At 37.3% G+C, this 288,358-nt stretch overlaps 6 protein-coding genes across 11 annotated transcripts; 2 read left to right on the top strand and 4 right to left on the bottom strand.

Annotated features, from left to right (window-relative positions):
- The first annotated feature begins 57,683 nt into the window (after positions 1 to 57,683).
- On the top strand, positions 57,684 to 61,528 carry LOC104105951 (uncharacterized). The gene is made up of 3 exons (XM_009614387.4): positions 57,684 to 57,840; positions 57,933 to 58,196; positions 61,190 to 61,528. The coding sequence occupies exons 1-3, from the start codon at positions 57,804 to 57,806 to the stop codon at positions 61,408 to 61,410; spliced, it is 522 nt and encodes a 173-aa protein (XP_009612682.1). The 5' UTR covers positions 57,684 to 57,803; the 3' UTR covers positions 61,411 to 61,528.
- A 938-nt stretch (positions 61,529 to 62,466) lies between these two features.
- On the bottom strand, positions 62,467 to 223,024 carry LOC104105952 (probable 6-phosphogluconolactonase 1). Of its 3 annotated transcripts, none has more exons than XM_070187850.1 (4): positions 223,011 to 223,024; positions 64,724 to 64,905; positions 64,492 to 64,627; positions 62,467 to 63,220 (listed from the first exon to the last, which is right to left on the bottom strand). In XM_070187850.1, exons 2-4 carry the CDS (start codon positions 64,894 to 64,896, stop codon positions 62,726 to 62,728), a joined length of 804 nt encoding a protein of 267 aa, XP_070043951.1. In that variant the 5' UTR covers positions 64,897 to 64,905; positions 223,011 to 223,024; the 3' UTR covers positions 62,467 to 62,725. The 3 variants fall into 3 exon arrangements, with proteins under 3 accessions (XP_070043951.1, XP_009612684.1, XP_009612683.1); XM_009614389.4 differs by lacking the exon at positions 223,011 to 223,024 and adding an exon at positions 66,083 to 66,168; XM_009614388.4 differs by lacking the exon at positions 223,011 to 223,024 and adding an exon at positions 65,886 to 66,037.
- LOC104105953 (protein SPIRAL1-like 1) lies at positions 74,867 to 78,547 on the bottom strand. The gene is made up of 3 exons (XM_009614390.4): positions 78,396 to 78,547; positions 75,746 to 76,019; positions 74,867 to 75,152 (listed from the first exon to the last, which is right to left on the bottom strand). The coding sequence occupies exons 2-3, from the start codon at positions 75,986 to 75,988 to the stop codon at positions 75,072 to 75,074; spliced, it is 324 nt and encodes a 107-aa protein (XP_009612685.1). The 5' UTR covers positions 75,989 to 76,019; positions 78,396 to 78,547; the 3' UTR covers positions 74,867 to 75,071.
- On the bottom strand, positions 94,379 to 96,749 carry LOC104105954 (putative methylesterase 11, chloroplastic). The gene is made up of 5 exons (XM_009614391.4): positions 96,348 to 96,749; positions 95,473 to 95,709; positions 95,227 to 95,370; positions 95,000 to 95,131; positions 94,379 to 94,923 (listed from the first exon to the last, which is right to left on the bottom strand). Exons 1-5 carry the CDS (start codon positions 96,711 to 96,713, stop codon positions 94,645 to 94,647), a joined length of 1,158 nt encoding a protein of 385 aa, XP_009612686.1. The 5' UTR covers positions 96,714 to 96,749; the 3' UTR covers positions 94,379 to 94,644.
- Positions 97,286 to 102,520, bottom strand: LOC104105955 (uncharacterized). Of its 4 annotated transcripts, none has more exons than XM_033658619.2 (5): positions 102,328 to 102,520; positions 101,994 to 102,103; positions 99,158 to 100,104; positions 98,036 to 98,337; positions 97,286 to 97,917 (listed from the first exon to the last, which is right to left on the bottom strand). In XM_033658619.2, the coding sequence occupies exons 3-4, from the start codon at positions 100,078 to 100,080 to the stop codon at positions 98,088 to 98,090; spliced, it is 1,173 nt and encodes a 390-aa protein (XP_033514510.1). In that variant the 5' UTR covers positions 100,081 to 100,104; positions 101,994 to 102,103; positions 102,328 to 102,520; the 3' UTR covers positions 97,286 to 97,917; positions 98,036 to 98,087. The 4 variants fall into 4 exon arrangements, with proteins under 4 accessions (XP_033514510.1, XP_033514511.1, XP_070044732.1 ...); XM_033658620.2 differs by having other exon boundaries at positions 97,286 to 97,889; XM_070188631.1 differs by having other exon boundaries at positions 99,180 to 100,104.
- On the top strand, positions 103,144 to 104,405 carry LOC138901808 (uncharacterized). Its single transcript, XM_070189600.1, has 2 exons — positions 103,144 to 103,375; positions 103,798 to 104,405. The coding sequence occupies exons 1-2, from the start codon at positions 103,144 to 103,146 to the stop codon at positions 104,403 to 104,405; spliced, it is 840 nt and encodes a 279-aa protein (XP_070045701.1).
- Positions 223,025 to 288,358: the final 65,334 nt, after the last annotated feature.

Below are 288,358 nucleotides of genomic sequence, written 5' to 3'. Positions count from 1 at the left end.
CCCAATATTTACTCTAAATTAGTCTAAACGGATAAATACAAGAAGACATGTTTTTCTAAGTTAAACCATGGTTAGAACTTAGAAGTGATATGTATGTATTATTATAATTATAATATATGACTCTGAAGGTTAAAGTATTGTTCAATCTAGTGTAAATATCGAGCATTATTTTTGAGTATTTTATTAATATAGGCAGAGAGTGCAAAAGACAATGTTGTTACTTGTTAATTATGCCCGTAATTTCACTACACTGATGTTACAGCTATGTTTATGAATATATATTGGTACTACTGAGTTTTACTAAAAAGCACTGTAATAGAGATTAGATAAAATTCAATTACCTTTTCCATAGAGAGAATTTTGCCAATGAGATATTGGCACAGCGTATAAGTTGGAAGTATTCGTAAGAAAAATGAATTGGAACTATAGATGTTGTGCGTCTTAATTAACGCTCCATTGAAGTTTGAACCGTTATTCAATATTATTTCATTGAAAATTATAAGATAAAAACAAGAGAAATTTTAATTTCCTTTTTTAATATCATGTGAGATAGGAAATATTTTTCATAATGGTATTTTTTTTAAGAGATTAATAATTTTATTGATGAATATTTGAGGATATAATTATGTTTATTCTCTTGAAATTTTTTTCGTGATTCGAGGGCTTAAATAGTGTATTTCTTGAACATAGAATGATGCCGACTTCCTTATGATGCATTTGATTCCCTTGCAATTTGATTCTTCATGTTTCATTGAAGTCCCTTTCAAGTTTCTGTCGACTTACAAGTTGCAAGAATCGAGAGTGAAAAAGTTGATCTAATACGGAGTCCTTTTTATTTATCTTTAGGTCCTTCAAAAATATTTTCCTTTATCATACATTTCGATATTCGCTCTGGAGCCCGATGAGCAGGATTCAAAATAACTATTTGCAACACAATTACTGTTTATTTTGGAAGAATAATACCCATATCTATTTTTAACATGACAAGGATAGGAGAAGAGCAGAATCATGAGGGAAGGAACAGAAGGGAAAGGGATAAGAAGATTCCATTGCTGTTTGAAAAGCATATCCCAGGACCTTGTTAGTACTGTCATGCATTAATTAATCCCTTCTTTAAAAATTAAGTGAGAACTATGAGATCTGAAATAAAAGTAGCACTATAGTAGTACAGGTCATTAGTCGTAAGTAAACAATAATGTCATTAGTTCATATCACTCTTCACAATCATGAGCTGTTACCTTTTTTTAACATTTTCTATACAGATTTATTTTGTATTTTGTAGCTTATAATGACCTGAACATGTTAGTTGACCTGTCTGCAAATTATTTTGGTTAGAAACTAATCGGTAAAAATCTGGAACCCGTAAGCATCTTTGCAGCATGTGCAAATGTTGCAACTGTATACGCTCGGTGCCCTATCTAACCATGCATAAGCAAAATAAAACTATAATAAGTACTTATAAAACTAGTTTCGTGATTATATGCAAATGTTGATTCGTTAATTTTGAATGTTTCTTAACTGTATTTTTTATTTTGCATCTCAAAAGTAAAATAATAAAAAAGAAAAAATGCAAAAGAGCCTAACATGTGATGTGGGGTTAGGCGTATGTCATAAGTTCGAACCCTATACGCTAAAGTCTGGTATTCAGGGGCGTATGTAATATATATACGTGCCGGGTTCAATTGAATTCATAACTTTCTATACGGAACATAAATTTATGTGCAAAATTTAAAAAAATTACAACAAATATTAGATTTGAACCCGTATAACTTCAAAAATATAATGAGTTCAATACTAAAAATCCTAAAGGTTGTACCCATATAATTTAAATCATGGATCCACCAATGCTGATAGCCTGATATTTAAATGAATAATGAAGAAAAGAATAGACTCATTATATACCGAATTTTTGGCCTTCAAATTTTATCAGTTATAAAAAAAAGTAATAAAAAACAAGAATTAAGTAAAAGGAACATGGGATATAATGTCAGTGAAGAGAAGGGGCAGGGAGGGATACTGCCATGCAAGGTAACGTGGTTTGACAGCAAAAATAGTCACTTGAAAAATAGCGTGCCTGCACGTAGATTTTCTTCAATTTCTTCACTCAACATTTGCACGTAGATTAGTTTAGCAGTAGTGTTTCCATGTTCACTGTTCCAAAGCTAATTCCACGCCTTCTACACTTACCTCACATGTCATAAAGTGTTTTGTAAGCCTTTTGGTTTCTTGGGAGAAATAGAAAATGTTCTCCTCGATCTAGAATTGTTTGTTATTGTTATATTTTTAAATTCATTTTATGGATCTAGATCACTAGGATCACTCTTGATGCGTTGGACTTATCACCATTGAACACTTTGATGAATTGTCAAGAGATAAATTTCAACCAAAATTTTATAATTAGTTTAGTTTTAATTTAGTTTTGATTGCCATTGGAAATAGTGTATGTTAAAGGGCTTGGGCATATATCACGTAAAATTGATAGTCCGAATCGAAAAAATATATATTAGGTTATCGGTATCAGAATATTGGGTCAATGATTCGATAATTATTTAGACAAGAGTGGGTTGCTCTAGTGGTAAGCACCCTCCACTTCCAACCAAGAGGTTGTGAGTTCGAGTCACCCCAAGAGCAAGATGGGGAGTTCTTGGAGGGAGGGAGCCGAGAGTCTATCGGAAACAGTCTCTCTACCCTAGGGTAGCTAGGGGTAAGGTCTGTGTACACACTACCCTCCCCAAACCCCACTAGTGGGATTATACTGAGTTGTTGTTGTTGTTTATTCGATAATTATTTAGTTATTTGATTATTGGGTTATCGATTCGGGTCTCGATTTGCCCTATTATATTAACTGTTTAACCGATAACCCAACGAACTTTATCCAAATTATAATTTTAATCTTAGGTTTATAAAGCCACCTTAGAGCTTCATTCTCTCATTCCGTCAATTCTCGCAGTAGTCACTCTTCATCTTTAGACCTTACTCCTTAGAGTAATTAGTGCTAAACTTTTTGTATTTCTCATCTTCATTCTTCAATATAGATCTTTAGTTTTAAACCTTAAGAATTAATTGTTCAATTTATGTTTTTCTATTTGTTTCTTTTGTTATGCTGATTCTTTAGCATTTACAAAATTAGAGTTTTACCTTTCTCCTAGGAATTATGTCTGTCCGCTATTAAGATAACTAGTAATTCAATATCTATATTTATTTATGCTATATTTAAAGTACGAAAATCCTTATCAAAATATAGTTCGCCTTTTTATCCTTTAAAAATATATTACGCATTAGATATATTATAATTTAATTATTTTTCTAATATTCTAGACTTAGAAAGTAACTAAAATTCTGGTCATTAATTTTTTTCTTATTTGAACTATGTAAAAACTCCTAATATTTAGGAATTAAAAATCAAATAAATTTTACATAGATTACTCCTTTACTTATTTCAACTGTGTAAAATGATTATGTAAATTATTTTCTTATTTGAACAATATATTTCTTTCTTTGTATTTTTAATTTTATTCCAACGAACAAAGTGAGACTACTTTTACTTCACAGTCAAAAAGGTTTAAAAGACAAAAATAACGCTCCATCGATATTGTAAATGCTTCAAGGTTAGAAAGACAAAAATCATACTGGGTTGTTCAAGGAAGAGCCAGGGAAAGCAAAGCAGGACAAGGAGAAACAGAAGACAATAGTGGCTCCTCCAAAAGAAGCAGAGAAACAACAAGAAAATACTGGGGTTGGGCGTGGTGTACAACAACAATATGCATAGCAACAATTCGGAGAAAAAGGAAATAGGAATGTGACTGAGCAAAGTAGTGCCATAGAGAAAGGGGGGATGGACCTCAGAACTCAAGTTATCTCAACAAGGAACACTTTTAATATTCTGAACGATCCGAAAACATAGGATCATACACAAAATAGAGATGAACAAGCCAGCACTTCTCACCTTGGGGGAGGACCGGTAGATGCTGGACCTAGACTAGGTCAGGGTGGGGGTCATCCCCCTACCAATGGATAATATAGGATTTTGGAACACCAGTGGCTTAAACAAACCAAAAAAGCATAAAGAGGTTCACTTATTTCTGCACAATGCTAAAGTTGGTTTGTTTGGCCTGCTGGAGACAAAGATTGAGAGGAACAAAGCAACTGCAACTTCTCCTAATCTTTGTGAGAATTGGTTGTTTGTTACTAACTTTTTCCATCACCCTGGAGGTAGAATTTAGGTACTTTGAAATCCAAGAATATATGATGTAAACATTGGAAGAGTCACTAGCAACTCATACATTGTGAAGTAAAGCATAGAGGGACAGGTAAAGATTTTTGTACAACTATGGTGTATGGTTTCAATGACCATGTATTTAGAAGATCATCGTAGAAGGAAATAGAAGATATACACAACCAGATACAATGAGCATGGGCAATCATGGGAGATTTTAACTGTATTCTCAATTCTAATGAGAGAATAGGAAGGGCAACCATAGTGAGAGAAATGAGGGAATTCAAACAATGTATAGACCAATGTGAATTGCAGGAACTGAAATCATCGGAAGCCTTCTATACATGGAATAACAAACAACAAGGGACTGATAGAGTGTATAGTAGGATTGACATAGTGTTGACCAATATAGACTGGCTTACTCAACTGCCGGCATCAGAGGTTCATTTTATGAATAAGGGGTTGTATGACCATTGTCCTGCAATCATAAAATAGGATAAAGGTAGTCAGAATAATACAAGATCATTCAAGTATTTTAATATGTGGAAATTTGTCCCTGAGTACAAACAGAAAGTGCAGAGCAACTGGACTACATCATTACCAGGTACAAAGATGTTTCAGTTAGTTGGCAAGTTGAATAACCTGAAAAAAGCCTTGCAAGAGTTAAATAGAACAAGATTTAGCAATGTTGAAATGAGAGCAGAAGAAGCAATGAGACATCTGATGGCACGTCAAAGCAATATACAGCAGGATCCACAGAACATGGCACTGTTAGAGGAGGAATGCAAGCTAATTCAAGAGTGCAAGAGGTGGAACAAGGCAAGGGAATTATATTTACAACAAAAAAGCAAAGCACAATGGCTTCGGGGAGGTGACCAAAATACAAAATACCTCCACAATTACATGAAGAGCAGAAGGAATGCAATAAGAGTGTTTAATATTAGAAATGACAAGGGAGAAACAAAAACAGAAATAGAAAAGATTGCAATAGCTTTTCTAAATTATTACAAAGAGTTGCTGGGAACAAAAGCTACACAAAGAGTTCATGTCAATAGCAATTTGGTCAGGAAAGGAGCAATAGTATCAGTGGCATATAGAAGCATGTTGGAGGATGAATTCGTAGAAAAAGAGGTTAAACAAGCCTTATGGGAAATACTAGGAGATAAATCCCCAGGTCCCGATGGATATGTAAGTTAATTTTTTAAAGACAACTGGGAGATAGTAGGGAAAGATATATGTGATGCAGTGCTGGAATTTTTTGACAATGGTAAATTATTGAAGATAATGAACAACACAACCATTACTCTCATACCTAAAAGCAACCATGCAGAGTCAGTAAGTGAATACAGACCAATAGCCTACTGCAACACAGTTTACAAGATAATTTCTAAGATGCTATACAACAGACTCAAGGAAGTACTTCCTACAGTCATATCACATAACCAGGGTGCATTTGTGGCAAATAGAACCATTGTGCAGAATATACTTATATGCCAAGACTTAGTGAAATTGTACAATATAAATAATTCTACAAAAAGTTGCCTCATTAAAGTAGATATCATGAAGGATTATGACACTGTCGAGTGGGAGTTTGTTCAAGAAATGCTAAATGCTCTTAATTTTCTTGAAAGATTTATAAGATGGGTAATGGTTTGCATCACTTCAACACAATATACACTGGCTCTAAATGGAGGAATGTATGGGAAAATCATAGGCAAAAGAGGATTGAGACAAGGGGATCCCATATATCCATTATTGTTTATAATATGCATGGAGTATTTTACTAGGATTATGAAGATTGTAGCTAATCAGGAAGGATTCCACTATCATATAAAAATGTAAAAGCATGTATCTCAACCACTTATGTTTTGCTGATGATGTGCTATTATTTAGCAGAGGAGACTTTCATTCAGTCTTATTGATGCTTAGGGGCCTGAAAAGTTTCTCTCACTCATCAGGGCTATACACTAATGTTGATAAGTCAAATATTTTCAATGCTAATATAGAGGAGTCATGCTTAGAGAACTTATATGAATTAACAGGATACAAGAAGGGGGCACTTCCATTCAGATACTTAGGAGTCGCAATATCAACAAGAAAGATATCAGCAACAGATTGTGATTTATTGGCACAAAACATAACTAGTAGAATTAGAGGATGGGGACAAAAAATTTGTCTTATGCAGGTAGGGTGCAACTTATTAACTCAGTGCTCATGCATGTGCACATATACTGGGCATCGATCTTCATTCTTCCAAAACTGGTGATGAAGAGAATTGCAGCAATCTGTTAGAACTTCCTTTAGGATGGTAAAGTAGAAACAAATAGAACACCTCTAGTGGCATGGGATGTGATTACTAGACATAAAAAGAAAGGAGGATTGGGGATCAGAGACTATATAAAATAGAATGAAGCTGCAATTGAAAAATATGTATGGGATATAGCAAAGAAAGAAGACAACTTATGGGTAAAATATGTTGATCATGTGTACCTGAAGGGGAGGGACTGGTGGGAATATAGACAGCCTCAGGACTTATGTTGGTACTGGAAAAAAATCTATATAATGAGAGATAAGTTGGAGACTGGGCATATCCAGAATGGATGGCTAACTTGCACTGCTAAATACACAATTGGTGGGGGATATAGCTGGCTTAAAAAGAATGCACCAAGATGGTTTGAGAGTAGATGGGTGTGGAACAATATGAATATACCCAAACATAAACTCATCCGCTGGTTGGTTGTTCACAAGAAACTACAGACAAGAGAGAGGCTGTGTAGAATGGGAATATGCCAAGATATTACATACCTTTTATGCGAGAGCTTACCTGAATCAGTAGAGCACCTAATGTTTGAGTGCCAATTCTCTAAGATATGCCTAACTGAAGTCCTCTAGTGGTTGAAAATAAGTGTGAGAAACACAGAGATGTTAGGCTTATGGAGAAGAATCACGAGAAATGTGAAGGGAAGAGTGACTAGATCCTTTATGATGGTTGTACTAGCAGCACTTGTCTATGGAATCTGAAAGGCTAGGAATGAAGCGTTATGGTAACTAAGGGTTCCTCATCCACAGGAGATGATAAAACAGTTGAAGCAAGATTATAAATATAGCACAATTGAAAGTGTAAATAGAGTACAACATAACAAGGCTAGAGAATGGATAAAAGAACTTTACATATTTCAAGAATATGCATGTAGGAGAAGCTTAGCTTTAGGGGCTAAAGCTTCTCAGTTTTGTTTTGTTTTGAAGGCACACTGTAAGTTGGGTTCGTGGTGATCAATAAAAAAAATTATTTTCACCAAAAAAAGAAGAAGACAAAAATCAAAAATTTAATTAAAGAAGAAAACAAAAGTCGAAATCGTGTGGGAAATACCTCATTTCGCATTATCTTATGGAATGTGCTTATCTTTACGTTCTACTAAATTAATTTTTTTAAAAAGAAAATCTAAGTTTAACAAAATTGTAATATTTAAACATTTAACTAATATTTAAGAATTTAAAGTCAACTAATAATATAACTTATTAAATTTGTAAGTCAATCTAAATTCATTCTCTTGAGTTTTTCGGCTGGTATGGTATTCCAATTTTCAAGTGATTGGCTCTGTACACTACATTATTAGATTGTAAATCAGAGTCTAATTAAAATAAATCTAAAAATAGAGTTCTTGATCTTTTGTTTAGGTGTTTCAACTTTTGAACATTCTTTACCCTTCTCAAAAACATCCAAAATAAATATAAGGGTGCTAGCCTCCAAACATCTTTCAGAATCTCCTTGTATTTATCCTTCAAATTTTAATAATGGGATTGCTATAGAAATATTTGTGCAGACTAAGTGGATCTAGGTGATCTATCATGTTCATGTTTAACTTTTTCTTGCATGTGCAATAATCTATATGTAACGATCTGACCAGTCATTTTGAGCATTTGCATTCTATTTGATGGTTCGAAGGCATGATTAGCTTTGTATGTTGTATTATGACTTATGTGTATTGTCGGTTTTAGTTGCCGGGTGATTCTAAATTGATTTAGAAGAATGATTCTTATTTAGAAGTTTTAAGTTGGAAGAGTTGACAAAGTTTGATTTTTGGGTATTTTATCCCAAATCGGAGTTTTGATGGTTCCATTGAGTCCGGATGGTGATTTCAGACTTGGGCATATGCACAGATTTGTATTTGGATATTTCTAGAAGGTTTTGGCGATAATTGGCAAAAGTTACCAATTTAAAAGTTTGAAAAATTCATAGGTTTGATCCGAAGTTGACTTCGGGATTATCGGGTGTGAGCACCTAGTTTTTTTACCGTGTTTGAATATTTTCCGCTCCATCTTCCCAGGCGTGTCATCACTCCACTTTCCTTTGTCCCCCATGCATGTCCCCCATACTGGTTCCCCTTGTTTTGTTCCCCCCCCCCCCCTCACATCTTCCCTATTCCCTAAATAAGAACAAGAGAGCACCCATCCCCGAAAAGGAGGAGCAACTACCTCCTCTCGGTTTTTTTTTTGAGCATCTCTGATCTCTCTCATCTCTCACCTCTCTCATCTTACACCCATTCAGACATTGATTCATCAGCAAAAAACACAATACATCAGATGCATCCCCCCAAAAAAAAAACTCCTTCTTCTTCTTCTTCTTCTTCTTCTTCAAAGTCACAAACCCACACCACAAAAAGAAAAAAAAGAAAGAAGGCACAAAACTTGAGAGAGAGAAAAAAATCAGCAATTGAACACAAAGAATTACTGGTTTTAGTGAGATATTTTTGGGCTGTTTTTAACACGGATTCACCGTGATTTAACTGTCGTTTCCGCTAGCATTTGCTGGACATTTGTTTGCTTTGGGATTTTTCCATCATTCAAATCTGAAAGGAAGTTACTACAGTGAAAGGTCCACTTTTGACTTATCTCATTTCCAATTAATGCATGACTTTGAAATTTTATGTGTTTGGATGATTTTTATTTTTTTGATTTCATGATTATCTTTTCTACTTGCTGCTTATAATGATATTTATCATGGCTTAACATGCTAGAAAATAATTTTAAAATTTGAGGCTCACAACTATTGAAAACAGTAAAGACGGACGCATGTATTTGAGCCGTATTTATATGAATTTCTTAGTTGTTATTTCCTTGTTGATTTTCAAGACTTGGAACTTTGAATTTCTTGGCCCTCTGTTTTGTTTATAGAAGGTAGTTGATATTCCAATTTCATTAGTTTAAGTTTATTCCTTGTCTAGTTGGTTTTCTTATTAGATGATAAAAGTAGATGATCATTTTAAAGTATAGCACGACAGTGAAGTGATTTAACAAGCTACTTGGATTTGGATTTAGATATTATATCATGTTAGATAATTCAATTTTACTAAATCCGTAATGATAGAATCGACTCTCTTATATCTCTACCACAGATTAATTTTTATAATTCTTGGCCTCACAATAATCTCAAATTAGTTTAGGAAAATAACTCATAAATTAAATGTCGCTAGTATGCTTTAGGCGCGCAATAATAAATCAACTATCGTAATTATGTACACATTCGCGTGACATAATTATGATTCCAAAAATAAATCAAGGTACGCACTCGCGCGACTTTGGCTAAAAATAATCTTAGTAATAATAAAGTGTGATTAATTGTGTACATGTACGCATGACATGATTTTAGCGCACTAAATAAAACGGATTTACACACATGTGATCCATTTCAAAGATAATTTTATATTTTAATAATTAGAAGCGGATAGATAAAATATAAAAATCAATAAATCACAGTATGTCTAAATTAACTCAAGCCAAGTTGTAGTCAATAAAGTGACCGTGCTAGAACCACGGGACTCGGGGAATGCCTTACACCTTCTCCTCGGTCAACAGAATTCCTTATCCGAACTTTGTTTTTGCAGACCAATAATAAAAGAGTCAAATCCTCCTTTGACTAAGGATTCTAATAAAAGGTGACTTGGAACATCCAAAAAAATTAATTTCAAGTGGCGACTCTGTAAATAAAATAATCTTTATTCAAGTTTGTCACTTTAATTGGAGAAACTCTTTAACCCACCATCAATCAACACACATTATCTTTTGGGGGGTAGAAAAAGTGGTGTGACAGCTCTAGCGACTCTGTTGGGGAAGCCCCAAGAATTCGAGCTTGTACATTGACTTTGTTTGGCTTTATTAATTTTTGTATATATTGTGATTTATTTGGGCCTAATGTGCTACTTGTCCACTTTTTACCGTTTTAATATTGTTGAACTGTACATATAAATTGTATCTTCTCTCGCATCCCTCTGAGTTTTCTGATAATTAGTTATGTTGTGTTTGCGTACCAGCATCACAAAATTTCTGTCTTGAGATAAAGCCAGTTAGCCTACCAGCTTCTGGTGAAGGATTTAGTCACACATGTTTAGGCGGGAGAGCCGTTAGCTAGCCAGCGCTGTTCTACTACTGGTAATGCTTGACTCTCCTCGGCTCGGGTTGTCCGCCCGGGTAAGCCAGGTCTAGATACCATCTCCTTTAGGATTTACAAACTTAGAAGAGCAAGCCACAAGCAATGAATATCCCTAGTAGGCTACGCTTTATTTGCATCATGTGCATTTGACTTAGCAGCAGTCGACTCATGGGTTGAGACCATTATGTCATGTTATGTGCTACTTGTCGCATTATTTGGGAGGCTTTCATGTCGACCGACTTTAGCATAAATCAGTTGGACGAACAGAGAAAAAATGATGTGGTCTAGCGCATATAGTTTTTGAAGATTAATTTTCATTAAAATAAAAAAAAAACATAGTCGATTTTAACCGAACTACGCGGGTCTGATTCTCACCGGATGTGAGATACGTAGGCAAACCTCATCAGTTCCGGCCCCAATTTTCAAAAAAAAAAAATCAAAAATCAAAAATATTTTCCTTTTCCTTAATTCCCTGTTTACAATTCTTTCCTTAGAAAATAAAAAATAAAAAAAATACTAAATCCAAAAATATTTTTATTGAGTTTTTATTTATTTATTTATTTATATTCTTTTATGGAGTCAAAACCCGAGAAATCGAAACTTTTGTGTGTCAATAATATGTTTGATCAAAGCCTAACCCCGTGTCTGGTTAGACAAGTATACCATGAGTGGGGAAAGAGGTAAGTCTGAAAAGAGGCCAAGATCAGAAGGGATACCAGATTTTCTCATTGTCGATCAGATACCACAGTTGTTGTGGGATTGGTGGAGAGAGTTTAAGGAATATGAGCGAAACCAGATAAAGAAATACTTGGGACATTTGGTTCACATGATTACGATAAAGCCCATGAGGGATGTGATTGAAACTTTGATTCTGCACTAGGATCCTGAAAATAATGTGTTCCGTTTTACCGACTGTGAAATGACTCTGACCTTGGAGGAAATCGCCCATTTCCAGGGGTGGAGCCGCAATCTTCACCGCCAAAGGCCCATAGTACCAAAAAATGTGAACGAAGGTAGGTTTCTGAAGCTTTTGAACATAAATTACGGACAATATGAAGGTCTAGGAGGCAAATGGGTTAAGTTGGGCTTTTTATTTCAGTTGTATGGCCTAGAATGCAATTTCGAAAGGAATGTGGGAAAATTGAAATCAAAGGAAGATAAGGAAACATGGAAGATACATAGAAGGTTTGCATTTATGGTCACTTTTTTGGGGCGTGTAGTTTTTCCAGAAAGAAAGGGATGCATTGACATCCGCTTGGCAGGTGTAGTTGAGGCTCTGACCTCAGAAGGGAGTAATTATACTTTGGTTCCTATGATTCTTTCTTGCATTTTTCGTGCTTTAACTAGATGTAAAATGGGCGCGCGAAACTTCGATGGTTGCAATATTTTGTTACAGATATGGTTTTTGGAGCATTTCTATCGTCATCCTACGATCACTAATTTTAGTGAGCTATGGCCCAATCATACTTATGATCACCAAAAAATAATTGATAAATGTGACTTGCCAGAGGGGATTGGCGCTTGGAAAGAACTACTTCTTACTCTGTCTGCCAAACGGATCACTTGGAACTACGATTGGTTCTCCTCCAAAGAGGTCATTTGTGAGTCTGCATACCACTCTTATTTGGTACTCATAGGATTGGATGGTGTTCAGTCTTATGCTCCACTTCGGGTAATGCGCCAATTTGCACGACTACAGGAGGTGCCACAAACACGAGATATGAGCAAGTTCTGTTATGATTTTGGTAAAGATCAACCTCATGACGAAGAAGAAATCATGAAAATTTGGTATGCAAGTAAAGTCTCAGAGTTGAATGATATGGTAGAAGACCGAGATCATGGAGAGGTGATCCCTGAATATATTACCTGGTTTCATAACCCTTCGTTTCTTAGAGATAGGCTTGAAGGATCCAACAGGAGGAGAAACTATCAAAGAGCTATAGAAAGGTTAGAAGAGGAATTGGAGCATGCCCGGATGACCATATCTAAACAACAAGCCCAACTGCAAGCCGGAATAGCTCAGATTCGTTTAAATATTGAGAAAGATTATCAATCGGCCTTACGGGGCATGGATAAAGATCTAAAGCATGTTAAAAATGAGGCGGCCCGCTTAGAAGAAGAATTGGCAAGCACTATTGGTTTAGTTAGAAGAGTTGAGGCAAATAAAAATGCTGAAATGCATAAGGTGCAAGAAGACTTGAGTATTATTGAAGAGGATGCGCACCAACAACAATTGGAGTTTGATCAACAGAGAGAGCAGTTTGCAAGAGAAAGGGCCCACTCGATACGTTCAAAGGGTCAGTTTCTTGCACAATTGGAAGAAACGAAAAGTCATCAACATTCAGATTTTGAGGTGGAGCGGCGTCAGTGGATGATTGAGAGAGTTGTGCTAAACCGCCGGATTGAAGAATATGAGGGACGCGAGAGTGAGATAGGAAATGCCCTCAACACTACCCAGATATGGTTGCAGAATTGTCACATGAATATGGGTCAAGCTAGAGAGCAAGTACTTCAATTGGCAGAGAAAGCATCATATATCCATTATGATCATCGTCATCTAAACAATGAGAAAGTTGATCAACAGGCACGCGCCCTCGTTCCACAATTGCCGGGAGTGTTTCAGAATTTGTACGAGATGTTGGGGGGAGAGTGGAGGCCAAGGGATGCAGACCATTGATGATTTCAGTTTAAGAAAGAATGCCATTGAAGATTAAAGTTTTAATGCAGTCAATTAGTTTTTAGTTTCATTTTGCATTTGTCATATTTTTAATTCTATATGTGTTGCATTTTCAGTCGTATTTATGTCTTTAGAGTCAATTTGAAAAAAAAATTGTTATTATTTCCCCCTGAACTATGTAATGATCTGATTCATGCGGTGACATGATACGTAGGCAACCCACAAAAGGTTCGATCAAAATATTTTTCAATAACTCTAAGATGAGGGATCAAAATGAGGCGTGAGTAAAAAAAAAATGAGAAGAAAATAAGAGTGTCAATAAGAAGCAACCTCATAAGCCGGAATGAAACATGAAGCCTCCAAAAGCATGTTAGAAATAGTGACAATGATAGGAGCATGGCACATTATGTGTGATTTCATATCTATAAAATACTTAACCCTAACACGTTTGTTGTCTCTTACAAGTAACAACTTAAGGTGGTTGGTTTGTGGTGAAACTGGCAACACACCATTACTTTACTAGATCTAAGGGAGCAGTAGTAATGACCAATGATGATGAGATCGAGCTGATCAGTGATGACCCCCAGGGTCAATCAGTTGAACAAGAGTCAGAGGAAATAAGAAAATTGAGACAGCAATTGTCTGATGTATATCAAGCTTGGGTGTCTGGTCAGCCTCCACCCCGTGGTCCCTCAGAGGGAACTTCCAATGTACCTCTGGCTACTCAACCACCGCTCCATGCAACGAGCGACCACATCCTACCACCAGGGTATGTGCCAAACTACAGCCTCCACGTTGCTCCTGGTACCTCTAATGTGCGATCTCCAGCCGCACCGATCAGGAACACTCCTCTAGTCGTGTCTGGCGCACCGGCATACACAATCCTGCCTCCACCTCCTGTGACGAGGCCAATCAATGAGCCACCATCGCATGCTTATGATGGCCAATACTACTCTCCAAATATGGCTTTCGGGGTCTCGGCTCCATATAATCAGACTCCTCAGTACGAGTCACGAGTGGAAAATGAAAGGCCTACCAAGACAGTTGAATCGGATGAGATGGCCAGGAAAATGAAAAGTCTTGAACAAAACATAAAGAACATACAAGGATTAGGGGTCAGAAAAGTGTTTCGTTCAGTGATTTATGCATGTTCCCTCACATCCATTTGCCACCAGGGTTCAAGACCCCAAAATTCGAGAAATATGATAGACACGATGACCCTATCGCCCATTTGAAAAGGTATTACAACCAGCTGAGGGGTGCAGGTGGAAAAGAAGAATTGCTGATGGCTTATTTTGGAGAAATTCTGGTGGGGTAGCCTCCGAATGGTTCGTTGACCAAGATATCTCTCACTGGTATGTCTGGGACGACATGGCCCAAGCCTTCGTCAAACAATTTCAATACAACATAGATATTGCGCCGGATCGCAATTCTCTGTCTAAAATGAAGAAAAAGCTGACTGAAAGCTTTAGGGAGTATGCGATCAAGTGGAGGGAGCAAGCAGCTAGATTTAAGCCACCCATGGATAACCACGAGTTAATCACTGTTTTTCTGGAGGCCCAAGAGACTGATTACTTTCAGAACATGATGTCCGCGATGAGTAGGCCTTTTGCGAAAGCAATCAAAATAGGAGAAATGGTCGAAAATGGCCTCAAGACTGGCAGAATTGTAAGTCAAGCTACTCTCAAAGCCACCACCCAGGCTATCCAAAATGGGTCGGGAAGTTTGGCAAATAGAAAGAAGAGAGATGAAGGGTCCATGATGACTTCGGGATACAGGGAAGTTCAAAGAGGGGCATCGCACCCTTATGTGCAAGCTCAGCAGGGGCAATCCAGCTACCCTCAACATTACTATCCCCCGCCAATTCCTCCGTACTCTTTGGGACCACCACAATATACAGTGTTTAATGCTCAATCATATGCTCATCCTCCCAATCAACAGGTACGGGCACCAACTCCAAGATTACCCCGACCTCAGCAGTAAAATTTTCGGGCACGCTACAACGCTCGTCCTAGGCAGGATTATTGGCGGAATCATACTCTAGTCTGTTCCAGAAGTTGAAGCAGATAGGCATGATTGGAGCCGTCGTTCCCCACCATATGCATCCCGATTCACATGGATTTCAAGCAAATGCTAGATGTGAATATCATTCAGGTGCTACGGGGCATAGCACTGATGATTGTTGGACCCTGAAAAGAGCCGTAGAAAGACTCATTGTTGAAAAATTGATTGTAGTCACGAATGGTGAGGACCCTCCTAATGTGACCAATAACCCGTTACCAGTACACAATGATGTTCATTTTGTGGGAATGATTGGCCGAGATCATGAATACAAGCCGGTTGGTCGAGCAGAAATGACAGTGGTAACGATTCAAGAGGGAACCAAACTGGAAGTAAATCCAAGCCTAGATGCACCGTTGATTGTGAAAGGTGCCCAGAGCTCAGAAGGGGCAATTTTATTTGTTCCAAAAATCTCGAGGTTGGAGGTTCGCTCCAATGCTCCAAGACCAAAGTTATACGTCCTTGGAGGTCACCCCATCACAAAGGAGAATCAGGGCGGTACGACAGGTATAATAGAGCCGATCATAATCAAGTCTGCCACACAACCCCGTATAACAAATACGAAAACCATCTCTTGGAACTACAACAAAACTGTAGTAACCTACAAAGGTAAGGAAATCATAGAAGAAGTGGGGGAAACTCGAGGTTTGACTCGATCAGGAAGGTGTTACTCTCCAGAAGAGTTGAGGAAGGCTAAGAAAATCAGAGAAGGACAAATGCCAATAAAGAAACCGGTCACTGAAGAAGAGGCGGAGGAGTTTTTGAAAACGATGAAAGTTCAGGATTACTCAATCATTGACCAGCTGAGAAAGACTCCTGCCCAAATCTCTCTGTTATCTCTGCTTATACACTCAAGAGAGCATACCCGTGTACTAATCAAAATCCTGAACGAGGCACATGTCTCAGAGAATACCACTGTGAATCAATTAGAGAAGATGGCCAATAGATTTTTTGAGGTGAACAAAATTTCCTTTACTGATGATGAACTTCCTAAGGAGGGAGCCGGTCACAATAGGGCTTTGCACTTGACTGTCAAATGCGAGGGGAATTATGTGAAGCGAGTCATGGTTGATGGAGGCTCAAGTGTAGATGTATGCCCTCTCTCTACCTTGCAAAGCATGAAGATCAATACAGACAGGATCCGACCCAGCAATGTTCTCATCCGGGCTTTTGATGGCTCAGCGAGGGATACCATTGGAGAGATCGACCTCACCATGACGATTGGGCCTGTTGATTTTGAAATTGTCTTCCAAGTATTGGACATGAAAACTTCTTATAACTTTCTTCTTGGAAGTCCATGGATCCATACGGCCCGAGTTATGCCATCCACCTTGCATCAGATGCTCAAATTTGAGCACAACAGGCAAGAAATTATTGTTCACGTAGAAGACGAGTCATCTATTTATAAAGACCCGTTAATCCCATGTATTGAGGCCAAGGAAGGATGTGAGTCCATTGTCTATCAGGCTTTCGAAGTGGTTGTTGTAGACCATTTTGAGGAAGGAAAACCCATTCTACATCCGCGTCTCTCTGCCACATCTGTAATGGTGGCTGCACTTATGATGAGACAAGGTTATGAGCCAGGAAAAGGTTTGGGGGCATCATTGCAAGGAATTTCAGAACCCATTTCTCCGTTCAGTAACAGGGGTACTTTTGGTTTAGGCTTCAGGCCAACACAAGCAGACAAAGACAAATCCAAGCACTGCAAGAAGCACGGGTGGGTCTTGCAGCAACCTATCCCTCACATTTTCTACACTTTTGTCAAGCCACGATTCAAACATGGTCAAAATTTCGCGGCGCATGCAAACATTGATGAAATTTGCCATGACCTCAAGCAGATGTTTTCTGAAGTGAACATGATCCAGGCGGGTGAAGGCACTAGTCGTGCCGATATGCAACTAATTGGCCCAGAAACCATGCTCAATAACTGGGAAGCAACTCCTCTCCCGACAAGGAAGGAGTTTTGGTAGTTGACTTTTGCAGCTTCTTTCTTTTGTACTTTGGGTTACTTTCAGGGTTGTAATCCGAATATCTTAGTATGATTGTTTATTTTGACGTTAACCCTTCTATCCTTTCAAATTCAATGAAATGCAGTTCAGTTTCGTGTTAAATTTTGTATATTTTCCTTTTCCTAATTCCTGCCATTTTATTTCCATTTCAGTTTTGTTAATGCCGGCTTTAATAACATGACATGCATGCTGAATTCACGCCCATATCTCAAAAGGCTGTCTAATTTTGAAATAATGCATCAAGAGGTCAAATATGATGAAGATAAGGTTTTTGATGAAATAAAAAGAGAGTTGGAACAATTTGAAAACAAGCCTAGGCCCAACCTCAATGAAACTGAGCCAATTAATATCGGAGGTCATGAAGAAGTCAGAGAAACAAAGATAAGCATTCACACTGAACAAAAAACCAGAGATGCCTTGATTCAACTTTTATTTGAGTATAGAGATGTGTTTGCCTGGTCTTATGATGATATGCCTGGTTTAAGCGTCGATTTAGTGGTTCATAAACTTCCCACGTATCCTGATTTTCCACCAGTCCAACAGAAGCAGCGAAAATTTAAAACGGACATGAGTGATAAAATCAAAGAGGAAATAATGAAGCAATTGAGCGCCAATGTTGTCAGAGCTGTACGATACACCACCTGGGTGGCAAATGTTGTGCCCGTGCCAAAGAAAGATGGAAAAACTAGAGTCTGTGTTGACTACAGAGACCTGAACAAAGCAAGTCCGAAGGATAATTTTCCTTTGCCGAACATCCATATTCTTGTAGATAATTGTGCAAAGCATGAGATACAGTCGTTCGTGGATTGCTATGCTGGGTACCACCAGATTCTAATGGATGAGGGTGATGCAGAAAAGACCTCTTTCACCACTCCATGGGGTACCTATTGTTACAGGGTCATGCCATTCGGTTTAAAGAATGCAGGGGCAACTTACATGATGGCCATGACCACCATTTTTCACGACATGATGCACAAAGAGATTGAAGTATATGTCGATGATGTCATCATAAAATCAAAGACACATGCTGACCACGTGAATGATTTGAAAAAGTTCTTCAAACGGCTTCGAAGGTATGACCTTAAGCTCAATCCAGCCAAATGTGCGTTTGGGGTTCCATCTGGGAAACTCCTCGGTTTTATAGTCAGTCGGAGAGGCATCGAATTGGATCCATCTAAGATAAAGTCCATTCGAGATCTGCCACCCCCGAAGAACAAAAAGGAGGTCATAAGTTTGCTCGGAAGGTTGAACTACATCAGTAGGTTCATTGCTCAGCTCATAACCACGTGCGAGCCCATCTTTAAGTTGCTGAAAAAGAATGCTGCAATCAAGTGGACAGACGATTGCCAAAATGCTTTTGATAGGATCAAATATTATCTATCAAAACCCCCTGTACTGGTCCCACTTGAACCTGGTAGGCCTTTGTTTTTATATCTATCGGTGATGGATAATTCTTTTGGATGCGTTCTGGGGTAACATGATGCGACAGGCAAAAAGGAACAAGCAATATATTATTTGAGCAAGAAGTTCACAAATTATGAGGTTAAGTACACCCTTTTAGAAAGGACATATTGTGCTTTGACTTGGGTCGCTCAGAAGTTGAGACATTATCTTTTGGCCTATACTACTTACCTCATATCCAGAATGGATCCTCTGAAGTATATTTTCCAAAAGCCAATGCTCACTGGCAGGCTCGCAAAATGGCAAATCCTGCTCACAGAGTTCGACATCGTCTATGTCACTCACACTGCGATGAAAGCACAGGCTTTGGCCGATCATTTGGAAGAGAATCCAGCTGATGATGAGTACAAGCCACTTACCACATACTTCCCAGACGAAGAGGTCAACTCAATAGAGGAAGTAGTTCCAGATGACAACCCTCTATGGAAAATGTATTTTGATGGAGCTGTCAATATCAAAGGAGTTGGGATCGGGGCAATCCTCATCTCACCTATTGGTCAGTATTACCCTGCAACAGCCCGAGTTCAGTTCTTCTGTACCAATAATACGGCAGAATACGAAGCATGTATCATGGGTTTGAAAATAGCCCTCGATCTGGATGTGCATGAACTACTGGTTATGGGAGATTCTGACTTGCTTATCCAGCAAGCCCAAGGTGAATGGGAGACTCGAGATATCAAGCTTATTCCATACAGACAATGTATACAAGATTTGAGCAAAAGATTCAAATCCATCGAGTTCAAGTACATTCCCAGGTTTCACAACGAGCTAGCCGATGCTTTGGCTACTTTAGCCTCAATGCTCCCTTATTCGGGAAACACCCATATCGATCCACTAGAAATCTAAGTTCGGAATCAACACGGTTACTGCAATACAATTGAGACAGAATGAGATAGTGAACCATGGTATCATGACATAAAACGATTCCTGAAAATGAGAGAATATCCAGAGCACGCCAAGGGAGATAAAAAAAGAACTATAAGGAGGCTCGCCAGCGGTTTCTTCCTGAGTGGGGAAATTTTGTACAAAAGGACCCTAGATTTGAACTTGTTGAGATGCGTAGATGCAACAGAAGCTGAGCGGATCATGAGTGAAGTGCATTCGGGGGTATGTGGACCTCACATGAATGGATATGTTTTGGCGAAGAAGATTCTGCGGGCAAGGTATTATTGGCTTACAATGGAGCGAGATTGCTTCAGTTTTGTTCGCAAGTGTCACCAATGCCAGATTCATGGTGACCTGATTCACTCGCCACCTTTAGAGTTGCATCCCATGTTCTCTCCTTGGCCTTTCGTTGCTTGGGGAATGGATGTTATTGGGCCAATTGAGCCAAAGGCTTCAAATGGGCATAGATTCATTTTGGTTGCAATTGATTACTTCACCAAGTGGGTGGAAGCCATCACTTTCAAAGCAGTCACCAAGAAAGCAGTGGTAGATTTCGTTCATTCCAACATCATCTACCGCTTTGTATCCCAAATACCATTATCACTGACAATGCAGCCAATCTCAATAGTCATTTGATGAAGGAGGTATGCGAGCAATTTAAAATTATGCATCGCCATTCTACCCCTTACCGGCCAAAAGCCAATGGAGCTGTTGAAGCGGTGAACAAGAACATCAAGAAGATTCTTAGGAAAATGATCCAAGGCTCGAGACAATGGCATGAAAAGTTGCCTTTTGCTCTTCTGGGATACCGCACGACTGCTCACACAATGGTTGGTGCAACTCCTTATCTGTTGGTATATGGGACAGAAGCTATAATACCGGCTGAAGTTGAAATTCCCTCTCTTCGGATCATTGTGGAGTCGGAGATTGAAGATGCAGAATGGGTAAAGACCCGATTAGAACAACTAATGTTGATTGATGAGAAACGGCTAGCAGCAGTGTGCTTTGGCCAGTTATACCAGCAAAGAATGGCACGCGCTTACAACAAGAAAGTGCGTCCAAGGTACTTCGAGGTAGGCCAACTCGTCCTGAAACACGTTCTTCCACACCAAGTAGAAGCTAAAGGAAAGTTCGCCCCAAACTGGAAAGGACCCTACATTATTAAGAAAGTGTTACCAAAAGGGGCCTTGCACTTAGTAGATGAAGAAGGATGGGTACCAGATATGACTATTAATGCAGATGCAGTCAAAAGATATTATGTCTGATATATACCCACTGTGGAACTTTCGCGCATGATTTTCTTAGATCGAGATGACGAAGGCTACCATTGCTCGCTATTCCAAGAAAGTGTCACCCTTTTGTTACCCCTTTTAAGTTGTATTTTTCTTCTTCCTTTGTTTTCCACCTTTTGGAACATGTGTACTTGCAAAAAAAAAACTATTTATTGAACTACGTTGAGTCATTGAAATTTTTTTTTGAGTTTATTGAACTACGTCCGACCTAATTCCGAAAGGATACGTAGGCAGCCTTACCCTGGGTTCGGTCCCATTGCAACAAAAATCCATATTCCCAATATTCCAAAACTGGGGCAGAAGTTTATTTTTATCTTACAGTTTTTTTTCCTGTAGAAACAGTTCCAAAGGTTGTAATTCAGTTCAAGGTTCCTTTCCCCTTTTCCTGTTAAGAACTTCTGATCGATCTTTCAGAATACTTGAAGTCCCCATGCCAGGGGCATCAGCCAACCTTCCCGCGTGTCGTATCTTAGTAAAAAAAAGAAGAAGAAGAAATGAGAGAGTCTTATCGGTGAAAACCCGTATGGGCACTGTAAGGCGCCAGAGATTAGAGAAATGAGAGAGGTCAGTTAGTGAAAACCCGCAAAGGGCGCTACTAGCCGAATGATGGTCTTCCATGCTCTGACATGAGCACAACTAAGACACTTTCAGGATGAACATTTGTGATGTATTTTGAGAATTAGACAGCTCAGACAGATCAGGCGTCCAGTCCAAAATGCATGTCATGATTCATTGAAGTCGGCACATATCTCCAGATAAGTCTCCTTATTTCTCTCCCCGAAAGGGACACCTTTTATTTAGACACAATTTCTTTTTCATTTCCAATTTCTCTTCTATTCTTTACCATAATTTTTCCTAGATTCCCTTCCAGTCTAATCTTGCATCAAAAGCAAAGCAAAACTGGCTGCAAAACTGGTTGCAGTTTCCCCGTAATACCGAGCATAATTTGGAGCATATACGGCATTGACGAAGGCAGGAATCCATATGTGATCTCTTTAGATAAGGCGGACAAAGTGTCTCAAAGAAAAAGGACGCCTAAGCAAGACTCGCTTCATGGGAAAAGTTGATAAGCACTACAGACAGAAATTGATTCTAGGTGAAAGACAACTAAGTTTGATTTTAAAGGAAAATTACCTTGCCTTAGGGACAAGGATTAGCGGTACCATGGACATTCGGGTATGAAACAGCGAGGGGAAACATCAGAAAGACAATGTCTCTAGAAAGTGATACAGAGTATTCGGGAACCTCGGTATCACACTGACAAAATCAGTTCTTCGACAGCGGAGGGGTGAATTCAAACTACTTAGGGCATCAAGGCCACAAACCGACCACCACTTTAAAAACTCACGAATCTTTCTTTCTTTGAAGTAGGATCAAAGCAATGCAGAATGGCGATTCTTAAAGGACGAATGTCACCAAAGGTAGGTTTCGTCAAAATCTCCACTTTCCTTTATTTGCAGCATGCATCACTACTGTTCATACCTCTCATTTTTGTAGCTTAACCCAGGTAGAACCTTTTCGCCTAGGGGGATCCAGTTCATAGTTCCGGGTAGAAGTACTCTTCGCTCAGGTTATTTTTCGTAGCTTAACCCAGGTAGAACCTTTTCACTTAGGGGGATCCAGTTCATAGTTCCGGGTAGAAGCACTCTTCGCTCAGGATGTTCTACGTAGTTTAACCCAGGTAGAACCTTTTTCGCCTAGGGGGATCCAGTTCATAGTTCTGGGTAGAAGTACTCTTCGCTCAGGATATTTTACGTAGCTTAACTCAGGTAGAACCATTTCGCCTAGAGGGATCCAGCTCATAGTTCCGGGTAGAAGTACTCTTCGCTCAGGTTATTTTCGCGGCTTAACCCAGGTAGAACCTTTTCGCCTAGGGGGATCCAGTTCATAGTTCCGGGTAGAAGTACTCTTCGCTCAGGATGTTTTACATAGTTTAACCCAAGTAGAACCTTTTTCGCCTAGGGGGATCCAGTTCATAGTTCCGGGTAGAAGTACTCTTCGCTCAGGATGTTTTACGTAGCTTAACTCAGGTAGAATCATTTCTCCTAGAGGGATCCAGCTCATAGTTCCGGGTAGAAGTACTCTTCGCTCAGGTTATTTTCGTAGCTTAACCCAGGTAGAACCTTTTCGCCTAGGGGGATCCAGTTCATAGTTCCGGGTAGAAGTACTCTTCGCTCAGGATGTTTTACGTAGCTTAACTCAGGTAGAACCATTTCTCCTAGAGGGATCCGGCTCATAGTTCCGGGTAGAAGTACTCTTCGCTCAGGTTATTTTCGTAGCTTAACCCAGGTAGAACATTTTCGCCTAGGGGGATCCAATTCATAGTTCCGGGTAGAAGTACTCTTTGTCCAGTCTTGTTTTTCATAGTTTAACCCAGGTAGAACTTTTTCGCCAAGGGGATTCAACATTCTTTTTCCCAGTAATACAGGGCGCTAACTTCTGGTTACATTTTTTCTTCTCAATAATATAGGGTATACCAATCCCCTGATTATATTTCCTTACCAGCATAGGGTACACCAATCCCTGATCTCCTTACCAGTATAAGGTACACCAATCCCTGATCTCCTTACCAGTATATGGTACACCAATCTCTTGTTGTGTTCTCCAACATAGGGTACACCACTCCTTAGTTGATTTGATTTTAAATGCAGGATACACCACTCCCTGGTATCATTGCCAATATAGGGCATCCCATTCCCTTGCCATATTTTCCCGACATAAGGTACACCAATACTTAGTTGAGACATTCTTTTGGGATCATGACCTTTTCAGGGTACACCATTCCTGTTCTTTTATTTTTAATAAACAAGTAGTTTAGAATTTTGTTACAATAACTCACGAAATTTTCCTAGTGAAAACTGGAGCAAAAAAATTTCGTTTGTTTGTTTGTTGTGATGTCTGAGTAGGTTTTACCTCGAGGCATAGTGTTCGAGATGAACAAAAGAAAAGTCTCAATCCAAAATAAAGAAAAGAAAAGGAAAAGAAAGTGAATCCAAATGCAGAAGCAGATGGAAAGGCTACGTACTATTCAAGACATGACTGAAGTTACGAGCTTCACATTTCCCGTTTTGCTCAGAAGAAGTCGTAGAAGAATGAACTAGCATTTACAACTAGCAAGCATCAAGGTTCAGATCAGAGTTTGCATGAACAACCAGTCAAGATTCAAGATCAAGTTTCAAAAGTCTTATAGATAGGAATCTTGTAACTCATAGTTTATAGGCTTGTTTAGTTTCTTTCAATTATGATGTAATAGCAAGACCACAGACCGGAGCCTCGACGAAACCTCACTCGACACTCCAACTCATCATTCCATCACTTTCCTTGAACTACACGCGTCCTGATTCCCTTATAACCCGGGAATATGTAGGCTGTCCGAAACCAGGACTCGGTTGTACCCTTTTCTTTTATTTTTCTTCCTCTTTTGAGTAACGATATGGTCAAAATTTAGTCACACGGCTCACTTTATCTTTGCCCGAAAACTTTTAATATTTCCAAGCAAAGAGGGGCATGCTGTGAGCACCTAATTTATTTTACTGTGTTTGAATATTTCCCGCTCCATCTTCTCAGGCGTGTCCCCACTCCACTTTCCTTTGTCCCCCATGCCTGTCCCCCATACTGGTTCCCCTTGTTTTGTCCCCCATGTTTTGTCCCCCCCACATCTTCCCTATTCCCTAAATAAGAAAAAGAGAGCACCCCTCCCCGAAAAGGAGGAGCAACTGCCTCCTCTCGGTTTTTTTTTTAGCATCTCTGATCTCTCTCATCTCTCACCTCTCTCATCTCTCACCTCTCTCATCTTACACCCATTCAGGCATTGATTCATCAGCAAAAAACACAATACATCAGCCGCATCCCCCCAAAAAAAAAACTCCTTCTTCTTCTTCTTCTTCAAAGTCACAAACCCACACCACAAAAAGAAAAAAAAAGAAAGAAGGCACAAAACTTGAGAGAGAGAAAAAATTAGCAATTGAACACAAAGAATTACTGGTTTTAGTGAGATATTTTTGGGCTGTTTTTAACACGGATTCACCGTGATTTTACTGTCGTTTCCGTTAGCATTTGCTGGACATTTGTTTACTTTGGGATTTTTCCATCATTCAAATCTGAAAGGAAGTTACTACAGTGAAAGGTCCACTTTAGACTTATCTCATTTCCAATTAATGCATGACTTTGAAATTTTATGTGTTTGGATGATTTTTATTTTTTTGATTTCATGATTATCTTTTCTACTTGCTGCTTATAATGATATTTATCATGGTTTAACATGCTAGAAAATAATTTTAAAATTTGAGGCTCACAACCATTGAAAACAGTAAAGATGGACGCATGTATTTGAGCTGTATTTATATGAATTTCTTAGTTGTTATTTCCTTGTTGATTTTCAAGACTTGGAACTTTGAATTTCTTGGCCCTCTGTTTTGTTTATAGAAGGTAGTTGATATTCCAATTTCATTAGTTTAAGTTTATTCCTTGTCTAGTTGGTTTTCTTATTAGATGATAAAAGTAGATGATTATTTTAAAGTATAGCACGACAGTGAAGTGATTTAACAAGCTACATGGATTTGGATTTAGATATTATATCATGTTAGATAATCCAATTTTACTAAATCCGTAATGATAGAATCGACTCTCTTATATCTCTACCACAGATTAATTTTCATAATTCTTGGCCTCACAATAATCTCAAATTAGTTTTGGAAAATAACTCATAAATTAAATGTCGCTAGTATGCTTTAGGCGCGCAATAATAAATCAACTATCGTAATTATGTACACATTCGCGTGACATAATTATGATTCCAAAAATAAATCAAGGTACCCACTCGCGCGACTTTGGCTAAAAATAATCTTAGTAATAATAAAGTGTGATTAATTGTGTACATGTACGCATGACATGATTTTAGCGCACTAAATAAAACGAATTTACACATATGTGATCCATTTCAAAGATAATTCCATATTTTAATAATTAGAAGCGGATAGATAAAACATGAAAATCAATAAATCACAGTATGTCTAAATTAACTCAAGCCAAGTTGTAGTCAATAAAGCGACCGTGCTAGAACCACGGGACTCGGTGAATGCCTTACACCTTCTCCTCGGTCAACAGAATTCCTTATCCGGACTTTGTTTTTGCAGACCAATAATAAAAGAGTCAAATCCTCCTTTGACTAAGGATTTTAATAAAAGGTGACTTGGAACACCCAAAAAAATCAATTCCAAGTGGCGATTCTGTAAATAAAATAATCCTTATTCATGTTTGTCACTTTAATTGGAGAAACTCTTTAACCCACCATCAATCAACACACATTATCTTTTGGGGGGTAGAAAACGTGGTGTGACATCGGGGTTGGATTGTGGTTTCAGGAATTGGAATAGGTTCTTTATGTTATTTTTAATTTGTGTGCAAAATTTGAGGTCATTCCGTGTTGATTTGATGTGGTTAGGCATGAGCTTTGAAAATTAAAAGTTCATTAAGTTTGATTTGAGATGTGATTTGTGGTTTTGATGTTGTATGTGTGAATTGAGGCTTCAAGTAGGTCCATGTTATGTTTTGGGACTTGTGAGTATGTTCGAACGGGGTCACGAGAGGCACAAGCGCGTTTCAGGGTGGTTTCAGATCTTTTCGTCTCATATTGCATTGTTGAAGAACTTTCTAGTGTTGGTGCAACCGCATATGCGGAAGTTTAGATGTAGAAGCGAGTCTGCAGGTACTAACGTTTTATCACATTAAGTGAATATGTCCTGGTGGGAGAGAAGCCACATGTGCGGGGACCTGGGTGCTTCTGCGAGTCCGCAGGTGCGGTCCCTTGAGGGCAAAAGTGCGACCGTAGAAGCGGATTTATTATCGCAAAAGCGACAAGTGCTGAGTTGAGCTGTTTTCGCAGAGCGAGATTGAGGGCTGCACGTGTGGTTCTGCAAAAGCAGGCATTTAGTTGTAGGTGCGACTTCCCTGGGAAAACTTTTATATATATCGAGGGCTTGGTTATTTCATCACATTTTGGACGATATTGGATAAGATTTTCACCACACGGAATGGGGTAAGTATTTTTTATTTTGGTTTGATTATATTCTATGATTCCATCTACGATTTTAGTATTTGATTGATGATTTTAAAAGAGAATTGGGGTTTTTTGTCTAAACCTTCCTAAAGCGAACTATTGAGTTTTGAACATCGATTCAGAGTCGAATTTGAGTAAAATTAGTATGGTTGTACTCGAATTTGAATGGGTTATCAGAATTTGTGAATTTTTTCGGGTTCTGAGATGCGATCCCAGTGTGACTTTTTTGTTGACTTTGAGTATTTGATTAAAACTTTGACCTTTATCGTTTGGGTTTATTTCTTTTAGCATTATTTGATATTTTGAGTTGCTTTTGGCTAGTTTCAGGCCGTTCGGAGGTCAGTTCACGTTGGATGGCATTTCTAGAGTATTGATTGGCTTGCTTGGTATTTGATTTGGCTTGTTCAAGGTACGTAACATATCAAAACTTGGATTTGAGGATAAATATTCTCGAGGACTATGATGTTTGAGATGGGTTCGGGGTGACGCACTTGTTAGGTGACAGGCGTGTGTGCGTGCATTGAGGTATTCATGATTCGAGTAGTTCTTAGGCTATTATGTGTCTTGTGTTGCTATCATGCTTCTTTGATATCATATTTTCTCCATTTATATGACTACGTGAGATACTATTCGTGCTAGAAATCATGCCTAGGCCACCAGTTTAATTGCTGAGACATAATAGAGCTATTTTTCCATGTTGAGCTATTTGCCTTAGCCGTAGTCATATTGTTGCAGCCATGATAGTTAAATCTACATGTTATACCTTGGCCTCTATTCATTCTTGTTATGCTATCTCACATGTTTTTGGTGTCTTTGTACGTGACACAAATTTGAGCTGTCTTTAAAGTACATTGTGGTATTCTGTGTTATATGATTGGATTATGCTTCTGTGATATGTTGACATATGAAAACTTGAGCGGATTGATGACTGATGAGGGCCGCAGAGCCATGTTGTGAGTTATGTTGGATCAGGTTGCATGCCACAACGATTATATTGATATTAAGGTGGCGCATATGCTGGGACCCATATTGGGCTAAGTGTTACCAATTTTTGAGGCTACATGTGCATCAGGCCCCACAGTTGGGCTATGTAATTATGATTAGTGCTTGGGCAGGATCCGCCCCTCCGGAGTCTGGCATGCCAGCAGTGGGCGCATGCATAGTATTTTATATACGTGCTTCTGTGATGAACATTTATGCCAGGCACCCGTACAATGTTACGTATTGATGTGTGTGATGGTTAGGGACGTGTTCTAGGTACCGTGAGCGTGCTAAGTGTGGTTATTCTTGATAGTTTCATTGTGGTGATATTGAGTTGACATGAATATTTGACAAGCATGCATAGAGATGCATTTTCCTCATGTTATACAGTAATATAACATTTGATGATTTGACATGTATATTAGACATGTAAACATAGAGATGTATATTCACCATGCTAAATGGTATATGATAATTAATGACTTGACATGTGTATTGACATGTAGGCATAGAGATATAATATTTTTGTGCTAATTGATAAACAAAAATTCTTATTTAGCATTGTGAATTGGAAAATACAGTCCTTTTGTTAAAAATATGTTTAGTTAATTTCGATGGTAAGATTTGGACTTTGACTGTCATACTTGAAAAGCATGTCTATTTTTCCGCAACTGTGATCGAGCTGAGCATAATATTTTTCTAGGTCATTTACTGTTTCCGGCATTATTATATCTCATGTTATTATCAATTATTGATGTTGGACTCCGACTATCTACGGAGCTCGTCACTACTTTCTATCTGAGATTAAGTTTGGTACTTATTGAGTACATGGAGTCGGTTGTACTCATACTACACTTCTGTACCTCGCGTGCAGATCTCAGAGCTGATGTCGTTGTGTATGACGGGAGCTAGCATTGAAGATGTACCTTCTTTCCAGATATAGTTGCCTCTTGTCTTTGGTAGCTTTAGATCTGCAAATCTATTTATGTATATATCTAATCGTTGATGTATTTTTTTCGTATCAGCTTTGTAAAATCTAAGTCTTATAAGCTCATGATTTGTACTACCAATCCATGAAATTTTGTGTGGAGGTTCAGTTATTTTACTCATTGACTCTTATCATTTTCATTTGGATTGTGTTGAATGTTATTTGGCTTACCTAGCGGGTTGAGTTAGGTGCCATCACGACTAGCTGAATTTTTAGTCGTGAAAAATTGGTATCAGAGCTCTAGGTTCATAATTTCTATGAGTCATGAGGAAGTATCTAGTAGAGTCTTGTGGATCGGTATGATGACATCCATACTTATCTTTGAGAGGATATTGATTCCCAATTTTGTCCTCATATTGTTTTTAATAGTATATATACTTTCACAATATCATTTTGTATCATTACTTAATTTACAAGAGTTATACAAGTATTTTCTATAATTTTTATAATTTTTAAAAGCTTTAAAATTGATTTTCTTGCATTATAATTACTTGAATATGCATTAATTACCCCTTAAACTATTTTGTGATGACTTAATCATCCAATTTTATCATTTACACCCACATATATGTTTTACAACATTATTACTTCATGTCATATGATTACATTTTGTATTTTTATCTATTTATTTGCAATAATAGCATACATTCTATACATAATTATATTTATTATATTATTTATGTTAGAATAACATTTTTTATATTTTTATAATATTAAGCTATTATTTTCTAGCATTTTACTGTATAAATAGTATTTTTATTTTTTATTAATCACTTTTATAAATTATTGTTTAATAAATTTCGTATATTTAAATTTTATATAGCCCAATGAAGGGCTAATTTCTGGACCAAACAAACCCAAATTTTTGGCCCAATCCCTTTAGCCCAAACCAAAAGACCCTTTAGATCCAACCCAGTTGCGACCCGTTGAATCAACCCGCCTTGCTCGAGTTTTAATCTTGGTCGTTGATCTCTCAAGATCAATGACCCACAACTACCCTACCATTTTTAATAACCCAACCCCAAACCCTAATCTCTATTCTCCTATAGACCGCGCCCCCATTTCCCTCGTCTTTCCTCCTCCTTCCTTTAGAAACCCTAGCCGCATTTATTAACCTTCTCTGAATCCGATTAATTCATGGAATTCTGCCATGAATCACTTACCTTTTATGGATTATCTCATTGTTCTTTACAAGATTATGGTATTACATAGTACTTGCCTCATTTTTGGCAAGCACCAATCTTCCGAATCAAGAGAAATCAGACTCACTCCTCAAGATTCAGACAATGTTTCGTCTATATACACTCATGGCAAGATTATATGGGTCTGATTTACCAAGAATCTTCAGCCAATCTGAGATTCTAGGCAGAACTAGGGTTTTCCAAATTTTTCTCTTAATTTGGTTCTAAATCGATTCTGCATGCTTTTCTTTCCTTATTTGTGTTTGATTGATTATATTTCCTTGTTTGTTTGTTCAATTTTCATTACTATATAAACCCATCCCCCTAACTCCCCCAAGACGGATTCTAGATTGCAAAACTACTATTGTTCTCTTATTCTTTCTTATCCTATACTATTCTGATGGTTAATCTTTTGGCCGGCTGAAAGCCAAGGCCACCAGAATTCAATTCTCGAACCTTTCTCAGTGTGAGCACTACCCGGGGTTCATTTGAAACCCTTGGGAACTCTGATGCACTGAGATTCTTGGGTTCTATTGCTCGTTTTGCTATTGAGATTGAAGTGTTGCTGAAATTACTCCCCTTGTTTACTTGTTCGTCTGTAACTGGTAATGTAGCTACGACTCTTGCAATTTCATTTTGTTTCTTCTCATTTAAAATCCTGCTCCGCATATCTATGTCTCTGAGAATTTTTATGAACCAACATGCCATTATATGCTTTGAAACTCTTCTTGAGGCTCTATACCTTCTAGTAGCCCATTTTGCATATTTATTGCTTTGATTCTGCCTTCTTAAGCCTATTTGCTAATATATGTGCTCGAATGCTCATTACTGTTGCCTATTCTGAGTTTGGTTTCTTTGCCTTGTTCTATATTCTTGTGATGAGTCGAGTCATGCCCAGAACATGTTCTAAGTCTTGAGTCATTCATGCGCAACTTGATACTATTCTAAGAATTAACTCCTGATCATGTTATTAGCCCAGGCATATTTTCCCTGATACTTGTGAACTAATGCCCGTTCTCTGCCTTGTCATGTACCTTTGTGATGAATTCATGCACGTGTTTCAGACCTTATTAAGTCATTCCTTTCCAACCTGCTAAGTTTTGATGTTGTACTGATTAGCTAGGGCCTGCTTTCATGTCATTTAAGTTCTAATGTATGCTTTGACTTATGCAATCATGTTTGAGACCTTAGGGAAAACCTCATGTCTAGCCTATTCCCACATATGCGATTAAGCCTAGTGTAGGCTAGTCCTGTTAACCTATATTTGACATATCATTGCCCATTCTGAGTCCTGGTTCTATTTAAACCTTCGTATATGATTAATAATGTTAAAGTCTTCATGCCCAGTTGATTGGATTATTACAGACTATGTTCATTAGCCTGTTATTTTTTATCATATTTGCACTAGACCCTCATGCTAGAAATCTTACTTGTTTCCGTCTGTGATTCTGCAAGATTCCTCTATCAAGATTGTGTTTAAGTTAACCTTAGATCATATTGTATCCTGAAACTTTATGTGGGGTTGTCTGTTGTTTTATGATATTCCATCTTGTCTTCTAAACTTTTAGCATCTTATGTGTATAACTCTGTGTGATCTCATCTACCTGCTATGGTTTAAACTAATGTTAGTTGCAGTCCTAAGAATTAAGTGTGTGGACTTCAAGTGGTTTGATTAATTTATGAACAACTTGTTACTCATGTGGTTAAGTCTGGCATTGCTGGGTAAGTTGATTCCTCCTTTCAGACTTGGTATGGGTTTGGGTTCGAGTCATGCAACTGATACACTCTAATGTCCTGGGGTGTACCTATACCCGGGTTTACTATTTTTTGTGTGAAGAATGAGATCACTAAAGACCTTGAAGTTGCTGGGTTATTCCTCTTTGGGCCTGCTCTGCTTATTGGGTTTGTACTCATTCAGTTTGTAATATTCGAGCATGTACTCTTCATTTTAGGCATGTAATGATTTGTAAACAAATAATTGGGGCATTAGTGGAACTGGGGAATGGGTGTGCTTTATTCTTACATAAGGGGTAGAGAACATGCCTATTGGGTCTATGTGCTTTATTTGCTACCTTGTTTAACTTGCTCTACTTCTGCACGCTAGTAGAAATCATGTCTATAAGAATCACACACACCTCGCCTAATTTGTCTAATACTCGCACATTATCTCAAACATATTAATAATTGCTATACTTGATTTCCATATTATTACTATACGTTTAGATAGCCTGCCTATAGGATGTATAACACATGTTTTGTCAACCTAGAAACCATATCTATAGGACTTCAAATGTTCAATTAGTCTATTACTTCTATTACTTTTAGGGTACTGCCCATCTAGATATCATGACTATAGGACCCTAATCTTTTAATCAACTATGTTTTCATTACACTACCTAACCTAGATGACACGCCTATAAGAGTAAATTTTTGTAAAATCAATTTCAGTTATCAACTACTAGAAATCCTGTCTATAGAATGCTGTCACCTGCCTAAGAAGTATGTCTATAAAATCAGCACTGGTAATTCAGAATTCTGAGATTGCTTTACTGTATTATTGCGCAAACAATTAGAAATCATGTCTATAGGACTTGCAACGCCTTTAATCTATAAGTTCGTTAGTTTAAAGTTGCAATGCTGCCTATACAACGTTGGAAATCAGAATCACATAGAAACTATGCCTATAGGACTTAATAGCTCTAATGCGTTTGAAATTGTCTACTACCTAATTGCCCACGGGCATTTGTTGTTTATGTGTGGAGGTTAACTTGAGCCTTTAATTGTACCAATGTGTAGTCCTACATATTTTTGAATGTGCGCTAGTTTTATCATTTTGAGTATCCTAAGTGAAGTCTAGAACCACCCAAATAGAGGTCCAAATCCTCCTAGACCATAGGTATGGGACGGGTAGTGCACGCATAGGGTACGACCAAGAATTGAATTAGACCGCATTTAGGTAAACAACTTTAACATAATAATCGGATAGCGGAGATGATAGTCCGTGCCCGCTGAATAATATGAGCAACCCCTATCTCAAAGGAGTTGTGAAGTATTATTTATGTTGCACATGGTTATCTTTTAGGCTAAAATATTTAGGACCCCCTCCCCCTTTTTTCTTTATGTATTTGTTATTTACACTTAGTCATTTAACATAGATCAATGTAGTTGATCTCTATAGTCATTAAGATTTGTGTCGATTCTCATGTGTTCTAATAAGACTCTTCGGCTTCTAAATTTTCCTTTATTTATTTGATCACCTAGCCTAAATACGTAATCCATATAATTTAAAGTTCAGCCGGGACTCACAGTTGTGGACCTCGAAGAGTGCCTAACACCTTCTCTTTGAGGTAATTTGAGCCCTTACCCGGTCTTTGGTAACACAGACCAATCAAACAGAGTTATTTGCAAATAGGTTCCCTAACACACATCAAAATCGTTAGGTGGCGACTCTTCTCTTTTAATACCCATTTAAAAGAGTTGTCACACGTTGGAACCCGCTTTCGCAAGAAAATGGGGCACGACAGAGGCTACGGGGCACCTAGGATACACTTCTCAACTTTCTTTCCTTATAGTGCGACATTGATTGAGCTTGAAGCGTATCTCTTTGAATTCCTTCCACTTATTCGTACGTGATATTGAGCATTTAGTATCAGCTATGCATCGACGGTTTGTGATTCTATGGATGAAGTGCGAGATGTGTTTTCTGTGTTTCGGTGATGGGCCAGTCTGGAGGACTTGAGGCATTTAGACCGCAACTTGGGCTCAGTAGTTTCAATTATGTCAGCATGTGATTTTGGACTTATATGTTCGGTTGTGTCCCTAGGATTGGGATTGATGGTTCAGTGAGTGGTTGGATGGCTATATGATGAGTATTATGTGACTGCGGGATGTGTTCAAATGGTTTGGATGTGACAAGAAGAGTTTGCTTGGGATGTGAAAAGGACTATTGGGTGCTTGAATTCTGTCTTGACGTGTTGTGCAGTCTCGAGTTATGAGCGTGTTGAGGGATCTTTCATGTTTTTCATTTGTGGAATAAAGTATATTTTTATGTTTTGTTGACGAGTTTAGACGCTGGAAGATTTAGTGATTGCATAGTGATTGTGGCCACGAAAGTGCATAGTAAAATGCCAGTTTGAGGCAAAGCAACTGGGTTATCTCCTACGGGATGTTCTGAGGTTGTGTGATTCTTATGATGATTATGTGGAGAGTTTCTTTCTACTGGTGAGTTACAGGTGTTGCAATTTGAGTTTGGATTGTTTGAGGAAGTCGTCTTGACTGTCACAAGGATGCATATGAGTTTAGCAAATAATTTGAGGTATTCTTTTTTATGATTAGTGCTACACGAGTTCAAGAAGGATTTGGCTGATTACAATACGGTATTATGGTAGTAATGGAGTAAGGCTATTGTGGGTTATCGGGTGTTATGTTCCATGACTTTAAGCCAAGTAGGGGAGCCTGATGATAAGCTAGAAACTCACATTTTAACTATATTTTGCACTCTAATTACTGCACTTTGATTGTATTTGAGCCAAATTATTAGTACTTCATACTTATTACCTATGTTATGTTGTGTAGGATGCGATTTCGAGTTAAGAAGAAAGTTTGGAGCTAAAATGGATAATTTGAAGCTTTGAAGTATGAGTAAAATCCCAAGAAATTATGTTGGGATCACGTTCGGGAGTCGAGGACCAAGTTTGGATGTCAAAAGGTGAGAAAAACATTTCTGTGAGAAAAATGCACTACCGCACCGCGCCATGCACCTCGGGGTGCTAGTGTAAAATTCCTACAGAGTGAAAAAATTAACTCTTTGAAGATCCTCACTAATGCGGTGCATGGCGCACTGCGCTAGTGTTTTTTCACGGTGTAGTTGTCCCACTCCGGCTTGGAAAGGGTAGTTTCATCCTGGATCATTCCTACATGGTATAAATACATCAAAAATACGATTTTTAGAGGACTTCTGACCTTGGGATATTTTGGAGAGCATTGGAGGCTTCAAGACACAAGATTTCATCATCTTTTCATCAATTCAATACGGGAGTTTGGATTGTAACGTTGGATTGATGTTTTCTTACTCTTTAACTCTATTTGTGATAATTTCCTTCATAATTATGGATTAGTTTCTATTAGGGTTTGACATGATTTTGTGACTTGATTGTTATCTATGGATTTGATTATTGTTTGATTGTACGAATTTATTGGAAGATCTTTAATTCTAGTTGTGATTATAGTCATTATTGTGTTTAATCGGAAGAGGAGTGTAATACTGAATATTATTGTAACACATGCCTTAATTCATTATGGTACTTCTTTAAAGTAATTGAAAGAGCTTTGCGATCTACCGTTTGAATTACGATTGAGAAATATTTGAGAGAAGTGTCTCTTAGACTATTATTACTAATAGATTCTTGCAAGTTTCACCGCACTTCATATTAGCTTATTTGAACGGTTTAGGTTTAATGGAGAGAGGAACATGAATCAGAATAATATGATAATAATCTCACACTTATCATGTCATGACCCTTATTTCTCACATTGATAACAACCCAATTCTGCTAGTCTCTATTTCATATGGATCAAATGTCATTTGCTTTACTTTTAATAGTTAGTTGTAGTTCATTCCAACCAAAGTTTTAATCATCCTAAATAGCATTTAAGCCAGAAATTACTTGAATATTATTTAAATTCAATCTCAGTGGAGATGATAATTAAACTATACTATCTTTGGCTAGCGAGCATCAATTTTGTGTTGTGTTTTACGCTCGTCAAATTTTGGCGTCGTTGTCGGGAATTAGCAATCGATAGTGTTCAAAATAATTTTTGGTGCTAATTCAGGAATTGATTTTATTTTATTCTTCACGATTTTTCTCTTCCGTGTTCAGGCAACAAGTTAATTTCGTTGGAGTATGACTTTATCTTCTTCAAAAGAAGTGATACCCTATAAACCGGAGTTGGAAAAACACCTGCAATAATTGAGAAAATAGAAAGAACTCAACAAAATATTCTTGGGGAAATCTTCAACCCAACAGAACATGGCTAAAAATGGTGAGGAGGTAGCTGATTTGGCTGCAAGGGGAGCAACCCAACAGAGAGAACAAGTTGCACGAGTAGTAGCTGAAGTAGCCTTTAAAGCTGTTGATGATACTGTCGAAGAGAATGGGGCTGAAGATTCAATCGAAACTGACCCCTGGTTGAGGACCCGTTCAAAAATATGGCTCCCAGGCCTGAGAGAGCATTAGGTGATTATGCCAGACCAGTCTGCAATCAGGGACTTTCAGGTGTTAGACCTCCACCCATAGCAGCAAATAATTTTGAGTTGAAGCAAGGCTTGCTTCAAACCATCTAGAACAATTATGTCTTTAGAGGGAAAGTGAATGAAGATCTGAACACTCACCTAATGGACTTTGAGGAAATCATGAATACCTTTCAGTACAATGGAGTGTCCAAAGATACAGTCTACTTATGGGCATTACCCTTTTCACTAAAGGATGACGCAAAGCACTGGCTTTGAAGCTTACCAACTTGGTCAATCAGGACATGGGAAGATATGACGAAAAAGTTTCTTGACAAGTACTTCTCATCTGCAAAAATGGTGAAATTCAGAAGGGAAATCCATAAATTCTGCTAGAAGGATACTAAAAAGGTGTTTGAAGCTTGGGAAAGATTCAAATAAATAGTGAGAAGGTGTCAACATAATGGAATCGAGTTGTGGATGCAACTCCATGACTTTTGGGATAGATTGACACCCTATTCACAATGAACTTTGAGTACTGCATTGGGCGGTCCTTTAATGAAGAAAACACCTAAGGAGATTGTTGTGATTCTTGATGAGCTCTCTGAAAATACTAACCAATGGCCTGCTGAGAGTAATGATAGAAGAAAATCAAGTGGGGTTCACCAGGTAGACTTTAATATATCAGTGTAAGCCCAGCTATACACCATGGCCAGAGAGATAAGAAAGTTAACCTTAGCCAAGGTCCATAACCAACCATCATCAGTTTGTGACTTTTGTAGAATGTGTCATCCAACACTTAAGTGTCAGGCCTCGATTACAGATGAAGTGGTAAATGTTGTGGGAAGCTTTGACAGAGGCAACTACGAGAGTAGTAATAATTTCAATTTCCTGGGCCAGAAGCACCCGGGATTTTTGTGGAGCTCACCAAATGGTAGTGCGAATGCATGGCAATAGAACAATTCCAGACCCTAGGGACAAGGAGCTCCGGGTTTTCTAAATCAGCAGAGGTAGCAGTACCAGCCTCAACAGTCCAATCAGTCTAGCATGGAAGATCTAATGACGACATTTATCATTAAGACAAATGAGAGACATTAAAGTCATGGCACAACTATTCGGAACTTAGAGAGATGAGTGGGACAACTTGCGAATCTATTGTTTGAGAGGATTTTAGGAACTCCCCCTGCTGATACTGAAAGAAATCCAAAGGAAACAATAAATGCTACGTCTTTGAGAAGTGGGCACGTATTGAAGGATCCATTGCAAAACAAAATGATGAGCTGATTGAAGGATCGACATACATTGTGGAGGAGCAAAAAATAGAAACATTCAAGAAGGTGAAGTGATGGAAGATGATGGTATGAATAAGAAGGGGAAGAATAAAGCTCAAAAGAAGAAGAAGGATGAAAAATCAATGAATGAGGAGAGCAAATACATGATTGCTCTGCCTTTCCCCTAGAAGCAAAGAAGAGAAAATATGGACAAACAACTTGGGCGCTTTCTAGAAGTGCTCAAGCAGGTGCATATGAATATACCTTTCGTAGAGATGTTTTCACAAATGCCATCATATACTAAGTTCTTGAAGGATATCTTGTCCAACAAGCCTAAAGTGGAAGGGACATCTATTTTCAAGCTCACAGAGCATTGTAGTGCCATTCTGCAAAATAAGCTCCCTCAAAACTGTGGAGATCCAGGGAGTTTTACTATACTTTGTTCTTTAGGAAGTCCTAAATTTGTAAAATCTTTGTGTGATTCTGATGCTTCTATTAATCTTATGCCATTATCTATTTTCAAGAAATTGGAGGGAGAGAATGGAGAAATCAGATCGATACATGTGTTGTTGTAGCTTGACGATCTGAACACAATCATACCTAAAGGAATAGTAAAAGATGTGCTAGTTCGGTTGGATAAATTTGTGTTCCCAGTGGACTTCATTTTGGTGAATATGGAAGAGAATATGGAGGTCCCTCTGATTTTAGGGAGACCCTTCTTGGATACTGGAAGAGCTATTCTAGACATTCAAGAAAGGTAGCTTATGCTCAGAGTGGGGGGAGAAAGGGTGGTTTTCAAGATGGAGGAAGCATTGGGAACACCTAGAGATGAGCTGACTGCACATTCTGAATACAAGGCAAGGGCACTAAAAGAGCGAGCTGGAGAGGGAAAGCATGGCAAGTATAGGGTGTACCCAAAGAATAAGAAAAAGAAACTTTTAGCATGGATGTGTGCATTGGGTCGGGCATGCAAAGTGGATCACGACTTCGATTCAGACCCAGACTAGATGATTCAAGGGGATTTCCTTTACCTATTAATTTTTATTTGTGTTTCATGGCGACATGCCACAATTTAAAGTGTGGGGTGGGGGATACAAATATGTATATGTATATCTAGTTTTGTTAGTTTTGAAGAAAAGAAAATTGATTTTTCCCCACGATGGATTTCCTCGACTGTCTTCTTGAGGGATCAAGGTCGAAGAAAAAGAAAGTTATATTTTCTTAGGTAGTGTAATAATTTCCCCTTGATTTTTCTTTGTGACGCGGTTCTTTTCCAAGGGTTTTTCTTGAATCGTGTGTAGTTAGTTTTCCTTTTGTTAGGAATAAGGAAATCTTATGCTATGGTGTTAAATGGAGATAATTGTTCTTAACTTTGTTGTGCCTTTAGAGTAGTAAGTTCTTTAGTTGTGACGCCTATGTTCAGTCCTTGACTTATGTATAAGTATCTTAATTTGTTTGATCATTAACTTTGCTTAACTTATTCGACTAGAGAGGCGGGATAGATTCGATCCTAAGTGAGTTATATGCCAATGTGTGAATGAAGTTGTTTGTTGATATTCTGTGCATGTAGTTGATGTCTAGAACTTGCCCCGTGTGTTTGCAAAGTAAAATAACAGTCTTGTTCAGTCTAGGAAGTGATATAGGCATTTCTTTGTTCAGCCAATTATATGCATGTGACCCGCCTAATTGTTGTATATCCTAATTAGCCCCTTTTGAGCCTGTAATCCTATTTTCTTTGGCAACCACACTACGAGCCTGGCCCTTTTTTATTTTAATTGACTATCTGTTTGAACTTTTTACCTCCCTTGAGCATTAAAAATTGTTATGAGCTTGTTAAAGGCTACGTGGAGGTAGGGTTGGATTTTGAGTAGAACTAGGAAAAATAGAGAAAGGTGCATTATTTGAAAATTTGTGAGAACTACTTGTAAGGAATTGAAAGGGAAAAAAAATTGAAGTTGCTTGAGGAAAATAATCTGAACGTTGAAAAAAAAGGAGAGTTTGTGTATGTATTAGAAAGAAGAAAAAATTAATTCCTTGCTAGAGGTAGTTCTCATCCAATTGTCACTTGGGGTTTGGTTTAACATAAGTGTGGGATTTAGAATTTGAATTTGTATGTATTAAAGTGCTCTGGGAGGTGTATTACTATATCCAAATATATTCTACCCGTCCCACAGCATACATTGCAACCAAATTAAGTCCTACTTGATTCTTGACTAAATGAGCTCGAATTAGTAGAGTATTATACTACGGGTAAGCCTATGGTACGTCTTTTGTGGCACATGAATTTTATTTCTGAGAGTGAGTTCATTCTTTCTATCTTGAGTTCCTAATTGTTCTTGAAATTTATTATGTGTGGACTACTCTCTGTCTTTGGTGTGGGGGCACATGACTTGTGAAGGAAAGGTAATGTCTTTGGCCTTTGTGTTAGAGTAAGTTAGCAGATTGTGGAAAATACTTGGTGCTTTTGAGTCGAGTCTTAACGCTAGGATGTTATGATATGGTACTTAATATGCTTTAAATATTTTTGGCATGATGAGTTAGAAGAGTTGCTTGAAAAGGTCATCTCTATTTGAAGTGTAGTTTGATTGCTGGGGGACGAGCAATGGTTTAAGTGTGGGGTACTGATGATAGGCTAGAAACTCACGTTTTTAATATATTTCTCACTCTAATTACTACACTTTGATTGTATTTGAGTCTAATTGTTACTACTTTGTAATTATTATGTGTGTTATGTTGTGTAGGATTTGATTTCAAGTGAAGAAGCAAGTTTGGAGCTAAAATGGATAATTTGGAGCTTTGAAGTCTGAGTAGAACCCCAAAAAATTAAATTGGGATCACGTTCGGGGGTCGAGGACCAAGCCTGGATGTCAAAAAGTGAGAAAAATGATTTCTCTTAGAAAATGTACCACCGCGTCGCGGGGTGCTAGTGCAATATTCATGCAGAGTAAAAATAATCAACTCTTTGAAGATCCTCACTAATACGGCGCATGGCTCGCCGCGCCAGTGTATTTTCGCTGTCCAGTTATCCCACTTCGGCTTGGAAATGGTAGTTTCATCGAGCATGTTCTTACATGGTATAAATACATCAAAAATACGATTTTTAGGGGACTTTTGACCTGAGAGGCATTTGGAGAGAATTGGAGGCTACAAGACACAAGATTTCATCATCTTTTCATCAATTCAATATGGGAGTTTGGATTGTAACGTTGGATGATATTTTCTTACTCTTTAACTCTACTTTTGATGATTTCCTTCATGATTATGGAGTAGTTTCTATTAGGGTTTGACATGGTTTTGTGACTTGATTGTTATCTATGGATTTGATTATTGTTTGATTGCTTGAATTTATTGGAGAGCTTTAACTCTAGTTGTGATTATAGTCATTATTATGTTTAATTGGAAGAGGAGTGTAATATTGAATATTATTGCAATGCATGCCTTAATTCATTGTGGTACTTCTTTTAAGTAATCAAAAGAGATTTGTGATCTACCTTTTGAAATAAGATTGCGAAATATTCGAGAGAAGATTCTCTTAGACCATTCTTACCAATAGATTCTTGCAAGTTGCACCGCACTTCATATTAGCTTATTTGAACGTTTTTAGGCTTAATCAAGAGAGGAATATGAATCAAAATAATATGATAATAACATGTTGAATTCGTGAGAATCAATAGAATATTAAGAGTGAAATTAAACAATGTCAATTCCAGAATAACAATCTCGCACTTACCATGTCATGACCCTTATTTCTCACATTGATAACAACCCAATTATGCTAGTCTCGTCATTTGCTTTACTTTTAATAGTTAGTCATAGTTCATAATCATTCCAACCAAAGTGTTAATCATCCTAAATAGCATTTAAGCCAGAAATTACTTGAACATTGTTTAAATCCAATTCCTGTGGAGACCATAATTAAACTATACTATCTTTGGCTAGTGAGCATCAATTTTATGTTGTATTTTGCACTCGTTAGAGCCTGCTATCGATGATATGATTGCATGTTCATGTGTTAGTCTTGGTCTGAGGTATACTAGTGCATCGATTATGACTTGAATAGGTTGGTTTTGAGGATGACTTGAGCAAGAGAATTGCTAGATACATTATGTGCTATACTTAATGGGCATATTGGAACTTGGAATGATTTGGGTTACTATTTGTGGTGGATTTAATGTTCTAAGAAAAGAGACTCGCTCAGTTTCTTAGAGATGTGAGTTACTTCTTTGGGTGTTGGTGTGCTAATGGAGCACAGGTTGTTCGGTTCGTTTGAGCAGTGCAATTGAGATTAGAGCAGAGCGGATGACTTTCATGAAAGTTATGATGGATTCAAGATTCATATGTGGCATTTGAGGAATTTCTGGATTTGTAAAAGGCTAAGATCTGAGATTTGAATTGAAAGGTGTCGAGACTTGCGGTACATCTGTATCATCAGAGGTTCTACATTTCAGTATCATCTGTATCATAATTGGAAAGCATATCTATTTTTTCGCAACTGTGATCGAGCTGAGCATAATATTTTTCTGAGTTGTTTACTGTTTCCTACATTATTATATCTAATGTTATTATCGACTATTGATGTTGGATTTCGACTATCTTCTGAGCTCGTCACTGTTTTTAACCTGAGATTAGGTTTATTACTTATTAAGTACATGAGGTCGGTTGTACTCATACTATACTTCTGCATCTTGCATGCAGATCTCGGAGTTGATGTCACCATGTATGACTGGAGCTAGTATTGAAGATATACCTGCTTTTCGGATATAGCAGTCACTTGTCCTTGGTAGCTTTAGATTTGCAAATCTGTTTATGTATATATTGAACAGATGATGTATTTATTTCGTATCAGCTTTGTAAAATCTAAGTCTTAGAAGCTCATGATTTGTACTACCAATCCTTTGGATTTTGTATAGAGGTTCAGTTCTTTTACTCATTGACTCTTATCATTTTCATTTGGGTTGTGTTGAATGTTATTTGGCTTACCTAGTGGATTGAGTTAGGTTCCATCATGACTAGGTAAATTTTGGGTCGTAACACTATATCAATTAATCTTCTTGATTAATGCGTTGTTTTAGTCAAAAGTAGCTTTATTTTGCTTATTACTATGTATAAATATTTATTAAAAATCAAACTAATGTATTTCTTTTACAATATTTTACTCATTGACACATAATACACGCGCAACACTTGTAACATGGGACTAATCATATTAATCACTTCTATTGACTTCATTTTTTATTGACTTTGAGAATTGAGATAGTTAGTTAGATTAGATGTGCATTTTTCACTAGTTGGTAATTGGTTAAGGATTACCAACTGTTCTATTTTAAATTTTCCATCTTTATACAATGTTACATATAACGCTTCTTCCTTTTAGATTGAGTTATCTTATCGTGCAAACTGATAATAATCAATAACTGATTAACTGATAACTGATAACCGATATCTTATCGCTTTGGTTATCAGTTTAGTATATTTATAAACCGATAATCGATATGTCGAACCGATAACATTTACAATTGAAGCGAATCGGCCGATACCCAACTTTAGTAAGTTATGATGGCCTCATAGGAGTTGACAAGATAGTCCTATAGTGTTAACTGGGTTTTGTATTAGGGTTTGAAAGATAACATTTGCACTCATGTTATTGATTTCCTAATCCCTGGCATTAGGGGTGTACAAATCAAACCGATAACCCGCACCAACCCGAAAATCTGAGTCAACCCGAAAAAAAACCCGACTAGTGGTTTTGTTTGATTTGGTTTGGTATTGAAAAATAAAACCCGACCATAATAGGGTTGGTTTGGTATTAACTAAAAAAAGTCAAACTGAAACCAAACCAACCCGACATTACATGTATACATATTTTATATATTAGATAGGTAAAAATATTTATTAGAATGTAAGTTATAAATATTTTTTAATATTTTTTTATAATTTCTGTATTTAGCATAATATTTTAAGTTGGTTGTATAGCCCATGTAAATATTTGTTTTTGTCTGGCCCATAAAAGAATAATTAAGCCCAAACCAAAACCTAATCCTAAAGCAGAACTAGACTAGTCTTAAAGCTGTTCTAAAATACTTAAACAATTGAAATCATTTTGCCTCTTCTCCAAAAGCAAGAAACCCTATCGTTCCATTCTAAAACCCCCCAATTAGCTCAAACATTATCAACTCTCTTTTGCTCTCATCGGTACGGCTCATCCCTTTCTCATTTTACATGTTTTCTTTTAGCTGCATACATACGCCCTGCTTTTTTCCAATTAACTAAGATTTTTCTTATTCCGATTAGCAATTTATTTGTAAATCTGTTGTATTCCTCCCTATTATTGAATTCATTTGTTTATTTTATTTCTCTTAGATGATTAACATGTGTAATTGACTGTTACTTAAAAAGATATTAAAACTTTTTTATGCATATTTTGAATCGTTTGATTAAATAATATGGACTATGTAAAATTAAGAGTGGTGTATTTCTTATATTATTTCTTACATTGATGTATTTCCAAGGAATATAAGTTTGAAGACATGTTAGAGGAAATCCAGAAAATTGAGCAAGTTGAAGAAAGTAATAATTTATATTCAATTGTTAATGAGTATAGTTATTTTTTATATTATTTAATATAAAAAATATGTTAATTGTTTCTTTTCTTTCAGAATATGGAGACTCGCCTTTGAGAATTGATTAAAGGGATAGTTAACTACAATTTGCTTCATGACTATTTTTGGAATCTTTACTACTTTAAGCTAATTAATTAAAAGAAAGTTGGTGCATGATTTTTAGTCGATTAAGAAGTTTTTGTATTACATTGTTTCTCTAAGGTTCAGTTGATTTGACAATGGAAGAAATTAGACTTTTTACAATACTCGAAAGCAATTGAATTATCCATGATACCCCAACCTGGTCTTTCCAACTATTTATCTAAGGTTCAATTAAAGTTGGACAGGTCAATTGCTTTAAGCTTTTATTAGCATTTTGGTGTAAAGTGAAAAATAATTTATAAATTAGAGACCTTTATAAAGTGGAATCATACAACCTATTGACTAGCATAGTTGAGGTCAACGCTAAAAAATAAAACATGGTTGTTATTGATAAAATTGTATTTAAGACTATATAAATATTTGGAGCACAAGTTTATCGGGAAAAAAATCCCGAAAACCCCGAGAAAATCCGATATTGAAAAACCCGACATTTGTTGGTTTGGTTTGGTCTATAGATTTAAAAACCCGATACAATTGGTTTGATTTGATAATTGCAAAATCCGAACCAACCCGACCTATGTACACCCCTACCTAGCATGAACAAAAAAAAGGTCTCGGTAAAGAATTATAGTTTGCTTACCACAAGTGTGCGTAGGATTGACCGATTGAGGGATTTTTTATTTATCACAAATTAGTATGCGTAACAAAGACCGTGAGTTTTTTCACCCATTGACAAATCAAATACATCTAGTTGCATGGTTTGTTTGTACGATAAATCTGCATAACGTGAATATAACTCTATTTCAAATTAAGGTTGAAATTAAGCCAAAATTTTATTTAAAAAGTGACAAGATTCTCCCAATCTTGGGTCCTAGAACTATTTGGATTGAGTTTTTAGTTGTCTGATTGACTGATTGACAAGATTTTCGCCAATCTTGCAATAGATCCTTTGTCTCTAAACCCCAAAGGTGGGGTAGTCCTTAATCGATCTACTGACCAATTCTTTTTAAAAAAACTTTGATGTCACTTTATTCATAAAACAAATTTATACATTTTTTTATTTATTCCGAAATAATTTTTAAATCGAAAAATAAGTTAGATAGCATAAAAATCATAAATTTAAAACAAAACATAGTCCGAAACTTGCAAAATTGAACATATTCACGTCTTTGGCCATTAGTATGTTTAAACACTATAACAACATACCCTATATTATCTCACACTGTGAGGTCTGAAAAGGGTAGTGTGTACGCAAACCTTACCACTACCTTGTGAGGATAGAGACGATGTTTCCAATAGACCCTCGGCTCAGGAAAGCATAAGCACCACACTAATGAAAATATAGACAAGAAGGGACAGTACCAATAAGTCATATGAAAGTAGAATAAAAACAACAAGAAAGTAAGGTAATCAACAATGAAAAAAATAACGATTTGTCATAAAAACCTACTATCCACAGAAAGCGAGACTGCGTACCAATACTACTGTTATGAACACTCTAGACTACCTACTCTACTACCCTAATCCTCGACCTCCATACCTTTCTATCAAGGGTCATATCCTCGGTCAGCTGAAGCTGCGACATGTCTTGCCTAATCACCTCTCCCCACCTCTTCTTTGGCCTACCTCTACCTCTCTGTAAGCTTTCTAATGTCAACCGCTCACACCTCCTCACCGGGGTGTCTGTGCTCCTCCTCCTCACATGACCAAACCACCTAAGTTGTGCTTCCCGCATCTTTTCCTCAATAGGGGCCACACCCACCTTGTCGCGAATAACCTCATTTCTGATCATATCTAATCTGGTGTGCCCACACATCTATCTCGACATTATCATATTTTCTACCTTCATCTTCTGGACATGAGCGATCTTGATTGGCCAACACTCAACCCCATACAACATCATTGGTCTGACCATCACTCTGTAGAACTTACCCTTTAGTTTCGGTATACCTTCCTGTCACACAAAACACCGGAAGCGGGTCTCCATTTCATCCATCCCACCCCAATACGATGCGTGACATCTTCATCAATCTCCCCGATCTACCTGAATAATATATCCAAGGTACTTAAAACTCCCTCTCCTAGGGATGACTTGCGAGTCTAGCCTCACCTCTCTTTCCCCCCCTTGAGTCTCGCCACTAAACTTACACTCCTAGTATTCTGTCTTGGTCCTACTCAACTTGAAACCTTTAGATTCCAGGGTATGCCTCTATACCTCTAATTGCACGTTCACACCATCTCGTGTCTCGTCAATCAATACAATATCATCTGCAAATAGCATGCACCACGTCACCTCCTCTTGGATGTGGCGCGTCAGTACGTCCATCACCAGAGCAAATAAAAAGGGGTTGAGTGCCGACCCTTGATGCAACCCCATCATAACAGGAAAATTGTTTGAGTCCCCACCCACCGTCCTCACTTGGTTCTTTACTCCATCATACATGTCCTTAATCAACCTAACGTAGGCAACATGCACACCTCTAGCCTCTAAACATCTCCACAAAACCTCCCTCGGAACTTTATCGTACGCCTTTTCTAAGTCGATGAACACCATATGCAAGTCCTTCTTTCTCTCCCTATACTGCTCCATCAATCTCCTAACAAGGTGGATGGCTTTTGTAGTCGAACGCCCCGGCATAAACCCAAACTGGTTCTCGGAAATAGACACTCTCCTCCTCACCCTTAGCTTTACCACTCTCTCCCAGACTTTCATAGTATGACTAAGCAACTTGAAACCCCGATAGTTATTGCAATTTTGGATATCACCCTTGTTCTTGTATACAGGAACCATCATGCTCCACCTCCACTCTTCGGGCATCCTCTTCATTTTAAAATGACATTAAATAACCTAGTGAGTGTCACAACCCAAAATCACGTGACCGACACCTGGCACACTACTCGACCCGAGCGAACCAAACCATGTGATGCACCCAAATCATATGCATGAAAACCAATTTAAATGTGGAAGCTCCTTGAAAATCATATGCATTTTCAAGTTAAATGATAAAATATTTTCCAATTCAAAATCACACATGACGTCTTTCATGATAATAACAATGAGACTAAGTAAAATAAATATACTTTCATGTGTGTCGTGTACAACTCCGTTACTACAACCTTTCACAACTATCTATGGAGCCTCTATACCAAATAAGAGAACTAACGGTTGGAGTAATTCCAACAAAATAAAATAAGAACATGATAGCTACCACGAAATAAAAGTAGTGCTTCATAATACCTCAGAAAGAGAGTCATCATAGCATGACCGCATGCCACGTATCATATATCATCCTGAAACATGTAAAGTAAGCAGGGCCCTAGAGGGGGGGAGCTAAGAGCTGAGCACACCATAACGGTATTCAATAAGTGTCATAGACTCTCTCTAACTTAATTTCTTGGGACAAACTTTATAAAAATAATGCACCAATATTTGATATAAAACGATAAATTTTTTTATCAATTCACTACCCTTATTATTTTAAATAACAACCAAGTAAAATATAACCCACAATATAAACTTTTAAAATATTTACATCAATCCAAGATTTTGGATAAAATCATACAAAATCATTTCCATTTGCTTTAAATCATTGAAATCACTTTCGACTCCTTAGGCCTAAACATAAGAAAATCATCCTTACCTTTCACTGGGAGTACTATATCATCACTGACATAAGAAGGTCAACTAGGTTATGTACCTAGCGGCAAGTATCATATATCCTACTTGCTCAGGCCGTCTCATCGTAGTGACGTACGAATTGAATCAACCATGCTAATAATAGCACAAAATAGTACTCTCTCGAGGGAGAGCACTCTGCCGTAGATACCACAAAGTGGTCATCTACGCCTACACTGATACGTGTAGTTTCATGACAATGAACACTATATATCCGAAGCCAATCTCGGTGAACACAAGTAACTCCAAAAAATATTTGTTACTTCAAAAATAGATTCATAGCATAGTAGCCTCAAAGGATCTATTTTTATCAAATCATAGCATTTAGAGAAAATCTAAATTGTTTGAATTTTTTTAAAATAAATAACCTTTTACATGCTAAAGCCTTTAGCAATTTAACATCCATCTTTAAAAGATACCACAAGTGCCATTTTGTTCGTCATTTTCTAAAAGAAATACTTTTCACAAAAACTTATCTTTAGCACTCAAATATGCATACTCTTGTAAATACGTAAGTTTTGATAAAAAGTTATAACATTTACCTTGAGTGTCATTTTGCCAACAAGATTTAAAATAAAATTTTATAAAACAGCATGACACTACATATGCAACATAATATTTTAATACATGGAGACATTTGTACTTGTTTGTCCCCACAAGCATGAAAGCACATTTGCAAACAGCTTAAGCATTAACTCGAAACATGCTTCTAGAGAAAGCCCCTCAAGAAAAGTAAGTTTTAATCAACTTACCTCGCTTTCGCTTTATTAATATTCATAAGCTTTCAATCCTCCTCCATCATTCTAATGTTGATTAAAATGCTCAACATCACCAATAAGTCGATATCTACAATTAGATATCTTAATTACATTAGAATATGACATAAGATATTGATAAACATCCATATATGACTCATAAGTTGTCTACAAGCCTCCAACAACTCAAATCGCTAAATAATTTTACATGCTAGACCATTCAACTTCATTCTTATGTTTTAATACTCATTCGAAGTCATTAATGATACTACATCAATTGTCCATTGCCACCTAGTTACTATTCATCATATTCCATAATCAACACTTGCAAAATATACAATTCGGGTGATTACTTAGTTGATCACTTCCATCTTTTGCTAACAAATAATTCCATAGGTTCTTTGTATTCATAAATTTCAATTCCAAAATTACCATTCATATTCTCTCTTATTTTCTCAAAAGTACTATTCCTGCCATGAACTAGAGTTTTATAATCCAATATTTCAACCATTAAAACTTGTTACAAATGCTTCAAATACTTCTAACTACTCATAATAAACGAGTTTGAAGTATTGGAACTACCTCTAGTAGATCAATCTTGAAAAACCACAACTTTGGTGATTTTTGTGTTCTTGAGGATTTGACGATGAAATCTAGTATTTGGATGTAAGAATGATGTTAGAAGTCATCTATATTGAGTAAGAATCAACCCAAAACATCATTAACAACTTACCTTAGTTGATTGGACTTGATTTGAGCTCAAAATCGTCTCTTCACCATCAAGAACCCTAACCCCCAATACACAAAATACACTCTTCCCTCGATTTTGTATTTATAAGCCTAGATATTTGGGTTTCGGATGCGGCCCTGGATGCTTCGCATACCCACTTCACTCCTCTTTGAAGCTCGGATGCAGACCTGGACGCTATGGCAGTACTTCACTGCCAGCCTTTCTTTCGGGCGCGGCCCCGAATGCTTCACATCCGCAGACTCTTCTGCCAGCCTTTGGTAATTTGGTCTTAACTTCTTGTAGGAATGTCCACATGAAAAACAGTTTGAAGCGTTAGAAACTAGACTCGAAGATCTTTCATTTTATAGGTTTCCCATAACATAAATCCTTATATAAATGTAGATATGCTCATCCAAAATTTGGTCTTGTGCATACTCATTTGGAACTTTAGTCTATCATATAATTTCCAACTTCACTTAGACTTCTCCTTAGACCCCACATCACTTATAATATGACTCGTACACTTATTATCATATCCAATTGATATCCATCATATTAATAGTCCTCGTCTGCACACAAAATAATATAATTAGCGCACATCAAATTTCTTAATAGCACTTAAGTACTTCAAAAATTTTCGGGGTGCTACAGTGAGCCACTCCAATCCTGTCTTGCCCGCACTCTTCCAAAACTCCACCGGAATTTTATTCGGTCCCGTCACTTTGCCCCTACTCATCTTACGCATAGTCCCCTCAACTTCATCAACTCTAATCTGCCTACAATACCCAAAGTCACAACGACTCTCGGAGAGTTCTAAATCACCCACTACAATGCTCATGTCCCCCTCCTCGTTCAAGAGACTATGGAAGTAGGTCTGCCATGTCCGACGGATAAGCCTCTCATCTAACAAAACTCTACCTTCTTCGTTCTTGATGCACTTCACTTGGTCCAAGCCACGCGCCTTCCTTTCTCGCTCCTTGGCTAACCTGAACAACCTCTTATCCCCATCTCGGCCCTTGAGTTCCTCATATAAATGACTAAAAGCTGCAGTCTTGGCCGCCGTAACTTCTAGCTTTGCCTCTTTCTTAGCCAACTTATAATGCTCCATATTCGCCCTCTTCTCCTCCTCGTCTACACTTTCCACTAGTTTCAGATACATTGCTTTCTTGGTTTCTATTTTTCCTTACACCTCTCCATTCCACCACGAGTCTCCCTTGTGACTATCAGAGTAACCCTTTGAGACTCCTAATGCCTCTCTGAATTTTAATATTTACAAATATTAGTTACGCTATAAGTATTTGTAAATACTGAACTCTAGTATTTTAGTTTCAAGTAAAATATTGATATCTTGATTCGAAGCGTGTGTCAAGAGAAATATTGATTTCTCCTTACAAATATTTAACTTTCACGGACTTCATTTACACAAGTTCACCTTCTTAATACTTTTAACAGATTCAATTTAAAATAATACTTGTTATGAATATATTATATTATGGATGTTCATTTAGTACTCCGTTGTAAATAAGCTTCCTGAAGAAGTTTATCCATATGAGACTCCACCATAAATATGTTTATCTATTTAGTACTCTATTGGAAATAAGCCTCCTGAAGAAGCTTATCCTTTCGGTACTCCGCTATGGATAAATATTACCCATGATAGAATATTATCTATATCTGGCACAACAGTTTAGAGCAGAAGCTTACAAGCAGCTTACACAGCAGCTTCCTTTCTTCTATAAATAGAGGAGAATTCAGTTCATTATGTACAGAAGATTGAAGTTTGAATAATATATCAGTTTCTCTCTATACTTGTCTTTACTTTACAGTCTTTATTTTATAACACGTTATCAGCACGAGACTCTGCCATCTCGAGCAAATACTTTGAAAGTATAAGAGGTACGAACTTTCTTTTTCTAAATAATGTCAAATCTTTCTAAACTTGAGTTTATAGCCCTGGATATATCGAGCAAAAGCTACATGTCTTGGGTGCTTGATGCCAAAATTCATCTTGATGCGATGGGTCTGGCAGACACCATCAAAGATAAAAATTAGGCATCAAACCAAGATCGTGCCAAAGCAATGATATTCCTACGCCATCACCTTGATGAGGGCCTAAAAATGGAATATCTTACTGTTAAAGATCCAGTCATACTGTGGAGTAATTTGAAAGATAGATATGACCACCTGAAGATGGTCGTTCTTCCACAAGCACGTTATGATTGGACTCATCTAAGGTTACAAGATTTTAAATCTATCAGTGAGTATAATTCTGCTATGTTCAGAATTATTTCACAATTGAAACTATGTGGTGATAATATTACTGATCATGATATGTTGGAGAAAACTTTCACCACTTTTCATGCCTCGAATATGCTCCTGCAGCAGCAATATCGAGAGATGAGATTTAAAAAGTATTCTGAACTTATCTCACATCTTCTTGTAGCCGAGCAACATAATGGGCTATTAATGAAAAACCATAAAAGCCGACCTACTGGTTCTTGTCCATTCCCTGAAGTGAATGAGATGAACTTTCACCAAGCTAAACGTGGAAGAGGACGTGGCCCCAGTCGTGGTCATGGCCGTGGTCGGGGAGAAAACTCTAATCATGGTAATAATAATGCACCAAAGAACCCTCCTCACCACCAGCAGTGGAAAAGGAAGGAACAAAAGCATGAAGCGGTGCAAGCAGCAAAGCCAGAAAATGCATGCTATAGATGTGGAGGAAAAGGGCACTGGTCACGTACATGTCGTACGCCAAAGCACCTGGTTGAGCTATATCAAGCTTCCCTGAAGAAGACAGAGAAAAATGCTGAAGCAAATTTTATTTCTGAAGATAATTTAGACTTCATGCATTTGGATGTAGCTGATTACTTTGCACTCCCAGAAGGAGAAACAAGTCATGTGATCGGTAGTGAATCTGTAGAGATGTAAATATTTTAATTTTTGTTATTTGTAGTAGATAGTATGGTTATGTAATTGTTGTACATAAATAAAAGTTATGCTTTGATAATAATATTTACTATCATATTTATCTTGTTTATGTCATTTTGAAGAATATGGATAATCCTCAAATTATGTTTGGATCAAAGACCAATCATGAAGATATTTGTGTAGTTGATAGTGGGACAACTCATGCCATATTCAAAGATCAGAAATACTTTTCTTATTTGCATAAGGAAAAAGCAAATGTTTCTATAATTTCTGGTAATATAAGTTTGATTGAAGGCTCCGGAAGAGCTATTGTATTTCTGTCTAAGGGAACAAAACTTATTATAGACAATGCATTATTCTCCTCCAAGTCCCGAAGAAACTTGTTGAGTTTTATAGATATCTGCCGAAATGGGTATCATGTTGAGACAATAGATGAAATGAACATGGAATATCTTTGTATTACAAAGAATATTTCTGGCCAGAAATGCATTGTAGAAAAGTTACCAACTTTATCTTCTGGCTTATACTATTCAAAGATTAGTACAGTTGAATCGCACTCTATCGTAAACCAGAAGTTTACTGATTCAAATACTTTTGTGCTTTGGCATGGCCGTTTGGGCCATCCTGGATCAATAATGATGAGACGAATTACTGAAAATTCGAGTGGGCATCCATTAAAGAACGTGAAGATTCTTACAGATAATGAATTTTCTTGTGATGCTTGTTATCAAGGCAAAATGATCACTAGACCATCACCAATGAAGGTTGGCATTGAGTCCCCTACCTTCTTAGAACGTATACATGGGGATATATGTGGACCTATTCACCCACCAAGTGGGTTGTTTAGATATTTTATGGTCCTAATAGATGCATCTTCAAGATGGTCTCACGTGTGCCTATTATCATCTCGCAACCTGGCGTTTGCAAAGTTATTAGCCCAAATAATTCGACTAAGGGCACAATTCCTAGATTATCCTATAAAGGCTATTCACCTTGATAATGCTGTAGAATTCTCATCTCAAGCTTTTGATGATTATTGTCTATCAGTTGGGATAAAAGTTGAACATCCAGTAGCTTATGTTCATACTCAAAATGGCCTTGCTGAGTCATTTATTAAACGACTGCAATTGATAGCAAGACCACTACTTATGAAAACAAAATTGCCCACTACTGTTTGGGGCCATGCTATCTTGCACGCAGCATCACTTATCCGTCTCAGACCAACACATTATAATAAATATTCTCCATCACAATTAGTTTTTGGTCATGAACCAAACATTACCCATCTACGAATTTTTGGATGTGCTGTATACGTGCCAGTAGCACCACCCCAGCGTAGTAAGATGGGCCCCCAAAGAAGGTTAGGAATATATATTGGGTTTGAATCACCCTCTATTATTCGCTATCTTGAACCATTGACGGGAGATTTATTTACTGCTCGATTTGCAGATTGTCGATTTGATGAAACAAATTTCCCACAATTAGGGGGAGAGAAAAAGGAAATCAAAAGAGAAATTGTGTGGAAAGTTTCATCATTATCTCACTTTGATCCACGTACCCCTATATGTAATCAGGAGGTCCAGAAGATCATCCATTTACAGAATATAGCAAATCAAATGCCAGACGCATTTACTGATTTGAAAAGGATAACTAAGTCACATATCCCTGCAGAGAATGTGCCTATTCGAATTGATGTCCCAGCAGGACCATCTATTAGCATGGGAGCTAGTGAACCTAAAGCACGCCTGAAGCGTGGTAGGCCTATGGGTTCTAAGGATCGAAATTCTAGAAAAAGAAAATCGACAAATGATCAAAATGATATTATGAAGGGATCTCCTGAAGATACCCAAGATCTGATTAGTTATGAGATTCCTGAAGAAATCAATAAACCCGAGACTCAAGTGAGCGAAGAACTTTTAATAAGTTCTACTGGTGATGGGATTAATTTAAATCGATCTGAAATAGTGGTGGATAATATTTTTGCATATAATGTTGCACTTAACATTATGCAAGATAGTGAGGATTTTGAACCCCGATCTGTCGAAGAATGTCAACAAAGATCTGATTGGCCAAAATGGCAAGGGGCAATTCAATCAGAATTGAACGCACTTGCTAAAAGAGAGGTATTTGGACCAGTAGTCCAAACACTTGCTGGTATAAAACCAGTTGGTCATAAATGGGTTTTTGTGCGAAAAAGGAATGAGCAAAATGAAGTTGAAAGATACAAGGCTCGCCTTGTCGCACAAGGATTCTCACAACGACCTGGAGTCGATTATGAAGAAACATATTCACCCGTTATGGATGCCATAACATTTCGATATCTCATCAGTTTAGCCTTATGTGAAAGGCTTGAAATACATCTAATGGATGTGGTTACAGCTTATCTGTACGGGTCACTTGATAATGAAATTTACATGAAAATCCCTGAAGGATTTAAAATGCCTGAAGCATATTCAAAATCTCGGGAAATGTACTCAATCAGATTACAAAGATCTTTGTACGGTTTAAAGCAATCTGGGCGCATATGGTATAATCGCCTCAGTGAATATTTGCTGAAAGAAGGTTACATAAATGATGTTATTTGTCCATGTATTTTCATAAAGAAAATGGCTTCAGAATTTGTTATACTTGCTGTTTATGTTGATGACATAAATCTTGTTGGAACTTTAGAAGAGCTCCAAAAGGCAATTGAATATCTTAAGAAAGAATTTGAGATGAAAGATCTTGGGAAGACAAAACTTTGTCTTGGTCTGCAAATTGAACATTTAGCAGACGGGATCTTTATCCATCAATCTGCCTATACAGAAAGGGTCTTAAAACGCTTTTACATGGACAAAGCACACCCATTGAGTACACCAATGGTTGTTCGATCACTTGAAGTGAATAAGGACCCATTCCGACCTCCAGAAGAGGATGAGGAACTCCTAGGTCCTGAAACACCCTATCTTAGTGCAATTGGTGCACTTATGTATCTTGCTAATGCTACAAGGCCTGACATAACATTTTCTGTTAATTTACTAGCAAGATATAACTCTTCTCCTACACGGAGACATTGGAACGGGATTAAGCATATATTGCGATATTTAAAGGGAACTCTTGATATGGGTTTGTTTTATGCTAACAAAGATAGTAGAGATCTTGTTGGTTATGCAGATGCAGGTTATTTATCTGATCCCCATAAAACTAGATCTCAGACCGGGTACGTGTTTACATGTGGAGGTACTATCATATCATGGCGCTCCACAAAACAATCTATTGTTGCTACTTCTTCAAATCATGCTGAAATAATAGCCATTCATGAAGCAAGTAGGGAATGCGTATGGTTGAGATCAATAATTTATTTTATTCGAGAAAAATGTGGTTTGGAATGTGAGAAAAGACCCACAATTTTATACGAAGACAATGCTGCATGCATAGCCCAATTGAAGGGAGGATTTATAAAAGGAGATAGAACGAAGCACATTTCACCAAAATTATTCTACACATACGATCTTCAGAAAAATGGTGACATTGATGTGCAACAAATCCGTTCAAGTGACAATCCGGCAGATTTATTCACCAAATCTTTACCAACTTCAACTTTTGAGAAGATGGTATACAAGATTGGAATGCGGAGACTTAAATATTTGAAACAAGGTTTTCATCAGGGGGAGTAAAATACGCGATGTACTCTTTTTCCTTATTAAGGTTTTTTCCCACAGGGTTTTCCTTATAAAGTTTTTAATGAGGCAGTTAGCAATGCGTATTACTAAATATGTGTACTCTTTTTCCTTCACTAGGATTTTTTTCCCACGGGGTTTTTCCTAGTAAGGTTTTAACGAGGCACGTTATCTTTTAAATGAACATCCAAGGAGGAGTGTTATGAATATATTATATTATGGATATTCATTTAGTACTCCGTTGTAAATAAGCTTCTTGAAAAAGTTTATCCATATGAGACTCCGCCATAAATATGTTTATCTATTTAGTACTCTATTGGAAATAAGCCTCCTGAAGAAGCTTATCCTTTCGGTACTCCGCTATGGATAAATATTACCCATGATAGAAGATTATCTATATCTGGCACAACAGTTTAGAGCAGAAACTTACAAGCAGCTTACACAGCAGCTTACAAGCAACTTACACAACAGCTTCCTTTCTTCTATAAATAGAGGAGAATTCAGTTCATTATGTACAGAAGTTTGAAGTTTGAATAATATATCAGTTTCTCTCTATACTTGTCTTTACTTTACAATCTTTATTTTATAACATATCTTTTTTCAACAACTCCAATATTATAGTATGCCAATGTGTAATTGAATAGGGAAAAAAAATAGAAATAGCCAAATTTACAATTAGTAATTAAAAAATAGCTACAGTTTCAAATATGTTCGAATTTTAGTCATTTTTTCATGTAAAGATAAAATCTTAACAAAAAACAACCGTTAAAAATCCGAAAAAATTCCAGCATAATATGCAGGAGTTCGAATTTTTTACATGTGAGGTTCCAACATAATGTGTTGGAGTTTCAACATAATATGCTGGAAGTTTATATACAGGAGTTCCATAATCCAACATATTATGCTAGAACTTTCCGTGTTTCAGTATAACAGTGGCTATTTTCCAACGACTTTGCAAATACTGGCTACTTTTTAATTACTAGTCCGAAAACTGGCTAGCTTGCTATTTTACATTTGAATAGGTAAAAATAGCACGGGCTAGCTAGTTTTCGGACTGGTAATTCAAAAATAGTCAGTGTTTGCAAAGTCATTGAAAAATAGCCACTATTTTATTACAACACGGACTGGTCCAGCATAATATACTGGATATTGGTGCACATGTGTATGAACTTCCAGCATATTATGCTGGAACTCCAACACGCGGAAAGTTCCAACATAATATATTGGAGATTGGAGCACTTGTGTATGAACTTCCAGCATATTATGCTGGACTGATATATTATACTGGAACTCCAGTGTATTATGCTGGAATATTTTTCGAATTTTGAATAGTGTTTTCGTTCCGATTTATTTTTACATAAAAAGTGGCTAAATTTCGATTACTTTTGAAACTGTGACTATTTTTCAATTACCACTTATAAATCTGGCTACTTTTAAATTTCTCCCTTTGAATAGGGAGAGAGCCAGCCGCTAAGTTATGGTCTTCAAAGCTGGGTCTGATCCATTACTAGTCCGACCCGGCCCATTTCAGGTCTCTTGAAATTTTTATACTGAAAATAAGCAGCTCCAGTACAAAGCAAAGCTATTTCGAGAGAGATTAACATCGACGATAATGAACCAGGCAGTGCAGAAGAACACTTTGTATGTCGGTAATCCCTCAATCACAACAACCCCATCTGTTTATTTGTTGTTTTCTTGTTGATTCTTGAATAATTTGAGGTATCTGCTGTGTGTGTGACAGGTGGATTGGCAGAGGAGGTAAACGAGGGAATACTGCACGCAGCATTCATACCCTTTGGAGATATTAAGGATGTGAAGACTCCATTGGATATGGCTACCCAAAAGCACCGTTCTTTCGGCTTTGTAACCTTCCTTGAGAGAGAGGATGCATCCGCCGCCATGGATAATATGGATGGGGCTGAGCTTTATGGTCGTGTCCTTACTGTAAACTATGCTCTCCCTGAGAAAATCAAGGGTGGTGAACAGGGTTGGGCCGCTCAGCCTAGTAAGTTCCACCTCTTCTATTCCCCAAGAAAAAGTAAAAAAGGAATTTTTTTTTACAGCTTTTGGTTATCCTTGTACTGCATATTGGGATGAGGAAAAATTGTTCTTTTAATGTGATCTTTGACAATCCTGTCTTTTGAGGTTGAATTAGGCCTAAGTTTCATTTGGTATCACATATGTTTTCATTTTATAGGATGATGTTTGATTGAAATGGGATCGGATGTTAATTTCACTTGTTTTATTATATTAGTGATAATATAAGAAAATATACTTTTGTTCCCGGGTTTCGGTCTAGCAATAAGAGCCTAGATAGTGATGTGTGCCTTAGGCGCACGTCATCGTTCGAACCCTACTGCAGACAAAAAGCCGTGTATTAAAGTGGAGAGGGTAGAGGAGTGGGTCTATTATCCACCAAGTTTCAAACTATGCTCAACTGACCCTCGTGACTTCTAGGTTATGAATAAAAGGGCTTCATGTTGTTCTTGTTCTTATTACGTTTACCCTGCTATTGCTCATAGCCTCATGGTTATTTGCTTCTATGATAGAACTGGAATTGCGATAGCCAATATAAAGAAATGCGGTTCTCCAAATATTTTTTACGAGGTTTCTTGGAGGTTATGGAGTTTTATTGATTAGAGTTGAACGGACACAGTATTCATATAGTTGACCTCAATTAATGTAGAATTGAGGAGTAGTTGATTGATTTGCTGATACAGTTGAACAACTTGTTATGTTCATAACAGGGGATAGTCTGTTTCTCTTTTCTTTATGTTTTTGTTCTTTTCTGATGTATTAAGCCGAGTTAAAAAGCAAGGCACATCCCATGACTTCAAAGTAATCCTTCTAACCATCTATAGATTGAGAAGTATCTGCATTTATGCGCAATTTGTTTTTAAAAAAAAATGGAAAACTGGGTCTCTTTATTCCATACTACATTCTCAATGCCAGACGAGCTTCTCTGTTTCCCTCTTAGCTCAATATTCACATAGGTTGCTTATCTCTGCAGCTATACTTTCCCTGTCTTATGCACATGGTTTTGTAATTCAATATATGGAGAACATTGTTTTCTTCATTCTTAAAGGGTACTGTTCCTGGTAAATTTTAATCTTAATGATCATTTTAGCAGAAGGTATAGTGTGAATTTGGATGACAACTTTTGTGTTTCCTACTTGACTCAACTTTGTCCCATAAAGCTTTTAGGAAGAAATGACAAAATGAAGAACAAGTAGCTAAAGAACCAAACAGCATGTTTTTAAATATTTCTTCTTATTCTGTTTTTAGTTAGTGATTGAAGTTCACTAAATTTTTCCTGCCCTATTTCCCTGCTATGATACCATAGAGAAAGGTGGCTTTCTATGTTGATATTGTAATTCGTTTGTATGAAAACAACTGTCTTTCTTCAAGGTCTATATTATTTATTACCAGTGCCATTTGGAGAAGTCTTAAACCTGCTATATGTATTAATCAAGCATTTTGTTATTATTTTTTTTAATTAATTGTTGTATCCTAACTAGCTTGCACACACTTCGACTAATCCATGAGTACTTGCTAACTTTTAACGACATAGTTATCTAGGAACTCTGTCTACCAAGGCTTAGATAAATGGAAAGAAATCACCTAGCGCTTTTTGCTTCTATTGCAATTTGAACCCTGGTCTCTCATGGTCTATTTCAGCTTTATTGACTGCTAGACTACACCTTGATTAATCAAGCAATTTTTCTTTCCTTTTCCAATTTCATGGTATGCGGTTTAAGCATATAGGTCTCCGCTTCTGATTTGTAGAAGAATCCAAGTACATGAAAAGATTAGCACTGTACCTGCCAAAGATCCTCAGTTTTAGCATTTTGTGAACCTATTCTACTAGTCCGCACTCCTGTATAGGAAAGAAAAAAGTTCCGCAAAAACCAAATTACATGCTTGTGCTATTTTCTTAGGAAAAACCTTGTCTACCACTACTTAGCCTAACATAGGTATTTCCTCTCAAAACAAAGGTGACATTAGTGTTGGATAATATGGGTTGGGTTCTGAAATTGCGGAGGCAACATGTTGCTGGGATGTTAACAATTTTCAGCTTTTATGTCGAGTCATGTCCCTATATGTGTGGATTCTGATTTTTCAGCAAATATATTTAACTATATGCAAAAATATAATGACGCGACTTTAGATTACAAGAGGAAAGGATATGAAATAACATTACTTTGAGGAGAATTTTTACTCTTTCTAAAATGCTTGTCTACATAGATATTCGTTTGGGAAAATATCCACCAAGTAACTTTTGGCATTTCAAAAAAGCAGCTAGCTTGAAATTCAAAGCTTTTCATTAACAGTCCATGTAATTTAGGATAAACTAAGAAACATTCTTCAATAGGACCCATGGTTCAATAAAGTAACTGCTCTCAAATTTACATCATGTTTGGGGTCTTATCAATAAAGTAACTGCTCTCAAATTTAAATCCAAGGCCCTTTCTTGAGTACTGTGCTATTCGGGCAAATTTTGATCTTTCTAACAGTTTAAGACATGCAAACAAAGGTGTAATAATTTGCTTTATAACTAACAGACGCTGTTATTTGAGCTCGTTTAGTTCCCTCCATATACAATAAGCTGCAAGCAAATTCTTGTTGTGCACCTTTGAAGTTGTTTGTCAATTCACTCATCAAAAAATGATCTCAGTTGCTGAGTTTAAACATAGCATTTGATTTCTGCTTCCATATGTTTGTTGGTCGGTGTTAATAGTTAAATGAATGATAGCTTGGCGTTTTTTTTCTCAAACTCTGCTTTTTTTAGACGATTTTGTTTGGAGAGCATTCATCTCTAGAACTGCTCTTTTGTTAGCTTTAGCTTCTCAGCGATATGCATGATGTTTAATCGTGTGAATGTGCTCTTTGTATCATTGTTTGATTAATGAGAAGTGTTCCATAAGCCAGTTGAATTTGGAGTGTAGTGTGTTGTTCTGTAATCTCTATGCTGACAGTCTCGTATTTCCCTTAACTCAGTTTGGGCGGATGCTGACACATGGTTCGAGAGACAACAGCAAGAAGAAGAAATGAAGCGCCTTCAGGAAGAGCAGAGGGCTGCAATGCAGGCTGCAGAGGAATTACATAGGAAAAAGATGGCTGAAGAGAGGGATGGGGAAAAGGATGAAGAAACAAATAAGCAAGACGACCCTATGGCAATGGCTGAAGCCGAGGTTTTAAAACAAAATGCTAGTTCTTAGTCATTCTGATGGTTTAGCAGTCTTTTTTCAGACTTGTGTTGCGTATTTTAGGAATTTTAGTAACTCAGTTTGATTAAACAATTCTGCTGCGTTGATAAGTAATTTGCTCTTTTTCTTACTTGACTTGACTTATATCTTATTGTCTGATACAGTTTTAGCTGTCCTTATGCTACTAACTTTACCTTCCATATTTCGGTATGGAGAATTGCAGCCTCAATCGCAATTAGCATAAATGTTTGGACCTGACTGATTTGGAATTGAAGCATTAATTGATCGGCGATTGAGTTTTGTATAATTGAGTCACTCTAACAATGCCACTAACTGCATATATGCTGATGGAGAATTCTGACTTAGTTTCAACTTTCATGTATTTGCTATATATAATGTTTCTGCATCTCACATTAACTAATGCTGCTGGAACTTAGTTCTCAGGGAAAAGAAGATAGAGAAGAAAGTAAATTTTCCATTTTCCTCCGGTATGCTGGCAGCAATAGAGTCTGAACTTTTACCAAACTGTGAATTAATGCCAGTTCAAGCACTGAGACTTGGAAAAAGTTAATTGGTTCTTATGGCAGTCTCTAGGAAATGCGTAGGGGTGCTTGTAGATCATATATTACATGCACGGGTTCAAGCCGTAGAAATAGCATCTGGCATAAATACAGGGTAAGGCTGCGTACAGTAGACCCTTATGGTCCAGTCCTTCTCCGGACCCTGCGCATAGAGTTAACTTGTTGATCATTTGTTTCTAGAAAATAATTGGAAAACTTGCGCTTTATAATAATCTCTTTTTTTCAATCTAAAATCTTGTATACAAATTAGTATACAATTAAAATCTTCTAATAATTCAAAGTAGACCAGTTGAAACTCTTGTTTTGGAAATGATTCTTTTTTGGCATCACCTGCTGTAATTATAGCTGCTTGTAGACCAATTTCAAAGTTTGACCCGAGCATAGCCTTGTATTAAATGCATTCACTACTTCGTTTGAAATATTTTTATTAGCTTTCAGCACTAAAGGTATGCATTTACTTTGATGAGGTACGTTATAGTCATCTGTGTTGGCACCAAAATTGCTGATGTTTTCCCCAATAAAAAGACAACCACATTTCCGAAACCCCACATCAGAAGAGGAGACTGTAGGTGGGAGATACTTGATACATCACACAAAATTAATAACCTTTGTAACGAGGAAAGGCATAAAAAATTGGCAGTAAGGAAAGATGAATTGAGGAAACCTGACAAAAGATTAGAATGTACTAAGTTCCACATGCCTTCTGCAACATACAGCGATGCGTTTCTGGCATGGAAAACCTGGTCCTACTCTGAAAATTTTGTGCCATCTAGTTTTGAGGCAGCTGCCTTATCCAGATACCACACTAATTTCCCTTTAGTTGGCTGGACCATCTTTGCAGGCGATGACAACGGACAGTCAGGCCCGACATCATCAATTGCCAAATGTGCAGCCTCTGCTTTGCTGCTTCCAGTAACAACCACAGCCACATTGGAGGCAGAGTTAATCACTGGCAAAGTGAAAGTAATCCTTTCCGGAGGGGGCTTGGGCGAGTCGGTTAAAAAGGTCACCCATTCTGCTTTCTCGTCAAGTATAGAGTGATCAGGGAATAGAGATGCAATGTGGCCGTCAGGGCCCATCCCAAGAAGGATGAGGTCAAACTTGGGGCAGTCGCTAATGTCAGAAACGCTGATTACACGAGTCCTCACAAGCTGTCTAATGACAAACTCATAGTCTTCAGCAGCTTTCTCAGCTGACACCGTGTCGTTAATAGAATGTACATGGCTTGGAACAATAGGGACCTGAAAGGTGGAAGCACACCATAACTGAGAGACACAAAGCCAGACTTAAACAACTAATATCAGTACCATAAACCAAATTTCTCTTGCCCTTATAAATGCCCAAACAGTTCATTAGGAATTTCAGTTGTATTAGGGGTGTAAAGGGCGATTGAAAACTGTCCATGACGCACTAGGTGTTTTGTGCTGCAAGGGAGGCAGAGATTGAAATAAAGTCTTCGCCATTTAAGTGGTCAAGCATTATGTAATTCTGTGTCTGTAGCATTATGTTAGGGAAGTCTCATGTTTAATGCTTCTCCACAACTAGCAGCTTACTTCAAAGTTCTCAACTTTGCAAGAATGACAGCACGATAAGTCTACAGGATATTAGTAAATGACAGAAGAGACGGACAGGCTTGAAAAGTATACCAAGACACTGGAGATAATAGGCTATGATGTTTCCTGCGCTTAAAAGCAGTCAATCAATTACAATCAATCAATCAGCTATATCTCAATCAACAGATTAGCAGTTCTAGTAAAGGAAGATTCTAAACGTTACAGAAAATCGTTACATCAGCCTTGAAGCAGGAAACAATCATTTTCTAATTTCTCTAACCAGATATCTTCAGAGAAATGTTATCTGTTACTGACTAACCAAGTAGGAACAGGAAGAAAGATAAACTATTTGAACTGCTTCAAGTGGCACTTCCATCTATCTTCGGTATACTAGCATTAGAAAAATGGAGTTCGGCAACCAGGTGGATGGTCTTAATATGATCTTCAGTGCTTTTACCTCTTTGGGTTCCTGAGGATCTGTGGTAAACAACTAGTTTCTCAATTTTTAAAGATTTCGATGCCAACCGAGGATGACCATGACCCCATGTTCACAATTTAATGCATCTCATATCATAAAACGAGTTAAGCCTGATAACCATCCCCAGTTGGCTAGCTGCATTCAGTTCAAGAACACCATTTCAAAGGATAAGGCAAAGGATAAGAAAAACACCATGGCTTGGAGGATTTCCTGCATTTTCAAGATGCATCATATGTGGACAATTTTAATATAACTAATTCCTCCACCTGGAAGGTGTGATCTATCGGTTTCTAAAATTGAAAGATTGAGATCTGGCTATAGTAAACTCAATCATCCAAAAAGAAAAAGAAAATTCTCAGACGAGATAACACAACAATCATGAATCACAATCCATAAACTACTGTTGAGGCTCACATCATTAATTCCATAAAGGGTAAATCACCATATTTTATCCAGATTAAGTTGACGTTGAGAAATTTACCTTGGATAAAAATCCATCCTTGGCTAGCTTGTAGTTACTATCAACATGATTCTTTGCCACCACACGTTCATCCACCCAAAATATATACCACTTGGCCCAATCAACTGTTTTGCTATAAGGGGCTTCACATAGTTTTCTGCTTCCCCCAGGATTTCAAACAAAATTTACTACCTTATAGTTATAGAGAAGACAAGAGAATAAATGTAATCAGATAGAGAATGCACTTAAATACCTCATTAAGCTGATGAGAGATCCACCGGATAACGCAATGGCAAATACTCCCCTCTCTTTCACAGAAGCTTCTGATAGTTCTGAAATATAGTCTGCCAGATCAGAGCTTAGTTCATCTAAATACTCATAAATCCTCACCTCTCTTCCATCCTCTTTAGCTCCAGAAAGAGCCATCCTTATCTACTGCACAAATTACAACATACAAGAAGTGAACTGCAGGGAACATATTCTCTCTGATTCGTCTGGCGAATAAAAACAAACAAACAATTACGCCTCGATCCCAAGCAAGTTAGGTGTTGACTATATGAATCTTCAGAGTCTATGTTGCTCCATTTATTCACAATTCAACTGTAAAAACCAAAATTCTATAGTACCAAAAGTTCTCTACATTTCTGCTGCATATAAATCCACTGGACAGATAAATACATGCATATCAATTCCCTCAATGCTCCTAATGAAGTCAAAATACAGATTTACTAATTCTACGATTTCATGGAAAATTACAGCCTTCTTATTGTTTGATCAATTCTTTATTCTTCTTGAAATCTCTGAGAAAGAATTCATCACTAAAACAAAATGACAATTCAGTAAAAATTTACATGTAACCCCTCCCCCACCTCTACATTACGTAATTACAACAATATCGCTGATTTTCAACACTCCAACAACAACACTAACCATACCTCAAACCCAAACTAGTAGGTTTTGCTATATGAATCCTCAAAACTAAAACGCTACTAGTAAAATCCTAAATTTTTCGAAAACTAAAAATAATGACAACTGTCAGTAATATCAAAAAGTGGTAATACTGGATTCAGAATTCTTGAAATATAACAATCAAACAAGCAGTGCATGTAAAATAACCAAAAGGGAAAAGAAAATAAGTTGAAGAAGTACTTGAAAACCTTGAATTAAGTACATGCAAGTCGAGAGAAGTTTCACAAACATCATTACAAACAAGACCCAGATCAGAAAAAAATTCAGTTGTTTCACCCTTCTTCATCAATAAACTTGGGGTCACAAAGCCCAGCAAGTAAACAGAGTGCAAAAAAGAACAGATTAAAAAAGAAATCTCGGAATCATATATCCATACAAATATACAATATTATATTTCTGCAACCAGAACCACTGAAACCAAGACAGAGAGGGACAGAGTGTCTTACAGAGATGAGAATGCAGAGAAAAGGGAAAAGGGAAAATGGAAAATGGGTATCAGCAATTTCAGATTTTCAGTACAGTAATAAATATGTATAGACAAACACACACACACACACACCAATACCATATGGCATAATAAGCCATAAGCTAATAATATGTGACATATTTTCCTGAATATAAATATGAGTTAGCAATGACATACAAAGGAGAATTTACTTTCTGGGGTTCCACGTGCATCCAATAATCACGACAAAAAACTCTCTCCAAAGTAAGCGGATGATTATCTACTTCTGAATAAATTGTAGTAAAAGAAATTGATTTTTTCCCTAGATCTTCTGCTGAATTATCTCGCGATTGATTAATTAATTAATTTAAATTTATGTCTACAAAGAAACAAAGATCAAGGTACCAGTATTAATGAGATATATCATGTTTTGGACTTTTGGTGACGGTACTGACTTAGTAACACTTGTTCAAGTATATCAATTTGACAATTGAATTGCACCATATTTATTTGAATATTTTAATCTAGGTGATGATTATCTTCCTTTAGCTTCTCTCTCCATCTTTAGCTTTATTATGTGTTTTTTTAATCCTTATCTGGCTGTCTCCACATAACCAGCCTACTTGTCGCTTTTTACAAGTCACGAAAATGTACCTTACAATTTACATTACATGTCAAATCCGTATTCTTGAAACCTCAAAGTAAAAAACTGAGGAAATGTAGCTTTATGGCCGTTTACCACGTTAAAATTAACATAAAAGGGCCAAAATATCCTTCGACTATTTGAAATAGTTTAAAAATGTTTTCTATTTATTTTTGGTATCAAAAATATCCATATCGTCTATATTTTAGACCACAAATATCCTTAAGCTGTTAATCTTGTCTTTGAAGGTGATATGACAGTCCAACTGAGTTAAATTTGCTTACATGGCCATCCACCTAAGCTATCCAACATGGAAAAATTATTTTTTCGAAAAAATTATTTTTCTGAATTTAAAAAAAAAATACAAAATCAATACTTATTTCGAAAAAAGTAAAAACAATTCTGGAAAAATTATTTTCCGAAAAAATAATTTCCCAGAAAAATTATTTATTTCGAATTTTTTTATTAAAATACAAAATCAACACTTATTCCGAAAAAAGTAAAAAAAATTCTGCTCAAATTAATTACGTCGGAGTCTCAAATTAGCTTGATCTGCTATATAAATCCGTTCTAGCTAGCTATTAGTAAGGTCGGCTATATAAATCCTATGTGTATTTTCTGCTCTTAATTGCATTCATTTCATTCCAATTAGAAATAACAATTCTTAAAGAGTAATAAAAGTTTCTGAACTACCCATACACGGAAAAGTAAATCTCTTACTAGAGTATACGTTGAACCTGATAAAAGTGTAATAACAGCTTTTAAATCTTAATCACAATAAAGTAAATGGTGTCGCCTACATGAACTCTTTTTCGGAATTTTTTTTACTTTTTTCGGAATAAATATTAATTTTGTATTTTTTTTTAAATTTGGGAAAATAATTTTTTCGAAAAAATAATTTTGTCATGTTAGATTGCTTAGGTGGATGGTCATGTAAGTAAATCTAACCCAGTTGGATTGCCATGTCACATTCAATGACAAGACTAACAGTTTAAAGGCATTTGTGGTCCAAAATATAGACGCCATGAATATTTTTGGTACCAAAAACAAACGGAAGGCATTTTTGAGCTATTTCAGATAGTTCAAGGGCATTTTTGGCCCTTTTTCGTGTATAAAATCAATAACAACAACAATATACCCAGTATAATCTTACATGGTGGATTTGGGGAGGGTAGCGTGTATGCAGACCTTACCCCTACCTTGTGGACATAAAGATGTTGTTTGCAATAGATCCTCAGCTCAAAAAAGTATAAGCACCACATTAATGAAAAGAAAAATAAGAATGGACAACACTGAGAAGTCATGTAAAAGTAGTATAAATAACAAAAAGATAGTAAGATGACCAAAATGCAAGAAACAATAAGTAGTCATAGAAATCTAATACCAACAGAATACGAGAGTGTGTACTAATACTACTGATATGAACAATCTAGAATACCTAACCTACAACCCTAATTCTCGACATCCACGCCTTCCTATCAAGGGTCATGTTCTCGGTCAGTTGCAACTGCGCCATGTCTTGCCTAATCACTCTCCCCAATTATTCTTTTGCCTACCCCTACCTCTCCTTAGGCCCTCCAATGTCAACCCTTCACCTCCTTACCGAGGCGTCTATACTTCTCCTCCTCACATGTCTAAACCATCTAAGTCTCGCTTCCCGCATCTTGTCTCAATAGAGGCCACATCCACCTTGTCCCGAATAACTTCATTCATAATCCTATTTAACTTGGTGTGCCCGCATATCTACCTCAACATTCTCATCTCTGCTGCCTTCATCTTCTGACCATAGGAGTTCTTTACTGCCCAACACTAGCCACATACAACATAGTCGGTCTGACCATCGCGCTCTATAGAACATACCTTTAAGTTTTGGTGGCACCTTCTTATCACACAAAATACCAGAAGCAAGTCTCCATTTCATCCATCCCACCCCAATACGATATGTGACATCTTAATCAATCTCATCACCCCCTGTATAATAGACTCAAGGTACTTAAAACTTCCTCTCGTAGGGGTGACTTGTGAATCCAGCCTCACCTCTCCTTCCACACCTTGAGTCACACCATTGAACTTACACTCCAACTATTTTGTCTTGGTCCTGCTCAACTTGAAACCTTTAGACTCTAGGGTCTGCCGTCTGCCTCCATACCTCTAACCTCACGTTAACACTGCCTCGTGTCTCCTCAATCAAAATAATTCTATCTGCTAATAACATGTACCACGATACCTCCCCTTGGATGTGGCACGTCAGTACGTCCATCGCCAGGGCAAAGGTCTGAGTGCCAACCCTGTTGCAACCCCATCATGATCGAAAATTGGTCTGAGCCCCCTCCCACAGTCCTCACCCGAGTCTTTGCTCTATCATACATGTCCTGAATCACCCAAATGCAACCCCATTTACAATGTTGAAATGAAGAAAATATCTTTGTAGATCTTTTATGCGTAAAAGATAGATCTCTTATGTGTAAAAGCAAATCTTTTATGTGTAAAAAAAGAGATAGAGTCATAAAACTAAAAATAAGTTTATAATGACCCACAAAACCATTTGACCTGGCTCGCGGCTTAACATGACTTAATGTTTTTAGGTCAAACTTTATATATAGAGTTGAATATATATTAAAAAAATATAGATAAAGTTAGATATACATTTGAGAACTCAATCTACACTTAAGAAAGTATCTAAATTCTGGATTTGTTACTGCCGCTCCCCCTTCCTTTATTATTATTATTATTATTATTATTATTAGAAGCATAATGTAGAGTAGTCCAACAACTTGATTGGCTTTCTTGTTAGGAGTCCTGATAGTAACAGGCATTTGTAGTTTGGTCATAACATTGTATTTGCTAAATGAATCACAGAACCGGGTATCAAACAAATCATCTACGTTTTAAAATAATTTTAGATGCTTTTCTATAATGGTTTTGAATCTTTTGATACTTAGGTTTGTGCAATTCACTTTTTTTGAAGTCCTTTGAAAAATTAGGTATAAACTTGTATTCTGGTTTTCCTTTACGTGCTTCATTATATGACCGTAAAATAAAGAACTAAGTAAGTCATTTCAATGCATTATGGCATTTTCATTTTCTACAAGAACCAAATATTATGTCACATTTCTTAGTGTATGTATAAAAGTAATCATGTTAGCCATTATTTTCTTCAATTCCTCCGACCTCCGCCCGGGACAGACCTAGGAGCACAATGGGTTTATCGAATCCATTCCCAAAAAATTATACTATATATATAAATATAAAATTATTTTTATGTGTATATAATAGATGTTAAATCCCTTAAATACAGTTGAAAAGCTTTTCGCGTATTTATTTATTTATAGTTTTAATCTCCTCAATAAATTAAAATGTTGATCCCATCACTGCGAGCTCCACCACTGAAAATTAAAAAATAAAGAAAGAAAGGTGAAATGATGAATATATCAAAGGGGTTGGAAAATTGGAGCTCAAAAGTAAAAGATATGTAGAGAGCTCCAAACAAATGAAAACCCCACGTCATGACATATCAACACTTCCTCTACCCCAGTTTCAGGAATCTAACATTAATTTTTTATTTTTTTATTTTTTTTATGATGGAGACGTTAGACTTTACTCCATTTGGAAAAAAAAAGCATGAGGCATGACCAATATATTTGGATTTTGACATTTTCCCTATTTGATTCTGATTATGGCAAAATATAATTATATTTGTACACCTCATGTTCTAAACCTTTGCATAATTCGAACAAGTTGCCATTTGATTCTCTTAGGATTGCAGTTAAAGGATTAAAAAGGTGTCTGTTTTGCAAAAAATATAATGCTTTTTACTAATTTCCCCTTTGCAAGTTCTCTTCCATGATTTCATGTGAAGAATTTTTAAGTTTTTGGTTTTTGCTTTGTAATCTTCCTTTCTTGCAATTACAAGTCTCAAGGAACCATTGAATTATGTTTTAATTTTTGAACTTCTCTGATGGTCCATATTGAGGTAATTGGAACATAAATATCACTTGACATTTATTTATTAATTACAAAAATAAGGTACTAAATTACCCTTACTTGATTTTGATCCAACTGATTTCTATTGGTTGTTCCTGTAAGAATTTAGCAAACTTCACATTGACCATTTAGACTTTTAGGTTGGGAATATAATGCATCCTTCATTTTACTGATCCCAAGGTCAACGGTGAAAATAAGATAATTATTGTCAGAGCTTCAAAAGATAAATGAAAAATAAAAAATAACCTTGACTTAGTACTGGTTTATAACAATTCTTTTCCCAACAACGAAATTTATATCAAACAAAGAAACAAGTGAGGAATCTATGATGCTTTTCTTTAATGGGTTGTGATTGCGAATCTATTGACACTAGGGGCCAGTTAGCGGTTCCGCCGGTTATTTTATAAAATTTGTATTATACTAATTTTTCGGTTATTCTATTATATATAACCAAACTTAGACTTTTCGAAACTGTCTCAATTATGTCGGTTTCTCTTCAGTATCAGTACGGTTCGGTTAATTTTCGGTATTTTTTTAAATATCATGTAAAATTCACTAGTAGAAATAGAATGCAATAACATACGTTCTTTTATAGGACTTAGCAAAACTCTCTAGACATTTTTACTGTTTAAAGGGTGATGCATTAAAAAAAATGAAAGATGGCTTGAGTATAGATCCATCAACTATTCTACAACAACGTAAAAGAAACCAAGCAAAGACAAAAAAAATATAAATCACACGAGTGAAAAGATATTAACCAAGTTGGGACTCAAAAATAAAGTCTATAGAAGATTAAATGTTCAAAAAGATAAATCTAAATTATATAAAAGGAAACATATTCAATACATTGTAGTTTGCTATTCATTATCGCTAGAATACTTTGTGTCTTGCTAATAAAGATACTTGAAATAACTTAGTTTAAGTAGATGTAGCATAATAGGTTTTGGAAATTAGTATTTTGAGTTTAATTATTTGTTGGCTTGTAATAGTTTTCATAATTCCAAGGCCCAAAGAAAATTTAATGCATTATTATTTTTAAACTTACTAGATAAATATATTTTTCACATGTTATTCGGTACGGTTCGGTATTTTTTCGGTTTATTTTTATAAAATAAAAAACCTACCCTAATTATCGGTGCAGTTATAGATTTATAGGTTTTAGTTATAGATTTATATAAAAACCTACTGTTTCTTAAAAAGAAAATTAAAAATCAGTTCGGTACGGTACGGTACACTTCGGTCCGTTTAATCGATTTTCGAATATCTATTGACACCCATAGGGCTAGTTAACAATTTATATTCTCCCTTCGGTCTATTTTAATTTATTTTTTAGTTTTTTTTTTGTGGTCTATAATATTTGATTTTTTTGATATCAAGAAAGAATTAACTTCTTTTAGTCAAAGTTGCTCTTGGAATAAAAAATCTGGGAGTATCTGTTATATTTTTAATGAACAAATTAAAGAGATGGTAAAGGTTAATATGGTCAATTTTATTGTTAATTAGTGTTTACAAGGTGAAATTCCTTAATATTATAAAAGTATCCAATAAATCAATTAAAGTAAACCTAAGGGAGTAGCTTTTTTATGTCCTTTTGAAAGATTAGGCCCCGCTTGGCCATAGATTTTGCCATGTTTTTTTCAAAAAAGTTTTGGCAAAACATGTTTGTTTATAGATTTTATTCATGTTTTGGCAAATTTTGAAAACAAAATTTTCAAATCCCAAAACTAGCTTTAGACATGTTTTTGGCCCAAAATATTAATGTTAGATTTTTTTAACAATTTCAAAAATTACCCCAAACTTTTGTATTTTATATATAAAAAAATCACCATCTATTATGAACCAACTAATCCACCAGGTAATTACTATCATTTTCATTTGGATGGATGGATCTTGTAATATTATTGCAATTTGACGAATTATAGTGGCTAGTAATTGTGTTATTAATAGTTGATATTAAAATATTAGGTTATGATTTTAAGATAGTGCATTATATAATTCATTATAAAAATGATAATTTTGTACCAAACTTATCTATGTTTAGAACTATGATTTGTGATAATGATAATGATAATGAATGACATCGATGAAGGTTCTGATTAGCAAGTTTGTTTGTTTTGTATTGTTGGGTATTTTTGATAGTTTTTATAACTCATGGATATAAGTCATATTTCATAATTTTTCAAAACAAAAAGTGAAATATGTTTTGAAAAATTATTTTCAAACAGATTTTCATTTTCAAACAAAAAATTCACCCAAATCAGATTTTTTAAAACAAATTTGGGAATCTACGGTTACGCTAGCTAGGTATGGACTTCTATTTTTTGTTTTCTTTTGTATGTTTGCCATAAATGCATGACTACCTAACTAAAATGTGAAAATGAACTATGCCATTTCAATGCATTATGAGTGTTCATTTTTCACAAAAAAACAAACTTTATGTCATCTTTCATTGTGTTTGTAGACAAGAAATCACGTCAGCCATCATTTTCTTCAGTTCATCCCCACCTCCACCACTATTAAAAATAAAAGAACAGATAACAAAGTAGAAGAGGAAGATATCATGAAATATCAAGGTAACTTTGGAATCTCAAGCCATCATTTTCAAACAAACAGTAGCAAAATAGAGAATACTTAAGTAATAAAAACCCCACTATCATGACATATCAAAAGAATACTTCCTACCCCAGTTTTAGGAATCTAAAATTATTAAGTCCTACCATTTCTTTCTTTTTTCTCTTCCAATTTTTATGATAGAGACTTTGTACTATTTACTCCATTTTGGAAAAAAGACATGAGCTATAAATACTATCTTTACCTTTTTGACATTTTCCCCTATTTGATTCTAACTTTGATTAACCATAATTATTGAAGTTATATAATATCACGTGAAGAATTTCTTAATTTGGGTTTTGATCTTTACTATCTTCCTTTCCCCGAGTGAGGGTTGTATAGTTTAATCATTTCTAAAAATCATAGATAAAATTACTTATTTACTAGATAGACGGTAAAAGTAAGGGCTGCGCCTACTATCTAACTAGGAGGTTATGAGTTCAACTTATGAGAATATCCTTTTATAAAAATACAAGATAATATTACGTACAATAAACATAGTATAAATCCAACTCATTCTCGAATTTCATATATAACAGGAGCTTATCTCATAGACAAATTTACTCATTCTTCTTTGGAATAAATTAAAGGGCTCTTGCAATAACCGGATGTAAACCTATAAGAATTCAAAGATTGAGATTTAATCAATCATAGACCTGTCTAGAAGTATTTTTCCTTTTCCTTCTAAACCCAATCAAACACCTTAACTTTATAAAAAAAAGTACTTTGGATAAAAAAAATAATTAAAAAAAAGCTATTTAGAAGGCTATTTAACAGCTATTCTCTTTCTTTGACTTAGCAGCGCTTAGGGTGTGCTTCTTGCCTTTTTTTAGATTTTTCACATCTAATCACAAATTGTCCTTTTCATTTCATTCAATTATCCACACAGGCCCCTCTATCCTGTATCTTCAAGCCTTGTATCAATCATTTTGAACTATTCATCCTTCATTTTCCTATTCTATCATCAAAGCTATCTTAATTGACGAAATGAAGTTTCACATTACCTTTTTTTCATTGGTTCAGCTCTCAAAATCTCTCTCTAGTTTCTATTATTTTTCACATTATTTTAACTTTTTTCATTTCTAAGACAAGTAACAGTGACTAAGAAATTGAAAAAGATCAATAGGAGTACAGGAATTTGATGGACGTTGTTAGCAAGTATAAAGAAATGTTTGGTATTAGTAGTTGAAAATTTGTGAGATGGTCAATTTTTACATTGTGGGGGGGGGGGGGGGGGGGGGGGGAGGATTCCAATGTGTGTGTGGACGTTGGATTTTTTTTTTTTCGCTCCATCTAATTTATTTGTTTTTTGTTATACACTGGCATGAGTAAAATCATTTGGCAATATAAATGCAATGAAGCCGATTATTGTAAGTTATTATCTATTGTTCAGATTATGATCGGCTTGATATGAAAATCTGTTTTACTATTGTTGTAGGCAAGTATGGTACTGCAATTTTTTATTATTAAATTCTCAACATATACTCCTTTTTTGTTATTGTTGAGTCCTAGACCGACCACTTTTATAATAGTTTAGGGATGCATAGAATAAAAAGTTGAGAATTAAGTGGCAGATGTAAGCAAACAAAATTCGTACTATCCTATAATGCAAAAAAAAAAAAAAAATTTAAATCTTTCCTCATACCATCAAGCGGCAAAATAATCAAAGAATATGAAATTTATGAAACAAGATGTTCGACCAATAGTCACAAAAAAAAGCCCTATGTAACAACAAAAAGAGTAACTTAGATCAAAGCTTTCAACTGAGATTATGGACAGGAGTTTGTGCAATTACACCACTTATCCTTGACATAGAAAACTCCCTCACCCACCAGGTAGCAACATAAAACAACACTGACATTCTGCTATACTCACAATCACACTTGCAACATAGTTGAAAGACAACGTACAGAAATAATAAAACCATGATGGGTGATTAGGAAGTCTTTATCAGCTGCTGCCACCACCAAAGAGATATCCCAGAGAAGATCCACCACCAGGGGCAGCATGGATTTTGGTAGATGGTCGGTCCTACAACAAGTCAATAACCCCAGTTAAAACCAGTCAATATTTCCCTAACAAATGACACAAGATTAAATGACTATAAAAACAAGAAAAAAATCTAACTCAACTGCGAAGTAAAAAGAATTACTCCATCATAATTCAATGGTGACAATTAACAAGGTTTTCTAACCAAAGAACTCGTTTAACTTTCTTGACTGAAAGGAGTCACACAGGCCTACCCCTTAAATAATCAACAACTCCTTGCAAATCAATCACGAAGATCAATCGCTAAAATTTCAAGCTCACAGACCATTCTCACTACTTAACACGACCGAACAGGCTATTAGAGAAGTACTACCTCACAAAGATATAATTAGTACAAAGAGGAAGAAACTTGTGAAGATGTCTTAAGTTCACCTAAGCTTAGGTTTTATTGGTAATTGTCTTGGCATTACCAGATACCTTATATTTACTATAAGAGAATGCATGCTATCAGTGCTCCTCCGAGTCCTCTTCTGTTCCCCTTTGCTTCACAACGAAAAAACCTCCCCAGCAAAGCATGACAACAAAATTTTCAAGAATTTCAGAGGACATTATAAGAATTGTGCATAAGTTTGTACCGTGATAAAGTTGCCCGTGTTTTGACCATCTGCTCTGATACTCTGAATACCTGCGGGGATTTGCTTAGTAGCATCAGAAGGAGGAGGAGGAGCAACAGGCTTTGGAGATGGCTCTTTATTTATTGGCTGGGCTTCACTTTGAACAGCCTGAGAATTTGTTGGGGTTGATTTTGGAGCCTCACCACTCCCAAACAAGTATCCTAATGAGCTCTGACCTCCTCCACTGCTAACTCCACGACCCATATCTTTGCTTCTTGTTAGATCCAACAATACCCTGATTCAAGCCAGAGATAGAAATGAACCATGAACATCAAGGATAACATAAGGATCCTCAAAAGAAACACACCGAAAATTAAAAGCAGCATAACACAAGGAGAACTAGTACAAGGACAGCAGACAGTCAAAGCACAGAAATAAAGTACGCCAGCAAATATGATACTGTTGTATAGCACTGATCAATTATAATAACAATAGAGCATGAAAGAAACTCTAAGATTTAACTGCAAATATATAAAACTCAACCACCATGCGGGTTACAGGCTTTGAAAGTCCACATGCACCTATGTATCATCTAGAACCACTTCAAAGAAAGATGCTTATGCTTCGAACACTCATCAGAAAAGGCATGAATCATTTTGACAACAGCAACACTATGCCTCAAAAGCATAGTGTCTGGAGGGTGGAATTTCAGAGCTATATCAATATGGAGATAGGAATAATGGTCAGGATGTATTACGATTGAAGTGTGATGTTTTTATTGGTAGTAAGAAGTTCAGGTGCATTTTCTATATCAATACGGAAATGGGGATAATGGTCAGGGTGTATTATGATTAAAGTGTGATTGTTTTAGTCTAAGTTGCTCCGACATGGCAGTTTAGGTGCCGCACCCGTGTCGACACGACACTAGTATGGGATCCGTACCGGATTTGGTCAAACAATTTTGGGTACTTTGACCACGACAGATGGAAAAATCGAGACGACATACAATTTGATTCCCAAAATCGGAACCAAAACTAGGGTAAATTTGAAGAAAATAGTATACCTTATCTAGGAAATCAGTCCTATACTTATCTACAACTCGAGAATAAAAAAAAAATTCACACTTTACAAGATATACGTAAGTATTCCACAAAATTTCTCATAATTTAGAGATACTTCTATATTTTTACTTTTTTGAATTATTTTTAGCCGGATCCCTGCACCGTATCCATACTAGGATCCATATCCCTGAATCTTAGAATTTACATCTCGACTAATCCCCCCTCTAGATCCGCACCCGTGTCGAATACCCGCACCCGTGTCCGAGCAACTTAGGTTTTAGTTGGTAACAGGATGTTCAGGCACATTTTCTCGACGCTCAGAGCACCTTATGAACCAGAAAACAGCTACAAGAAGAAGAAAAATGACAAATTGAGCTTCCATTTTGATCCATTAAGTTACACTCTCAACTTTGGTAATGGAAAACTTGGCTTCTTTTGGTAAAGAGTACCCTTAACTCCGCCTCCTACTTCCCATCACAAGCACTTAATGTTTTTCAAGAATTTGGGTTTCTAGTTAACTAGCTTACTGATTTAATCAATTTTTTCCTTCTCTAATTCCACCCTATCTCTTAGCTTCCAAGTGTTCAGAGGAGGCATGAAGCATTATGAGGCTCTCAGTCGTTATAATGTTGATGATTTTAAAAGGCTCTCAGTCAGAACGATGAGTAATACTCACATCAGCTATAAATCATATTTTCCTCCTTTGTATTAAATCAAGGTCAACATTGACCTATATTGACTAGAACGGAGAGAAGAGATATTATCACACCATACCATGACCCTTTTCCTACGTGGTTCAGCATTTGTTAAGCTCCTTCTAGACTCCACATTTTCTCCAAAACAACCACTAAACTTCTTGCCAACTTTCCCATTAAAATTGAAAGAGAGACCCTAATACAGATCAAACTACTTGAACTTCTCCAAAAAAAAAATAGTGTGATGGTGATGTCCAGGCCAGATGCTCACCAAGGCTTAGACAAATGAAAGAAATCACCTAATGTTTTTTTTTTTTTAACCTCTGCGGAGATTTGAACTTGAGACCCTATAATTCTCTTTCCACGGACTTCACCAAAGTCCAATCTTTGACACCAATTATTCATCAAACACCTTCCTTAAGATCCGACATGTTAAAAAACGCCAACAACTGGAGGAAAGCCCACTTTCCTTTCACTATAGGATCCTCATCAGTCAACACCTCCCTTTAACAATCAGAAATTGGATAACTATAAAATTCATCTACTGCGCCTCAATCCTAAATTAGTTAGAATCAGCTATATGAATCCTTTGTATCTGTTCCTCTATTGTTTTCAAATATACCAGAATTCCTTAATTGTTCAGAGTGAAGTGAAAAATGCTCAGTGAAGTGAATCAAACTCTTATAATTATATCAAAACAACCTTTTACCACAAAAGAAAGCAATAAAATCAAAATCCAAAACCAAATTAGCAAACAAAAAAACCACAAATCCCCAAAAAATAAGAAATCAACAGCTTAGCTTAGTGACTTTCCTCAAACCTACATACAAGCACAGTACATATACACATACACTTGAATTTCAATATATGTAAACGGGAAATAGAGATCTAAGGGTTTAAGAAATTGGGGGTTACCTTTTTTGCTCCAATAGATTGAATGAGGACAATGGAAGTAAATGAAAGGGGTGTGAAATTATATAGTCACGCTTTGTATATGCTGGTTCACCGACAAGTAATTGTAATTGGGTGATATAATGTGATATTGCAGCAAATGGGTGTTGAAATAAAAGGTTCGTGTGGGACAGCTTCTTTTTTGGAAAAATAGAAGGGAATAACAGAGGGAAAAAATAAGAAAGGAAAATAAATCATATATTCTTATTCATTTTTTATGGATACTAGGAAAATCATATATTCTTATTCTTAAATCAAAGATAAAGAGTTGCAGTCACGTAAGTTAGTGGGAAAGCATCACTCTTTTGTTTAATTTTTATGTTAAAATTTAAAAAGGATGTTTTAATTAACATAAAGATGACAATGAACAGGAATGGTATGAAACTATGAATAAGTCAGGATCTAAAGATTTTATGTTGAGTTTTCACTTTTCTGATTATAATTTGCAAAATTGACTTTTTCAATCATTTACTCTTGTTCATTTTTCATTCACCAAAAGTCCAAAACCATGATGATTGTAAAATTTGCGGTAAATTTCAAGCAAATAAGACAAGCATGGATTTCTTCTGGGGGATTATAAAATTCTGTTGATATTTCATCATAGCATGAAGTAGAGTGATTAAAAGTAGGCCTTTTATACATTATTTAGTTGAGATTTTTAAAAAATAGTATTTGAAATTAAGTTAATTTTTTTTTTTGAAAATAAGACTCTACGTGGGGGCGTTCATGGTTCGTTTTGGATCGGGTTTTCCCTAAAAAAAAAAAAAAAACCAAGTAAGTTGGTTTTTCAAATATTGGAACCAAATTAAACCAATTAAGTCGGTTTTTGATCGATTCGGTTTATGTTATTTTTTCGGTTATTTATCGATTTTTTCTTAAATATGAGATATACACAACCAAACACATATTCGGGCGATTACATTTTCAACGTCACACTATCAAACTAATTGCTCTTCTAGAAATCTATTATTTACCAAGATATATTGATCATAATTGAATCAAATAGTGATAAATAATTTAAAAATCCAATTAAAATTAAATTTGATTATTTTAAACATGAAGTAGATTCTTGTAACTAGCAAAATAAAACTACCAATCATGCCTCCAGAGTGCAAGATTATTATAATAGCAAAGAATCTATATAATGATAAAAGTATGAATACAATGTCGGTTTACTAAAATAACCTTATAATATTAAGCATAACGACTCATAATAAAAAGACTGTAACGATCCGACCGGTCGTTTTTATTATTATAACCCCATTTCCCCATCTACTGCTCAATTTATGCCTTGCTATTGATTTATGACTTATCGGGTTAGTTGGTTTGGGTCCGGAAGGAATTCGGAGTGAAATGAGACACTTAGTCTCATAATTGAAAAACAAATTAAGTTAGAAAAGTGGACCGGATATGGACCTATATGTAAACGACCTCGGATTCAAATTCTGATAATTTCAATAGCTCTGTATGGTGATTTCGGACTTAGGAGCGTGTCCGGAAGAATTTTTGGAGCTTCGTAGAGGAATTAGATTTGAAATGCCGAAAGTTGAATTTTTGGGAAGTTTGACCGAGGGGTTGACTTTTTGGTATCGGAGTCGAAATCCGATTCTGAAAATTTTAATAGGTATGTTATGTCATTTATGACTTGTGTGCAAAATTTGAAGTCAATCGGACGTGATTTGATAGGTTTCGGCGTTATTTGTAGAAATTAGAAATTTCAAAGTTCAATAGGCTTGAATTGGGGCTTAATTCATGGTTTTAGCGTTGTTTGAGGTGATTTGAGGATTAGACTAAGCTCGTATGATATTTTAGGGCTTGTTGGTATATTTGGTTGAGGTCCCGAGGGCCTTGGGTGAGTTTCGGATGGCTAACAGATCAAAAAATTGAATTACAACAGCTGCTACAATTTCCTTCTGTTGGAAATTTCTTCTGCCAGATTCGAGCCGAAAAATCTCTTAGAATCGAGCCCAGATGTGAGCCCAGGGTCGAGGGCCACGATCGAAGCCATGATCGAGCTTAGGGTCGAGGGCAACGATCGAAGCCATGATCGAGCCAAGGGTTGAGGGTCACGGTCGAAGGCAGGGTCGAGGGCCAGGGTCGAGGATCATGATTGAAGCTACGATCGAGGCCTAGGATCGAGGGCCAGGATCGAGACCTAGGATCGAGGCCCAGGATCAAGGCCCAGGATCGAGGCCTAGGATCGAGGACCTCGATCGAGGCAGACCTGAGGTTGTCTGGGCAGAATTATAAAAATAGTGACTTCGTCCCATTCACCATTTTTGACAAATTGGAGCTTGAGGAGAGGCGATTTTCGATATATTTTCAAGAAAAACTTGAGGTAAGTCCCTTGTAATCATTTCTACTCCATAATATTGAATTATTATCGAATAATCCGACTAGATTATATGATTTTGAGGTGTAAATCGGAGATTGGAACTTAGAAATTTAGAAATACGATTTGTAGATTTTAGGGTCGAGTTGAGGTCGGATTTTGGTAAAATTGGTATGAGCAGACTCATGGTTGAATGGGCTTTCGGATTTTATAACTTTTGTCGGGTTCCAAGACGTGGTCCCCACAGGCGACTTTTGAGCTAAATTTTGGATTTTTATGAAAAATTAGTATTTTCTTATGGAATTAATTTCAATAAATTTTATTGACTGAAACGAATTATTTGTGACTAGATTCGAGGCATTCGGAGGCCGATTTGCGAGGCAAAGGCATAACAGAGTAAAGAGTTTCACGTTTTGAGGTAAGTAATAGTTTTAAATCTGGTCCTATTAAACCTCCAGATTTTGGTATCATGTGATTATTTTAAAGGTGACGTACATGCTAGGTGACGGGCGTGTGGGCGTGCACCAAGGGGATTGTGACTTGGTTTGTCCCGGGAAACTGTAAAGCTGAATAATTTATTGTTAGCTATATGCTCTCTATGTGTTGATAAAATTTGACTGTAAATCATGTTAGAAATCATACTTAGGCTATGTGATAGTATTGTTGGGATCCACAGAAGTCGCGTACTTGTTGAATTGCCTGCTAAATGCTATATGTACTCAGTCTCAGTTTTTACTTGCACATTTTATCTCAGTCTCTGTTATTATTATTGATACATCATATCATTGTTGTTTGGGCTGATTTCATGATTAATGAGAGCCTGAGAGCCTGAGAGACTGGAGAGATTTATGACTGAGAGAGGACGAGGGCCTGATTGTGAGATATTGATATCATAGCACGTGAGTTGTCTGTGCAACACGTGAGTTGGCCGTGCAGATCCTTATATTATACTATAGCACGTGAGTTGGTCGTGCAACACGTGAGTTGGCCGTGCAGAACGTGAGTTGGCCATGCAGATCCAGATATTTATATTATGGCACGTGAGTTATTCGTACAACACGCGAGTTGTCCGTGCAGTTTATCGCGCTTGGGCTGTAGGAGCCCCTCCGGAGTCTGTACACCCCCAGTGAGCGCGGGTACCCATTGAGAGTGAGTGATGAGGGATGGGAGCCCAGTGAGTGATTGTTGTCGTAAGAGGTTGTACTTGATTTTCATTTGTTGTTGCACTTAGTTGCTATCTATCATTGTTGTGAAATCTCTGAAAGATTGTTGATATACAGATTACATAAACAAGAACTGTATAAAAATTGATTTGACATTGAACTGCCAGATTTGATAGCATGTCTATTCTTTGCTGGAATTACTGGAAATGAACCATAATTGTGTAGTTCGTTACTATCTTCACTTCCTTATTTATTATTGTTACTTGCTCAGTTGGTTGTACTCATAATACACCTTGCACTTCGTGTGCAGATCCAGGTATTCCTGGACATAGCGGGTGTTGATCCTTTCGCGCGGTTGATTTTCAGGAGATTTTGAGGTAGCTGCCATGTTCCACAGACCTTGTCTCTCCTTCTCTATCTCTTTGTTTACTGTATTTTGTCTCAGACTATTATAGACTATATTTTCCAGACTTGTATTCATATTAGATGCTCATGTACTTAGTGACACTAGGTTTTGGGGAGTGTTTGTATTGTATTTAAATATTATATTTTCAACCTTAAAGAGAAGTTTTGGTTTATTGAGATTATCGGCTTGCCTCGTATCGAGATAGGCGCCATCACGACAGGTTAGAATTTTGGGTCGTGACAAGTTGGTATCAGAGCCTAGGTTACATAGGTCTCATGAGTCATGAGCAGGTTTAGTAGAGTCTTGTGGATCGATACGGAGACATATGTACTTATCTTCGAGAGGCTGCAGAACCCTTAGGAAAATTTCACTTTTTTGTATTCTGCCGTGCGAATTTGTTGATTCTGGAAACTAAATTTTTGCTATTATATTCTCTCACAGATGGTGAGGACACGTACTACCAGATCGGACGGTCAACCACCAGTGCCACCAGTTAGGGCCGAGAGAGGTCGGTGCCGTGGTAGAGGCCAGGGCCGAGGTAGAGGTCGAGGTGTAGCTCGTACCACAGTTGGAATAGCACCTGTAGTACCACTAGTTGTTCCAGCTTTAGAGCAGATTCCAGCTATAGTTGAGCCGACAGGATCAGCTCAGGCACCAGCTGTGCCCATTGAGATTACAGGCATTCAGGTGACTTTGGCCTAGATATTGGCAGCCTGCACTGGTCTTGCTCAGGTGGTTTCGGCTCAAGCGCACCTGCCACTTCTCAGGCTGGGGGAGGTACTCATACCCCCGTTGCACGTACTCCAGACCAGGTAGTACAGGGACTTCAGATACCGTGGGCACTACCAGCCCAGCTGGTTGCAGCTGCTCAGGCCCCGGTCCTATTATGGCAGACGATGAGCAGAGGAGACTTGAGAGATTTGAGAGGCTTCGACCTCCACCATTTAGCGGTACTGAGTGGGAGGATGCTCAGGATTTTCTGGATAGGTGCCAACGGATGCTTCGGACATCAGGTATTTTGGAGACCAGTGGGGTCTCATTCACTACTTTTCAATTTTCTGGGGCTGCACTTAGATGGTGGGAGACTAACGAGAGGCGTAGGCCTGTTGGCGCAACACCCCTTACTTGGCATCAATTCTCCGTCGTCTTTTTGGAGAAGTTCGTACCTCAGTCTCGCAGAGAAGGGCTGCGCAGACAGTTTGAGCATCTTCGCCAGGGTGATATGTCCGTGACGCGGTACGAGATGAGTTTTTCTGAGTTGGCTCGTCAAGCAATCTGGTTGGTTCCTACTGATAGGGAGAGGATTAGGAGATTCATTGATGGCCTTACATATCAGCTGCGGTTACTTATCACTAGGGAGAGAGTATATGGTGCTACTTTTGATGAGGTAGTGGACATTTCTCGGCAAATAGAGATGGTTCATAGCCAGGAACATGGAGAGAAAGAGAGAGAGAGAGAGAGAGAGAGGCTAACAAGCCTCGTGGTCCGGGTGATTACAACGGTGTTCCTTCAGGGGGTCAGTTTCACCGAGGTAGGGGTCGTTCTTACAAACACGCTTAGACGGGTCGTCCAGCTCATCGTGGTGCATCAGCTAGCCATGGTTCTTACAGTGCTCACTCAGGCCAGTCTTCATTCAATGCATTACTAGCGCAGAGTTCTCATCATTCCTCGTCTGCACAGGCTTTTGAATGTCATTCCTCGGGTTATCAGGAGCAGCAGTTCCATCAGAGGAGGGGTTGTTTCGAGTGCGGAGAATTTGGTCATTTCAAGAGAGAGTGTCCTAGGCTGTTGAGTGGGGCTTCACAGTAGAGTTCTCGATCGACAGCACCAGCACCAGCAGTTACACTACCCGCCCTGCCATCTCGGGGTGGGGGTCAGGCAGCTAGGGATCGCCCAAGAGGGGGAGGCCGATCAGGTGGCGGTTCAGAATTGGCCCAGACCATCCTCAGTTACTGAGATTTGGAGTTTTCTCAGCTTGGCCGATTATTATCGTCGTTTCATGGAGGGTTTCTCGTCTATTGCATCGCCTATGACTAAATTGACCCAGCAAGGTGCTCCGTTCAGGTGGTCGGATGAATGTAAAGAGAGTTTTCAGAAGCTCAAAATAGTTTTGACTACAACTCCAGTATTGGTGTTACCTATAGGTTCAGAGTCTTATACTGTGTATTGTAACGCGTCGCGGATTGGTCTCGGCACAGTACTTATGCAAGATGATAGGGTGATTGCCTATGTGTCCAGACAATTAAAGATACATGAGAAGAATTATGCAGTCCACGATCTTGAGTTAGCAGCTATTGTTCATGCCTTGAAAATTTGGCGGCATTACTTGTACGGTGTCCAGTGTGAGGTATATACCGATCATCAGAGTCTACAATATTTGTTTAAACAGAAGGATCTTAACTTGCAGCAGCGAAGGTGGTTGGAGTTGCTTAAGGATTATGATATCACCATTCTCTATCATCCCGGAAAGGCCAATGTGGTGGCCGATGCCTTGAGTCGTAAGGTAGAGAGTTTGGGCAGCTTAGCATACTTACCGGTATAAGAGAGGCCTTTAGGCTTAGAGGTTCGGGCCTTGGCTAATTAGTTTGTTAGATTGGATGTTTCCGAGCCGAATCGAGTTTTGACATGTGTGGTTTCTCGATCTTCTTTATATGATCGCATCAAAGAGCACACTATGATGATCCACATTTGTTTGTCCTTAAGGACACGGTTCAGCACGATGATGCCAAGGAAGTCACTATTAGAGATGACGCTGTATTACAGATGCAGGGTAGGCTATGTGTACCTAATATAGATTGTTTGCGTGAGCTGATTCTCCAGGAAGCTCACATTTTGCGGTATTCTATTCATCCAGGCACCGCGAAGATGTATAAGGATTTGAGATAGCAATATTGGTGGAGGCGGATGAAGGAAGATATAGTTGGGTTTGTATCTCGTTGTTTAAATTGTCAACAGGTAAAGTACGAGCACCAGAGACCGGGCAGATTGCTACAGAGACTTGAAATTTCAGAGTGGAAGTGGGAGCGTATTACCATAGACTTCGTAGTTGGACTCCCACGGACTTTGAGAAAGTTTGATGATGTTTGGGTGATAGTAGATCGGTTGACCAAATCTGCGCATTTTATTCTAGTCGGTACTAATTATTATTCGGAGCGATTGGCTGGGATTTATACTCGCGAGATTGTTCACCTACACTGTGTGCCAGTGTCCATTATTTCAGATCGGGGTACGCAGTTTACCTTACAGTTTTGGAGGGCAGTGCAGCGAGAATTAGGCACACAGGTTCAGTTGAGTATAACATTTCACCCTCAGATGGACGGACAGACCGAGCGCACTATTCGGATATTGGAGGATGTGCTACGCGCTTGTGTCATTGATTTTGGGGGTTCTTGGGATCAATTTCTGCCACTCGCAGAGTTTGCTTACAATAATAGCTACCAGTCAAGCATTCAGATTCCTCCATATGAAGCTTTATATGGGAGACGGTGTCGGTCTCCGGTGGGTTGGTTTGAGCCTGGTGAGGTTAGACTATTTGGTACTGACTTGGTTCAGGATACTTTAGAGAAGGTCAAAGTAATTCAGGAACGACAGTCTATACAGAAGAGTTATGCCGACATGAAGGTTCGTGATGTTGTTCACATGGTTGGGGAGAAGGTTCTGCTCAAGATTTCACCCATGAAGGGTGTTTTGAGGTTCGGGAAAAAGGGCAAGTTGAGCCCTCGATATATTGGGCCTTTTGAGATACTTAGGAAAATTGGGGAGGTGACTTATGAACTTGTTTTGCCACCTAGTCTATCAGGTGTTCATCTAGTGTTCCATGTATCCATGCTCCGAAAGTATGTCGGGGATCCGTCTCACATTCTGGATTTCAGTACAGTACAACTGAACGGTAATTTGACTTATGATGTGGAGCCGGTGGATATTTTAGACCGACAGGTTCGAAAGTTGAGGTCAAAGAACATAGCATCAGTGAAGGTGCAGCGGAGAGGCCAACCAGTCGGAGAAGTTACTTGGGAAATGGATCAGGAGATGCGGAACAAATATCCACACTTATTTGAGACCCTAGGTATTATTCTAAACACATTTGAGGACGAACGTTTGTTTAAGAGGGGGAGAATATAACGACCCGGCCGGTTCTTTTGAATATTATAACCCCATTTACCTATTTACTGCTCAATTTATGCCTTGATATTGATTTATGACTTATCGGGTTAGTTGGTTCGGGTCCGTAAGGAATTCAGAGTGAAATGAGACACTTAGTCTCATAATTAAAAAATATTAAGTTAGAAAAGTGGACAGGATATGGACATATGTGTAAACGACTTCAGATTCGAATTCTGATAATTCTAATAGCTCTGTATGGTAATTTCGGTCTTAGGAGCATGTCCTGAAGAATTTTTGGAGGTCCGTAGAGGAATTAGACTTGAAATGTCGAAAGTTGAATTTTTAGGAAGTTTGACCGAGGGGTTGACTTTTTGATATCGGGGTCGAAATCCGATTCTAAAATTTTTAATAGGTATGTTATATCATTTATGACTTGTGTGCAAATTTGAGGTCAATCAGACGTGATTTGATAGGTTTCGGCGTTATTTGTAGAAATTAGAAATTTCAAAGTTCAATAGGCTTGAATTGGATCGTAATTCATGGTTTTAGCATTGTTTGAGGTGATTTGAGGATTCGACTAAGTTCGTATGATATTTTAGGACTTGTTGGTATATTTGGTTGAGGTCCCGAAGGTCTCGGGTGAGTTTCAGATGGTTAACGGATCAAACAATTGTACTACAACAGCTGCTACAATTTCCTTCTGTTGAAAATTTCTTCTCCCAGATTCGAGCCCAGAAATCTCTTAGAATCGAGCCCAGAAATCGAGCCCAGATGTGAGCCCAGATCGAGCCCATAGTCGAGGGCCATGATCGAGCCCAGGGCCGAGGGCCACGATCGAAGCCATGATCGAGCCGAGGGTCGAGGGTCATGGTCGAAGGCAGGGTCAAAGACATGATCGAAGGCCAGGGTGGAGGGCCATGATCAAGGATCATGATCGAAGCCACGATCGAGGCCTAGGATCGAGGCCTAGGGTTGAGGCCTAGGATCGAGGACCTCGATCGAAGGCCAAGATCGAGGCAGAACCGAGGTTGTCTGGGCAGAATTATAAAAACAGGGACTTCGTCCCATTCACCCTTTTTGACAAATTGGAGCTTGAGAAGAGGCGGTTTTTGATATATTTTTAAGGAAAACTTGAGGTAAGTCCCTTGTGATCATTTCTAATCCATAATATTAAATTATCATCGAATAATCCGACTAGATTACATGATTTTGAGGTGTAAATCGGAGATTGGAACTTAGAAAATTAGAAATAGATTTGTAGATTTGAGGGTCGAGTTGAGGTCAGATTTTAGTAAAATTGGTATGGGTAGACTCGTGGTTGAATGGGATTTTGAATTTTATAATTTTTGTCGGGTTCCGAGACGTGGGCCCCACGAGCAATTTTTGAGCTAAATTTTGGAATTTTATGAAAAATTAGTATTTTCTTATGGAATTAATTCTAATAAATTTTATTGACTGAAACGAATTATTTGTGACTAGATTCGAGGCATTCAGAGGTCGATTTGCGAGGTAAAAGCATAACAGAGTAAAGAGTTTCACGTTTTGAGGTAAGTAATAGTTTTAAATCTGGTCATGAGGGTATTAAACTCCGAATTTTTGTATCATGTGATTATTTTGGAGGTGACGCACATGCTAGGTAACGGGCGTGTGGGCGTGCACCGAGGGGATTGTTACTTGCTCCGTCCCGGAAAACTATAAAGCTGAATAATTTGTTGTTAGTTATATGCTCTCTATGTGTTGATAAAATTTGACTGTAAATCATATTAGAAATCATGCTTAGGTTATGTGATAGTATTGTTAATACCCACAGAGGTTGCGTACTTGTTGAATTGCCTGCTAAATGCTATATTTACTCAGTCTCAATTTTTACTTGCACATTTTATCTCAGTCTCTGTTATTATTGTTGATACATTTTATCATTGTTATTTGGGTTGATTTCATGATTAATGAGAGCCCGAGAGACTGGAGAGATTTATGATTGAGAGAGGCCAAGGGCCTGATTGTGAAATATTAATATCATAGCACGTGAGTTGTCCGTACAGCACGTGAGTTGGCCGTGCAGATCCTTATATTATACTATAGCACGTGAGTTGGCCGTGCAGCACGTGAGTTGGCCGTGCGGATCCTTATATTATATTATAGCACGTGAGTTAGCCGTGCAACACGTGAGTTGGCCGTGCGGATCCAGATATTTATATTATGGCACGTGAGTTATCCGTGCAGCACGTGAGTTGTCTGTGCAGTTTATAGCGCTTGGGCTGTAGGAGCCCCTCCGGAGTCTATACGGGGGGAGCCCAGGGAGTGATGAGGGTTGGGAGCCCAGTGAGTGATTGTTGTCCTAAGAGGTTGTACTTGATTTCCATTTGTTGTTGCACTTAGTTGCTATCTGTCATTGTTGTGAAATCTCTGAAAGATTGTTGATATACGAATTACATGAACAAGAACTGTATAAAAATTGATTTGACATTGAACTGCCAGATTTGATAGCATGTCTATTCTTTGTTGGAATTACTGGAAATGAACCATAACTATGTAGCTCGTTACTATCTTCAGTTCCTTATTTATTATTGTTACTTGCTGAGTTGGTTGTATTCATACTACACCCTGCATTTCGCGTGCAGATCCAGGTGTTCCTGGACATAGCGGGTGTTGATCCTTTCGAGCGGTTGATTTTCAAGAGATTTTGAGGTAGCTGCCGTATTCCGTAGACATTGTCTCTCCTTCTCTATCTCCTTGTTTACTGTATTTGGTCTCAGACTATTATAGACTATATTTTCCAGACTTGTATTCATATTAGATGCTCATGTACTCAGTGACACCAGGTTTTGGGAAGTGTTTATATTATATTTAAATATTATATTTTCAACGTTAAAGAGAAGTTTTAATTTATTGAGATTATGGGCTTGCCTCGTATCGAGACAGGCGACATCACGACATGTTAGGATTTTGGGCCGTGACAAGGACATAACCGGAATTCTAGATATTAGCCTTATAATCCTATTAGTTTTAGGACATAATACTACACGTTAGGAATCCTACATGATTACCTTTAGGAATCCTATTAGTATAATTACTTTGGGGCTGTCTAATTCATATAAAATTGAACAAGTAAATATCTTTAGTCATGTAATCCTATTACTTCCTATTACTAATTTAATTTGAAAATATATTATAATATCATATTACTAATTTAATTTCAAAATGTACTATATTGTACAAATTCATTTAGAAAAATGAGAGCCTATATTATTATAAAAGCATAAAACGGAAGAACTCATAGGAAAATGATATAACTGCAATAACCTATTTTTTGGACTACAATACCTTCTATGCTAATTTTTAATATTTAACATTTTAAAATTAATAAAATTTTATCTATTAAATTCTTATTAAAAATATGTAGGAAGGTTTAATAAAATCAATTTCATAAGAATCCTCCGTATTCGTATTACATTACCACTCCATAATGTCAAATACAAAGAAAAAGTAAAACAAATATTAAATGGACTGCATAAAGAGTTGAAATTGAGAAAACAAAATACCCCCAGGATAATTGATTTTTATACTATATTTGAACTATTTTTCTACTCAAATAATTATTTTTATATTAATTTTTCGTGTAATATTGAAAAATACCCAATTATTAAACAACAACTAAAAAATATTTAAGAATATAAATGTGTGAAAAAGAGAAAAAAATGGTTAGTAAGAGTCAATACCACTAATGATTCTACAACATAAAGATCTAAAGTGAAATGTCATATCAATCTTTTACTCTTTGAAAAAAATAATTATGGTGGATAAAATTATAATTAAGATTAAATACTCGAAACAAGAGATGAACTAATATTAAGATCTGAATCAACATAGAATAAATTATTTTTTATGTTAAAAATAAATAATTAAATCTTTTAATTAATTATTTAGCAAGAGAATCCAATTCAATTATTTTTTAAATTCATCATAAGAGTAAAATTCTTATTCAAGTTAAAACAAATTTAGGGCACATAAATTTACTCCATAAAAAGAGTGTTAGAACACAAAGTAAAAATGTTAGTATATTATTAAGAATCAAAATATCATACAAGTGTCAGAGTAAGCACAATCAAAGCTAAATGCTAAACAGGAACAAGCTTTTAAGACTATATTATAAAGAGTCGACTCTGGTATAACGAGATTATTCTTTGTAGATGCTTCCGGCGGAATCGAAATAATATTTCTATGTCATGCATTACTTGCAAATATCATATCAAGAGGCATGACACCGTTAGCAATAATAGCAAGTGGTGTACCAACAACGATTTTATTGTGAGACCGCCCACTTTAGATTTGATATACCTCTCAAACAACTTAAATAACCATCACAAATATATCAAAGCAAAGCAATGGTGCTAAATTTATATAAAAACAAAATTGATAATATGGGATGAAGCGCTTATAGTTAAGTGTCAAACGATCGAAATAATTGCCCGAAGTTTTAGAGATATATTGGATATTAATGAATCGTTTGGTGAAAAACTAATGGTTTGGGAGGTGACTGTCAAGTACTACCAGTAGTTTCAAAATTGACAAAAGCAGAGACTGTAAAATCTAGCTTGCCAAAGTTATACTTCTGGCCTCAAATGAAAAAAATTCAACTGATAAGAAATATAAAGTAAGAACAGATCTAGTATTTAGTGTCTTCTTGCTTCGTGTGAGAAATGAAAAAGAGCATCCGATAAAAGATGATTTGGTTCTTCCTAAACACTTGATTATCAATCCCAAAGGTAATAGTAATGCATTTAATAAGAGAAATATTTCTATCATTAAATTAAAACGCAATATGTGCAAATCGCATGATAGAATTAAAAAGATATCTTAGCTAGCATAAATGAATATGTTGATCAACTAAATAAAATGTTGATTGCAATTTTATAGTAAAAATAAAATATTTTTCAGTTTTTGACTCAGTAGAAAATAATACCAATAATTACTACCAAGAAGAATAATTAAATACTTTAATACTAAATGGCCTTCTACTATACATGTTTGTTGTCAAGTTCCTTATTTCCTATGTATGTTAGTGTTACCGTATATATAATAGACTAAGTTAAAATTGATCTTCCACTCTATATAGGTTAATTTTGAAGAAAAAAATGCCCGTCATGCTACTGAAAAACTTAAATACGCCGAATAGCTTATGTAATTGCACAAAGATGATATATAGAAGTTTTGACAATAACGTCATACATGCAAAAATTATCATACTGATTAAAATGCTTCTAAGTATATTCTTATCCCTGAATTCAACTTTCGTCTTCCGAAACTAAGGAATATCAATTTGAGTAAAAATAATTTTTGGTATGTTTATGTTTTGCAAATATAACAAATAAAGCATAAGGACAAACATCCTAAATATTGGACTATATTTACCGTAATATATTTTCTTGCACGAATAACTGTATGTTGCACTTTCAAGAGGGATATCAACATCGACAACAAGAGTTCTGGTTAAGAGAGAGTAACCAACGTATTAGGAGGAAACATACACAAAAAAATTTTGTCCATAAAGAAGTGTTCGTTTATATACCATCACATTAATTACTTTTAAACTATAATATATAATTATCTAATTAACATGACAAAATTGATCATTTGTGTAAGTTTTGGTGATGTCCTTTTATTTTAACTTCATGTATTATGTTAATGTAATAATATTTTTCGGCATTTAGATGATTGTTGTATTATTATGGATAAAAAATCTCTCATTAATTAAATTTTATTTTTCCTTCATATAAATAAATATTTAAATCATCACGTGATATTATTAACGTGCAACGCACGTTCATAAATACTAGTTAGACTAAAAGTGCATACGATTAACATATATCATAAAAATTTAGAAATTTTGTATAATAAATAAATAAATAAATAAATAAATATATATATATATATATATATATATATATATATATTTTAAATAGCTACTTCTATAGCCGGTTTGGTTATTTTTCGTTTTTTTTTTTATTAAAATCAAAATTAAATCAAATTTAATCGATGTTTAAAATAAAAAATCATAACCAAATCAAACTTGGCCGATGTAGTTCGATTTTCGATTTGGCTCTATGTACGCACACGATGTCTTTGGTTAGGCATATCTTATTGTATTTACTTACGTTATCATTTGATGATTCTTGATATGTAGGAACTAACATATACTTCGCCCAAATAGATGCATGCATTAGATGTGAAATACAAAATAGGAAATTTTATCTGTTATTGCAAATGTATACACCTTATTTATTATATATCAAAATTATTTTAAAATATTATTTTCTACATGAATATTACCTCCTCTTCGATCTTACTCGAGTCATTTTCGTTAAGTTACTATTCTAAACCTATTAATTCTACTTATTATTACGTGTAGTTATCCAGTCTAGGTATGTATCTCACGTATCACAACGATCACTATTTGAATTTAGACTTTACGTTGATGGAATGTAACCTGGAAAGGACTGTGGTTTAACTGAAATTCTGAATAAAATATAAGGTCTGATTATTAATTTAATTTTCTATATGGATAAATAGTACTCCATCTGTTTCAATTTATGTAAACTTATTTGACTAGATACAGAATTTAAGAAAAGAAAGAAGACTTTTGAACTTGTGGTGTAAAATGAGGCACATATATTTTGTGTGACTATAAATTATTACATAAAGACAAATTATTTTCAAATAAGGAAATTGATCATTCTTTTTTTCAGGGACTAAAAAGGAAATAAGTTCATTGTTTACCCTCAAAATCGGATAACAATTGAATTTGTTAGTGTTTATAAGAACATGTGGATTAACTTGATACAAAGCGATAAATTAGATTGCAATTAAAATAAATAGCGATATAAAATAACTACAAATCACAGGAATTAGATGATTTCAGCTTAAGAATACAAGCCATCCTTGACTTGAATACACTTTTATTGACAGAAAAATATCAAAGAGTAAGAGCTTGGAAAATGTATTGCTTATGAGTGTATGTTACAATATATCCAATGAATTGTCAAGTCCCTTTTATATATTAGGGGAGATCTACCTTTTAAGATATTATTTTATTGTTCTATAAAAGACAAAAGTCCTTGATTTGCTGACCGTTGGTTCTCTTTTTCGTGATTTCTGCCATAATGACTGGTTAATGGCGAGAATTACGGATCCCTGTTGGATGAGTTGGCGAAGCTTTCTTCGAGACCGTTGGAAACAGGACTGGTTATGCCTTCGGTAAACTCGAGGGCAAATTTGATGGTTTCGATGGCTAACTTTGACAATGCTTTGGGTTCGATCATAATCACCATGTGTCGATCTTGGCCGATGGTGTTTGGCGTCAGATCGATCTTTGAACTCGACTTCACCCGATCACAGATATTTCAACCCTGGTCTAATCAGGAAGTTCGGAAGCTCGATCGAATATTGAGCTCGATTTTATCCGTATACATTCACATAAATTGAAACAGAGAGAGTATTAGTTTGTGTTAGACATAGTTTGTATATGTGGGGGTTCCCACATCGGTGGCTGAAAGCCACTTTATATGGCTTGGACTCGGGCCGGGTAGGACCTTTAAATAAAGGTTTTATTTTCGTATTTATCTTTTTTGGAGTAGTTTCTGATTATTTAAAATTTGAATTTTAAATAGAACGGACATAACTGTTCGTATAGTAGTGTGACTTTTCTGAAAAGTCTTCTTTTGAATTCTATAAATAGAAGGACACCCCAGAAGCAGTGATATTTTAATTTGTAAGTATAATTCTGACTTTGTTGTATGAATTGATTGTAATCCCCTAAAGAATATACGTGCAATATATCTTGAAAGATAGTGATCTTTCACGCCTCAAAGCTATACTTTTCTTTTAATCTTCTGCAATTTTTGTAACAATTTGTTATTAGCAATAGAAGTTTAAACACAGAAGAAGATAGGAATCAGATAGTAACTAGATCCAGAAAGTTTCTTGGTCATAGTACAATAAGACTTTCAGCTGTACAAAATTGACTCACTTGATCATAGTATAATAAGACTTTCCTCTCTTCTCATTGACAAGAAAATAATGATGAAATAAAAATTAAAACATTAAAATGAGAGCCTTCTTTCAAAGATCAATGATTAGATATCTACATATATAACACATAAAAAAAATCGTCTGTGCTGATATCCATTTTACTGGATTATTTAACAGAGTTCATTTTAGAGGAATCTTTGAAATTTCCACTAAAATCTTGTGTAGCGCTTGAGGTTTTGACAGAAATGGCGAATGGTCGGAGCCTTTCATTTGGAAAACATGTTCTGGTGGATCTGAATCTATCATGGCCTCCTGAAGAGACACAGGAATCGCAAAATCTTCAAGTGTTTTTACATAGAATCTTGGGATAGAACCATAATTTGTTGCAGAAAGGGAAAGCTTCTCTGTCAAAGGTGCAAAAGGGATTGGCCTCATCAATACTGATGCTAATTCAACATCCTGAAATCAGGAGAAAGTGTCAAAATGGCTTTCTCTATGTGAAAGTAAACAACTTGGAACATTCTACAATACATACCTTAGCAGGGGTTTGATTGAACAAAACATCTTTCAGTAATGATTTGTCGAAATCAATTGCAGTTGGAGGACGATTCTTGCCATTTGCATAAAGAAACATTTGAGCTCGTTGAAAAAGATTATCCGAGCCAAGCTGCAGAAACATAGGCAATAAAATTTATTATCATGTCCACTGGATTACTACTATTGTAATTACTAGGTCGCGAAACTTAAACCTTAAGAACCAACCTGCATTGAGAACATATCAAGTATGCTTTGCTCATTCATCAACATTGCTGCAGCAATAAAAACCGCCTTAGAAACTTTTGATCGATGCAACTCCATTGCGTAAGAAACACAAACTCCTCCAATATCGTGGCCAACCAAGATAACCTGAATCAAGAAACAACCAATTTGCATGCCTTCAGCTTTTAAGTTTGAGAAAGCACCAGCAAATTCTTTAATTGAATGGAGACAAGGTGCAAGAGTTCGAACCTTTTTGCTTTCGGGGAGCTTCTCAAGGTAATTGGTAAGTGGTTTAACATATTCAGACAAAGAGGTAATGTTGTTGGAGTCAAAAGAATGAGCACCAGAACCAGTTAAGTCTATGGCATCAACCTGATATCCATTTTCTTTGAGTAGAGTTGAAGTTTTATACCAACACCAAGCACCAAAACCGCCTCCATGGACAAGAACAAAATGCTTAGTCTCTAATTCTTCAACTTCTGTACCCTGAGAAGGTAAAAGAAAATGATATCTAACATGTAATACAAAGAGAGTACTGCTGCAGAATCTTTTAGAGAATTGATTCCTACCCTTTGAATTAGTAACTAAATTGTTTGTTAAAGAAGAGGTAACACTTAAATTAATTACAACAAAAGTTATCAGCCCAACTATTGAAGAATAAATGTGAATAACACAAGATTACTCACAAAATTAACATTTGATTATTCTGCTATGTACTAGCAAGAATTGAGCCCAATACCAACATCTTATGAGTACTGAGACTCCAGCCTTGCCCCTTCTCGTTGTTTAAATGTCTGCCCAATTACTTTAAGACTTTTATCTTTTAGTCTCTTGTACACTCTTTTGCACTTAAACCTCAGTTCTCAAAATTAAGAAGCTGCTATTTGCCTACTCTGAAGGAAAAAACAGGCATGTTTGTCAAACTAAATAATGCTCCTTGGCGAGTTTTCAGTACACATGGAATTCCATTGTACTATAAGACTTGACAAGTACTTAAGATTATAATAAGCTAATGCTAATTGTTACTTCATGAGAAGAATTATTAAACATGGATCTAATAATATGTTAATCCTCTCGTTTTATGAAATGACAAATAGTTTTAGAGGGCAAGAAAGTAGCAAGACCTGATTAGGAAGTTCCAGTTGCTGAGGCAGAGAATCAGACAGTAAACTTGGACGAGAACTTGAACTTCTGGGAATCCTCTTTTGCCTCTTAGATGATGCTAAAGGGTCCCTTAAAGAAACTGAGCGTTCAAACTGAGTAAGTGTTCCATTTTGTTGGTGGTGTTGGAGAAGCAAGGCTGCAGCAACTCGAGCTTGATCTTTTATATAGTCATCATCAATACTATTCTCCTTTGGAAATACTTTATCTGATCTTTGACTAGCAGAGCTAGGAAAATGTGGAGGAGGAAGACTGTGTGATGATTTAGCTCTAGTTTTGTTTCTTTTGATAGCTTGATTTTGAGAGAAACATGCCAATGAGTTTCCCATTTTCTTTGATTGTGTTTGAGAGACAAGTTTTCAACATGAAAGGTTTATATGTTTGAGAGGAAATAGAAGATGTTAGAGAAATGAAAGTTCCAAGAAATTGTTTGATCAATTGGGACAATGATTTGGAAGCGACTGTGAAGGAGTTGAAGCTGAAGTCAATCTAGAAGCAACACATGGAGTAGTACAATGTTGACCTTCCAAAAAAATAGTTTCAAGAAAAAGTCCAACTAATACAAGAAATCGTTTTCTCCTTCTTCTTCTTCGTCTTTGTTTAATCCGTTTGGCAATTAATCGGTATTTCAGTCTTTGCAAATGCCTAGCAAATGTATACTAGTTTGACTATGAAGTTTTAAACTTTAAGGTGAAATACTGGTTTGAAGGTGTATTTTAAGTAAAATAATACTTTTGTCAAAAGAAAAAGGTGGTTACTATTTGACATTTATGTTATAAAACTTGGTATACCATGATGGGCCCATAACTTGCTTCATTCATGAAGATAAGTTATAACTCCATACATAACTTAATACATTTATGCAAGTAAGTTGTAACTCCAATATATAACTCCATATATATAGTAAAAGAAGAAAGTTATGAAACTCTTGAATGAAATGAATTTACAAATTACATTGTTCACTTAAAAAAAGGAGTGACTTGAGACCTTTCTCTACACCAAGAAAAAGTTGACTGAAACCTTTTAGGCTAAAGAGTGTAGTTGCTAACTACAAGACTCCACAACTAATCTTGTAGGAAACAGCTAGGCAATTGGGGGCAAGTCAGTGCCCACTTCTTCTTCTCTAATAGAGGAAAGAAATGAATGCATAGTGGACCAAATCTTGTGAGGCAAAACATGATGTCTAAACTCAGTCACCTACTAATATGTACACTAGAAAGATCAAGAAATTGGACGATGTTCATTGATCAGTTATATATCATGAAGCTCCACGTTTTGGCTGGATTGCCGATATGAATCCTCTCATGATTAGAGGATACCTTATAACTACTGTCAGAAAACGTTTTGAACGACAATGTTCTTTCCATTTACAGTTACCCTAGCAGCCACATGCTCAGAAACAGTGGCATCCACAGCTTTGCCAGGATGGGCAGTACGTAGAGCAGCGTGGGTTAGGTTGGACACTTGCAGCAGCAGCTTGGCGACATAGAACACATGACGTGCATCTGGCACAGAGATGAATTAATCCAGGATCTAGAGTCAGAGGACAAATCATTCAGAATGGGTGTGATTGTACATATTAAAATTTGTTTCTATATGCATACATTGTTCAAGTGGAAAGCAATAATTCCAGTTGAACCACAGAACCCACCTTAGATCTGCGTCTTCTGGGCTACGTTAGACGCTAAAAGTAGCAGCTTTGATCATTTGCAGCAGCAGTCCTGTCTGCTCGGCCACTTATGGCAACAACCAGACCAACTTAACCACTTACAAGAGCAACATATCCAGCTTGACCACTTACAAGATAAGCAACCTGAGCACTTACAACAACAGCTTGGCCACCTAGAGCAGCAAAACCCGCAGCTACAATAGGAGTAGAAGCACAATGGCCATATGGACTTCTTTCTTGTGTAACAAATAATATGGCAGAAAGGTTCTGTGGACTTCCCACTTCTGCAATAAACAATTTATATTCCTTAAACACTAAAACACATGATTGCTAGTTCCATATATGTGGGAAGAAATAAGATCTTCAACTTGCACGCCCATAAGAGAGAAAAAGAGGTTAATATATTATTTAGAACTCAAGTGCAACAGAATCCCAAAAACACCGTACTTATGAGACGTTAATGAGTGAACAAAGAAACCTACAAACACCCGACCAAACCAAACCCTTAAAACACACTTGAACTACTATGATTCTTAAGTTCAGAAAAGATCTAGTGGATGAGGGTGGAGAAACAATTACAAATATTACTGAAGGGTGCTTACTACCAAATCTTGATCTTTATTCTTGTTCTGTTAGCTATTAACCAACTACATAAGTTTTAGAAATAAAACTTTCAATTGGACAGCTCAAGTTGAACTGCATGGTTTTGATGTTGCGCATGTTTCACGCTATGCTTTGCAGAATTCTTTGATATGTTTAGATTTGTTGTTGAACTCTAAAATCACCAATAATCATTCATGTAGTGCATTTAAGTTGGAGACATGAGAATGAAAGACATTTTAACTTGAAAGACAAGTTAGATTGACTTGACCACTATATTGGTGATGCTCACAGGAAATTAAATGTACACCGCAACATACATAATTAATGAAGCAAGATGTTTTGTATGACTTAGGGAAATAGCCAGAGAAAAAATGTAGATGTGCTAAACAATTAACTAAGAATTAAGCAAATGCTTCTTTTACTGAATAGAAAAAAAGATGGGAAAATGAAGCAGATGCTTCTTTTAGCGAATAGCGGAAAAAGATGGGAACTGGTACTCACACTGGAAAAGCTAAAGACGTACCACTCCCGTCAGAATGGTGAATTGTGCTGTAGGAGTCTCTAAACCCTTCATTTCCTTTGGAATGGCCAGTGGTAGTTGAATATTCTGCGCTCCGTCCTACTTTTATTTCCTCTTCAAAATGGAGTTCTTTCTTAATTGGTTCATGTTGACTTCCTGCTTCAATATGGTTGTTTCCAGTTACCACACCCCTTTCCGTATCTTCAGATCTGTCTAATTCTATACACTTGTTTTTTAGTTCCCCAGATTTATGCAGTTCCCCTGATTTCCAGATATCTCCACCCATCAATAGAATATGATCCCTCGAAAGACTGGCGTTGATACTAAACAATGACTCATCAGAGGCAGCACTCCATTCCTTAGGTGTTGAGGATATATTTCCAAAAATAGAAGATGGAACTCTGTTGGGATCATAACCTCCTTGCCTCTCCATCATTTGGATAGAAGGAGATTTTGTAATTGACGGTATGTTTGGCAATAAAGGTTCATCAGAGATGTCTGAAATCTGCGTGGCGGGGCTTGTTGATCTATTCAGTTCCAAATTATGGAACATACCATTCGAACCATTGTAGTCATCTTGGGATAAAGGTTTGGCATCCCTAGAATATTTAGAAGATGGTATATCTAATGTGATAGAGTTGGATGCTATTTTTGGATTCACTAAGATGAAATCATCCGAGGAAGAACCAGATGAGGATGAAAATATGGAACGGGAAAGTTCTGAACTTTTACTTGATCCTGAAGTACTTTCATTTAAGATGGCATCTGAACTTGTTCTGCTTTCACTCTCATTTTTAGAATCCAGGAGAAATATTATTGGTGAACTGGCCTCAGTTTCATTTTCAGTAACCACTGTATCTGTTCGAGAATGGTTACAGGTTCCACTTCCATGTTTAGGGTCCATGCCTAGAATAAAGCTAAAAATCACCTGTAGAAAATCATCAACTTGTTTAGATGCACAAATAGAGTCCAGTCAATCTTAGTATAATAACAGGATTAGAGATGAGATTAATTTATTGTTTGAGGGAAGCAATGTAACACTCGCAACGAGCACCATATCATGCAAACAAGAAGTATCTCAGTCAAAATCCTGATTATCAATGGCTGCCTTTTCCTAGGTTCAATCGAAAATAGAATGCCCATGGAAAAAGAGGCGGATCCAGGGGGGCGTATCTAGGGAGGGCTCCTAGGGCACGTGAACCCATGTTCCCTCCCTAGATCATGTATAGTAAGGTTCTATATTTTGCAAAAATACTTAAATATATATATGTGTGCACCAAAGCTCAAAGTATCATATGATGCCGTGGTTATTGGGTGCACCTATGTTATTCCAAGATTTAAACTTGATAGCTTTTTAATGCTCAAACTTAAATTTATATCATGTATTCAATAATAGTGCATCCATCTTCCTAAAATCCTGGACCCGTCTCTGTTATTCCAAGATTTAAACTTGATAACTTCAATCTTTAAGGCTCTTTAACAAAACTTATTGTACTTCCGGAATTACGGGTTCAGAATTTAATATCGGTCAAAGTTTTAGTCATTAGTCATTTTTCGTGAGTGTAGTAGATCCAATTGTACTCATTGTACAAAGGCAGCATCCACCTCTGCATGGAAAGTGAACTTCATTACAAAGACCCATGACATAAAGTTTGCAGGTTTACTTAGCCTACTTTCAAGAAGTTTTAAAGTTCAAATGTAATCATATTGTTAAAATCGACAATCTATGAAACGTAACTACCATCTTATGTTCTTGACCTAAACTTCCTGATGCTTCCATTTGCTCATTGACATAAAAGAAAGTTGAAAGAAGGAACTGACAGAATGCAGTAAAATATAATGAACAAAAGTCATTTATGAAATGGAAGTCATCTCCATACAATGATCTGTAACTCAGAACCATTATCTAATGCAAATACCACTTTTTAATGCCAATATCATCCTACAAATGGAGCTGCATCAGATGAATATAGCCGAAGTGCAACCGGAAGTAACCACCCAATAAAAGTTTCTCTAAAAGGGAAGATAGAGAATAAATCAGTAAATCACAGTAAGCAACAAGAGGCTTGAATGTAAATTAACCAAAAAGTGTAAGAATTTAGGGCAAACACTAATGACATAAACCAAAAAATGACCATTTTGATCTAGAACTTGTCAATAAAACATAACAGAATGCACTTGTAAAGTGAACTTCATTTAGAAAGACCCATGGGACAAAGTTTGCATGTTTACTCGGCATCCTAGACTGGACCGCTGTCTTAAAAAAAAAACCGGTTCTATAGTTTTATGTGTTATCATTTTTCAATTCATGACGACTTTACTATATCCTGACTAAAACTTCCTGATGCTTCTAGAAAGTGAAACAAAGTACCAACAGAAACTTTTCATAAACTTATCTGCTTATTCGATCTATGTTTCTTTTCAATCCCAAATAAATTGGGAGATATATGAATCCTTAATTTACATTTAGATCTACTTGTGTCCATGTCGTTCCAATACTGTGAAATTATTCTCGCTTATTGCAAAAAAGAAAAAAAGGAATCTATGATACCAGAGTTTCTCTTGATCTTACACTTATCCTCCACTGACGCACGAAGTCCAAATCAAACTTCATTTGACTTAATGTAAGTGAAACAACAACTAACACTTAAACAAATTAGTTGGTATCTCCTACATGGATTTAGCTAAGTCCATATTGATCCTATCATATTTTCTCCTGTTTTACTGCAATAAAATCACTTTTCAAACAAAAAAGATAAGTCATTTATGAAATGAAAATCATCTCTGATAAAACGATCTGTAATAAAGAGTCATTACCTGATGCAAACAGCAATTTGATGCCAATGCCCTCCTATAAAGGAGCCGCCTTATATATTGCCGGGGCGGTACCGGCAATACTTATCCACCTTTCCCCCCAAGCAGAATCTCTAAAAGGGAAAATAGCAAAATTAGAAAATCACAGTTATCAACAAGATTAGCGTCAGTAAAGTAACTCCAAAAATCAAAGCTTTAGGCCAGAAACAAATAACCAAAAAAAAAAACAAGAAATACATGTCGATCTGGGATTTGCCTCAAATTAAAACATCTATGGGACAAAAAGCAAGAAAATGAACATTTTGCTGTGGGATTTGTCTGAATTAAAACATTTTACCTAGTAAGTTAATCTTAGATTCTTATTTTCTTCAACTTCTATAATTCGTTCTTGGGGTTCATGATTTTCTTAATTAATCCGGGTGGCCGGGGTGGGATATGATAAATTTCTGAAAGGATCAAAAGAGAAGGAGGGATTAGGGGTTTTTTTGGGGAGGAAATATGATAAGAAAAGTTGGGAAGGCAAAGAGTAGGCTTCGGAGTTCGAGTCATCACTCTCTTATTCTTGAATAACGAACTTCAGTTTTGTTTGGCGCCAGCCTATAACTAACACCTTCCTCACGTGCTCTACACGTGCATTTGAACACACTCAGTTTATTATTCATAATCATTATGTTAAAATAAATAGTCCAACAATTTAAAATGTATATTAAATCATTAATTTTGTGCCAATTCTTCAAAATTTTGAAGCTGTCACAATGTTAACAACATTCTCCTAGTGAACAAGTTCAAATCACAATTAAAACTAAGTTAATTCATTGTTAATATTTGAAAAATCAAATATTATAAACCACAAAAAAGAAGTTAAAGACCAAAAAATCTATTAAATTGGGCCGGAGAGAGTATGTCTTAAGGAGAGAGCAAAGTCCATTATGGATAAGTAAACGTGAACATGGAGAACATGGAGTATCTAGTGGCGTACGCGTGATATTTTATAAACAATGTCACATTTTTTTATAAATAAATAAAAATTAACAAATAAATAAATTACTATAATAACATCATATTAAAACACATACAATTTAGAATAGGACTACAACTCTCAACAACTAGTTTTTACTTTTAAAATATATTCATAATACCCTCATTAAAAATAATGGACTGTTCCATGGTTATAAATGGTGAATCAACCCCACCCTTTGATGTTGCCAGAGGATTTCGACAAGGAGATCCAATGTCTCCCTTCCTATTTTCTATTGTTATGGAACATTTGAGCAGAAGTCTCAAGACCCTAAAGGAAGAGAAGCAATTTAAGTATCACCCAAAATGCTCTAAACTAAATGTCACACATATGTGCTTTGCAGATGATCTCCTCATGTTTGCTAAAGGTGATAAAATCTCTCTAGGGATGTTACATGAAACGTTTGGTATATTTACAGATGCTTCAGGATTACATGCCAATCAATCCAAGAGTGCTATCTACTATGGGGGAGGGGGATGGGGGTATCAGAAGTAACCAAGCAGGAAATCCAGCTGGCACTTAGATATAAACAGGGTGACTTACCATTCAGGTACCTAGGGATACCACTGGCTACTAGAAAACTGAAACTGGTAGAATGTCAACCTCTAATAACCAAGATCACAACAAGAATTTCATCATGGACAACTAAGAAGTTATCATATGCAGGCATAGTCCAATTGGTAAAGTCAGTGCTCTTTGGTATCCAATCCTATTGGGAATAAATATTTATCATACCTGCTAAAGTGATAAAAGCTATAGAAGGATATTGAAGAAGTTTTATCTGGTCAGGAGCAAATGAACTCATCAGAAAATCACTGGTAGCTTGGAGTAGGATGTGTATGCCAAAGGCAACAGAGGGATTGAATCTCACAAACCTAAAGCTGTGGAACAAAGCAGCCATAACAAAGATTTGTTGGGACTTGAAGACTAAGAAAGATACTCTCTGGATTAAGTGTAATCGTGAATACTATATAAAAGCACAACCTTTGGAGAGTATGGCTATTCCCCAACAAGCTAGTTGGATGGTCAGGAAAATACTCAAAGCATTGGAAGAACTGTGTCATGTGCAACCAGATCACCTGAAGAGCAAGAGTATGATCATAAGCATTTACTTGAGAATGGTATGGGATCTATCCAAAGTTGCCTGGAAAAATATCATCTGTGGCAATGAAGCAAGGCCAAAAGCAATATTTATAACATGGCTCCAACAACAAGACAGGCTACTAACTGCTACAAGACTGGAAAACTGGAGAATACAAGTTGATACTACCTTTGTCATGTGTAAAGTGGGAGCTGAAAGCAGGAATCATTTGTTTGTGGAATGTGCAATTGGAAGACAGGTGTGGGATAAACTAATGAAGCGGCTGCAAATCACTTGGGTGGCTATGAGCTCATAGAACCAGATGCAACACTGGATCGAGCAGAACACAAAAGGGAAAACTATGCAGGCAAAACTAATGAAGCTGGTGTTTACAGAGTTTATTTATGTAGTCTGGAAAGAAAGGAACAACGGGTTGTTTGCCCAGAAGGAAAACACATGTGAAACAATAGCTAGAGATATTGCATATACATGTCATGGTAGAGCTAGTGATACCACTAAGATGCTACTCTTTCCGTGTTAGAGCTCCAAAAGTATAGATTTCCTAGATAAGAATGAGAGAGTAAACATAGATAGATAGGTCTTTCCGTGTTAAAGTGAATTGTCGATAGTTACTGTAAGTGAAGCAGACTGTGTTATAAAGTCTAGCTGGTTTGTACATGATACTTTGGTAATTAATGAAAGTTTTATAGTTACCAAAAGAAAGAAAGAATAATGTACTAAATATGTCTTTGTTTTCAATAATTTTCATATTTATTGTAAGTTTTACAAAGGAATGAATTCTAGCTCAAGTGGTTTTGTAACTACATAATTTGTTAGAGGGCAGTGGTTCAAGTCTCACTAAAACATAATTATTTTTAATAAAGAAACTCTCCAAAATGATAAAACTTTAAGCCTGCTTTGAATAGGATATGAACTCTGAACCTCTATCGAAATTGTAGTACTAAACCAACAAATCACTAAGTGTCTTTGGTTCACAGTGGTATCATTTGTTATTTTGTACTCGAAATAACTTGATTTTGCTTATACTGTATACACATGTTTAGTAAAACTAGTTTTAGTGTACGTGCTTTGCACGCGTTTATCACGTTGATTAATAAAAATTATATACAAGAAAATAAATTATATAAAATAGAAAATGATGTTAAAATAGATGCAACATTCAAATAAATGACAAAAATAAATGTTATTTAGGAGTAGTAGTTAAATTCAAAATAATTGAATATATTTTGAACCTTGTCACGAACCCAATTTTTCTTCGTAGGATGCTATGACGGAACCGAACTGAATTAATTTGGTATTTCAGTTTCGGGTTTTTCAGTATTTTGGTATATTTCGGTACGGAAATTGCGGTATTTTGGTAGTTCGGTACGGTATACGGTATTGAATTTTTGATATTTCGATATACCGAAATACCGAAATATTTTAGTCCAAGCCCAACTCTAATTTTATTTTCCAGCCCAATAAGCCTAAGCCTACACCCCGAGCCCCCTAATTCCCTAATCCCTTAGAGACTTAGAGCTCAAGCAGATTACGGGCAGTCTAGTATCTGGTTATTTACTCTTACCCCCCTTTCCCTTTCTATTTTCTAACCTAGACTTCTCTCAAACATTCCAACATTGTTGCTACTAAATTTGCTCATATCCGTGCCCTTCTTAGAGGCACTTGGGTTTACTATTTTTCATTCCTTGTATTTTATAGGTGGATTGATTCCTTATTATGCAAATACTTACAAGTTACAAGCTAACAAATTGATTTCTTAGCCTGCACAGTGCATTATGAATTGCTAATAAACTATTTTGTTTCAAATTTAGAATTCTGTGCCATTTCTTGAAAGGCTACAAAAACAGATCATGAAAAAATGAGGTCTCAAAGCAGCTCTTGATGAAATCTAAGCAAAAGAGAAAATACATATATGTGCTAGGAAGAATACATGCTAGCATAATCTAATCATGAACAAAGAGGTTGAATTCTCAATAGAAAAGACGTTAGGCATAATCTTGGGAGATTTGAAAGACTTTGGTATGATACCTAAACCGTACTGAACCAAATAAGAAAATGCCGAACCGTACCGAACTACTTTGGTATGGTATTTGGTATGCACAATTGATATACCGAAGTACCGAACCGTAGTTATTAAATACCGTATCGAAGTACCGAACGCCCACCCCTATCTAAGACTAGGTAAGCCTAGTACTTACTTAATTAATAGCAAAATTCAACCAACAACTGTTAAACATGAAATAGAAATCGCTATATAAAACTTACAATACCAAAATCGGTAGTACAAGTCATGACCTCTACTGAGCTCACTAGAAAATCTCTAAGTATAATTGTTCTGGAAAATAAATAAATTGTACAAAAATAACATCTGAAGGTGACTTCGAGGCCTGCGAACGCCACAGAAGATATACCTTGAAGTCTCCACAGCACTAGTTGATCCGTTATCTAACAACCAACGAACTCCGAAGTACTTGGATCTGCACAAAAATAAGCAAAAGTTTAGTATGAGTACACCATGGTCGACACTCAGTAAGTATCAAGACTAACCTCGGTGGAGTAGTGACAAGGTACAAGTCAAGACACTCACTAGACAAAATAACCTGTGCAGTTTAGTAGTATAAAGCTATAATAGAAAGCGAAAATCAGTAAATGACAACACGACCCAACAAGTGACATAAACAGTAAAACAATAAGAACACCATGAAGTATCATCAAAACCAAATAAGGAAGCACAAAGGACAATCAATTAATCAAGTCGATCTAACAAAAGCCTCACAACGAAATCACTTAGTGGTACCTCATATCACAATCATAAGTCCCGGACCTCAACCCACCATTATATACTCACGGCACCTCGTGCCCACATCTCGAATCACAACCGCACGGACAATTCACGTGCCAAAATCACAATCTGCCCAGCATAGTCATAGGCTCACAATCCCAATCCGCCCGACATAGTCACAGGCCCATGACGAGCGCAAAACACAATACAAAATTATTACTTGCTAGTCAAAGATAATATAGATTTGTTATCGTCTCCACATGGATTGGATTTAAACAGTGTTCGAATAATTTCCAGCTGATTACTATCCAGGAAAATTAACACTTGATTTGATAACTGTTACTACGGTGAACTACTAAAAATTAAGCAAATAACAATTGATTGTAAAAGACAACAGATGAACAACAAAGAAATATCAATGAGATGGATAAGGGTATTTGACTAGATAGGTGAAAGATAACATACTCGAGATCTAATTCTTGAGTTAATTTACTCTATAATACGGTTGATTCTCACGAATTCAACCGATAATCATATTGCACTTGAAGTTAATGTTCCTCTTTCATTTAAACATTAATTCAGTAATTAATCCAATTGAAACACAGTGAACAGTTGCAACAATCAAAAGATAATTATGATATAAAGGGTAACTTTTCACGAATATTTACCTATTTTCTAGTTCGATTAACAATTCAAGATGTTTTTTCGATTACCTATTTGAATCACGAATTTAAACTAGATCATAAGATGTGATGAAATTCAATATCAAACTCCTTTTTCGATTAAGCAAAACAACAAATAACTCATAATACAAATTAAAGCTCCATCAATTAATTCTAACAATTATCAAGAATCGAATCCCTAATCAGATTATCGAAACACCGTATCTGTCAATACCCTAATGGAAATTACTCTATAACAATGGAGTAATACATCTCAAATAAGTTTAAGAACAAAGAAAACATCAAAGCTAATGATTTCGATACAAACTCCCGTATTGCACCGATTGCAGGTTGTATTATTGATGAATTCTTGAGTCTTTTTGACTTGGTTGGTTCTCCATTTTGTCATAGGTGAAAAATCCCTTCAAAATCATATTTTTGGTGTATTTATACCATGTAGAAACAAGCCTGGACGAAACTACCCTTTCCTAGCTGAACTTGGAAATACTCTAGCAATTTTGCACACCAGCACCACACACCGCACCGGCCCATGCGGTGCGCTAGGGAGGAAATCCAGAGAGCTCACATTTTTCTTGTCACGCTACTTTTGCATTGCCGAGCCGCACCCCATGCGATGCGGTAGTGGCGTTTTCTCAAAGTAAATTCATGTGTTCACTTTTTGATATCCGAACTTGGTCCTTAACCCTCCGAACGCGATCCCGACTTAATTTCTTGGGCTTCTACTCAGACTTCTAAGCTTCAACTTGTTCGATTTCGCTCCAAATTACCTAAATAGCTCATAATCATTTAAGCTCATAAAATACGTAATAAGTATAATTCACTATCATTTAAGCTCAAACACACGTAAAATACAATAATTAGAGTGCAATACTAAGCTAAAATACAGGTTTCTAGCCTACCATCAATACCACATACTTAGACTATTGCTCGTCCTCGAGCAATCAACCTGCACTTTACCTAGGGATGACCTTTTCATTAAACAACATCCCTAACACATCATGCTAAGAATGTTTAAAATCACCTAAGCTCCCTATCATAACATCCTGACCTCAGGACTCGACTCAAAAGCACCACACATTGTTTTCATAACCTGTTCACTTACTCTAACACATAGGTCAAAGACGCTATCTTACCTTCACAAGTCATGTGCCTTCACATAAACAATAGAGAGTAGTTCCATATACAGTAAAGTTCAAGAGCAATTAGGAACTCAAGATAGAAAGAATTCACTTACTCTTAGAAATAAAATTCATGCTCCACAGAAGATGTACCATATGCTTGCCCGTAGTGTAATACTCTACTAATTTGAGCTCATTCAGTTAAGGATCAAGTAGGACTTAATTTTGGTTGTAATTTAAGCTGCGGGACTGGTAGGATACATATGGATATAGTGACTACACCTCCCTGAGCACTTTAATGCATTTACATTAACACATTAAACCCCACACTTATGTTGAACCAAGTCCCAACCTTTACATCATATTAACACCAAGCCTATAATTTCTTTAAGCACAGACAAAGCAAGAGTTACCACTAGCAAGGACTAATTTTCTTTATAATATATACAAACACCAACATTTTTTCTTTTTCTAGATTCTGATTTTCTCTTCTTCTTTTATCAATTCCCTACAAGTGGTTCTCATTTTTTTTTTCAACAGTGCACCTTTACCTTTTCTATAGTTCCACTCAAAACACAACCATATCTCCATCTAGCTTTTACAAGCTCATAGCAAACTCAAGTGTTCAAGAAAGGTCAAAGGTTCAAAGAGATAGTCAATTCAAACTAAGGGGTCAAACTTATAGTGTGGTTGCCAAAGAAATAGGATTGCAGGCTCAAAGGGGCTAAATAAGATAAACATTAATTAGGTGGGCAAAAGAATATATCTGGCAAAAGAAAAAAATGCCTATATCACTTCCAAGACTGAACACAATTGCTATTTCTCTTTGCAAACACACGGGGTGAGTTCTAGACATCAACTGATATGCACATAATATCAACGAAAACCTCTCTCACACATTGGCACATAACTCACTCAGGATAGGATCTTTCCCGACTCTCTAGTCAAAGAAGTTAAGCAGAGTTACGATCAAGCAATTTAAGGCACTTATCTAAAAGTCAAGAACTGAGCCTAGGCATCACGACTAAGGCACTCACCACTCTCAAGGCATATGCAGTCAAGGGAAATTGCTTCAAATTAGCACGATGACTCAAGATTCTTTGTTCCTATAAAACAAAAAACTAACTACAATCGGTTCAAGTAAAACCCTTGGAAAAGAATCGCAACACAAAGAAAAATCAAAGGAGAATTACTACACTACCTAAGAAAGTAAAATAAATTAGAATAAAATAAAACAAAGGACATATTTTTGGATTTTCAAATTTTTTGATTTTTGTTTTTGTATTTTTCTTGTTCGACTTCAAATCCCTCAAGAAGCCAGTCGATGAAATCCATCGTCGGAAAGAGTCGAAACTAAACAATTAATTACTAACTATTACATGCCGACACAATTCAGAGTTATAATTACAGACCATATTGTCTAAGAAAGCAAGAAACAAATCAAACAAAACCAACCGGCAAATAGAAAATAAGTACAAATACAATCAAATAGGAGACCCCAAACTTAAGAAATTGCATTGCCTCAATGCAAAATAGTAAAACAAGAGTGAAAAGGTAACTCCCTGTGGCCCATGGACTACTCCTCTTCAATACCCTCAAAAATGCACAGGTATTCTTCATCATCAGATGGAACAGAGTTGGCGTCCTCATCTGGTGGCATCTGTACTCCAGCAGCTAAGCCCAACCACTACTGTGTGACCGCTAAGAGTGGATGGTCCTTATGCAGCTCTGCCAAGCCTACCTCTCCCCAAGCAGCAAAGGCGCATATCAGCAAATAGCAACTGCAGTGTATCCTAAACACGAACAAATCTCTGATCTACAGGAACAACAATAGTAGGGGGTCTGTCACAGCTGTGACATCAGAAGGCTTAAGAGGCCGCAAAACCAGAATCTCCTGATCATAATGAAACTCGTCTTCCACATAGTGGGTCCTCAAAAGCCACGTGATCATACTAAAAAAATATAGGCGGCGGGTCCCAAATGGTCGTACTCGATACATGTGCTCAAGTATAATTTTACCCAGATCAAACTTTATCTGAGTCAGGATAGCATAAATGAGACACACCTTCAACCGCAAGACATCAATGTCGTTCTGGGTAGGCATGATCTTTGTATTAATCAAATGGAGAACGACTCTGGCGGGATGCTAGAAATGGCACTTCTTCATGTCCTTGTGGAACTCATTAGTATCTTGCGTCCATGTGGCAAGAGACCCCGCACCACACAGCTGGCATCTAATATCAGGATATGGGCCAATGCAACAATCTCAAGAACAACTTATGTGAATGCTCCGTGAATCCAATGATCAGATTTATTACCCGGGAAGAAAATGGAATCATCTTGCCTCGCACCTCCACTTCATACACTGCATCTAAACTGGCCTCGGGGTTTCCAGTTAGCATAAAACTCCTTAAGCATGTTTATATTCACCGACTCACAGGGACGGAACAAGCTTTCAAAACCCATGTATATGATATTGTTGTAAATCCCCGTGTATTTCCTAGCTAGCTTACCATCATCAATGCCAACTTACGGATCGATACTCACTGCCGGAACAAAGGTCCGATACCACATTTTAGCATGAGCTGGCATAGACTAAATGCCATACTTGTAGCTTGTCACTACATTCGTATCAAGATCAATGCATTCCTCTTCCTCCTCCACTAGGGAAGGGGGAGGTGCCCGTCTATCTCCTCGACTACTACTAGAGGCAAGCTCTGAGGTACCTATGTTAGAACGTTTTCTAGGACGATGAGACATTGTACCAGCACAAGACGAACAACATTAGCCATAACACTTAAAACATAAACAAGATCAAACGGGGTAACCACCCCACACTTATGTTATTGGCATGTTCACAAGTACAATGTATATCGGGGACTTAGACTACCCCATTGAAAGCACACCACCAGTAATCAACAACCCACCCGACCACCAACATAACATTACAACAACATAACCACGGACTACACAAGTGTAAAATACAAACTTAAGAAGCTAAACTAGTAATTAAGAAAAAAATCATAAGAAGTTAGTCTAATCTACTACTAACAAAATTACGATACAATACAACACTACACACGTACTTAACATGAATCGGGCACCCCATTTAGCACCTAGCAACACATTAGTATGGGGTGGTCAATCAATTAGAACTCGGGGCTAACAAATTAAAGTTTCACAACATACGAACATGACCTCTCACCTCACACTTATCATCTAGCATCACATCCCACAAAGAAATTTCCTTCAACATTAGCAACACTACATAATTTTATGTTACTAAGACATTTCAACAAACACTAGGACGACGAGACATTGTACTTGCACAAGACGAACAACATTAGCCACAACACTTAAAACATAAACATGACCAAATGGGGTAACCACCCCACACTTATGTTATTGGCATGTTCACAAGTACAATGTATATCGGAGACTCAGACTACCCCATTGAAAGCACACCACGAGTAATCAACAACCCACCCGACCACTGACATAACATTACAACAACATAGCAACGGACTACACTTGTGTAAAATACAAAATTAAGAAGCTAAACTAGAAAACAAGCATAAGAAGTTAGTCTAATCTACTACTAACAAAATTACGATACAATACAACACTACACACGTACTTAACATGAATCAGGCACCCCATTTAGCACCTAGCAACACATTCGTATGGGGTGGTCAACCAATTAGCACTCGGGGCTAACAAATTAAAGCTTTACAACATATGAACATGACCTCTCACCCCACACTTATCATCTAGCATCACATCCCACAAAGCACTCCCTTTCAATATTAGCAACACTACACAATTTATGTCACTAAGACATTTCAACAAACACATTGTGGGCATACATTTCACCTTCTTATTTAAATTCAAAGTGGGTTAGAATCATCATACAACCACATCAAAGACACCACTCACCACATCTTCCCAATAGCACAAAGTGCACAATTTTACACAAAACTTCACCAATTTTAGGCCACTTGGGAACCCCCACCAAGATTCAACATAAATTAATTCCATCACCATCAAAACACACCAAAAATCACCCATAATCATAAGAAAAATGAAAACCCCACAAGTTTATGCAAGAATTTCGGCCAAAATAGAAGAAAAATAGCTAAAGAATTAACACAAAATAAAATACCTAGGGTTAGAGAACATAAACTAAAGTTAACTAAAATCTATAATTAAATACTACAAGAAGGAGAGGAAGAACTTACCTCGATGAGTGATGGAAGTGGGAGAATTGGAGGTGAAGAACTTTGAAGAAGAAGAAGAATAGGGAATTTAGGGGTGAGTTAGAGAGTAGAGGTTTGAGAGAGAATGAGATATATGGTGGAAAGTGGAAAAAAAATGGGTTGGGGTAGTAGTAGTCTGTACCGTTTCTTTTTTCAAAATCAGATTTTAATTTTATTTTTTTAAAAATAAGTGCTGAAATGTTTAGACTACCGCGTCACTGGGCGCGACGCCCCATGCTGCACGGTAGTGGGATTTTTTTCAGAGAGCCATCTCTGATAGATTTTCCAGTTTGAACAAGCGCGTCGCCCCACGCGACGCCTCATATGGCGCGGCAGGCCAATTTTCTCAGAGTCGATTTTTTTAATTTTTTAGCCTATTGGTCGCACCCCAACTCTATTTTGTACTTATTTTGTGTTCGATTCATGCTCATACCTGTTAAAATAATTACCAAAAGCACACTCTAATAATCCTAAATTACCATTATCTAACTAGTCTACAAAAGAAATAAAGAGGGTTAGAAGTAGTTCTGAGTTATACTCCTCAGCTTGACTCCATCTCTTAGGCTCATTTGATCATGATGCTGGAGGACGGCTTGTCAAATCCTCCAACAAGGTATTGTTTCAACCTGTGCCCATTCACCTTAAAACTTTCATTCCCTTCTTCATCCTGTATTTCAATGGCACCATACAGTGAGACGTGTTTCACCACATACGGACTTGTCCATCTTGATATAAATTTTCCAGGGAATAACCTAAGTCTACTATTGTATAGTAAGACTCTGTCCCCTTCATGAAACTCCCTTGGCTTAATCAGACGATCATGCCACCTCTTTGTCTTTTCTTTAAAGATTCATGCATTTTCATATGCGTCCAGTCTAAACTCATCCAATTCATTCATCTGCACCAACCTGTGTTTACCTGCAAGACTAAGATCAAGATTAAGCATTTTAATTGCCCAATAAGCTTTATGTTCTATCTCAACAAGTAGATGACACACTTTTCCATATACTAATTTGAATGGTGAAGTCCTTATGGTTTTTTTGAATGCAGTTCTATATATCCACAGAACTTGATTCAACTTTACAGACCAATCCTTATGAGAAGAACTAACCGTCTTTTTAAGAATTCGTTTAAGTTCACGGTTAGCCACTTCAACTTGCCCACTAGTTTGGGAATGGTACGAGGTTCATGTTTTGTGTGTGACCCCATACTTAGATAACAATGTAGCAGACTATTTGTTCACAAAGTGCGACCCGTTTTCATTGATAATCACTCGAGGTGTCCCAAAGCGGGTAAAGATGTTATTTCATAGGAACTCACACACCACTCGAGCATAATTTGTCCTAGTAAGGATTGCTTCGACCCATTTAGAGACTTAGTCAACGACTGCTAGGATATACTCATATGAATAAGAGGATGGGAACGAACCCATGAAGTCAATTGCCCAAATGTCAAAAATTTCACATACTAAAATGGAGTTTAGTGGAATCTCATCCCTCTTGATAATGTTACCTACCCTTTGACACTTGTCACATGCAACTACATATGCCCGTGTGTCTTTGTACTAAGTAGGTCAATAGAAACCGGTTTCTATGACCTTTGCTTCAGTGCGATTTCCACCATAGTGTCCTCCAGCTGCTCCATCATGGAAATGATAAAGAATGCTTGCCATCTCTCCTTCAGGCACACACATTCGAATCACACCATCTGCACACAGTTTAAACAAGAAAGAGTCATTCTAAAAATAACTTTTTACCTCACCTTGAAGCTTCCTTCCTTGATCATGAGAGAGGTCACGCGGCAACCATCCACTAGCCAAAAAGTTGGCTACATCAGCATAACAAGGCGGTCTTTCAGAGACCGCAGCAATGGAGAAAATCTGTTCATCATGGAACTCTTCTCTTACGTCAATTGTTTTGACTGGAGGTCTCTCAAGTCGAGATAGATGATCGACGACTTGATTTTCTTTGCCCTTCCTATCGTTGATATCCAAGTCAAACTCTTGGAGTAACAACACCCACCGCATCAGACGTGGATTGGAATCCTTCTTACTCAACAAATATTTCAAGGCTGAGTGATCCATGTGTACAATCACTTTGCTCCCTACCAGGTATGATCTAAACTTGTCAAAATCTAAGACCATAACAAAGAACTCTTTCTTAGTAGTGGCATAGTTGACTTGAGCATCATTCAACGTCCTGCCTACATAATAAATGGGCATAAACATTTTCTCTTTTCTTTTCCCCAAAACTTTCCCCACATCTACATCATTGGCATCACACATTATCTCAAATGGTTGGATCCAATAAGGTGTCACCATAATAGGAGAATTTACAAGCTTTTCCTTTATCAATTTGAATGCTCTTAAGCACTCCACGTTGAAAACAAACTTGACATCTTTAGCTAGCAATGCGGTCAACGGTTTGGTAATGCTGGAGAAGTTTTTTATAAACCTCCTATAGAACCCAACATGTCCCAAGAAACTCCTTATGCTCTTCACCGACGTTGGTGGAGGGAGCCCAGCAATTATATCCACCTTGGCTCTTTCAACTTCAATTCCATGTGCAGTTACTTTGTGGCCCAAGATAATTCCCTCTTTAACTATGAAGTGACACTTCTCCTAGTTAAGAACCAAATGTGTGGCTTCGCAACATTCAAGCACGAACTCCAAATTCTTCAAGCAGTCCTCAAAGTCATCACCAAAGAGGATAAAATCATCCATGAATACTTCTAGACACTTCCCATTTAAATCAGAGAATATAGACATCATGCACCTCTAAAAAGTGGCAGGTGCATTACACAACCCAAACAACATTCTCCCGTAAGCAAAAATACCTGACGGGCAAGTGGATGTGGTCTTCTCAACATCTTCTGGGGAAATGGGTATCTGATTGTAGCCTGAGTACCCATCTAAGAAGTAGTAGCATCCATGTCCAACCACTTTCTCAAGCATTTGATCAATAAAGGGGAGTGGGAAGTGGCCCATCCTTGTTGCATCATTCAGCCTTCTATAATTAATGTACATTCTCCACCTAGTGACTGTTCTTGTGGGGATCAATTCATTATCTTCATTTTTCACCACTGTCATGCCCCCTTCTTAGGTAAAACTTGTACTGGACTAATCCATTAGCTATCAGAGATGGGAAAATCACTACCGCATCTAGCAATTTGATGATATCCTTGTGCACTACCTCCTCTAAATTTTTGATCAGCTTATGTTGGGGCTGCACCACTGGCTTGCTATTTTATTCCAATAGAATTTTGTGCATGCAAATGGCTAGACTGATTCTTTGAATAACATCTATACTCCAACCAATGGCCTTTTTGTGTTTTTTAGCAGCTCCACCAGCTTTTGCTTCTGTGTACCTGTCAAGTCAGTAGAAATAATCACAGAAAAATTGTTAGTTTTAAGAAAAGCATATTTTAAGTGAGTGAGGAGGACTTTCAATTCCACATTAGGCTTATAAGCCTCCTCTTTTAGTTCCTCCTCATCAACCACTTGATCCTTAGTTCCAAGAGCTTCAACCTCTTTCTTTATTTCAGGATCTTCATCTTCCATTGTGCTAAACTGAGTAATACACCTCTCTTGAGTATCCCCCATAAGCTTGTCAAACTTGTATGTTTCAGCCAATTTTCCAACAACATCTAGCTTGAAACACGAGTGGGCGGATGCCTCATCACTGGGTTATTTCATCATCCTTTTCATTTGGAACACCACTTTTTCGTTGCCCACTTTGAGCATAAGTTGCTCCTCATAGATATCAAGGATAGCTCTACCTGTACATAAGAATGGTCTCCCTAGAATTAGAGGCACCTCCTTGTTCACCTTCATATCCACCACAATAAAGTCTACGAGGAACACAAACTTGTCCACCCGCACTAGAATATCCTCTATGATTCCCTGAAGTAGAATGGTAGTTTGGTCAGCTAGTTGTGGGGACACTGATATTGATTTGATCACTCCGAGCTCACCTTCCAGTTTTCTGAATACAGACAGAGGCATTAGATTTATCGACTCACCAGAATTATAGAGGGCCTTGTCAAAATTTTTCACTCCCCAACGAGCATGGTATGGTGAAGCTACCTGGGTCCCCATACTTTTGGGGAATTTTATTTTGCAATATGGTAATGCAGTGGGCATTTAGCTTGAACACTTTTATTTTCTCTAATTTTCTTTTGCTAGACATGATTTCCTTCAAGAACTTTGCATAGGCCGACATCTGAGTGAGTAGCTCTATAAAGGGAATGTTCACATAAAGTTGCTTGAGCATCTCCAAGAATCGCTCAAAACATTTGTCAAGTTTCTCTCGCTTCATATTTTGAGGGAATGGTAGAGGTGGCATATGTCTAATTTCTTCAATCTCATTTTGTACCCCACTACTCCGGCCTTTCAACTCTTCACTTCTTTTCTCTGCTGGTGTCTCTGCCTACTTGTTCACTACATCGGGACTAGATTTCACCATTGGATCATCCAAAGTTTTACCACTTCTCAGAGATACAACTTTGATAGTTTCCTTTGAATTCTTTTCAATGTCAGAGGAAAAAATCCCAGGATCCCCCTCAGATAACAAATTTGCAATTTGTCCCAATTGTCTTTCTAAATTTCGGATGGTCGTGCCCTACCCTCTGATGGTTGTGCCCTGCCCTCTGATGGTTGTGCCCTGAGTCTCAAATTTTTCATCTGATTTGTTGATGACTACCTTCATGAGGTCTTCCATACTAGACTGATTTGACTGGTGTGGCTGTTATTGCTGCCTCTGTTGATTCTGAAACCTTGGTTGTCCTTGACCCTGGGTTTGAGATTATTTTGCTGCCATGAATTCAAGCTCCCACTAAGTGAACTCCACGAAAAACCTGGATGTCTTTGACCCATAGCATTATAGTTGTACCCACCTTAGTAGTTTCCTCTATTAAAATTTCCCATTGCGCTGACTTCCTCAGTTGATGCTTGACACTCATGTATAGGGTGTCCCAATCCACGAAAGTAACATGCTATTTGCGGCTCATTCTGTACCTTGGCCAATGGCAGCTTTTTTATCTCCTTGGCTATGGTGTCTAGCTAGGCTTGTATGGATGTGTTAGAGTCCACCTGGTGAACCCCAACTGATTTTCTTGTGTCATTACTCTTAGTCGGCCACTGATTAACATCTTTTGATTATCTACTTGAATCGTTCCCAAGCTTCAAACACCATTTTTGTCTCCTTCTGGAAGAAATTGTGGATTTTCCTTCTAAACTTCCCTGTTTTTGCAGCTCAGAAGTACTTGTCAAGAAAATTCTTGGTCATATCTTCCTATGTCCTGATAGAACATGCGGGTAAGCTACGAAGCCATTGCTTCGTATCATCTTTCAATGAGAAGGGGAATGCCTTTAAGTGCATCCTTTGATACTCCATTACACTGGAAGGTGTTCATGATATCTTCAAAGTTCATCAAGTGAGTATTAGGATCTTCGTTCACCTTCCCTCTAAAACTGTAGTTGTTTTGGATAGTTTGAAGAAAGCCTTGCTTCAATTCGAAGTTGTTTTCTGCTATGGGTGGGGGTCTGACACTTGACAGTCCTTGATTATAGATTGGCCCAGCATATTCACCCAATGATCTTCCAGGACTGGGTGCTGTATTCTCGAACTGGTCTTCAACTAAGGGTCGGTTTAGATTGAATCTTCGACCTCCATCATCGTTGACGGTCTCATCAGCAATTCTCCGTGCAACTTCTAGTTGTGCTCTCTCTCTCTTGCAGCTAAGTCTACTCCATCATTCACTTCATTTTCCATGATATCTTGAGTCGAAGTCTAACCCAGTTATCACAGGTGTTTCTCCAACTCTGGTTCGTAGGATATCACTTCCTTTGAAGACGATCGAGTCATACACCAGAGAAATCAAACATGTATCCTGCACACAAGTAAGACACGTGAATAATTAAAGTAAAAATTGGTTCCTGAATTAGTACTAAAACCTATTTTAAACACTATTGATTGCGAATCCCTGGCAACAATGCCAAAATTTGACTAGCGCAAAACATAACACAAAATTATTGCTCGCTAGTCAAAGATAATATAGATTTATTATCATCTCCACAAAGATTGGATTTAAACAGTGTTCGAATAATTTTCAGCTGATTACTATCCAGGAAAATTAATACTTAATTTGATAACTGTTACTAGGATGAACTACTAAAAATTAAGCAAATAACAATTGATCATAAAAGACAGTAGATGAACAACAAAGAAATATCAATGAGAGGGATAATGGTATTTGACTAGATAGGTGAAATATAACCGACTCGGGATCCAATTCGTGAGTAAATTCACTCTATAATATAGTTGATTCTCACGAATTCAACCGATAATCAGATTGTACTTGAAATTAATGTTACTCATTCGTTTCATCGTTAATTCAGTAATTAATCCAATTGAAGCACGGTGAACAGTTGCAACAATCAAATGATGATTATGATCTAAAGGGTAACTTCTCACTAATATTTCCCTATTTTTTAGTTCGATTAACAATTCAAGAGGCTCTTTCAATTACCTATTTGAATCACGAATTTCAACTAGAGCATAAGATGTGACAAAATTCAATATCAAACTCCTCTTCAGATTAAGCAAAACAACAAATAACTCACAATACAAATTAAAGTTCCATAAATTAATTCTAACAATTATCAAGAATTGAATACCTAATCACGTTATCGAAACACTGTATCTGTCAATACCCTAACGGAAATTACTCCATGACAATGGGGTAATACATCTCAATTAAGTTTAAGAACAAATAAAACATGAAAGCTAATGATTTCGATACAAACTCCCGTATTGCACCGATTGCAGGTTGTATTATTGATGAATTCTTGAGTCTTCTTCCCTTGGTTGGTTCTCCAATCTTTCATAGGTGTAAAGTCCCTTCAAAATTATGTTTTGGTGTATTTATGCCGTGTAGAAACAAGCCCGGACAAAACTACCTCTTCCTAGATGAACTTGGAAATCACTCTGACAATTTTTGCACAGCCGCGCCACATGCTGTGTCGCCCCATGCGGCGCGCTAGTGAGGAAATCCAGAGAGCTCACATTTTTCTTGTCAGGCTACTTTTGCACTGCCGCGCAGTGCTTCACGGTGCCCCATGCGGCACGGTAGTGTATTTTTCTTATAGTAAATTCACATGTTCACTTTTTGATATCCGCACTTGGTCCTCGACCCCCCGAACGTGATCCCGGCTTAATTTCGTGGGCTTCTATTCAGACTTCAAAGCTTCAACTTGTTCGATTTGGCTCAAAATTACCTAAATAGATTAGAATCATTTCATACAAGGCATAAAACATGTAATAAGTATAATTCACTATCATTTAAGATCAAACACACGTAAAATGCAATAATTAAGTGCAATACTACAACTAAAACACTAACTTCTAGCCTACCATCAGCCCAATAGCAACATGGAAACGGATAATACAAGAACACATGTGCATGATCAATAAATGACAAGTTTCATACTCATGTACTAGTATAAGTGGCGTGTTACTGTGTATGCTTGTGTGAGTGTACTACTGCAGCCCAAGTCAACAAATGATATCAAAGACATCGAACAACTCATAGAAGCAACAAGACAAGCCACGTAAGGTGTATGGCAAGCACATGGAAAAACACACCATCGCACTAAAATTTCCAACACAATGTCTCCAAACCATCACACATCATCCCTGACATTGCCACCCTTATCTCTCTGATAGTCACTCGTATCACTCCGCCCTGATAATATCATTAGCCAACCTTATCTCTCCTATATCCACATGTATCACTCCGTATAATATCCACCCTTATTGCTCCACTCAGACAATAACACAATAGCCACCTGTATCACTCCATACATTCAATAACAGTGAGATATCACCCTTATGCCCCGCATGATAACAACAACGGTGAAATGCAACCCTTATGCCATGCATAACAACAACAACGGTGAAATACCACCCTTATACTCCGCATAACAACAACCAAACCACGCAATAATTCACATGTGCTATCATTACAACAATACAACATAACAACTCATATCACAATTTTCTGTAAGCCACAACCTTTCCAAGAATTCAACGATATCAATATTTTCACAACAAATAGCGCACGACTCAACACAATATATATAGAATCTTAATAACAACAAAATGAATGGAACAGTAACAACACCCCTTTTTAAACACAACTTCGATTAGAATAAATTAATAACTCTCGATAACTTCAATTCTAATTAATTGTTTAAAGATAACCTCGGTAGTGATAGCACTTCCATGGAGTGGCAAACTTCAGACTCTAATGTATGAATTAGGCTGACAATGAGAGAGATGGCATGAACTAGTACTACGTCTAAATGTATGGAGACAACCCGACAACAAAATATATCACGTGGCGACAATCTCAACTAAGAGTAGCTCTACAATAAAAGAAATCACATACCCGGACACAAAGTGATAACAACTCCAAATAAAGCATATAGAATCAAACTCGATAAGTAAAGAATGTGACATGTAACGACAACTTCAAATAAAGCATGTGATAGTAGACATGGTGAATAAAGATATAACACATGCTAACAATTCCAATTAAGTACATAAAAGATGCCTAAGAGTCTAGACTAGTCAATTTCCACATATAAGCCCGAGTACATACTCGTCACCTCGCGTACACGGCTTTCACAAGACACAAATAGCACAAACGACCCAAGTCCTAAGGGGTAGTTCCCCCCCTCCCCCCACAACGTTAAACAAGATACTTACCTCAAAGAAGCTAGACCAATACTCTAAAATGACCTTCTCGAGTGAAACATCCTCCGGACGACTCAAATCTAGCCAAACTAACTTCAAATCATAAATAAAACTTATAGGAAACAATTACGAATAATAAAGTTTCGATCTTTAATTTAAACTAAAAAGTCAATCCCTGGGACCGCACCTCAAAACTCGATAAAATTTATGAAATCCGATTATCCTTTCTGATACGAGTTCAACTATATAAAAATTATCAAATTCTGATATCAATTCGTCCCTCAAATCGTCATTTTACATTTTGAAAGATTTTACAAAATTTCCCATTTTTCTCAACTCAAACCAATGATAAAAATAAAGATGGAATCATGAAATATAATAAATTCGGTTGAAGAACACTTACCCCACTAATTTGCTTGAAAAACCCATGAAACATCGCTGAAATCCGAGTTCTACTACTCAAGATATGATAAAAATGGCCAAACCCTCTATTTTGGAAAATATATTCTTTTGCCCAGTGTTTTGCACATCACGATTGTGGAATTAAAATGCGATCGTGAAGAAAAAACAAAACTGCCCAAAACATGTACTATGCGATCGCGGGCTAACTTGTGCGATCGCGAAGAAGAAAAACATATCAGTGCACAGGATGTGCTATGCGAACGCAGAACAAGGGACGCGAACGCGATGAAGGACAACTCACACGTACGCGATCGCGAAACACTCCCTGCGAACGTGAAGAAGGAAATCTGCCAGCCATAAGAACATGCTACACGAACGCGGAAACATCAATGCGAACGCGAAGAAGAACTATGCCTAGTTCCCACAACATATCGCGATCGCGACAACATACACGCGATCGCATAGAGTACCTGGAGCATCAGAAAACCAGAAACTCTAAAACATGACGAAATGGCACGAAGCCTATCCGAAACATACCCGAGGCCCCCGGGACCTCATCGAAACATACCAACAAGTTTCATAACATAACATGGACATACTCGAGGCCTCAAATAACATCAAACAATGTCGAAATTATGAATCGTACCACGAATCGAACTTATGAATTTTCAAATCTTCCAACTTTCAAAACTCGTACCGAAACATATCAAATCAACCCGGAATGACGTCAAATTTTGCATGCAAGTACAAAATAACATAGTGGGGATTTTGACTTCTTATTAGAGCCTTTTTAGCTTTCGTTTTAGTCCAAAAGCATTTAATTGTGTTCACGTAAACTGATGAAATCTGCTTAATTGCAGGAATATTGGAATATGAGCTCTCAAGATGAAATCCAACTTAAGAAGGAGTAATCTGAACTCAAGAAAAAAAAAACAAGCACAAAAGGTCAGAAGTGCAGACCGCAGGTTGTGAAGAAATTCCCATAAGAGAAATGTGTAATGTGCGGTCCGCACATAAATTGTGCGGCCGCAGAAGCTGGGTCAGAGCAAAAGTTCAGAGAACCTACACCTCAAGTCTAACACAAGTGCGGACCGCATAATTATTGTGTGACCGTAGAAGAAGAGCTACGCGGCTGCAGACGCATTTGTGTGGACCGCGGAAGAACAAGGTGCGGCCGCAGACATTATTGTGCGGACCGCAGAAAGAGGACAGTGCGGCCGCAGATCTCCAATCCTGTCAAGCTGAAGAAAAGTGCAGACCACATATGGAATTATACAGCCGCAGAACCTCCAAAAAGGCATTTTTGTCCGAAAATTCCAGTTTTGTATAAATAGAAGAGTTTCACTTTTTTTAGGTCAACTTTTGTCATCAGCTGCTACAGTAGACGATTTCTTTTACTCTTTTTAGTAGCTTTTGCTATTTTGATCTTTTTGAATATTGATTTCATCATTTTAATTATCAATATAATGTTTAATTATCATTTCTTCTCCTCTTTCTTCCAATTTAAGCATGAGTAGCTAGATTTTTACTAGGGTTGTGATCCAACCCTAGTAGAGATAGTAAAATCCGACTTGAACTTCTTATCAAATATTTTGTTCAATACCCATTTGAACTTGAAACAGCTAAATTAGGCAAAATCACCCTCTCACCGAGAGGTATTGAGTGGGTACTTGAGTGTTGATAGCAATAATATACCCTGACCAATAAAACAAGCTTTAAAGTTCACAACCCATTAGGCAAGCACCTAGGTGAAGGTCATAACCCTAGGACTTTTATATCATTTGAAAAACAACAAAAACAATTTCCTAATTTCATTCTTTGAATCGCAATCGTAGTTGGATTTTCAAACAAAACCAAATATTGCAGAAGTATAAATTTAGATATACAAACTCACGCGGTAAGATATATTCTACTAACATCCATTCATATCCCTGCGGAATTCGATCCCGATTATTGTTGGGTATTACTATTGCATCGACCGTTTTCATAACCTCAAAGAGAGGAGTGAAATTGGACGCGACCACATAACTGAGCTAATCCAACTCTCAGAATCGCAATTCGAGCCTGATATCAACAAAGTCAATTCCCGGTCAAATCTCTTAACCTTCCAAAGTTTTAACTTTCTAATTTTTGCCGAAATGCTTCAATTTAGTCTACGGACCTCCAAATCACAAATATAAAAAATTTAGTTATGTTATTTGTACCTATAGGAATTTTATCGTATAATAATATATTCTATTATTGCATCTCGCTTAATATCTTTTCATAGACTATGTTCTTGGTCCTAAAATATTCAGATTATTTATTTAATGCTAAAACATAGAACGGTGACTCTTTATTATTTAATCACGTAGATGCAATATATACTTAATATAATAATTTACCAAGCAAAAAATTAATCGAAGAAACAATAAAAAAAAGTTTCTTAAGCTAATCGGCATGTTTAAAGATAATCGAAATGATTTAATGTTGTAAAAGGAACAAATAAATTCACAAGAATAAATTTATATAATATAAAAAATTATAAATGAAGAACATGATAACTTTAATGAGCTACATATAGTCAAACATATGAGCATATAGATATATAATGCAAACAGTGCTGATAGGATAAAATTCGAGAAGAAAATATTCACGAGAAACATAAATAAAGCATGAATCTAGCAAGCGAATTCTAGTTTTATAAGGTATTAATATTTGCAGGTCGAACAAATTCTTCAAAAAACATTAACTATAAAAAGTTGGAAATATATAGCACCTTCACACTTTGGATAGTTCAAGAGGTAATTACTACATAATAGTCTAAAAAATTAATTTCATTAAAGTAATTAGTAATACATAGTTTAAAAAACGATATGCTATAGTTATAGTTAACAAATATTGCTTTATTCGTAAAACTGATTCATTCAAAATTTCTAATTAAATCAAGAAAAAAATGCAATAATCAATCACCTCTATACTAATCATGAGCGCTTGAAACAATCAAAATATGCATTCAAACAAAGTCTAGATTTCCTCGAAGGTAAAAACTTTATAACAAAAAGAAGAAGAAAAACAACATATCCAGTATTATCCCACACCGTGGAGTTTGGGGAGGGTAGTGTATATGCAGACTTTATCCCTACCTTGTGAGAATAGAAAAACTGTTTCCAATAGACCCTCGACTCAGGAAAGTATAAGCATCATATTAATAAAAATATAAACAAGAAACGACAACACCAAAAAGCCACGTAAAAGATGAATGAAAACAATAAGATACTAAAACATAAAACACTCTAAAGTCTAACCCAAAACATAAAACATCTGACGGTATCAACTTCAAGCGTTTCAAAACCACTCAAACCACCATATACCACTTTGATACATTATGTGGGGTTAACTAACCATGCATTTTTTTTATAGGGTATCATATAAAGAGGAGTCTGACTTTTAATTGGAAACACAGATGGTTTCAATAGGTTATCAAAAATAGAATTCTTTAGCTACTTAGGAATCCAAAACAAGATGCCATGTTTCTAACGAAACATATATCTGCCAGTGTCAAAGGCATGACAGGAGATGAAGTTAGGATAACTGAATTTTAAAAGATAGACTAAACAAAAGATTAGAGCACTTATGGAATTAAATTGAAGGAGTCCAGCAATTAATTTATAATGAGCGGAAGTTTTTCAATTTGATTTGCGGGAATAATGCCAAATGCCATCCGGATAGAGGACGTGGTAAGTATTTAAGTGCAATTTGAAGATCGACGATAGGAAGCTAAATTTAGTGCAAAAACGGTTTGGGAGCAATTTAGGGTGCAACGACCTGACTTGTCGTTTTAAAAATTAACGCCCCGTTCAGTGACTTAAGGCCTCGAGCAATTTCGTAATAAGTATTATGACCCGCGGGTGTGGTCGAGTTTGACTTTTTCGGAAGATCTAGAATTTAATTAAAAGAACAATTCTTATTTAAGAAACTTAAAAGAAAAGAATTGACCGGGGAGTTGACTTTTTGATATTGGGGTCGGAATCCAATTCTGAAAATTAGAATACCTACATTATGTCATTTATGACTTGTGTGCAAAATTTGAAGTCATTCCGGATTGATTTGATATGTTTCGGCGCAAAAATAGAAGTTGAGAGATTTGTAAAGTTAAGACATTTGGGAGTTTGGTCATGGTCAATATCGGGTCAAGACGACCTTTTTTCAGTATGTTGAGTGTGCGAGCAGGTCCGTGGCGTGTTTTATGATTGAAATTCATATATGGTTTGTGTCCGGAAAGTTCCTGATGAGTTTCGGGATGAGTTTTGAGCGAGTCCGGGCATTTCGGCACTCTAATATTGTTCTGGCACTTTCAGAGACGCCGACCGCGCATTTTTGGGCGTTGAGGTGAAGGAGGGACGCGAACCGCACATTTTTGGGTGATGAGGCGAAGGAGGGACGCGGTCAGCCGCCGAATTTCGCGGCCGCGCTCCAGGAAGTTCTGCAGATCCGCTGGTGCCACTTCGGAATCCTATATATTTTGATCCACAAGGAATTTTGAGATGATTCAAAAACGAAAGTTGTAATCCTTCGTGTCTAGTTTCTAGAATATTAAATAAGTCATAACTTGGACATTTGTAGAGAAAGTTATGATCAAAATACTAAAGCTTGTCAGTGCAACCCCAAGAATTTCGTAGACCGCACCAAACTTTTGCGACCGCGGGACCTAGGGCGCGGACGTGCTTGGAATTTAGCGGACCGCGAGGTGGAGTTCAGAGAGTGCACTATATAAACTGGTTTTAGGGCATTGTTTCACATTTTGGACATAGAGAGCTCGGTTTGTGGCGATATTTCGTGGATTTTTCAAGAAATTCATTAGGGTAAGTGATTCTAACTCGAATTTGGTTAATATACATGAATATATCACTGATTTTATCATTTAATTAGTACTTTGAGATGGAAATTTGGGAAATTTTTTGTAGAAACTTCATAAACCATAAATTTAAGATTTGAAGGTCCATTTGATATCGGAATTTGATAATTTTAGTACGGTTGAACTCGTATCGGAATGGGTGATCAGATTTTGTGAAAATTATGTCGGGTTCAAAGAGGCGATCCCCGCGTTGACTTTTGTTGACTTTTTGGAATAAAATTTTAAGTCAACGTATTATTATCCAGAATTGTTTCCGATGAATTTTAATGAAGTTATGCAATTAATTTGGATAGATTTGAGCGGTCCGGAAGCTAATTTAAGCAAGAAGGCGATTTTGAAATATTGGCATAACTTAAAAAAAAAGGTAAGTATCTTGTTTAACCTCGAATGGGAGAATTACCCCTTAGGTATTGAGTCTTATGTAGAAATTGTGTAATTGAAAACCATGTACGCGAGGTGACGAATACGTACTTGGTTTATATGTGCAAATTATATCGGTTGAAATTCGTAGACGCCCTTAAGTATTAAGTTGGATAATTGTTGTAACTTATTAAATCCCTTATTTGTCATGCCTCATTCTTTGTTTGCCGAGGTTATTTTTATATGATAAATTGGTGTGATTGTCACTTGACTTTTATGTGAACTCTGTGTTTGTTTGAGTTGCCATTTTTATGGAAAACACTTTCATTATTGATTTTACCTACAAATAATTAAAATAGAAAATTTAGTTAATAAGATGAATTACTTTTCAGTTCACGTTGTAGAAAATTTGGTATTGAATTATAAAGGTCGTGAATCATATTGAGGCAAAGTGCCAAATTGTGAAATACTATTCGGTTGAGTTGTTCACTCCCTAACATTTTGTTAAGATGTTGTGCACATTATGATTGAGTCGTGGCTCCTTATTGTGAAAAAATAATAATGTATTGTAATATTTGAGCACTTGATATGCAATTTATGATATGTTGTAATATTTGAGCACTTGATGTGCAATCTGTGATATGTTGTAAGATTTGAGCACTTGATGTGCAATTTGTGATATCTTGTAATATTTGAGTACTTGATGTGCAATTTGTGATATGTTGTAATATTTGGGCACTTGAGGTGCAAGTTATACTATGATATGATATTTGGGCACTTGAGGTGCAAGTTATACTATGGTGTGATATTTGGGCACTTGAAACGCGGGTGTTAAAACGCATGCGGTGAGATAAGGGTGGCTTGAAACGCATGGCTAGTAGGGGAACTACTAGAAGTCATGCAGTGTGATAAGGGTGGCTAAAACGCGGGATGCTATTTCGAGAAAAATGATTTCTTTAAAATTAAATATGAAGGCTCCCGCGGTGATATAAGTAAATGAGATATTGTGAATTTATTTACGATTTGGGACTACGAGGCGTTACCTCGGGAGTGTCCTTTTATTGATATTTCTCTATGGCTGCACTTGCCTTTGGTTATTTTATTTTTTCGAAATCTGTAAATTCTTGTGTTTTCCGTGATGTATTATTTCACTTAATATTAAGTGTTTTATATTTCTTGATGTATAGTGTTGACCTCGACTTTTTCGTACGAGATTTTGAGGATTTGTATTTTTGGGTTGTACTTGTTTTTGATAATTGAGTTGTTTTAAATAAAAGAAAAATTCTAGTATGTTTTAATTTAATAAATTTTATATCCAAATCAGTAGTTTATCTGATGTTTCATTTTAATTGAAATATTATTTTATCCACCCAAATAATTTCTAAAATAAATTCATTCATTTGTTGATTTCTTACTTGACTTAAAGATTTTAACCTTACTTTATTGAAAATAAATAAATTGATCATGTGGATCCTATATACATTGAGGATATTGGCACGTGAGTTGTCAGTGCAGTTGAGATATGAAATGTGGGCACGAGGTGCCAGAAAAATATGATAATTTAATTATGGACACGAAGTGCCGTGGAGATATAAAAAATGGGCTGAGACCCGTATTTTTATGATTATGAAATGAGGTTTCACATGATGACTTTTTAATTGAAGCATTATATTCAAAATATTTATTTGGAAGGATTTTTATTTAGAAAGTATTATATGAAAGAATTGTATTTGAAAGATATTTATTTGAGGATTTAATTGGGTGTACTTGTATTTATTATTCATCTGAGCAATAATTTTGATGTTCTTGTTGCATTGTTGTTACATTAGTTGTTGATTTGTTGTTATCATTGCTAATTATTTTCCAGTATTATTTTTGTGTACTATATTACACAGGTTATTAGACTAGTGAGTGTCTTGATTATACCTCGTCTCTACTACACTGAGGTTAGTCTTGATACTTACTGGGTACCGACCATGGTGTACTCATACTATACTTCTGCACATTTTTGTGTAGAGCCAGGTATTGGAGGTATCAGACTTGAGCAGAATTAAAGAGGGACTGTAAGGAGTCAAGGTAGAGCTGCTTGGTCATCGCAGTCCCTTGGAGTCTTTTCATTTAATTGTACTATTAATTTTTAATCAAACAGTATTGTATATTCAGTCCTCGTGATCATTCCATGTATTCAGTTAGAGTTCGTGACTCGGTAGTACCAGTCTTGGGAGGTTGTATATTCATATTTATTCCGCTGTTAGTTTTGGTTACTTATTTAATTAAAAAAAATGATTTCAAAACGTAATAGAAATCGGCTTACCATCACGACGCCTGTGGTGGGATTTTGGGTCGTGACAAGTTGGTATCAGAGCTCTAGGTTCATAGGTTCTACAATCATGAACGAGTCTAGTAGTGTCTTGCGGATCGGTACGGAGACGTTTGTACTTATCTTCGAGAGGCTACAGAACTATTGGGAAATTTCCATTTCTTTCATTCCCGTCGTGCGGAATTTGTTGAATTTGGAATGTGAACCTTTGTATCTCTATTCTCTCGCGGATGGTGAGGACACGTGCTACTGGGTTAGCTGAGCAGGAATCGGCACATACTGTTAGGGCTGCAAGAGGCCGGGGCCGAGGTAGAGGTCGAGGAAGGGCACGTGCTACGACTAGAGTACCTGTTAGAACAATAGTTGAGGAGCTACCAGTAGCTCCAGTAGGGGGACAGGTACCAGAAACACCTGTTGTTACCCCCAGACTTTAGGAGACCTTAGTACAGTTCCTACGTATGTTTGGTACATTAACTAAGGCGAGATTCATCTCTGTTGCACCAAATATTTCGCAGATTGGGGGAGTAGCTCAGACTCCTACCACAACTCCAGAGCAGCAGGTTCATGTTGGTCAGGTTCCGGGTGCAATACCGGTACAACCTGTTATTACGGTTCGGCCTGAGGTCAGGTCAGAGGCATCAGAAGAAGGAAAAAAAAATGTTTAAGAGGTATAGTTCACCTACTTTCAGTGGCACATCTTCAAAGGATGCCTAAGGATTTCTAGAAAATTGTCACCGTATTCTCCGTACCATGGGTATTGTGGAAGTGAGCGGAGTTACCTTTACTACATTTCAACTGTCAGGCGCAGCATATCGGTGGTGGCAAATCTATGGAGAAGGTAGACCAGCCGATGCAACACCGCCAACTTGGGCTTAATATTCGGAAATATTCTTGAAAGAGTTTGTTCCCAGACTCTCTGAGATGTGTGGCGCGCAGAGTTTGAATGGTTGTGTCAGGGCATTATGACAGTGTCAAAATATGCTATCAGGTTCAGTGAGTTAGCCCGTCATGCACCGATCTTGGTTCTTACAATCAGAGAGCGGATCCGCATATTCATTGAGGGGATCTATTATGATATTAAAATATGCATTGCTCGAGAATTGCAAACTGATACTTCATTTCAACAAGTAGTGGAGATTGCATAGAAGATTGAGGGTGTTTTAGGCGAGGAAAGGGAGTCTAAGGAGGCCAAAAGGTCTCGAAGATATGGAGGGTTGGGTGGATTTTACTCTTCAGCTAGGTCCCATTATAGTGGAGGCTCGAGCAGTCGGTCATCTCAGTCCGCACATCAGATTACTCGGGGTGCTCCAGTGTGTAGTGCACCAACGACACGAGATTCTTACAGTGGTTATTCCAGTTATCCGGCACAGACTCAGTACGAGCAGCCGCGACCTCAGAGGGGTTGTTATGAGTGTAGTGATACTAGGCATATCATGAGAGATTGCCCCAGACTTGGGAGGGGTGGATTTCATTAGAACACTCAAGCTATAAGCTTTACTCCAGTTAATACTCCACGTGCATAGTCAGCTAGAGGTGGAGGACAGGCGGGTAGTGGGCGCCAAATAGGTGGAGGCCCAACTCGTTGATATAATCGCTATGATTTGGTTGAGGCCGATACACCAGATGGTGTCATTACAGGTACGATCCCGATTTGTTATAAAAATAATATTTCCCCTTAGTTGGATTCGGATCTGAATATTGAGGTGAGTCCTCCTATTATGCTCCGCTTTTGGGCGAGCTTCGTAAGTTTGTGACCCACTTATATGTTTATCTCTGTTGGGAAATTTAAATATGTAAGTCCGTATCTGTCATTTTATTTTGTACACCATTGAGGACTATAAGTCCAAAAGTAATGTTTAATATTCACTACAATGGGTTTAATGTATTTCGAAATAATTGATTCCAATTTTAATGAATTATATGCCCTACCGGTATGAGGGTTCGTTATGTGTTATGAAAAATATTTACGAAATTTATTGAAAAGAAGAAAGAAAGGAAATTGAAAATTTCAGTTGGCACAATGTGCAACATACTTGTGATTTGGACTTGAGGACGAGTTCCACGCATTTTTAAATGATTTGAAATATTTTAACAGGGCTGCAAGCCGTGGTGGAGGTTATGAAATGATGAGATCCTTGTGGTAAAATATTTATGAATTTAAATTCTCCCTTTGTGAAATTTAATTTGTACAATAATATTAATAGGGAGTTGTCACGACCCGAAATTTTCCACCGACGGGACCGTGATAGCGCCTAACATTTCACTTACCAGGCAAGCCAACGATAGAGAATCATTAAACCAATTCCTTATTTCTATTTAGTAAATAACAATAATTAACTAAGATGAAATATAAATACTGAGGGGAATACAAGATAAAGAACCACAACAGAATGATCACTGGAGCAGTCAATATACCATGAATCAACAGGAATAGTGAATACAGTAAGAAAAAATGCACGACATCACCCTTCGTGCTTTTACTCTCAATCTCACCATAAAATTAATAGAAACGGCACGCCACCACCCTTTGTGCATTAACTCTCATATCATGGCACGACATCACCTTTCGTGCATTAACACTCACAATATGTCACGACATCACCCTTCGTGCATTAACACTCACAATATGGCACAACATCACCCTTCGTGCATTATCACTCACAATATGACACGGCATCACCCTTCATGCATTAACACTCTCCCTTACCATAATGAAATGCATAAATAACAACAGGGAGATAGAATAGTAAGTACAAACCTTACTTCAACATTCGGTTCCATAATATCAATCTCAACTTTGAAATAAAAACTCAATTATCACCAAAAAATCCGTAAACATGATAAGAACGATAAATTGAACAACACTAGTATAACACGTAGCAATTTGGCATAGGAATGAGACAATATAAGAAAAATAGAAAAACATGGAAAAACAGGTAAATTGGCGGCGCATAAGTACTCGTTACCTCACATATACACCGCTCACATGAATTTCACTTAGCAAGTAATCTAAGGTTCCTAATTCCCTCAAGTCAGGGTTAGACACAACACTTACCTCGCTCCGAAGGCTACTAAATTTTCAATCACCGTTTTTTCTTGGGAATTCACCTCCAAACAACTCATATCTATTCAAATATGACTCAATAATATCAAATATTGCTAAAGGAATCAATTATATTGCATAAATTAAATTTCCCAAATTTTCCTCCAAAAAGTCGATAAATTGACCCCGGGCCCGCTTGGTCAAAACCCGAGGTTTGGACCAATATCCATTTACCCATTCATCCCCGAGCCCGAATATATAATTAATTTTGGAATCCGACCTCCAATTGAGGTCTAAATCCCCAAATTCCCGAAATCCCTAGTTTATACCCTAACCCCTAATTCTATCATGAAAACCCTAGATTTTAGGTTGAAATTTCAATAAATGTAATGGGTAATTGAAAGAAAATGGTTTGGAATCACTTACCAACATTTTGGGGAATAAATGACTCTTGAAAAATCGCCTCTCACCGTTTGTTTTTTGAGAAAAATGAATTTTTAGCTAAAATCCCGTTTTTGGGTTCTGTTAAGTGCTGCGATAGTATTCATCGTGTTCGCGAGAGCACTGTCGCGTTCGCGAAGAGTATGGGCTTCCAGGCCTTCGCGTTCGCAAGACAGTGCTCGTTTTCGCGTAGGCTACCCTTCCATGGTCTTCACATTCGCGAGTCATTGTTTGCGTTCGCGATGAAGAAAAAGTTGTCTGCCCCTCCCCAGTGCCTAACACTACGCGTTCGCGATGGGCTTGTCGCGTTCGAGAAGGGTAACGCCCCCCATCGCTTCACGTTCGCGACCAAGCCTTCAAGTTCGTGAAGAAGAAATCCCTGATTCATTAGTTTACTCTTCGCGCTCGCGAGAGGACCTTCGCGAACGCGAAGAAGGATATGCTAGACACCAGAATCTGCAGAAAACCAGATTTTTCCCAAGTAAGCTCGCTTCACACTCGTCTGACTACCTGAACAGGGCACCCTTCTGGGTCAATCTGGTCAACGGGGATGCTATGGATGAAAACCCCTCCACAAATTGACGGTAATAGCCCACCAAACCCATGAAAATATGGATCTCTGTAGCTGATGTGGGTCTAGGACAATTTTGGACTGCCTCAATCTTCTTAGGATCCACCTGAATACCCTCTGCTGATATAACGTGACCCAAGAAAGCAACTGAACTCTACCAAAATCTGAATTTTGAGAACTTAGCATATAACTGGCTGTCTTTTAGAGTCTTAAGAACGATCCGAAGGTGCTGCTGATGCTCCTCTCGACTATGGGAGTAGATCAATATATTATCAATAAACACAACCACAAAGAAATCCAAGTAGGGTTTGAACACCCGGTTCATCAAATCCATGAATGCTGCTGGGGCATTTGTCAGCCCAAATGACATCATTAGAAACTCATAATGCCCATACCGAGTCCGAAAAGCTGTCTTAGGAACATCGGATGCCCTAATCCTCAACTGATGGTAGCCAGATCTTAAATCAATCTTTGAAAACACCTTGGCACCCGGAAGCTGATCAAATAAATCATCAATCCTTGACAATGGATACTTGTTCTTGACGGTGACTTTGTTCAACTGCCGATAATCTATACACATCCTCATCGATCCATCTTTCTTCTTCACAAACAACACAGGTGCACCCCAGGGCAAGACACAAGGTCTAATGAAGCCATTATCAAGCAAATCTTGCAACTTCTCATTCCGTTCTTTCAACTCTGGCTGGGCCATGCGATATGGCAGAATGGAAATAGGCTGAGTGCCCGAAGCCAAATCAATGCAGAAATCAATATCCCTGTCAGGTGGCATCCCCGGCAGGTCTGCAGGAAACACCTCTGGAAACTCATGAACAACCGGCACTGAATCTATGGAAGGAAACTCCGCACTAGAATCGCGGACATAAGCCAAATAAGCTAGACACCCCTTCTCACCCATATACCGAGCCTTCACATAAGCGATAACCCTACTGGAAGAATGTCCAAGACTCCCTCTCCACTCTAATCAAGGCAACCCTTTCAAGGCTAAGGTCACCGTCTTGGCGTGACAATCTAATATAACATGATAAGGTGACAACCAATCCATACCCAGTATGACATCAAAATCAACCATGTCAAGAAGTAGAAGATCTACATGAGTCTGAAGACTCCTAATGGTGACCACACATGAACGATAAACACGATCTACAACAATAACATATCCCACTGGTGTGGACACATACACAGGATCACTAAAAGAATCATGGGGCACAATTAAATAGGAAGCAAAATAGGATGACACATAAGAGTAAGTAGATCTCGGTTCAAATAAAACTGAAGCATCTCTACTTCAAACTGAAATAATACCCGTGATAACAACGTTTGATGACTCAGCCTCAGGTCTAGCTGGGAAAGCATAACACCGGGGCTGGGCCTCGCCACCCTGAACTACGTCCCTAGGACGGCCTCTAACTGGCTGGTCTCCACCTCTAACGGCCTGAACTCCACCTCTAACAGTCTGGCCTCTACCTCTGGCTGCCTGACCCCTGCCTCTGGCTGGCTGAGCAGGTGGTGCAGCAACTGGTGCCGGAACCATGGCACGAGAACTCTGATGCTGTGAGCTGCCCGTTGCCTGAGGGCAAAATCTAGCAATGTGCCTCGGATCACCACAAGTATAACATAACCTTGGCTGCTGTGACTGCTGACCATGAAACTGACCCTGTCGACCTGAATAACCACCTTGATAACTCTGGAGTGGAGGTGCACTAATAGGAGCTGGTGGTGCACCGTAGGCAAACTGGTCAGAATAATGCATCTGAGGGACACGGCCACCTGAGGCATCGTGGGATGCCTGGAGCGCTGAATGAAATGGCCTGGGAGGATGGCCTCTACCAAAAGTACTCCTGCCTCTAGATGAGGCACCGCTGAACTCACCGGAATGACGAGGTCTTTTGTCAGACCCCTGACCTCCCTAAGTAATAATCATTTCGACTCGTCTTGCGACATTAGCAGCCGCCTGAAAAGAAATCTTACTCCCAGTCTCCTTAGCCATCTGCAATTTGATAGGCTGATCAAGTCCATCAATAAACCTCCTCACCCTCTCTCTCTCTTGGTGGGAAGCAGAAGAATAGCATGACGAGCCAAATCTATAAAACGGGTCTCATACTGAGTAACATTCATACTGCCCTACTGAAGATGCTCAAACTGACGGCGACACTCCTCTCTCAATGTGATAGGCAGAAACTTCTCTATGAAGAGCTGAGAGAACTGTTCCCAAGTAAGAGCAGGCGACCCAGCTGGTCTGGTCAATAAGTAATCTCTCCACTATTTCTTGGCGGAACCAGTCATCTGAAATTTAGCAAAATCGACCCCATTGGTCTCCACTATACCCATGTTTCGTAGAACCTCGTGACAGCTGTCAAGATACTCCTGGGGATCCTCTGAAGGAACACCACTAAAGTGAACAGGAAAGAGCTTGGTAAACCTGTCCAATCTCCATAAAGCCTCATAAGACATTGTTGGCCTATCTCCGACCTGTGCCGCAATAACTGGCTTAACTAATCCGACTAGCTGAGTTGCTGGAGCCTGATACTGGGGAGCTATCTGCTCCGGAGCGGGAGTGGTGGGAGTTTGGGCTCCTCCTCCAGCCAGAGAGACTGTCGGTTCTATGGGAAATGCACCAGTTTGGGCCACACTCTCCATAAGGCCCACCAAACGGATCAAAGCGTCCTGAAGTACTGGGGTAGAAATGAACCCCTCCGAAACCTGAGCTGGTCCGGCAGGAATAGTCTGGGCTGGAACCTCCTCGTCAAGCTCTATCTGAGGCTTCACTGCTGGGGCTGATGCTCGGGTTCTAGGCTGAGCCCTGCCCCTGCCTCGGCCTCGACCTATGCGTCGCATAGGAGCTATCACTAGAGGCTCTGGCTGCTGCTCAGTTGAGGAAGCGGTACGTGTTCTCACCATCTGCGAGACAATAAGAGTAGAAGAGTTCAATCAGCATTGAGAAAGCAAAATCGCACGATAGAGAAGAAAAGAAGTGAAACTTGTTCCTAAACTTTGTAGCCTCTACAAGATAAGCACAGACGTCTCCGTACCGATCCTCCAGACTCTACTAAGCTTGCTCGTGAATCGTGAGACTGAGGCAACCTAGTGCTCTGATACAACCTGTCACGACCCGAAATTTTCCACCGACGGGACCGTGATGGCGCCTAACATTTCACTTGCCAGGCAAGCCAACGTTAGAGAATAATTAAATTAATTCCTTATTTCCATTCAGTAAATAGCAATAATTAACTAAGATAAAATATAATAAGTGCGGAATATCATAAAATTATATTAATTACTACCACCCGGATCTGGAGTCACAATTCATGAGCATTCTAGAATTTTCTACAAGTAATACTCAGAAAGAAATACAAGTGTCTGAATGAAAGAAACAGTAGAACAGAAAAGATAGATGGGGACTTCAAGGTCTGTGAACGCCGACAGATCTACCTTGAGTCTCCGTACAACGGACAAATAGCAAAATCTCGATCAACCCGAGCCGGTATCAAATTCTACACAGAAAGTGCAGAGTGCAGTATCAGTACAACCGACCCCATGTACTGGTAAGTGTCGAGCCTAACCTCGACGAAGTAGTGATGAGGCTAAGGCAAGGCATCTATAAATCAACCTGAACAATTTAACAGTGTATATGCAAATAATAGAAATGAAGAACCAAACAGGAAATGTCGGGTGGGGAACATACTGAGGGGAATACCAGATAAAGAACTACAACAGAATGATCACCGGAGCAGTCAACATACCATGATTCAACAAGAATAGTGAATACAGTAAGGAAAAATGCACGGCATCACCCTTCGTGCTTTTACTCTCAATCTCACCATAAAATTAATAGAAACGACACGGCATCACCCTTCGTGCATTAACTCTCATATCATGGCACAACATCACCCTTCGTGCATTAACACTCACAATATGGCACGACATCACCCTTCGTGAATTAACACTCACAATATGGCATGACATCACCCTTCGTGCATTAACACTCTCCCTTACCATAGTGAAATGCATAAATAACAACAGGGAGATATAATAGCAAGTACAAACCTTACTTCAACATTTGGTTCCATAATATCAATCGGAACTTTGAAATAAAAACTCAGTTATCACCAGAAAATCCGTAAAGATGATAAGAACGATAAATTGAACAACACTAGTATAACACGTAGCAATTTGGCATAGGAATGAGACAATATAAGAAAAACAGAGAAACATGGAAAAATAGGTAAATTGGCGACGCATAAGTACTCATCACCTCACATATACACCGCTCACATGAATTTCACTTAGCAAGTAATATAAGGTTCCTAATTCCCTCAAGTCAGGGTTAGACGCAACCCTTACCTCGCTCCGAAGGCCACTAAATTTTCAATCACAGTTTTTTTCTTGGGAATTCACCTCCAAATCACTCGTATCTATTCAAAAATGACTCAATAATATCAAATATTTCCAAAGGAATCAATTATATTGCATAAATTAAATTTCCCAAATTTTCCTCCAAAAAGTCAAAAAACCAACCCCGGGCCCGCTTGGTCAAAACCCGAGGTTTGACCAAAATCCATTTACCCATTCATCCCCGAGCCCGAATATATAATTGGTTTTGGAATCCGACCTCTAATTGAGGTCTAAATCCCCAAATTCCCGAAATCCCTAGTTTCTACCCTAACCCCTAATTCTACCATGAAAACTCTAGATTTTAGGTTGAAAATTCAAGAAATGTAATGGGTAATTGAAAGAAAATGGCTTAGAATCACTTACCAACACTTTTGGGAAGAAATGACTCTTGAAAAATCGCCTCTCATCGTTTGGTTTTTGAGAAAAATGAATTTTTGGCTAAAATCCCGTTTTTGGGTTCTATTAAGTGCTGGCCGACAGTGTTCATCGCGTTCACGAGAGCATTGTCGCGTTCGCGAGATAGTGCTCGCGTAGGCTACCCTTCCCTGGTCTTTGCGTTCGCGAGTCATTGTTCTTTTTCGCGATGAAGAAAAAGTTGTCGGCTCCTCCCTAGTGCCTAACACTACACATTCGCGATGGGCTTGTCGCGTTCACGAAGGGTAAAAATATCATACGAACTTGCTCACGCGATCAAATCGCCAAAATAACACCTAGAACTACGCATTTAATACCAAATCAAAGGAAATTCTCAAGAACACTTTAAAATTTCTATTGTCTCAACTGGACGTCCGAATCACGTCAAATCAACTCCGTTTCTCACCAAATTTCACAGACAGGTCTTAAATATCATAACGAACCTCTATCGGGCTCCGAAACCAAAATACGGACCCGATACTAACAATGCCAAATATCAATCAATTCTTAAAATCAAATAATTTCCAAACTTTTAATTTTCATCAAAAATTCATAACTTGAGCTAGGGACCTTCGAATTCAATTCCGGGCATACGCCCAGGTCCCATAATTCTATACGGACCCATTGGGACCATCAAAGCACGTATCCGGGCCCGTTTACCAAAAATATTGACCGAAGTCAACTAAAATCAACTTTTAAGACAATGATTATTATTTTCATTAGTTTTCACCATAAAATCTTTCCGGAACCCTACCCGGACTGCGCACGCAAATCGAGAAGGGTAAAAATGAGATTTTTTAAGGCTTAAGAGCACAGATTCGAGTTATAAAATATAAGATGACCTTTTGGGTCATCACAAGAGTCATGCCTGTTAGGCTTATTTGATAATTCTTGTATATTTTCTGTGCGCATTCAGCCATTTTCGTGCTGTAAACATTGAGTTTTAGCCTATGAGATGAGTGCCCAGGTGGCGTTAAATATGACTCATTAATCCGAGTAAGTAATCATGAGGTCTTCATGCCTCACATTCTGTTGTCAATGTTGTGCAAATTCGAAATGAGGTGGTCGTTAATATGAGATTAATTGATAATGCTAAAATTAATTATGAGCAGCTTTTAGGACTAGAGATGTGGTGATGAGCATACATATGATGTGCTTTATATTCTGATATCATTGTGATAATGCAGGACTTGTAATGCTGAGATTAGTGTTATTGATATATACATTATGGATGTATTGTTAGGAGTTGTTTTGGTGTTACTCTGGCAGGTGGATAGACCCAATTACAGGGAAAACTCTGTCAAAATTTCTGAAAAATTTGGGAGTTAGAAAAATTTGGGAGATTAAGACGTGCAAAAGAAGAGATAAATTATGTTATGTGGTTGAGGGCGAATGATCATAAGAGGGGGAGAATGCAACACTCTAGAATTTTTTTGAAGTACTTCAACACTATCAAGAAAGTTGATGTGTGCATAGGCACGATTTGCTACAGCCGGTTGAGACTAAAGCCGTGTCTTGATGTAGGGAATTTGAAATTTAATTGGAGTATAAGGAATTGGCTTAAAGGCTTATAAGTGTGAATAAAAGAAATAATCTCAAATGAGATGGTGTTGTCGGGCTTATCTCAAATGCGGTAGCGTGGAATCAATAGTGAGTATATGTGTAAAAGTAAAATCATCAATTTGGTAACCTCAGAATATTTCTTAGAACGTTCGAGGACGAACGTTTGTGTAAGAGGTGGAGAATGTAACGACCCGACTGGTCGTTTCAGGAATTAATGCCCCGTTCAGTGACATAAGGTCTCGAGCAACTTCGTAATAAGTATTATGACCCACGGGTGTGGTCGAGTTTGATTTTTTCGGAAGATATAGAATTTAATTAAAAGAACAATTCTTATTTAAGAAGTTTAAAAGAAAAGAGTTGATCGGGGAGTTGACTTTTTGATATTGGAGTCAAAATCTGATTCTGAAAATTGGAATACCTACATTATGTCATTTATGACTTGTGTGAAAAATTTGAAGTCATTCCGAATTGATTTGATACATTTCGGCGCAAAACATAGAAGTTGAGAGATTTGTAAAGTTAAGAAATTTGAGAGTTTGGCCATGGTCAATATCGGGTCAAGACGACCTTTTTTTAGTGTTTTGAGTGCGCGAGAAGGTTTGTAGCGTGTTTTGTGATTGCAATTCATATATGATTTGTGTCAGGGAGGTTCCAGATGAGTTTTGAGATGGGTTTTGAGCGAGTCCGGGCATTTCGGTACTCTAATATTGTTCTGGCACTTTTGGGGACGCGGACCTCACATTTTTGGGCTCTGAGGTGAAGGAGGGACGCGAGCTGCGTATTTTTGGGCGTTGAGGCGAAGGAGGGACGCGGTCAGCCGTAGAAATTCACGGCTGCGCTAAAAGTTTCGCGGACCGCGCAATTCTGTCCGCGGCCGCTCTCGAGGAAGTTCTGCAGATCCGCTGGTCCGACTTCGGAAGCCTATATCTTTTGATCCATAAGGAATTTTGAGATGATTCAAAAACTAAAGTTGTAGCTCTTTGTGTCTAGTTTCCAAAGAGGTAATGAAGTCATAACTTGGACATCTATAGGGAATGTTATGGCCAAAATATTAAAGCCTAGTAGTGAAGCCCCAAGAATTTCGCGGACCACACCAAATTTTCGCGATTGCGGGACCTAAGTCGCGGGCGCGCTTAGAATTTCACAAACCGCGAAGTGGAGTTCAGAGGGTGCACTATATAGATGGGTTTTAGGGCATTATTTCACATTTTGGACCTAGGGAGCTCGGTTTGTGGCGATTTTGCGTGGGTTTTTCAAGAAATTCATCGGGGTAAGTGATTCTAACTCAGATTTGGTTAATATACATGATTATATCACTGATTTCATCATTTAATTAGTACTTTGAGATGGAAATTTGGGAAAACAATTGTAGAAACTTCATGAACCACAAATTTACGATTTGAAGGTCTATTTGACATCGGAATTTGATAATTTTAGTATGGTTGAACTCGTATCGGAATTGGTGATCAATTTTGTGAAATCATGTTGGGTTATGAGAGGCGGGCCCCGCGTTGAATTTTGTTGACTTTTTGGAATAAAATTTTAAGTCGACGTATTATTATCCGGAATTGTTTTCGATGAATTTTAATGAAGTTATGCAATTAATTTGGATAGATTTGAGCGGTCCGGAGGTCAATTCAAGCAGAAGGCAATTTTGAAATATCTGCATAACTTTAAAAAAAAAGGTAAGTGTCTTGTTTAACCTCGAGTGGGGGAATTACCCCTTAGGCATTGAGTCTTATGTGGAAATTGTGTAATTGAAAACCATGTACACGGGGTGACGAGTATGTCACGACCCAAAATTTTCCATCGACGGAACTGTGATGGCGTCTAACATTTCACTTGCTAGGCAAGCCAACGTTAAAGAATCATTAAACCAATTCCTTATTTCCATTCAGTAAATAATAATAATTAACTAAGATGAAATATAATAAGTGCGGAATATTATAAAACTGTATTAATTACTACCACCCGGATCTGTAGTCACAATTCACGAGCATTCTAGAATTTACTACAAATAATAGTCTCAAAGAAATACAACTGTCTGAATAAAAGAAAATAGTAGGACATAAAAGATAGACGGGGACTTCAAGGTCTGTTAACGCCGACAGATCTACCTTGAGTCTCTGGACAACGGACCAATAGCAAAATCTCGATCAACCTAAGCCGGTACCAAAATCTGCACAGAAAGTGCAGAGTGCATCATCAGTACAACCGAACCCATGTACTGGTAAAGTGTCGAATCTAACCTCGGCAAAATAGTGATGAGGCTAGGAGAAGACACCCGCATGTAACTCGAACAGTATAATCATGGTAGTGGCAATAACAGCAAATAAAGAAATAATGCAGAAATAATGGGAAGGGGACATACAGTGGGGGAATGCAGTATAAAGAGTGAGAATAATGAAAAGATAGAATTAAACCGAAAATCGTTAAACGAATTGAGCAATTAAAACAGCAAAGGAAAACTGCACGGCATCACCCTTCATGCTTTTATTCTCAACCTCACCAAATAAATAAATAAATAGAACTACACGACATCACCCTTCGTGCATTAAACCTCTCATAATATACACGGCATCACCCTTCGTTCTTTTACACTCTTCCTCACAATATAAATAATGCATGCACGACATCACCCTTTGTGCTTTACACCCCTCCTTACAAATCATAGAATCAATAACAACGCATAGAAAAGGAGTATCACAAAGAAACCAGTATTTTACCCATAATCAATAGCACAATGTAACCTCAACCTTGAATCAATATTCAAAAGTTACTAAATCTCAGTGAAACCAGATAAAAGTCACCCAACATTTCAAATAGCTCGCTAAGAATGTATAGTAGAATTTAAGCCTACAAAATAGACAACAATAGAATTTCACTCGCATGCTATGACTCGACAACGATGCATAGATGCTCGTCACCTCACCTATACATCGTATTTAACAACCAAACACGTAGCAAATAAACACGTAATACATATTCCCTCAAGCCAAAGTTAGACATGACACTTACCTCGACTTGCTCTAATTTAACAAAGTATTATACTTTTTTCTCGATTTTCCGACTTTGATCGACTCGTATCTAGTCATAATTAATTCGATACAGTCAACAAAATTATAGAAACAATTCCATAAGAAAATACTATATTTTTCAATAAAATCCGAAATTAACTCAAAAATGGCCCATGGGACTCACATTTCGGAACCCGATAAAAGTTGTAAAATCCGATGACCCATTCAATTACGAGTTCAACCATACTAATTTCACTCAAATTCGACTCCGAATCGGTGTTCAAATCTCGAAAATTTATTTTATGAAGTTTCTACAATCTTCCCCAAAATTTCACCTCAAAGTACTAATCAAATGATGAAATCATTGATATATTCATGTATATTAATCAAATCCGAGTTAGAATTACTTACCCCGATGAATTTCTTGAAAAACCCACGAAACATCATCTCAAACCGAGCTTCAAAAGTACAAAAATGAAATAATAACCTAAACCTCGGATATATAGTATATCCTCTGAACTCCAATTTCGCGGTCAGTGAAATGCCAAGCGCGGCCGCGCCCCAGGTCCCGCGGTCACGAAAAAATGGCGCGGCCGCGAAATTCTTGAGGCTGCACTGCCAGGATTTAGTATTTTGGTTATAACTTTCTCTATAGATGTCCAAATGATGACTTCTTTATTTTTCCGAAAACTAGACACAAAGGGCTACAACTTTTGTTTTTGAATCATCTCAAAATTACTTGTAGATCAAAAGATATAAGCTTCCGAAGTCGGACTAGCGGATTTGCAGAAGTTCCTGGAGCGCGACCGCGGACAGAATTGCGCGGTCTGCGAAATATTGAGCACGGCCGCTAAATTCTGCAGCTGTCTGCGCCCCTCCTTCGCCTCAGTGCCCAAAGTTTTGCGGTCCGCATCCCTCCTTCACCTCAGCGCCCAAATTTGCGCGGTCTGCGCCCCCGAAAGTGCCAGAACAATATTAGAGTGCCGAAATGCCCGGACTCGCTCAAAACTCACCCAGAAGCTCATCCGGAACCTCCCGGACACAAAACATATATGAATTTCAATCATAAAATATGCTACGAACCTGCTCGCATGATCAAATTGCCCAAATAACACCTAAAACTACGAATCAGACACCAAATCAAACACAATTTTCAAGAAAACTTTAAAACTTATATTTTTATAACCGGACGTCCGAATCACGTCAAATCAACTTCGTTTCTCACCAAATTCGGCAGACAAGTCATAAATATTATAGTGGACCTATACCGGGCTCCGGAACCAAAATGCAGACCCGGTGTCCATAAATCCAACATCATTAATTTCTTAAAACTCATAAGCTTTCAAAATTTTAATGTTTCATCAAAAATCCATATCTCAGGCTAGGGAACTCGGAATTCGATTCCGGGCATACGCCCAAGTCCCAAATCACGATACGAACCTACCGAAACTGTCAAAACACTGATCTGAGTCTATTTACTCAAAATTTTGACCAAAGTAAACTCAGTTGAGCTTTAAAACTCTAATTCACATTTTAATCCATTTTTTTCACATAAAGACTTTCCAAAAAAAATTACGGACTACGCACACAAGTCGAGGAATGATAAATAATGCTTTTCGTGGTCTTAAAATATAGAATTAATTATTAAATTTAAATATGATATTTTGGGTAATCACAGAGTACATGCTTGGTTTATATGTGCAAATTATATCGGTTGAAATTCGTAGACGCCCTTAAGTATTAAGTCGAAAAATTATTGTAACTTATTAAATCCCTTATTTGTCATGCCTCATTCTTTATTTGCCGAGGTTGTTTTTATATGATAAATTGGTGTGATTGTCACTTGACTTTTATGTGAACTCTGTGTTTGTTTGAGTTGCCATTTTTATGGAAAACAATTTCATTATTGATTTTACCTACAAATAATTAAAATGGAAAATTTAGTTAATAAGATGAATTACTTTTCAGTTCACGTTGTGAAAAATTTGTTATTGAATTATTAAGGCCGTGAATCATATTGAGGCAAAGTGCCAAATTGTGAAATATTATTCGGTTGAGTTGTTCATTCCCTAACATTTTGTTAAGATGTTGTACACATTATGATCGAGTAGTGGCTCCTTATTGTGGAAAAAAATAATAATGTGTTGTAATATTTGAGCACTTGATGTGCAATTTATGATATGTTGTAATATTTGAGCACTTGATGTGCAATTTGTGATATGTTGTAAGATTTGAGCACTTGATGTGCAATTTGTGATATGTTGTAATATTTGGGCACTTGAGGTGCAAGTTGTACTATGTTGTGATATTTGGGCACTTGAGGTGCAAGTTGTACTATGATGTGATATTTGGGCACTTGAGGTGCAATTTGTGAAATATTGTGATATTGATACGCATCCGGTGAGATAAGGGTGGCTTGAAATGCGTGGCTAGTAGGGGAACTACTAGAAGTCACGCGGTGATATAAGGTCAAGGTGTTGAAACGCATGCGGTGAGATAAGGGTGGCTTGAAACTCGTGGCTAGTAGGGGAACTACTAGAAGTCATGCGGTGTGATAAGGATGGCTAAAACGCGGGATGCTATTTCTTTAAAATTAAATGTGAAGGTTCCCGCCGTGATATAAGGAAATGAGATATTTTGAATTTATTTATGATTTGGGATTACGAGGCGGTACCTCGGGAGTGCCCTTTTGTTGATATTTCTCTATGGCTGCACTTGCCTTTAGTTATTTTATTTTTTCGAAATCTATAAATTCTTGTGTTTTCCGTGAGGTATTATTTCACTTAATATTAAGTTTTTTGTATTTCTTGATGTATTGTGTTGACCTTGACATTTTCGTATGAGACTTTGAGGATTTGTATTTTTGGGTTGTACTTGTTTCTAATGATTGAGTTGTTTTAAATAAAAGAAAAAATCTAGTATGTTTTAATTTAATAAATTTTATATCCAAATCAGCAGTTTATCTGATATTTTATTTTAATTGAAATGTTATTTTCTCCACCCAAATGATTTCTAAAATAAATTCATTCATTTGTTGATTTCTTACTTGAGTTAAAGATTTTAACCTTACTTTATTGAAAAAAATAAATTGATCATGTGGATCCTATATACATTGAGGATATTGGCACGTGAGTTGTCCGTGTAGTTGAGATATGAAATGAGGGCACGAGGTGCCAGGAAAATATGATGATTTAATTATGGGCACGAAGTGATGTGGAGGTATGAAAAATGGGTTGAGACCCGTGTTTATGAAAAATATAAAAATGGGTTGAGACCCGTATTTTTATGATTATGAAATGAGGTGTCACATGGTGACTTTTTAATTGAAGAATTACATTCAAAATATTTATTTGGAAGGAGTTTTATTAGAAAGTATTATATGAAAGAATTGTATTTGAAAGATATTTATTTGAGAAAAATTATATTTGAAAGAGAGTTATTTGGTAGAAATATATGTGAAGGACATTTATTTGAAGAATTTGATTTAATTGGGTGTAATTGTATTTATTATTAGTCTGAGCAATAATTTTGATGTTCTTGTTGCGTTGTTGTTACATCACTTGTTGATTTGTTGTTATTATTTCTAGTTTTTTTCCAGTATTATTTTTGTATACTTTATTACAGAGGTTATTAGACTAGTGAGTGTCTTGACTGTACCTCGTCTCTACTCCACTGGGGTTACTCTTGATACTTACTAGGTACCGACTGTCGTGTACTCATATTACACTTCTGCACATTTTTGTGCAGAGCCAGGTATTGGAGGTATCGGACTTGAGCAGAGTTAAAGCGGGACCGTAAGGATTCAAGGTAGAACTTCTTGGTCATCGCAGTCCCTTGGAGTCTTTTTATTTAATTGTACTGTTAAATTTTAATCAAACAGTATTGTATATTCGATTCTCGTGATCATTCCATGTATTCAGTTAGAGTTCATGACTCGGTACTACCAGTCTTGGGAGTTTGTATATTCATATTTATTCCGTTGTTAGTTTTGGTTACTTATTTAATTAAAAACAAATGACTTCAAAACGTAATAGAAATCGGCTTACCTAGTCTTAGAGACTAGGTGCCATCACGACACCTGTGGTGGGATTTTAGGTTGTGACAAGTTGGTATCAGAGCACTAGGTTCATAGGTTCTACCAGTCAAGAACGAGTCTAGTAGAGTCTTGTAGATCGGTATAGAGACGTCTGTACTTATCTTCGAGAGGCTACAAAACTGTTAGGAAATTTCCATTTCTTTCATTCCCGTTGTGCGGAATTTGTTGAATTTGGAATTTGAACCTTTGTATCTCCATTCTCTCACGGATGGTGAGGACACGTGCTACTGGGTTAGCTGAGCAGGCATCGGCATATACTGTTAGGGCTGCAAGAGGCCGGGGCCGAGGTAGAGGTCGAGGAAGGGCACGTGCTACGACTAAAGCACCTGTCAAAACAATAGTTGAGGAGCCACCAGTAGCTCCAGTAGGGGAATAGGTACCAGAAACACCTGTTGTTACCCCCAGACTTTAGGAGACCTTAGTACAGTTCCTGCGTATGTTTGGTACATTAACTAAGGCGAGATTCATCTCTGTTGCACCAAATATTTCGCAGATTGGGGGACTAGCTCAGACTCCTACCACAACTCCAGAGCAGCAGGTTCATGTTGGTCAGGTTCCGGGTGCAATACCGGTACAACCTGTTATTTCGGTTCGGCCTGAGGTCATGTCAGAGGCATCAGAAAAAAGAAAAAAAAGGTTTAAGAGGTATAGTTCACCTACTTTTAGTGGCACAGCTACAAATGATGCCTAAGGATTTCTAGAAAATTATCACCGTATTCTCCATACCATGGGTATTGTGGAAGTGAACGGAGTTACCTTTACTACATTTCAACTGTCAGGCGCAGCATATCGCTGGTGGCAAATCTATGGAGAAGGTAGACCAGTCGATGCAACACCGCCAACTTGGGATCAATATTCGGAAATATTCTTGAAAGAGTTTGTTCCCCAGACTGTCCAAGATGCGTGGCGCGCAGAGTTTGAATGGTTGCGTTAGGGCATTATGACAATGTCAAAATATGCTATCAGGTTCAGTGAGTTAGCCCGTCATGCACCGATCTTGGTTCTTACAATCAGAGAGCGGGTCCGCATATTCATTGAGGGGATCTATTATGATATTAAAATATACATTGCTCGAGAATCGCAAACTGATACTTCATTTCAACAAGTAGTGGAGATTGCATAGTAGATTGAGGGTGTTTTAGGCGAGGAAAGGGAGTCTAAGGAGGCCAAAAGGTCTCGAAGATCTGGAGGGTTCAGTGGATTTTACTCTTCAGCTAGGTCCCATTATAGTGGAGGCTCGAGCAGTCGGTCATCTCAGTCCGCACATCAGATTACTCGGGGTGCTCTAGTTTATAGTGCACCAACGACACGAGATTCTTACAGTGGTTATTCCAGTTATCCGGCACAGACTCAGTACGAGCAGCCTCGACCTCAGAGAGGTGGTTGTTATGAGTACAGTGATACTAGGCATATCATGAGAGATTGTCCCAGACTTGGGAGGGGTGAATTTCATCATAACACTCAAGCTACAAGCTTTACTCCAGTTAATACTCCACGTGCACAATCAGCTAGAGGTGGAGGACATGCGGGTAGTAGGTGCCTAAGAGGTGGAGGCCCGACCCGTTGATATAATCGCTATAATTTGGCTGAGGCCGATACACCAGATAGTGTCGTTACAGGTACGATCCCGATTTGTTATAAAAATAATATTTCCCCTTAGTTGGATTAAGATCTGAACACTTGCACATGGTAAATAATGAAGGAAAGCATTATACTGTTTGCCTCCAAAAGAAAAATTACAGTTATGAGAGGTTTCAAATGGACGAGCTAGCATGCCTACATGCTTGGGCTATCTTGAAAAATAAGTTTCTAATGCTGAATGATTATTGCTCGGACTATAATAAATTAAAGTCTGCTATAATGACATACGAGGTGCCCGTGTATCCTCTCCCTGACCGAAGTGAATAGAATATACTTGTACATATATTAGAGTAAGTTGTCTTACCACCCAAATGGAAGAGACCTCCTGGAAGGCCAAAGAAGAAGCGCGATAATCCATTAAGTGAGTTGCTTCAAAAGGAGAGTCAACATTCGTGTAGTATATGTGGGCAGGATGGACATAATAAGCGTACTTGTAGAAATGCCCCACGTAGGAATTAGTTGATATTCTAATTTTAATTCCTTCAATATTCCTTGTATTTGGATGTGTTCAAGATTTTCTATTACTTATTGGTTTCTAGATGTATTTTATTGTTCGTGGATCAATTTTTTAAAGGTGGATGACTAAGTACATTACTGTTAAGTTTCTTGATACCTTAAAAAATGATGTATATATATATGTATGTATTTGTATAACAGGACATGTATATATACTGTAAGTGGTTAAATACATTGTTAGAATTTAATTCAAAATAAATTTGAATATAAAATATAGGTATGTACATGATTACATAAATACAACAGAATACATACATGACACGTGTATATACGGTAAGTGGTTCCTATACATTCAGTCTATTTAAATAAAAAAAATTACTAGACTTCAAACATAGATAAATACAACTAAATATGAATACATTGATTACAGAAAGATCTAAAAATATTCATGTATTCCTAATAACTAAAATATAGTTATGCAACTATATTTGATTACATTATTGTAACAACCCCGACGATCGTTTTAAGCATTTGTATTCTGTTCAGTTGTTTGAGGTCTTGGGTAGCTTTATATGGCATATTATGATTTATGTGAATTGTTGATTTTGATTTTTAGGTAATGTTGTTATATAGTTAAAAATAAGGAAACTTTTATATAAGGTCAATTTTTAATAGAATTTTAAAATCCTAAATTTTCTGACTCCAACAAGGACTCCGCCCCCACGAGTATACACACGGCTTGGACACTGAGCCCACTTCTAGAACATCAATCCGTTGACCACACTAGCCTCCAAATAAACTAACAGTACCGTTATCAGTATATATCGACACTTCCCAATACAGCATAAGTTGCCATAAAAGGTAAGAACTCGATCGGACCAATAAACAAAAAAAAGATCTCGAACAAAGATGAATGCCCCATCCTTGTTTGCTTTATTCATTTCTATGCTGCTCCTCCTTGGTGCGCCTGTTACTTGTGGACGGGAAGCAGGAAGCAGAATGCTGGTAGAAAACTTCATCAGTATTCCATCAGCTGGAAGTCGAAAGTTTCTTCTCCACCAGCGCCGCCTCATTGCGGCTGAAGGTAGCAAGTCTCCAAATGCGCCGGGAACTCGGTAGTCTTCCGAATATGTTGATCCCACACGACTGGCCACTGTTGTTTTTCATTTTATATTTTTCCTATTGTTGCCATTCTTTTTGTATCATTTTTTCGTTTTTTTCTTCTTTCTATTGATGTTGAGTAGGAGATGTAAGTAATCTTTTTCACTAGAAAATTGTACTGTATAAATAAGTTAAATTTTGTTTATGTAGATATATACATGTATACGGTCGAAACCTATTAGTCACTCGTACGGACTGGTCGAGATAATAATAATTCGATCGAAAGGTATCTGCGTAAGGTAAGGTCGAGGTCCGAAGTAAGAGTGTCATGATTCGAGCTCCAAGACCGATCAAGGATCAACTCGGTATCATTATCGGACCTATAACCAAATCGAACCACGAGACAATGCGAAGGTTGTCGGAGATGCACAGATCGACTGATACCCACCCCGAATATCAAGACTCTGAGTCAGGATCGAACTCGAGTCAAGGCCGATGGCTCGATCCAATATCGAGTTCGAATCATTATCGAGTTCATAGACAAGGGTCATTGCAACCGCACTAAAAGAGAGAATCCTGACAGGAATTAGGAAAAAAATAATTCATCATGGGCTCTCCACTATATATATATATTATATATATATATATATATATATATATATTTTTTTTTTTATTGTATATAAAGTAGGACCCCTCTACTATAAAAAGGGAGATTATTGTAAGCATAAGGGACATTGACACATTGTAACAAAAGACTACTTCTCCTATTGAAACCCCTTGAGTTTGTTTTACTTTGTCATACTCATTTTTCTTACTAATTTATCCCCCGTTTCTATAGTCAAGAATCTACACATTTCCATTTCTCTGTACGATTTATGTCAAGCTATATCACATATCCTTATAACTACTTATAAATTTAACTGATTTTTCGAGTAAATAATACATAATGTTGAATGCTATTTATTCAAGGGTAACTCCTGGAGTGATAACAAATATTGTTTAAATAGTGCTTTTTTGTTGGCTTTAAATGTGAGATTTTATCATTTACTATATAATGTCTTTGATGAAAATCCTGCTTCTATGCCCCGGTATTGACAGGAGTTTTAAAAAAAAAGTAATTTTAGTGTTAATATTTAGATATAATAAGTGGTCATTATTTTATCTTTGACACACTCATTAAGGAAATACGAACTCTTAGAGAAAAAAAAGATTTATTCACTAAATTATTAACCTTAATTAATTATTATCTTGACACATTAAAATTTTGGAATATGTAAATAAGGGCAGATTTTGAAAAAATAAATTTAATTTCTTCTTAATTATATAAACGAACACTTATTTTAAACTAAAATAAAAATATAAAATAATCACTTATTGTGAACCGGACGGAGTAACGCATTGTTCTCCGAGAAAGAAGCAGCATCTGATTTTTTAATACGGCCGCCGGATCATTCCTTTTACTAATTTGTTAATGTAAAATAGTTCCGTAATTATGCATATGTATGAAAGTTAAAGAGAGGACAACTCTGTTTCCTATATATGTGGAACTTTTCCATTAAAAAAATATCAACTTTTATCTATTTACAGACACAAAATAGTAGAGTAGTATTTTTCATCATTTTTACCCTTTAAAGTACAAACATAGATATATGAGTTGTATTTGATTTACAATGCGAACATTTTCTGTTATATGGAAATATATATATATATATATATATATATATATATTAATGAGTATATAATGTTTTTAAGAATTACATAAATATTATTACGATGTATGTAATTTATGAAATAAAATTAAAGAAAAATATATAAATTCATGAAAATAAAGAATATTGATCTAATTTAGCTAGTTGAATAAGAAAGAAATCATAAGCTTAATTAGAAGTCCTCATATGCCTTATTATAATTCTGAGGATTTCTGTGGGGAAACAATTAACAACAACCCATTTAGAACTTACTTTATCTTCTACTCTTTCGTCCTTATTGCTTCAAGTTTGTATTTTTACCAATTTAATTCTCGATATTGTATTATAATTCTTTTACTCTATTTTCTGATGTTTTTTCACCTCCAATGCTCTTCTTATGAAAATACATTTTTGCATCCTAAGTTTTTATCAACTTAAAAATTAATTTACTTAGTATAATTTTACTCCAAATTAAATTGAATTTTTAACTAATTTGTTGATTCAAAGACTTTTTGTTGGTTAAGTTCAACGATTTAATTTTTGTTCTAAATATTTTTAAAAATATATTTTTTGTTGATTCAAATTCCTAATATTAGCTCATCCCAAGTATTAAACGTCTTAACTGTATCTATATTAGTATTTAACTATACTTATATTTTTATCCAATAAGAATTCTATGTTCAAAAGATAAAAATTGATCTAATAGTTTACCTGAAATATTTTAGGTAATTTTAAAATCCTAATATTAGAAAATTAATAAATTATATTTTTTTCATTATAAAATCTATTTTTAACATATAAAAAAATTGGCCATCATTTTATTATAATAAGTTGTAAAATTTAATTCTTTCTTTAACCTTATTAGAGTGAAAAAATTTAAATCCACCGAATATGCTTAATTAAGATACCAAAATCAAAAGAAGATTACCATGAATCATAATGTCAATATGTACATATGCTTGGAGAACCGTAACTGCGGTGGAATTAATAAAACTAAATATTAGGATCTCTTACTTAGTTCATTAAGGAAAAATTAATTAATAACCAAATCTTTTACTTATGAAAAAGTTCTAAATATTAGGAACGTAACTTAAAATTCTAATTATGTCTTATGTGAATTTATTTTTAAAGGGTAAAAAAGATGAACGGTATTTCGCTAAGGGGATTCGTGTTTTTAATATAGTATAAATAGATAGATAAATATAGATAGATAGAGATAGATATAGATATATATAGATACATATATGTTTGTATGGGTGGGTATGAGTGGGTTGGAGAACGAAGGCAATACATTTTAATTTTTGCGATGAATTTTCTCCATTTACTAGTTTTTTGATAGTTTTGAATTTGTCATGTATTTTCAAATACTATAGAACATTTATCTTCTTCTTTTTCCAATTCAAGTTTGTCCGTTACTGCAAATAAGTCTTAGTTTTATCTCAAAAGAGTTTGAACTCAATTAGAACTCTTCTATTAGTATAAGAACCCTTAACGTTGAAGATTTTAGTCACTACGGCAAAAAACATTGAATTTATTAAATTAAAGTGATTCTAACGTTTGATATGCAAATGTTCTGAAGTATTTTTCATAATCAACCCTTTTCAACTGAAAATAATGTCAGTGAATGTAATTATATATTTTTTGAGATATTATTCATCTTAGATTAAACTTTTAATTTAAAAAAAAAAGACCAAGCGGGAATTAGTAAGCTTAGATGGACACTAAACACATCAATTAATAACTTCAATCTGGATTATATATTGAATTTACTTGAAGTGTACAGAAAAATTGAAAGAAGAATTGAAGGAAAGATATTTTATTAAATCTCTAATGATCCCTACAATTCTTTATTTCCTCCACTCATAAAATAAGCTATTACTATCCCTATTTATAATAATACGAAACCTATTTCAATTAGAAATAGGAAAGCTTATTCCTATATTAATTCTCACTACAAATCCTATTTAGACATGAATTAAATAAATTAAATCCTAAATAACTAAGGTTTCCTACTACAACTTTGAATTGGTTTTTCAACATTCTCCCGTAATTCAAAGTTGTATACATTTTCTCTTGTCTTTGAGCACTTATCTCCAATCTTCAATTGTTGAGGCACTTCTCTTCATTATCCATTGTTTTTCTTGTTGTATTGGAACACTTCTTTCCAACTTCGGCTTTTGTTGAAACACATGTCTCCAACTTTCGTTGATGCACTTTGTCACCAATAACCAATTTTGTCGAAGTACATATCTTCAACTCCCGTTAATTTACTTTGTCACCAACAACTAATTTTTGTTGAAGTACCTTTCTTCAATTCCCGTTGATGCACTTTGTCACCAACAACCAATTTTGTTGAAGCATCTGTCTCCAACTGCCGTTGATGCACTTTGTCACCAACACCCAATTTTGTTAAAGCACTTATCTCCAACTCATGTTGATGCACTTTGTCACCAACACCCAATTTTGTTGAAGCGCTTGTCTTCAACTCTCGTTGATGCACTTTGCCATCAACACCTAATTTTGTTGATTCACTTGTAATCAACTTTCAATTATTTTGTTTTAACATCTCTCCAACTTTTAGAGAAGAGTTTCATCCTCTTATGCGGAATTGCTTGCGCCTGTTTAAACTTGCAATATTGCAATTTTATTTTTAAACCACCTCTCTCAAACTTTTAGAGATGATATTTGTTACTCTTGCGCAATATTTGTTAGCATCTTCTTAAATTTGCTTTTCTTTCTTGAATATGTCGTGAAACCTTTTACCAACTAATCTACTTTTGTTGACAATTATCTATGATTTTGCCAATATAATTCATGGCTTTTTCCAATATAACCTTTGTCCAGACGGGCGACAAGTATTGGCTTGCGCCGCCCGCCGACAGCGGAAGCTACTATCGTAGAAGCTCTAATACCAATTTGAAGGAACAATATTTTATTAAATCTCTAAATGATCCTTACAATTATTTATTTTCTCCATTCAAAAAATAAGTTATTAAAACACCTATTTATAATAATACGAAACCTATTGCAGTTAGAAACAAGAAAACTTATTCCTGTATTAATTCAGGCTACAAGTCTTATTTAGACATGAATTAAATAAATCAAATACTAAATAACTAAGATTTTCTACTACAATTTTGAATTAGTTTTCCAACAAAATTAGTACAAAGCAGTCGAACTTACTTCATAATTTCTTGTAGTGGGGTCTGTGTTCGCGTGGCCTCTACAAAAAAAAAGGAAAAGAAAAATAAAGTAAAGGAAAAAGGCCCAAAAATGACCTTGTGGTATTCGAAATGGATCAATTTTAACCCCCGTTTAAACTTGAGTCCACAAATGACCATGTCGTTATAGAATGTGTCTAATAATGCCCTTGTGTTATTCGAAATGGATCAATTATAACCCTCGCTTAAATTTGATCCCACTAATGACCCTGCCAATAAAGACCGGGTCTAATACTGCTATTTTCCTCAGTTACTAATGATTAGGGGTGCAAATGAATATTTAAAAATCGACTAAAATGACATAACCGTACCGTGCCGAACCGATTTTTAGGTTTCTTTTAATAAACCGTAAGTTTTTATATAAATCTATAACCATACCGATAATGTAATGACCCGACCAGTCGTTTTAAAAGTTGTAGCCCTGTTCCCCTATTTACTACTAATTCTGTACTTTATTATTGTTATATCACTTGTTGGGGTAATTGGTTCGTGTCCGGTGAGGTTTTTGGAATGAATTGGAACATTTAGTTTCAAAGTTTAAAACTTAAGTGGAAAAGGTTGGTTGGATGTAGACCTATATGTAAACGACCCCAGAATAGAATTTTGATGAATCCAATAGCTCCGTTGTTTTTAACATTTAATGGGTGAATTAAGTTGGAAAATTTAGAAAACCCTCTTAGTTTAGACTCTGATATATAGAGACATTCAGGATAAATTTTTAAAAGCTTGTGACTTATTTCTACCGTATTTTGGGAGTTATAATTATTTGAATTGCAGTTTCATTTATTTTAGATTTCTATTATTATTTCGCATTGACAAGCTTACCTAGTCTTAGAGATTAGGTGTCATCATGACATCCTACGGAGGAAATTTTGGGATCGTGACAGATAATTAGGGTATGTTTTTTATTTTATAAAAATAAATCGAAAAGATATCGAACCATACCGAATAAATTTACATGTGAAACATATATTTATATATTAAGTTTAAAAAAAATAATGTATTAAAATTTGTACATTATTTATATTAATACATTATTATTTACAAATATAAATATTAGACTCATTCTTTAACGGCATGGTCATTAGTGAGCTCAAATTTAAACGAGGGTTATAATTGATCCATTTCGAATAACACAAGGGCATTATTAGACTCATTCTATAACAGTAGGGTCATTTGTGGACTCAAATTTTAACGAGAGTTATAATTGATCAATTTTGAATACCACAAAGTCATTTTTGGGCCTTTTCCCTAAAGTAAATAACCGAATACTGCTGATAGATTATCCTATTTGCTTGATCAACTGATTTCACAACCTTCCTCGTCAAATCAATACGCTTACTTTGAGACAAATTTAAGCCCCATTTGGACTTAAAACTTTATGATAGTAATATTTTGTTAAAAATACCGTAATGACTGTTTTTATTTTTGTTTTTCAACAGTCAACACAGCACTTTTATTGTAAAGAAAACAACACGTTTTTTTTAAAGCAAATAACTGGGCTTTTTTAATACAAAACTTAATAATAAAAATATACTCCAAAAAGTATATTACCAAAGTCAAATTCGAATGCCCGCCTGGAAAGAGATAAAGTAGAGAAGCTTCTTCTTAAGTCCATTCCAAAATGCTTGGAGAACCGTAACTGCGGTGGAATTAATAAAACTAAATATTAAGATCTCTTACCTAGTTCATTAAGGAAAAATTAATTAATAACCAAATCTTTTACTGATGAAAAAATTCTAAATATTAGGAACGTAACTTAAAATTCTAATTATGTCTTATGTAAATTTATTTTTAAAGAGTAAAAAAGACGAACGGTATTTCGTTAAGAAGATTCGTGTTTTTAATATAGTATAAATAGATAGATAAATAAAGATATATATATATATATATATATGTTTGTATGGGTGGGTGTGAGTGGGTTGGAGAACGAAGGCAATACATTTTAATTTTGCTTGGAATTTTCTCCATTTACTAGTTTTTTGATAGTTTTGAATTTGTCATGTATTTTCAAATACTATAGAACATTTATCTTCTTCTTTTTCCAATTCAAGTTTGTCCGTTACTGCAAATAAGTCTTAGTTTTATCTCAAAAGAGTTTGAACTCAATTAGAACTCTTCTATTAGTATAAGAACCCTTAACGTTGAAGATTTTAGTCACTACGGCAAAAAACATTGAATTTATTAAATTAAAGTGATTCTAACGTTTGATATGCAAATGTTCTGAAGTATTTTTCATAATCAACCCTTTTCAACGGAAAATAATGTCAGTGAATGTAATTGATTTATTTTTTGAGATATTATTGATCTTAGATTAAATTTTCAATTAAAAAAAAAGACCAAGCGGGAATTAGTAAGCTTAGATGGACACTAAACACATCAATTAATAACTTCAATCTGGATTATATATTGAATTAACTTGAAGTGTACAGAAAACTTGAAAGAAGAATTGAAGGAAAAATATTTTATTAAATCTCTAATGATCCGTGCAATTCTTTATTTCCTCCACTCAAAAAATAAGCTATTACTATCCCTATTTATAATAATACGAAACCTATTTCAATTAGAAATGGGAAAGCTTATTCCTATATTAATTCTCACTACAAATCCTATTTAGACATGAATTAAATAAATTAAATCCTAAATAATTAAGGTTCCCTACTACAACTTTGAATTAGTTTTCCAACATTCTCCCGTAATTCAAAGTTGTATACATTTTCTCTTGTCTTTGAGCACTTGTCTCCAATCTTCGATTGTTGAGGCACTTCTCTTCATTATCCATTGTTTTTCTTGTTGTATTGGAACACTTCTCTCCAACTTCGGCTTTTGTTGAAGCACATGTCTCCAACTTTCGTTGATGCACTTTGTCACCGATAACCAATTTTGTTGAAGTACATATCCTCAACTCCCGTTAATTTACTTTTCCACCAACAACTAATTTTTGTTGAAGCACCTTTCTTCAATTCCCGTTGAAGCACTTTGTCACCAACAACCAATTTTGTTGAAGCACCTGTCTCCAACTGCCGTTGATGCACTTTGTCACCAACACCCAATTTTGTTGAATCACTTATCTCCAACTCATGTTGATGCACTTTGCCATCAATACCTAATTTTGTTGATTCACTTGTAATCAACTTTCAATTATTTTTTTAACATCTCTCCAACTTTTAGAGAAGAGTTTCATCCTCTTATGCGGAATTGCTTGCGCCTGTTTAAACTTGCAATATTGCAATTTTATTTTTAATCCACCTCTCTCAAACTTTTAGAGATGATCTTTGTTACTCTTGCGCCATATTTGCTAGCATCTTCTTAAATTTGCTTTTCTTTCTTGAATATGTCGTGAAACCTTTTACCAACTAATCTACTTTTGTTGACAACTATCTATGATTTTGCCAATATAATTCATGCCTTTTTCCAATATAACCTTTGGCCAGACGGGCGACAAGTATTGGCTTGCACCGCCCGCTGACAGCGGAAGCTACTATCGTAGAAGCTCTAATACCAATTTGAAGGAACAATATTTTATTAAATCTCTAAATGATCCTTACAATTATTTATTTTCTCCACTCAAAAAATAAGTTATTAAAACCCCTATTTATAATAATACGAAACCTATTGCAGTTAGAAACAAGAAAACTTATTCCTGTATTAATTCAGGCTACAGGTCTTATTTAGACATGAATTAAATAAATCAAATACTAAATAACTAAGATTTTTTACTATAATTTTGAATTAGTTTTCCAACAAAAATAGTACAAAGCAGTCGAACTTATGTCATAATTTCTTGTAGTGGGGTCTGTGTTCGCGTGGCCTCTACCAAAAAAAAAAGGAAAAGAAAATAAAGTAAAGGAAAAAGGTCCAAAAATGACCTTGTGGTATTCGAAATGGATCAATTTTAACCCCCGTTTAAACTTGAGTCCACAAATGACCCTGCCGTTATAGAATTGGTCTAATAATGCCTTTGTATTATTCGAAATGGATCAATTATAACCCTCGTTTAAATTTGATCCCATTAATGACCCTGCCATTAATGACTGGGTCTAATACTGTTATTTTCCTCATTTAGTAATGATTAGGGGTGTAAATGAATATTTAAAAACCGACTAAAACGACAGAACCGTACCGTGCCGAACCGATTTTTAGGTTTTTTTAATAAACCGTAAGTTTTTATATAAATCTATAACCGTACCGATAATGTAATGACTCGACCAGTCGTTTTAAAAGTTGTAGCCATGTTCCCCTATTTACTACTAATTATGTACTTTATAATTGTTATATGACTTGCTGGGGTAATTGGTCCGCGTCCGGTGAGGTTTTTGAAATGAATTGGAACACTTAGTTTCAAAGATTAAAACTTAAATTGAAAAGGTTGGTTGGATGTCGATCTATGTGTAAACGACCCCGGAGTAGAATTTTGATGATTCCAATAGCTCCGTTGTTTTTAACATTTAATAGGTGAATTAAGTTGAAAAATTTATAAAACCCTCTTGGTTTAGACTCTGATATATAGAGACATTGAGGATAAATTCTTAAAAGCTTGTGACTTATTTCTACCGGGGTTTGGGAGTTATAATTATTTGAATTGCAGTTTCATTTATTTTAGATTTCTATTATTATTTCGCATTGACAGGCTTACCTAATCTTAGAGATTAAGTGTCATTACGACATCCTACGGAGGAAATTTTGGGATCGTGACAGATAATTAGGGTATGTTTTTTATTTTATAAAAATAAATCGAAAAGATATCGAACCATACCGAATAAATTTACATGTGAAACATATATTTATATATTAAGTTTAAAAATAATAATGTATTAAAATTTATACATTATTTATATTAATACATTATTATTTACAAATATAAATACTAGACTCATTCTTTAACGGCAGGGTCATTAGTGTGCTCAAATTTAAACGAGGGTTATAATTGATCCATTTGGAATAACACAAGAGCATTATTAGACTCATTCTATAACAGTAGAGTCATTTGTGGACTCAAATTTTAACGGGAGTTATAATTGGTCCATTTTGAATACCACAAAGTCATTTTTGGGCCTTTTCCCTAAAGTAAATAACCGAATACTGCTGATAGATTATCCGATTTGCTTGATCAATTGATTTCACAACCTTCCTCGTCAAATCAATACGCTTACTTTGAGACAAATTTAAGCCCCATTTGGATTTAAAACTTTATGATAGTAATATTTTGTTAAAAATACCGTAATGACTGTTTTTATTTTGTTCTTCAACAGTCAACACAGCACTTTTATTGTAAAGAAAACAACACGTTTTTTTTTAAAGCAGATAACTGGGATTTTTTTTATACAAAACTTAATAATAAAAATATACTCCAAAAAGTATCTTTCCAAAGTCAAATTCGAATGCCCGCCTGGAAAGAGATAAAGTGGAGAAGCTTCTTCTTAAGTCCTTTCCAAAATATTCGGAGACAGTTACGTGACTAGAAACCATTCTAATCATCAAGTTAACATATATGGAGTTTCAAATCAGAGATCCGCTTCTAACTGTTAATCCTTAGTCAATAGACTATACAATCACGATTCTCCTAATGCTTGGAAAAAAACAAATATCAAGAGATTCTTACCTTGAATGAGGCATTGTCTACACGTATGACTGTAAATTTTTGTTAGTTTGCTATAATTACTTGCATTGACAAAATTAAGATATATGAATACATCATCTACTTATGCAGGATGAATACATGAATACAACCTGTAATATTCCCTATTTATAGAAAGCATGTATTCAATCGATATAATGTATATGTTATTTGAAATTATGGTGTACTGTACAAGAAAGTTACCATGTGATAGATTAATACATGTATGAATATAGCCTGTAATATGAATATTTATTGAAAGCATGTATGCATACAATATGTAATCAACCTACTGCCTCTATTCATGCATAATGTATGTACACCATGTAGTCATGGACAAAGACATGTTTCGTGCATATGTCCAAAAATGATGTTTCTACGTTTAATGTAGGTTGTACCATCGACTGAACACTTGCACATGGTAAATAATGAAGGAATGCATTATACTGTTTGCCTCCAAAAGAAAAATTACAGTTGTGGGAGGTTTCAAATGGATGAGCTAGCATGCCCACATGCTTGAGCTGTTTGAAAAATAAGTTTCTAATGCCGAATGATTATTGCTCGGACTATTACAAACTAAAGTTTGTTGTAATGATATACGAGGTGCCCGTGTATCCTCTCCCTGACCGAAGTGAATAGAATATACCAGTACATATATTAGAGTAAGTTGTCTTACCACCCAAATGGAAGAGACCTCCTGAAAGGCCAAAGAATAAGAAGCGCGATAATCCATTAAGTAAATTGCTTCAAAAGGAGAGTCAACATTCGTGTAGTATATGTGGGCAGGATGGACATAATAAGCGTACTTGTAGAAATGCCCCACGTAGGAATTAGTTGATATTCTGATTTTAATTCCTTCAATCCTTGTATTTGGATGTGTTCACTTATTGGTTTCTAGATGTATTTTATTGTTCGTGGATCAATTTTTTAAAGGTGGATGACTAAATACATTACTGTTAAGTTTCTTGTTATCTTAAAAAATAATGTATATATATGTATGTATTTGTATAACAGGACATGTACATATACTGTAAGTGGTTAAATACACTGTTATAATTTAATTCAAAATAAATTTGAATATAAAATATAGGTATGTACATGATTACATAAATACATAAATACAACAGAATACATACATGACACGTGTATATACGGCAAGTGGTTCCTGTACATTCAGTCTATTTAAATAAAAATTTTACTAGACTTCAAACATAGATAAATACAACTAAATATGAATACATTGATTATAGAAAGATCTAAAAATATTCATATATTCCTAATAACTAAAATATAGTTTTGATTACATTAATGTAACAACCCGACCGATCGTTTAGAGCATTTGCATTCTGTTCAGTTGTTTGAGGTCTTAAGTAGCTTCATATGACAAATTATGACTTATGTGAATCGTTGATTTTGTTTTTAGGTGATTCAGGATCGATTCAGAAGAAGGATTCTCATGATAGAAGGTTTGAGTTGGAAGAGTTGGTCAAGTTTGAATTTTACATATTTGACTCTGAATCGGAGTTTTAATGGTTCCGTTAGGTCCGGATAGTGATTTTGGACTTGGACGTATGTCCGGATTGGCATTTGGATATTTCTAGAAGGTTTCGGTAAAGTTGGCAATGTGGAGTTTTGGAATATTCATAAGTTTAACCGTAAGTTGACTTTGATGATATCGGGTTTGGATTTTGGTTCCGGGAGTTAGAATAGCCTCATTATTTTATTTGAAACTTGTGTGCAAAATTTGAGGTCATTCCGAGTTTGTTTGATATAATTCGACACGAGTTTTAGATGTTGAAAGTTCAAAAGTTCGTTAAATTCTATTTAAGGTGTGATTCGGGGTTTTGATGTTGTTACTGTTGTATCTAAATTTCAATGATGACAAGTATACAAAACTAATACCTATCTAATTGTGACTGTAGAGATCAAAGGCATCAACGCTGATGCAAGCTATCAAAAAAGTGAAGCTGCAATTCACATCAAACAAAGATCAAGAAGAAAGGACAAAAAACATGGGAGACAAGTTGGGTGGGAAACACATTATAGTGGGAGACAATTGAAAGTGGTGCTTCTTATCATCAAGCACTCCTTGGATTAATTAAACCCCACCAAATGAAGACCATCTGACATGCGCCCATCTTCAAAGAAAATATGAAGCATCTCGGTACGGAACATTGCACTCCATAGTTTAAAAAACTTCCAGCTCATCTCTCTCGGTATGGAACAGAGCACTCCAAGAACACTCCGTGAAGAAATTAGAGACACTCTGCTCGAATCCAATACTCAGATCTTTGAAAGAATCAGAGACACCTTGCTGGATTAAAATACATACACACAACAATGCTTGCCTATAAGGTCACTAGAAAGCTCAAGTAGCAAGTGTGCAACTACAAACACTGTCTTTTAAGTATTTCCAAATCTAAGTACAAACACTGTATTCTCAAGTTTACAAGTGTCATAAAAGATAGAAGGAGTTAGAACACAAAAGAGAGTTGTGTCAATATCCAGAAATTATTATTGCTAAATATCGTTGGTGGTGAACGAGCCAAAAACCATCACTGTTGTAATTCTTTATCAAGATCTAAAAGAACCCTTGTGACCCGAGGAAAACTGGATGTAAGTACCATACCGGTACTGAACCAGTATAAAAACTATTGTGTCTTGCATTGTCTTAACATTCATTGCATTCATCTCTATCTTATCTGCGCACTATATGAAAACTAGTCGGCTAAACCAAACCTTAGTCAACTAAGTTTTAATAGGACAACAATTAACCCCCCCTCTTATTCTTTCAATTGGTATCAGAGTCTGACTCACAAACTTTGCTTAACAGCTAGTGAGAAAAAGATTATGGGATCAAACACAGTCGTCGGTGCATTATTTCAAGAAGGAACCTCATAGGTAAGACCTTCATACTTCAATGGACAACATTTCTCTCATTGGAAAGTTCGCATGTGTCACGAGCCAAAATCCAACTAGTCATGATGACACCTAACCCAACCCGTTAGGTAAGACAATTACCAACTATCTAATTCTAATAATAATCATTAAAGCAATTTAAATGAATAAAGGTGTTAATCTTATACCATCCCCAAGAACTGGTAGTACAAATCAGGAGCTTCTAAGAATAGAGTATACAAAGCGGAAATGAAATAAATACATAGTCTGTTTGAATAATACATAAACAGAGCTTTTATAAATCTAAGGCTACCCTGAACAAGAGGCAGATACAATAGGAACACAGGTACATCTTCAAGTTCCGTGACCATCGAGCACATCAACAACAATAGCCAACATCTGCACGCAATGTGCAGAAGTGTAGTATCAGTACAACCAACCCCATGTACTGAGTAAGTAACAAACCTAGCCGTAGGATGAAAGCAGTGACGAGCTTTCACCAAAGTTGGGTCCACAACCAATAGTCCACAACAATCCATAATAGCATAAAACAAATAATACCATAAGTAACTCAGAGATAAAATGCTCAGCCAAATCATGATTTCAAAAATAATAGTTCTTCCTTTCAAATACATCAGTGAAAACCCAAATCGTTTGCCGAAGTTGCCAAAAAAATATGATTAGTTTGAAAACAATAAATTTCTCCCAAAATATTTTCAATAATAAATAAGATGTTTCATTTTTCCTTCCGGATAACCCGAGTAAAATAAATGCATCACTATGCCCATCTGTCAAAATGTGTGAGAGATCATGAATGATTTGATGTTGTATAGCATGAGGAAAATACATCTCTATGCATGTATGTCATGTGTGCATGCCAATGCGATGCAACTTAGTGATAAGATTATAAACAGCCCCTCGGACAGAACATCACTCATATACAGCCCCTCGGGAAAACCTCACAGTCACTCATGCCTCTCGGGCATACCTCACAATCACTCATGCCACTCGGGCATACCTCACAGTCACTCATGCCACTCGGGCATACCTCACAATCATTCATGCCTCCCAGTCACTCAGCACTCGGCACTCACACTCAATAAGTACCTGCGCTCACTGGGAGTGTGTATAGACTCCGGAGGGGCTCCTTCAGCCCAAGCACCATATCAAGCCAAATCATGGCATATATCACTCAAGCCCTCAGCCTATATCAAACATGCTGCGACGTGCATCCCGATCCCATATAATAGTAATAATATATATAAAGCCAACATGACCTGCTGTAGCGTGTATCCCGATCCCATAATAATTCTCACAATCAGGCCCTCGGCCTCACTCAGTCATCAATCTCTCTAGTCTCTCGGGCTCACAATGTCATGGAAATAGCCCCAAAATGATGATATGATGTATCAATAAATAACAACAGAGACTGAGATATGATATGCAATGAAATGAATATGACTGAGTATGAATTTTTAATGTAAAACAAATAATTCACAGCAATATGACCTCTGTGGTCCCAATAATACTGGTACATAACCTCAACATGATTTTTAATATGCTTTTCAGCTCAATTTCTTTAACTCATAAAATCACATGGAAAATGCCAAGATCATTTAACTACAAAATTCCACAGAAATAATTATGTCACAATTTTTATAGTGCATGCCCACACGCCAGTTACCTAGCATGTGTGTCACCTCTCAACAATTCATGAAATATATATATTCAGGGTTCATACCCTCAACTCCAAGATTAGAAGAGTTTCTTACCTCGAACAAGTCGAATCCAATGCCGAGCAAGCTAAACAATGCTCCGAAAATCCCATTATGCGTGTATCAACTTCCGAATAGGTCGAATCTAGTTACAATTAATTTGATTCAGCCCACAAAATTTATAAGAATTAATTTCATATCAAAATATTAATATTTTCACAAAATCCGAAATTACGCCCCAAAAATCACCCGTGGGGCCCACATCTCGGAATCCGACGAAACTCACAAAATCCAATAATCCATCCAATTACGAGTTCAACCATACTTATTTCACTCAAATCCGACTCTGAATCAGTGTTCAAATCTCAAAGATTTATTCCATAAAGTTTCTACAATTTTTCCCAAATTTCCACCTCAAAATACTGATTACATGATGAAAACAATGATATATTCATGAATGTTAACCAAATCTGAGTTAGAATCACGTACCCCGATAAATTTCTTGAAAAACCCACGAAACATCGTCTCCAACCGAGCTCCCAAAGTCCAAAAATAAAATAATAACCTAAACCTCGGATATATAGTGTCACACCTCCTTTTTCCCTAGGGATAGGGAAGAAGGGTTTTTTTTCAATTTAAGTGACATTATTCGAAATGAGATTATTTATTTAATCAGAGTCGACACTTGGAATAATTTATGGTGTCCCAAGTCACCAGTTTATTTTAAAATCCCAAATCGAGGAAATTGACTCTATTTAAAGTCTGCGAAACTAGAAGACCGGTTAAAGAATTCTGTTAACCCGGGAGACGGTGTTAGGCATTCTCGATTTCTATGGTTTTAGCACAGTCGCTTTTAATCATACCTGGCTCATTTAAATCGTTTTAATTACTTATTTTAAAACCTATGTGCATTTTACCTTTTACCGCTTTTAGATTGCTTGATTATTCGTAATTATGAAATTATCTTGAAACGAGTCACGCGTACGTATACTATTTTATTTGGTGCGCTAAATATCATATCACGCGTATGTGTACATAATTAATAACACTTTATTATTTTGGATTGTTCGGTCAAAGTCGCGCAAATGCGTACTTTGATTTTTTTTGGTATCATAATTATGTCACGCGAACATGTACATAATCATGATAATAGATTAGGTGTAATTACCAACACCACTGGTACTTCAATTCCTTTTGAAAAACTAGTTCGAACTCCTAATTTACCATACATTTCCTTGATTAATACATTCAAAGACATTCTGCTATGCTATTTCAAATCCATCTAGAATCGCCTCCCATGTTAGTATTGTCTCATGCTTTGAGATATTCCAACTTCCTATCACTTTGCTAAAGCTAATGAACGTTCACAAGTTAGTTGTACAACTACAACAATGATCCACTAGTATAATCAGTTATGCCATCAGCAAAGATTTGTCCTTTCTTGTTTTAGAAAAAATAAAACAGTAAAGATTTTTCTTCTTTACAACAAATTTATTCTAGAGGAAAGTTATGATTTTGAGTCGGATACCATAAAGCTATAGCAAAGATGAAGGAAAACTAATAGGTTGCAAATTTACTATACAAATAGGCAGTAACAGAGACAAATAACACCATTAATAAGATGGAAGTTAAAGAAAGAACCTCAAAATGAGATTCTCAAACGTCAATACTGTCGGAATACAAGAGTTGACATACGAGTCAACAACCAAGACCCGGACTGAACCTCTTGCCGGCAACCTCGAATCTCGACTCAAACAAGCTCTTAGACTTGAATTTCGGCTGGAGTTCGATTGAGAAAGAAGTGAGTTGTTCGTGGAATGGTTTTGGAGCTTTAAGCGGCGTCCATGGTGGTTGAGACGGCAGAGAGAGGAGTGAAGGGGGGAAGCGGCTAGGTTGGAGCAGCAGTGGCCATCGCCGGTGGTCAGCTTTGGTCGATGGCCAGATTTTGGCGAGGGAAAGCAGTATTCCAAGGGGTTTCTGTTCTCTGCCTTTTGATTTTAATCATATTTTCCTCACCTCTCTTTCTTTTTCTCTCAATCTCGTTCTCCTCTCCTGTTCAAAATTTTCTCTCTTTCAAAAATTGGACTCCTCCTTTCTATTCAAAGTTTTGTGTCTTATTTTAAAATATTCCCCCTCCCCTCCTTTTTTTCTAAATGCTAAAAGTGAATGTATTATATGGTGCAGTGTGTGTGAGTAGTGTATTATGTCATGTGTGTTATGCAACTAAGGGGGAAAGGGAGTGAGGAAGTTAGAGGATTCTGCATTATGTATAATGTGTGTGTGTGCAGATGATCGTGTGTGCAATGTGAGTGATACGTGAGGGATTGAGGGGAAGGGGCGTGAGTGTAGACTAAATATTAGGAGAAATCTTTAAATTGCTCAATTTGTTATTGTTTTTTCTTTTTTTCTTTCGTTAGTTTTTTTTAAATGAATTTTACTTTTCTTTTCTTTTTTTGAAATGATGGAAAAAAAAGAAAAAAGAAGAAGGTAAAATACAAAGCTCTCTCTCTATATATATAATACAAAGAAAAGATACCATAACTAATTAAAATTCTAATTAAAAGAAACCATTTCTTTTTGTAAATTTGTTTTCTAGTAAATAGAAATAAAACTTATACTTTAAGAATGTGGAAATTCTTTTAGTTTTTAATTTAATTGTTTTCAAAGAAAATCTATTAGAGTAAGATAAAATTTTAAAATTTCAACTGTAGACCTAAAAGAAATATTTACACTAAAATAGTATAGAATTTGGGTGTGGTAAAAATTTAGGTGTTCACAGCATGCCCCTCTTTGCTTGGAAACATGAAGAGTTTTCAGGCAAAGAAAATGAACAAGGTGATTGATTTTTGACCTCACTATTATTGAAAAAGAAAAAGAAGATAAAAGAAAAAGATGTACCAAGCCTTGATTTTAGGCAGCCTACATATCCCGGATTATAAGGGAATCAAGTCACGTGTAGTTCAAGCGGAAGAAGAGTGACAGAGTATGCTTAGATGGAGAATCGAGCGAAGTTCCCTTGAGGTTCCGGTCCGCGGTTCCTACTATTACAGGAAAATGAATAGAAAATTACATACTCTTGAAATCTAAGAGTTATAAAATTCCTATCTAAAAGTCGTCTGGAGTCTAGTCTTGATTCTTGAGTTGCTTATCCCATTGACTTTAGACTAAAACTTGATGCTCTCGATGCAATAGACTATGAAATATTCTCACAAGCTTGTTTCTTGATCAGATGATGAGAAGATGGATCTTGAGACTCTATTTCTCCGCATGCATTACGTCAAAGCTGGTTGTGGCTGGTATTGAGATCAAACGTTCCACTTTCTATAGCGAGAGCTAGAGTCTATTCTTGTACATCCAATCCGTACTTTGCATAAAAACCTGCAAGCCATGAGAAACAAACAAAACGAATAAAAATTTTCTGCCCCAGTTTGCACTAGGAAATTTTTGTGAGTTATTGAAAATAGATTAAACTATCTTTGTTATTGCAGAATAAAGAATTGAAAAAGATATTTTTTTATAATAGGGGATGTCATACCCTATGTTAATAAGATGGAAGGCAACCAGGGGATATAGTACTCTGTGTTGACAATAAGATGAGGCTCATGGTGTTCTGAGATGCTACTATGGAATGTCGTACCCTATGTTGGTAGAAAGTAATACATCCAGGGGATGTAGTACCCTGTGTTGGCGATATAATGAGGCTCGTGGCACTCTAGGATGCTACTAAGGAAGTCGTACCCTACGTTTGCAATAAGAAATGCAAGCAGGGGATGTAGTACCCTGTATTGGCAATAAGGTGAGGCTTTTGGCTCTTTAAGATACTACTAGGGAATGTCGTACTCTATGTAGGTAGAAAATAATGTGACCAGGGGATGTAGTACTATGTGTTGGAAATAAGATTAGGCTCGTGGCACTCTGGGATGCTACTAGGGAATGTCGTACCCTATGTTGGCAATAAAATGAGGCTTGCGGCGCTCTGAGATGCTACTGGGGAATATCGTACCCTATGTTGGCAGAAAGTAATGCAGCTAGGGGATGTAGTACCCTGTGTTGTCGATAAGATGAGGCTCGTGGCACTCTGGGATGCTACTAGGGAATGTCGTACCCTATGTTGGCAATAAAATGAGTCTTGTGGCTTTGATATGCTACTAGGGAATGTCGTACCCTATGTTGGCAGAAAGTAATGCAGCCAGGGGATGTAGTACCCTGTGTTAGTAATAAGATAAGGCTCGTGGCACTCTAGGATGCTACTAGGGAATGTCGTACCCTATGTTGGCAATAAAATGACGCTCATGGCGCTTTGAGATGCTACTAGGGAATGTCGTACCCTATGTTGGCAACAAGTAATGCAGCCAAGGGATGTAGTACCTTGTGTTGGTAATAAGGTGAGGCTCTTAGCACTCTGGGATGCTACTAGGAAATGTTGTACCCTATGTAGGCAGAAAGTAATGCAGCCAGGGGATATAGTACCCTGTGTTGGCAATAAGATGAGGCTCTCGTCTCTCTAAGATTCTACTAGGGAATTCCGTACCCTATGTAGGCAGAAAGTAATGCAACCAGGGGATGTAGTACCACGTATTGAAGATAGGGTATTGATTCCCTATAATGAAACTAAAAATAACATATTTACATGCATATTGGAAGAAAATTAAGGATTTGAGAACTTCACTTGATGGTGTTCATCTTTTCACGAACTGTTTCTTAAATTGTTATGTTCCTATTCTAAACAAAGAAAGATTTGTTAGTTTTACAATGGAGATAGGTTTGTGGCCTTGATTATTTCGATCTCTTGATCTCGGCACATTTCCTTTTCAATTGCAACTGATTATTTCCTGAATACCAACTGCATCTCTGACCCCAGAGAACCTTTGGCATTTCCAAACTTTGCCATGACGGTTGGTCGTGTGGGACTTAACCTATTTCAACTTTATTTTGCCTTTGTTGGCATTTTGCTGTTGGCTTCTTTCAATGTTTTCCATTTCAAAGAATCGGCCAATCATGGTCAGTCGGGGTCGACTTGATGTCCTTGCCGAGGCTGGGCGCATTTTGAATATATCAGCTCACTTCAAATGAGAACCTTGTAAATTGGTCTTGCCGTCTATTCTTTGCCTTATTTTTTAAACAAATTTAGATCGAAAGGGATTAAAAGAAAAATAAATAATGGAATAGAGAATGAGTTTAAAGCAAGAGGTGTCCCTTTCAGGGAACAGAAAGATGGACTTATCTAGGAGTACATGCGGACTTCAATGAACATGACATGTCTTTTGGACTGGATGCCTGATCTGTGTAAACTGTTCGACTCTTAGAAACTCATCACAACTTTTGACTTGAAACAGAAAAATCTTGACCAAGATTGTGTTGATTCCATGGCTGTGTAGTTCCTCTTTTCGATCAACAGTGCCCTTTACGGGTTTTCACTAGCCGATCTCTCTCATTTCTCTTCTCGACGTCGCCTTATGGTGCCCTTTGTGGGTTTTCACTAACAAGACTCTCTCATTTTTATTTTCTCTACTCACCATTGCCCTACAGTGCCCATGAGGGTTTTCACCAATAGGACTCTCTCATTTTATTTCTCTCATTTGGTTGCATCCGATCCAAATAATCGTATCCTCCAATTCTTGAACATTCTCGCCAATTGATCGAAATGGCTTGAAAGGATTTGGGTAAAAATAATTTGGATTGAATTAAAACTTTGGAACCTTTCGGGCGAAATGATCGCCGAACCATTGTAACATCTGCCCCAGTTTTCACTTTTAGGGAAATGTGGATTTTTTTTTTGGTATGACCGAACCCCAGAGTGAGGTTGCCTACGTATCCTTTTGGAATCATGTAAGACGTTGTTCAATGGACTTAAACTTGTTTTGATTTTTGTTTTGTTTTTTTTCTATTTTGTTTTCTTTTGCTTCTTTTCTTTTTTTCTTTTTTTTCTTTTCTTTTTCTTTTCCTTTCTCATTACATACAAGGTTCCAAAGAGGGTGGCCAAGGAAAAAGTATCTAGCTCAAAGGGTTAGCAAAGGGTTAATAGTATTTGGGTAGTGAGAATTAAGCCTTCGTCATCTTAATCAGAGAGAATTAAAGCTGTGTAAAGGGTCATACATAGTACCTTTTGACCACGTCTGTATTGACAGTTGTATCAGGAGCATTTCCTTCGATGTCTCCCAAATACAGTACTCCATTTTGGCAGCACTCTTGTTACAATATATGGACCTTCCAATTCGGGACAAATTTTCCTTAAGCTTCCTCGTGATGTGGAAGAATACGCCTCAGAACGAGTTACCCTACTTCAAATTTCTTGGCCCGCACTTTCTTGTTGTAGGCACGGGCTATTCTTTGTTGGTACAACTGTCTGTGGCAAACTGCAGTCAACCGCTTTTCATAAACTAAAATCAATTGCTTCAATCGGGTCTTGACCCAATATTTATCCTTGAACTCAGTTTCAACAATGATCCGAAGAGAGGGAATTTCAACTTCTAGTGATACCACGACTTCAGTGCCATAAACCAATCAAGTAAGGGCGGTTTTCGTTTGGACTTGGTTTAGGCATATTGTCCTAATTCTCTGGTTATTTTCTTACAAGCCTTATCTTCAGCACATTCTACTTCTTGATTCATTATTTCAAGGTCTAACAGCATTTTAGGATCCGGGCATGAAGTTCGCAAGCATGTCATATTATTAAAATCTGCATTTAACATAACTAGAAAGAAAGTAAGAAAAGTGACAAGAGTAAGAAAAACGACATTCATGGATGATGAAATATTAATTTCATTTATTTGAATTTTGTTTTTGTTTTTTTAAATATAGAAGGGTTTACATCAGAAAGTAAGACAATAGAGTAAAAATATTTGGATTACACCCTAAAATAACCCAAAATACAGAAAAGATAGCAAGACCGACTACCGAGACTCCCGTCCGATAGGGAAAGTTTCATGTTTGGCGCCCATTTATAGGTTTCTTTTCTATTGCGGCAATGGATACAATGGCTTTCAGAGCCGGATCAAATTCCTTAATTTCCCTTTTGAGGATCCAACAGTCCTTTGTATCATGTCCCACTGATACAGAGTGGTATTCACATCTAGCATCAGGTTGGTGTGAGGGGGTCTCGAGATTTGGCCGGTTCGGGGCCACTAGCTGCAGCAGACCTAGCCCGATTAGCTTTTGAAACAAACTTGAATATGATTCACCGATAGGGGTGAACTAATTCCTTCCAAGGAGCTCTCTTGGGCGAGGATTGTATTGGGGAACATTTGGTTGGGGATTATATGGAGCTTGGTAGGGACGGGCATTTCTGGGAGGTGGAGCTCGGTTTTGTGTATAATGTTGTGGCCGCGTGTAAGGTTGCGCGTTCATCACCGCATAGAGAGGCAGTGCCACGGCATAAGCAACATCTTGATGGGGATAATATTGTTGTGGGACCTTAGGAAGCATAAATGATTGGTTGAATGACCTGCGGGCCCCCTTCGAGCTTAAAGCCATCATGGCTCCCTCTTCCCTCATGTTTCTGTTCAACAAACTCCCTGAACCGTTCTGAACGGTCTGTGATGTGGCCTTAAGGCATAATGACTCAAGATTTGGCCCTTTTTAAACCACTTTCTATCATTTCCCCAATTTTGATAGCCTCGGCGAACGGATTACCCATAACGGACATCATGTTCTCGAAGTAGTCTGCCTTTTGGGCCTGTAGGAAGACCGTAACCATTTTTGCTTCATCCATTGGAGGTTTTACTCTGGCGGCTTGCTTGCGCCATTTGACAACATTCACGAAAACTTTCCGCGGTTTTCTTTTTCAAATTGGACAAAGAGTTCTCTTTTTGTGTTTCTTTCACTCTTGCTTTTTTGGCGAGGGTTGTTTTTCGCTCTTTGTTCTTCTTTGTTATTTTTGTCACTCATTTCTTTATTTTTCTTTCTTCTCTTTTTTTTACTCAGTTTATTTGATGGAAATGATCAAATCCGATGGGGATTGCCTACGTATCATGACCCCACATGAATCAGATCTAGCGTAGTTCGCGAATACCGGGAACAGAGTACATAAATTAACTCTTTTTTTTTCTTTAGAAACTTTTGAAAAGAAGACTTCTTAAAGGAGAAAGAAAATATTTTTTGGATTTTGATCGATTTTTCTTTGAATTTTGGAAGAAAGACTTCTAAAGAAGGAAACAACATATTTTTGGATTTTGATTTGTAATTTTATTTTATTTTTGGTTTTTTATTATTATTTATTTTTCGAATGAAAGACTTCAGAAAAAAAAGAATTTTTTTTGGATTTAATGATTTGTTTTTAATTTTCTAAGGAAAAAATTCTAAGAAGGAATTAAGAAAAGGGAAAATATTTTTGGATTTTTTGAAAATTGGGGGCCGAAACCGATGAGATTTGCCTACGTATCTCACATCCGGTGAGAATCAGACCCGCGTAGTTCGTAAGAAGCGAGGAATATTTCAAAATCTCAGTCTGTGTTTCAACATCTTTTGAGTAAAAATTTGACACGACTTGATTTTTAAAAAGAGGGATTTTATGAGAACCGGCTAAATTTCACTCTTTTATTTTCTTCCTCCTTGTTTATATTAATATTTTTATATTTTTATTTTATTTTAGAAATCAGTCAACATGCACAAACCAAATCAAACATAATGCACAAGTAACACATAAGATGCATCAGGATGGTCATGTAATTCTCAGGTACACCGGTCCTAGACGGACCCAACCCCTGTGTTGAGTCCTTAAAGTCAAATGCACATGATGCAAACAAACGTTCCTACTAGGGATCCGACATGAGGCTATGTTATTCTAGATTTAAATCCTGGGGAGTGTTTTAGACCTGGCTTACCCAAGCGGACAGCTCGAGCCGAGGTGGGGGCAACGTACCGGGAGCACGAAAGTCTATCCGGCCTAGTTACTCACCCAACCTCATTCTAATTTGTATGACTTCTAACAGAAAAGTGGGCCACACGTACGTGTGTACCATAAATTCAAAAGACTCAGAAAGGAGGCGTAAGAAGACAATTTAATACAGTTCAAATAATATCAAAGCAGTAAATAAGAGGTAATTAGCACATTAGGTCCAAAAATACAGTAAAAATCCACGACACATCGTCTCCAACCGAGCTCCCAAAGTCCAAAAATAAAATAATAACCTAAACCTCGGATATATAGTGTCACACCTCCTTTTTCCCTAGGGATAGGGAAGAAGTTTTTTTTTTCAATTTAAGTGATATTATTCGAAATGAGATTATTTATTTAATCAGAGTCGCCACTTGGAATAATTTATGGTGTCCCAAGTTACCAATTTATTTTAAAATCCCAAATCGAGGAAATTGACTCTGTTTAAAGTTTGCGAAACCAGAAGACCGGGTAAAGAATTCTGTTAACCCGAGAGAAGGTGTTATGCATTCCCGAGTTATGTGGTTTTAGCACAATCGCTTTTAATCATACTTGGCTTATTTAAATCGTTTTAATTACTTATTTTAGAACCTATGTGCATTTTACCTTTTACCGCTTTTAGATTGCTTGATTATTCGTAATTATGGAATTATCTTAAAACGAGTCACGCGTACGTATACTCATTTTATTTGGCGCGCTAAAAATCATGTCACGCGTACGTGTATATAATTAATAACACTTTATTATTTTAGGATTGTTCGGTCAAAGTCGCGCAAATGCGTACTTTGATTTTATTTTGGTATCATAATTATGTCATGCGAACATGTACATAATCACGATAATAGATGAGGCGTAATTACCAACACCACTGGTACTTCAATTCCTTTTGAAAAACTAGTTCGAACTCCTAATTTACCATACATTTCCTTGATTAATACATTCAGAGACATTCTGATATGCTATTTCAAATCCATCTAGAATCGCCTCCCATGTTAGTATTGTCTCATGCTTTGAGATATTCCAACTTCCTATCACTTTGCTAAATCTAATGAACGTTCACAAGTTAGTTGTACAACTACAACAATGATCAACTAGTATTATCAGTTATGCCATCAGCAAAGATTTGTCCTTTCTTGTTTTAGGAAAAATAAAACAGTAAAGATTTTTCTTCTTTACAACAAATTTATTCTAGAGGAAAGTTATGATTTTGAGTCGGATACCATAAAGCTACAACAAAGATGAAGGAAAACTAATAGGTTGCAAATTTACTATACAAATAGGCAATAGCAGAGACAAATAACACCATTAATAAGATAGAAGTTAAAGAAAGAACCTCAAATTGCGATTCTCAAACGTCAATACTGTCGGAATACAAGAGTTGACATACGAGTCAACAACCAAGACCCGGACTGAACTTCTCACCGGCAACCTCGAATCTCGACTCAAACAAGCTCTTAAACTTGAATTTTGGCTGGAGTTCGATTGAGAAAGAAGTGAGTTGTTCGTGGACTGGTTTTGGACCTTTAAGCGGCGTCCATGGTGGTTGAGACGGCAGAGAGAGAGTAAAGGGGGGATGCGGCTAGGTTGGAGTAGCAGTGGCCATCGCCGGTGGTCAGCTCTGGTGGATGGCCAGATTTTGGCGAGGGAAAGCAGTATTGCAAGGGGTTTCCGTTCTCTGCCTTTTATTTTTAATCATATTTTCCTCACCTCTCTTTCTTTTTCTCTCAATCTCGTTCTCCTCTCCTGTTCAAAATTTTCTCTCTTTCAAAAATTGGACTCCTCCTTTCTGTTCAAAGTTTTGTGTCTTATTTTAAAATATTCCCCCTCCCCTCCTTTTTTTCTAAATGCTAAAAGTGAATGTATTATATGGTGGAGTGTGTGTGAGTAGTGCATTATGTCATGTGTGTTATGCAAGTAAGGGAAAAATAGAGTGAGGAAGTTAGAGGATTCTGCATTATGTATAATGTGTATGTGTGTGCAGATGATCGTGTGTGCAATGTGAGTGAGACATGAGGGATTGAGGGGAAGGGGCGTGAGTGTAGTCTAAATATTAGGAGAAATCTTTAAATTGCTCAATTTGTTATTCTTTTTTTTTCATTAGTTTTTTTAAATGACTTTTACTTTTTTTTTTTTGAAATGATGGAAAAAAAGAAAAATCACATAAAGTGGGGCCCACATCCATATATAAGACATATCAAAACTTAAGAGACATTCTAAGTAATGTGAAGATCTTCCAATTTTAACTTACTTAGCCTCTCTAACTTAGTAACATGAGAATTTTAGCATCTTCAACAAATTCAACAAGACTTAATTGCAATTCAACAAGATTTCATGGCAATTCAACAAGATTTCATTTCATCTTAAGCAACGTGAGATTTTGCAATTACAAGGAATTACGGTGCAGTCTTTCTAAAGAATATCATACGGATTTTTCCCTACTCCAATCTTGCCATCACGTATTTTGTCGCCATTAACGGCTGTTAGAGGGATTGTCAAGAGAATCGACTTAGGTATGTTAAGGCTAAGCCCTTCCTTCATTTTGGCATGATCTCGTAACTACATATTTTTGATAACGAGGCATAAAGAAAAGTTCATACTCCCGAATTTATATACATTATCCTAGTCACATACGTTACAGTATTCTCCCTTATTGGGACTTTATATTCAATTGAGTATTGTCTTCTTCTAGTCAAGAGAGAAGAGGGTCTATATATATACAATATTACAGTATTTTCACCACCATCAAGCTATAATCGGTGGGAAGGCCCCTATTGGGCAACCTCTAATCAGATGGTAAGTTATATACCGAGCCTACTATGGTCGAGCGCCTATGAGCGAGCCCAGAATGGCCGAGATACAGAGCCTAGTATGGACGAGTACCTATGAGCGAGCCTACTACGGTACAGCAGTTATATATACCGAGCCCTATAAGGCCGAACAACTATTTTACTTACTATATTAAGAGAGTTGAATCAGTATCAGCAGGTAAGCATATCTTCAGATTATCTTTGACTCCTAGTTACTTTCAGCTACTATATTATCAGTTCAGTTTCAGCTTTCAGTTATTCTGTTGCCTTACATACTCGGTACATTATTTCGTACTCTGATGTTTCTTTTGCCGGGGACGCTACATTTCATGTGTGCAGGTTCAGATAGATAGACGAGTAGACCTCCTCAGTAGGTGTTGCCTGAGTTCAGCTTAATCACTAAGCTCCGCATCCTTCGGAGTTACCGGGGTTAGAGTTTTATGTACATCTTGTGTATATATGTATATATATGTTATACAAAGACCGGGCCCCTGTTCTGATCACAGTACATCCATCAGTAGAGGCTTGTAGACATATCCTGTCAGTTAGTGCAGTATGTTGGGCTTGTAAGCCTTGTATGTATATTTTGTTGGTTTGCCAGCTGTAGTAGTTATGAAGGCCTTGTCGGCCCAGCTTTATAATAAGGTTTAGTCAGCGTTCGCAAATTGTCTTACAATGTGGCCCATGGACAAAGTATGACATTATATGTTAAGAGTCCCTTAGTCGCAAGTTGGTAGGCAAGGATAGGTGAGGCACCGGGTACCGGTCTCGCCCCAAGGTTCGGGGCATGACAGAAGTGGTATCAGAGCAGTTCTGTCCTGGGGAGTCTACAAGACGTGTCTAGTAGAGTCTTGTTTATGGGTGTGTTGTGCACCACACATATAAGTAGGAGGCTACAAGGCATTTATGACTGTCACTCTTTCTTCTTACTCTAGATCGTGTGGTAGAGCTCAGTTGTAAGAACTCAATTTCCTAAACTCTATCTTATTCATAATACGACGATGCCTACATCTAGAAAGACGGTTGGTAGGAGATTGTAGATGGCTGTGAATGTCATGACCCAAACCGATGGGCCGCGATGGGCACCCGGTACCTTACTCAACCAAGTACCAAAGTAGTGTATCTTTCTTATTACATCAACATATACACGTGACATACAGGCCTAATAGGCCAACATGATCCTTTATAAACTCAAAATATAGGCCGACAAGGCCGTACAATCTTTCACCTACACGACATATGTCTACAAGCCTCTAAGAGTACATAAATATCATAAAGATCGGGACAGGGCCCCGCCATACTAATCAGTACATGCCCTAATCATACTGACCACATAAGCAACTCCGGAGCAAATGGAGCACACCAACACCTTCCGTTGAGCTGATAGCCTACTTGGAGGACTCTCAACCTGTCTATCAAGACATGCGGACATGAAACGCAGCGTCCCCAGGCAAAAGGGACGTCGGTACAAATAATGTGCCGAGTATGTAAGGACTGAAAATCAGTAAATAATAGACATGACAGAAACATGGAGTAAAACACTCGACATGTACATCCACAACTCTGTGAAATATTTAATTTTTATAATGTCATGCATATGCACATAAATGTCATACCATGCATAGGTATTTGTGTTCATAACATCATCAAGCCTATGAGGGCATTCCATCATATCATTTCGGCCACTGTGGGCAAATCATCAACGTATACCAGCTGATCAGGTGGTGGTGCGTATATCCCATATATATATATATATACGTGTATATAACGCCATTGCATGAAATGCATAAGAAATACGTTAATAAGATTTCTCGGAATATCATAAAAATAATATGCCTGTCGAATAAACTTTATCAAATACGTATTTTTCTGAGACCCATGAACAGAAGATATAATAATAACTCACATGGGGAATCAAGAATATAGACACCCCTAGTACTTCTATGAATAGAGTCATTTATGAAAGTTGCGTATTTTGCTCGTTTTATTTGTATCATTTGGATCATGCCAAAAGGAAAGAAAGGATAGCCTTAATATACCTGAGTCAATTCTCTTGACAATCCCTCTAAGACACGTTAATTGCGATAAAACACGTGACGACAAGATCGAAGTAGGAAAATATCCGTATGAAATTTTGTTGTAGCAGATCACGTTGCTATCGTCAAATCTTGTATGAATTTCGTGGCTTCTTGTTGCTTGTCTTGGACATACTTTTGTATATGTTTGCTGAAGAAAATCACATTTCCATCTACTCTTTGTAAAGAATTCACATGAATTCAAGAATTCACATGAATTGTTTCTTTGATAAATCCATACGTTACATAGTAGGCATCTTAATATTTGTAGTTTAGAGAAACTTTGCATATTAGTGGGTATGGGACCCACTTATAGGGATTATTTTATCCAAATATTCTCCTAACATGCAAGCAATTGTAAAGACTAACGAGTCATTTGGTTGAATGACACATGCTGCCACGTTACTACACTTTAAACTTATCCAAATTTTCACCCCTTCTCCTAAATCAACTTATTAATCCCCCACTAATCGAATAATTAACCAATTATTCACATAATTAAGAATTATCTCCAATTACTTAAAATACTACTCACTTTTAAAACATTTTATATACCTTACTATCATGATCATGTGGTACCTTGTATGACACTAGTCCATAAATACCGGGTATTGAAACTCGAACCGTATTTTATCCAAATCGACAACCTTCAACGAAACTTTTTTTTTTGATTCGTTTCTCCTTTATCTTTCATGACACATACTTATCACTTGTTTGAAGTAGCACAATACTTATAATCCCAAAATAATCTCATTCCCGAACTTACATCGATTAACATACGACGAAATTCTAACGTACAAAAATGCGGGATGTAACATCTCATTTCCGAGCTTTCATCAATTTATTTATGGGCGTACTTTCACGTAAAACAATATGGGGTGTAACATCACCCCCCCCCCCCGGAACATTCATCCTCAAATGTTGACTGCTGCACTTATCATTCTTATAACCCATAGCTCTTGCGAATACTTTAGTACTCTTCTTGTCATATAGGCAACTGTTCTGATGAATCCCAAATGCCAGGGCATTCCCCTCTTTAGACCTCTTTCTCACATAATGACTTGTGGTCAGAATCCTTCCAATCTCGTAACTGTTGCTACCTTATATCATGCAGCCTGTACGACTCTAACTTTGTATGCGCGCCTATGTCATGCTTCTCTCCTCTTTGCTCCAGCTTTTAGCCAATCTCTATGCCTCACTTTGTGAACATATACAAAATTATGTTAAGCTGTCCCTCTGGGCGTCATTAGCTTTACTACATCTAAGTAGGCCATACTATACCATAACTCTTACTCCGATTTATCGTTACTGAGGTTTGCGATCAAACTTCAGGCTACTCTACTTGCTTATCCTATATGCATAAAGCTAAGTCTTTTAACGCTTCTTCATTACTGTTCATTATAAGATTGATGGCTTAATCTCATCTCGTACTTTGTAACTCTTATCCATCCATTGTCGATTCACCTCAATGTTGATCTACAATTTTCCATTGATAACTTGAAACTTCTTACGTAATACATTGCCACTAGGGATTATGTCTCATCGGGGACATCTGGAGTAATTAGACTGATCCACCCATGGGCGATACTATACTTCCATAACCATATTTCATAGCATCCCAATTTGATTCACTTACGTGGGTATTTTAATCCTGTACAATTCTTGAAATCCCTTTTCAAGTCATTACTCAATCGAAGGCCCAAACGTCAACCTTCATCTAACACAATTACACCTTCATTCTACTACCAAGCCAGCATTCCATCTCTGCTACTAGTCTTAGACTCCTTTGAGTTCATTCATGCTATATTGAGCTTTCTATAACTTAGAGAAACCATTAGCTCTCTTGTTTTCAAGGGCTTAATCCCGAGGACTTATCTATTTTTGTCATTTTATCACTTGCCTTTTCTTATCCTTACTCGTCTTCCTAAAACCTTGTCGCTTTACCATACTTTAGCTTGCGACCTACACATATCTATTTATACTACTCGTAACCTTCCTTCAACTTTCTTGCACCATAGATTTCCTTGTGTTATTTTAGAATATCAAGCGAGACATCACATCGTCTCTAACTCTTATTTACTCTCTTGGCTAGATCTCTCGGTACCTAGAAACCATAGGCTGTAAGATATGCTACTAACGATGTTGTTATTATTCCTGGATACTGAATCCCCACGCTTCTAGCCTTTTATCCGAAGTTGGACTTTTCACAACCTTCTGCATTTGAGTATTTCGTACGTTGTTCACCTTTACCTTACTACCTTAAAATCTTGCATCGTATCTTCTATTTCTTTTATGACCTCCCTTCCACATAGGTATAATTCACGCCCATAACTTGAAGCTCTATTATAATACTTGCACCTCTGTTGTATCCACAATCCAGTGGGAGCTTCGTACTGACTTCTTATGAGGCTGGTACTTTTTTAACTGGCTTTATCGTAGGGGCGTTATAGAATATGGTTATTGTACTTTCTCTCTTGTACCTCTGATATTAAGAGTGTTCCTGTAATGTTCTCAATCGTGAGGTCTATGATTTTTTGGGTCCAATAATCAGACTCCTAATTTACTTAGTTGATGTAACTCTTTAGTTTCTTCTTCCCTCTGATAAACCTTTATGTAGGCTTAAGCTATCTTCCAATCTGCAGCTCATGGTATTAGTTATTACTTTAGCCTTTCATGGGCGCTATGGAATATCCATGATATAATCTTCTGATAATTCAATCCTTTGTCTATGCCCTACGCTCAATTCTTTCTTTTAACTTATACTAGAGTCTTCTACGGCTGTATGAATGCTAGCATATATGGTGCATGGATATCACTCTGAAGTCTTAAGTGCATAATCCCTTTTGTTCCCTCTGAGCTTCCTTTAAACGTAAGCTATTACTTTTCCTGGTTTTTCTGCCCCCCTGTTGCGTGTATACTTAGTTTATCTTAGTTCCCACGCATGCCGGAATTTTTGTGCAACTCACATGGTCTCGAATATTACTTTTGATTTTTCTTCCCGTTCCTTAACCACAGTAGGTGCCACTTTCTCATGGAGTGGATACAATGTTGTAGTGAGACTATTTTTTTACATGACCATTTCCTCTTTAGGTCAATGTGCTTAGGTTTTAAGCCTTCTTCCTTATTTCCTCAGCTAGTCTTTCGTTGTAGTACTTAGGGAAGACCTTCTGACTCTTGTAAAGCTGCGAGCTTATTACATCGTATACTTGACAGAATTTTTGATGTTCTTCCTTGCCTATAATTATCCGTAGTTACTTATTTCCCCGCCCCTGTGCTTGTAGGGTTGCTCCTGAATTGAATTTTTGACTGTCTTCCCAGTGAGACTATCTTTTATTTCCATAACATTCATACAGTACCTTTAACTACCTCGACTCCTATCTGAATATTTCTCAAGTATTACAATGCCATATCTATGAGACTGAATTCCCCATGTTGGAGTTCACTATGTTTATCTTGCACGATCTGTTGATTTGTCTGTATCCTCTTGTCTGTATCCTAAATCAACTACTAACTACTCATTGGTTCATTCTCATATCAATATTCTGCGTAATCTTTCATGGGTCATTTCCTTTATCTTAACTTACATCTCGCACTGACTCTTTATCTATCAATAACATCTCAAGAAGGAACCCTTACCTCCTCTCCTTGACGTCGTGTTTGCATAATATTCTGGAATCGTAGCATATCTATAGGATTTGAATAAGTGCAATCTTATCCCTTTATCATTCTTATCGCATTCTTCCTTTATTATTCCATAGTTACTAGAACAACTTTATTCTGACTTAATGCCACATCACTCCATATTCACCCCTTTAGGGGAGTTCCATGATTTAGTGTTATGACGAGCTACCTATAAATGTTTTACCTTTTTCTCTTTGGCATCTTTTCACATCATCGATGACCTTTACTCACCTTGTGAAGGATGGGGAATCAGTGGAAGAAATGTTCTCCAGGTTCGGCAAAATCTTTGGAGATCGAAAATCATTTGGTAGACCAATAAAAAACGGAGAACATGTCAGAAAAATACTTAGAAGTCTACCCACAATCTGGCAGCCCAAAGTTATTTCTCTGGAATGTCAAGACCTTGACAAAATATCCTATGATGAACTTAGAGGTGATTTAATTGCCTTTGCGAAAACTCACTTGGACATAAAAATTCAACAAGAGAAGAAGAAAGCAGTATCCTTTAAAGCAACTGTGCCTGAACCAGAAAATGAAGAAGAAGAGGAAGAAGGAGAACAGGATGAAAACATAGCCATGCTTTCTTAAGTTGTAGCTAGCATGATGAGGAAGAATAGATTTAGCAAAAGAGGGAAATCGAGCTTCAGAAGAGGAAGGACAAATAATGAAAGTGATATAAATAATGGAAGATGCAATGAATGTGGAAAACTTGGGCACATTCAAGCTGATTGTCCCTTACTGAAGACAAGACTCAGCAAAAACTTTCAAAATAAAAAGTCTTTTGGAGCCTGGAGTGATGAAGAAGAATCTGACCTTGAAGCAATTGCAAACATGTGTTTCATGACCATAAAAGAAGATAGCAATGAGAACTCAGGTGAACTTGGTCTTATGGCAGATGGGGGAACCATTGAGGTACGTCTTCTTAATTGTCCTAACTGTTGTGAACTTCAAGAATTTGTTAATATTGCTCTTGCAGATATTGAAAGAGTTCTAAATGAACTAAAACAAATTCAAAGAGAAAAAAAGGACCGGGCTTTAAAGCTAGAAGTGTGTGAAATTGAGCATGATAGGCTTCAAGAGGAAGTAGATGAACTTCAACTTCAACTTCAATTGAATGGGTTACGAAAATCCACCAGTCATACTTCCGTCAAATAAAATTCGACCACTCCTTTTAACTACTTGATTAGAACTAGAAACCTTCAGGCATGCTCTTATTGTGGTAAAAATGGTCACAACACTAACCAGTGCAGGAACAAAATCAAAGCAGAAAAAGGCTCTGAAAATCCCAATAAACCATCGTGTTTTTACTGTGGAAAATGAGGTTACACTTCTAACCATTGCAGGTTTAAGGACAGTAGGAGATGGGTCTGGCGACCTAAATCCTCGAGTCAAACTAACACTCAGATATCTAACCATTCAGGACCCAAGCAGGCTTGGGTGCCTAAAACCAAGTAATCTTGTTTTGCAAGAACACCACAAGAAGAATCGAAAAGGAAAATGGCATCTTGACAACGCATGTTCCAGACATATGACTGGTGACAAATAATTATTCAAAACAGTCACCAAACTAGATGGAGGAACAATTACCTTCAGAGATAAATAAAAAGGAAATGTCATTGGAGTTGGAAAAGTTTCTCTTAGCTCAACATGTGATGTTGACGAAGTATACCTGGTTGATGAACTCAGTTACAATCTTCTCACTATCAGTCAACTATGTGACAATGACTATAAGGTTTGTTTTAAGAAACACGGTTGGTTCATAGAAGACAAATCAGGTAAAGTCATTCTCTCAGGTAACAGAGGCAAAAATGTCTACACCACCAGTAATATGGATACTCTTGAAAACCAAATTTGTCTTGCTTCTATGATCGATGGCCCTTGGGGTCTGGCATAGAAATCTTGGACATGAAAGCATCCATACTATCAAAAAACTTTCTAAACATGATCTTGTCATTGGTCTTCCAAAGATAGATTTTACAAAAGATCATATTTGTGATGCATGTCAACTAGGAAAACAAACTCGCTCATCTTTCAAAATCAAAAACATTGTTTCTACTACTAAACCACTTCAACTATTGCATATGGATTTGTTTGGTCCAACCAGAACTGCTAGCATAGGTGGTAGAAAGTATGCTTTTATCATTGTGGATGATTTTTCTCAATTTATGTGGGTTATTTTTCTAAGCCATAAAGATGAAGCCCTAAGAAATTTTGAAGTATTCTGTAAGAAGGTCCAATGTGAAAAAGGATACTACATTTCCACTCTCAGAAGTGATCACGGAGAAGAATTTGAAAGTAGAGCCTTTGAAATTTTTTGAAATGACCAAGGAATCTCTCACACTTTCTATTCACCAAGATCGCCTCAACAGAATGGAGTGGTAGAACGTAAAAATAGAACCTTACAGGACATGGCTAGAACCATGACTGTGGAAAACACTCTACCTTACCACTTCTGGGCTGAAGTTGTAAGCACTACATGTCCTATTGTCAACAAATGCTTGATTCGGCCTATTCTTAAAAAGACTGCATATGAGCTATGGAATGGTAAGAAACCCAACATTAGTTATTTTCATCCTTTTGGATGAAAATGCTTCATTCACAATAATGAAAAGGACAATCTGGGTAAGTTTGATCCAAAAAGCGACGAAGGTATATTTCTTGGATATTCTCCCTCAAGTAGAGCATATAGAGTTTACAATAAAAGAACCTTATGTATTGAAGAATCAATTCATATTATTTTTGTTGACACTAACCCTCACTTAAGTAATGAAAAACTTCCTGAAGTTGAGGAAATTTCTATTGTTCCAAAACTTGTTGTTACAGGAAAAGACTATCAAGAGGAGTCGACTGGTCAGCAAGATCAGTCAACTGAGGAACATAATGAAGTTCAAGAATCTTCTTCAACATATCAGTCGACTACTGAGGAAAGGGAAACAACCACAACCATCCCAAATGAATGGAAAAGTGAACATGGATATCCTTACAAACTCATTATTAGAAATCCATAAGAAGGAATCACTACCAGAAGATCTCAAAAGCTCAATTCCCACATGGCTCTAATTTCTCAACTGAGGAACTAAACGACGTTAACTGGGTCAAAGCAATGAAGGATGAACTTGATCAATTTGAAAGAAATAAAGTATGGAAACTGGTTCCAAAACCTTCAAATGTTTCTATCATAGGAACGAAATGGGTCTACAAAAATAAGTTAAATGAATCCGGCCTAGTGATTTGAAATAAAGCACGGCTTGTTGCGCAAGGTTACTCTCAGCAAGAGGGAATCGACTACGATGAAACATTCGCACCGGTAGCAAGATTGGAATCTATTCGAATATTACTTGCCTTTGCTGCTAAAAAAGGATTCAAACTATTCTAAATGGATGTAAAAAATGCTTTCTAAATGGATACATCTCTGAAGAAGTCTATGTAAAGCAACCTCCTGGTTTTGTAAACGATACTCTCCCAGATCATGTATATAAGTTGTCAAAAGCTCTATACGGACTCAAGCAAGCTCCCCGAGCCTGGTACGAAAGATTAAGCTCTTTCCTTCTCAATCAAGGCTTCAAACGAGTCTCTCAAAGGGATCTTTATCAGTCAAACCAAGTACATCAAAGAACTTATAAAAAGTTTGGCTTGGAGAATCCTAAGCCTATTGGGACTCCAATGAGTCCAACAACTATGCTTGATGAAGATAACCATGGAAAACGTGTTGATGAAACTATGTACAGAGGAATGATTGGATTCTTGTTATATCTCACTACTAGTCGACCAGTTATAATATTTAGTGTTTGTAAATGTGCAAGGTTTTTGTCGCCTCCAAAGGAATCTCATCTTACTGCTGTTAAATGAATTATAAGATATCTTATTTAGACCTCTGAATTAGTATCATGGTATGCTCACTCAAAAACAATTGTTTTTAAAGGCTTTTCAGATGCAGATTTTGCAGGTGATAAGATCGACAGAAAAAGTACTAGTGGCACATGCCAACTGTTGGGAAATGCACTAGTCTCCTGGCATAGCAAGAAACAAAACTGTGTTGCTCTATCAACAACTGAAGCAGAATATTTAGCTGTTGGAAGTTTCTATACACAAGTTCTTTGGATCATGCATCAACTTCTCGACTATGATTTATCTCTTACCACGACTCCCATATTTTGTGATAATACTAGTGCCATTTGTTTGGCAAAAAGTTATGTGCATCACTCTAGAGCAAAGCATATAAAAATCAAGCATCATTTTATTTGCGATCATATTACTAAATGTGATATTGCATTAGAATTCATTGGTACTGAATCTCAACTTGCTGATATTTTTACAAAACCTCTTTTAGAAGAAAGATTTTGTCTACTACGAAAAAAGATTAGCATCATGCATATTTTATAAAACAAATATTTTACATACAATTAAAACATTTTACTTTCCTCTTATAAGTGTTAAATTTTGCTATGATAAAAGTGTAATTAGTACACCTCCATCAGTACTGCCAAAACATCTCCTCTAAAGAGTCATTTCCCTCTGAATCCGTCCTTTCCTTCAACCAATACAACTTTTTAGTTCTCCAAAGTCTAGATAAGAATCCTCCAACTCAAATTTTCAGATCTCACTCCTCATATTCTCCAAAGAAAACCTCACCATGGTGAAAAGAAACCTCTCATCCTCCACTGCTACCAGACGAAGCAGAAGGGTTCAAAAAACGCTCAACCCTGAAGAAACCGTATATTTGGAATCATCCACCGACTCAGACCCTCTCAAAACCGACATTGAAAGCAGTAAATGTTCTGAGGACCTTCCCATTAGCCAGAAAAAGGCAAGAAAGAGGCCCATGGAGCAAACTCCCAAAACATCTACATGCAAGAAAGGGTAAGCGGAGAGTACTGAATTTGAGCCAGAGGACAAGTTAATCTTCTATGGACCAAATGAGAAACCTAGGTTTGAGTCCTATAAGTTTAAATCTATGGCTTATGGACACAGTGTAAGTATCTCTCTTATGAAAAATCTACACTATGATGTGATTGCTGTTTTCGATTTTCAACATCTTTCCCCTCTATTCGATACTATTGAGAGCTCCGTATATGAAGAGCCTGTGAAAATGTTCTATGCAAATTTGTTTGTGAATGATAAAGATGACTTGGAATCTATGGTTTTAGGCACTCGAATTGTTCTCGACTCTTATCAATTTGAGAAGATTTTCTCTACTAAGTTTAATGGGTATGAGTTTTTTGTGCAAAATTCTTGGCCAAATGACTTTGAAGTTTCCTTAGAAGAAGCAAAAGCCTTCCTGTCTGATAATCCTCCCGATATTGGTCCCAAAAATCTAAAGTTTGAACATCGGGTTTTGGCCCACATGATAGCCACCACTCTACTTCCTAGAACTCGGTCCCTTAGTACCTTATCCACCAGAGATATCTTTGTTCTGTACTTTCTTGTGAACAACAAAAGACTCAACATGGTTTGTATGGATTCATCCATACATGCTTGAGAGTATTAGGGATATATCCTCTTCTACTGCTTGTCTACCATATGCCCTACTTATTTCACATATTCTTGGCGTTATGAAGATTGACTTGACACCTTTCACACCCAAGCACATCTCCAGTACCTATGATAGGACAACCTTCTCTATGATGGGATACACTCTAAGTGATGCTGGATGGGTTAAGCATGCCAAATTTGAGAGTGTCCCAGTACAGACTGAAGCCCCCACTGAATCACCAGAGTCTCAGTCAACTGCCTCTCCAAACTTTCAGCAGATTCAACAATATCTAGATGGTGTAAGACTCATGCTTGTTGAGATGAAAGAGCAAGTTAACAAAATCAGAGAAGTCACCAAGGAAACAGGAACAGATGCGGCCAAGCTTAGGATGGATATAGGAGTCACACGAAGACAAGGAACCAGGACATTCAACTCCATGTTAGAAAAAATAGACAAGCTCGCCAAATATGTTGAAACCTCCTATGAATCCTTCTACACAAAAGTGATTAATACCCTCAAATACTTTCTAAGAAGAAATTAAGGCGTGTCTGTGTGTGTTAAAAATAATCTTTTGTTCTTGTCTTTTTGTTTGCAAAAACAACTTATTTCTGTATCTGTATGTATGAACCATCACTCTATTCCTCTTCTGAAGGCATTACTTTTGCTGCCCTAAATAGTATGCATATTATATGTTTGTTACTTTCCTATCTAGTATGCATTGTATCTGAACGCATATTATATTATCTAAGTGCATATTGTTATATATATCCTGGACTTGAACCTTCCTCTTTGATTGGAGAACATTGATGGAGAAGTAAGTCAACAACTGAGGGGGAGAACATTTATGATAGAGAAGTAAGTCAACAACTCAAGGGGGAGAACATTTATGAAGAAATAAATCAACAACTCAAGGGAGAAATAATAAGTACAACAACTCTAAGGGAAGTATACCTTGCTTACTCTCTCTTTATTGTCATCATCAAAAAGGGGGAGATCATTGTATCTAAATTTCAATAATGACAAGTATACAAAACTAATACCTATCTAATTGTGACTGTAGAGATCAAAGGCATCAACGCTGATGCAAGTTATCAAAAAAGAGAAGCTGCATTTCACATCAAACAAAGATCAAGAAGAAAGGACAAAAGACATGGGAGACAAGTTGGGTGGAAAACACATTATAGTGGGAGACAATTGGAAGTGGTGCTTTTTATCATCAAGCAATCCTTGGATTAATTGAACCCCACCAAATGAAGACCATCTGACATGCGCACATCTTCAAAGAAAATATGAAGCATCTCGGTATGGAATAGTGCACTCCATAATTTAAAACACTTCCAGCCCATCTCTCTCGGTATGGAACAGAGCACTCTAAGAACACTCCATGAAGAAATCAGAGACACTATGATTGGATCAAACACTCAGCTCTTTGAAAGAATCAGAGACACCTTGCTGGATTAAAATACATACACACAACAATGCTTGCCTATAAGGTCACTGGAAAACTCAAGCAGCAAGTGCGCAACTATAAACACTATATTCTAAGTCTTAACTCAAGCAGCAAGTGCGCAACTACAAACACTATATTCTAAGGCTTTCCAAATCTAAGTACAAACACTGTATTCTAAAATTTACAAATGTCATAAAAGATAGAAGGAGTTAGAACACAAAAGAGAGTTGTGTCAACATCCAGAAATCATTGTTGCTAAATATCGTTGGTGGTGAACGAGCCAACAACCATCATTGTTGTAATTCTTTATCAAGATGTAAAAGAACCCTTGTGACCCAAGAAAAATTGGACGTAAGTACCACACCGGTACTGAACCAGTATGAAAATTATTGTGTCTTGCATTGTCTAAACATTCATTGTATTCATCTCTATCTTATCTGTGCACCTTATGAAAACTAGTCGACTAAACCAAATGTTAGTCAACTAAGTTTTAATAGGACAACAATTCACCCCTCTTGTACTGTTAGTTACGTGTGATTTGAAGCCTCAAGTAGGTTTGTGTTATGTTACGAGACTTGTTGGTATATTCGGACGGGGTCACGAGGGAATCGGGTGAGTTTCGGACCATTTTGGGCCATGTTAGTTCTGATGGTTCTGGTCTTCTTCATGATCGCAAAGGTTGAGTCGCGAGCGTGTAGTGCAATGGGGGATGTTTGATGTTTGTTCTTTGCGTGCGCGCTTCTGGCAATGTGCTTCATCGCATTCGCGAGGGTGTTGCGGCAAACACATAGAGTTAAGTGTGGCAGTGTGAGTTTGTGCTTTGCGAATGCGAGGCTATTACCGCGTTTGCGAAGAGTATTGCTGAAGCAGTGTTATAAAGTACTCTATTTTGAAGGTTTCAAACATGTTATCATATTCTGAGCTATGAAGTTCAGATTTGGGCGATTTTGGAGGTGAGTTTTACAACATGGATTGGGGTAAGTGTTTTCTACTCGGTTTTGATTATATTCCGTGATTCCATCTTCATGTTTGGAATTTATTGATGATTTCAAAAGAGAAATTGAGGGGTTTTGTCCAAACTTTCCTAAAGTAAATGTTTGAGTTCTGAACATCGATTCGAAGTCGGAATTGAGTGAAATTAGTATGGTTGGACTCGTAATTAAATGAGTTATTGAATTTTGTGAGTTTTTATCGGCTTTTGATGTGCAGCCGCGAATTTAATATTTTAGTTTACTTTGAGTAAATGTGTAAAGATTCTACCTTTATTTATAGGGTTTGCTTCCTATGTCATTATTTGATGATTTTGAGTTACTTTTGGCTAGTTTCGAGCCGTTTAGAGGATGCTTTGAGCAGGATGGCGCTTCTAGTGTATCAATTAGGCTTGTTCAAGGTAAGTGTCTTGTCTAACTTTGTTGGGAGAATTTTTCCTACTAATTGTCATTGATTTTTACATACGGGGGTGGTGCATATATGAGGTGGCGTGCGTATATGCATGTGCCAGGGTTAATCATGCTTGGAAGTAAATTATATGATTAACTATGACTTGTAGAATTATGTTCCAAGGTTCGTGTCATGTTATGAGATTTGTTGGTATGTTCTGACGGAGTCTCGAGGGGCTCGAGTAAGTTTCAGACAGATTTCAGACCATTTTAGGCTATGTTAGTTCTGCTGGTTTCTGCTGGTTCTGGTCTTTTTGCGTCCACAAGGTTAAGTTGTGATTGCATAGTGCAATGGGGGATGCTTGATGTTTGTTCTTCGCGTGTGCCCTTCTGGCACACGTGCTTCATCACGTTCGTGAGGGTGTTGCCGCGAACGCGGTGGGTAAAGTGTGGTAGTGTGAGTTTGTGCTTCGCGAACACGAGGTTGTTATCGTCTTCGCGAATCGTATTGCTGGAGAAGTGTTATAAAGTACTCTATTTCGAATGTTTCAGACATTTTATCATATTTTGAGCTATGGAGCTTGTATTTGAGAGATTTTGGAGGCGATTTTCACCATATGGATAGGGGTAAGTATTTTCTACTCGGTTTTGATTATATTGCATGATTCCATCTTCATATTTGGCATTTGATTGATGATTTCAAAAGAGAAATTAAGGGTTTTTGTCTAAAATTTCCTAAAGTGATTTTTTGGTGTTTTGAACATCGATTCAGAGTCGGAATTGAGTGAAATTAGTATTGTTGGACTCATAATTGAATGGGTTGTCAGATTTTGTGAGTTTTGTTGGATTCTAAGGTGCGGTCTAAGTTTGAATTTTTGGTTGACTTTGATTTAAATATGTAAAGATTCGACCTTTATCGATTGGGTTGGCTTCCTATGGCATTATTAGATGATTTTGAGTTGCTTTTGGAGAGTTTCGAGCCGATTGGAAGATGATTTGAGCGGGATGACACTTCTAGTGTATCGATTTGGCTTGTTCAAGGTAAGTGTGTTGCCTAACTTTATTGGAGAATTTTTTCTACTAATTGCCATTGTTTTCTACATGCGAGGGTGATGCATATATGAGGTGACGAGCGTATATGCATGTGCCAGGGTTAATCATGCTCGGGGGTAAGTTGTACGATTAATTATGCCTTGTAGAATTACGTTACTATAACGACCCGACCGACCGTTTTGAGTATTATAATCTCTTTCCCCCATTTACTGCTCAATTTATGCTTTATATTTGTTTTATGACTTAGCGGGTTAGTTGGTTCGGGTCCGGAAGGAATTCGAAGTGAAACGAGATACTTAGTCTCATATTTAAAAATTTAAGTTAGAAAAGCTGACCGGATATGGACTTATGTGTAAGCGACCTCGGATTCGAGTTATGATAATTCCAATAGCTCTCCGTATGGCGATTTTGGACTTAGGAGCATGTATGGACAATAATTTGGAGGTCCGTAGTGGAATTAGGCTTAAAATGCCGAAAGTTAAATTCTTGGGAAGTTTGACCGGGGATTGACTTTTTGATATCGGGGTCGGAATCTGATTCTGAAAATTGGAATACCTCCGTTATGTCATTTATGACTTGCGTGAAAAATTTGAGGTCAATCAGACATGATTGGATAGGTTCCGGCGTCGTTTGTAGAAATTAGAAGTTTCAAAGTTCATTAGGCTTGAATCCATGTGTGATTCGTGTTTTTTGTGTTGTCGTATGTGATTTGAGGACTCGACTAAGCTCGTATGATGTTTTAGGACTTGTTGGTATATTTGGTTGAGGTCCCGGAGGCCTCGGGTGAGTTCCGGGATGGTTTCAGATCATTTTACCTTGTTTTGCAACTGCTGGAACTCATATCTGGCATTGTTCATCGCGAACGCGAAGGGTCTCATGCATTCATGAAGAAGGATTTTGGATGGCTTGGATTTGCCCATCGTGAACGCGATGAAGAATATGCGAACACAAAGAAGGGAACTGGGTAAAGCCTACGCAAACGCGAGTGGGATGACACGAACGCGAAGAGGAAAGGGAGTTGGGGGAATGCCTGGTGTTAAGCCTTGGCGAATGCATCTCGTATCTCGCAAACGCAAAGGGCAGAGATCAAAAGGCATCGCGAATATCGTGAATGTGTAGAAGGAATTTTGGAAGCACATTTTTGTGCTTCGCGAATGCAAAGTTATGGTCGCGAACGTGATGAAGGAATTTCTGGGTAGTGATTTTTGGAGAAATTCTTGCGTGGCTGTCTGGGGTAAGTGATTCTTATCTAGTTTTGATTAATTTCCATGATTTTGCCTTTGAATCCATCATGTAATGGGTGAATTAAGTTGAAAATTTTGGAAAACCCTATTGGTTTAATTTGAAGATGTGAGGGTTGAGTTGAGGTTGGATTTTGATAAAATTGGTATGGTTAGACTCGCGGTTGAATGGGCTTTCGGATTTTGTAACTTTTGTCGGGTTCCGAGGCATGGGCCCCACATGCGATGTTTGAGCTAAATTTCGACTGTTGCCCTTAGAGGTTGTACTTGCTTTGCATTTGTTGTTGCACTTAGTTTCTATTTGTCATTGTTATGAAATTGTCTGAAAGATTTTATATTCGGATTACATGAACTTGAACTGTTTAAAATTGATTGACTTAAACTGTTGGATTTGAAATTATATCTATTCTTTGCTAGAATTATTGAAAATGAACTATAACTGTATAGTTCGTCATTATCTTCAGTTCCTTAGTTATTATTGTTACTTGGTGAGTTAGTTGTACTCATACTACACCCTGCACTTCACGTGTAGATCCAGGTGTTTTCAGACATAGCAGGTGTTGATTTTCTTGCATAGTTAATTTTTCGGAGATTTAGAGGTAGCTGCCGTATTTTGTAGACCTTGTCTCTCTTTGCCTATCTCCTAGTTTACTTTATTTGGGCTTAGGCTATTATAGACCGTATTTTCTATACTTGTATTCATATTAGATGCTCATGTACTTAGTGACACCAGGTTTTGGGGAGTGTTCGTATTAGTAATTGTGGGATATTGTATTGTATTTAAATATTATGTTTTAAAACTTAAAATATATGGTGGTTTATTGAGATTGTCGGCTTGCCTAGTATTGAGATATGCGCCATCACGACAGGCGAGATTTTGGTTCGTGACAAGTTGGTATCAGATCCTAGGTTGCATAGGTCTCACGAGTTATGAGCATGTTTAGCAGAGTCTTGAGGATCGGTACGGAGACGTCTGTACTTATTTTCGGTAGGCTGCGACTGATTTCGCGCACATGCGGCTTCACACTTGCGATCAAAACTTTGCAGGTGCGATCACAATAGTAGGCAACAGTTCCAACATTTCCTTAAGTCCAAATTTGATCTGTTAATCATCCGAAACTCACCCGAGTCCTCAGGACCTCCTTCGAACATACCAACAAGTCCTATAACATAATACAAACCTACTCAAGGCCTCAAAACACACATAACAACATCCAAATGACGAATCACACCTAAATTCAAAATCATTGAACTGTAAAACTTCAATTTCTATATCTTGTGCCGAAACACATCAAATCATGTTCGATTGACCTCAAATTTGCACACAAGTCACCTTTCACATTACGGGCCTATTCAAATTTCCAGAATCGAATTCCGACCTCGTTATAAAAAAGTCAACCCCCGGTCAAACTTTCCAAAATTTTCATCTTTCGGCATTTCAAGCCAAATTCCACTACGGACCTCTAAATAATTTTCCGAACATGCTTATAAGACCAAAATCACCATACGAAGATATTGGCATTATCAGAATTCGTATCCGAGGTTGTTTACACATAAGTCCTCATCCGATCACTATTTTAACTTAAGCTTTAAACGTTGGAACTAAGTATTCGAATTCATTCCAAAAACTCACCGGACCCGAGCCAATTACCCTGACAATTCCCACAATAACTATAAAGTAAAAATCTGAGCATTAAAGGGGGAAGCGGGGTTTTAATATTCAAAATGACCGGTCGGGTCATTACCGGTTAGTTGGTTCGGGTCCGGAAGGAATTCGGAGTGAAACGAGACACTTAGTCTCATATTGGAAAATTTAAGTTAGAAAAGTTGACTGGATATAGACTTATGTGTAAACGATCTCAGATTCCAATTCTGATAATTCCAATAGCTTTGTATGGTGATTTTGGACCTAGGAGCGTGTCCGAAAAATAATTTGGAGGTCTGTAGTGGTATTAGGCTTGAAATGCCAAAAGTTGAATTCTTGGGAAGTTTGACCGGGGGGGTTGACTTTTGATATCGGGGTCGGAATCTGATTCTTAAAATTGGAATACCTCTGTTATTTCATCTATGACTTGTGTGCAAAATTTGAGGTCAATTAGACATGATTTGATGGGTTCTAGTGTCGTTTGTAGAAATTGGAAGTTTCAAAGGTCATTAGGCTTGAATCTATGTGTGATTCATGTTTTTAGTGTTGTCGGATGTGATTTGAAGACTTGACTAAGCTCGTATGATGTGTTAAGACTTGTTGGTATATTTGGTTGAGGTCTCGGGTGAGTACCGGGATGGTTTCAGATCATTTTTCCTTGTTTTACAACTGCTGGAACTGATATTTGGTATTTCTCTTCTCGAATGCGAAGGGTATCATGCATTCGCGAAGAACGATTTTGGATGATTGGGATTTTCCCATCATGAATGAGATGAAGAAGAAGCGAACGCGAAGAAGGGAACTGGGGAAAGCCTACGCGAACGCGAGTGGGCAGATGTGAATGCTTCGCGGAAAGGGAGTTGGGGGCCTGCATGGCGTTAAGCCTACGTGAATGCATCTCGTGTATCGCGAATGTGAAGGGCAGAGGTCAGAAGGCATCGCGAACGCGATGAGGATATCGCGAATGCGAAGAAGGAATCTTGGAAGCACATTTTTGTGCTTCGCGAACACGAAGCTATGGTCGCGAACGCGATGAAGGAATTTTTGGGCAGAATTAAAAGTTCCAAAATGGGGGTTTTGAGTTCATAACACAAAATTGAATTGGGAGCTCGGTAGAAGGCGATATTTGGAGAGATTATTGCGTGGGTGTTTGGGGTAAGTGATTCTTATCCAGTTTTGATTAATTTTCAAGATTATGCCTTTGAATCCATCATGTAATGGGTGAATTGAGTTGAAAATTTTGGAAAACCCTCTCCGTTTAATTTGAAGATTCAATGGTCGAGTTGAGGTTAGATTTTGGTAAAATTGGTATGGTTATACTCGTGGTTGAATGGGCTTTCGGATTTTGTAACTTTTGTCGAGTTCTGAGGTGTGGGAGAGTTTTGAGCTAAATATCAATTTTTTATGAAAAATTAGGATTTTCTTATGGAATTAATTCCAATAAATTTTATTGACTGAATCGAATTATTTGTGGCTAGATTCGAGATAAAGAATTACACGACTTGAGGTAAGCAACTATTATAAATCTCGTTCTGAGAGTATGAAACTCCAAATTTTGTATCATGTGATTGTTTTGGAGGTGATACATATTCTAGGTGACGGGCATGTGGGGTGCACCGAAGGGATTGTGACTTGGTCCCTCCCATGAAAACTGTAAAGTTGAATAACTTGTTGTTAACTATTTTTTTGATACACCATGTTATCTTTGTTTGGGCTGATCTTTGTGATTTTTGAGAGCCGAGAGACTAGAGAGGTTGAAGACTGAGTAAGGTCGAGGACCTGTTAGTGAGGTAAGGATACTATAGCATGTGAGTTGGCAGTGCAGGATATTATAGCACGTAAGTTGTCCGTGCGAATTATGGCGCTTGGGATGTAGGATCCCCTCCGAAGTTTGTACACCCCCAGTGAGTGCGGGTACCCATTGAGTGTGAGTGGTGAGGGCTGAGAGCCGAGTGGCTGAGTTGTTGTGACGAGTGGAGTGATTGTTGCCCTTAGAGGTTGTACTTGCTTTGCATTTGTTGTTGTACTTAGTTGCTATGAGTCATTGTTGTGAAATTGTCTGAAAGATTTTATATCCAGATTACATGAACTTGAACTATTTAAAATTGATTTGACTTAAACTACTGGATTTGAAAATATGTCTATTCTTTGCTAGAATTACTGAAAATGAACTATAACTGTGTAGCTCGTCATTATCTTCAGTTCGTTAGTTATTATTGTTACTTGCTGAGTTGGTTGTACTCGTACTACACCCTGCACTTCATGTGCAGATCTAGGTATTTTCGGACATAGCGGGTGTTGATTCTCTTGTACAATTGATTTTCTTGAGATTCAGAGGTAGCTTCCGTGTTTCGCAGACCTTGTCTCTCCTTGCCTATCCCCTTGTTTACTTTATTTGGTTTTAGACTATTATAGACCATATTTTCCAGACTTGTATTCATATTAGATGCTCATGTACTCAATGACACCAGATTTTGGGGAGTGTACGTATCAGAAATTGTGGGATTTTGTATTGTATTTAAATATTATTTTTTCAAACTTAAAAGATATGGTGGTTTATTGAGATTTTCGGCTTGCCTAGTATTGAGATAGGCGCCATCACGACGGGTGAGATTTTTGGTCGTGACAGTTACCTTCTTGTTTCATATCTTCCTTGACTTCTAGATTACAAAAATAAATATGATATTAAGTGCTAGAAACCAAGATTTAGCTTATTATAACTTGATTAAAATTTGTTGGACTTTTGTGAAACTATTAATGTGTTAAATTTGGTCATCATTATTGATATACATGTGCTTGGTGAGGAAGAGTGTAAAGAACGAAGGGTGATGTCGTGCCATTTCATATACATTATCATGTGAGGAAGAGTGTAAAGAACGAAGGGTGATGTTGACCAACTAAAAACACAACACACAATTATGCTTGCTAGTCGAATATAGTATAGAAAATATCGTATCCTCATGGATTAGATTTAAACAATATTTTTGTAGCTTCTAGTTTTAATTGCTATCCAAGATGATCAACAATTTAGAGATGTGTGATTTAAAACTAAAATTTACTAAAAGTCTAAACTATTTGCTAATGACAATCGCAACAAGAGTAAACGAGAAGATATCGAATGGAGAAAATAGGGGTTGATTGGTTAGGTGTAAGATACGTGTTTGGGAATTAACTCTAGTTACTTCACTTCTATGGTTCAAGTGAGTATCTCGAATTCACTCTATTATATTCAAACATTTAGTAAAAACTCCTCTCTCGATTAAGTCTCAACCTTACTATATGAACTAAGTTAAGCTTGGTGAAGATATACAAGAATTCGTAGTGGATTGATCCTTAGGAGAACCTCTTTAGATAATCCTCCTCACTAGGTCTAAAAATTAATTCAACTAACCTCTTTTGATTACTAACAAGAAGCAATGAATTCAACCAATAAGATAATGCAAAACATCACAAATTATACCTCTTTTGAATATATAAACAAGTGAATATATATGCAACAATAAAAATACCCGAAACACTTCAATATATAAAACTAGAGTTAATATCCACAAACAATTCTCAAAACACCAAATCCATCAATCCCTAAGTAAGCATTACTCCATGGATATGGAATAATTCATCACAATTAAGTTTAAGTTAAAGGAACACATAAAACATCCAAACCCTTGTCTTGAGTGAGGATGAATGGTGAAATCCTTGTGCTCTTGCTTCTCCCTCTTCTCCTTAGCTTCCTTAGGTCTAAATTATGTCAAAAGTCCTCAAAATATTGTTTTTCCATGTATATATACCAAGTAGGGTCAGGCCCAAACAAATACACCTTCTCCTACGCGAAATATGACACTTTTTCGAAGTTGGACGTGCGTGGCCGCGCACCTGGAAGTGTGCTCGCGCACTTGGTCGTGCACTTTTCACCCTATTCTGCCTCATATGCGCGCCCAGTGCACGACCACGCATATGGGTGGCTTTATGTTTTGAATTTGGGAAAACGTAAAACGTGAAAGTTGTATTCCTTTTCAATAGCTTTCCAATGATATATTGTGGAGCCCAAACAGAGTTCAGAATGAAAGATTATGTGCATTTTACTGGACACTGCACAATTTGCGTGCTCGATTCTTCATTTCATTCCACTATCATCCGTTGATCCCCGAAAACGATCCAGACTTAGTCCTTGGGCGTTTACTCAGAAGTCAAAGCTCCCGAATAGCTTGAGTTTATTCCATAACATCTACATAGATCTGAATCACTCCTACAAGGCATAACACACACAATTAGTGCAAAATACTAGCGATTAAAGCTCCAACTAAATTAATCTTGAATAAATTAGAGTGTAATAATCGAATAAAACATGAGATTATAGCCTACCATCAACACCCCACACTTAAACCATTGCTCGTCCCCGGGCAATCAAACTGCACTTCATAATGACGCGACCTTTTTAAACAACTCTCATAACTCATCATATCAAGAATATTTAAAATAGACTAAGCACAATAATGTAACATCTTCACCTCAAGAATTGACTCACAATCACCACGCATTATTCACAACATACTCACTTACTCTAACATAGAGGTCAACGACATTACCTTTCCTTCTTGAATCAAGTGCCCTTACATAACAAAAGAGAGTAGTTCCCCACACCATAAAAATTTAGAACAATCAGGAACTCAATATAGAAAGAACTCACTCACTCTCAGAAACAACATTCATATGCCACAAAAGATGAACCATAAGCTTACCCGTAGTGTACTACTCTACTAATTGAGCTTATTCAGTCAAGGACCAAGTAGGACTTTAATTGGTTGTAATGTAGGTTGCGCGACAGGTAGGATATACTTGGATATAAGAGTGACTACACCTCCCTAAGCACTTTAATACATACAATTTAACATTCAAAACCCCATACTTATGTCAAACCAATATTCGACCTTCACATCAATATACATTAACTCCCAACTTCTTTAAGCACAAATACATCAAGAGTTATCACTTATCAAAGATCATTTTTCACAATCATACAACTACATAAATTTTTATTTTTATTTTTCAATTCAAGTGGCTCTTACTTTTTTTAAAACAATGCACCTCCTTCCTTATTTTAATAGTTCCACTCAAAATCCAAACCAACCACCCCACACTTCAACTTTTACAAAGTTCATACAATTTCAAGTGGTCAAGAGAGGTAAATGGTTTAAATAAATGGTCAATTCAAACAAATGGGTAAGGCTTGTAATGTGATTGCCAAAGAAACAAGATTACAGACTCAAGGGGGTTAACTATGATACATAACAAGTTGGTGGGTAAATTATATAGATGGCTCAACAAAGAAACGCCTATATTACTTCCAAGACTGAACAAAACTACTACTTCACTTTGCAAACACACGGGGCAAGTTCTAGACATCAAATACAATGCACATAATACACCAAACTTTACATGCACATGGCACATAACTCACTCAAGATTGGATCGTTACAACACTCTAATCAAAGCAGTTAAGCAAAGTTAAGATAATACGATTTAGGCACTCATACAAGAGTCAAAAACTGAGCCTAAGTGTCGCAACCAAAGCACTCATTATTCTCAAGGCATGATCAAGTCAAGAGATATTGCTTCCATTTCAAACATAGCACAAGGTTTTCCTACTTCTAAAAACAAACATCTAACTACATCTGGTTCAAACAAAACCCTTGGAAAATAACTTGGCACAAAGAAAAACCAAGGGTGAATTATTACACTAACAACAAAAGAATTATTCTTTGCATTTTGCTTTCGACTTTAATTCCCTCAAGAAACCCGATGAATGATATCCATCTTCGGGAAAAATAAAAAAATTTAAACTTTTTATGTTTTTTTCAACTTTTTCTATCTCTAACTACTAAAACTAACAAGAACTAAAATATATATACATACAACATACAAAATTCCCCCTACCCCATAGTTTAAGTTGTGGCATGTCCCCATGAAACACAATTAAAAAGCATAAGGTAAAGAAAACTTCCCTGAATTTTCTTCTTTTCCAAGATCTTATGAACTCCACCCCTAATTTTTAATTCATTCCTCTTTTTGCTCTTTGGGATTCTTTATGGAGCTCATTAAGCCCAATTCTTCTAAGGATACATGCAAGACCATCTCTTTTATTTCTTTCTTTTCCTCATCTTGAGTGGTGAATTGCTCGTTCAGTATCATCCTTGACTTGTTTCTGCATTCTTTCACAGGATCAATCCATACATATTCCGTAAATCACCAAAAATAAAATCCACATGATCAAGGTTAGAATAAGATAACACAGAATAAAGGTCAAGTGAATATTCCTCTGGTATGTCCAAGACCATTTGTTTCTCATTCTCTTCTACCAAATGTTGCAAATGTGGAAAGATGGATGGAGGTTTGAACTCTTCTTTCATTGCTTCACACTCAACCACAACCTTATTTTCAATCATCTTAGTTGAATCAGAGTCATCTTGAATAGTGAAAAGCTCTCTCTGTGGATGCTCATCCTCTTAGGTAGGCTCATTTTCATAGGGTATCTGCTCCATCTATTCACCATCACAATGCAACGAGCTTTATAAAAGTGTAGTTATTATTTGACTTTCTTGAATTGTTAAGTTGTTCATGGCTTCATCATCTTGTGTAAATCTCTCTATCGGCTTATTTATGAACTTATACACAAGCTCTTCCAAACTACCATTCTCCCCTTGAGGTGGTTTTCTCATTTCGTTTCCATTCTAGTTATAATAAGGGTATTCATCCCAACCAAGGTCAAGATTGTGCCCATATGAATCCTTATACCTGTACGGACTACAAACAGAGTGAGACTGTTCAAAATACGAACGATAGGAGGAATACATACCTGCTTGACAGTCAACCCATAGATGATTTCCACCGCATTTAAAACACATAGCAAACCGCTGATAATATTCAACTGCTAAATCTTCAACCGTTTTCTTAGGATGGTTTCACTCTATATTCACATCATTTAGAGTTCAATATCTACAGTATCTTCTCCAACTTATTAGGAACTACAAAACAAATCTTGAAAAGAAGTTAACTAATAAAGAAAATAAAATAGAAAAGGAAAAAGAAAAGAAAAAAAATCGAAACCTAATTCCTAAATTAGCACTACAAACTATTTCAAACACTATTGACTGCCAGTCCCCTGCAACGACGCCAAAATTTGACGAGCTAAAAACACAACATAAAATTATGCTCGCTAGTCGAATATAGTATAGAAAATATCGTATTCACATGGATTGGATTTAAACAGTGTTTTCGTAGCTTCTAGTCTTAATTGCTATCCAAGATGATCAACAATTTTGAGTTGTGTGATTTAAAACTAAAATTTACTAAAAGTCTAAAATATTGGCTAATGACAATCGGAACAAGAGTAAGCAAGAAGATATCGAAGGGAGAAAATAGGGGTTGATTGGATAGGTGTAAGATACTTGATTGGGAATTAACTCTAGTTACTTTATTTCTATGGTTCAAGTGAGTCTCTCGAATTCACTCTATTATGTTCAAACATCAGTAGAAACTCCTCTCTCGATTAAGTCTCAACCTTACGTTATGAACTAAGTTAAGCTTGGTGAAGATATGCAAGAATTCGTAGTGGATTGATCCTTAGGAGAACCTCTTTCGATTATCCTCCTAACTAGGTCTAAATATTAATTCAACTAGCCTCTTTCAATTACTAACATGATTCAATGAATTCAACCAATACGATAATGCAAAATATCACAAATTATGCCTTTTCGATTACATAAACAATTGAATATATATATGAAACAATAAAACACCCAAAGCGCTCCAATACATAAAACTAGAGTTAATATCCACAAACAATTCTCAAAACACCTAATCCATCAATCCCTAAGGAAATATTACTCCATGGATATAGAGAAATTCATCACAATTAAGTTTAAGTTAAAGGAAAACATAAAACATCCAAACCCTTGTCTTGAGTGAGGATGAATGGTGAAATCCTTATGCTTTTGCTTCTCCCTTTTCTCCCTAGCTTCCTTAAGTCTAAATTATGTCAAAAGTCCTCAAAATACCATTTTCATGTATATATACCAAGTAGGGTAGGGCCCAAGCAAATACACCTTCTCCTATGCGAAATAGGACACTTTTCCAGAGTTGGATGTGCGTGGCCGCGCACCTGGAAGTGTGCTCGTGCACTTGGCCGTGCACTTTTAACCATGTTCTACCTCATATGCACGACCAGTGCGCAGCCACACATGTGGGTGCCTTTTTTCTTTTGCATTTCAGAAAACGTAAAACTTGAAAGTTGTAACCCTTTTAAATATTTTTCGAACGATATATTGTGGAGCCCAAATGGAGTTCCGAGTGAAAGGTTATGTACATTTTACTGGACATTGCGCAATATGCCTGCTCGATTCTTCGTTTCGTTCCACTATCATCCATTGATCCCCGAACACGATTCCGACTTAATACTTGGGCTTTTACTCAGAATTCAAAGCTCTCAAATAGCTTGAATTCATTCCATAACATCTACATAGATCGGAATCACTCCTACAAGGCATAAAATATAGAATTAGTGCAAAACACTAGCGATTAAAGCTCCAACTCAACTAAAGTGCAGTAAATTAGAGTGTAATGATATACTGAAACATGAGATTATAGCCTACCATCAATGTCGTGCCATTCCATACACATTATCATTTTAGGAAGAGTGTAAAGCACGAAGGGTGATGCCGTGCCATTGCATTAACCTTATCGTGTAAGAATGTGAGTAAAATCATGAAGGGTGATGTCGTCCCATTTCTTTTAAATTATCATGTTTTCATTTACATTATCATGTGCGGATGAGAGTAAAAGCACGAAGGGTAATGCCGTTCCATTTCATGTTTATCAACATAATTTCATCCTTAGCTTTCGAGTGGCGACTACGAGGGCTAAGGCTAATTCTTCCAGATGTGGATAGCAAATTTCTGCTCCCGTTAAAATTTTATTAACGTTATGAATGGGTTCGGAGCAAAATACTTACCAACCCTTTAACCCCTTTTAGATGGAAATCAAGAGCAATGTACCGAAGATTACCATAGTCATGGGTGCACCTCACAAATTAAAGCAATGGTGGAGGAACATCCGACGGGTTCACGGTAAGGATGAGAGTAAAAGCACGAAGGGTGATGTGGTGCCATTTCATTCACATTATCATGTGAGGATGAGAGCAAAATCACGAAGGGTGAAGTCGTGCCATTTCATTTATATCCTCATGATTTCATTTACATTATCATGTGAGGATGAGAGTAAAAGTACGAAGGGTGATGCCATGCCATTTCATTTACAATATCATATTTTTATATTATCATGTGTTCATGTCACGAAGGGTGTTTCCTTACAGACGAGGATGAGGGACATGCATTATGTTGTGATATCTTTTCCTTGTGTATACATTCATTCCTTTACCTTGAGTTGTTACTGTTACACCTATATTTTCTATATGACTTGTCATTGTTGTTCTGCCTTTGTCCTTTATCTCAATTGTTGTTGCGTTGTCTATGCCTTCTATCTGTTTAACTTGCAAATATTATACTTTCCTTCTTGTTGTCATATCTACATTCATGCCGTTTCTTATTTATTGTGCTTTCATATAAGCCTTCTATCATGTTAGTTATTAATGCCTTCTATTTGTTATCTCATAAAGATCATGCTTTCCCTCTTGTTTGTTATATTTACATCTAGGACTTCTACCATGTTAGTTAAATTTATGTACTTCTTTCCTAATTGTCGTCATTACTTCTATGCCTTCTACCTAGTCTGTTACTGTGGTCAATATATACTGCCTTGTTCGTTATTTCTATATGTGTATTTTTCACTTTGTCATTACTGTTATTTGACATTTCTTTTACCTGGTTCGTACTGTCATACACATATTTAGTGGGGATGAGCTAAATTCACAAAGGGTGTTGTCGTGCTATTTGATTTGATATCTTGGGTCATTTCTCACACTAAGAAAGTTATGGATTTACTACCGTGGTTTGTTGGTTATCGCTCTAAGGAAAGGATTGATCGTGATATTAAGGAACAATAATCATGATTTCTTCTAGTAATCATTTACTGTTTCACATATTTGTTTCTTGTACTCTTTTCTATTATGTTCTAGTATTGTTCAATTGCTAGTCTACTGCACATGTTATATCAGTGAGTATCTTTTAACTAAAAAGCCTCGTTACTACTTCATTGTGGTTAGTCAAGATACTTATTGAGTACTTGAGGTCGGTTGTACTCATACTACACTTCTTCCCCTTGCGTGCAAATCTTGGAGCGGAGCTGCGGTGGATGACAGGAGCTGACTCTGAAGATGTTCGTGCCTTCTAGATGTGTCTACCACTTGTCCTTGTCTACCATATATATATATATATATATATATATATATATATATATATACTAGCTTTAATGTATGTGCGTTGCACGTGTGCTTAGCATCAATCAGAAAAATATGTGTATATGAAAACACATGTAAATCAAGCTATCAAATGCTAAGCTTTAATATGTCTACATTAAGTTAATATTTTAAAATAAGTAACTTTGTACATAAACAAGTATAGAGGGTTGTCATTAGGATTGTTCTTAATGTTAAAGAGAAAGTTTTGTTGTTGATTCAAATCTTAATATTAGCTCATCCCGAGTTTCAAATATTTAACTGTAATTATAATTTTTATCCAATAAGAATTTTACGTTGAGTGTAATAAAAACAATCGTTTAGGATATGCTCATCGCGTGTGTATCTTATCTCAATGAGCTTTTGAGTTATGAAATAAAAATATAAGTTCCTGGCAATGATCATTAATATTGATATATTACGTATAACTAACTCAATTAAGAAAAAATGCCTCATAGAAATCCCCAATCATCACTTAATAATTCATTTTAAAATTTATGTCAGTTTTTAAAGTAAATAAAGTTAGCATGCTTCCTTTTCAGTTTCAATAGAATACATAGAAAACATAAATAGTGGATATAACTTTACACATATAGCAAACAACTAATAATCCATGAATTTCAGATGAACACAAAATCATAGTACCCTAAAAATGAGAAAAGACATTCAAAAAGAATACTAAAGTAAGCTAGTAAAATATAATTAAAAGATGGCTCATCCATAATATATTTACTCCAGAGAATGACTCGGAATATAATTGATGTATCATTATTCAAGTGGAATTAGTATTTAAATAATTCTAATATTGATTAACTCCATTTGAATATTCGAAAATAATTAGTTTTATAACAATTCGAAAATTTATTTTTAAAATGTAAAATGATCAATACACATTTCGTATTGGAGAACATGTATTTCATCTTAATTTGAAGGGCATATCTTTTGAAAAACTTTTACGAAAATTGTAGTCATTTCTATAACATGATACTGAATCTAAAATGATTGACATATCTATTTTTTGGTAATTAAATTATGGTATTTATTATATATTTTTATTATGATTCTTCAAAAGGTCATTGTCATGTCCCAAACTACACCCTAGACATGACTGGCACCCAACTAACACCACCTGCTGGGCGAACTATACTTTCATACCATAGCCATTAATTTGCAATATTTGATTAATTAAATGAGTAACCAAATAATCTAATAATTTATTTACTAACAATTAAAATATCAAAATATTAAATTGAAACTCTAGCCCAAATTCCACACTAGACCATGGAGCATCTAAGAGAATTACAAAAGACATTATATGAATAAATGATAAAGACACTTTTGGAAACTTCCACGAACAATGTAACGGCTCACCTCAATAACCGAATCAACTCTGGCGAACTCGTTAGCTACTAGCATCGTCTTCACCAATAGTATCTATATAGACATGAAGATAAGGAGTGAGTTACGTAAATATAACCCAGTAAGATCTTCGACTCGCCACTCTGAATACCACTGGAACAAGTGTTACAAAATAAAAACACACAGCAAGCACATAAATAATATGCACATAAATTCTTTCACCATATAATTATTCAATAAGGTCCAAACAATTATACAACAATAACATTATATATTTCAGCACAATCTACACTAAGGACTTGTTATAAATGGCAGTGCAGGAAATTGATCAAACACCCTAACGAGTCCACGTCAGCTTACACAATGCCCCAAATCTACCACTACGGTATACACAATGCCCCAAATCTTCCACGGCGGCATACACAATGCCCCAACATTATGGCTCATAACCGTATCAAACTATCAAACTCAACATTATGGCTCACAGCCGTATCAAAGTATCAAACTTAACATCATGGCTCACAGTCGTATCATGCCATCAAACAACTTATGAAATGTTTTTTTTTTGTATTTTTCATAAGATAATATATTTGCAGCTAGTCTAATACCAACGATTCTGCCAAGTGCACGCTTGTCCCAACACATAGACCAGGCAAACAAAACACATTTTCAAAATGGGTTTTAAAAAAGCAAGCATCAAAGTTTAAAGTCTCACTTATCTTGCTAACGAGAAATTTCTCAACCTTGCAACTTCTAGAACACCAACCAAATAATATCCAATGACCTCAATCTATATAACGTATTGATAAACGATGTCACTAAATGGATCGCAACTCAATCTTTATATCGATTGGCGGGTTGAATCTCATATTTCCTAAATTTCAAACTTAGAGCTAAACCTCAATATTCTAAAAATTCATGCCCATGAATTGAAAGGTGACAATCATATTGTATATAAGTGAAATCAAGCTCATAGTGCATCCCGGCCTCCGACAAGATAAGACATGCTTGAGATATAGTGGCAAGAGACCAAAATCGAGCCAAAAGTCCCACTGAGCCAGAATCCGGGGGGCATGACGCCTGCACTCGAGAATATCGAGGTCATTATTCCGAAATCGGTACTAGCCTCGAATGACTTCGAAGAACATTGTCGGATAATCAAGTAAAGCCAGTAGAAGGCTGAAATATCTTTGACTGGCCGGATATCATGATAGGGATATCGGCACGTATCGATAGGAAACCGACAATCAGTAAATCGGAAGATTTTTTACCTTTTATAGAGTTGTACCTAAAGTAGGACTCCCCTACTATACAAAGGGTGCCTGATAATTCATGAAGTACATTGTAAAACGCACTCAAAAGCAATATATATTTATTTTCTTTGTCACTAGCTCTTACTACTTTTCATTAGTGTCGGTTGTGGTGAGACCGGATCGAGGATGACTATTTCACCAAGGTTGGAACTATCTAGCCCGTGTGGTTTGAATTTATCTATATTTTGTTCAATAGTAACTTAATTTACCATTTTGTATCAAGTTAATCCGTGTATCCTTAAAACCACTTACAAATTTAAATGTTATCCAATTTTGAGGGTAAATAGTTTGGCGCCCACTGTGGGGCTAAGGATATTAGCGGCGATTTGATATAAATTTCTGTAACACACCCTATCTCACACTTGTTCTTTGAAGTACCTTTTATTTCAGGTCATCGTTAAAGTCTCAAACTTCCAATATGCCTTTCTAAACACGGATGCTGCTACCTAGGCGAGAACAATAATATAGCGCCCGATAACGAGGTGACCCCTGTCGATCCCAACAGAATTCGATCGCGGACCCGATCGTCGCCAGCTCATATGTGTCCATCAACACGAATATGCCCATCAATCTTGAGAATAGCATCCGTGCGGGAGTCCGGTCGATAGCTCAAAATTCTTATGACAGTGAGGAAGATAAGATCGGTTTACGAGTGATCTTCTAAGTATTGCAGTCTCATCAAGCATAGAGCTACTGCAGAACCGAAGCCGCACTCCCAGTAGACTTCAGCCCAAATCATCCTAGGAAAACACACGTAGAAATGAACCAACCGCAGATTGGCCAAATGAAGTAGAACTCAGAACCAACCCCAAAATAATAAAGATGATCGAGGAATTGAAAAAGAGGATGTAAACGGGCGAAACAAAAATCGAAGCTAACGACAAGAAGGTGGAGACTTACATCTCCAGGGTAGACCAAATCCCCAGAGCGCCACCGATATTAAAAGACCTAGACTCCAAAAAGTTTGTTCAGAAACCCTTCCCTCCGAGCGCAGCCCCGAAGACGATCCCTAAAAAGTTCCGCATGAGTGAAATTCCTAAGTACAATGGGACAACTGACCCAAATGAACATGTGACCTCATACACGTGTGCCGTCAAGGGGAATGACTTAGAAGATGATAAGATCGAATTTGTCTTGCTCAAATAATTAGGAGAGACCTTGTCAAAATGAGCTATGATATGGTATCACAACCTACCTCCTAACTCTTTTGACTCGTTTGCTATACTTGTAGATTTCTTCGTAAAAGCACACGCTGAGGCTATCAAGGTCGAGACCAGGAAGTCAGACCTTTTCAAAGTGAAAGAGAGGGATAATGATATGCTTAGAGAATTCTTGTCCCGGTTTCAGATGGAACCGATTGATTTGCCTCAGGTTGTAGACGATTGGGCCTTTCAGGACTTCACCCAAGGACTCAATACTTGAAGCTCGTTGGCTTCACATCAGTTGAAGTAACATCTGGTAGAATATTCGATCGTGACTTGGGCTGATGTGCATAACCAATATTAATCAAAAATTAGAGTCGTAGATGATTAGCTCAGAGCCGCTTTCGAGTTTGTTTATCCTATTCGGACTAGTGACAGACCCAAAAGAGACATTGATCGTGAACCGAGGCCAAGTAGATACCAATATAATCTGTATATCGTTGATTGTAGAAATAACAGATCCGTCGAAACCCTGCGAGAAATGAAAGGAGAAGCGATCAGAGTAAAAATAACCGGGGACTCATAAGCAAAAACGATTTTGACAGGCCCAACGGGTCTAAAAATGCACCAAGGTTATCAGAGTACAAGTTCAATATCGATGTTGCTGCCACCATGACTGCCATAAGGCACATCAGAGACACCAAATGGCCTCAACCTCTACAATACGATCCAGCCCAAAGGGATCCTAATATAATATACAAATATCATGGAACTCACAGCCACAGAACGGAGGACTGCCGACAATAAAGAGAAGAAATAGTTCGGTTATTCAACAACGAACATCTCCGAGAGTTCCTGAGCGATCAAGCCAAGAATCATTTTAGGGATGGATATTCTAATAAACATATCGAGCAAGATGAACCTCAGCACATCATTAATATGATCATCGGCGGGGTCGACGATCCCCAGGGGCCGATGCTGAAGCACATCAAAGTATCCATCATAAGAAAATAATGGACTCGGGATTATGTGTCGGAGGGAACCTTGTCTTTCAGTGACGAGGATGCTAAAAGGATCATGCAACCCCACAATGATGCACTAGTAATATGTGTACTCAGAAATAATTTCGAGTTAAGCCTGTGTTGATTGATCCAGGTAGCTAGGCCAATATCATTATATCGAGGGTCGTTGAACAACTCGGTCTACAAGATCAGATCGTGCCTGCAGTCCGATTTCTAAACGGATTAAACATAGCATGTGAGATCACTAAAGGGGAGATAACATTGCCGGTAAAAGTCGCCGGGACCATTCAGGAAGCCAAGTTCAATGTAATCGAAGGATACATGAGGTACAATGCTCTGTTCGAAAAGGCCATGGATCCACAACATGAGGATGGTACCCTTGACTCTACACTAAGTGATGAAATTCCCAATGCCATGAGGGATAAAAACAATTTATGGAGAACAACCGGCTGCAAAGGAGATGTTCACGGTCGACGATGTGGTTCCGGTATCGACACTTAGAACAACAAAAGGTCTGGGTTCGGCCACCAAGCAAGAAGCCAAATAGCAATTACCTACATTGGCCCCGACCCGACCGGAGAAGTAGGGGAACAATTAAGACGATGGTTATGGGGTTCCCAAGTCTTTTATAGCCCCGGATGATTCAGATGCTACCAAATCAACAGTCGAGGAACTGGAGCAAGTCATACTGATCGATCACTTGCCTAATCTAAAAGTATACCTGGGCACGGGGTTGAATCCCGAGCTAAGGAAAAAACTCATTCAATTCCTTATGGCTAACATAGATTGTTTGGCTTGGTTCCATCTTGATATGACAGGGATCCCGCCGGAAATAACCATTCACAAGCTAAGCTTAGAGCTAAAGTTCCACCCGATCAAGAAGAAGAGTATACCCCAGTCCGAGGTCAAGCATGCGTTCATCAAGGATGAGGTATCTAAGCTCCTTAAAATAGGGTCCAGCTTGGAGGTTAAATACCCAGATTGGTCAGCGAATGTAGTAGTAGTTCCTATAAAGGGAAACAAATTAAGAATGTATATAGACTATAAAGACTTGAATAAGGCATGTCCCAAGTACTCTTTCCCTTTCCCTAACATCGATCGTATGATAGATGCAATGGCCGACCACGAGATCCTTAGTTTTCTCGACGCTTATTCCGGATACAACCAAATTTGGATGAGCCCGGGTGATCAGGAAAAGACTTCCTTCATCACTAAGTACGACACCTACTACTATAACGTGATGCCATTCGGACTAAAAAATATCAGTGCCACTTACAAACACCTAGTAAATCGATTGTTCGAAGAATAAATAGGAAAATCAATGAAGGTTTACATTAACTATATATTGGTTAAGTCCGTGCAAATAGAGGACCATTTCAAACATTTGCAGGAAACCTTCAGCATACTGAAGAAATACAATATGAAGCTGAAACCGGAGAAATATGCATTTAGAGTCAGGTTCGAGAAATTCCTCAGGTTCATGGTATCCAACCGGGGAATATAGATTAATTCTGATAAGATCAAGGCCATCGAAGATATCACTGTTGTGGATAACATCAAGTTCGTTCAAAGGTTAACCGGACGCATAACTGCGCTTGGGCGATTCATCTTGAGGTCCTTCGACAAGAGCCACCGTTTCTTCTCACTGTTGAAGAAAAATAACAACTTCTCGTGGACCCCAGAGTGCCAACGAGCCTTAGAGGAACTCAAGAGGTATCTCTCGAACCCACCTCTACTTCATACTCTAAAGGTAGAGGAACAAATGTACCTGTACTTATTAGTATCCGAGATAGCGGTAAGTGTTGTCCTGGTCTGTGAGGAGGAAAATACGCAATTTCCAATCTATTATGTTAGCATGACTCTAGGCAAGGCTGAAACTAGATACCCTCAACTAGAAAAACTAGCGCTCACTTTGTTAAGCGTCTCTAGGATGCTGAAACAGTACTTTCAATGTCACCTCATATGTGTTATAACTACTTACCCATTGAGAAACATAATGCATAAACCCGAGCTCTCAAGATGATTGGCCAAATGGGACGTCGAGATCAGCGGGTACGATATCGAATATCTGCCCCAAGCCGCTATCAAGTCTCAAATATTGGCAGACTTCGTGGCCGACTTTACACCGGCTCTAATACCCGAGGTTGAATGAGAGTTGTTGTTGAACAAGGGGACTTCTTCAAGAATCTGGAACCTCTTTACGGACGACGCCTCGAAAGCTAAGGTGCCCGGACTTGGCATTCTATTGAAGCCACAAACAGGTAATGTAGTTAGACAACTTATCAGGACTGTAAAATTGACTAACAATGAGGCTGAGTATATGAAGCCATGATTTCAGGTCTCGAACTGGCCAAAAGCTTGGGGGCAGAGGTGATCGAAGCTAAGTGCAACTCCCTGCTTGTGGTGAATCAAGTTAATGGGACATTCAAAGTTAGAGAGGAATGAATGCAAAGATACCAGGATAAACTACAGGTAACTTTACATCGGTTCAAGGAGTGGACTTTACAACCTGTACCTTGGGATCAAAATAGCGAGGTCGATGCTCTCGCTAACTTGGGATCGTCGGTCGAAGAGGAGGAGTTCAAATCGGGGCGTTCGTTCAACTCATGAGAACGGTAGTGGAAACAGTTCACACCGAGATAAACTCAACGAGCCTAACTTGGTATTGGAGAAACAAATATATAGAGTATCTAAAAACCCGAAAAATGCCCTCGGACCCTAAGGAATCGAGGACTCTGCGTACGAAGGAGGTCCAGTTCAGCTTGTTTGAAGACGGTACCCTATTCTGGAAAACATTCGATGTCCCACTCCCAATATGTCTAGGACTAGGAGACACCGAGTATGTTCTGAGGGAAGTCCACGAAGGCACCTGCGGAAATCATTCGGGCGCTGAATCATTAGATGGAAAATTAATCAGAGTCGGATACTACTGGATCGACGTGGAAAACAACGCGAAGGAGTTCGTACAAAAATGCGACGAATGTTAGAGGCATGCTCCGATGATTCATCATCTCAGGGAGCAACTACATTCAGTCTTTTCACCCTGTCCGTTCATGATATGGGGAATGGAATCGTTGCCCCCTTCCATGGGCACCCTCTAACGCTCAATTTATATTGTTTATGACTGTATATATTTTTAAATGGGTAGAAGCCCAGGCGTTTTAGAAAATCAGGGAGAAGGAACTCATTGATTTCATCTGGGACCACATAATATCGGAATGCCGACCAAGATCATGTGCGACAATGGGAAGCAGTTCATCGGCAGCAAAGTAAGTAAGTTTCTCGAAGACCATAAGATCAAAAGGATCCTATCAACACCCTATCACCCTAGTAGGAACGGACAAGCGTAGTCCACGAACAAAACCATACTCCAAAACCTCAGATAGATATTAACCGATGCCAAAGGAATATGGAAATAAATCTTGCCCGAAGTCCTATAGGAATGTCGTACGACCTCGAAGTCCAGTACCGGGGCCACCTTATTCTAGTTGGTTTATGGTGTCGAGGTGCTAATATTGGTCAAACCGGGGCCATGAGTACGAGCCGGAAACTGTAAGATGAAAGGCGTGAAGCTTCCCTCGTCTGGTTGGCCGCCCAAAAACAACAAATAGAGAGTTATTACAATCGAAAAGATAACCTTTGTCACCTCAATGTTGGGTACTTAGTGTTAAGAAAACTCACAATAAACACCCGGAACCCAAACGAAGGGAAGCTGGGGCCGAACTGGGAAGGTCCGTATCAAATTATCGAGATCACTGGAAAAGGATTGTACAAACTTGGAGCAATGAACGGCAAGTGACTACCAAACAACTGGAACCTAACTCACTTGAAAGGATACTACTGCTAAGGTATGACCATATTCTTTTCTTTTATTTATTTACACTTTGGACTAACACTTGCAGGTGACTGTCAAAGAACGATACAATTTTAAGGCCTGAAAGCACTCATTGGACTCTTTTTTGCTTGAACCGGTTTAGTCCCAAATGGGTTTTCCGGTAAGGTTTTTAACGAGGCAACAATTGATCGTGCTAACTTAGAATCAAAGACTGATTGTGAACCGATTTCAAGGATCACATCAACAGTATGTAAGACTTCTCTATGATCGGCCTCGAACACTGAGGGGCATCACCCTAGGATAATGATATTAGCAAGGAAAGAAACTTTGTGCTCGAATAGTCTAGGCTCGATCGATAGGATTTACTGGGACAAACAGTCAAATGAACCGTATCCACATAGACCATCGAGCTCTGACACAAATGAACCGGTTAATCAGTCTCGGGCTCGAATTAGGCCCACTTGCCCTAGAGGACGGATATTTTCTTGATACCTCTAAGTCACCTAACCTGGTGACGTCCTTCGTAGTAGTGGGCCCCAGAGGTGATCGTCCGCTCTGTGGGCACCCTTGTTGGTTCATTCTTTCACCGTTTGAGCCTCGTTGTACATGGATTTGGTAAATGAGGGTGACTCGGTGATGTCTATCACACCAAGTGCCTCTTTCGGGGCACTTCCCGCAACTCGGGAATCCTCGGCCTCCTCATCGACCTCCCTGTCTAGAGAAAGATCATCCTCGGGGATTTCTGGTTCAGCTGCCCCTGCTCTTCGAGGGGCAACGACTCGCGGGCCACAAAAGCAAAAGGCCCTTCTCCTTCGGACTCATCCCTTAGCCGATAGAGCAAGTCCGAAGGTGATGCTCGGGAGTTGATGTTTTCCTTTGGTAGCCATCTCCTTGTTTTCTTTTTCTCCGAACTCAGGGAACTTTGATCCCTCCTCCTTTTACTCTCTCTGACCTGGCCTGGAGCAGGAGACTCAACATGCAATTCCTCGCCACCGACTGGAGGCCTAAGCTCGACATGCTTTGGCAAGCCTGCAAAGAGAAGTAAATGAAATAAGGGTTTAATATTAAGAAGCCTAACACAACCTACTAGGGAAAGAAGTCTCACCATGGGAACGAGCCTCCACGCGGCACTTCGAGAGTTTTCTCCACGAGTGCTCGGAGTAGGGCATTTGTGAAACGATACCCTTGACCCACTCCTTGAGTCGAGGGACATCGTTTGGGGACCCGAGCGATGATTGCACCACCACGAATACCGATAAGGAAAAGAGAAGTAAACATAAAATCAAAATTCGAAGGAAAGTTCTACTTACGCGAAGTATTCCACCTTTCAGGGAATGGCCTGCATTCAACCAAAATCTAGTCTGAAGTCCTTATACACACAAAACGGCCTTGCCAGCCTCGATCCCGGTCCTCATCAATACTTGAGAACATGGCTTTATTGGCCCGATGCACAATCTTTATCAGGCCCCCTAGAAGATGTAGGGACTGTATAAGCGGAGTAGATGGTCAATGGTGAACAAGCACCAATCGATTTTCTTCACAAAAATCGGAGGAGGATCACGATCCTCCAGAGTGATGGATGAATCTGGCCTAGACACACGTTGTACCTCTTGAAGAAATCTACAATGACAGGGTCTACCGGGACCAATGTAAAGGGATAAGTGTAAGAGCTGAGATATCCCTCGACATAGGTAGTAATGGCCTCTTCGGGGTCGGGGACCACTATGTCTTTATCGACCCATTTGCAATCTTTTCGAACCGTATGGAGGACCTCTTTGGTAATCGAGCAGATATATATCGAGACCTCCTCACACTAGCCCTGTATGGAAGAAGGATTTTCAGCCTTGAAATCATCATTAACCGAGCATCCCCCTAGGATGAACATTTTCAAAGGGGGTTCGGGTACTCGTTCATCAACAGCCACGCTCGGAGCGGTCTCCTCGACTTCAGTAGCCGGCTGCGAAGTAGAAGGAGCTTCTTTTTGGGGAACGATTTTGGAAGTCTTTGCCATTCCTTTAGTAAGTAAAAATGGATGAAAATCTGGAAAGATAAAGAAAGAAAGGAAGTTGAAGGATTAGACTTGTTGTCTTGAGAAGAAGATGGGTAAAAATTCTTGCAAAGGTCCTCGAGTAACCGGGGTAAAAGTGCTAAAGAATATTGAAATCTTGAGAGTACAAGGGTAGAACGTTTGATGTAAAGTAAAAATGAACAAAGGAGGGAGTATTTATAGTAGTTCTGCGATGGTTCACGTCCAGTGACGACCGACCGGCGACTAACATGCATTTAATGCCATTATGACTTGACTGACGAGACGTTTCGGGTGTTTTGTCGTTTACTCTCCGAGAAACTGGGGAACTCTCTATATACAGATGAAATCGAGCTCATCGTGCATCTTGACCTCCGACAAGATAAGCTAGGCTCTAGATACAGTGGCAAGAGACCGAAATCGAGCCAAAAGTCCCACCGAGCCAGAATTCGGGGATCATGACGCATTCCCTCGAGAATGTCGAGGTCATGGTTCCGGGATCGGTCTTAGTCTCGAACAACTTCGAAGAACATTGTCGGACAATCAAGCATAGCCAACAGAAGGCTGAAATATCCGTTACCGGCCGGATATCACGGTGTGGATCTCGGCACATATCGATAGGGAATCGACAATTAGTAAATCGGATTTTTTTTTATTTTTTATAGAGTTGTATCTAAAGTAGAACTCCCTACTATATAAAGGGTGTCTAATAATTCATGAAGTACATTGTAACACGCACTCTAAAGCAAAATATTATTATTTTCTTTGTTACTAGCTCTTGCTCCTTTTCACTAGTGTCGGCTGTGGTGAGACCGGATCGAGGGTGACTATTTCACTAAGGTTGGAACTATCCAGCTCGTGGGATTTGAATTTATCTTATCTTTTGTTCAATAGTAACTTAATTTACCGTTTTTGTATCAAATTAATCCGCGTATCCTTAAAATCACTTACAAGTTTAATTGTTATTCGATTTTGAAGGTAAACAAATATACTGATATAACTATCCAACTCACTATAGTCATAATTTACATATGCTATATACTAAAATCAACGTCCAATGAACAATAATAATAAAGTTAAGAAAAGAATATTCAATACCTTAAAAAAATGGCGGAAACTGAAACTGTAGCTACAAGGAATTTATCTTCTTTTAGCATTTCGTTTTTGTCTCTGTAATCAACGATTCTTTACAAGTTTTCTACAAATATCATTGATTTCGTAAACTCAAACTAAATATATCAATTATTTGAAGACCACCGATAGGTGTCGTTGAAGACCACCAAACAGAATACTGCCGCCAGATGTTTATTCTTTCTTAATGAAGTAGATTACATCTTATACTCAAAACCTACTCACATGGGCTATAGTCACGTGACATACTAAGAAAAGGTGGTTGGCCCAGTTGATTTCCCAAAAATAAATTACAAGGTCACCTAGCTAAAGTAAATATAAGGATCTAATCCACCGACACCTAACTAGTACTTCGTCGCATACTTTATATTCCTCAATATATAAATATTGTTTTTAAAATGTAAAAACATATTTCTGCACTTACCTCCAAATAAATAATTATAATTATTTCTATAAGTATTTCTAACAACTTTATTAAAATAACTCTAATCTAGACAATAACTCAAGAATCCTTTCTAACAACTCAACCCCACGTCCGAACTTTCATAATATTATTTGTATGAATTCTACTATCTCCAACAACCTCAAATGATTTAAATCGATCGAAGATGACATCTTTTTTCTAAAATGAATCATGAAGTTTACGGGACGTCACATTCTCCCACTCTTAAATTAGCGTTCGAGACTCGAACGCTGTAAGAAAATATAGTTGGGTACTTGCTCTGAATGTCTTCTTCGGAATCCCATGTAACTTTCTATATCAAATGGTTGCACCAGAATACTTCCACTTAAGCAACCTTCTCTCATATCAATTTTCGCACTTGTTTATCAACCATAGGTATTGGACCTCTTTCATAAGTTAAAATTTTATCTAATTCCACTTCTACAGCTGAATTAGATGATTCTTGTAATGAACATATCATCAAATTATTGCCACATAAAACATAGGATGTATAATCAAAAACTCTGAAGACAAAGCAAGTCTATATGCCACCAACACACTCTAAATCTCATACGAACTGATATTGTCACGACCCAAAATCCACTATAGGTCTTGATGGCGCCAAACATCGTTGTTAGGCAAGCCAACGGTGAACTACCAACTTAATTATGTATTTTATTATTTTTAAAATCATGAATCTTATTAGATAGAGAGATGAATGCATAAAAAAATTGTAGATCCATATGATTTAAGTAAAATATAAAGTAAAAGTGTCTTAATGGTAAGAATCATAAATAAATTCTAGAACACCCCAAAATTCAGTGTCACAAATGCATGAGAATCTACTAGGAAGTACAATAACAATACAACATTTGTCTGAAATACAAGATAGACAGGATAATATAAATAATTATGATGGAGACTTTGTATGCTATGGATCGTAACATGAGATGCAACTCACCGTAAATGCACCACAATAGTTGCGTCTTTGCACCCAAAAGACCACCAGAAATATATATCTACACAATAAGTGCATAAGTGTAGCATGAGTACATTAATCGGCAAGTACCCAGTAAGTATCTAGTTTCACTTCGGAGAAGTAGTGACTAATGGTCGACATTGACACTTACTAGTGGTCCAATAAATCAAGTACAGTAGAAAGTAAATAAATATGAAGCATGGTAATTAAACAGTGAAAATAAATATAGGTACATGATACGATCCACATCTGAACAGTAAACACAAGTCCTCAAATATCGGTTACCTCCTCAAATGGAGTATATAATATGGTTCCCACCAAGTAGGTCATCATAACTCAAGTCAGAAAAACTCACGGATACACTAGCTTTTGTCAAATATTACACACGGTTTTGCCTAGCTTAACTACCCGATCCCATAAGAGTATTTCATGAAGTTGCCGAGGCGAACGACTCTATCTCATAGTAGTGTGATACATGATACTGCCGAGGTGAATGACCTGATCCCATAAGAGTGTGTTACATGATACTTCTGAGGCGAACAACCCGATCCCATAAGACTGTGTTACAATAATATCCTGGCAAGGCGAACAGCCCGATCCCATTAGAATAAGAAGCTTTAACGGGTCCTTGACCCCACTCATGAACATACGTGTGAGTTATGAAATTTAAGAAAACATTTCGATGAATACGCACAACGCGGGAGAAATTCATAAGGGAAACATAATGTTTCGCGGCTAATCAAGTAGCTCGTCGAATATCTAAATTAGCGAGTCCATTACTCTGAGCGAGTATAGACTCATGTCAAAATGCGAAATAAAGTAATTCAACAGGAAATGATAACTCAAATAGTACAGTTAAAGCATGGTGTGAATCTAAGTCTACCCGGACATAAGCAGGAATTCTAGTACACGCATGGACACTTGTCTCCTCATACGTGTGTAGCTCCCACAACATGTAGCACATAACAAGAATAACATATACGGGATAAATTTTCCCTCACAAGATTAGACAAGAGACTTACCTCGCTCTGAAATTCCATAACCGGGTTCAACACCTTTATAACACCTCAAACCGATGCCCATCGACCCGAAACTAGTCAAACAACATGCAAATCAATCAAAATATACTACAATACTTATAATTTAACAATTTGTAAAAAAACTCCCCATCTCTGCTCGAAAAGTCAACAAAGTTAACCCTCGGGCACACGTGTCCGAATTCCAAAATTCTTTGTAGATAAATAGTATTCATAACCTCACGAGTCCATACATGCATTTTATTTAAAAGTTCGAGTTCAAATCGACTCTAAACACTCAAATTATCATTTCTCAAAACATAGCTAAAGTTTCTTAAAATGTCACTTTGATTCTCCTAATTTTGATGCTAAATCCCATGTATAATCATGTAAAATAGTTAGAAATACAACAAAATCACTTACCCAAAGATTGTGGATAAAAATACCTTTTCAAAATCGCCCCCTACTGAGTCTAAGGTTCCAAAAATGAGAGAATATGTCACGATACAAAATCCCACCACAGGCGTCGTGATGGCACTTAGACGCTAAGACTAATTAAGCCGATTATAATTTCCATTCAAGTAGATTTGTTTTCAAAAATATTAATACACGTGTCGAAAACCAATAGCGGAAACAATTATGATAAAAATTCTCCCAAGACTGGTAATACTGAGTCACGAACTCTAATTGAATACATGAAATGATCTCAAGCATTGAATACTCAATACTATTTGATTAATAATTAACAGTACAATAAAATGAAAAGACTTCAAGGGACTATGACGACCAAGCAGCCTTACCTTGAATCCTTGCGATCACACTTTAACTCTGTCCGAGTCCAATATCTTCAATACTTGGCTCTGCACAAAAATGTGCAGAAGTTAGTATGAGTACACCACGGTCGGTACCCAATAAGTATCAAGACTAACCTCAGTGGAGTAGAGACGAGGTACAGTCAAGACACTCACTAGTCTAATAACATGTGCAATATAGTATACAAAATAATAGAAAACAAATAACAATCGCCTCCTACTGAGTCTAAGGTTCCAAAAATGAGAGAATATGTCACGATACAAAATACCACCACAGGCGTCGTGATGACACTTAGTCGCTAAGACTAAGTAAGCCGATTATAATTTCCATTCAAGTAGATTTGTTTTCAAAAATATTAATACACGTGTCAAAAACCAATAGCGGAAACAATTATGATAAAAAATCTCCCAAGACTGGTAATACTGAGTCACGAACTCTAACTGAATACATAAAATGATCTCAAGTATCGAATACTCAACACTGTTTGATTAATAATTAACAGTACAATAAAATGAAAAGACTTCAAGGGACAGTGACAACCAAGCAGCTTTACCTTGAATCCTTGTGATCACACTTTAACTCTGTCTGAGTCCAATATCTTCAATACATGGCTCTGCACAAAAATGTGCAGAAGTTAGTATGAGTACACCACGGTCGGTACCCAATAAGTATCAAGACTAACCTCAATGGAGTAGAGACGAGGTACAGTCAAGACACTCACTAGTCTAATAACATGTGCAATATAGTATACAAAATAATAGAAAACAAATAACAATAACGGCAACACAAATCAACCAGTGATATGCGTAGCAGGGCAACAAGAACACCATTAATATTGCTCAACAAATAGTAAATACAAGTACACCTAATTAAATTAAGTCCTTCAAATAAATATATTTCACATATAATTCTTCCAATAAATCTCTCTCAATTATAGTTCCTCAAATAAATTTCTTCAAACATAATTCCTTCAATAAATTTCTTTCAAATATAATTTCCTCAAATAAATATTCTTCAAATATAATTCTTTCAATAAATCCCTTTCAAGTATAATTTCTTTAAATAAATATTCTTCAAATATAATGTAACGATCCGACTTGTCGTTTCAAGAATTTAAGTCCCGTTTGACAGCATAAGGCCCGGAGCACCTTCGTATTACGCGTATTGACTTACGTGCGTGGTTGAATTCAGTAACCAGATGATTCAGAGTGATTTGGGACACTTGGTCCCTAAAAAGAAAACTTAAGTCTTAGGATTTTGACCGTAGTCGGAACTGTGTGAAGACCACTCCGGAATGGAGTTCCGTCGGTTAAGTTAGATCTGTACGATGATTTTGGGCTTAGAGGCATGTCCCAAATTTTATTTGGAGGTCTGTAGTGGAATTATGCTTGAAATGGCGAAATTCAAAATTTGAAAAGTTTGACTGGGGGATTGACGTTTTGATATCGGGGTCGGAACCCAATTTCGGGAGTTGGAGTAGGTCTGTAATGTCGAATGTGACTTGTGTGCAAAATTTGAGGTCAATCGGATGTGATTTGATAGGTTTCAGCATCGATGGTAGAAGTTAAAGTTTCAAAGTTCATTACGTTTGAATTAGGGTACGATTCATGATTTTGATGTTGTCTAATATAATTTGAGGCTTCGAGCAGGTCCGTGTTATGTTATGGGATAGGTTGGTATGATTGGACCGGGTCCCGAGGGGCTCGGGTGTGTTTCGGACCAAATTGGAGATGTTTGGACTGTAGTTGCTGAAGTCAGGTTTCCTTCTTTGCGAACGCGAAGGGAGTCCCGCATTTGCGAAGAGGAATTTCAGTGGCTGTTCGTTTGGCCTTCGTGAATCCAAAGTGTGGAACACGAATGCGAAGGAGCTGGTCATCGCGAACACGACGAAGAGCTTGCGAACGCGGAGAGGAAATGATGGGGCAGAAATAGTTGGCCTTCGCGAACGCGACGAGGAGGTCGCGAACGCGATGAAAGATTTGAGGCAGTTGGGTTTTGGCCATAGCGAACACGAAGCAATGGTCGCGAACGCGAAGAAGGCCTATCTGGGCAGAATTAAAAGTCCCAAAAACGGGGGTTTGAGTTCATAACTCAAAATCAAATTTGGAGCTTGGTAGAAGGCGATTTTTGGAGAGATTCTTGCGTGGGTGTTTGGGAGTGATTCTTATCCAGTTTTGATTAATTTCCATAATTATGCCTTTGAATCCATCATTTAATTTGGATTTAATGGAGGAAAATCAAGATTTTTGTAAAATCTTCAAAAAACGAAAATGTAAGATTTGGAGGTTGAGTTGTTATTGGAATTCGATAAAATTGGTATGGTTGAGCTCATATCGGAATGAGTGTTCAGATTTCAGGAAAATTATGTTGTGTTTAGAGGGGCGAGTCTCACGTTGACTTTTGTTGGCTTATTGGAATAATTTTTTAAGTCGACGTATTATTATTCGGAATTATTTCTGATGAATTTTAATGAAGTTATACAATTAATTTGGATAGATTTGAGCTGTCTGGAGGTCAATTCAAGCAAGAAGGCTATTTTAGAATATCGACCTAACTTCAAAAAGGTAAGTGTCTTGCTTAACCTCGAGTGGGGGAATTACCCCTTAGGCATTGAGTCTTATGTGCCATTTGTGAAATGTAAAAAGTTGTGTACGCGAGGTGACGAGTACGTACTCGGGCTTATATGTGCAAAATTTATTGAATTAAAGTCTTAGGCATTATTGTGTAGTAAATTGGGAAATTGTGAAAAATTATTAAATCAACTTTTTGCCATGCCTAACCCCTTATTGTTGAATTTGTTTTTATATGATAATTTGATGTGATTGTTACTTGAAATATTTATGAAATTTCTTGAGTATTGTTGGTTTAGTATTTCTTGGAAAGTAATTCCAATATGAATTTTCTTATGCAAATAATTAGTTTAAGCGAGTTTAAGAATAAGTGTCAATATAATTATCTAAATTTGCATTAATGAAGGATTTAATTTATGCGAAGTAGTTTCTATCTCTATTGATTGTTTTTGGGTGTTATATACATTGCGTGGATCCTTGGGCTATTTGTCGTGAAATTAATTGATTTTATTATATCTTTGGAATTTAGTTGTGGCCATTGGGCAAATCGTGATATAAATTGATTTTATTATGTTGCCGTGTTAATTTTTTGTATAAATTGTTGTGTTATGTGAGTTATTATTTTGGGGAGATAAGGGTGGCATTTCACCGATGATATTATGTGGGTATAAGGGTGGCGTTTCACTGTTGTTGCGTTTGTTGGAATATTGTCTGGGCGGAGCGATAAGGGTGGCAATAGGAGCGATAAAAGTGGCTATTGATATTGTCTGGGCGGAGTGATAAGGGTGGAAATAGGAGCGATACAAGTGGCTATTATCAGGGACGATATATGATGAAGTGGGGTTGTGGTGTTGATGATTTTCAGGTGATGTTGTGGTTGTTGGTAAATTGATAACAATCTGGTTTTTGTTGAAATTAAGACCATGTGGCTATTTCCAGGCGGATTATAAAATAAAATGTGGGCACGAGGTGCCATGAGTAAATAATGAGGATATTTGGCACATGAATTGTCCGTGCAATTGTGATATGAAATGTGGGCACGAGGTGCTGTGATGAAATGATAATGATATTTGGCACGTGTATTGTCCGTGCAGTTGTGATATGAAATGAGGGCATGAGGTGCCGGGAAAATATGATGATTTAATTATGGGCACGAAGTGCCGTGGAAATATGAAAATGGGCTGAGACCTGTGTTTACGAAAAATATGAAAATGAGATCAATGAGGATATTTGGCACATGAATTGTCCGTGCAATTGTGATATGAAATGTGGGCACGAGGTGCTGTGATGAAATGATAATGATATTTGGCACGTGTATTGTCCGTGCAGTTGTGATATGAAATGAGGGCATGAGGTGCCGGGAAAATATGATGATTTAATTATGGGCACGAAGTGCCGTGGAAATATGAAAATGGGCTGAGACCTGTGTTTACGAAAAATATGAAAATGGGATCAGACTCGTATTTTTATGATTATGAAATGAGGTGTCACATGGTGGCTTTTTAATTGAAAGAATTCTATTCAAAATATTTATTTGGAAGGATTTTTATTCAAAAATAATTATATGAATGAATTGTATTTGAAAGATATTTATTTGAGGAAATTATATTTGAAAAGATTTATTGAAATAATTATATTTGAAGAATAATTATTTGAGAAAACTACATTTGAAAGAGAGTTATTTGGAAGAATTATATGTGATGAATATTTATTTGAAAAACTTGAATTAATTGGGCGTACATGTATTTATTAATTGTTGAGTGATATTTATGGTATTCTTGTTGCCCTGCTGCGCATACCACTGGTTGTTTTATCCTTCCATTATTACTATCCGTTTCCTAGTATTTTATATATTATATTGCAAAGGTTATTAGACTAGTGAGTATTTTTATTGTACCTCGACTCTACTCCATTGAGGTTAGTCTTGATACTTACTGGGTACCGACCGTGGTGTACTCATACTACACTTCTGCACATTTTTGTGCAGAGTCAGGTATTGGAGATATCAGACTTGAGTAGAGTTAAAGCAGGATCGTAAGGATTCAAGGTAGAGCTGCTTGGCCGTTGCAGTCTGTTGAAGTCTTTTCATTTCATTGTACAGTTAATTTGTAATCAAACAGTATTGTATATTTGGTCCTCGTGATCATTCAATGTATTCAGTTAGAGTTCGTGACTCAGTACTATAAGTCTTGGGAGGTTGTATATTGTAATTATTTCCGCTTTTAGTTTTAAAAAAATGGCTCAAAAAGTAATTTAAATTGGTTTACCTAGTCTTAGAGACTAGGTTCCATCACGACGCATGTGGTGGGATTTTGGGTCGTGACAAGTTAGTATCGGTATGGAGACGTCTGTACTTATCTTCGAGTTGCTACAGAACTGTTAGGAAATTTCCATTTCTTTCATTCCTGTCGTGCGGAATTGTTGAATTTGGAATTTGAACCTTTGTATCTCCATTCTCTCATAGATGGCAAGGACACGTGCTAATGGATTAGTTGAGCAGACATCCGCACATACTGCTAGGGCTACAAGAGGACGGGCCCGAGGTAGAGGCCGAGGTAGAGGTCGAGGAAGGGCACGTGCCACAACTAGAGCACATGTCAGAACAACAGTTGAGGAGCCGCCCGTAGCTCCAGTTAGAGGACAGGTACCAGAAGTACCTTTTGTTACCCCCGGACTTCAGGAGACTTTAGCACAGTTCTTGAGTATGTTTGGTACATTAACTCAGGCGTGATTGATCTCTGTTACACCAAATATTCCTATCACAACTCCAGAGCAGCAAGTTCATGTTGGTTAGGTTCCGGGTATAGTACCGGTACAACCTGTTATTCCGGTTCGGCCTTCAGGCCCGAGGCATCAGAAGAAGAATAAAAGAGACTTGAAAGTTTTAAGAAATATGATCTACCAACTTTCAGTGGCACAACTACAGAGGATGCCCAAGGATTTCTGGAAAATTATCATTGTATTCTTTGCACCATGGGTATTGTGGAAGTGAGCGGAGTTGCCTTTACTATATTTCAACTGTCATGCGTAGCGTATCGGTGGTGGCAAATCTATGAAGAAGGTAGATCAGCTGATGACACACCACCAACCTGGGCTCAATTTTCCGAAATGTTCTTGAAAGAGTTTGTTCCCTAGACTCTTAGAGATGTGTGGCGCACCGAGTTTGAACGGTTACGTTAGGGCACTATGACAGTGTCACAACCCAAAATCCATTAAAGGTCGTGATGGTGCCGGACACCACTGTCAGGCAAGCTAACACTAAATAGTTAATTAAATTCTCATTTTAATGTTTTTGAAATTATTTCTTTTCCTTATATTAAATAATAAATAATGAACTTCCACTGAATAAACAACATTGTCTTTAACAAATTCAAATAATGAATAAATCTCGTAGTCATCCCAGAACCCGGTGTCACAAGTGCATGAGCAAATTTCTAGGAAACAATGTAATACAATAACCGTCCGGAATACAATTGGACAGTAGAGAAAATACAATACAGTACTCTGAAGAAGATTCTGCTGGCTGCGGGTCGTCTCGAGAGTGCAGCTGACCTAAGTCTCCATATCAATCATGCCACTGCGCAAATATAGGCTACTAGACATACATGTGCCTCCGCAACAAAAATAAAGAGCAAGTATAGTATGAGTACAAAAATAACGTGTACCCAGTAAGTACCCCGCCTAACCTCGAAGAGGTAGTGACGAGACGTCGACTTCGACACTTACTAGTGGTCCAATAATAAAATACTAAAATGTGTAAAAGTATGGATTTTTATAAGGTGATTGCAAACTCGATAAGCATGAAGCAGGTAAATAATTATTTTAATAGCAAGAGATTTCCAAAAAAAAAATCATATTTCATGATTTAACAATTTGTCTCAGGCCAGGGTGGCAATATCATTATTTATAAATTTACAATGCAAGCAATACAAGCATGCGCAAATTATGCCGAGGTCGTACGACCCGATCCAACAATATTTACACTGTGCACTACCAGAGGGTCGAATGGCGCACCGAGTTTGAACGGTTACGTTAGGGCACTATGACAGTGTCACAACCCAAAATCCATTAAAGGTCGTGATGGCGCCGGACAACACTATTAGGCAAGCCAACACTAAATAGTTAATTAAATTCTCATTTTAATGTTTATGACATTATTTCTTTTCCTTATATTAAATAATAAATAATGAACTTCCACTGAGTAAACAACAATGTCTTTAACAAGTTCAAATAATGAATAAACCCCGTAGTCATCCCAGAACCCGAGGTCATAAGTGCATGAGTAAATTTTTAGGAAACAATGTAATATAATAACCGTCCGGAATAAAATTGGACAGTAGAGAAAATATAATACAATACTCTGAAGGAGACTCTATTGACTGCGGGTTGTCTCGAGAGGTGCAGCTTACCTAAGTCTCCATATCAATCATGCCGTTGTGCCAAAATAAGCAACTAGACATACATGTGCATGTGCAACAAAAATACACAGCAAGTGCAGTATGAGTACAAAATTAACGTGTACCCAGTAAGTATCCCGTCTAACCTCGAATAGGTAGTGACGAGAGGTCGAATTTGACACTTACTAGTGGTCCAATAATAAAATACCAAAATGTGTAAAAGTATGGATTTTTATAAGGTGATTGCAAACTCGATAAGCATGAAGCAGGTAAACAATTATTTTAATAGCAAGAGATTTCCAAAAATATTCATATTTCATCATTTGACCATTTGTCTAAGGCTAGGGTGCAATATCATTATTTATAAATTTACAAGGGAAGCAATACAAGCATGCGCAAATCATGCCGAGGTCGTACGACCCGATCCAACAATATTTACACTGTGCACTACCAGAGGGTCGAATGGCGCGAACCATAGATGCATCTATTTAACATGCCGAGGCGGACGGCCCGCTCCCATGAGAGTTGTAGGATATACCCCGCTCGCGAATCATACGTGCGACGCGGTCAAACATAAATTTAAGAAATCACCCCACTCGCGGATCATACTTGCGACACGGTCAAATATAAATTTAATATTTAAAATCATATCTCCTCCTTCATTCTTTTCAAAATAAGGGAAATTCAGATTATAGCTTTTTAAGGAAATTACCCCACTCGCGAAACATACATGCGACGCGGTTACACATAGATTCTTCAGCTATTATATTACTCCTCAGTTCTTTGCGAAATTACGAAGTTCAAATGAAACCTTTTAAATCTTAAGTTCTTCAATTTTAACTCCATTCAAAAAATTTAATAAGCAGACTAAATCTCGTTCCCTCTCAAGGCAAACAATAAACACAAATCAATAACAATATCAACAAGGCATGATATGAGCCTAAAACTACCCGGATGTAGGCATAGCTAGTAGCTACGTACAGACTCTCATCACCTCGTGCGTACGTAGCCCCCACAAATAGGAGCACACAATAATTTAGTTCACCTATGGGGTTAATTTCCCCTTACAAGGTTAGAAAGGAGACTTACCTCGCTTTGAAGTTCCATAACCGGCTTGCAAGCCCTTTCGATGACTTAAATTGATGCACAATGCCCCAAAACTAGCCATTAATTACGCAAACCCATTAATATATGCTCAATTACTCATTATAATCCAATTTATAACAATTTCTAACCCCGATCGAAAAGTTGACAAAAATCGCCCTCGGGCCCACGTGCCCGGGTTCCGAAAATTTTCGAAAATAATGATTACCCAAAACTTTACGAACTCAAATCTATATTTTGTTTCCAATTCCATGCCCATATTCGAGGTCACAATCCGAAATACCAAATTCTAGGTCTTCTACCCAAAACCCCACAATCTATACAAATATCCATGTTCAAATCATGTGTTTAACTCAAAACTAGTATAAACCACTTACCTCCTGCTTGGTGATAAAAATGGCACTCCCAAGTTGCTCCAAAATCGGCTCCCATGGAGAAAATAATGAAAATGAGCCAAACCCTCATTTAAAATAACACACTACCTAGCCCGATTTCACACCCGCGGTCAACCAGCCGCATCTACGGTATCACAGGTGCGGCCGAAAACCTCGCACCTGCGCATTCCACCTACCTAGCATGACTCCGCACCTGCGCCTTCCTTTCCGCATCTGTTCCTTCGCAGGTGCAGTGGGTGGAGAAGAGTTTAGGAACGTAGGTGCGAGCGTATGTCCACGACCATTGGTTCGCACCTGCGAACTCGCACCTGCGGCCCTTTTGCGCAGGTGCGATCACACCAGATATCAGCTGCTTCAACCCTTCATCAAATTCCATTTTCGATTTGTTAACCACCCGGAATCCACCTGAGGCCCCTGGTACCCCGTCCAATCACACCAACCAGTTCCAAAACATAATGCGGACCTGCTTCAGGCCTCAAATCACATCAATCAACGCCAAAATCATGAATCGCACTCAAATTCAAGCCTAATGAACTTTAGAACTTCCAACTTCAACCTTCGATGCCGAAACCGATCGAATCACGTCCGATTGACCCCAAAATTTTCACACAAGTCACATTCAACATTACGGACCTGCTCCAACTTTCGGAATTCGACCCTGATATCAAAAAGTCCACTCCAGGTCAAACTTCTCAAAAACTTTCAAATTTCTAACTTTAGCCAAATGACTCCAAAATGACCTACGGACCTCAGAATTTACTTCTCATCGCGCTCACAATACCAGAATCACCATACAGAGCTATTCCCAGACTCAGAATCCGAAACGGACATCGACAACATTGAAATGCACTTCAACCCAAATTTATGAAATTCCTCCAAAGTGCTAACTTCCATAATAGGCGCTGAAACATTCCCAGGTCATCCAAATCCCGATCCGGACATACGCCCAAGTCCAAAAGCATCATACGAACCCGTTGGAACCTTCAAATCCCGATTCTGAGGTCTTTTACCCAAAAATCCAACCTTAGTCGATCTTCCAACTTAAAGCTTCTGAAACAAGAATTTTCTTTACTAATCAACTCCAAAACTCCCAGAATTCAATTCCGACCATGTGCACAAGTCATAATACCTGAAGTGAAGCTGATCATGGCCTCAAACTGCCGAACGTTGCGCTAGAGCTCAAAACGACATGCCAGGTCGTTACATTCTCTCCCACTTAAACATGCGTTCGTCCTCGAACGTGCTAAGAACTGCGCTGGAGTGATCTGAAATCATTGTTTTAGCACCTCGTGCACCTACACGTGATACCAAAACTCGGTTGAGCACATTAGCTCAAGCCAATCTGAAGATATTCTCGTTCATTTAGGTAAAAGCCTTAGGGACCAGTTCCAATGTCCGAAATTCTCTGCCAAGCCTGTTTCCAACATAGGAACATCGTATCAATCACCACACGATGTACCAGAACATGACTACGTACCTTTGCTGAATTCACACCATGCACCGCATCATTCACATGCCCATAATAACACTCTATGATCATAACAGCCGACATTCCTCGAATCTGATGCTTACTATGCCATCATGACATATATATATAGGTCCTGTTATAACTCTTACAATACCACCACGACAAAAGAGGTGTGCAGAAGTTCATAACCAACTATCGAGTCAACAAATCATCGAGCCTATACTCCTAACAAAAGCCATCACCTCGTTCTGAATCAAATAATGGCATTTTCTCTTTAATACACATCATACAATCTCATTGCACTGATCCTAGATCCAATAATCTTGTCTCACCCAGTACGAACTGCTCAGGAAGTAAGCCACCCTAGACATGACCAAAAGTCTCATATGATACCACAATGCGCCAATAGGCTACCAACTCGAATGTGCTACGTAAGGAAAATGAACTTTGGAAAGGACTACTCAACCCACGCAACTAATACGAACCTTCCTCAGAAAATGGAAACAAAAAACACAAAATAGAATATAGGAAACCATACTCAACATCACACTATTGCGGCGTGCACCCCGACCCAAATAACATACTCGTGGCGGCGTGCCACCCGATTCACACATAAAATTCACATAAGGATATACACACCGAACTAAATTGCTCATTACTATAAAATACTGAATATCGGTCACAAGCAATGCCAAGTGCACAATACTATCCCTATGGAGACATACAACGCCATAAGCTACAAAACTCAAGCACAACGGAGGTGTGATATATGATCTAAATCTCACGATACAATATAGTATTACATGAAATAGCCGACGAAGAAATAACAGCCAACGTCCAAATACTCCTCCATAAGGAGTGCTATGCCGAAATGAACACATCCGACCTGACATCGAGCCTATATTCACCTTTAAATCCATCCACAGACCTCAAGCCGATTCTGATCGCACCGTAATAGGCTAATAACCTTTCAAGGGTCTATAGTAACCCCTATTTCGCATAACACATAAGAACAACCATCATAACCGGAACAACTTCCACAGTCCACCACTAAATGAACCGAGCTCCCTCCATGCATAAATTCCCAATTAGTAATATTACAAAAATCTTCATAGTTTGTTTCCACTCTTCAATCAATCAAGTGACTACATGTCACACTTATACAATCTTCCCGTGGGATATACTCCCATGATCTTTCGCAACAGGTAACAAGTATGTACATTCATACTACCGGCCACACCAATCACTGTAAAGCAAATTCAAGAATCCGCATTCAGTATGCAAAGCCTCTTCACACCAGGCACCAATCTCAGGTGACGCCAAAGACAATACCAGCTTACTCTACCCATCTAAATCCTTTCCCGCTCATCCGAGCTCTTGACATTCTTGTCGACACCAAACTGCAACCTTGATCCTCAACTTTCGAATCCCATGCCGATCACTGCACTTAGTCATTTCAATGCACAAGAGTACAAGAATTTCATCTTAACTTCCAAACTACTAATAGGGTAAACACTTAACCACATAGAAACTTTTTACTTAAATCGTTCCAAGAGGACCATCTCAACTCGCGACTGAATCCTCATATCTGCAGAAAATACCAACCTCAAGTAGTGGTCTAAACCACCACAATTCTTTCGGGATCCATCTACACCTAACATGCTATAATGCTCGAATACCCCTAAATAAAATCAATTACGGTGGCCGTCAAACCTCACACCTAGTGGCACAAATCACATGCACAACTCAATACGCTGAAGGAGCTGATCATTGCCATCATCATGACAATTCAACCATGACTAACCAATCTAAATTCTTATAATTCATCCTCAACTTGACCTAGAGATAATAATAGCTCCATTCCTTACATCACAAACCTAAACTCACACTCATCTTGAGTGACCCCATTCCACGAGACCACATTGTCTCCAAACCCATGAACCGTTTCATACCCTCCTCGCACGCACATTCGCATCTTCAACCGGTATGCCCATTCTGATAGTTCCTCTACAAATCCGAAGTTATTTTCTCCTTTCCCCCCATAAATTCTACTCTGCAAGTCAAAAATATCATAGAACATTCCGTGCCTCTTATCATAATCCACTACAAATGCTCGATTCTTAACCTTACCGAGGGCTTGAAATCCTTAAGCATCGCATTCTTGACCTTTGAATTCACTAGGACCGTTTTTGCGAATCACCCACTCTGGCTCAGTCCCGAATATTATCAACTCCAAAGCTCCGCTGGAACATGAACACCCATCTCAACGAAGCACCCGACTGAATCACTTCCCTTGTGAATCACCTCTGTACGAAGCATAAATCCTGAATCTTCTCAAATCCTAAACATGAGTCAATAGGGCCAACTATAGCACACCTTTATCAATTCCTTTGCTCAAATTACCACTTATGTTCTTTTCCCTTAGCTGTATTAATTCACCAATACGCCGATAACCCGAAACTTCACAAGTAGATAACCATGCAACCCAATCGTAGATGGTGGGACTCTCCCACTTGGCTTGGAGCCACTCCTTACATAACCCTGGAACCCACCATGATGCTTTCTTCATTGTTGATATGATCTTGCATAACCAACCCGCCAAATTCCTTGAAATCCTTCTGTTAGCATTTCACGAACACTCGGAATATCTAGCAACATTCACATATTTGACCTCTTACTAGGTAGTCAATAAAATTCTTCGCAGAATCTTCGCCAACCATGCGACCGCCGACCAGCTCACAGGAGATAACCCACCTGTGTAAATGACATGCCGACATCTTTCAATATCGTTGCACGGGGTACAATCACTATGACATCAATAACCCATCCCGAGCCCCTTCTTATTCACCAACTGAACCGTTCCGTTCACTCCTTATGGACATCAACTAAATGTGCGACAATGTCTTCCAAGTCAAAGTTATATCGCATCCTTCTTCATACCAAGAAACTTCTTTCTGTTGCATCTAATCCCCAGCCATATAATAGCCAATATTTCAAGTTAAGCTCGTGGACCCAATCACCGTCCACTAAAATTCCCAAGTCACTCTAAACTTTCCTCCAGGTTTGTGTTTACCCAGCCACTGAACTCATATGTTACTCTGCCACTCTCCCACTTTGGTCAAACTAACTCCTTTAAGCAACTACTCGACTTTCGCTTCTTACACCTAGCCTTCTATAAATTTAACCATCGCCTTACACTTCCCACATGTCCTTCCTCACCCTTCGCTGCCTATATGTTGCCTCAAATCAATATCTATATCTGCAGCACTTGAACTGATAGATTGCTACTAACTTCAACCCTTTTCGAAGATCATCCTTCTCGAGCCGTCAGCATTAGAAATACTCATTCAATCCTAAAACACATCTGTAGTACCATTACAATTTCTCAAATTCTCGATTTATAGCAAGCACTTCACGTCGCGTAAGATTGAGTAGGAAAGAAATGTAGGCATAAGCCTCAAAGGAATAAAACCGCACGATGATGAATCAAGAAAGGAAGTACCCCTAACAGCCCTATCACCTCTCGAAGATGATAAGTACAGCCATCTCCGTACTGATCTACAAGACTCTATTAGACTTGCTCATGACTCGTGAGACTTAAGGGAACCTAGTGCTCTGATACCATGTTGTCACGACCCAAAATCCATTAAAGGTCGTGATGGCGCCGGACAACACTATTAGGCAAGCCAACACTAAATAGTTAATTAAATTCTCATTTTAATGTTTATGACATTATTTCTTTTCCTTATATTAAATAATAAATAATGAACTTCCACTGAGTAAACAACAATGTCTTTAACAAGTTCAAATAATGAATAAACCCCGTAGTCATCCCAGAACCCGAGGTCATAAGTGCATGAGTAAATTTTTAGGAAACAATGTAATATAATAACCGTCCGGAATACAATTGGACAGTAGAGAAAATATAATACAATACTCTGAAGGAGACTCTATTGACTGCGGGTCGTCTCGAGAGGTGCAGCTTACCTAAGTCTCCATATCAATCATGCCGCTGCGCCAAAATAAGCAACTAGACATACATGTGCATGTGCAACAAAAATACACAGCAAGTGCAGTATGAGTACAAAATTAACGTGTACCCAGTAAGTATCCCGTCTAACCTCGAATAGGTAGTGACGAGAGGTCGAATTTGACACTTACTAGTGGTCCAATAATAAAATACCAAAATGTGTAAAAGTATGGATTTTTATAAGGTGATTGCAAACTCGATAAGCATGAAGCAGGCAAACAATTATTTTAATAGCAAGAGATTTCCAAAAATATTCATATTTCATCATTTGACCATTTGTCTAAGGCTAGGGTGCAATATCATTATTTATAAATTTACAAGGGAAGCAATACAAGCATGCGCAAATCATGTCGAGGTCGTACGACCCGATCCAACAATATTTACACTGTGCACTACCAGAGGGTCGAATGGCGCGAACCATAGATGCATCTATTTAACATGCCGAGGCGGACGGCCCGCTCCCATGAGAGTTGTAGGATATACCCCGCTCGCGAATCATACGTGCGACGCGGTCAAACATAAATTTAAGAAATCACCCCACTCGTGGATCATACTTGCGACGCGGTCAAATATAAATTTAACATTTAAAATCATATCTCCTCCTTCATTCTTTTCAAAATAAGGGAAATTCAGATTATAGCTTTTTAAGGAAATTACCCCACTCGCGAAACATACATGCGACGCGGTTACACATAGATTCTTCAGCTATTATATTACTCCTCAGTTCTTTGCGAAATTATGAAGTTCAAATGAAACCTTTTAAATCTTAAGTTCTTCAATTTTAACTCCATTCAAAAAATTTAATAAGCAGACTAAATCTCGTTCCCTCTCAAGGCAAACAATAAACACAAATCAATAACAATATCAACAAGGCATGATATGAGCCTAAAACTACCCGGATGTAGGCATAGCTAGTAGCTACGTACAGACTCTCATCACCTCGTGCGTACGTAGCCCCCACAAATAGGAGCACACAATAATTTAGTTCACCTATGGGGTTAATTTCCCCTTACAAGGTTAGAAAGGAGACTTACCTCGCTCTGAAGTTCCATAACCGGCTTGCAAGCCCTTTCGATGACTTAAATTGATGCACAATGCCCCAAAACTAGCCATTAATTACGCAAACCCATTAATATATGCTCAATTACTCATTATAATCCAATTTATAACAATTTCTAACCCCGATCGAAAAGTTGACAAAAATCGCCCTCAGGCCCACGTGCCCGGGTTCCGAAAATTTTCGAAAATAATGATTACCCAAAACTTTACAAACTCAAATCTATATTTTGTTTCCAATTCCATGCCCATATTCGAGGTCACAATCCGAAATACCAAATTCTAGGTCTTCTACCCAAAACCCCACAATCTATACAAATATCCATGTTCAAATCATGTGTTTAACTCAAAACTAGTCGAATGGCGCGAACCATAGATGCATCTATTTAACCTGTCGAGGCGCACGGCCCGCTCCCATGAGAGTAGTAGGATATACCCAGCTCGCGAATCATACCTGTGACGCGGTCAAACATAAATTTAAGAAATCACCCCACTCGCGGATCATACTTGCGACGCGGTCAAATATTAATTTAACATTTAAAATGATTTCTCCTCCTTCATTCTTTTCAAAATAAGGGAAATTCAGCTTATAGCTTTATAAGGAAATTACCCCGCTCGCGAAACATACATGCGACACGGTTAAATATAGATTCTTCAGCTATTATATTATTCCTCAATTCTTTTTGAAATTACGAAGTTCAAATGAAACCTTTTAAATCTTAAGTTCTTCAATTTTAACTCTTTTCAAAAAATTTAATAAGCAGACTCAATCTCGCTCCCTCTCAAGGCAAACCTTAAACATAAATCAATAAAAACATCAATAAGGTATGATGTGAGCCTAAAACTACCGGACGTAGGCATAGCTAGTAGCTACGTATGGACTCTCGTCACCTCATGCGTACATAGCCCCCACAAATAGGAGCACATAATAGTTTAGGTCACCTATGTAGTTAATTCCCCCTTACAAGGTTAGAAAGGAGACTACCTCGCTCTGAAGTTCCATAACCGGCTTCCAAGCCCTTCCGTTGACTCAAATTGATGCATAACGCCCCTGAGGTTGGGGAGTGACAGATATGGATCTAATTGATAAGTGAATGTGAATCACTCAAGTTTGTGGTGAACATAGTATGACTCATAAGAAGTATGGCATAGTTAAGACAGTGTCAATAATGACCAAAGACACCTTCCCATCCGAAAAGGGAATGTTACAAGACAAGAGAGATGACCATTAATTCTACTAGAGATCGGGTTTTCCTTGAGTATGATAGGTTATCATCATGATAGTCTCATATGTAATAGAAGTGACACACAAGAAATAAAGTGCCACGTGTAAGTACGAGTTGAGGATAGACAAAACATGCCATATATAAAAGATAGGCATGACAACCTTGAGTATCTCCAGATGATGAATGTGGCACAACTAAAAAATTCAATCTCTAATGATGCATACCAAGGCATGAGAGGATAAAGTATGTGAACTTAAATGGGTAAGCATAAAAATATTAAGTCATGAGATGCACAAAAAGCATGATCTTGGAGGTTATAAGAAGCAATATAGGTTGTTAGAGAAGGGGGAAAAATGACGTGGAATGGTAACCTTGAGTTATCTAGTCAAGGTATATCTTATTTTGTTCTTTTGAAATGATGAAAATTGAGAATTTCCAAGAATGAGCTCCAAGCAAACTCTATATGTGCCAAAAGAAAAAGAGCAGTTAACTTGTGATTGAATGGATACTTATGATTTAAGAAGAATAAATATTGAAATGGCACATGAGCTAAGTTAAAGCTTTTGGAAAGTTATACATATAATGTTTATGACGTAAGGCTCAAAAACAAAAATTGAAAATAGTTATGGCACGAATTCAGAGATTGAGAAGTTACAAGAATTCTAAGGCTACATGATAATGTGTCATAAATCCCTACCATCATATGTATCGACGAGGTGAATGATACCATGAAGATTGGAAAAATATGCAAGTATATATTTATTATACGAAACATGTTGATGTATATATGTGGTATTAACTATGACCAAAAGAGTTCGCATTATGATGAAGATATGAGGTAATACGACCCTACATGTATTACATCTTTATCATAAGTATTAACCTACTAGGTGGGATACTATCAAAATAAAGTTTTATGAAAGGACTTAAGAGCAAGAAATATAATTTCAGAGATATATACTACGGAATCTCATATATATATATATATATATATATATATATGCGGCTTGAGAACATAATGGTGGCATAAAGATAAATTGTGTATTTCTTACATTTTACAACGTAAAGATGGTATATGTTGTGAAATATTATATAATGATATGTGGATTTAGCCTAAAGGAGTCACACTTGTTTAGCTTATTTAAGCATGAGATGAGATGCGCAAGGTAGTCGTACTTGCTAGAACTGTATTAGAGCATGGATTGAAGGGTGAAATGTTAGAAGATATTTTAACGGTAGAGTGAACATGAAAGAGTGAAGTGCTAACTATAATGATGACGTAAGGGTGGGAAATAATGGCACTTAGAAATATATGTTGCACCTAGTAGCGACGTGATACTTGGATACGAAAATGAATAAATAAAGTTCCTATGAGTATAACCAATCTATCCTATTATCAGAATAATGAGTATATCGGCATAATGATGAAATAAAAGTCAATGCACGATGAGAGATTGAAGCGGTAAAATAGAGATTTCTAGTTGGGAGGGATAAATAGCCTATTGCAGGGGGTGAGAAAATTGATTGTCAATGAAATTTTTTATGTGAGATAGAAGTTTAATAATGACTTCGAGTGGCAACTATGAGTTTGAATTGGGTTTACTCTTAAGTGGGGGAGCATCGGAACAGAAAAGGTTCATCTTAAAGGAAATGGTTTGAGAAATAAGATATTTTATTTACTACAGTCAAGATAAAGAGAAAACCTTCGGGTAACTTCATGATGGAATGAGTACAATTATCATAAAGTATTTGTAGGGAATCAAAGACTTATTACAAGCAATAGTCATGATGTTCTACATCAGGGATGTTAAAAAGTTATATCTAATATTTACTTATTTAATGGGAAACTCAAATGTATTCTTACAACTAAGAGGCATATGTGATTTGAATTAAATTCAATTGTTGGCAGGAAACAAGGGAGTACTTTGAATTATACGTGAAATTTTATGGAATAAGGGGGTACTTTTAATATGTGCACACTTCACACGGAATAAAATAGAAAGGGATAATGCAATGCATTTTCTTAAATTGTAAGATGACTCTTGTATAACAAAACGAAGTATGCCAGTAAAAAGCATGGGTTTAAGAAAGAGCACTAATCTTAAAAGGTATAAGTGTCATCGTGATAGCATTGATACGCGCGTGTTGGAAACTTATGGTCTATAATAGTATATCTATGTTGCACCCATAAGTAGATAAAATCTCAAATGTTTATTAGAGAAACATCACAAGGAATTCAATAGAGTTAAGGAATTGGTTAAAGTTAAGAAATGGAAGCTTGAACCCTTGTATTCGAGAATGGATGGCAAAGTAGTATCGTAAAATGGATGAAACTGGGATGAATATTCTTTTTCCATAGACCAAACTTGTAAGAAATAAAAGTTATCAAGTTGGGATCTTCGAGAACTCTAAAGTCACGAGTGAAAGTAGGGGTATTAAGTGTCATGTGATGGATGAGTCTAGGACAAATATCTTATTAGTTCTTGGAAGGAAGAGAAGAATATTCCATAATAATTATAACATTTAGAGGACATCAAGAGTCTTAAGTGGGAAAATTATGCTTGGTAACAAGAATCGTGAAAGGCAAAAGACTAATTTGAAAGTACTATTTATGAAAGAATTTCAAGTCTACGATTCAGAATGGACAAGTTCTGCAGTTACCAAATGGGAAATACAACTTCACACTTATCAAGCATGAGCTATAGCCTCGAGCATGCTAAGAAATTAAGGCAACATGGAAATTCGTTTATTCTTTTATCTCAAAAAAAAAAATTAAGAAAGTCTAATCACAGGGAGATTTTTGGTTTATTGAAGATACTTTTAGGTGCAACCTGACGTATGCATGACTAAAGAAAATGAATGCATGTACAATAGTAATATGAGAGTTATTTAGTAGCTATTGTTGATATTGAATGTTATTCATGTATGTTACAAGTTAAAAGTTTTAAAGATTTACATTCGATGCACTTATGGTATATGTACGGCCGAGTGGGTCAATATGGTACATTATATTGTGTATTATTGGTTGTTGAGCGATATTGTTATTGGTGCTCATGTGGGAGATTATTTTGGATAGGTTGAATTTTTTGGGCAGTCCAATTACAAAAGAAACCCTGCCAAATGTTTTAAGAATTTGTAAAGATAGCCAAATTTTGAGGGCCATAAGTAAGTTCTGAATTTGGAAAGAAAGTAAAAGACCTATATAAGGTCATAAGTGCCTATAAATAATGGTTGGAGATAAAAGGATGGGACTATATGCTTAGAAATAACTTGTAAAATATTCGAGGACGAATGTTCTTAAGTGGGGGAGAATGTAGCAACCCGAAAAATTTCGAAGTGCCTAAGTGTGATGACCCAAAAGGTCATATTATGTTTTAGAACTCGATTATGCGCTCTTAAGCTTTAAAAATCTTATTTTTATCCCCCTCGATTGGCGTGCACAGTCCAGGCGTATTTCCGAAAAACTTTTATGTTGAAAAATTGATGAAAATAAGAATATTTACCTTAAAAGTTAATTTTAGTTGACTTCGGTCAATATTTTTGGTAAATGGGTTCAGATTCGTGTTTTTACGGTCCCGTTGGGTCCGTATCGATTATGGGACATGGGCGTATGCCCGAAATCGAATTCGGAGGTCCCTAGCTTGAGTTATGAATTTTTGATGAAAATTAAAAGTCTGAAAATTATTTATTTTTAAGAATTGATTGATGTTTGGCATTGTTAGTACCGGGTCCATATTTGGTTTCGATGCCCGGTACAGGTTCGTTATAATATTTAAGACTTGTTTGTGAAATTTGGCAAGAAACGAAGTTCATTTGACGTGATTCGGGCGTCGAGTTGAGAAAATATGAATTTTAAAGTGTTGTTGAGAATTTCATTTGATTTGGTGCTAAATTCGTAGTTCTAGGTATTATTTTGGCGATTTGATCGTGCGAGCAAGTTCGTATAATATTTTTAGACTTGTGTGCATTTTGGTTTTGAGCCCCGAGGGTTCGGGTGAGTTCCGGATAGGCCACAGGATGTTTGGACTTTGGAAAATCTGGTTTTCTACAGATTCTGGTGCCTTCTCGTTTCCTTCTTCGCGTTCGCGAAGTCACTCTCGCGAACGCGGAGTAGAAATTGGGATGGCTAATTTTTAACTCTTCGCGAACACGAAATCCTGGTCGCGAACGCGAAGTGATGGGGGATTTACCCTTCGCGAACGCGACCGGCTCATCGCGAACGCGAAGCATTTGGGACCCGGGGGAAGGTCGGTCTTTCCTTCATCACGAACGCGAGCAATGTCCCGCGAACGTAAAGGCCAGGGGGGACCAATCATCATGAATGCAAGCACAGCCTCGCGAACGCGAAGGCTTGGCAGCCTATACTCTTCGCGAATGCGACAGTGTTCTCGCGAACGTGATGAACACTGTCGCCCAGAACTTAACAGAATCCAAACATGGGATTTAACCAAAAAAAATCATTTTCTCAAAAACCAAACGGTGAGAGGCGATTTTCAATAGTAATTTTCTTCCCCAAAGTGGTGGTAAGTGATTCTAAACCATTTTCTTTCAATTACCCATTATACTTCATGAATTATCAACCTAAAATCTAGAGTTTTCATGGTAGAATTTGGGGTTTGGGTAGAACCTAGGGTTTTCGGACATTTGGGGATTTAGACCTCAATTTGAGGTCAGATTCCAAAATCAATTTTATATCCGGGCTCGGGGTGAATGGGTAAATGGATTTTTGTCCGAACCTCGGATTTTGACCAAGCGGGCCCGGGGTCAATTTTTAACCTTTTGGAGGAACATTTGGGAAATATAATTTATGCAATATAATTGATTCCTTTAGCAATATTTGATATTATTGAATCATTTTTGAATAAATACATGTGGTTTGGAGGTGAATACTAGAGGAAAAACTGTGATTGAGAATTAAGTGGCTTTCAGAGCAAGGTAAGTGTTGTGTCTAACCCTGACTTGAGGGAATTAGAAACCTTAGACTATTTGCTATGTGAAATTCATGTGAGCGGCGTATATGTGAGGTGACGAGTACTTTTGCGCCACCAATTTACATGCTTTCCATGTTTCTTCCGTTTTTCTTATACTGTCTCTTTCCTATGCCTAATTGCTACATGTTTATACCAGTGTTGTTAAATTGATCGTTCTTATCATGTTTACGGATTTTCTGGTAATAACTGAGTATTTATTTCAAAGTTGAGATTGATATTGTGGAACCAAATATTGAAGTAAGGCTTGTACTTATTATTCTATTGCACTGTTTTTATTTATGCATTGCATTATGGTAAGGAAGAGTGTTAATGCACGAAAGGTGATGCTGTACCATATTGTGAGTGTTAATGCACGAAGGGTGATGCCATGACATATTGTGATTGTAAAAGAACGAAGGGTGATGCCATGCCATATTGTGAGTGTAAAAGCACGAAGGGTGATACCGTGCCATATTGCAAGTGTTAATGCACGAAGGGTGATGTCGTGCCATGATATGAGAGTTAATGCACGAAGGGTGATGCCGTGCCATATCTATTGATTTTATGGTGAGATTGAGAGTAAAAACACGAAGGGTGATGCCGTGCATTTTTCCTTTACTTTATTCGTGTTCCTGTTGATTCATAATATATTGGTTGTTCCAGTTATCATTCTGTTGTAGTTCTTTATCTCATATTTCCCTCAACATGTTTCCCCCTCCCGATATCTCCTGCCTAATTCTTCAATACTGTTATCTGTATATACATTGTTAAACTGTACAGGTTGATTTGTAGGTGCCTTGCCTTAGCCTCATCACTACTTTGTCGAGGTTAGGCTCGACACTTACCAGTACATGGGGTCGGTTGTACTGATACTGCACTCTGCACTCTTTGTACAGATTTTGGTACCGACTCGAGTTGATCGAGATTTTGCTATTGGACCGCTATCCGGAGACTCAAGGTAGATCTGTCGGCGTTCACACACCTTGAAGTCATCGTCTATCTTTTCTATTTTACTATTTCTTTCATTCAGACAGTTGTATTTCTTTCAGACTATTACTTGTAGTAAATTCTAGAATGCTCATGAATTATGACTCCAGATCCGGGTGGTAGTAATTAATACAGTTTTTATATTATTCCGCACTTATTATATTTCATCTTAGCTAATTATTGTTATTTACTGAATGGAAATAAGGATTTGGTTTAATGATTCTCTAATGTTGGCTTGCCTAGCTAGTGAAATGTTAGGCGCCATAACGGTCCCGACGGTGGGAATTCTGGGTCTTGACAAGTTGGTATCAGAGCACTAGGTTGCCTAGGTCTCATGATTCACGAGCAAGCTTAGTAGTATCTGGAGGATCGGTACGGAGATGTCTATGCTTATCTTCCAGAGGCTATGAAGTTTAGGAACAAATTTCACTTCTACTATTCTCTGTCGTGTGATGTTGTTTTCTAAATACGGATTGAACTCTTCTACCCTCATTCTCTCGCAGATGGCGAGAACACGTACCGCTTTCTCAGCTGAGCAGCAGCCAGAGCCTCCAGTGGCAGCTCCTACGCGGGGCAGAGGTCGAGGTAGGGGCAGGGCTCAACCCAGAGCCCGAGCAGCAGCCCCAGCAGTGGAGCCTCAGATAGAGCTTGACGAGGAGGTTCCAACCCATATTGTTCCTGCCTGACCAGCTCAGGTTCCGAAGGGGTTCATTGCCACCCCAGTACTTCAAGATGCTTTGGTCCGTTTGGTGGGCCTTATGGAGAGTGTGGCCCAGACGGGCACATTTCCCATGGCACCAACAATCTCTCAGGCTGGAGGAGGAGCCCAGACTCCCACTACTTCTGCTCCGGAGTAGATAGCTCCCCAGTATCAGGATCCAGCAGCTCAGCCAGTCGGAGTAGTTCAGTCGGTTGTTGCGGCACAGGTCGGAGATGGGCCAGCTATATCTTCTGAGGCTTTGTGGAGGTTGGACACGTTTACCAAGCTCTTCTTAGTTCACTTCAGTGGTGCTACTTCAGAGGATCCCCAGGAGTATCTTGATAGTTGTCACGAGGTTCTATGGAACATGGGTATAGTGGAGACCAATGGGGTCGATTTTGCTGTATTTCAGATGACTGGTTCCGCAAAGAAATGGTGGAGAGATTATTTATTGACCAGACCAGCTGGGTCACCTGATCTTACTTGGGACCAGTTCTCTCAGCTCTTCATAGAGAAGTTTTTGCCTATCACATTTAGAGAGGAGTGTCATCGTCTGTTTGAGCATCTCCAGCAGGGCAGTATGACTGTTACTCAGTATGAGACCCGTTTTGTGGACTTGGCCCGTCATGCTATTCTTCTGCTTCCCACCGAGAGAGAGAGGGTGAGGAGGTTTATTGATGGACTTGCTCAGCTTATCAGATTCAGGCCTAATTGACCTACTCTGTACTTGAGAAAGAGAGACTAAGTCTAGAAAAACTTGGCTAACAAGGAATTGGGGTAAACTCAAGAAATTGATAGCCCCAATTAAAGGGTCAAATCTAGAGATAGTAAGACCTGACTTGAGCATCTATCATTAGTTTTGTGAATTACCCATTTGGACTTGAGAAAGCCAAATTGGGCAAAACCACTCAAACTACCGAGACGTATAGAGTGGGTAATTGCGTGTGATTGCTATATTACACCCCGATCAATCAAACCTGCCCTAAAGCCCACAATCCGTTAGGTAACCACCTAGGTGGAAGTCACGACCCTAGATCTTTTATCAACTTGAAAAACAACAATACCAAAAATATCGTTCCTTAGCTTTTCATTTACAAACAATAGTATACTTTTTAGAAGTAGGAAGAAACAACCAATTATGTGGAAGTCCAATTTGGGCACGTCATACAGCTTGTCTAGATATATACCTAATATAATATAAGCTCTCTGTAGAATCAACCCCGACTCACGTTGGGTAATTATAATTGCTTCGACCGCTTCACAATCCCAATCAGTGGTGTGAATTTGGGCATCAATATTTGGTGTCGTTGCCAGGGAATGAACCCGGGTAACCCGCGTGACAGGCGGGAATATTTACCACTATACTACAACGACCTTCACAAGGTTTAGAGAGTGGTGGCTCTAGAGATCGCTCACACTTGAGCGACGATTCTTAATGAAGGATTTGGATAAATACAATCCAAATGTCCTTGGACCGTTCTGGGAGCGAAAGGGGTGGATGTGGTTCACCCAAAGTGTCATAGATGCAAATGAGCACTTGGTACATGTTCTATGCCAACGTGGATCACATCAAGAAGGGTACAAAAATAATCAAAGTGAGAAATTTGAAAATCAGATTCGACCCCGGCACTCTGAACACTTACTTGGGTTTTGAGGAGGTAGAGGCAATCCAGTACCTAGAGAGGCTTTCTATAGGTGATGCAGCTCGCCCTTGGTTAGTAGAGATTTTGGATGCTCCAGGACCACCACCACCGTGGATCACAACAGGGATTCCTATCACACGGGACACCCTAAATTTTGAAGCAAAAGGGTGGCAAACCTTTGTATGCAGCTTTATTGACCCCAAGCTTTAATGAGAACAATCTTCCAATTCCCCGATCGGTTCTGGTGGCATCTATTATGGCCGGGTACCCAATCAATGTAGGTGCCATCATGTTGGCCAACATGACAGTGGCTCTCTGAAAAGGTGAAAGCTCCTACCCATATCCCAACACCCTCACAGAATATTTCAACGATGCAAAGGTGGAGCCAAGGACTTTTGATACAAAAGTGAGGGCCAAAAAGCCCTTCTCATAGTACTCCCTTCAAGGTGCGGATAACCCAAAGTTCAAGGGTAAGGCCACTACCACCGTTAGTCAGTCTGATGAGCCATCGGTGGTGGTTACAGAGTCTGCTGCTGAGCCATCTACAGTTCCCATGCCTTTCACAGCAGCCGGGCCTTCCACCGGGACAACTGACATGCCACCACCTTCAACTTCTAGACTATCAGCATCAGTACCAGTGCCGGCCTCATCCACTATCTACTCATTGCGTTGCGAGTCTCCCAGACATTGGCGAGTCTCAACAACTGGATACAGGCAGCCACTTCTAAGCTGTCTAACATATCCATTATTGTTGCAGCACAATTTTCTACCCCAGCAGTACCACAGGTCCCTCCGTTAGTGGAGGAAACATTGAAGAAGATTTTGGAGAACCAGAAGACCATTATGGATACACTGGTGGCTCATGGGGGAGCTATTGAGGAGTTGGGCAACAGGTAAAGAAGATGAGGAAATCCCAGGCTTCAAAGAAATCAGTGGAGAGATTGAGAAATGAGGTGACAAAGATTGAAGCAACGGGTAAATTTCCATTTGACCTATTGATGGAGACAAATCCATCAATACCAGCAGACCCAACAGCAGAGGCACCAGCTGGCCAGTCTGACGAGCCACATTTTGCTAAGCATTAAGGACAATGCTTATTTTTATTCAGGGGGTGGTCTATTTTGGTTTGATTTGATGACATTTGATGACATTGGCCTATAATAACTTTAATACTAGTTTTCTTTTATCTTTATCTTCTCTTTCATTATCTATATATTCCTCCCTCTCTTTTGATGTATATATTTTATTCCCCTTGGTTTGTATATTTATTTGCCTTACTTTCAGTAGTTTATTTCATAGATTCTTCATTTTGTTTTCTTAATAGTATAGCTTCTTATTTACTTTAATAGCTTCTTTTTGATTTGTTAGCTTCTTTTATGTTTAAGTGAAAAATAAGACTTTGGTTTTCTTAATGCCATGGTTCTTTCCAAATGTTGGTTTTGTGTGAATCGGGTGGCTCTTCTCAACGATGGATGGCGTGACAACCTTCATAAGGGATCGAGTCTGTTTTTGATGTTTAGGTAGAAACAGTAGTATTAGTGAATAAATAAGGGTCAAGCATACTTCACTTGGTACCAACACACTTAACTACACGCTTATGGTTAAAAATAAGTTTTTGGAAAGAAATGGATCTAGTTAGTGACCTTGTGACTCTTGTGTTGACTTAGGCAATCATCCGGTGGTTTAGTTGAACCATTAGCAATTTTCAATCTTGAATGCGGTTGTTGTGGGCCCTCGACTCTATTCTCCTTAACAAACCGGTTGTGTGATAGGTGAGGTATTTTGTTACAAGTCCAAGTACCCGTGTGAATGGTCTAGAACTTGCCCCGAATGTGTTTCTAGGCAAAATTCTAAGTTAGCTTGGCTTGAGAAGTGATTATAGGCTCTCCTTGACCCGTTTTGAAACCTTCCATAGCCCATCAATGATATTATTCCAAGTCAACCCTTTTGAACCTAAAGCCTTTTTCATTGATAACCATGTTACGAGACTTTACCTGTTTTATAGTGACCCTCCCTTGGCACCCGAGCTTTCTTTAGCACTCATGAGAAATAAATGGCGAAAATATAAGTTTGGGGGAGACACGGGTCTTTCTTTGTTGTTGAGTTATCTGTTTAATTGCAGTCGTCTACGCAGTCAGATACATCATTATGTGTCATATCTCAGTGTTTCTTTGATCGTATATTGTCATACCTCGTATCATTGATTAGGGCTGCTTAGCATGAGTGTTGTGAGCCCGAGAGACTGGAGAGATTGGTGACTGAGTTGGGGGTTGAGTGTCACACTGTGAGTAATATATATATATATATATATATATGTGGGGGGGGGGGGGCGGGTGTACGCCGCAACAAGCCTTATGGCTATATATGTGTCGATCGGGTAGCATGCCGCAACAAGCCTTATGGCTATATATATGTCGATCGGGTTGCGTGCCTCAACGAGCCTTATGGCTATATGTGGACTGGGTTGCACGTCGCAGCAGGTATCGTACAGTGCTGAGTGACTAAGCATGACGAGCGAGAATTGAGACGGGCAGATTGAGTGCTCTGAGAGCGTGAGTACTTGGGATTTCATTGTGTTGCATCACATACGGTTCTCACAATTGCATGTAGCAGTAGAGGCGTCATACTCTTCTTATCTGTCACACTTGGCATATTTCATCTGTGTTAAACTTAACTGTAAACCTAGAAGCATCCCTACCTTTATGTATTGTTAAACTCTGTATCTTTACTGAATTTGTTGAGCTCGTCACTGTCTTCAGACCACAGGTTAGATTTGTTACTTATTGAGTTGGTTGTACTCATGCTACACCCTGCACCTCATGTGCAGATCCAGGTGCTTCCGGTCACGGCGGTTGCTGATTTGCAGACTCCAGACCTTCAGAGATTATTGAGGTAGTTGCTTGACGTTCGCAGACCTTGACTCTCCTCCCTTATCTTTCAGTTTATTTATTCAGTTTTACTTTCTATACATTGTACCATACTTTGTCATTTCATAAATACTCATGTACTCAGTGACACCCCGGCTTTGGGGAGAATTTATATATTGAGTTATGATTTCCTATCCTGTTTTAAGAGATTTTCCTTATTTAAATTGTTTTAGTATCTTTCAAAGATTTAAATGTTGGAAATGTTTGAATAGTCGGCTTGCCTAGTACCATGATAGGCGCCATCACGATGGGTTAGTTTTGGATCATGACAAAAGTGATCAACAAAGTAATCACCCGAATTGTATATTTTGCAAGTGTTGATTATGGAAGACGATGAACAGTAAATTTGTGGCATTGAACAATTGATGTAGTATCCTTAATGACTTCAAATGGGTATTAAGATATAAGAATGAAGTTGAATGGGCTAGCATATGAATCTATTCAGCAATGTGAGTTGTTGGAGGCTTGTAGCCAACTTATGAGCCATAGATGGATATTAATCAATATTTTAGGTTATATTTTGATGTAACTAGGATATCTAATTGTAGATATCGACGTGTTGGTGATGTTTGAGAATTTTATTCAGTATTGGAATTATGGCGGAGGATTGAAAGCTTGTGAATATTAATAAAGCACAAGAGAGGTAAGTTGATTAAAACTTACTCTTCTTGAGGGATTTTCTCTAAAAACATGTTTCGAGTTAATGCTTAAATTGTTTGCACATGTGCTTTCGTACTTGTGGGGACAAAACAGTACGGATGTCTCCATGTACTAAATATTATGTTCATATGTAGTGTCATGTTATTTTATAAAATTTTATTTAAATCTTGTTGGCAAAATAACATTTAAGGTAAATGTTATAAGTTTTTATTAAAACTTACGTATTGATAAGAGTATACATATTTGAGTGCTAAAGAAAAGTTTTCATGAAAAGTATTTCTTTTGAAAATGGATAAAGACAATAGCACTTGTGGTATCTTTTAAAGATTGATGTTAAATTGCTAGGGGATTTAACATGTAAAAGACTGTTTAACATGTTAAATTGCTATGAATCTATTTTTGAAGTATCAAATATTTTGGGAGTTATTTGTGTTCACCGAGATTGGCTTCAGATATATTGTGTTCGTCATCATGAAACTACACGTGCCAGTGTAGGCATAGATGGGCACTTTGTGGTATAGACTACGACATAGTGCTCTCCCTAGAGAGGGTAATATTTTATGCTATTATTAGCATAGCTGAGTCAATTCGTACGGCACTACGATGAGGCGACCTGAGCAAGTAGGTTATAAGATACTTTCCGCTAGGTACATAACCTAGTTGACCTTCTTGTGTCGGTGATGGTATAGTACTCCCAGTGAAAGGTAAGGATGATTTTCTTATGTTTAAGCCTAAGGAGCCGAAAGTGATTTCAATGACTTGAAGCGAATGTTAATGATTTTGTATGATTTTATTCAAAATCCATGATTGATATAAATGTTTTAAAAGTTTATATTGTGGGTTATATTTTACTTGTCTTTTATTTAAAATGATAAGGATCATGAATTGATAAAATTTCTTATCGTTTTATATCAAATATTGGTGCATTATTTTTATAAAGTTTGTCCCAAGAACTTAAGTTAGAGAGAGTCTATGACACTTATTGAGTACCATCGTGGTGTACTCAGCCCTTAGGGGCCCCTCTTTAGGTCCCATTTCCTTTACGCATTTTAGTATAAGGTGTATCACGTGATGTGGGGACATGGCCAGTATGACTCTCTTTCCGAGGTATTATGAAGCACCACTTTTATTTCATGGTAGCTATCATGTTATTTCTTATTTTCTTTTGTTGGAATTATTCCAAGTGTTGGTTCTATTCTTTGGTATAGAGGCTCCATAGATAGTTGTGTTGGATTGTAAAAAAAATAGGATTGCGGACGACATGTATAAAGAATAATTATTTAATTTGATTATATTATTTTTATGAAAAGTTTCATGTATGATTTTGGAAATAAAAAATATGTTGTGACTTGATTTGAAAATGTATAAGATTTTCAATTAGCTTCCGTAATTATAATTGGTCTTTACATATGGGTTGGTTCACTCAGGTTGGGTAGTGTGTTGGGTGTTGGTCAGGTGGATTTGGGTCGTGAACTATCTCCGCTTCCGCAAGTTAAGATCCTTCTGTTTGAATAGATGTTGTAGACTCCGATGATCGGTATAGACCACACAAGGGACACCGTACAAATAGTGCCGCCAAATCTTCAAGGCATGAAAAATATTTGTTAATTCCAAGTCATGGACAGGATAATTCTTCTCATGCACCTTCAGCTTTCTAGACACGTAGGCAACTACCCTACCGTCTTGCATCAACACTACGCCGAGGCCAATATGTGACGCATCACAATACATAGTGTAAGGCCTCGAGCCTGTAGGCAATACTAACACTGGGGCTGTAGTCAAAGCAATCGTGAGGTTTTGAAAGATCTCCTCACACTCCTTGGTCCATCAACGAAGCACCCATCCGGGTTAATCTGGTCATAGGTGCAGAAATAGATGAGAAACCCTCTACGAATCGATAATACAATGCCAAACCAAGAAATCTCCGAATCTCAGTGGCTGAAGGCGGTCTGGGCCAACTCTACACTGCCTCAATCTTCATCGGATTTACCTTAATCCCATCACTCGACACCACATGACCTAAAACTGCCACCGAATCAAGCCAGAATTCACACTTGGAAAACTTTGCATACAACTTCTTTTCTCTCAAGGTCTGGAGCACGATCCTCAGTGATGTTCATGATCCTCCCGTCTCCGAGAGTACACCAAGATGTTGTCACTAAACACAATGACGAATGAATCAAGATAGGGATAGAATACATTGTTCATTAAGTGCATGAATGTTGTTGAGGCGTTGGTCAGCCCAAATGACATCATGAGGAACTTGTAGTGACCATATCGAGTCCTGAAGGCAGTCTTCGGAATATCCAGATCCCGAATCTTCAGCTGATGATAGCATGACCACAAATCAATCTTGGATAACACCCTGGCACCTTGTAGCTATTCAAATAAGTCATCAATACGTGGCAATGGATACCTGTTCTTCACTATAACATTGTTCAGCTGTCGATAATCAATACACATGCGCATAGAACCATTCTTCTTCTTTACAAACAAGACCGGATGACCCTAAGGTGACACACTAGGCCGAATGAAGTCCTTATCAAGCAACTCATGCAACTGCCCCTTTAACGACTACAACTCCGCTGGCGCCATATGATATGGTTGAATACATATGGGCTGAGTGCTTGGCAATGAAGCCCTTATCAAGCAACCCGTGCAACTGCCCCTTTAACTACTACAACTCCGCTAGTGCAGTATGATACGGTTGAATATATATGGGCTGAGTTCCTAGCAACAAGTCAATACCAAAATCAAAATCCCTATTGCGGCGGCATGCCTAGAAGATCTGCTAAAAATACATCTGGATAGTCTCTCACTAACGGAACTGACTCAACGGTAGGGGTATCAACACTGACATCTCTCACAAAGTCTAGATATGCCTCACATCCATTCCCAACCATTCTATGTGCCTTAAGGAAAAATACAACCCTGCTAGGAACATAATCCAAAGTATCCCTCAACTCCAACCATGGAAAACTTGGTATAGCCAACATCACCGTTTTGGCGTGACAATCAAGAATGACATGATAGGGCGACAACCAGTCCATGCCCAAAATAACATCAAAATCTACCATACTGAGCAACAATAGATCAACTTTGGTCTTAAATCCACCAAGAACAACTAAACACGACCGATACACACTGTCAACAACAATGGAATCTCCCACAGGGGTGGACACATAGACAGAAGAACTCAAAGAATCACGAGATTTGCCCAAATACGGAGCAAAGTAAGGTGATACATATGAATAAGTTGAGCCTGGATCAACTAAGACCGATGCATCTCTATGAAAAACCGGAACAATACATGTGATAACTGAGTCTGATGCAACAGCCTCAGTCTTACTCGGAAGAGCATAACATCTGGCATGGCCTCCCTCTCTAGGGAGACCCTACCTGCCTGACCTCCGCCCCTAGCTGGCTGAGCAGGTAGAGTGGCAACTAGTGTAGTAACCATGGCCTGAGAAGTCTGGGACCCTATGGAATACGTGGAGCCTGAATAGTCTGTGGAGGTGCACCCTTCCTGAGTCTTGGGCAGTCCCTCACCATATGACGAGTATCACCATACTCAAAACAATCTCTCAGAGGATGTGGTTGTTGAAACTGTCTCAGGCCTGGTCGGCTGGACTGACAGCTGAAAGAACCCCGTGTAAGAAGTGCACTAGACAGTGGTGGTGCATAATGTGCAACCTGAGACCTTGGAGTATCCCGAATACCACTAGAAGTTGGAAGTGTTGAATGAACTGGACAACTCACATAGCCTTCACCATGACGGGTTGCAACTGGGGCACGAGCACCACTACATATGCCAGAATCTTGAGACCTCTTGGCCTCTCTGTCCTCTCTCTCCCGGCCCCGCATACCCTCTAATCTTTGAGCGATCTCTACCACCTACTGGTATGGAGTATCTATCTCCAACTCTCGAGCCATGTTTAATCTGATACCATAGTTGAGCCCCTCGATAAATCAACAGACTCGCTCTATGAATGTGGAAACTAAGGCAGGTGCATGTCTGGACAATTCGCTGAACCTGACAACATAATTTGATACGGTCATAGCACCCTAGCGCAACTGCTCAAACTCTGTGCGCCATGCATCCTGAAGGCTCTAGGGAATAAAATCTCTCAGGAATATCTCTGAAAACTGAGCCCATGTGAGTAAAGCTACCTCAGCAGGGCTACCCTCCATATAGGCCTGCCACCACTGGTATGCTGGTCCCCATATCTGGAAGGTAGTAAAAGAAACCATGCTCGTCTCCACTATACCTATGGTACGGAGAATATGGTGGCACTTTTCCAGAAAGCCCTGTGGTCCTCTGTAGCTAGGCTGCTAAAAGTAGGAGGATGGAACTTCTTGTACCTCTCAAGCCTGAGCTCCTCCTCCTCTAATGTTAATGCCCTAACCTCAGGCTGAACTGGAATAACCGGTTGTACTAGTATAACCTCTAGGACCTAGTCAACATGGACACGATGCTCTAGAGTGCGGGCTGAGGGAGTCTGTGCTCATCCCCCAGCCTGAGATGTGGCTGGTGCAAGTAGGATCGACCCCACCTGAGCTGGAGTACCAAACATGTTCAAGAACTAGGCGAGAGTCTCCTGAAGTGCAGGGGTAGCAACAGGCGCATCAGGTGCCAGCCCCTCAACTAGAACTACTGGTGGATCCTCTATCGCAGCTCGGGTAGGTGCTCTGGCTGCACCATGTGCCCCTTCTCGGCCTCTGCCCCGGCCTCTCGCGGCTCTAGTAGGGGTGCAGGTGTCTGATCGTCAGATCCAGCGGTGCGTGTCCTCACCATCTGTGAGAGAATAGAAAGACAAATATTTAGAATTCGAAGTCAACAAATTCACACAATAAGGAATCAAAGAAGTGAAGTTTCCAAACAGTTACATAGCCTCTCGAAGATAAGTACATACATCTCTGTACCGATCCTCGAGACTCTACTAAACCTGCTTGTGACTCGTAACACCTATGAACCTATATCTCTAATACTAACTTGTCACGACCCTAATTCCCTCCGTAGGATGTCGTGATGGCACTTAGTCTCTAAGACTAGGTAAGCCTAACATAAATGCAGAATGTAACTAAGAAATGATAAAAACTTTCAAATAACTAAAACAACTATCATATAAAGAACTCTGCAACTCAACTAAAAAAACTCCCCAAAATCTGGTGATATCAAGTCACAAGCTCTACAAGAAGGTACTGAACATCCCTATATAATAGCATTTATAAAAAAAGGAAAAGTGAAATAGAACTAGCTAGAGGGGGACTCTGAGGCTAGCGGACGCCGGCAGGTATACCTTGAAGTCTCCAAATCTGAACTCGACTCACTGATGCTTGGACTAGTTAGAGGTACCTGGATCTTCACAAAAAGATGTGCAGAAGCATAGCATGAGTACACCGCAATGGTACCCAGTAAGTGTCAAGCCTAACCTCGGTGTAGTAGTGATGAGGTCATATCAAGGCCCTATTGGAATAAATAAGAAAACATGAATAGGTATATGATAGTGTAATAATGATAAACATTGGAAATGAGACAATGAAGAGATATACCAAGAATAACTACATTGAACTAAGGCAAATAAGGCATCATGGAAGAAAACAAGGAATAAAATGCCAAGGAAACAAAGCAACCAAAACCCAAGTGATGTAATAGAAAAGTACCAACAAGAATCACTACCGAGGTATCGCCTCGTAGTCTCAAATCACAAAACAAATTGCAATCTTTCCTTATATCACCGTGGAAGCCTGGCATTTAGTTTGAACAACATTTTTCCCGAAATAGCTTCCCGCATTTTAACCCACCTTATCATACCGCGTGTCTTCAAGTAGTTCCCCTACAAGAAACACGCGTATCAAGCCCACCTTATCTTACCACATAAGTTTCAATCCTAATCCTTATACCACCACATGCGTATCAATATCACAACGTATCACAAATCGCACCTCAAGTGCCCAATATCACAACTTGCCAAAGAAGTCAACAATAATGGTATTTCCACACTAAATAGCCCATGGCTCAACCATAATATGCACGAGAATCTCAACAATAATGGTATTTCACAACTTTACAACTTTGGCTCAAAGTGAATCACAGCCTTTATAACTCAATACCAATTTCAATAATAAGATATCCCAAGAAATAACAATTTCAAGTAAGAAACTCAACGATTAAATAACGAATAAGGAATAGAGAAAACAACTTCAACTAAACATATAAAGGCAATTAACAAGTAAGAGATAATATAAGTAAAGCATGTGAAGATAGACTAATGATGATGAATATATCATATTATGGTAACTCAATTTAAGGCATGAAAGAAATCTACATAGCTAGAACTGGTCAATTATCACATTTAACCCGTGTACACACTCGTCACCTTGCGTACACGACTTCCACAAATCACAATTAACACAAACACTTACCTCAAATCACATTAACTCAATCAACTAATAAGCCTTTCCCTCGATTATCCAACTCTGAACGGCTCGAATCTAGCCAAAAAGACTTCATACCATAAATATAGACTATAGGGAGCTATTTCGAACAATAAAGTTGCAATCTTTAAAGAGAAACAAAAAGTCAACTCAAAGGTCAATCTTGGACCTGCATATCGGAACGCGACCCAAATTAAAAAATCTGAACACCCATTCGGTAACGAGTCCAACCATATAAGAATTACTCAAATTCGACTTCAAATTGCCTTTCGAATCCCCAAAATTTAGTTTAAGAAGTTTTCACAATTTTCCCCCAAATTCCCAACTCAAATCACTAATTTAATAATGAAAATAACAATGGATTCATGTAATATAGCCAAATCTAGCTTATAATCACTTACCCCGATGGTTTGCTTGAAAAACCCTCGAAACATCTCCAGAAACCGAGCTCTCTAGGTCCAAAAGATGAAAATGAAAATAAACCCTCGAAGACCTCTTTTCTGCCCAGCGATTTGTGCTTCTGTGAGCATAGGGTCGCACCTGCGACGCCGCACCTACGGAACAATCCATAGCATGTGCGGTTCCAACTAAGGCTTTGAAGACTCGCACCTGTGGAACCCCAAGCGCATCTGCGGAAGACAAGTCATTTATGCGCGTTCGCTTCTGCGCCATTAACTGCATTTGTGGTCCCAGCTGGCCAGGCTCACTTTCGCTTCTGTGGATCGAGGGCCACCTCTACGGTGCCGCACCTGTGGTCCAAAGTGCATAGGTGCGATTGCACCAGACACAACAATGGTTCGGCAATCAACCAAGGTCCAAAATGATCCGATTTCGATCCAATTCACATACGGAGACCTAGGACCCCGTCCGAATATACTAACAAGTTCCATAACACATAACGAACCTACTCGAGGCCAACAATCATATGAAACAACATCGATTCAATGAATCGCAATCCAATTCAAGCCTATTGAAATCATGAACATCTGACTTCCAAAACTAACGCCAAATTATACCAAAAGAACTCTGATTGACTTCAAATTTTACACGCAAGTCATAAATTACATGAAGGGCCTATGCCAACATCCGTAATCGGAATCCGACCACAATATGAATAAAGTTAACTCCCGGTCAAACTTCTCAACCTTCAAAAGCTTCAACTTTCTAACTTTCGCCTATTCAAGCTGAAACGACCTATGGACCTCCAAATCAACATCTGAACACGCTCCAAGTCCAAAATCACCATATGGAGCTATTGGAACCATCAAAACTCCATTATGGAGTTGTCTACACAAAGGTCAAACTACGGTCAACCCTTTCAACTTAAACCTCCAACTTAGGGACTATGTGTCCTATTTCACTCTGAAACTCACCCCGAAACCAAAACTAAACACCCTGTCAAGTTACATAACCATAATAACACATAAAGGAGGCAATAAATAGGGTATCAGGGCTAAAATACTTAAAACGACCGACTGGGTCGTTACGTTAGCCTCGTCTTCTCAGAGGTCTCGTGCAGCTGAGAGGCCAGACTATGACCCCCGTACAAGAAACTACACCACCCGCACATCCAACTAAGGATGGGGCATAGTCAGTTCGATGTCTTCCTAGAGGGGGAGGTCGGATAGACAGTGGTCAGGCCCGCTGTTATGCATTTCCCGCCAGGACAGAGGCAGTTGCTTCCGATGCCGTGATCACATGTATTGTTTTCGTGTTCCACAAAGATGCTTCAGTGTTATTTGACCTTGGTTTCACTTATTCATATTCGTCATCATACTTTGCTCATTTTATGGATATGCCCCGTGATTATTTGGATATGTTTGTTCATGTATCTACACCGATGGGGGATAATATTATGGTGGATCGTGTATATCTGTCACGATCCAAACTCAACATATCGTGATGGAGCCTATCACAAAACTAGGCAAGCCAACAATCACAAATAACTACACATTTTTTTAAATTGAAAACATGAAGTAAATAAGTTTAAGAATGAAAGATCTCATAAATAACCGATAAGAAATACCACAACTCAATACAAAATCTCCAAAATCCGGGTGTCACTGAGTACATGAGCTACTAAAATGTCAACACAGTCAAATTGCTAATACAACTGTGTAAAAAGAAAGAACAATGCTAAATAACTGAAAAGAAGGAGAGTCGAGATATGCGGACGCAAAAGCAGCTACCTCAAAAGTCTACAAGAAGATGAAGCTTAAAATCTAGCAATCATCGTGGCCGGATACACGTGGATCTGCACACAAAGTGCAGAGTGTAATCGACCCAATGTACTCAATAAGTAGTAGGACTAAACTTGGGCTGAAAGGAGTGACGAGCTCAGAAAGCTACAGTCCAAATCCAGATAATAACAATATAGATATGACAGGAAAATGACAGTAATAACTCAAAGGGAAACTCATAATCAGTTTGTAGACAGTACAGAAATATAAACATGCTTTCAAGTTTTTAATAGTTTGAGCTCAACACGGATAAGTTATTCCAAGTATGACTAATATGAGGTATGTTACATCTCGATATCTACATGTCAAATATGCATGTCAACTGTAATGCAACACAGTGATAAAGCCATACATTCATACTCTTGGAGTATTCAATCTCACTCAGCATGCTCAATCACTCAGCCCTCTCAATCACTCAGCACTCTCAATCACTCGGCACTCGCACTCAACACTCATCGGTACCTACACTCACTGCTAGTATGTCAGACTCCGGAGGGGAGGATCTTTCCCAAGCACTAATATAAGTCAATCATGGCATGCTGCGGCGTACAGCCCGATCCCATAAATATCACTCACATTCAGGCTTTCAGCCTCACTCAGTCATCAATCTCTCTAGTCTCTCGGGCTCACAAATCTCACGTCAATCAGCCCAAAAAAATGATATATGATACAACAATAAATGGTAATAGAGACTAAGATATGACATGCATTGATGAATGTCACTGAGTACATAATTGCAATTTAAGCAAATAATTCAATAGCATATATGACCTCAGTGGTCCCAACGGGTTAAGCATATAGTCTAGACAAGATTTCTAGCATGGTTTATAGCTCAATTACTCTAACACGTAGGGATATCATGAGTAGCAACAAGGTTAGGTAACTACATAGTTCCACGGAATCAACGGGTCATAATTACTACGGTTCACGCCCATACGCCCGTCACCTAGCATATGCGTCACCTCAATACCAACCACATGACACGTAGTTTGGGGATTCATACCCTCCTTATCAAGTTTAGAAGTGTTACTTACCTCAAGCCATGCAAATACCTACTCCAACAAGCCATTGACTCGCGAATCAGCCTCCGAACGACTCGAATCTAGCCACAAATAACTTAATACAATCAATACAAGATATAGGAATCAATTCCATTTGATAAAGCTAGGTTCTTTAACAAAAGGCAAAAATCACAAAAAGTCAACTCAGGGAGCACGCCTCGGAACCCGACAAAACTTATAAAATCCAAACACCCATTCAATAACGAGTTCAACCATACCAAAATCATCTAATTCCAACTCAGAATCGACGTTCAAAACTCAATTTATTCACTTTAGAGAAGTTTAGACAAAAACAACCCAATTTCTCTTGTTAATTCCCATGTTTGATGTTAAATTTAGTGATGGATCCATGTAAATCTCATAGATATATGTTAGAATCACTTACCCCAAGCTTGTAGATGAAGTTCTAGGTTGAAACCCTTCACACTCGAGCTCCTAAGTCTCTAAAGTGGTGAAGAATTAAATAAAAGGTCAAAATATCGTTTATATAGTACGAGATCTGATCTCCCACAATCCTGACCACACTTTGTTTTGTGGTCCGCACTTCCAAGTTCTGCGGCCGCGATCTAAATTGTGTGGCCGCACTCCGGCAGTAACTGCACTACTAGTCTTTAATAAATTAACTATAACTTTCTGTACAAATATCTAAATGACAAACGGTTTAAAGGGCTACAACTTTCATTTTTGGATCCTCCCCAAATTCCTCATAGATTGAGAGATATGAGCTTATGAAGTCAGACCAACAAACATACAGAATACCCCTATTACGGCCGCACATTAGGCTTTGCCTCAGCACTCCAAAAATGTGCCCTTCGCGCTTCAACTGCTCCAGAACATCATCAAAGTACCTAAATGTCCAAACTTGCTCAAAACTCACCTGAAATACACCTGAGGTCCCCAGGACCCTATCCAAACATACCAACAAGTCCTAAAACACAATTAGAACTTACTCAAAGTCTCAAATCACATCAACAACATCGAAATCATGAATCGCACCCCATTTCAAGCCTAATGAACTATTGAACTTCCAACTTCTAAAACTAATGCCGAAACATACCAAACCAACTCCGATTGACCTCAAATTTTGCACACAAGTCATAAATGACACAATGTGCCTATTTCAAATCCAAAACCAAAATTCGAGTTCGGTAACAACAAAGTCAACTCTCGGTTAAACTTCTCAACTTTCCAAACTTTTATTTTTTCAACTTTCGCCAATTCAAGCCAAAATGACCTACGAACCTCCAAATCAAAATTTGGACACACTCTCAAGTCCAACATCACCATACAAAGCTATCGAAACCATCAAAACTCTATTCCGGAGTCATTTACACATAAGTCAACATCCGGTCAACTCTTTCAACTTAGGCTTCCAACCTTGGGACTAAGTATCCCAACTCATTCCGAAACATGCCCGGAACTAAACCAACTACCCCAACAAGTTAAATAACAACAAAGGAACATGGAATAAGCAATAAATGGGGGAATGGGGCTACAATACTCAAAATGATGGTCGGGCCATTATAATATCGGTCGTGTGTTTACCATAGGGGGTTTTGAGACTAGGGTTGATCTCTTGCTACTCAGTATGGTCGATTTGATGTAATTCTGGGCATGGATTGGTTGTCACCATGTCACGTTATTCTTAATTTTCATGCTAAGACCATGACATTCTCGATGTCGTAGTTGCCTAGGGTTGAGTGGAGAGGTTCCCTAGATTATATTCTTAGTAGAGTTATTTCATATTTGCAGGCTCAACTGATTGTTGGGAAGGGGTGTTTGGCATATTTGGACTTCGTGAGAAATGTTAGTGCTGATACTCCTACCGTTGAGTCAGTTTCGATAGTGAGGGATTTTCCAAATGTGTATCCCGTAGACCTGTTAGGCATGCCATTCGTTAGAGATATTGATTTTGATATTGACTTGGTGCCAGTCATTCATCCCATCTCTATTCCACCATATCGCATGACACCAGTAGAGTTGAAGGAATTGAAAGAACAGTTGTAGGAGTTGCTTGAGAAGGGATTTATTAGGCTTAGCTTGTCACCTTTGGATGCACCAGTTCTAGTTGTGAAGAATAAAGATGGTTCTATGAGAATATGCATTGACTACATGCCATTGAACAAGGTTACTATCAAGAACAAGTATTTACTACTCCGTTTTGATAATTTATTTGATCTGCTTCAGGGTGTTGGGGAGTTCTCGAAGATTGATTTGATATCGGGGTATCATCAGTTGAAGATCAGGACTTCAGATATTCCGAAGATGTCACTATGAGTTTCTGGTGATATCTTTTGGGCTGACCAATGCCCAACATCTTTTATGCACTTGTTGAATAGAGTATTTAGGCCCTTTCTTGATTCCTTCATCATAGTTTTCATTGATGATATATTGGTGTATTCTCGCAGCCAGGAGGATCACGAGCAGCAGTTGAGGATCGTGCTCCAGACTTTGAAGGAGAAGAAGTTATTTGCTAAATTCTCCAAGTGTGAGTTTTGGCTCGATTCAGTGGCATTCTTAGGGCATGTGGTATCCAGTGAGGGAATTAAGGTAGATCCGAAGAAGATTGAGGTAGTTTAGAGTTGGTCTAGGTCATCTTCTACTACTGAGATCCGGAGTTTCCTTGGGTTGGCTGTTTATTATCGCCTACATCTTCGCATTCGCGAAGAACAATCGAGGCATCAGAAACCAGCAAAACCTAGCAATGAAATCATCCTCCTAAATGATCTGAAACCACCCTGAAACTCACAGGAACCCTTCGGGACCTTGTACGAACATACCAACGAGTCTTAAAACACAACACGGACCTACTCGAGGCCTCAAATAACACATAACAACATCAGAACCACAAACTACACCTCAAATCAAACTTAATGAACTTTTGAACTTTCAACTTCCAAAACTCATGCTGAACCATATCAAATCAACTCAGAATGACCTCAATTTTGCACAAAAGTTTCAAATGACATAAAAACCCTATTCCAATTTCCGAAACAATAATTTAAACCTTTTATCATCAAAGATAACTCCTGGTCAAACTTATATACTTTCCAAACCTTCAAATTGCCAACTTTCGCAAAAAAGAGCCAAAACCTTCTAGAAATATCTAAATGCAAATTTGGGCATACGTGCAAGTCCAGAATCACTATCCAGACCTAACGAAACCATAAAAGCTCTTACCTAGGGTCAAATACATAAAAGTCAAACTTGATCAACTCTTCCAATTTAAATCTTCCTAGTTAAGAATCATTCTTCCAAATTAATTTAGAACAACTCAAAAACCAAAACCGACCATATAGGCAAGTCATAATACACCATATGAAACTAATCATGACCTCAAACCACTGAACTGAATGCGAAAGTTCAAAATGACCGGTCGTATCGTTATACTAATAAGGAAATAATGCCAATCTTTTTTAAATAGAGTAAGTATATTATAGTACTGGCATTGATTTTGTTAATAGGGTTGGTCCAAGATTTTCTAGAGAAATAATGCTTTTATTTTACCAACAACAAATAATTATGTTTCAGTCCCAAACAAAGTTAGGATCATAAATATGAATTTTTACTTCTTTCTTTAAGCTCGACGTATATCATCATTGACTAATTTCAAATAAAGTAAGAGTATTTAAATTTATACATAAATAATACTCCCTATGTTTCAATTTGTTTAAACTTTTTCAGAGTATAAGGGTCAAATTTATTAATTGTAAATAAAATTTACATATTTAGAAAATACATAATAATGGAAGGGAAGGCCCATCCCGTGCTTTCGAACGATTCTTCCTGCGAAAGGTAGATCTTTTTCTTTAGTAATAACACTAAAAGCTCTCAAAAAAATTAAAGCCTAGTCTTAACTAGTAAGTATCACCTATATGATTCTTTTTGAAATTGATGGTTAAGGATGATGGAAGAAGTCGCTGAAGGAGAAAATTTGAGGAAGGAGGTGGAGTGGCGGTGAGGTCGTCACTTGGCACTAAAAAATGGTTATTCAATCCACTAGTGCAACTAAAGGTGCACAACCTCTTCTGAACCGGAACAAGAAAGAGTTCATAACCATTTCTTGTGAATAACTCTCCTCAACTTAAGGCATACACGAGTAATTGAACAAATAAGAGGTTGCCGACGAAGGGGTCAAAGGTTGCACTTACGATAACGAAGGTTGCCCAGGCAATGGGTTAGTTGGGGGAGAAGGGTGGAGGTCTGATTGGGAAGGGTTTTTTTTTTTTAAACATATTATATATTCTTTTTTCTTTTTTTTATAAATTACAATGTACAATTGTTCATTTGACATGTCAGCTAGGAGTGTATGTCACGCGAGTGGTTTGTCCAACTTGGGTGTCTAGGAGATATATTCTTGCCAAGAAAAAAATGTCTATCTAGTCATTAGTTATGTTGAAGTGTCTAACTGACAGCTGGTGCCAACTTTGAATGTCTATCTATATATTTTGTAAATTTAATATATTAATTATCATTTTTATGATGCTACTAATTATAGAGTAGTAATATTTATTATTGGAGATTTTCTTCCCAAATATCATATAAATTTACTTATAAATACCTTGACCTGAAAAAAAGTGTTTGCATTCTCGATATGCCCGCCTCTGTCTTTCTCCCTAAACCCTATTCAGCACCCGCTCCTCCAGAATCCCCTCTCACTCGCTGATGTAAGGTTAGTTCCTTTCTTTTATTTCTTATTTGTTTTCATTTTCGATAAGGATGTTATAGTTGTGATTTTTTCTTCTCTAAACTCTGAGTCATATATAATTTAATTAATCCAAGAGTTTACTACTTCGAAAATTGATTTCTTGCATGGATTAGTTGATCTCTCTGATTAGGATTATTAGTTAAGAAATGTCCATATATACCATCAAACTACTCTATAACAAATTCGTTTATTCTGATTATTTTTTTTGGCTTTTGTAGCGATTGTCTGTTATGCACCTACAGTCAACCCTCTCTATAACAGCCCCGTCTGTTCCGATATTTTTTGACTTCTATAGTGGATGGTTGTTATACACCTATAACATCATTTGATGTTTAAATATTTTTTGGCTGTTATAGATAAAAATTATTCAAAAATTAATTATGTTTTCTTTTTTAGTGTTACATATAAAAGATAAAAGAATTATTCAAATTTAAAATCTTAAAATATATGCATATTTCATTAGTTAAATTTTGAAAAAAGTTAATACATTATTAATAAATTTATAACTAAACGTATAAAGATTTAAAATCTATGATAGACATTTTAAAGCTACCTAGAAAAATAATTTATTTCAAGATTGATAGAAGAACTTTGTAATTGTAGCTTATTTCGTATATTTCATTCACTTAATAGTAATATAACGCTTGAATTGGAGAAGATTCGTGTCCAAATTTTCAGCAAAAAAGTATCCAATAGCTTACCCTTGAAAACAATCTAAGAGCTTAATAATTAAATTTTTTATCTAAATATTTTTTTAAATTTGTCTAATGGAAAAGATATCATGTGCAAATCTTCAAATCTTCTATCTTATGCAAGATAGAAACTTTATTTAATGGAAAAGATTGTGTGCATATTTTTAGAATTATTATTAGAAATCTTAAAGAATCTATACGGTTGTTATAGAGTGGTAATTTTATAAAGAGGGTTCTGCTATAAATATGGTTGTTGTTATTAAAGGTAAATAAAAACTATTATAGAGAGGTAAAATATAACTTAAAAAATCGGTTCTGAGAAAAACTTGGCTTTTATAGTGAATTGCTGTTATATATGGATGTTGTTATAGAGATGTCTGACTGCACAATAATATTTTATAGTTAAATATTATTTGGCCATTATAGACTTAAGATTTCCCAAAAAAACTAATTTTTTACGTTATAAAAGATAAGAAAATTATTTAAATTTAAAATCTCAATGAAATTTTAAATAGAAATATATGTGCCGATCTTTCAAGTATATGAAATCTTTAATGATAGAAATATGTATTCATGTAATATTCTTTATCATAAGTGGTGCATTACAATTTTAAAATATTTGGTCAAATCTCTAAATTTATTATTTGTAATTTTAGAGATTTTATTTCTACGAAGATGGCTGTTTTATTACCCAAAAAATAGTGGTTACAGAGGGGTAGTTTTATAAAGAGACTCTTATAAAGATGGTTCTTGTTGTTATAGGTTAAAAAATCTTTTAAAGAGTGCTAAAATATAATAGGAAAGTCAGTTCCAAAAAAAAAATTGACTTTTATGATGAAATGTTATTAAGGATAATTGGTAAAGGAAGGTCTGTATTTGCATAAAAAATCTCGTTATTGACATATACTCTCAAACGAGACGTACTATACAACTCTCACATGCAACTAGGCAGCCTCTTACGGAGGAATTCTATTTCATCATACTCATCATTTGAATTTTAGCAGTTTATAAGAACTTTTCAAAAGTATACATCCCAACGCAACACATTGCACTCACATAGTCATATTTTTAGTTTACACCCGCATAGCCAACATTCTTTTGCAAATACACTCTTATATATTATTATACAATATTTATCTATCATGTATAAAAGTGTATAAAAATATACCAAACTTGTATGAAATGTATAACAATGTATAAACATTGCTAGCCACGTGTGATTAACTTCTTCTCTATTTTCAGTTACAATTCTTGTTCAAAACTAGTCCAAAATCTCCACAAAATAACTTCAAGTTAGGTAGACATCCTCCTTAGATTATTCTCAACAAGCCTTAACAACACCCACCCCAAAACTCTTACAAAAATCAATTTAAAATTCAAACCCACTTTTTCAAGCTTGTTCAACAGTGAGTGAGAGTAGCCTTTCTAAGATGATTTTCACCAACTAAAACTTAAAATATCTAGTAGTTTAATCACGATTTGCTACTTCTCCCTTGTTTTTTGTGTAAAAAAATAAACGAGAAAGAGGTAAGGGATGACAAGAGACGTGCCATTATTTCTTGAAGAGAGGAGGAAAAAGAAAGGAGAAGACGGACGAGAGTGGGGAGAGAAAGACATTTATAGATTTGCTACAACGTGAAGAAAAAAAGGGATTAGGCTCTATTGTACATGTAACAAAAAGAAAACGGGTTAAGTTTTGTTATGACAACACCCCTTTGGTATTGTCATGTAATTATCTTTAACTTGTCCCTTTCTTTCTTGGAATTTAGATAGTGGGTGGTAAACCTTATATTAGAGTATAGCGGTCCTCAGGGACGGATGTAGATTGTTACATATGAGTTTATCTAAACTCAATATCTTTGACTCGTGACCTATTTACGTATTAAAATTTATTAAATAAGTGCAAATAATTGATTTCATTTCCGGATCAAGTGAGTTCTGTTAGAATTTTAAATTCGAGCCCATAAAGTTTAAATTTTTTATTCGCCTCTAGTTGTCTTTCCGTGAATCAATGGGTCGAAAGACAGTTGTTGACTGTTGTTAAACTATAAAATAAGAGTACAAACTATTGAAGATATATCAAACTTACATATAACTTGGACAATTGAGTTTCAATATCCTGATGAAAATCTTGTGTAGGTGCTTCATTAATCTATAAGTGGTCTGATTTTTCTCTTCCGTCTTCGATGTCTCCCTTTTTTCGTCATTCACTTTTCTCTCTTAATTATGTAATAAACAATATAAAAGTGAGCTATAAACTGTATAATGGCATTGCCATTTGAATTTTGGTATGTAATACATATTTAGCTTATGTGTGAAAAACTTTATTACCAACTCTTTTCTAGAAAAACACCGCCAAATAAAAAGGTGAAATTATCTTAAAAATCAAATTTCTCCTCTAACATTAAACAATAGACATTCAGCTCCTCCTATTATATGCATTGTCTCTTTTACTCTTGATATTTTCAATTCCTCCTCTATGCATATAATTTTTTATTATATTATATAAGATATATTTTATATTTAGATAAGTGTTTTACCAATTTAAATATTTTATTGTAATTTTATAATTAAAGCTCAGTAAAATTTAATTAGAATAGTACTTTTATGAATTTGTAACAAAATTTATTCTTACATTTTTCTATTGTTACTTTAATATTCAGTATATATTAAAGTTTTACTTTTTCATTTATTCTTTATTATGTGTGTGTGTGTGTATATGAATTTTTATTTTCATTAACGAAATATTTTCTAAGTTATAATTTAAAGAACATATAATGTAATTTTTTAGGAATTTATTATAAAATCTACCTCTACTATTAATTATTATTTTTTATAGCACTTCACTAGTTTTTATTTGATTGATATTAGTAAGATCTTCTATTCTAATATTTTAATTGCGCCAATTTCTTTTATTATTCAATTTCGATAAATTATATATGATTGATTGTCGTTTTTCACTTTTTTTTAAAAAAATAAAATTATTTTCAGTATAGATAAATACATAACATTGATTAGGAAAAATATTGTGACATTGAAAAAGAAAATATATATATATATATATATATATATATATATATACCAAGGCTGATAAGATCAAGGGTAAAAGGGTATTTTAAAAATACAATAGAGTTCGAAGGAGCAGAATGCCTATAATTTAATGTTGAAAGAGGAGCTTGATTTTTAAGATGAAGTTGGGGGATCAAAATAATTTTTACCTCTAAATAAAATGAAACAAAGGGAATAGTTTTTATTGAGACCAAATAATAAGCATTGAGAAAAAATAAAAATAATATGTATTCGGTTGAGAGTATCTCTTTAAGAGTGAATATTGTGAATTTATTCTCTTTATATTTTATACTCGCTTTTATATTCTCTTTTGAACGACGGATTGTTCATCTGCACACGTGGGCGTTAATCCAGTCTTGCAACAACGCAAATCTTTGTACCTCCTCTGGCATGGTTTTCTTATGGTCTAATATACTTGTGGGCATGCTTTGTCTATGCAATATCCCTGGGGGGTTTCAATACTAACACTATGAAGTTTATGATCAATAAAGCTGAATATGTGAAGCATTTTCTATGCAAAATTCATTTATTTTTGTTTGTTCAAATGGTCAGGACTTACAATCATGATGACAAATAGCTATAAAAGACTTCGAGATGGAAGGGACAAACTTGATAGACTTACAGATCTTTCTATTAATGTCAGACACCAAATTCAGGAGCGCATGACTATTGAGGATGCCGCAAGAATGAGTGTTTTGTCCAGTAAGTGGAGACATATTTGGGCTTTAAATCCAAAGCTTACAATTTCTGCGGACTTCTGCAGAAAAGGAAAGCAATCAAGCACAACAGACATCATTAATAGAGTACTATTGCATCATTATGGACCAATTAAGACATTTCTCCTTGATCTTTCAATAATAAATCCTTCTGAGCACTCAGTTATTGATCTATGGATGCTACATTTGTCAAGAAATGGTCTTGTGGAGCTCACCCTTCAGTGTTTAGAATATATCAATACTCCTTATAAGTTGCCTTCCTCTGTGTACGGTGTAGAGCTAGAACATTTGAATCTCTCAAACTGCATTTTCAGGCCACCATGCAGTTTTAGAGGTTTCCGCAAGCTGAAAAGCCTTTCACTAAGTCGAGTCTCCTTTCAATTAGATGTTGCAACTTCTTTCCTCTTTGTTCCAAACCTTCTAGATCTGATGTTTACACAGTGTAGTGGTCTTCATCACTTGAATATATATGCCCCAGAACTTTTATGTTTAAAATTTTCCCATTGTGGCATTGACACAATTAAATGGATTTCTTTCAAGGACTGTCGGAAGGTAAAATTTTTTGCAGTTCTACCACAAGAAGAAGTTTCACAAAACAGACAACATGAAGCAATGAACTTGGTAAAACTTCTCAGCAGCTTGCCTGAAGTTAAAGCACTTATCTTGGACGGATGCTCCCTCAAGGTAAGATGGAAATTGATATCTTTACATAGCTCAGAATGACCCCATGCATAGTTGTAACTATTAACATTCTTATTTTGGGTTTTTTGTTGTCTATTCTCAACCAGCTCTTACACAAAGTAATATGCCAAAGGAATCAACCTCAATCAACATCCCTTCTTCTATGAATAGAGAGTTTAAATAATTCATTTAATTTGTAGTATTTATTTTATGCATTTTTCTACTTCATTTACTTTGTAATCTTTATTTTTAACAGTTTAAGATTTTATTTAATATTTTATTTTCTTTCCTTCTTTTATTATTTTCATTTGTTGCTAGGCTAAAGTGCTTTCTTGGCGGACAACTCATAGGCCCAAAGTCTTTTAATTGTTTTTGGGTTATTACATTATCATTAATAGCCAATATATATAATTTATTATAACGAAATGTCACTTATAAGTAAATATGGATTTTTACATAATTATATATCTTTTAAAAAATTTAGCAAATATTTAGCACTAATTCCTTAGTTGCATTCGTTTAGCAGCAAGCGTAAACCCTCTCAGTCCACAACAGAAGATTTCGTAACTAGGCAATGTAGAAAACAAAATTGCAGATTTTAAGTATTAACATGAATATTTCAATTGTAGCCATGAAAGAATTACCATCCTAGCATACGCCTGCCAGAAATGAAACCCTCATTTTAAGCCTAAACTCTCGTCATAGCAATCTTTTTATTTTCAATCCCCATATCAATATAATGCATGCATTCCAAAAAATTCCTAAAAATATGAAAGTTAATTAATGCTAATTATATCCATTTTATTAACTTATTCTTCTCTCTTCACAGACGTTATTTTTTCCTTTTAGATAATCATCAAAAGTTAGAAGAAAAAAAATCATAAAGGACAAGCTTTGCAGTAGCATAAATAATACAATATATACATTAAAATATATATATATATATATATATATATATATATATATATATATATATATATATATATATATATATATATAATATATATATATACACACACACACACACACACACACACCATATAACATTTCATTGTAAAACTAATCCACGAAATATACCTATTATATACATATAGTATATAATATTAAATATACGATATACAATGTATAATATACGTATAAACAATATATATATATATATATATATATATATATATATGACATATTGATGGAATAAATATATTATATTAAATGTATATCTTGGAGAAAAACATAAAATTATGCAGTATAAAATTAAACATTGGAAAAAATACAAGAAGTTCCCATGAATTGCTTTTTTCAGTATCTTTAAGATATTTGGGTGTGTATTTATTTATGAAAGTGAAAAACAATTATGGAATGTGGATTGATTTAGATTGTGTATGAGAGAATAATGAAAAGGGGACTGAATCAAAACTTAAATAAAATGGCAAGTTTAGATTAATGATGAAAGAGAATATTGTAATAAATTGATGTGGTTCAATAATCCCTTGAATTGTGCTTAGTGTTTACGTTTAAGAATTAAATGCCATGTAAAGAATCTTAAAAAATGCTTTAACTGTAAATGAATGTGTTATCTATATATATATAATTCAAGGGTATTCTATCGGTTACGTGGCACATCCCGTTCGCAAGGACTTCTATTTATCTTTATTTACGTTTTATTTGCCATTTCCCTATAATTTTATACCATCAAACATCGCAATTCTCCGTTTCTAAAAGACACCGACTCAAAAAACTCGGTATTCAAAAATACCGCTTCATAAACACAACCACTTCTTAATTCTTTACTCTCTCGAATTTCTTTTTATCCTGAATTAATTGGTTCTCCAATCTTTCTTCTCTATCTTTTTTTGGCTATTGTTATTTGCTTCACCTCTGTCGATATTTGTTTCATCCTCTGCTAATTGGTTATACAATCTTTCTCTCTATTTCCTTTTTCTATTGTTTATCGTTCATTTGCTACATCTCTGTCGAATTTATCACTATCCTCTGCTAATTTCAAAATTCATTCCTCATTCACAGCGCAGTGAAGGACTACTGGATCAAATGTAGTTACCTACTTAGTTATGGGGAAAAAATGCAATAATGTGCTCGTAAAAATGCCATATGGATTGACCTTGCACCCAGATTCAGGAAATGCTGCTATTTATGAGAGTTATGGTATATGGTACTTATATTTTTCTCCTGTCTCTTTTTTTGTGCAGGACAGTTGAACAGAGTCTTCTACAGGAAAAATATTGCAGTTATTTGCTTTTGTTCTTATCCAATGTCTTTTAATTCAACGTACCAATATACCGTTGAACTTATTTTATTGCCTTTTATTGTGATGATACATCTTTACTTGCTCTATCAATTTTGGAAGAAAGTATACACAATTGTGATATGGTAAGTTCAATATTTTTTCTTAATAATAGGTAATTGAAACTCTTTGATGCTTTATGAGATTATTGACTGTGTGCAATCCATTCATCGCCAAGCTAAGGTAAATTACTTAGGCAGAATTTGTTTTACAGTTAAGAAAAACTAATTTTGCAAGCTTAGAGTTCGAGTTTTCCGAAAAAAATGGTTGGTTTATACGTTTGCTTTCTATTTCCTAATTTCGGTAACATAATAGGAAGTTCCTAAAAATGATCAGAACAAAAAGAGAAATTCATCAGTTCAAATAAAAGTTATCTTTACCAAAAATATATGTATAAAGCAATGATAAAAGGAAGAATGAAGGTGATTTTTGTGTTGGGAGATTCATACATCTGTATATATACATAATTCAAGGATAAATACATGTATGTGTGTGTTTGGTTTTGTTCCAATGGATTTCGAAAGTTTGTAAGATTAGGTGCTATCTGTTCTCTCACAAATGTGTTTGGTTTTGTTCCAAGGGATTTCGAAAGTTTGTAAGATTAGGTGCTATCTGTTCTCTCAAAAATAGGCAAATTTTAGCAGTTACTATGCTTTTCATTAAGAGCTTAGAAGGATCTGGCTGCCTTCTAGAAATTAAAACACTGATGGCCTTTCCTTTCTTAATTTTACTGATAAATATTAGTGTTGTGCAATGATGAGTTTTGAGGTTCAATTGTACCTTAGTTTCCATGCAGTATTTAGGAACTATCGTGTTGTATTCATGTTCTTGTGTTGACTCAGATACACTAAATTCATTTATGTTATTTTTCAAATTTGGTTGACATAGCATGTTCTCTTTGGGTTGAATATAACATGAGAGATTAGTACATCTATGGAGAAATCCTCAGCATTGCATAAGTACTAAGGTAAAGTGCGGTGTACTCATTACTTAATGTCATCGTTGACTTACAAACGATGTTCTTATCATTTTATCACAATTGGGCCTTTGTGTTGTTTTGTGCGACTACATGTTGCCTACGCTCATATTATATATATAGTGAGAGCAGTTATGTTTAACGTTTCTAAGTTTGATCTGTTTAATATGTTCTTCTGCGGATATTTCTTATGGTTCTTGAGTTGCCTGATCTGATTTATGAGTTAATTTGATAATCCATTGCAGGTTTCTTCTGTGGTTGATCATAATACTTGATACATCTTCGTTTTGATGCAACATGGAGGGTCCATTTACATCGTGCAAGCTTGAGCACACTTTATGTTGCCTAGCAATTTGTTAATTTATTGGTGGGTTCTCTAAAAAATTTATCTTATGCACGTACGAAATATACGATCCCCGAACATCTATTTTTTTACTTTCTAATGTTTATGGCTACTATATATAATGCTTCCTGTTAATTTGATTCTATTGCACAACATCTTATCTGTAGAGATATCCTTAGGTGGTCGAAAACTTTAGTTAGCTAGGGGGGTCGGCATGTAAACTTTACCAGTGAGACAGGAGTTGCAGACCTGTTCTTGAGACTTGCTCATTCTCTTCAAGAGTATCCAACAAAGGGACAAGCCTTAGTATTCATGAAAGAAGACGAGCCTCCAATCTCAATGATAATTTACCTGTAAATTCAAGATTAGAAATTGTAAAAAGCAATCAAAGTCGTGGAAGTTTTAAGCCTCATTTTTTGAAGGGTAATTTTTTCATTTCTATGTTTTTCTCATCTTCCTTCAAAGTCAGTATGCAGAGTCTCTCTAGATTATAGAACTCAAAAACTTAAGATAAGAGTCATTTTTGTTTTATTTATGTATATTAGGACATTTCTTTGTGCCATTACGTAATCATGGCTTTGCTAATTTATTCTGCAGTTAATTGATCTGATTGTAGCTATATCTACTTTGTGGTGTATTTTGGAAGATAATCAAATAAATAATTTAGCTTTCCTGTTTGATTTATTTTGTGCTGATTCAATTTTTGTTATGTCTGATCTATGGATATAGTGCTTTCTTTTTGTCTGGGGAGAAGAGATTGCGAGCAAGTGTTACGTCCTTGCATGTTTTATTCCGTGCTGAATATAGTACTAGCCGATACTGAATATGATATTTTTTGCAGTACGTTTTTACATTTGGTGAAATATCTTCTAAAAGAGATTTTACTTATGGTAATAGTTACTGCCTATAGTGATGGAAATATTGACATAGTAACAAGCAAACTTTTTCGCGATTTGATATAGGACTGGAAAAAACTATTAACAGTTGCAATTTAAAAAATGACTGATGCACCGCGTTTCTAAAAATTGACTAATGCATTGCGCGAAGCGCGAGCATATTACTAGTTTTTAAAATAAAGCAAAAGTAATGTTATTTATATAAAAGCTCTTTACAAATGGACTAACAGTGTTAAAATCTCTAAAATCAAATCCCTCTTTTTTCTCAACTAATCCCTCAAAAAACGCACGAATATAGCTGTCAATAGATATTATTTCCCGTGCCTCAAAAGTAGTAAATCGCGATTTTGAGGAGCTTTCTAAATTTATTTTTGCAAAATTCTTTTTTCTTTTCTACTATCTTTCTTTCTTAAAATCTTTTACGCAAAATGGCCTTATAGCCACTTGAACTTGCACCGGTTTGTCATTTCGGTATATAAGCTTAGGAGTGTCCTATTTTAAAATATTTAACTCAATAAAATGAATACTAATAAACACCTCTGACCATTGACCAAGCTTATGTGGCAACAACATAACTTACATGGCAAAAGTGCAAAAATAATCAATAAAGCAAAAAAATTTAATAATAAGTTATTAATGAAAAAGGAAAATTTAAAAAGAAAAAACCATCCTCAATTCCCCTCCACTCCACTCTTTCTTCTTCCTAACACCCCCTCCCCGGACGCCCCACCCCCCACCCCTTTTCTTTCACAGCATTCCTAGCACAAATTCATCACCCCCCCCTCCTCTTCCTAATTTCTACTTCAAACCTGGCCGGATGGGAAAGTGGAGTAGTTGAAGGTTTGAGTCTTTGAGATTGATGGATTTTGTTTTCCTTATTTAATTTGGGATCTCTTAGAGAAGGCATGGGAAAAAGATAATGGATACTTGCAGTCACACCCTCTACCTATTTATCGCGTTTTTCTTTCTGGCTGCAATTTTAGATTTTCAATTTATAGCCATGGCGATATCCCATTTTTATTTGAATTGTGCAAATTATGCCCACAACTTTTATGAGACTAATAATTTCTTAAAAGAGAATTTTGATATTGTTTAGGCAAAAGAAAAATGGTTGTAGATGTGCTATGGTGAGTCTCTCAATTCTGCGTTTATGGTGGTGAAAGAGAAAGCAATTCGAATATTAGAGAGGACGAATCAGGTTGACAGAAGTAGATGGGAAAATGGTTAATTTTAGAGTTCTTTTAAATACAAATTAAGAATAAATGACATTTACGTGATGTGGACATTGATGTGATGTATGACACATCGACGCAATTGAGCAACACGCATCAATAGAATCTTTATTAGTACTCACTTTATTGAGTTAAAGTGTTAAAATGAGAAACTCCTAAGTTTCGGGATAACAAATCGGTACAAGTTTAAGTGGCTACGAGACCATTTTTCCAATCTTTTATATTCGCAAATTCTTTTTTGTCCTTTCATTTACTATTGTCTTTCTTTCTTATTTCCTTATCATTTTGGAAAAATTCAACTTTCGTTTTTTCCTTTTTGAATTCAAATTTCGATATTATACATATCATTTACCGTGATACATATTTGGTTGATGATACATGTGACAAACTATATATTAGTCATATATGTCAAGTATATTATATGTATCAACAATATATAGGAATGTTTTTCTTTATTATTTGCATATATATTGTATATATACAATTCATATATTTGGTATAATATACATATAAAACATACACAAGATGTACTTTGTTTATTTGCATGTATTATACCGTATATATACAGTTTATTTAGTTCGCACAATCTAGATGTATTAAACGCATATAAGATATTTTTTTCTTTATTTGCATGTATTATACCGTATAGAGGCGGAACCAGCCCTTCGGCCGAATCCAGTAGCTTTAGTACAAACCTTATATATGTCTTGAGAAATTCATTGAATATGCACAAGTTATTAAGTTAGAACCCAGTAACTTAAAAGAACTAGAATTTTGAATCCATAAACTTTAAATTCTGGCTCCGCTTCTGATACCGTATATATACAACTAGTATATTTGGTATAATACACATATTTTGTAGCTTGTTAGCACATTGTGGCATCATATGAGACTTTTGGCAGTGTTTGAGGTGGCTTATTGCCTGAGCAGCTTGTACTGGGTGAGACGAGATTATTGGACCTGAGATCAGTGTGATCAGATTTATATGAAGCATATTAAAGAGTAAATATTTTTATTCAGTCCAGAATGAGGTAATGGTTTTTGTCGGGAGGAAAAACTCCATAAATCGTGATTCGTCAGGTGGTTATGAATTCTACACATCTTCTCTGTCGTGGCAGTATTGCGAGAGTTAAAGCAAGGCTTAATTAGTGATGGGGTACACTACGGGCTTCTGTCAGTGGGAATTTTAGCTGTTGTGCTTTGGAAATATTGCCTTGGGCAAATGAGTTACATGGTGCATGGTAAGAATTCAGTGAGAGTATACAATCATGTATTGGTATATCGTGTAGTGATTGAAACGGTGTTCGTATGTTGGAAGCAGGCCTAGTAGAGAATTTCGGACGGTGGAATTTGGCTCTAAGGATTTTTCCTAAATAAAGGGGAAGATCTTCAGATTTGCTTGAGCTAATGTGCTCAGCTGGGTTGGGGTAGCACGGGTAGGTGCACGAGGTGTTAAACAGTAATTTCAGACAACTCCAGAACAATACTTAGTATGTTCGAGGACGAACATAAGTTTAAGTGGGAGAGAATGTAACGACCTGATCGATCGTTTTGAGCCCTAGTGCGTCATTCAGCAGTTTGAGGCTATGAGTAGCTTCACTTCAGGTATTATGACTTGTGCGCGTGGTCGAAATTGAATTTTGGGAAGTTCGAAATTATTTTGGAAAGAAAACTCTCATTTCGAAAACTTTAAGTTGAAAGAATTTGACTAAGGTTTGACTTTTTAGTGAACAACCTTGGAATCGGGATTGAAAGGTTCCAACAGGTTCATATAAAGATTTTGGACTTGGGCGTATGTCTGGATCGGGTTTTGGATGACCTGGGAGCGTTTCGGCGTCTATTATAGAAGTTGGCATTTTGGAAAAAATTCATAAATTTGGGTTCAAGTGCATTCCAATATTATCGATGCCCGTTAGGGAATTCGAGTCTAGGAATAGCTCCGTATGGTGATTCTGGTATTGGGAGCGCGTCCGGATGTGGATTTGGAATAGGTCATTTTGGGGTCATTTGGCAAAGTTAGAAATTTGAAGGTTTTTGGAGAGTTTGACCGGGGGGAACTTTTTTATATCGGGGTCGGATTCTAATTCCGGAAGTTGTAGTAGGTCCGTAATGTCAATTATGACTTGTGTGAAAAATTTGAGGTCAATCGGACGTGATTTGATAGGTTTCGGCATCGATTGTAAAAGTTTGGAATTTCAGAGTTCATTAAGTTTGAATTGGAGGGTGATTCGTAGTTTCGATGTTGTTTGGCGTGATTTGAGGCCTCGACTAAGTTCGTGATGTGTTTTGGGACGTGTTGGTATATTTGGTTGAGGTCCCGAGGGCCTCGGGTAGATTCCGGATAGTAAGCAGATCGAGTTTGGGCTTGGAGGAATGCTCGAGTTGTTGTCATCTGATGTAACCGCACCTGCTAGGTTTTGGCTGCAGGTGCGAAGCCGCACACGTGGCCAGGAGGTCGTAGAAGCGAGAAGGGAGTGGGGTACTATGTCCGTAGGTGCATACGTTTTTCCGTAGAAGCAGATGCGCAGCTGCAAGGAGTTTAGCGTAGAAACGGAGGTTGGCCAAAAGAGCCTGGGGCCGCAGAAGCGGGAACAAATGCGTAGGTGCGTGAGCGCAGATGAGCATGAGGATCGCAGAAGCGGAAGCGTAGGTGCGCTGCATAGGGCGCAGATGCGGAGATGTGCTGGGAAAAGGGAATGCGCAGGTGTGAGGTTTTGGCCGCACCTGCGAGACCGCAGCTGCGATGAAGCGGTCGCAGGTGCGAGAGGTGCTGGGCAGTGTCATTTTAAAAACGGGATTTGGCCCAATTTTCTTCATATTTCATTTTGGTTGGGCGATTTTTGGAACTTTTGAAGAGGAGATTTCATCATCTATTATGAGGTAAGAAATTCCCACCTATTTTGAGTTAAATATATAATTTTTATATGGATTCAAGCATGGAAATTGGTAGAAATTGTGGGATTTTAATAGAAAACCTAGAATTGGTAATTTTGGATTTTGACCACAAATTTTGGCATGGAATTGGAAATAAATCATATATTTGAGTTCGTGAAGTTATGGGTAACGATTATCTTTGAAATTTTTTGGAATCCGGGTACGTGGGTCCGAGGGTTACTTTATCGATTTTTCGAGTGGAGTTAAAAATTGTTATAAATTGATTAATTATGAGTATTAGAGTATATTTTGATTGGGTTGTATCTTATTTGTCTAGTTTTGGAGCGACGAGTATCAGTTTGATGTGTTAGAGAGGCTTTGGAGCCGGATATGGAATTTCGGAGAGAGGTAAGTCTCATATCTGACTCTGTGAGGGAGAAATTACCCCTAGGTGATATGTTTGATGTGTGCTACTTGTTGTGGGGATTACGTACGCGCGAGGTGATGAGAGCCCGTACGTAGCTACGTTCATGTTATTTTCCGGGTAGACTTAGGTTCACATCATGCTATAGCTGTGCTATTTGAGTAGTCTCTTGCTTATTAATTCCCCTTGCTTTACCTTCTATTTAAGACTAGACTTGATATTGTAGAGACTTCACGGGTTCATGATTAGCCATCAGATATTATTCCTCCTCTTACAGCATGTCTCTGATATATACACATATGTTCCATTGAAAGGTTTTCATTAAAGAAATCTCAACTCACACGTTTATTCGTGAGTGGGGTCAAGGACCCATCAAAGCTTCTTACTATTATGGGATCGGGTCGTTCGCCTCGGCAGGAATTATGTACCACACTCTCATGGGAGCGGGCAGTTCACCTTGACAGTTTAATAGATGTATTTATGATTCGGGCCATTCGACCCTCGGCAATGCACAGTTTAAATATTTATGTTAGATCGGGTCGTACGCCTTGACATTTCCTATATCATATCCTCATGGATTCGTGCGTAATATTTGGCAAGAAGCCAGTGTATCTGTGAGTTTTCCTGATTTGAGTTATGACGATATATCTGATGAGATTCACTACATATATATATATGCTCCGGTTAAGGAGGGAATTTCTAATGGAGAGCTTGAGATCCTCGTAAAGAGAGGGAATTTGTACGACGTGATTTATTACTTGTTCACCTCATTTATTTACTCTGCTTTATATTTACGTATCTCTTTAATGTACCTGATATTATTGGAGGACTAGTGAGTATCTATGTCGACCTCTCGTCACTACTCCTCCGGAGTTAGGCTAGATACTTACTGGGTACACGTTGATTACGTACTCATGCTACACTTGCTGCACATTTTTGTACAGGTACATATGTGACTAGTGGCCTTGTGAGAGAAGAGGCGTGTATGCATGTAGGGACTTATGTGAGCTGCATTCTACATTACGACTCGCAGCCGGCAGAGTGTCCTTTAGAGTATTTATATTTCTCCTATCCAAATTTGTATTCTGGACAGATGCTGTATTTTATTTTACATTCCTAGTTGATGCTCATACACTTGTAACACCGAGATTTGGGGAGATTATGAGTTGTTTTGTATTGAAATTGTTAAAAAATATTATCATTTACTCTGTAAATTCCATCTTCTACTATTTAATGGAAGGAAAATATGATTTCAAAATATTAAAACGAGAACCGAATTGAGTATTTATTGTTGGCTTGCCTGACTGCAGTGTCCGGCGCCATCACGACCTTTAATAGATTTTGGGTGATGACAATATATGAAATAATCTAAAGGATTGAATACTCAATACTATTTGATTAATAATTAACAGTACAAAAAAAATGGGAAGACTTAAAGGGACTGCGACGACCAAGCCGCTCTATTTTGAATCCTTGCGATCACACTTTAACTTTGTCTGAGTCCGATAGCTCCAATACCTGTCTCTGCACAAAAATATGCAGAAGTTCAGTATTGAGTACACCACGGTCGGTACCCAATAAGTATCAAGACTAACCTCAGTGGAGTAGTGATAAGGTACAGTCGAGATACTCACTAGTCTAATAACATGTGCAATATAGTATATTTACGCCTCAAAATCATGTAATCTAGTCGGATTACTCGATGATAATTCAATATTATGGAGTAGAAATGATCACAAGGGACTTACCTCAAGTTTTTCTTGAAAATATATCAAAAGTCTCCTCTCCCCAAGCTCCAATTTGTCAAAAATGGCAAATGGGACGAAGTCCCTGTTTTTATAATTCTACCCAGACATCCTCGGTTCTGCCTCGATCTTGGCCTTCGATCGAGGTCCTCAATCCTGGTTCTCGGTCCTGGCCCTCTATTATGTCTTCTTCCCAGCCTTCGACCGTGACCCTCGACCCTGGGCTCGATCATGCCTTCGATCGTGACCCTCGACCCTGGGCTCGATCATGCCTTCGATCGTGACCCTTGACCCTGGGCTCGATCATGCCTTCGACCGTGACCCTCAACCCTGAGCTCGATCGTGGCCCTCGATCGTGAACCTCGACCCTGGACTCGATCGTGGTCTTCGATCATGGCCATCGACCATGAGCTTGATCTGGGCTCGATTCTGGGCAGAAGCATTTTCCAACAGAAGGAAATTGCAGCAGCTGTTCTAGTTCAATTTTTGATCCGTTAACCATCCGAAACTCACCCAAGACCTTCGGGACCTCAACCAAATATACCAACAAGTCCTAAAACATCATACGAACTTAGTCGAATCCTCAAATCACCTCAAACAACGCTAAAACCATGAATTACACCCCAATTCAAGCCTAATGAACTTTGAAAATTCTAATTTCTACAAACAACTCCGGAACCTATCAAATCACGTCCGATTGACCTCAAATTTTTCACACAAGTCCTAAATGACATAACAGAGGTATTCCAATTTTTAGAATCAGATTCCGACCAAGATATCAAAAAGTCAACCCTCCGGTCAAACTTCTCAAAAATAAAACTTTCGGTATTTCAAGCATAATTCTCTACGGACTTCCAAATAATATTCCGGATACGCTCCTAAGCCCAAAATCACCATACGGAGCTATTGGAATTATCAAAATTCAAATGCGAGATCGTTTACATATAGATCCATATCCAGTCAATTTTTCTAACTTAAAATTTTCATTTGTGAGACTAAGTGTCTCATTTCACCCCGAGTTTCTTCCCGACTCGAACCAACTAACCCGATATAACATAATATAGATGAATAACACAAAAAGAAGTAGGAATGGGGAAAATAGGGTTATAACTCTCGAAACGACCGGCCGGATCGTTACAAAGGAGGATGTCAAAATCCGGGACGAATTGTAATTTAGAGGTTTGATGTCACATTCCAAGCACTTTTCAACATTGGACTTGTGCGGTGATATGGGAATTGAACTACATGAGTCAATGAGGGATTGCGAGGAGTAAAGGCAAAGGCCATACATCTTACAATTTGAGGGAACAAGATGGCAAAATGACATTCCTCACATGAAAGCCAAGAAGTGCAAAATGATGAAATTAATGCTTGGCTTGATCATCTATATACAACCCCCACCGCTCGTGGTCACAAGCTTGACTCCAAGATATGTGCCCAGTTCATATAGTCCAAGTGGCGAGAAAAGTGGTAAAGTTGATCCGCGTCGGGCCACGACGTTAAATGCAACGTTTGGTGGGAGGCAACCCATCGTTTTTAAAATTTTTAGTTGTTTTTGAAATTTTCTTTTTAAAAATAGCTTAGTATATTATTTTGAACTAATCTGCAAAGTTTTAGAATTTTTGGAGTTCATTTGAGTAGGTCGGGGTGACGGAGAGCAACAAAACCAGTAGCTGAAAATTGCAGAAGCACCAGCATTCGCATTTGCGAACTTCTCTTTGCATTTGCGAATCAGGCCCACATCGAAAAAGTGAGAAAACCGTCGCATTTGCGACCATTGATGAAAGTTGGAAGTTCTCAATTGCGAAAGTAGGGTCGCAAATGCGACCTCTGAAGAACTTAACTGGGTCTCGTTGTTCAGTTTAACCAAAATTGCAAAATCCTTTGAGGCAAAAAGAAACTGAACGACTGGTATCTCTCTCTCCCAACTTCAAAACTCCCTCATTTTCACTCCTAAGTGCAAGCATCCAGGTATGAACGCTTAATCATTGTACCCTCTTCTTCTTCCTTCATCTGTTTCTAAAAACCTAGGTTTCAAATAGGTCCTTCCTCTGTAACAAATTATTCAAAAATAAAAACACATATAATAAATTACTCAATCATGTATTGATTTCTGGGTTAGGTTGGTTGAGAGTGTGAGCCTAGATCTTTTCTTAGAAAATTGGGGAAGTCTGAGTACCCATGGTTTTGTTAAAATAGGAATGGTTTGTGTGCTTACTATGTGTTCGATGAAAGGCCCGAATGAGATTCTTGGCAGAATCATTTAAATTTTTTACAATCCGTAATTATGTGTGATATTTATTGCCTATTTGAATGCCTAAAATAAAAACTGATTGGGGTGTTTAAAAGTGTTTTCATCGAAAAATATTTTCAAGTCTAAGGACTGCTCAAAAGCTGGGGACGGTGGGTCGCAATTGCGATGGCCTCTTCGCATTTGCGATCTTCACATTTGCGAAGAGGTGGTCGCAATTGCAAATACTGGCAGCCTTCACTATCTTCGCAATTGCGAAGATATTTTTGTATTTGCGAGTCCTTAGAAAATTTGATGCCTTCGTAATTGCGAAGAAAATATCGCAAATGCGATATCAGAGAGCACACACCTCCAGTTTTGAAAATCTGAAATTTTTTTCTAAGGATGGTTTCGACTGTCCAATAATTTCTTTGGAATCTTTGAATCATTTTGCAATATATTTCATAGCCTTACAACGTTTTCACTCCAATGCTTTGTTTATAGGTACATAAGCTGAAATTGAGCACTAACTCCGATGAATACACGCATTAAAAGTCCTTTGTAGGTTGAGGAGAATTATGACCAGCACTGATTCTTGTCACTTAAATGTCAGGAACGGTATTATGCCGAGTTAATCTCGAAGAAGTTGCTCCTGGAAAGTGGAATATTGTTGGATAAGGTCCCGAAACGTCTTCCTGAGTTCCACCGAAGACTTGTAGACATAGGTTGAACATGTTTCGCCCCTCAACCTTGCAGAGCCAATGAGCAATGGGTGAGGGAGTTCTATGCAAATCTCCCAGCCATCAGGTTGAAAAGGCCAAAGATGAGGATTCGCGGCAAAATGGTACATTTCGAAGCAGAAGCTGTGAACCAAGTCTATCACCTCCATGACCATGATATGGACCCATTCCGTGCAAAAGATTGTGTTCCTCGGGATTGGTTGGTCTCCAAATTATGCCCGGGTGTGGATGTTCCTTGGGCAGTGGAAAAGAGAGGAATCACATCCAAGGAATTCACTGCTGAAGCTAAGATATGGCTGTCCATCATATGCAATTGCATCTCTCCTGTGTCGAATATAGGGAATGTACCTATAATGAGAGCCCAGATGGTAGCATGTATTCTTGATGGTATTCCTATCAATGTTGGTGAGATTTTCATCAATGAACTGAGGGAGTATCGACATCTGAACGGTCCATCATTGATATTCCCATCTCTTATCACTGAGTTATGCCAACTTGTCGGGGTTGAGGAGGACCCGGAGGACAACTGGATAGAGCCGCGAAAGCCTATCAACCCATTAAGGAAAAGAGGAGAGGGCGTTGCCGTCAAGAGCAAAAAGAGGAAGTTGGGATTGTCTTCTCAGACCGACCAGGGTAGCCAGCCTTCATCTTCTACATGAGGGCCATTTGCTATGCTTTCCGAGGAAATGCGGCAGATTCGCGAGCTAGTAGCTAGCCTTCCACGGGGACCTGGGGAAACATACGAGGGACCCTCTGCATACATTTCAAAGAATGATTTTCAAAAGTACCTTGAGGATCAGAAGAAGCAGTGGGATCACCTAAAGAAGCCGGAGAAGGAATATACTGATTTGAACAAGGCGCATGGTAGTTTGAGCACTTCTCATGCCAAACTGGCAAATGCACATACCAGGATGAAGAAAAGGGAGAAGAAGAGAGATAAATTCTTCACCCGCATGTGGAAGGGTGTGAAGGGGCTATTGAAAGTTCTAAAGCCTCAAGAGCCACTACCATCGACCGAGCCGGAAGAGGATGATGATGCTCCAGTTCATTGGTCCGGGGAAGAAGGAGAAGAAGATGCGACGAAGTCCGACAGTGAGGAGAGCACTTGATGCAGTATTCAGGGAGCACCTTTCACCATTTTACTCTATTTTGTTTAGTTGCATTGGGGACATTGCAACATTTCGAGTTGGGGGTGGCTTCTTGTATAACTGTGAATATGGTAGATTGGTATTTTGTTTTCATATGATGTTATTTTATTTTCATGTGATGTGTTATATTAATATGTTTATTAGCTTCTTGATTTTTTTTTAAATAGTATGTTTTATTTTGGTGGCGATATCCTTGGTTTTCTTTTCACCACGGTTCTTTTTCCGAGGATGCCAAATTTATTTTTGAACCGGGTAACGTTTGGTAAAACTTTGTTTCAACTCTTCCCGATGATGGATAGCTTGGCGACTTTCTTAAGGGAATTAGTCTTGTAGTTTAGATATAATTTTTGTTGATTTAGGAATAATAAGTGGTATGAGTTGGGGTTTGTGCCCATTGGCCAATTTGTGGCTTGCTTGGTACTAACATGATTTAAACCTCCGCATATGAATTTATTTTGATCTTTGAAAAGAAAAAAAGTGATTGAAGTAACGATCATTGTCATGACTTTTAGACTCATTTTTGGCTCTTTGATTCACTAAATAGCTTCTTATGCTAGATGTGGCTTCTTTGAGTCATTGGTTTCAATTGGATTTTGGATTTGTATTCCACTTGAGTGTTCATGTGCCATGTGTGGTGAGATTTATTATGAGTTCTTTTGCATCATTTTTAGTCTAGAACTTGCCCGGAATGTGCTTCAAGGCAAAATCCTAAACTAACTTGGTTTGAAAAATGATATTAGGCCTTCCTTGGACTGCTATTGTGCTTTAAAGTTCCTACCCTTACATATTTTTCCTAGTCAACCCATTTCGAGCCTTTGACCTTTCTCTTTGGGAACCCTGTTATTTAAGCTTTAACCCTTCGTTCTTTGTTGACTTACCCTTTGACACCCTACCTCCCTAAGTACTTTAAAAGTATAAACATAGGCTAAAAGCCTAAGTTTGGGGGTGAAGATGGGAAAGTTGTGATGTGAAGTTGTTTAAAAGGTGGAAGGTAATATAAAAAATAAAAATAAAAAAGGAGAAAAAAAGAGTAGTATTTTAAAAAAGAGAATTGAAGCAAAAATAAGAAATTGTGAATAAGCGGAAGACTAGGTGAAATAAAAAAAATGGTGGAGAAGGTGGAAAAGTTCTTGAAGGAAGTGTACTTTGATTGTGAAAAATTGTAGTGCTTAGGGAGGTTTTGAGTCACTCTAACCAAAATTGTGCCCTACCTCAACCAAAAGCCTAAACTACAACCTTTTAAGTCCTAATTGATCTTGAACCGAGTTTGTCTACATTAGTGGAGAATTACATGAAGGGCAAGCCTATGGTACTACTTGTGTGCATTTGAACATCTTTGTGAGAGAGAGTTAATTCTTTCCCTTTGATATCCCATTTATGTTTTGAATTGAAATTTATGAGTGTGGGATTCTCTCTTAAATGTGAGGGCACTTGAGATTCGAGTGGTGAATTTAATCCCATTTTCAATTGGAAGGAATGAAAAAAGGAAATTAATTGTGATAAAGAGGCAAATTTTGAAGCTTTAGTGGCATGCCTTGATTGCTACTTTGATTTGCATAGTGTTTGAGCACTTGAAATATAACGAAGTTTATGAGAAGTGTTTGGTAATGCATATGCTTTGGGTTAAATGTTGGTACCATGCGAATTCATGTGTTTGTGCTTACAGTAGTCCTTTTTGACTTGGCATGATATGGATACACTATTGAGTTAAATACTTGGGAGGAGATTTTGTCGCTTTCATTGCTTGAGGACAAGCAATAGTTTAAGTTTGGGGGTTTGATAAGTTGGTATTTACCAACTTATCTTCTCTTTAAGCCTATAATTTTGCTATGTTTGAATGATAAAATCATGTGTTTAATGTCATTTACTTCTATTTTATAGGTTCTCTGTGATTTAGAAGTGATCATGAAGAAACCAAGTGAAAACGAGTCAAAAAGACGTTAAAAAGAAGAAAATCTGGAAAATGGCCTCAGGTGTCACAATTGCGACACATTTGTGGGAAATGCGAAGAAACAGACCTGGAAATTGCGAGGAATTAATCGCAAATGCGAAGCAAGCCCAATCAAGCATAGTTCGCAAATGCGACAAAGGACCTTGAAAATGAGAAGTCAAACCAGACAGTCAAACTTCGCAAATGCGAAGTCCTTGTCTATTTGGCAAAGGTCAACAGGAAAGTCAATGATCGCAAATGCGAACATTGCTTCGCAAATGCAAAGATCGCGCTTCAGTTCTGGGCAATTCTATCATTTTACATTTTTTGGCCCTAAATCCATTTAATACCCGACTTAGCTCAGTTGTAGAAGATCTTTGGCTTATTTTCAGTCCATATACTAGAGAGAACAAGTTTTGGAAGCTAGGGTTCTTGCACACACACTTGTGTCTTGAAGATTTGATGCTTTTGGTTGAGAATTCCTTACTCCTTTATGCTCATTTCTTCATTTTCTTGCTTTGTATTGTATATCTAAGTGTGTAGTATTTATTTCCAACACTTGAATCTTGTTTATGAAAATATTCATATTTAAAGTGTGGATTAAATACCTTGTTCTGCTTATGTATTGAATGATTTTTATTTATTATGAAGCGAGTTATTGTTTCTTTAATTATTCTTGTTCTTAAATGTTTCCAAAGGGATTAGCTAACTCTAGGACTCTCCCATTCACTTCGGATTAATTTTGGAAAAACTAATTCGGGGTTGGGAAAGATTAATTAACAAGAACTTGAGGCGTTAACCCTCACTTTATAGATTCTACCTAGGGATAGGAATGAACTACTTGTAGCCATATTCGGGTGTGTTTAATCTCTTAATTGTGTTAGGGATAATTCAATTAGGAAGTCTTGTTAGTCTTCGAGAGAAGCTAATATAGAATTATTATCCCAGGCTAATAAATAATAAACTCGTTCATATTTATAAAATTGTGAAATATATTGGATCGTTACTTGAGTGTAAATTCCGATGCACCCATGCTTGTAGCCATTGATCATTTTACTTGCTTTCTAGGTTAGTTTACATTTTCGTATTTAGCTATAATATTTTCTCAACAACCATTCTAAGTGTTTGGCATTGCATAATAAGTGATAATTCTCTTACATTCCTAATCGCCTATATATTATTTTCTGTGAGATTCAACCCCGACTCATAGTTGGATAAATTATATTGCATGCGACCGTGTCCATTTACTTTTTAGTGGTGGATTTGGACGTCATCAGGATCCAAAAAAGAAAGTTGTATCCATTTGAATCTAGTTTTTAGAAAATTAAACCGTTTTTTATTTAGATATTTGTACAGAAAGTTATAGTCAATTTACTAAAGACTAGTAGTGCAGTTAGTGCCAGAGTGCGGCCGCACAATTTGGATCGCAGCCGCAAAACTTGGAAGTGCGGACCACAAAAAAAGTGTGGTCCGTATTGTGGGAGATCAGATCTCGTACTATATAAATGGGATTTTGGACTTTTATTTAATTCTTCACCACTTTAGAGACTTAGGAGCTCGAGTTGAAAGGGTTTCAACCTAGAACTTCATCTACAAGCTTGGGGTAAGTGATTCTAACATATATCTATGAGATTTACATGGATCCATCACTAAATTTAACATCAAACATGGGAATTAACAAGAGAAATTGGGGTATTTTTGTCTAAACTTCTCTAAAGTGAATAAATTGAGTTTTGAACGTCGATTCAGAGTCGGAATTATATGATTTTGGTATGGTTGAACTCGTTATTGAATGCATGTTCAGATTTTGTAAGTTTTGTTAGATTCCGAGGCGTGGGCCCTGAGTTGACTTTTTGGGTTGACCTTTTTCTTTTGTTAAAGAACTTAACTTTTTCAAATGGAATTGATTCCTATATTATGTATTGATTATATTAAGTTGTTTGTGGCTAGATTTGAGTCATTCAAAGACTGATTCGTGAGGCAATGCCTTGTTGGAGTAGGGATTTGCACGGTTTGTGGTAAGTAACACTTCTAAACTTGATACTGAGGGTATGGATCCTCGAACTATATGTCATGTGGTTGGTATTGAGGTGACGCACATGCTAGGTGACGGACGTATGGGCATGCACTGTAGTAATTGTGACCCGGTTGATTCCGTGGAACTGTGTAGTTATCTAACCTTGTTTCTACTCATGAAATCCCTACGTGTTAGATTAATTGAGCTATAAACCATGCTAGAAATCATGTTTAGACTATATGCTTAACCCGTTGGGACTCACTGAGGTCATATCTGCTGTTGAATTATTTGCTTAAATTGCAATTATGTACTCAGTTACATTCATTATTGCATGTCATATCTTAGTCTCTGTTACCATTTATTATTGTATCATGTATCATTGTTTGGGCTGATTGATGTGAGATTTTTGATCCCGAGAGACTGAAGAGATTGATGACTGAGTGAGGCTAAAAGCCTAATTGTGAGTGATATTAATGTGATCGGGCTGCACGCCGCAGCATACCATGATTGGCTTATATTAGCGCTTGGGCAAGATCTGCCCCTCCGGAGTCTGACATACCAGCAGTGAGCGTGAGTACCAACGAGTGCAAGTGCCGAGTGATTAAGAGTGCTGAGTGATTGAGAGGGCTGAGTGATTGGGAGTACTGAGTGATTAAGCGTGCTGAGTGAGGTTGAATACTCCGAGAGTATGAGTGTATGGCTTTATCACTGTATTGCATTACAGTTGACATGCATATTTGACATGTAGATATCAGGTTGTAACATACCTCATATTAGTCATACTTGGCATATCTTATCCGTGTTGAGCTCAAACTATTAAAAACTTGAAAGCATGCTTATATTTCTGTACTGTCTACAAACTGATTATGAGTTTCCCTTTGAGTTATTACTGTCATTTTCCTGTCATATCTGTGTTGTTATTATCTGGATTTGGACTATAGTTTTCTGAGCTTGTCACTTCTTTCAGCCCAAGGTTAGTCCTATTACTTATTGAGTACATTGGGTCGATTGTACTCTTACTA

The sequence above is a fragment of the Nicotiana tomentosiformis genome, chromosome 11 (assembly GCF_000390325.3).
Source record: "Nicotiana tomentosiformis chromosome 11, ASM39032v3, whole genome shotgun sequence".
Classification (NCBI taxonomy): Eukaryota; Viridiplantae; Streptophyta; class Magnoliopsida; order Solanales; family Solanaceae; genus Nicotiana; species Nicotiana tomentosiformis.
Note: the sequence above shows the minus strand (reverse complement) of the source record. Positions and strands in the feature narration are given on the sequence as shown.

Excerpts from the sequence above, each read along its gene's own strand:
- LOC104105951 (XM_009614387.4), top strand. The coding sequence starts at position 57,804 with ATGAACCAGGCAGTGCAGAAGAACACTTTGTATGTCG. Across the intron at positions 57,841-57,932 it reads GAAGAACACTTTGTATGTCG|GTGGATTGGCAGAGGAGGTA; the intron begins GTAATCCCTCAA and ends TGTGTGTGACAG. Across the intron at positions 58,197-61,189 it reads GGGTTGGGCCGCTCAGCCTA|TTTGGGCGGATGCTGACACA; the intron begins GTAAGTTCCACC and ends CCCTTAACTCAG.
- LOC104105952 (XM_070187850.1), bottom strand. The coding sequence starts at position 64,896 with ATGGCTCTTTCTGGAGCTAAAGAGGATGGAAGAGAGGTGAGGATTTAT. Across the intron at positions 64,628-64,723 it reads TCTCTCATCAGCTTAATGAG|AAAACTATGTGAAGCCCCTT; the intron begins GTATTTAAGTGC and ends TGGGGGAAGCAG. Across the intron at positions 63,221-64,491 it reads AGGATGGATTTTTATCCAAG|GTCCCTATTGTTCCAAGCCA; the intron begins GTAAATTTCTCA and ends TCCACCTTTCAG.
- LOC104105953 (XM_009614390.4), bottom strand. The coding sequence starts at position 75,988 with ATGGGTCGTGGAGTTAGCAGTGGAGGAGGTCAGAGCTCATTAGGATAC. Across the intron at positions 75,153-75,745 it reads ACACGGGCAACTTTATCACG|GACCGACCATCTACCAAAAT; the intron begins GTACAAACTTAT and ends GACTTGTTGTAG.
- LOC104105954 (XM_009614391.4), bottom strand. The coding sequence starts at position 96,713 with ATGGGAAACTCATTGGCATGTTTCTCTCAAAATCAAGCTATCAAAAGA. Across the intron at positions 95,132-95,226 it reads TTGATATGTTCTCAATGCAG|CTTGGCTCGGATAATCTTTT; the intron begins GTTGGTTCTTAA and ends ATGTTTCTGCAG. Across the intron at positions 94,924-94,999 it reads TCAATCAAACCCCTGCTAAG|GATGTTGAATTAGCATCAGT; the intron begins GTATGTATTGTA and ends TCCTGATTTCAG.
- LOC104105955 (XM_033658619.2), bottom strand. The coding sequence starts at position 100,080 with ATGGACCCTAAACATGGAAGTGGAACCTGTAACCATTCTCGAACAGAT. Across the intron at positions 98,338-99,157 it reads ACGTCTTTAGCTTTTCCAGT|AAGTGGGAAGTCCACAGAAC; the intron begins GTGAGTACCAGT and ends TGTTTATTGCAG.
- LOC138901808 (XM_070189600.1), top strand. The coding sequence starts at position 103,144 with ATGGACTGTTCCATGGTTATAAATGGTGAATCAACCCCACCCTTTGAT. Across the intron at positions 103,376-103,797 it reads TCTCCTCATGTTTGCTAAAG|GAGCAAATGAACTCATCAGA; the intron begins GTGATAAAATCT and ends TTATCTGGTCAG.